At 39.3% G+C, this 278897-nt stretch overlaps 11 protein-coding genes and 1 long non-coding RNA gene across 18 annotated transcripts; 9 read left to right on the top strand and 3 right to left on the bottom strand.

Moving 5' to 3' along the window:
* Positions 1-21053: 21053 nt before the first annotated feature.
* LOC125738325 (transmembrane protein 26-like) lies at positions 21054-25818 on the bottom strand. Its single transcript, XM_049007181.1, has 6 exons — positions 25442-25818; positions 25093-25189; positions 24645-24716; positions 23077-23285; positions 22463-22542; positions 21054-22064 (listed from the first exon to the last, which is right to left on the bottom strand). Exons 1-6 carry the CDS (start codon positions 25630-25632, stop codon positions 21820-21822), a joined length of 894 nt encoding a protein of 297 aa, XP_048863138.1. The 5' UTR covers positions 25633-25818; the 3' UTR covers positions 21054-21819.
* Positions 25819-52555: 26737 nt separating this feature from the next.
* LOC125739013 (ankyrin-3-like) lies at positions 52556-130087 on the top strand. Of its 2 annotated transcripts, XM_049008618.1 has the most exons (46): positions 52556-52972; positions 78046-78147; positions 78369-78467; positions 79476-79574; positions 80672-80770; positions 81419-81604; positions 83475-83498; positions 84984-85082; positions 86178-86276; positions 87110-87208; positions 87942-88139; positions 88523-88621; positions 88859-88957; positions 89377-89475; positions 90941-91138; positions 92886-92984; positions 94099-94197; positions 95747-95944; positions 96544-96642; positions 97414-97512; positions 97603-97701; positions 98021-98116; positions 98354-98426; positions 98593-98652; positions 101718-101841; positions 103964-104051; positions 105511-105561; positions 105827-105933; positions 106708-106932; positions 107480-107634; positions 107722-107933; positions 108080-108284; positions 109213-109309; positions 109629-109857; positions 110151-110276; positions 110662-110784; positions 111181-111207; positions 113287-113368; positions 114215-120112; positions 122073-122147; positions 122513-122644; positions 123029-123172; positions 125434-125940; positions 126022-126112; positions 126219-126363; positions 127096-130087. In XM_049008618.1, the coding sequence occupies exons 1-46, from the start codon at positions 52856-52858 to the stop codon at positions 127159-127161; spliced, it is 11547 nt and encodes a 3848-aa protein (XP_048864575.1). In that variant the 5' UTR covers positions 52556-52855; the 3' UTR covers positions 127162-130087. The 2 variants fall into 2 exon arrangements, with proteins under 2 accessions (XP_048864575.1, XP_048864576.1); XM_049008619.1 differs by lacking the exons at positions 83475-83498; positions 98593-98652 and having other exon boundaries at positions 114215-121396.
* A 591-nt stretch (positions 130088-130678) lies between these two features.
* On the top strand, positions 130679-139988 carry LOC125739276 (monocarboxylate transporter 9-like). 6 transcript variants are annotated; one of them, XM_049009181.1, is made up of 7 exons: positions 132381-132818; positions 132991-133070; positions 135356-135590; positions 136718-136861; positions 137432-137527; positions 137613-138476; positions 138674-139988. In XM_049009181.1, the coding sequence occupies exons 3-7, from the start codon at positions 135386-135388 to the stop codon at positions 138856-138858; spliced, it is 1494 nt and encodes a 497-aa protein (XP_048865138.1). In that variant the 5' UTR covers positions 132381-132818; positions 132991-133070; positions 135356-135385; the 3' UTR covers positions 138859-139988. The 6 variants fall into 6 exon arrangements, with proteins under 6 accessions (XP_048865140.1, XP_048865142.1, XP_048865138.1 ...); XM_049009183.1 differs by lacking the exons at positions 132381-132818; positions 132991-133070 and adding an exon at positions 130679-130736; XM_049009185.1 differs by lacking the exon at positions 138674-139988 and having other exon boundaries at positions 131942-132818; positions 132991-135590; positions 137613-138226; positions 138333-138469.
* A 3133-nt stretch (positions 139989-143121) lies between these two features.
* On the top strand, positions 143122-168150 carry LOC125739463 (protocadherin-15-like). The gene is made up of 21 exons (XM_049009606.1): positions 143122-143360; positions 145808-145932; positions 150057-150122; positions 152390-152550; positions 153891-154046; positions 155066-155185; positions 155354-155464; positions 157313-157483; positions 158487-158595; positions 158857-158969; positions 159302-159508; positions 159989-160123; positions 161417-161566; positions 162048-162241; positions 162650-162782; positions 163208-163287; positions 164176-164269; positions 165117-165245; positions 166499-166804; positions 167072-167296; positions 168025-168150. Exons 2-21 carry the CDS (start codon positions 145836-145838, stop codon positions 168148-168150), a joined length of 2883 nt encoding a protein of 960 aa, XP_048865563.1. The 5' UTR covers positions 143122-143360; positions 145808-145835.
* A 2985-nt stretch (positions 168151-171135) lies between these two features.
* Positions 171136-173996, top strand: LOC125738617 (protocadherin-15-like). The gene is made up of 3 exons (XM_049007773.1): positions 171136-171828; positions 172181-172357; positions 173774-173996. The coding sequence occupies exons 1-3, from the start codon at positions 171764-171766 to the stop codon at positions 173994-173996; spliced, it is 465 nt and encodes a 154-aa protein (XP_048863730.1). The 5' UTR covers positions 171136-171763.
* Positions 173997-177392: 3396 nt separating this feature from the next.
* Positions 177393-180129, top strand: LOC125739464 (cilia- and flagella-associated protein 251-like). The gene is made up of 3 exons (XM_049009607.1): positions 177393-177501; positions 178129-178255; positions 178369-180129. The coding sequence occupies exons 1-3, from the start codon at positions 177416-177418 to the stop codon at positions 180040-180042; spliced, it is 1887 nt and encodes a 628-aa protein (XP_048865564.1). The 5' UTR covers positions 177393-177415; the 3' UTR covers positions 180043-180129.
* Positions 180130-186128: 5999 nt separating this feature from the next.
* LOC125738165 (phosphatidylinositol 3,4,5-trisphosphate 3-phosphatase and dual-specificity protein phosphatase PTEN-like) lies at positions 186129-211823 on the top strand. Its single transcript, XM_049006845.1, has 9 exons — positions 186129-186893; positions 197207-197291; positions 202672-202716; positions 202937-202980; positions 203071-203309; positions 203635-203776; positions 206498-206664; positions 206953-207174; positions 208390-211823. Exons 1-9 carry the CDS (start codon positions 186815-186817, stop codon positions 208573-208575), a joined length of 1209 nt encoding a protein of 402 aa, XP_048862802.1. The 5' UTR covers positions 186129-186814; the 3' UTR covers positions 208576-211823.
* LOC125738166 (uncharacterized) lies at positions 190007-194620 on the top strand. The gene is made up of 2 exons (XR_007396748.1): positions 190007-192523; positions 194209-194620. It is a non-coding gene; the product is annotated as an uncharacterized LOC125738166 (long non-coding RNA).
* A 3634-nt stretch (positions 211824-215457) lies between the features above and the next one.
* eif3s10 (eukaryotic translation initiation factor 3, subunit 10 (theta)) lies at positions 215458-232257 on the bottom strand. Its single transcript, XM_049006844.1, has 21 exons — positions 232072-232257; positions 230301-230491; positions 229557-229693; positions 225094-225257; positions 224762-224961; positions 224289-224669; positions 223753-223857; positions 222767-222865; positions 222478-222594; positions 221038-221223; positions 220514-220861; positions 220297-220401; positions 220050-220163; positions 219851-219973; positions 219117-219270; positions 218286-218467; positions 217802-217893; positions 217314-217687; positions 216743-216881; positions 216072-216253; positions 215458-215957 (listed from the first exon to the last, which is right to left on the bottom strand). The coding sequence occupies exons 1-21, from the start codon at positions 232118-232120 to the stop codon at positions 215764-215766; spliced, it is 3636 nt and encodes a 1211-aa protein (XP_048862801.1). The 5' UTR covers positions 232121-232257; the 3' UTR covers positions 215458-215763.
* Positions 232258-233768: 1511 nt separating this feature from the next.
* On the top strand, positions 233769-242447 carry prdx3 (peroxiredoxin 3). The gene is made up of 7 exons (XM_049007156.1): positions 233769-233859; positions 235111-235225; positions 237758-237899; positions 238261-238396; positions 238680-238783; positions 241600-241765; positions 241975-242447. The coding sequence occupies exons 1-7, from the start codon at positions 233833-233835 to the stop codon at positions 242023-242025; spliced, it is 741 nt and encodes a 246-aa protein (XP_048863113.1). The 5' UTR covers positions 233769-233832; the 3' UTR covers positions 242026-242447.
* A 2357-nt stretch (positions 242448-244804) lies between these two features.
* Positions 244805-270739, bottom strand: tm9sf3 (transmembrane 9 superfamily member 3). Its single transcript, XM_049007155.1, has 15 exons — positions 270501-270739; positions 268484-268679; positions 260297-260419; positions 259897-260057; positions 255024-255101; positions 254368-254499; positions 253258-253424; positions 251220-251314; positions 249090-249220; positions 248503-248642; positions 248309-248377; positions 248033-248179; positions 247633-247716; positions 247377-247453; positions 244805-246783 (listed from the first exon to the last, which is right to left on the bottom strand). The coding sequence occupies exons 1-15, from the start codon at positions 270591-270593 to the stop codon at positions 246716-246718; spliced, it is 1761 nt and encodes a 586-aa protein (XP_048863112.1). The 5' UTR covers positions 270594-270739; the 3' UTR covers positions 244805-246715.
* Positions 270740-271917: 1178 nt separating this feature from the next.
* tysnd1 (trypsin like peroxisomal matrix peptidase 1) lies at positions 271918-276812 on the top strand. The gene is made up of 4 exons (XM_049009244.1): positions 271918-272063; positions 274194-274324; positions 274681-274866; positions 275834-276812. The coding sequence occupies exons 1-4, from the start codon at positions 271927-271929 to the stop codon at positions 276049-276051; spliced, it is 672 nt and encodes a 223-aa protein (XP_048865201.1). The 5' UTR covers positions 271918-271926; the 3' UTR covers positions 276052-276812.
* The last annotated feature ends 2085 nt before the right edge of the window (positions 276813-278897 follow it).

Below are 278897 nucleotides of genomic sequence, written 5' to 3' on the forward strand. Positions count from 1 at the left end.
GCCTCCATGGTGTCCCCAGAGCTCAATCCCTGCTCACCAGCGCTTCTGACCTTGAAGGCGACTTCCCCAACATTGCAGCCAGGAATCCTGGTTCAGCCCCACTCACCACCATACACCTCATAGGATCCGGCTCTATTTCTTGGTCCCTAACCAACGCCCACTTCACTTCCCGGGGTCACCCAGACGCCCTGTTCATTATCCCTAGATGCCCCATTTGTGCCTGTCCCACTAGCACCTGCTTCATCGGTTCCTGCTGGTCCATCAGTGCCTATGGTCGTGCTGGTATCTGCTTCATCTCCGGTCGGTGCCCTGGTGTCTGTCCTGTCCCACGTAGGTCACTGCCTGCCGATCCCTGGGCCTCCTCTAGCCTGAAGAGGAGAGACTCAAGTGAGACCCAGCCAGGGGGTCTTCAGTGGAACCCTCTTAGCCCAGTTCAGAGCCCCGTTTCAGGGACCCTCTTTACCACTCGTAGTATGTGCCATCTCAAGTCCCAGAACAGTTAGGTAGGTAAACAGGCCCAGGAAAGGAGCAGGCAGGGTCTCTGTCCAGGAGAGGATGACGAGGACACACTGTCCAGGCTAACCACATAGATCCTGACCCACCCGGCACTGTCCACGCGGACCTGATGGAGAAAACCCACTGCACTCTCTAACCCCAGAGTGGCCCTGCCTACCCTGGTCTGCCTCGTCCCCTTTTGGTGTTCTCTGGGCACTTGTCTTGCGGTATTGTCCATCTGGTGTTTTGTCCTGCCCTGTTCCACACTCTCCCATTGCAGTGCATGTATAGCCTGTTGTGTTCTCCGCATGTCCTTAGTCCTACCCAGGCTCATTGTGTCCGTACTGTGTTGTGCCTTGTTCTGCTGTGCCATCCAGTCCAGTGCCCCTGTTGTTCCTTACCCTGTTTGGTCCCTGCAGGCCAAGGCCGGGTTACAGATTTAAAAGCTATCACACATTCTTACAAACATATTTAAGTTACTCTCAAAACGCGGGAAGGAAAAGGGAAATGAGGGTTACGAAAATAATGCTATTCCCTATGGGGATCCTGGCTGATTGTTATCAAGTCAGCTGTTAGCATTTTCCTTTCTATAAACTGGGCATTGTGTAGCAAGCAAGTCATGCAAACATTAATCTGAACTCAAAATTCAATTGTATCAAATGTTTGCAATTAATATTTTTGCCCCATAACTGATAGAATTGAACATTATGTAAAAGCCCACACATGTACAAAATGTACAAAAATAGCCATCTGCCCAGAGTCATTGCCTTGTATGAAGGCCTATGGCAGCAATTATGGCTGTGAGTCTTTGTATGTGCATGAACTTTGCATTTTTATTAGCTTTTGTTTTTTATTTTCTATGACTTCCTACAGAACTATGTGAAGAATGCCAAGACTACAAAATCCTCTTTTACTGTCTCCGTGTCAGTCACATGGTTTTTAGCACATTATCATCATCACTTATTTGTTCCACAGAGGCCCCAGTGTTTGCATTTGGAAAATGTTTCATACTTTCATTGCTCTAAGATCTGCAGTGTAGCGTCAGCATTATAACAGGCCAATTGGTCTCCTCTTTAACAAATGCTCATCTCAGCTTCATAGTTGGAGTTTTTTTTCTATAGCAAAGAACACATTGGACTGGAAATACAGAAGTAATCGTTATTATATATCAATAATCTTTAAAAAAAAACTGCTTAAATATGCAAAGCAAATTCTTTATTTTTCTGCATAGTTGTGGCGAAAAGTTTTGAGAATGACACAGATATTGGTTTAGACAAAGTTTGTTGTTTCAGTGACTGTTTGTGAGATGTTTCTATTGTCATGACCTCCTTGTCCAATCCTCCCGTGTGCCACGCCCCTCATCAACCTCGTGTGAAATCCCGATGTCATCAGCTGTTTCTTGTTATTTCCAGTCTTGTCTTTCAGTCCGCGTTTTCCCAGCCATGTCATTAAAGTTTGTACCGTGTTGTTCCTCATTTAGCCTTCTGCAAATAAATCCCTTGTTTTGGATCCCTGTTTCCCCACTTCTTGCTCGTCCGACCGGTCATTACATCTATGGTATACTGAAGTAAAATTACACGCATTTCAAAAGTGGCAAAGACTTTTACTGACATTTCCATTAAGTTTATGCAAAGAGTCAATATTTGCAGTGTTGGCCCTTCTTTTTCAAGACTTCTGCAATTGGCCCTGTCTGCTGTCAATCAACCTCTGGGGCATCCTGACTGATGGCAGCACATTCTTGCATAATCAATGCTTGGAGTTTGTCAGAATTTGTGGGTTTTTGTTTGTCCACTCGCCTCTTGAGGACAAATTCTCAACTGGATTAAGGTCTGGGGAGTTTCCTGGCCATGCACCCAAAATGTCGATGTTTGTTCCCCAAACGAAACACTTTTGCCTTATGGCACGGTGCTCCATCACGCTGGAAAAAACATTGTTCATCACTAAACTGTTCTTGGATGGTTGTAAGAAGTTGCTCTCTGAGGATGTTTTGGTACCGTTCTTTATTGATGGCTGTGTTTTTAGACAAAATTGTGAGGGAGCCCACTCCCTTGGCTGAGAAGCAACCCCACACATGAATGGTGATCTCAGGATACTTTACTGTTGGCATGACACAGGACTGATGGTAGCGCTCACTTTTTCTTCTGCTGACAATTTTTTTTTCCCAGATTCCCTGAACAATCGGATAGGGGATTCATCAGAGAAAATTACTTTGCTCAAGTCCTCAGCAGTCCAATCCCTGTACCTTTTGCAGAATATCAGTTTTTCTCTGAGAGAAGTGGTTTCTTTTTTGCCCTTCATGACACCAGGCCATCCTCCAAAAGCCTTTGCCTCTCTGTGCATGCAGATGCCCTCACACCTGCCTGCTGCCATTCCTGAGCGAGCTCTGCACTGGTGGTGCCCCCAATCCTGCAGTAACGCTGAATGCACAGAGACGAGGCAGACCCCGAAATGCAGGAGACTGATCTATTTATTTTAAAGCCGGGTGCACCAAAAGTCCAAGGGATAAGGCAAGCAGATAGTCGGGGGGAAAGCTGGTGGTCGAAATGCGGGTGAGTCAGTCCTACGAAGATAGACGAGACATGGAGACGACGGGCCAGGAAGCAGGACGGAGGCAGATTAGGACGACAGGGCAGGGAAGGCAGGCAGGAACGGGAAGGCAGGCAGGCAGGCAGGCAGAGTCGACCGGGGAAGCAGGACAGGCACAACGGCAGGACACGGAGAGGCAGGCAGGGCAGGAGGGCAAGACACAAGACAGAGAAATGCTTAACAAGTGTCATCAGGAATGGCAACAATACTTCGCAACTTTGGGAGCTTGTTGTGAGGATAAGTAGCCTGATCTGATTGGGATACTCGACCGCTCCTGTGCTGCCCCGCCCCTAGGGGCGTGAAACCTTGATCCAATAAATGGTTGATTTAGGTGCAATCTTACTAGCAGCAATATCCTTGACCGTGAAGCCCTTTCTGTGCAAAGCAATGATGACTGCACATGTTTCCTTGCAGGTAACCATGGTTAACAGAGGAAGAACAATGAACCCTCCTTTTAAAGCATCCAGTCTGCTATTCTAATTCAATCAGCATGACAGAGTGATCTCCAGCCTTTATTTCTGAACATTCAAGCTTGATTTGATTATATATTTATATCCGACAATTTAGAAAACTTCGATCACTTTTCGAACAGTTTTGCTTTTTATATCTGTTGAATTACTAATACTGTCAAATAATAGACACAAGCATTGTAGCTTTAAGTTAATGAAAATAAAATGACCTAAAGAGAAAGCTAGTTTTTCTGGCTTTGTCCAGAGGGAAGAAGAGTGTTCAGTGGTGACAGGAGTCCCTGTCAATCAGGGGTTTCTGCAGCTAAAGACAGAGAACAACCCAGAAACAGAGAGAACACACAACAACCCAAGTAATGCACAAATCAAACTGAGGGTACGGAGCCCCGATCCTGATATGACAATAAAAATTATATATATAATGGGAACAAATTAATAAAACGTGACCATGATGCATATCAGATTTATGTCATAGGTGGGGTGTCATGTGAGGATCATCAGCAAGCCAAACTAATAAAAAAATATGCAAAATCATCCAAACAAAAGACTCTTACATGAGCTCATGACTAAGATTAAGATCAACTTAATTGAGCCCAGGGGTAAATTCTGGCACATGCGGCAGTAGGAAGATAGTGCCCAACAGGCAAGGTGCAAAGGCGGTACACATAGTGCAATCAAAGTAAACGTAGCGCAAAGACATTTAAAAAAATGCATCATAAATAAATGAAATATTCCCAAAAACAGGATGTGATGCTAAACATATATTTAAGGGTAAGAATAATGATTATGAGTAATGTCATGATTGGACATGGTCAATGACAATTCTGCTTGTTCTCCTTGCACCACAAGACAGTTCTTGACTTATCTCCATTGCCGATGTATCCTACAACAGAGGAGTCATGAGACAACTGCTATGGATGGCATGAGCTGGTGTGGCAGTGGATGTCCGACATGTAGGGGACAAACGAGAAGGGGGACAGGATGGTTCCCTGAGGTGCCCCGGTGTTGCTCACCATCAACTCCGACACAAAGTCCTGGAGCTTCACAAACTGCCATCTACACTTAAGTAGACTAAGGCTTCATCTGGAAGGGAGGCCTACACAAGACTGAACAGCAAGTGCCAATGGCTGGCTGTTTGTACAGCAACAGGAACACATTATATGCTGCCAGTTTTTCGCATTGCACCATAATGCATACACAGACAAAACAATGTTTATAGCCTATTAAAGTGAATAATATGTTTCTTGTTTAAGAAACATAGAATGGTAATCATTCAAAACTGTTTTAAATAGCCTTGTACCAGGCAAAATTATGCTTTTGTATACCAATCACTCTTTATCTTACAACCTCTTATCCCAGTCAGGGTCACAGAGGAATCCACTATCTATTTGTATACGATAAATGTTACATCCCCTTGAATAGCTTTGTGGGGTGGCTGCATTGCTACGTTGTCTTTGTTTCGCTGTCCATTTTTTTTGTTCTCCCTCTCTTCTCTCTGTGCTTTTTCCCCATTTGATTGATCTATGCTCCTGTCCATCAACTGGCTCATCCAATCAACACCCTTTACATAACGTATAAAGGTCTTTGTCACCCATCGTTGAAAACTGGATAGTGATTTTGTAAAACTTTTCCTGGTCTGTGGTTTAGTTTATATTTGTTACTTGTTTCTATTCTTTTGTCAATTCTTTAAGAGCAGGACTGGGACTAGCCTGTGCACTCCATCCCCAGGAGGGTATTTTGCTACAAACACTAACAAAGAGGCAGATGCCACCCTCTGTATGCATTTTGGTTAGTTAGAATAGGAAGCATTATTTTGGTTTGTTAAAACATTAAAGTTAATCTTCAATTTGTAGTTAGTTCTAGTTTGGATGTATTTATTTCATTTCTTTGGATCACCTGTGGTCCCTACCTGTGTCTGAGATGTACTCCACCTCTGTTCCCCTGTGCAGGAGTGTCTAGAGTGTACCAAGGCCAAGGATCATAGCCCATATGTCCTACATGCCCACCCCGCATATTCTGTCCTATCTTAGAATCCCTTTTCCTTTGTGACCACATTGAGAAAAGAAAGGCAGTCATGTAGTCCCTAAATATTCAACGTTAGTACAGGATGTTTGTTCCTGGTCCCTCGTTAATGGTTTTGCTCTTGTTTTCCAGGTCCTGTGCTCCTGGTCTCGTCCTGTCCGCTGCTCCCCTTGGGGGACGCCCAGAGTGTGTGTCTTTCGGGGTGGGTTCTGATATGACCTACGCGTCCAGTCCTCGTGTGTGCCTCGCCCAGCTCGTCCGATCCTCGTGTGCTTCCCCGACTGTGCCCAGCTCTTTCCTGTTCATTTTGCCTTGTCTTGTGTATATCGGTCTGCGTCTGAGTCAGTTCCCCAGAACGGTCATTAACCTTTGTGCTTTGTTGTTCCGTGCCTCCCCCGTGTCCTTAATAAACCACCGTATAAGGACTTTGACCTGTCAGCCTTGTCATTGCTCGCTGCCTGCCCGACGGACAGCGAGACTATAACAAGTTTCAGTCTAATATTTCGTGTGATGCTTCCTCTGAAGCTCCATGAATTTGCAGGAATGCTGCCAGTCCTGTCATCAACACTGACATCTCCACTTCCACTTCTGCCCCTAAACTCGGTGTATTGCATGTGACCTGAGGTCTGCAGCCAGTCTCTGACTCTAACATCAGGATTCTGACGTTTTTCTCAGAATTCTGACTTTTTTTTTCAGAGTTCTGACTGTGGACTTAAACTAAGAAAAAAGAACACTATGAATTTAAAAAATATCTGAAGATGCATCGCTCACATCTTGCTGATGCTTCATCATGTTAAGTTAGCTAATTAAACTACTCCACTGCGCTAATGTTAGCTAACAAAAAAAATTCTATCAAGGTTCGCTACAGTAGTTGACTTATAAAGCAGGAGCGGAAATTGTTATGCTTATCTAAGATAAGATTAGTAAAAAGCCAGCTGGCTACAGCAGCTGTCTCTTAGCATGTAATTGTGGCACGAACATTTCTGTCAACATTTTGGTTTGCTCCATTTTAAACTTAACTGACCGATATGAGAAAATGGCTGGTTTTTCCCATTTCATCATTTCAAGTTTTACCTCTCATGTCCTAATAAGTATTTGAAAAAAACTGGAGAGATCAGGGAACTTAGTCGGGGGTTAGCATGCTTGGCTGTATGTGCATTTGGGGAGAATCATAATAAGTCAGATGAACAGTTGCTCTGTGGAGGTAAGGAGTATGGTGGCAGGAGGGGCCAGTGGATTGCCAAGGACTGGATTCCAGTACCTAAACGTCAAAAGTATGTGATAGTGATGTTAAACCATGCCATGGGCCCAGCATTTAAGGGAGAATGTAACCTACAGCCAGCAGGACAAGTTCGAAGCTATAGAAAAAAATCAACCCACTAGGCACCTCTGTTTCAATGTTCCTTGGATATGTACTAGACACAGGTGTCACAATGCACTATTCCCAGTATCTGTCCTCTTCATCGTCATTCGACTGGTGCAGTGTTGCCCTTGTCAATTATCCACTGGACCAGCAGGGTGGGCGGTAACAAAAATAGTTTTCTCTAATCTTTATAAATGGAACAGTATGCAAACATACACGTATCAGCCATAATATTAAAACTACCTGCCCAATATTATGTTGGTCCTCTTCGCGCCAACAAAACAGCTCTTAGCTGTCAAGGCATGGTCTCCACAAGACCTCTGAAGGTGTCCTGTGGTATCTGGCACCAAGACATTAGCAGCAGATCCTTTAAGTCCTGTAAGTTGTAAGATGGGGCCTCTATGGATTGGACTTGTTTGTCTCTTATATCTCACAGATACTTCAATGGATTGAGATCTGGGGAATTTGGAGACCACGTCAACACCTTGAACTCTTTTTCATGTCCCTCAAACCATTCCTGAACAGTTTTTGTAGTGTGGCAGGACACATGGTCCTGCTGAAAGAGGCCACTGCCATCAGGGAGAACCGTTGCCATGGGGGGGGGTGTACTTGGTCTGCAGCGATGATTGGGTAGGTGGTATGTGCCAAAGTAACATTCACATGAATGCCAGGAGCCAAAGTTTTCCAGCAGAACATTTCCTAGGGCTTCACACTGCCTCTGTTAGCTTGGCTTCTTCTCATAGCACATCCTGGTACCATCTCTTCCCCAGGTAAACCATGCACATGCACCAAGCTGTCCACACGATATAAAATAAATCATGACTCTTCAGACCAGGCCACCTTCTTCCATTGCTCTATGGTGCAGTTCTGATGCTCCTGTGTTAATTGTTGGCACTTTTGGTGGTGGATGGGGGTCAGTATAGGTACTCTGACTGGTCTGCAGCTATGCAGTCCTATACGCAGCAAGCTGCAATGCACTGAGTGTTTTGATACCTTTCTATCATAGGCAGCATTTACATTTTCAGGAATTTGCACAATAGCTCTCCTGTGGGATCAGATCAGATGGACTAGCCTTTGTTCCCCATGTGCATCAATGAGCCTTGGACGTCCATGTCCCAATTGCCAGGGTAAATTGCGCATGCTATGTTTACTAAGGGATAAAACCATAAGCTATGGCACATACCATAGAATATACAATAATGTGCTGCATACTGTAACGTGTTGGTCAAGGACGCACTATATATATATATGACGGTGGTCCCATAAGATTATACTGTAATGGAGCTGAAAAATACATAGAGAGGTCGTGGTCGTCAAAACATCATAGTGCAACATATTATCCCCTGGAGGTTGGGCTCCCCCTTTGACTCTGGTTCCTCCCAAGGTTTCTTCCTTCTAGGGAGTTTCTTCTTGCCACTGTCACCTCTGGCTTGCTCACTGGGGGCTTTATGCAGGGATAATATTAAAGCACTATAAGACAATGTAATGTTGTGGTAATATGCTATATTTTTCAGTATATTCCATCCATCCATCCATCCATTCATCCATCCATTCATCCATCCATCCATCCATTTTCCAAACCGCTTATCATACTGGGCCAGCCCATCACAGGGCACAGTCACATGCCATTCACTCACACATGCACTCCTACGAGCATTTTAGCAAGTCCGATCAGCCTCAGCAAGTTTTTGGACTGTGGGGGGAAACCGGAGTACCCGGAGAAAACCCCACGACGACATGGGGAGAACATGCAAACTCCACACACACGTGACCCAGGCGGAAACTTGAACCCGGGTCCCAGAGGTGTGAGGCAACAGTGCTAACCACTGCACCACCATGCCTCCCCCTCAGTGTACTCTCTACTTATAAAAAAGTGTCCTGTAGACTGGGTGTGTAGTAGGCTGAACCATCTAGGTTGGTGTAAGTACATTCTACTTTACATTCTATGATTCTATGATGGAATTACCTATCGACACACTCCTCAGAATGCATCCCCGTCGTTAAGCGACATATGACCTCAGGAATAAGGGTTAATGGGGATGTTACTGCACACCATTCCGTTTAGACTTACATCCAGAAAGGTAAAGTTTAAATAATAACAACAATAAGCTGTCTATTATCATTCATCCATTCATTATTCCAACCACTTACCCATTGCAAGTTCTTGGAGGATTGTAATATTGTATGACGTAATTGCTTTCGTTTAGCTATGGTGTAAAGTTCAGTTTGAAAGGCAGATGGCGACATTGAGTAAAATGTTAAAGTGGAATACATAAAAATGGATTTAGGCAATAAAGTTATTAGAATTCAAATTAATTAGAAAGAAAATGTTGAGACGGCTCTGACAGGAGTTGCCAGGAAGCTGAAATGGCCCAGACAAAAATTAAGTGACAGTCAGCAAAGCATTACTGAACTGATAATTACCGTGAATTTTTAATTTATTCATCAATTATTTCTGTACATTAAATCTTGATATATATTTACGATAGATGTTAATTAAAAAAGGGTGGCACATTGGCCCAGAGGGTGTTTCCTCACGCCTCTAAATCCCTGGTTTAGAACTCTGTCCGTGTCCCCTGAAGGTGCGGCGTTTACGCGTTCTCCTCTCCAACAGTCCAAAGCCGTAGAGTTAGGAAAACCGGTGCCAGTAAATTGTCCATAATGTATGTGTGAGAGACAAGAGATTGATTGACATCCTGTCTGGGGCATTTTCCTACTTGTACTCTGTGCTGTGGGGGAGAAATTTGAGGTTCCCTGTAACCCAGTAATGATAAAAGAATAGAAGATTTATATTACCCAAACAGATATACTAATACACTGAAGGTACATATAAACATGTCCGATGGGGAGGTTTTTTTTTTTTCCTTTTTGTTTGAATGTATGAATTACAGGAACGCTGTGATTTGTTAGAATACCGGGAACCTTTTCAAAACTGGGTGTGTGTGTCGTATATGGAATCTTGGAAGCCATCAGCCAATCATTTTTGAGGCCAGCTGTCTGTGGTCCTTGCAGCTGAGTCCTATATAGTGAGAAGTCATGTCCGGGGAGGGGGGGGGGGGGGGGGGGTGCGAGAATGAAATGATGGAGTGTAAGTGGGCAAATGCCGCAAATAACTTTGAGGACACATTGAAATGGGTGAACAGCAGGAGTACGAGCATTTTACAACATGCGAAATAAGGCAGTCTTATTAACCCACAGAGGTTTTTATGTACTGTAAAAATGTACACTGTAAATAACAATTAGGGTCTGTATTAAGTGTATATATTGTATATTAGTATTTTATACAATGTACAGTAATTGATACTGTGTTTAATGGGAATGATGATTATAACACTCTCACTGGTTTATAATCAGCCTTTATGTTGATAGCTAATTCTGTGGTGAAACTGTGAAAATGGATTTCAAAAGATAATTTGATTTTTGTGAGTGTGTGGTATGTGGGTGTGTCTGCATGCATGTTCAGCAAACAAACAAACAAATAAATATATAGGTAGATAAGCTGGTATTAGTATTATTCAGCAGCACACCCCCTTTTCCTGGCTCATTTCTTTGTATAAGGCCAGCTGCATGCATTAGTATTCCTGGGTAGTCCTGGTTGCCATGGAGAAATACCATTTTGCTTGGTTACCATGGGGATTTTCTGATATAATGCACCTCAAGGAATCAAGCTAGAATTTTCTCCTGCTTAATATTGCTCGTGGCTTATGATGTCAGCTAGTCAGGATGCCTCTTTGGGAATACTTGAAAAATATAATGGAAAAAAGGCATTCAGAAAACACCATTCTTGGTTATTAAAAACAGTATATATATCCATTAACTAATACATTTATTATTTTAATCTGTTAATTTGTATACTTTCTGAGTAAGCATATGCCCAGGTCTGCTGCTACCTCCTCTTGGTATCCAATTTTATCTGCTGACACAGTAAATAAATATGTTCTCTATATCTTTCATTGAACATTACACAGCTATTTACTACTATCTTAATACCGTTGCTAATCACAATTCACAAAGCTGGGTATGGCTTTACATGTATTATTTTTCCTTTTGGTGCGTTGTGTTAGTATTTGCATGTCCTGCTTATATTTCATTTATGAATAATTAAACACATAAATCATCATTTAAAAATACTTCAAAAGGCAGCACTGTGCCACACACAGCAGCATCTCCTGTCATGCCGGTGTCCTCTTGGTTTCATTAGATATTCCAGTTTTCTCTCGCAATCTGAAGGCGTGCAGTTATGCAGATTTGCGTCTATAAATTTCCTGTAATACCTGAATGTGCCCTGCGATGGTCCTGGCACATGATCCAGGATGCACCCATGCCTTATGTGCTGCGCTGACTAGGATAGGCTCCAGGTCTCCTTGTGAGAAGATTGAACAAAAATATGAAGTCAGCAAAAGACACTAAAACAAATTATATTAGAGCAATGGCTACCTTACCCCTTGAAAGAAAAGCAAGAATGAATGAAATTTAAGTGTTTTATAAATCAGAAAAAAAACAAAATCCTATAACTTGGAGGTAAATATATAGAGGATTTATTATAATCAGTGCTTAACTGACTTGGGTTGAATTTCACATTTGCTCACAACCTAGATATGATCCTGCAGTCTCATCTATGCTCAAATGAAGGTGTTAATTAGGAAGTTGATGGCATGCTTTGTTCAGCTTAGAAACATAGATAGCTTAGGAAGTTATTTTGACATATGGGACACAGAGTCAGGTTTAGAAATGGTTTCAAAATCTTGCTACTCAGCTATAAGGCACTGCATGGGCAAGTATCACCATATTTAACTAAACCGTTGAATATTTATAACCCTAACTACACTGTTTATTAATCTCAGACCTTGATGTAATACCTAAAATTTAAAAAAAAACAACTGTAGGTGATAAAGCCTTCTGCAATGGTTCCCTCACATTGTGAAATATCTTGCCAACAGACTGGTTGACTGGTTTCAGTTTTCAAATCAGTGTACAAGAAATAATGCATCGAGGCTGCTGTGCATGTAGTATACTGTGTTGATGCTATTTTGATAGCTCCATTGTCATTACAGTACCATCCCATTATAACGGACTTCAAGGGACCTGGCAAAACAGTCCGTTATATCCAGAGTTGCTGTATGCCCAGAACACAACTGCGGGACACCATTTACTCATGCCACACCCCAGCAGACACACTTGTGGTATAGATGAGCGTTTCTCAAACTAATTTGTCCTTGGGAGCAGTCATGTCAGGCTTTGGGGCTACAGGGCCCTGCATAAACAACCCCCCCCCCCCAGTGCATCCGCATAGATAGATAGATAGATAGATAGATAGATAGATAGATAGATAGATAGATAGATAGATAGATAGATAGATAGATAGATAGATAGATAGATAGATAGATAGATAGATAGATAGATAGATAGATAGATAGATAGATAGATAGATAGATAGATAGATAGATAGTATTATTATAATACCTGACTTGATCTGACTGAATCTGGTGCAGAAGCGAGGCTTCGCGGACCAGAAGGAACCCTCTCACAGACCGGCAGGAACCCTCTCACGGACCGGAAGGAACCCTCTCACGGACCGGCAGGAACCCTCTCACAGACCAACACCAGTCCGCAGCCCATAGTTTGAGAACGCTGGTATAGATTATATTGTGCATGTAGTAATCCAACTTTACCTGACTGTTGGAAGTATATATGGCCTATACTGTAAGTGGTTATATATGTTCGGTACAGTAGTAACCTTGACCTCATTGCTTGCTGCATACCTCCAGCATGCCTGGTGATGGGCAGTCACACAAACCATGGGCTTCGCCGCCATTACATTTGAGGTGGATGCTTTATCCTCATAATTATTCGTTTGGACCCCCCCCCCCCCCACATTTAATATTAAAAATTAGTTTTATGCCAGTGTGTGTCCCCCACATTCAAAATTTTTCTGACGCCCCTGACACCAATCAGTGTTGCCTGCTGTTATGCCATGCCTATTTATAGAGCGTGACTATTAATAATCCTGACTGCATATCTGCACTGGATATCACCAGAACGCCACGCGCCTTGTAGGCGGAGCCTGCATGTCCGTTTTAGCCGAACAAAACTACAGCTAAAAGCGGCCCTGAGGACCAAATTGTTCCTCCGTTATAAGCAAAATTCTATTATATTTTTCTGCATGTTCGGAAAGGCGCACAGCCAGGACCAGCGGACCTCGTCCGTTATGGACGATATTCCATTATAAGTGAGTTCACTATAACGAGATTATACTGTATATTAATATACTAGGACTTACTCTGCTCACACAAATATGTTCTGAGGGCAGAACGAAAAATGGTTGATTTAGAGAGACAACCAATCAGATTGTAGAGGAGGTGGGTCCAAGCAACTTGAGGAGGTGGGATATAGATTGACAGAAGATATTAGACTGGTTGGTCCCACCTCCTCTAGTTGCTTGAACGCATCTCCTCTTCAATTTGATTCTCTCTGAACACATCATTTTTCATTCTACCCTCAGAACATTTTTGTGTAAGTAGAACTCCCTGCTGATGTTTGCACATATATTAGAATTGTATGGCTACCATTTCATGAAGATATGGGAATTCCCACTGCGGATTCCCCAGAGGCTTTTCTTCCCTTTCCATAGCAGCTTAACGGATTTTTATTTCTCTCCTTATATGAAAAACACTCACCCAAGGCACATTTTGGGTATATCTCCATACATGTCAGTAAGTGTAAAGCTAACATTGTTAAATTAAGGGAGCATTTTTGGATCATCTATGGGGTCATTCATAAGTCAGCAGTTTCCTTGATAGCTCTTTCACACTTCCTAAGCACAGGACTAAAACCTGTCAACTTTGCAGATTGACACCTTTCATCCATATCAGGTACTCAGTTCTCCTCAATTGATCCATTAACAGTTATTTTCTTCAGCTAATCATACCACCTTCGAATTGTCCTCTTCTTGCTTTTAAAATATAACTTTTTGTATTTGTTTCACTTCAAACATGTACAGTACCATACTTCTAAATTTGCAGTGTATTTAAAAAAAGTTTCTGTACAGAACAAGCTGAGTGATCACTGAGAACTGACATTCTGCCAAATGTTCACTTAAACAAATAAAGATTATGTCCACTGCATAGTAATTTAAATGGACAGAAATTAATATGCTTTTAAGGTGTCTTCTCTTCTGGAAGCTGCCACCTAACAATCTGAAGATTGCTAGTATGAATCAAGTTAGCAAAATTGGCATCAAGTATCTAGTATATTCAATAGCACAGTGATGCAGCTGCACTAAATTTTTTTACTGAAGTCTGTAACTGTCTGTCACACCAGCAGCAGCAAGCAATCAGGGACACGCCCCCTTTGCTACTTAAACCTCGCACAGCAATCACTCTGTGCGAGGTATTGTTTGAGATGAAATCTCCGAGCAACTTATTCCTGTGTCTTCGTTCTAGCTCCGACTGACCCTGCTCCCTCTTCCTGCACCTCCTGAACATTCCTGCTCCCGTCTATTCCAGCCCTGATCTTCCCTCGTATCTGCTCCCAGTGTGTCCTGTCTGTGTCATCAGACGGACCTCCCAGCTCCTCGACTACCTGCACCTGGCTGGACTACGACTTCGGTTTCCCCCTCTGGCTTTGGACACTTGGATCGGATGGATTTTGGCTTTGACCCTGCTCGTTATTTGGACTCTGCCTTGGCTATCCCCAATAAAGGCCTTCTGGACCTTTCCCACGTGTTCTGTTATTACAGAATACCCTGCTGACACAATGGACATGCAGGAGCAGATGCGTCAGATGCAGGAGCAGGTTCAGACTATGACAGAACTAGTCAGTCAGCTTCTTCAGGCACGAGCTTCTCCCATTCCCCTTCCAAGCTCACCTCCCCGGTCGCCTGTTCCCGTAGCTGCTCCTCGCCGCTATAATGGTGATCCCGACTCCTGCCAAGCCTTTTTGATGCAGTGTGAATTATACATCACCCACCACCCGGATCAGTTCCTGTCGGATGAAGATTGCGTGCATTTTATGGTATCCCTCCTAGGAGGGCGAGCCTTGAAATGGGCCACGGCTCTATGGGCAGAGCAGAGTCCCCTCCTGCAATCTTACCGTGCTTTCCAGGAGGCATTTCGTGAGGTCTTTGATCACCCAGCGGTTGGACAAAACCTTGGCGATCGACTTCTCAACCTGCACCAAGGAAATCGATCAGCCTCAGACTTCTCCCTAGAATTCCGCACTATAGCCACCGGATTGAGTTGGCCTACCGATTGCCTCCAAACCATTTACTGTCGCGCCCTCCAACCAGAGCTGCGGGCTGAGCTGGCATGCCGAGGAGCCACACGGTCCTTTGACGAGTACGTGAAGCTTTCCATCATCCTAGACAATATGATCCAGGAACAACGCCGATTGTCTCAACCTTCTGTCAAAATTCCGCCACCCGCCACACCCGGAGGATCCAGAGTCGATGATGGTAGGGCGAACACCCCTATCGGTGGAGGAACATGAACGAGTTTATTGCAGGGAGGCGGGACATATTCTCCGAAACTGCCCCATCAGATCACCGCGACGCAGTTTAGAAGTCACTAAGGTAAGAACCCTTCCCTTACCCTCCATGACCCAGATGACTGTCCCAGGGGAACTTATTTGGGGGAACTGCAGGGTTCAAAGTTGCACCTTGGTGGATTCAGGAGCTGCTGGAAATTTCATTGATAGAGAATTCGCCCGCATAAACCATCTCTTGATAGAATCCCTTCCACAACCCTTATGTGTGCGAGGCATAGATGGTAACCCCCTGAGGTCCGGTCGAGTAACACAAGTCTGGTTACGTTAAAAGTCAGGCTGTGTCATCGCGAAACCGTTAGACAATTTCCGAGTGGTCCGATCATTTTAGGGTTCCCCTGGTTAAGGGAATATGATCCGAGGATAGGGTAGAAAACCGGAGAAATCCTAGCGTGGTCCCCGAACTGTTTCAATTCCCGCCTGTCTTTCCCGTGTCGAGTGTCCTCCTCAGAAAGCCCACTTCCGGAAGACCTCACAGTGATCCCTGAGGAATATCACCGCTTTCAAAAGGTATTCAGTGAAGCGGAAGCTCATGGCCTCCCAACACAGTGACCATCTGACTGCGCTATCGAGCTCCTGGACGGAACCACTCTACCCCGAAGCTAGCTCTACGTCCCAATCAGAAGAGGAGATAATGCGGACCTACATCTCCGAGGCACTGGAACAAGGTATTATTCGCCCCTCCACCTCTCCCGTGGCAGCAGGAATTGTCTTCATGGAAAAGGAGGTTGGAGGTCTTCGCTTGTATATTGACTACCACGCTCTCAATGCAATTCCACTACTACAGCTTTGCCCGAGGACACTGTTTCAGATCGAAGACACCCGTTCACCTCCCAAGTGTTCCGGGCTCTGTGTATCAAAATGAACATTAGGGTAAATCTCATAATGGCTTCTCACCCCCAGGCGAATGGACAGGCAGAGACACTGAACCAGGAAGCCGGCAAGGTTTTACGAAGCCTCTGCTCCACGCAACCCCAGGACTGGTCTTGATACCTGCCATGGGTGGAGTACACCCGGAATTCTCTGGCAAACCCCACCATGGGTTTAACTCCATTTCAGTGCATACTGGGTCTCCAACCTCCTCTTTTCCCTTGGTACCCCTCCCCTACTGAGGTCCCCGCTGTAGAACAGTGGTATCGACGATGTCAACGGGTATGGAGTATAACGCATCTACAGCTGTCTGAAGGGGCAATACAGATGAAGGCACAGGCACACAGATGGTGGCACCCTGCACTGGTGCTTAATCCTGGGGACCGGGTATGGCTGTCAACGCAGAATCTCCGGCTGCCCCGAGGTCGTAAGCTTGGCCCGAAGTACATCGGTCCATTTAAAGTGACTGCCCAACTCGGTCCTGTATCTTACCGCCTACTTCTCCCCAGGCTGTACTGTGTTCCTCTGGTCTTCCATGTCTCTCCACTCAAGCCCGACTCCCGTCACCGGAGAGGGGGTTTACAGTATTTCGTGGATTGGGAGGGGTATGGTCCTGAAGAGCGACGTTGGGATCCTGCCTCTGACATTCTGGATCCCTCGCTGATTGTGCAGTTTCCTATGAAGCTCGCCTCCCGGCCGGGACCCTAGTCCTGTAGCAGACCTCAACGTGATATTCACGCTGGCAGCTGCGAGCAATCAGACACGCCCCCTTCGATACTTAAACCTCGCACGGCGATCGCTTCATGCGTCGTATTGTTTGTGATGCAATTTCCGAGCGACTTATTCCTGTGTCTTCGTTCTAGCTCCGATCTGCCCGACTGCCCCTGCTCCCTCTTCCTGCGCCTCCTGAACCTTCCCGCACCCGTCCATCCCAGCCCTGATCTTTCCTTGTGTCTGCTCCCCATGTGTCCTGTTTGCGTCATCGGACAGACCTCCTGGCTCCTCAACTACCTCCTGTACACCCGACTTGACTACGACTTCAGTTTCCCCCTCTGGCTTTGGATACTTGGATCGGACAGATTTTGGCTTTGACCCTGCTCGTTATTTGGACTATTGGCTATCCCCAATAAAGGCCTTCTGGACCTTTCCTGAGTTTTTTGTTATTACACTTTGCTGCGCAATGAATGATAACTCAATATCATTTCCTGGTCTCTGATTTCTTGTTCTTAAACCCTTGCTTTGTCTTGTGTCCTGTCATCCACTTAAATATAAAACCCCCTTTAACTGTCCGCTCCAGTTTTTCCACATCTGGTTTTCTTTACAGCTGGGTACAGCCTTTCACACTCTCTGTGAATGTTAGCTGCACTCTAGAACCAAGCCTTGGTGACCATTTATAATTAGTTATTTCTATTATTTTTACCCTTTTAATTTACAGGGGGTCCTCGGGTTACGACACAGTTCCATTCCTATGACAGTGATTCATCTTCAGCTTAGAAAAGGAAAATTTTAGAGGTGGAATCGCCACCATCCAAAAGACATCTAACTAACAGCAGGCCAGAAATCAAAGGCATCTCACTGATGAAAACGTTGAAAAGAGGCTGACATAAACTGAACAAATCACAAGAAAGTCGATGATTAGTTATCAGTGGATCACTGGTGCAAAAATAACCATTGTGAGAACGTATGGAGCACCTCACTGGCTGATGTTACTCTTGCTAACCAGGACTCTTTAGTCCTTTGGTTTCAACAATAACAACTAGTGACACACATTCATTATCCATCTCCACTGTAGTGGTAGGGCATTTTCTGGGCTATAGAAATATTCCTATCAGAGTAGTTTATGGCTCTGTGATATAGGGGTACAGAGACCTGTGATGAGAAGGAGTTCAAATCCTGTGGTTGCTCGATTGATATCAGTGTTTAGCCCTTGACCAAGACCCTTAACTCCCATTGCTCCTTGAACACTTTCTGACCCTTCTCTCAGATCCTCTCATGGAAGAAAGCAGGTGATGTAAATGTATTTTCATCCATTTTTCCACCTACCTCACATATCTTCATGTGGTTTGTGTTGTTACGTAATTCTTGACTGTCTATAAGCACATTAGCGAATTTAGGTCCTCTCTCACACTCAACACTCCTTGGCATCCAGTTTTATTCTCTTGCAAAATTTAGTTCATACACCCTATCTGGTTCCAGTTACCTCTCTTTGTAGTGTTAGTCGTGCTGTGTCTTTGTTACATTTGCATTTTAAATGTAGGGAGCACAGAGTCAGGTTTAGAACTAATTTCAAAATCTTGCTACTCAGCTATAAGGCACTGCATGGGCAAGTATCACCATATTTAAGAAAATAATGTTGAATATTTATAAGCCCGGGTACACTGTTCATTAATCTCAGGTACTTGCAATACCAAAAGTAAAAATAAAACTACTGATGGTGGTAGAGCCTGCTGCTATAGGACCCTCACATTGTGGAATATCTTGCCAGCAGTTGTATAGGAGGCCCCCTTAGTCTCAATCTTCAATGCTGCTCTTTATTTTGCACTTTGTCTTGATACTGTTTTAATAGCTCCATTGTCATTATATTAATGTTCTGGTACTTCCCTCCCCTCTGCTGCACTTTCTCCCAGGCGTCCTCTCACACTCAGCACTCCCTTCTTTTCACTGGAAAAAATGTATTACATACACTCAGACTGTGAGTTTCAGTTCCCTTTCTATGTAGTGTAAGTCATGCCTTGTCTTTGTCTTGTTTGCCTTTGTGTTAATACCCCCCCCCCCCCCCACACACACACACGCACACACACACACACAAACATACACTTCATTCCAGGTCTGACTATCGAAAATGCCAATTCATCAAAACAATGTAATGGGCTGAGTTGCTGTTTTAACACGGCATAAAACACTGCTATTCAGAAACCACTGAAACGGTGCATTAGTGACTCATTGGAGACCAGGAAAGCGAAACCAATGTCTGAGCTTTTGGATTCCAGCAGCAGTGGTTGGGTTCTGTACCTCTCAGATATCCTTACATTTAGAATGTAAATCAATGATCAAGCACAACAGAAATGAGAAATGGCCCATCGTAATGTGTAAGCAGGTACACTGACTGTTTTTTATGGTGGACTGTTCGATGCCTCACAATCTGTGTTTAGTTTAATTGTTTTTGCCTTGCCAATAAATTTGGCTTCTTGCCAGTAGTTTCATTCCTGTAACTCCTAATTAAGTGCTATGCAGTTGTGCTAGGGCTGCTTCTCTGTGTCATAGTGGAACTAAAGCTCTGGAAACCCAAACCAAGAGTCCATCTTGACAGCTGATTTCAGTAGTAAAAAGGTTTAAGATCATCAGACTGCATAGTGTTGGGCCAACTTTGTAATGCATGCTGACAAAATTCATATGACTGTGTCTGTACTAGTTACTGTCCAGTAATTACTGGTGAAGCATTTAGGAAGTTAACACCATTACCTCCAGAGGCCTGGGCATTGCCATTGGGCTTAATGAGAATGGTATACGACTGAGAGCGTTTGCATTGAGAATGTCAATGCCAAAGACTTGAAAGTAAGCTGACAAAATCACTGCCCATCAGTCGATTCTATTAGAGGAAGTTGGTGGAATAGCCTTGAATTCACGCAAGAAACCCGACTTAATTGTGCAAAATTCACATGCCTCCTGTGTATTCATTTCCTCAATTTTGTAGATCATCTGTGCAGCTGCCAGATGTGCTCTGATGAAGGAGGCAAAATGGCTGAAGCTGTGAGAGAAGGGGAAGAGGCCAGTCACTGCTGCTCAGTATCCTAGCGGATTGGATACAATGTGAAAGTAGACGACCAGCCTAACTTAGCCAGAGTGAAAGTAAACATAAGTAATGCATTTATATTTATGACATTGATTCAATTCCTAGGGGCGGCATGGTGGTGCAGTGGTTAGCACTGTTGCCTTACACCTCTGGGACCCGGGTTCGAGTCTCCGCCTGGGTCACATGTGTGTGGAGTTTGCATGTTCTCCCCATGTCGTTGTGGGGTTTCCTCCGGGTACTCCGGTTTCCCCCCACAGTCCAAAAACCTGCTGAGGCTAATTGGAGTTGCTAAATTGCTAAATTGTATGTGTGAGTGAATGGTGTGTGAGTGCGCCCTGCGATGGGCTGGCCCCCCATCCTGGGTTGTTCCCTGCCTCATGCCCATTGCTTCCAGGATAGGCTCCGGACCCCCCGCGACCCAATAGGATAAGCAGTTTGGGAAATGGATGGATGGATTCAATTCCTATGTATATCTACAGTAGGTCATCATCATGTGACCTTATAATGAAACTAGAGTGTCATACTGTTAGCAGACAGTTGCAGTGTACTTTTGACCTTTATTAATTGCAGTGACAGCAATCCTTGATTTAAGATTTATGTCACATGCACAAACATACAGTATAGGTGTGTTTTTTCCCATGGTGCGTCACTTATGTTAAAAAAGTAAACATCAAATAAGAAAAGATGTCAAACCAAAGATGACACAACTAGGTCCAGATAGGTCCGTCCTACCTGCTCCAACCAAACTGATACTAAGACATTTGGCCTGTTCCATTGCTTTCAGTAAATACAAGTCAAATCTTTTTCTTGTTCTCAAATCTTGTCATGTATGTAATAAACATTCATTAACCTAATAAATATACTTAATTATGATTATTCTTTCTTAAAGTAGATACTACAGTATTGCATGAAACAGTTTACTTTTGGGATTGTTTATTAATTGCAGTGTTTGCAGCAATCATTGAAGTTTTATTTGTCACATATACAAACACTATAAATTTGTGTAGCGAAATGTTTTTTCCACCTATTCCCAGGATTAAAATGAATAATTCTTATAATATATTATATAATGTGCACGGTCTTTTGAAATTGCTCGAGAAGTTTGTTTATTAGCTACATTACTGTTTATACTTTTGGCAAATAACTGAAATGAATACAGAAATTCAGTACCTCATTATTTAAATTTCAATTCAACAATGATTATAGTATGCATACTATACAGTAGTATGTAGAAACAATATTCCATTTAAATACACTGTTTGTTTCATACATTGTCATTTTAGAAAAAAGAAAGACATGCACATATTTATCTCGACAATGATTTTGACAGAAGAATTTGTAAAAAATCATTTATAAAAAATAAATTACATAAATTCAATCAAAACATACTTCAAAAAAACGAATTTTTTTTCTTTACTTTTTTTATTTATCAATATTACATTCCATCCTTCTGTCCTTATTCTATCATCTTCTCATGCATGTTAAGGTCAGGTGAAGCATAGTACCTATCCCTGGAAGTATCTGATAAATATGCAAATGCATATGTTCCAAAAAGTTCAAGTTGATAACATTTGCAGCATATTAATGTATAATATGTTGCTCAATATGTAATGTATTAAGACCTCAAATACAATATCATTACACCATCCTTTCTACACAGGGTCTTTTTCTGAGATTTCTACCTATTCTGACATAATAACGTATAAGCGGTAAAAACTGAGGATAATAACAAGGAAGTTTTTAACAGTAAAGAACACCAACTTTTTGTGGAACACTCTGTATTTGATCATGAGCAGCAGTCTAACGACAAGGAAGGGACCATCGTGGGCTAACAGACTTTCAGTTATACCCCAGATGTCACTGAAGTGTCTTCTAAGGCGGGACGTGCTTCTACCTTCAGTAGCGTCTGCTGAACGGGGGTTCACCACTACACATAGACATTACAAAGCATGCACACACACACAGACAAACATAAATACACACAATGAATACTTTCAGTGAAAGCGGAGCCTATTGTTTTTTAACAACACTGCCTTAACAAATAGGAAATTAGGTTGCTTGTTCTGTTCTGCAAATTTAACATATACATATATTATATTGAAGAAAAATGTGTAGGGTATTTGTATCTGTGGATTCTAATGATTTCTGATATACTTTATTAGAGAAGGCATTGAGTTTTGGGGGCAATATTATCCCATTAGAATTGTATAAAGTTTTATAATTAAATATTCCTCATTCAAAGAATCTGAAGTCATATCTGTGTTTTAAATATTAAGATACATTAAGATACATTTAAAAGAAAATTTCCATATGCTTGAGACTTACCTGTCACATGGAAAGGAAATTGTAACATACTCCAAGTCCACACACCAAGTATTACGCATACAAACTCAGGCCTACTTTCCCTGTCAAAAACAAATTTAAGAGAATGCTGATTGGGCAGAGGCAAGGTTGCTGTAGAAAACTATATGAGTTACTTCATTATTTCAAGCACAATAGAGTTAATTCTTTTTAGGCAATTCCTATTTCCTAAGAATTTTTAAATATGTAGCAGTAAACTTGGGTTACCATATAATAAAGGGTACTTATGCAATAGGGGCTGACATAGCGTACAAATTTGTCCATTTCGTAATTTATACAAGCATATCCATCTCCTTATTAAGTATACTGAGATCCCTACTAAGAGATGCAAGAGGTCCCTTCATGGGAAACTGCAACTTCTCTGTCATAAATATAGTAATAAAAAGCAAATTAGTAACATTGTTTTAATACTCATATTAGTCTTATGGAGAATCACTTAAAAAGCTTAGTAAGAGTAATGAGAGCATGTGAATAACAGGCTGGTCATCATACTTTGATTTAGGAGGTTCTTTTATATCTTTTATAAACTTGCAAATAACATTGTTTTGAGATTGACGGTTACTTAGGATGTCACTCACTTCACATCTGACAGTGTCTCACTTGTAAACTCCAGTATATCAGCAGCTATACCAACGAAAATGAGCAGGAGCTGAGAGAGCCCGTCTCGGGTGATGCTGCCTCCTTTAGGCAGCAGCCACTTCCCCACAATCAGGAGGATGAGCAGGATTTGGTGAAGCGCGAGAATCCAGTCATCGACACACACGTCAGACAGAAGAGCGCCCAGCTCCTTCAACCAGCGTGGGAAAGACAACAAAGGTTTCAATATTAACTGATCTTCTCGGCTTAATGTTCATCTAAATATACCTACGTTGAATTCTTAGTGAATCAAAATAAACTGATAATTACTGTAGCAATTAATGTAGTAGCGCACAGTATTTCCCAAACTTCCTCTCTATTCTATTTTTATATTTCCATTTTTGTTACTGGGTTTCACATGAATATTGAAGCAAATTGGTTTCGATCTTGGTCTAGCTGTCATCTACATAAACGCTTCCTCTTACCAGAACCGTTGAGTGGCATCATATGCACTGTTTGTATTGTATGCATCGTGTCCAGTCTCTTCAGCCTGTTTCGGCTTATTAACCATGACTCTGGTCTGCCTTATTATTTTAGGATTTCCTGGATTTGACTCTTTCTTCACTGCGTTTATGGATTACAAACTGCGTTTCGGTTTTCTGATTAAGTGCCTGTTGACTTTAATGTCTTTATAATTCAGTTCAGTGAAGTATCTGTGTATGTCCTGCAGTAGGCTGGCATCCTATCCACTACAGTATGTATGCTAGCCATGTGACCTAGGATACCTGGGGGAGATTTCAGGCACCTGCAACCCTGACCAAGATAAGCAGTTGGAAGATGGATGGATGGATAACAACTTACAAATAAAGCAAAACTGGACACCAAATACAACTTCTCTTTATATATGTCATGCTGCTAAAATGAAGGCTAGCCCCACTGCTTAGCACCAACATTTTACATAATACAGTACACATAACCAATTACTGTTTGTTAGGCCTATTTTTTGTGAACATACTTTGTGTTAGAGCTGAACAATACTGAAAGTTCTTCATCTTGCGATATTTCAAGTTATTTTGATTATTTAGCAGTAGAAAATTAATTGTATAGTATACATTAATAACGCACATCGTGGAAACTGCAAACATCCACCAAATACTGCCGCTTCCAGTTTGTGGAGTTTGGCAATGGGTCCTCCAGTTTCCTTCCACTGTCTAAAAACATGCAACTTAAGTAACCTGGAATGCCTAATTTTTGCATATGTGCGGCTGAATGTACACCAGGGGTGGCCAATGTTATCCGCAAAGGGCCGGTGTGTGTGCAGGTTTTTGGGATAACCTGTAGCTAGGTCAGCTATTCAAAACCCAGGTGTGAGGACTCTTCAGCCAAGCAGTCCTCTAATTAGTAATCTAATTAATGAGTTTCAGCGAGAACAAGCAGACACAACGGCCCTTTCTGGATCAGATTTCCCACCCCTGCTCTACACCAGTTACAATGCTTATATTATACATCCATCCATTTTCTGAAACCGCTTGTCTTATACAAGGTTGTGGGGGGGGGGGGGATTTCTTACCTTGATTATCTCCTTCTTTCTGGTTGTATTTAAAATGCTCCTTACATTTTCCCTTAAATTCAGGCTGTTACACTAGAAGAATTAAAACAGAAAAAAACGTTAGCTTGTGGTCTAATATAATCACTTACAGAAAATTTAAACGGATAACTGAAAGATACTTAAATTAACAAAACAATAAAATTTATTTTGATTTGTTGCCTATGTACAAAAAAACAAAACAAAAACGTACCGCTTCCCTGTGCATGATAATACGGAGGAGGATTAGGGCCACCATGAAAATATTATTTGAATTCTGAGTTTTTTCCTCAGAATTCTGACTTTAATCTCAGAATTCTTTTTTTTTCTAAAGTCAGGGGGGGAAAAAGTCAGAATTCTGAGATTAAAGTCAGAATTCAAATAATATTTTCATGGTGGCCCTAATTAATTTTATTTTATGAGAAACACCAACCTGTGGATCATTTAATTTATTTTCTTGATGGTACAGTTCCAAAATCCATATGGAGGGTATGATGCTGATGAGGAACAGCAAGATGGCTGGCGAGAACCTATTTTAAATATACAATTTAAAATGTACGGAAGTCGGACTACAGTTTAGTATAACATGTGCAATTACTTAATTACTCGTGAAACTATAATTAATCTCACAACTATAAATAAAATTGCTGTTTAAAGCAATTTTCCCCTAAAATCTTACTAAAAACGAAGCAATCAGTTGTCAGCGATGATTTGGAAAAACAATGACTAAGAAGAAATTAAAATGACGAGAAGTTAAACCTCAGGCTATAATCTCTACTCACCACTTGTAGTCTTCGCCTTTTCGTATTTTTAAGGTTAAGAACATTTCGAAAATGAGAGGCAGGAAAAGAAGAGTCAGTAACCAATAACGAGGATCTTTTTTAACCGATGTAACTCCAAATACCCCCAAAAATGCTACAATGATGAACAAACATCGGGCAATAATCGCGCATATAAACTTTCTTAAAGCCATTGTCCGTCCCTTAAACTATGAAACTTTTTCGTGAAGGGAGCCAGCACTGTTATCTCTGTTAAACTACAACTCCGGATGCAGAGGAACTCAGTGTAACAGGGTTGCCACCCTGCTACTTTCGAAATGTTTTTCCCCTGCCGCCTGCTTGCGGCGTGGCCGCTTCCTTCGGCAGTTTGTCCCGCCGGCTGCTTCTCTTTCGGCACCTGACCCCAGCCATCGCTGTTCGGCTTCCTACGCTGCAGCACGAGCGGTGGATCAAGCGATGCGACACGCGCTTAAAATGATGCTGCACGAGCGTCGGAAGATAACGCGCTTAGGAAAATGTGATTTATAGTCATAGGAATTAAGTGTAAATACAATTAAGTTCTTACTTTCGCATAATCCATAAATAAGTCATACCTTCTGAAAGGCAAGGTCCCAGGCTATTTACAGGTTAAATTTAGTCAACTTCTACTATTTTTAGGTAAATGCACGTTGAATGCCATGGCTACATGCGCATTTGGTTATTTGTACTAAGTTTGAGAGAACATATTTAAAAATTTTCCCATAATGCATAAACAAGTCTTACACATTCCGACAGGGATGCTCAATTTACCGGAATCTCTCGGCTTCTAGACTCTATTTGAGATATGTACTGTATATAGATATTGATTATATAACATTGAGTCACTGTTAATGTTTGGGTGTTTCATTGATTAATGATTAACACATTGATGCATTGTCATTGAATCACTGCAAATACATGGTTAACATGATTAGTATGATTAACATGATTACTTATACATTTGCACTGCCGCGTAACATACTACATTATATATTGTCTACTGCAACTACAGTATCTTATAAAGCTATAACTCGTTGTGCACCAGTTGGGGCAGCTTCGAATCTCTTCCTGCAGGTGGTTTCTCCCCTCTTTTGTTCTGTTGTCTGCCTCTCCCAAGGTCCGAGCTTTCTTCAGGGTCTGTGGAACTAACCGCAGGCAGCTATCGTGAAGCGAGGTCACACAGTATTCTAAACAATCTCTTCTCGTCTAAGGCCTAAGACATAACAGACCCAATATGCCTCCCTCCCGAGCCTACCAATGTCCAGTTTAACTTCCACGTCACTCACATGTATGAGGAAAAATGCCTCAAAAAATCTTATGGTTACTTGCCTGGAAAATGGTGACAGATGCCTCAACGAGTGCTGGTACATGAACTTCATCTTCTATGAGGCCGCTAAGATGATCAGGCACTATGGGGAAGTTCTTAGAAGAAACTTGCCAAAATTAATGCATGAATATAAGTTTGATTTTACTTGACAAGCTGACCAGATTTTGTCTGGATGTAGTCTGGTACCTTTCCTTTTAGAAGGTAGAAAACATTTTATGAGTTATGGTTAAGATTCTGTGAAATGGCCTGTCAAACTTGACTCATAACAAAAAAATAACTTGGATTTCAAAGTGAATTTTCTTGAAAATGGTATAGTGAAAGTTGACCAAAATATTTCTGGAAATAGCCTTAGACCTTGCATTTCAGAAGGTATTTTCAGAAGGCTCCTTTATGCGTGGGAAAGTACGAATTTCATTGTATTTAAGTACGTGTGACTAAAATTACCATTTTCAGATGCGAGATCTGATACCGTAATGTTATGTCTATGCGTGCAGCACACATTTAAGAGCGGATAGCGTGACAATAGTGTTTATCAGTTATGGGTCGCCGCTCGAGCGTCTCTTTGCTGTCGTATAAATAACATTTAGAAGCATTTGGAAGTGAAGACTGGCAGCTGCTGTTTTTCTTCTGCACACTTCTACCTCCGTGTTTCATGCTCTTTTTCTTATTTTTTTTTTTGGTTTAGTTTCGTTATTGTATAATAATGCTGCCATTTCTTATCGTGCCGCTTTTACCGGGACCCGGATATGCCACACTGTGTATTTGAACCTGATTTATGTGTTTAACTTATGTGTCGCGATTAGTTAAGCCTTAGTGGCTATAGCCCTGTTTATCTTCACTGTTAGCTGGTCTGTGACTTCGGGTAAATAGCTTTTTGGTGCGCGTGTGTGTGCGGGAGATCCAGGTATACATTACATTGTGCACAATGTGATATGAACATGATGTTATTTTGACATTATGGGGACCAAAAAGGGGAAATTCGATTTTATAAAAGTCTGTGACTGCAATCAAAAAACTTAAAATGCCGTCAGACTTGCATTTTATTTGGTTAAGGCTTTTCACTTCCATTGTTTTCCATCAGCTGATCTTGCTGTTTACCGTTATCGGGCTAGCCTACCCTATATATGCACATATAGCCTACCCCTCTCTGATGAACTCCAGTCGAAATCAGTTTCATAAGAAAATGCTTATGAAACTATTAGCTAAACCTGCTGGAGCTTCTTTATTGTGCTTCTCTGCTGCATTTTGCTGACACTTGTCAGTTCCGCACCTGCTGATGCACTCTCCTTATCTCCTCCTCGTTCTGTAGTGAACCATTTGGAGGTTCACACACAAGGGAGTGCTCTGCCCGCTGCCTGCCTGCCTGCCTGCCTGCCTGCATCTGTTCACCATCTGCCTCACCTGCACACTTGCCCTACTGCCTTTCTGTCTGCCCCATGATATACCTATCTGGCCGTGCTCTCCCACCATCTGCCTGAATTTCTCATGGCCTAAATTATTTAATGTTGTCATGCAGATCAAAGGAGGCTAGGTTTCCCCCTTCAGTCTGTCATTCCGCTGTCCTCGTAAGCTTACTCATTGGGACACTCTGTGAAATGCTCAGTGACAGTAATCCTTGTTAAAAGTGCGATAGAAGTAAAAATGAATTCAACTAAATTCCAGAGGTTATCTGAACATCACTGCCGATCATCTGCAAGGTAGTGATGTATGGTTTCACGATTAGATTTTTTTCAGCAAATGAATGCCCATAAGGGGGCGGCATGCTGGTGCAGTGGTTAGCACTGTTGCCTCACACCTCTGGGACCCGGGTTCGAGTCTCCGCCTGGGTCACATGTGTGTGGAGTTTGCATGTTCTCCCCATGTTGTCGTGGGGTTTCCTCCAGGTACTCTGGTTTCCCCCCACAGTCCAAAAACATGCTGAGGCTAATTGGAGCTACAAAGTTGCCCGTAGGTGTGCATGTGTGAGTGAATGGTGTGTGAGTGTGCCCTGCGATGGGCTGGCCCCCCGTCCTGGGTTGTTCCCTGCCTCGTGCCCATTGCCTCCGGGATAGGCTCTGGACCCCCCGCGACCCAGTAGGATAAGCGGTTTGGAAAATGGATGGATGGATGGATGGATGAATGCCCATAAATTAATAGTGAATTAAGCTTCATGCCGTGGCCTGTGCAGTCAACACCCTATATAACAAAGTATCTGTTGGATGGAACAGAGAAAATTATCCAGAGTAGAGATATTTAACCAATCAACGCAGCAGACCTGGGGAAAAGCTTTGAGACTGTACCAACTTTTCTTTGCAAAAGTTTAAGCTAATAATGCTGTTGTAAAAAGTTAAACACAGAAATATGCATGATGTGTGTAACAGACTGCATTTATATACATTTTATGGAATGTATTACTTGAAAATTGAAGTCTTTTTCATTTGTACAACAGATATATTTCATACATAACACACTGCAAGCATGGCTGCTGGTGATGTTGTACATGCCGTTTTGATCTGCTGTGCATTTCCATCAACATGTCTATGCATGTTCTGATAACTCATGTGCTCTGCCTTCCTTTCCATATGTCTGGATGGTGCTTGGGGTGGGCACCATCTGAGCTGGAGTGCTGGTTCAGTCCCAAAGGAGGATGACATCATGGATTCGACTTACATATTTGAAATCGTGCATGTCACCTTCAATCTTCCACCCTATACAAGCCAACATGGAGAACTGACTCAGTGATGAATTTTGGCTTTGACCCTTTCTTTTTCAATAATGTTAGCAGGTCTGGGGGAGCGGGGGTGGGGGGCGGCCAGGCATAGCTAGATAATAATGTTTTTATTCCTGGTATTTATGAAAATGTCTTTAAAAAATGTATATTCTAACTTATAGATGTACCAATCTAGTGGTAGTTATATTGAACAGAAAAATGTATATTGTATGAAAAATGTATCATGAAATATTGAATATGAAATATTATCAAGTATGACATAATATAAATAATTAAATGCAGAAATACATGAATATGTGAATACAGCGATGGAGAGACCATCCATACTCCATACATACAGACTCAGGGGCAGTAATGTATCCCACAGCCCAGAAGGTGTGAGGGCACCCTGTCACCCTGCATAAATATTCTTCATTTGTGAACTTGGATTAAAACACGATCCCCTTAGACCAAGCCAGACTTCATATATATTTTTCTCTTCCTGAATTCTGGCACAAATCCAAGTTGTGAATCATTTGCTGTTCTTTACAATATTTTGTCCCTATTAAATGCAGAATGTTCTAGATGTTGTTGAATAACGGAAGAAACATGGTCTGCTTTGATAGTGCTCCCTTGTCCACTAGAGGGCTGTATGGTGAGCAAGTTCATTGAAATTATTGATTTGTGAGAGGGTGTTCCCTTTCAACCGCTATTATCTATCACGATTAATGCAGTTTTATATTTTGCTATGTGGAATGCCATCTGTTATGTTTTAGTTTCAGGTTGGCTTTGTTGTGGACATGCCACAGTTTCTATGGTTTTCTCCCATCTGAGTTTAAATAAAAATCAAAAACCAGTTTTAAATGTAAATACTTAAACTATAACTAAGAATTAAGTGACTTTAATAGTATATCCATTCTAATAGTATATTTGATCATGCAAATGCTATCACGATATTTGTAAAGCAAAAATAAAATATTTTAAGCCTGTATTAAACGACATACTTTACTATGCCAGTAACATTCAGTGTTGTCATCAATAGGGACATAATTGTTCTTCAATGGACCAGTTTTAGTGGTAATTCTTCAAAAAATAATCAATGGTTTAATTTCACCCCGGATTCATTATTAACCTTAAATGGTTTTGTTTATTTTAAACATTTAACTTGAGCATCAATTAAATCAATTAGATTAGTTTAAAATGATTGTCTTGCCATGTAAATGGTCCTCTGCTTGTCTGTCTCTCTCACCATCTTGTCTCTGCAGTACAGGCACTAGAAATGGTGCCGTTGCCTGGCAATGGCTGCTGTGTGCTGGCAGCGATGCTGCCATTGTTTTTCCTCGGTGTGAAATCATGTGCCGCTGAAATGCTTCAGAGAATAACAGTCTGTGCGTGAGAGGAGGAAAAAACACTGCAAAAAAGCAGGAGGTACTGCAGCCTTAGCTTCCCTCGGCCGTGCCATCAGTCAACAGTCTCTACTCATGAAATAATGTTTCTTTTTTTTTTTTACAATTACAAGATGAGGGCTCAGGATCTGAAAGACAAGGATTCCTTTTCTGCAAGGGCTTGGTGCATCATATAAATTTCTGTTTTACTTGCATTTTGCTTATTTACTTGCTTTTAAAGCAGTAGCTGTTAATTCCAGTATCTCTCTCTTTCTCTCTCTTTCTCTCTCTCTTTCTCTCTCTCTCTCTCTCTTTCTCTCTCTCACACACACACCCTCTCTCTCACTCTGCCTCTCCCTCTCTGTGACTAAAGAAGCGAGTCTCCCCTTTAGCATCAGCAAAACTGTGAGAATCCCCAGAGAACCAGAGGTAGTGCCCGACGCCCGACTCCTGCTGTGCATTGCAGGACCTCCAGGAATATACATTTCTTTGATTCCACTTTTGTTTTCCCTCCTGTTCCCCACCCTTGTTTGTGTGTTTGGGAGCCCAAGTCACAGAGATCTATTCAAGTGACGCTGAGTGATAGAGAGCATCAGCCTCCCAGGCATTCTCTCTGGATACTGTCTTCATGGACTTTCTTTCCTCATCCTAACCTAATGCAAGAATCTTAATGCTGGAAAAAAGAGTAAAAGCGAGTTGCTCCCATAATGAGTGAGGATGCCAAGGATAAAAGCGCCGGCAAGCCGGCTCATCGCAAGAAGAAAGGAAAAAAGGTAAGAAGATCAGCCCAAGTCCTGGCTTTTGGGAATTGGTTGCTATGGTAGGATAAAGAAATGCTTCTGACGAATGCAGAAATTATTTGTTGCTTTATTCATTTGTGTATCACTTTTTCACCAAAAACAGCACGTTGTTCTTTGTTCTGTAGGTTCCAGCCTGATGGGTGTGTTTTCTCCACACATTTGATTTTCTCCAGCTGAAATAGGCATATAGATTGAACCCCTCCTCAGTTTTCCTGTTAGATGGTGCTCAATGCCTGTGTCCCTCATATTTGGACATATTTGACCCATGTCAACGTTGAAGTAGGTTTATAGTGGTTGTACAGAGTGCTAGATGGACATTGAACTAATTCTGTGATTTTTGAGTATGTGTTTTGTGTGTCTGACCGACTGAATTGGCAATGGTGAGAGACAGCATAAGACAGATTTGGAGCTGCACTTGAAGCATTTGAGGTAGAGCTGTGTGACTCTGGGACCATTTATTACACCTACTTAGATTTTGATGATGAGGATGTCTCAGTGGGAGGCTCTTTATACTGTATATGGCACAAACTCATAGCTTGCTGGTTGCTGCTATTCAGCCTTGGTGTTATTGGTGCATCCTGACAGGCCACTCGGGTTGGAGGCCAGTAAGCATTGTTTTGTTCAGCATCAGTAATAACACAGTGTTCATCCACCCGGAGATAGCAAAGGAGAGTGTTGACGATATCAGATTAAATGTGGTCAGTGAGGGAGAGGATGGATTACGTTACTCCAACCTGTTGCTAATTATGTTCATCCTTGATGCCATGAAATACATGGGGAGGTCTGTCTGTGTGTAGCAAATGACATCCATCCATCCATTTCCCATATCAATGCTTAATGGAGGACTGCATTTCACTGCATTTGTTAGCTGTTGACTTGTATTGTAATAAAAATGGTCATAATATTGAAAGAATATGCCAACTTTTAAATCAATATTTCAATATGCTGGTAGATTCTTCTGTATGATCACGATGCAATCTATGGAGAGTTTTTTTTTCCCAGTTCAGTACTGTTATCTACATTTTTGGTGAAACTCAGCTCAATAAATTTAGTGGGTGGAGGAGAACTATGTAGCAAAAATGGTTCAGTATATCAGGTGAAGGGAAATCATTAGATTATACCCCATTAATATCATTCGGTATTAGAAGCATCAAGTAGTTATATATATATATATATATATATATATATATATATATATATATATATATATATATATAAAATGATAGTTTGTGCAATATTCAGGTTGCTTTTTGGTTGAATATTTATTTAAATGCTGTATATCTTACTAGGCAGGCTGGAACAGTCACTCACTGCAGGGCACTGTGGGCCCACACGTCTAGGACTGGGTGTTTGAATCCTCCTCCTGCTCTATTGCCTGTGGTTTTTGCACATTTTTCCCACATTGCACAGGTATCCTCTGGGGAATCCGGTTTTCTTCCATAGTGCAAAAAAAACATGTAGTTAGGTGAAATAGCCTATCTGAATTTCCCAAAAGTGTGTGTGTGTGTGTGTGTGTGTGCTTGTGCAAGAGAATGAAAGTGTGAGCCCTGCATTGCACTAGAATCCCAGGTGTTCCCCTGCCTTGGGCACCCTGCTGTCTGCTAGAGGCTCCAGGCACCTCAACAATCATGCTTAGTATGGGTTTTGATGGATGGATGGATGGATGGATGGGTGGGTAGATAGATAGATAGATAGATAGATAGATAGATAGATAGATAGATAGATAGATAGATAGATAGATAGATAGATACTGTTAAGTTGCTGCATAAAGAATATTGGTGTCAGTAGTTTTGAGTACGCGATTATCTCATTTGGAGGGCATTGATCAACAGACTGTACAACACAGAGCATAGCAAATTATGTGCATATAAATGCCACCCCTCAATAAAATTTACATTACACCCATGTGCATGCACTTGCGATATAAAACATATAAATGTTTATGCATTCATTTACAAGACTTTTTAATATAGATTGACTTTTAAGTGCACATCCATACATACCTATATACATACACACGTGCACACACAAATACATATTATTTACTAGAGTAAAATAATTTGTATTATTCTGTCAGTTTTATGTTATGTAGAAAATTGTGGAAAGTTCACCACTGACAGTCACCATCTAGCCTCTCATTGCTTTGTAGAAGGGACAGCCACAGGCATTGTTTACCTGAAAAAATCATTCTGGAGCTGTTAGGCTTGTCCTTTAAGCCTTCTCCCTCTACACCACTCAAGATTGCACCAGGCAACAGCACAGAAGCATTTTTGGAGATCAGGTTCAGTGGATTCTGCCAGTAAATAGTCACTCATCGACTGGGCTCTGTAGCTGCTGGCATCCCAGCCGCTCCTGCTGAGGAGAGTGAATTTAGAGCCGAAGAGCCTATCAGCCCTTCACTCGGCCCGAGTCAATGGAAGAAATCATATGTTGTAATTGCTGCAGTGCCACCAGCTCTGATCCCTGACTGCAGTGGTCACGTTAGGGGAAAACCATTTGGCTGTCTGCCCTAATATCCCTATAGCTACAACTGTTAATGGTTTGATGTACTGGACATTTCGGTCATCAGTAGCGTAGAAATTGTTAGGAATGTCAGTCAGTTAATGCTATAGTGATTCCAAAAGCACCATTGTGTCCTTTTATAGAGAATTACTGGAAAGAATTACAATGTATCCCACCCAACTATTTTCACATAATGCATGGGAACCTAACTTCATGTCATGTTGACTAAGCACTACCCTAACTGGACGCAACACCTCCGTGAAATATTACAATTACAAATATTTCTAAAGCCCTCTTCCATTTTTGTTCCCCTGCTGGAATCCCAAAGGAGGCTCTGACAGACTAAAGCACAACACTTCTGTTATGTAACCTAAGAGAGCTTCATGTTGCCAACTGGGAAGGAACAAAAACGTGGACTGACTGGCATAGATCAGGGAGGACCAGTATGAGAAACACTGCCACCGACATAATTTGATTTAATCCTGGTGTTAACTCTAAAATTTGTTTAGCTGTGTAAATTGGGCATTATTATCTTTGAATATGGAAACATGATAAGGGAACTATGTTTACAGCATAGTGTATCCATGGCCCTGTGAAATTGCTTCAGATTTCTTGACCGTTAAACATACTCGCAGAGCAATCATTGGACCTGACTCCCTCAAGATAGCTGCCCATGTCATCCATCTTTCCATCTTCAAACCATTTATCTTGGTCACGGCCTGGAGCCTATCCCAGGCAGTATAGAGCGCAAGGCTCTGGAATTTCCTGGACAGAATAACAATTCATTGCAGGACGCATGCATAAACACATTCATACACTGTGGGCAGTTTAGAGACACCATTTCACCTAATTGTATGTCTTAGAACTGTGGGAGTAAATACACAAACTTCCAACAAACAAAGCAGAGGGAAGAATTCAACCTCTAGCTCTGGAAGTGTAAGACAACAGCACTACACACTGAGCGACCATGTCCTTTGCTCATAACTCATAACTGTGTGTTTAATAGTGAGCTGAAGGCATAATTTGACTGAAAACAACATTGTGGTGTCATTGACTCTTTAAATTCCAGAGGTAGAAAGTTCAGGTTTAGGAAATACAAATCCAGTCCAAGATTTTGTTTCATCTAACCAGTTGAGCATAAAGAATCATGTTCACAGAGTACTCAGCTGGTTGGTTGAAATGAAATCTTGGTGTGTATCTGTATTTTCTGAACCCGAACTTCTGCCAAATTCAGCTGAATCATTTCTGTGGTCATTTCTGACACTGTACATTTATGGTGTAAAGCAACTTTCCTGTTAAGCGTTCATCTATCACTTTCAGTGAGCTTTGATTTTAGACCGTTGCTCCTCTTTCCCAGTGTAATCCGTCTGAGTTTGGAGTATATTGTAGTTGTAGTGACTGTGCAACCATGACACATTGTGACCAATGCCCCGGCAATTTGATCCCTGAGTTTTTCGCTTCTTAGAATCTGTTAGTTGCCTTGTACTGCTCTGAAACTTAAGAATACGAAATGCTAATCGTCAGACCGTGTTTATAGCTGACACGTGCTGCTAATTGGCATTCAACCTAACATGACTCACCTTTTGTAGCTGAATTTGTAATTATAATTTAGTCATTTCAAAGTTACTGTCCTTTCTCATGTTCTGCCTTTGTTATTTTGTTCACCTTCATGTAAACCTGCAACCCTGAAGAAACCTTGAGTATTTTATGCCGTTGCGATTCAAATATCTCAGAGTTATTGTGCTACGTTTCTACTATAAATATGGCATTGCATCCTCCTTTGCCCCCAGAATCACCTCAAATCATCAGGTTCAAGAACACAAAAAGAGTTAAAAAGGGATGTTGGACCAAGCTAATTCTACTGCTACGGACAGTTTTGTTGAAATGGATACTAGTACAGCTCTACTTCACACAACTCATTCCATGTCTTCACCCCTATGATCATTTGGATTGAGATCTCATTACTGGACAAGTCAATATATACAATGTGAATTTATTGTCATGTTTGTGGGTGGTCTTAGCCTCAGGCTCAATGGATTATTCTACTGAAAAAATCCATTTGCAGATCAATGCACTGCTACAACCCACCTGATTGGCAATAATGTTCAGATTTCCAGTAAAGTCCAGTGTGTCCAGTGGAAACACACCCCGCATGATCATGCCGCTACTTTCAGCCTGCAAGGGACCAGGATTCATCATTCAAGACAATGAAGTTGGAGGTATTTGCTCAGAATACACATGGCGCACTGTTCAATATTTGATACGTGATTATCTGCATATGGAGTGCAGATTGCAGTCATTTTTCAGGTCTTTGTACAGATGTTTCCCTATACTTTTGTTTCTCAACTCAGTCCTCGGGGGCCCCAGATAGTCCACAGCTTGGCTGCCCCCTGGGAGCTGAGAGGGAGCAAAACCGTGGATCGTCTGGAGTCCCTGTGGACCAGTTTGAGGAGCACCACCCTGTATTTTCCATGCACTATAATTATTTATACAGTTAAAACGAAATCCCTCTGAAAATCCCAATATGCAGTGTCACGGAAGAGGCCAGATTGTACAATATCTATCCCTATATTCCCAGATTATTTTGACTGTGCTGCTGGTTACAGACCAACGTCGATGTTATTAATGTCACGGGTACGTGACAACACTGACACCACATTAAAAAGCCAGCGAAACACTTGGTTCCAACTTCCCTTGGAAGACACAGACATCCCATGATCTTACAGGAAGCCTGATATCATCCACCACTGACTCACACCTTAACACTGACACAGTCTTGCCGACATTTACCTCGGAGCATAAGCATAAATTACACGCTACTTTTGGCACCAGCAAGATTGCGACAATTTGTAACCAGCCCACACTCCGTTTTTTATCATTTTATGGCTTGTTTTCTTTATTTGAACTTTATTTGAGCAGCTACGATGATATATGATGACAAACACTGCTATACCACCTACTGTACAATACATTGCTAACATCCTTCTAAGGACCGAGTTCCTAATTCAAATCTTTGTTAAAACCAGATACCAGCTCCAGGTCTGAGCACAGAAGGTGGATGGTAATACAAAGTAAAAAAAAAACACTGGTGAGAATGCAGCAGCATTTATTATACCCTGCACTGCCATCTATTTTAGTGGCAAATGTACAGTCGCTGGATAAGGTGAAAAATGAACTGGACTACTAGAGTAATTCTCAGCAAGAGATGAGGGATTATCGTGCTTTGGCCTATGCCGAAACTTTGCTGAACCTAAAAATTGATTAACAGCCCATTGCGTATGGACACTAAGAACCTTGCTGAGTCTTTTTCAGCAAATATCGAGTACCTCATGATTTATTGCTGGCCTTTCTACCTACCAAAGGAATTCTCGCCTTCACTTACTGCTTTGACTAAGGAATTGGGGATTTAATTGCACTATTTGCACATTGCCGATAAGACGCATTTAATTAACTTTTGAATAAAAAAGGAATGCGCAACCGATGTTGCGTTTAGATGTTTATAGCTGTGCATACGTCTTATTTACAAGAATCATGCTAAAACCTATGGTTCATTAATTAACACACACTCCAGATTTTGGAGGAAGTTCTGCTCCCTTTTCTCTCCTTTTTAATATTTTAAGTAGTGATCCAATGAAAAATGCAACGAAGAGAATCAAAATGGATGTTGGGCCCAATACAATGTGTGCATTTCTCAAAGAGACTAATCATCTTATAGCCACTGTGTCATATTTGTCCATGTATCAGAAGAATTTTAATTTGCATATTTCATGCGCAATCTCATCTGCTGCGAACAAACAAAAGAAAGAATTTCAGCGTACCTTAAGGAATCGTGTGCGCACGCTAGGAAGTACTGCGTTAATCAAAAGAACAGGTTTAATGCTGTGTTGGAGGAGTCATTTTCTTTTTTACAGCTATTCATTTTTAAATGAACAAGATGTTACAGCCATCAGAGTAACCATCTGGGGAAATGAGTCATTATACCTCTTTAAAATTAATAGATAATCATGCAGACAGAATTTCACATTGGTTTTCACAACGAACATAAAAATATGCACTACACCAGAAATGCCAGTCTACAGTAATCCATGCATTAGCAGAAGAAGATGCAACACCAAAGCTTTATCACTGCAAGAGAGATGGAACCGAGTGCAACCACAGTGCAATGTCTTCAAAAAGTCTTATCAACCTACTTTTAATCATTGAGGTCAATAGATCTTACATATGAATTTCCATGCCTTGTGTGGAACAGGTGAGTTCAACACAGTGAATTCATAGGTAGGATGTAACTTGGAACTGCATGGATTGATTTAAAAGTTTGGCTGTATACATATATAATTTCTAAAAGTTATTTATATTCAAATACCATAAACAGACATATATGCGTTGTGAATATTTATGCATGTGACTGTAGATAAGTGAATGACATGGATGTACCCTACTTGGCACTATACTTCCCAGGACAGGCTGTGGATATTAGGTGACCCCAATTTGGTAATCAGTTACTGGCTTTTCCTTGCAATTCTATTTGACTGCTTCTGTAATATAGTATCCCTCCCAGTTCAGTAAAAGATTGATATCGATATAATCGAAGTATTGAGGCAGTGTGTGGCTCTATGCCTGAAATTAGAAGGTAGAAGTGGTGCGGCTGTTGGGTCATTAAACAAGGCCTCTAACCCCAGTCACTTCAGGGACTATCTGACCTGCTCTCTGATCCTCACTTTTGAGTACATTGCTATGGACAAAAAGTGTCTACTTAATTCAGGTAATGCTAATGCGTGTGTCAGAACAATGATGGAACAATAAAGCTTTTTTGGAGAATGATATCTGCCACACTCTGCTGACTATGAAATTCAGTAAATCCTTCGTCTCTAAAATAGTCTGTAGAAGCTTTGGTATTACTGCCTAGTATGTACTGGAACATTCTATTCCTTTGACCATTTATTGTAAATATTGTAATTCTATGGGTACAAAGGTATAAATTAAACAGAGATTTAGTGTTATTTTTCTTTTAGTTGGTCTTCCTGTCTTTGGTGTTCTGTTTGCTTGTAGGGCAGGAAAAATTACCGAAGAAAACCGAAAACAATTATTATTCTGGCCTGGCGTGAGGTACTGTGAACATTGCTTTTTCTGTTAATGAGTTCTTCCGCTGCCATACTCCCTGTCGGCTACCAGGACTTACTCATGGAGTGCTTGTAAACACAGACGAGCTGTGCAGGGCTAGACCCAGGTGCAGAGTAAGCCGTGGAAGAAGGAGCCAAGAGCAGACATGCAGAAGGGGCTAAACTAGGAGGAGATTCAAATGCTGGAAGTGTGAGAGGGGTGATACTACCCACCAAGCCAACGTGCCACCCCCTAATTTGTTAATACTCTGTTTAAAATATATGTTTTTTGCTGGTTTAGTTACTTCATTAGTAATATACTTTCATTAAAAAATATGAATAACCAAACACAAGGTTATTGCACACAGCATTTACAAAAGCCTTCCACTGTTCTTAGTTTTATTTTTCCATATACATATGTTGAATAACATTTTATACTTTACACTTTTGCCTGAAAATGAAGAATTTTTGCATACAAATAGAGACAGGAGATAACATTTATTTCAAAAGGTGACCTTTTTCAAAAAGTTTGAAAGCAATCTGAAGGTCGTGCTGTTGAGCAGTCATTGAATATTAGTGTAATAAGCTTCATTTTGTAAGAACCTTTCATATGATAAATGAACGCATGATATATGAAGTACCTTTACTTACACTGTCAGCTTGGTAATGGGATAGCACACACAAACACTATCCTACCAGGGGAATTGATAAGTTGTTACTGAACCAGAAAATGCAGAGAACCCCATTACCACATTGCTGAATATGTTTATAATAGACTGGGTGAGCATGAAGGTTAGTAAAGTAAACATTTTCGAAGGTAAATGCAAAGGTAAACACTTTTATTGTGATTTTTGCACCTATGCTGTAAAGCTAGGCTGTAGTCTGAGAAGCTCAGGAAGTGTGAATACTTTGCAATGCATAGATGCCCATCAACATAAGCTAGCTGATATGGGAAATACTTACAACACATTTAAGCAGTGATGGAGATTTCAGGTCCAGAAAGTACAAATCCAGACTAAGGTTTTGTTTCAACCAACCAGTTGAGAACTCTTTATACTCTTTCTGTGACTCTTTATACTCAACTGCTTGGTTGTAGTTGTACTTTCTGGGCCTGAAATCTCCAGCTCTGCATTTGAGAGTTCACACACCATTTCACAATACCACATACCAAACCAGATATACATAGCAGTATGTCGTCTACTAAGAGAGACTCAGTTTTACATTTATGGAATGTTTTAATTTATAAAATGTACTCCAAATGCCCGGAGCTGTATTTCACATACCTGTCCTTTGGTCTGTGTCACCTATGGAGGATGAACTGACAATATATATTTTAAATAGCATATTGCTGCTACTTGGCTAGCAGCATCTAAATTCACAAATCAAAAGAAATGTACTTTAAAAAGATATACAGCGGTTCTATTATGTATAATTGCAATAGCACCGTTTTCCCCATTTGAGGAATGGCAGAAATTTGTGTGTCACTGGGAACGTTGAGATGACAGGATCTAATCATATAAGAGGGATTGATGCGAGTGAAGTGTACCCGTCACGTCTAAAACGGAGGATCAGGCTGTACAGAGTGTGTAATGCTCTATTTTCTGCTCTCGTGTTAGTTGCCTAGGAGATCCATGGCTGAATCCCCACAGAGGCTGGAACTGACCTTACAGAGGCAGGCAAAGCGAATGCACTGACATCCGCGTGATGTTTCCGGGTTTATTGCATTCCTTGGTTCCGTATTATTGCATGTTGATTTTGTATTTCTGTAAACTCCCCTTTCCATGAAACTGTTTCCTCACCCTTAAATGAAAGCCAGAATGAAAGCCAGATTGGATTTAAATATATTATGAACATCAAAGTATGTTTATAGTTGGAAGGTGCCTATTTTTATATACAGTAATGCATCGTTTCTAACAGGGATACTTTCTTAGAAATGTAGCGATTTTGTCCTTGTGCTACCATCATACAGTATACTTACAGAAATGTAGATAGTATAGCCCACAAATGCGTGAGTATTGTCTTACGACGGCTATGACATGGCTAGGCTTTTTCATCTCCATTACAATATAATCTTATAAGACCACCGTCGTATATGCAGTCCGTCATTGACCAAGACGTTGTTATGCAAGCTTGACTGTCGTGTATAGATCCATATAGTTACCTGCATCCTCGGTTCATGCCATGTATCAAAGAATTCTATGGAGGACCAGTTCACTGGTGGGTGACAAAACGATGATTAACTGACCTTTATCTGGAAGACCCATACCGCCTTTACGGTTCAGGGTGAGGGAAAGTCCAAATGACCTTGACTGTCCTTTTTCGTGATTGAAACCCTAGTCACCGAACCTGAGTAAACCTTAGCTGGATCCTGGGAGGTTTGTCTGTGAGTCCTGCCTGTTGGATGGATGGAGTTCAGTACTTTGCAGTGCTGTCAGTGACTCCTAGGGTGGATAGAAGTAGTCCTTGCCTAAATACTCCACTACCTCATTCATGTGAGACATAGGGTAGCTACGCCATCCCAAGAAGATACTTAAGTATTTCAAACTCCTAGGTCCCCAAACCATGGGATGGGTGTGAACCACCTAACAGCAATGAAGTAGCCCTCCACAGCCCTGGAAAACCTGCTTGGGAGGCAGCCAGGTAGTCTCTGCTCACCCCTTGACCTCTAGTGTGTTACTGTGATCTTTCCCTTCATTGTTGAAGTGGACAGGACCCCGCCCATGTCACCTCCAGAAGGAGTTTCACCCACTTGCGCCAGGACCACCTGCTGCCATGGAGTGGTGGGTGTTCACTGTAGGTGACAGCAATGCTTTGGGCATTGATCCCTGTTGCAGAATTTCTGGGATGCATGACTGGAGGTCTTAATGTCGGTCCAGTCCCACACCAGTTGTAAGGGTATTAGTAGTTTGGGAACAATCTTGACCATAGCAGGTTATTTCCTTCCTAGATCCACAATGCACACAATGCATCTCCATATACACAGATGAGGGACAGAGAGCATGTTGTAGGAACCCCGCAGAAGGCAGGAGGACCAGGTTAGTGATACTGATTCCGGAATCCAGCATAGCCAACAGCAAATGACCTTGGATACACACCATGCAGGAAACTGGGTGAATAGATTTGTGATGGTAGATGCTACAGTATGCTAGCCAGTTTTCCATATACATTCAAGACAATGGACATGGGCTTATCCCAAAGGAGAAAGGTTGTTCCAGGACCTTCAAAGCTCCTCCCCAAGGGACTCAGCTGGGCTGCAGCCTCAGGTGCAGAGTCTTCTGGGAAGAGTGACAGCCAGTTTGTCAATTCCATTATCTTTTAAGAGCTTGAGGGCAGTGATGGCTCAAGCACTCGTATTGGCCACCTTCATGGATATTGTTAGACCTGCTGCCACTTGTGTTGTGTGGCACTGAACGGGGGTGGGTTGTATGAGCTGGCAGATTTAGGTGTGGCCGCCAGCTCTTCAGCTACTGGCTGGGGAGTGGTAGATAGCCTGTTCATCCATCATTAGTTATGGAGCCAGGAAGTGAGCCCCATCCTGCAGTCTGCCCAATCACGGTGAGGCATGCCTCAGCGTCATCCTGCAGTCTGCCCAATCACGGTGAGGCATGCCACAGCGTCATCCTGCAGTCTGCCCAATCACGGTGAGGCATGCCACAGCGTCATCCTGCAGTCTGCCCAATCACGGTGAGGCATGCCTCAGCGTCATCCTGCAGTCTGCCCAATCACGGTGTGGCGTGCCTCAGCGTCATCCGCAGCCGTCGACTCAATCAGCAAAAAAATCAGTCGCATGGCAAGATACCTGATTTCTTCATTTTCCATAGTAGTTGTATGTTGAAGATGCAGAGAAATTGTATCAAGACGGATCTCCTAGTCCTTCTAACACCTGTAGAAACTTCTACAGGATGCCCACACTCCAGGCATCCCTCCAGTCCCACATGCCGGTGTCAGTGTCATCTCCTATCAGCATTCTCCACCAGTGTAGTGGGAGAGGAGACAGGGGAAACAAGAATTACAGAATAAAGGGAAATATACACAGGTTGTGGCAACAAAGGGGCTGTGGTTGTCCATTCGGGGGAAAACACCTCTTCTCCCAAACAGGCGGGCATTGTTAGTGCAGGACAGATGGGTTGGTCCAGAAGCGGCAGTCCCCTCAGGGAAGCCATCTTTCAAGCTGTCTAATTTGGAGGGCAGAGAGAGCACAAGCAACAGGCTTAACCTTCTTCTTGACCTTCTTCCGAGCACAGGCTTTAAGCTGGACTGAGGAAGGCAGTCCCACCCCTCTGGTGGAGACAATTAGCAGCTGCCAGCCACATTTAGCAGCCCTCAGAGCCAGCTGTGAGGAAATCATGCTCACCTTCTGACCGCATGGTGCTGTTGCTGTTGTGTGGTGTATTCCCAAAGCTCTATTTTGTCACAATGGCTAGAAATACCACAGTAAGCACAAAATCTGTAAAGGAACCAGAAGACCTGTCAGATGAAAATAAATAAATAGTGATAGAATGGCATACAGGGAAAAAAAGAGGCAAAATTAAAGTCTGTGAAAATTGGTGGAATTAATATCCTCCTTGGTTATAAATTCTACTTAGATAAAAACATCCTTGGTTACTAGTCGGGGATTCTGATTATAGAGAAACAAAAATAAAGCACTTGCTATCTCAAGAAATTACTATAGTAGTCTATAGATCAAAATGCTGTTCTTCCTGATATTGCTAAGAGAAATGACCAATTGCTGTTGATTTATATCCCTTTTTTAATAAGCAACAACATAAGACATCACAAATTCATTAACGTTTGAAAGCAGAGGCAGCTTATGGTCCTAACTTGGGAGGAGGAAAGCTCATAATTATCTTTTGTTAGAAAAATATATAACTGACACAAAAAATGGGAATAGCAGAAACCTGCATAGGTTAATTATATCATGGGTAGCACATACATGGAATTAGTGGGAACTTTCACGTTTAACACTCTGCAGATATCAGTTCCTAAATGGTATTGTTGCTCATTGTCTTCACTGTTACCTCACACATTCACAGCACATTTTATGTAGATTTCACATATTCCCTTTGGGTTGTGCATTTTTCCTGGTATCCTTCTGTAAATATGGTTGAAGTATAACATGCGTGTATTTGTTGTGGAGGGAGTGTGATCAGGGGAGTAGGGTTGGATTAGCATTGGTAGGGAGCAAATCAGCCCCCGAACTCCCCGCCCCACCTAAACACACGGTGCTCCCACGATATTGGTATAGGGACAATGTCCCTATCATCCATACTCAAATTTGTACCTTTGCCTTTGAGGCACTTATAGTCCATCCAGGTTGATCCCCTGCCTGGTGCTCTCTGCTTCCTGGGGTAACCTTCAGGCTCCTCACCACCCAAGACAGATGGAATCTAACTTCTGGCGAATTTCTTTTAATCTAGGCCTGATTGGTCAGTGGGCAGCCCTACAGTCTCAGTCATGCTATCAGGGTCCAACTCCACCACCAGCTTTGCATGTGCTGAGCTTTAATATCTTCTCTGTGTCTGCACTGGCTCCGCCCAGGTACTCAGTTATCCTCCAATCAAAAAACCGTTAGGATAATCATCATCCTTAAATTGGCCTTAGTACGTGAGAGGAGAAATGCTTATAAATTTTACATTGTAGATACAATTCAGGGTGATAGTCTAGATTCTCTTCTTTCTTCTTAGAGTCTGCCTCTAGTTAGTCACACTCTATGTATAATAGCACAGATTATTGAAGTTGTTCATCCATGTGACCCTTACAGGCAACAGCCCATCACGATATGTGACCATCCCCAGTAGCCTCACCTGTCTCTGCTATAGACTAATTCCTCATCAAGCAGACACCCCTACCTACTTATTCCACCAAACCATGTAGCAGCTACTGTATGGAGTCACTGGCATAAATCTGCAATAATGTGTTGGAATTAGAAATCAGACCATTTCTGTGTATTGTACGATGTCATCTGAAAAACCGGCTGCCACAAACACCATACAAGAATTGTTATTACAAGAAAAGCAAATATACATTTGAAAAATCTATGGAATGCTTATTACACCAACCAATATGAACATCCCATCCAGGGTATACCTCAGCCTTCTGCACCATGTTTCCTGGGATAAAAAGTTGTAAGATGGATGGATGATTGACAACACAGGGATATAAAGAACATAAAATAGTTATTTTGAAGAAATTAGGCATTTAATGTATGAAAATTATGCTTCATTTGAAGATACATCAGTGACAACTGCCTGCATGCAAATACTCACATTTTATCTGGACATGAGCCCAAATACAAATACAAGTCCTAAGATCCATAAAAAAGTTTGTACATATACGTTGGTGTTACGTGGGTCGCGCAATTATATCATGTAATACTTTATTTTTTCATGTACGTATTACATAAGGTGACTAGTTTTTAGCACCACAGTGCCCTCTAGTGGTAGTATGTGATGTCACGCATTTGGGTTCTGAGAGTCCATACATTTGTAAATGTGATCATTTTCCTCTTCTTCTTCCGGTTTGCATATTTGTGTTTTTGACCATTTTTTTTCTGTGGAAATACATAATTTTCTACTGAACACCTCAATCACACAAAACAGTGCATCACACATTTTATTTTTTCGCTGTTTTCACATTATCGCCTCAGGATTACAGTTGCTTTTTGCCAAAAAATTCACAAATTGAAAGGTTTTTTTTTTTTGTTTAGTTTTTACTTTCTTACTAAGCTGTGTTAATTGCGGTTATGCTTTCAGAGGGATGGCTGTGGATGCTTCGATATCGTGAACAACACATATTGCTGATGTTTTCCCATCTAGGTCACTTACTGATTCTGCCAGTTAATGGCAAAACTAGTGCCACAATCCATTCTGGAGCTCATTCTGGACCAATAAAAACTGCCACCTTCTGTTTCTATTTTTGAGAAATATTTTCTCATAATGACCTACTTAGGCATACCACAGGTTGAATGTAATCTCACCATCTCTCTGGAAAAGAAAAAGTTTGTCCCTCTTGCATGATGAATTGTGGTTCTTACCAGAAGTCAAGGTGATCCAATAACAACATAGCTTTTAATACACCCATAAATGTTGTATTTATAATGATACAACAAGTTATGCATTAGATTCAGTTGAGATACTCGTCTTTTAAAAAAATTTTGGTACAGTATGTAGAATCGGAATTTCATTTTCTGAAATATATTTTTTTAACATAGTGCAAATGATTCTTTCCCTCAGTCGTCCCCTACAAAATAAAAAAAATAATATTTGAGGGAATTTGTGCTTGTAGCAGGGGTACATTAACCAAAATGTCAACATAAAATTAGCCTATGACAGCATAATTTTGAAGTAGAAAAGCATATCGATTAGGGATTCAAATCCTCTGTGTGTATTCAAGATTCAAGATGTTCAAGATTCCTCCAGATAGTCTAATGTCTTGCTACAGTCCTAAGTCATGCAATTTGGCTAATTGCCCTCTCTAAATTGTATGTAGCGTGCGTGACTGTACAGGGGTGCCCTGTGATGGATTGGTGTCCCGTCCAGAGTGTACTTCTGCCTTGTGTGCCTTCTGCCCATGACCCAATCAAAGATAAGTAGTACAAACCCTGTTTCCAAACATGTTGGGAGGCTGTGTAAAATGTAAATGAAAATAGAATGGTTTACAAATCATATAAAGTCATATTTAATTGAAAATAGAATAAAGACAGCATATCAAATGCTGAAACTGAAAATCTTACTTTGGCTGTTCAAGTTTGGGGTGTCCTTTGTTGTATTTTTCATTTCATGATGTGCTGAATGTTTTCAACGGGTGACAGGTCTGGACTGCAGGCAGGCAAGTTTAGAACCTGGACTCTTCTACTACGGAGATATGCTGATGTAATATGCACAGAATGCAGTTTGGCGTTGTCTTGCTGAAATATACAAGGCCTTCTCTGAAAATGACATTGTCTGGATGGCAGCATATGTTGCTCCGAAACCTGTATTAATCATTCAGCAAATGGTGCCTTCCCATTTGTGCAAGCTACCCAAGCCATGGGCACCAATACACCGCCATACCATTATGGATGCCCATAACTCTCCGTTGATAACACCCTGGATGGTACCTCTCATCTTTAGCCCGGAGGACACAACATATATTATTTCTATTTAGAAATTCTGATTTGTCAGACCACAGGACAGTTTTCCATTTTGTCTCAGTCCATCTTAAATGAGCTTAGTCCAGAGGAGTTTCTAGCTATTGAAAAGATCAGGGATTAACTCAAGTTTACCTGTGGCTTAATGCTTTTCTGTGTCCACAGACAGTGGGATTCGGAAGTGTCCCTCAGCCCATGCAGTGATTTCCAGTAAAGAAACGTGTCTGTTTTTAATGCAGTTCCAGATCATGAAGATCATGGCTAACCTATATTGTTTTCTGGCCTTGTCCCTTGTGTACAGAGGTTCCTCTGGATTATTTGGATCTTTTAATGATATTATGTACCGTAGATGATGATATCCCCAAATTCTTTGCCATTTTACATCCAGGAACATTATTCTTAAACTGTTGCACTGTTTGCCCGTACAGCCTTTCACAGAGTGGTGAACTTCTCCCCATCTTCACTGCACAGAGACTCTGTCTCTCTGGGAGACTCTTTTTATACCCAGTCATCTTACTGGCCATTTTTCCAATTAACCTAATTGGTTGTGAAATATTCTACCAGGTGTTTTGTTTTAGCATTACACAGCTTTTCCAGTCTTTTGTTGCCACTGTCCAAACCTTTTGGCATTAAATTCAAATTAAGTATATATTTGACATAGTAAAAATTTCTCGGTTTCAACATTTGATATGGCGTCTTTGTTTTATTTTCAGTTAAATGTGGGTTTGTATGATTTGCTGATCATTCTGTTTTTTTTTGCATTTTTTGGAAATGGGGTTGTAGTTAGATTTATGCATGTATTTATGCCTGTCTGTATATTTAATAGAATATATTATATATATTGATTATCCTACAGAGCCAAGACCAAAAACAAAAACTGAGTAGAAGTGATGCTGCTGTGTTGTTCAACATTTATTTTACATCCACTGCAATTCCATTCACTTTATTTAGCAAAACATTAGCTTTGGTATTTGAGAATTGTGAACTAATTAGGCCATTTTGCAGTTTACCTGTGTATCTGTGTCTTGATTTTGATTATATAAAATATTAGTTTTTATTTCACAGCCCTGTGTGGAGGAGCTGGTGTGGTGGCACGGTGAATAGCCTTATTAGCTCACACCTCTGGGACCTGGGTTCAAGTCTCCACCGTAGTGCTATGGGTGTGGGGTTTGCCTCTTCTCCCTACAGTATGTTACTGTATGCTGTTCTCTGGTTTCCCATCACATTCCACAAACACGATGCGGTTGATTGAAGCTATGGAATTGCTTTTAGGTGTGAATGATGTGGGATTGAGCTCTGCAGTGGGTTAGTATTCCATCCTGGGTTGTTCCCTGCCTGCACCCAAAGTCTCTGGACCCCTGTGACCATGAATAGAAAACTAGGTACAAAAAAATAGATAGATGGAACATATGTATACAATGGCAGTACTTTTATAAATAAATCCAAACCACCAATGGTAAAAAATAAACACTATGTTATATAGTAAATACTACTGATTTTGGTTGGGATTTTCCCTCACACTTATTACCAACAAAATCTTCTTCTAACGAAAATGTATGCTTTAGCTAGACAGAAGCCGCAGAGAATGTATGGTGCCACTGTATACTGAACCAGTCTCAACAGTACTGTCAATGTCCCTCTTTCCTTCTGAAGTCATTTGGTTAAGTGGCAATGGGCTGCAATATACACAGGGGGGCTTTATACTGTAGCCCCCATCTGCATAAATATGTTTTATCAGCTAATTTTGGAAAGTAACATTATCACTGGCAATACTCACTGTTTTACTTCATCGCGACAAAATTCAACTGTGGAACCTTGGCTGTGCCATTAAGATTGTTTATCAAGCCTAGCAGTTCTTTGAATGTCACTGGCAGCATTTAAAGAGCAATGACAGCTAAATGCAACTGGATAGCGCATAAGAAATGTGAATATCCCGAACACACAATATTTCAAACAGTTACTTTGTATAACTACATTTTCGTGCATGAGCCAAAACTGGTTAATTTCAACGTGTACTGCAGTGTAATCAAACGTATAATGTTGACTATATTCTTCAACTTAGGAGCTTACTACAGTATGGTTACTTTTTCAATGTCATGATTTTAATGACTGAATTAAAAAGTCTATATATTTAAAGTCATTTGTTATTGTCCATAGTTCATTGTGTGTCTATTGTCTGTCATCTATTGTGTTAAATGTTACAACTGTTATCTGTGGGCACTGTTCCTCTATGCCTTTTACTGTAAATTGCCCCTTGGGGACAAATAAAGTTTTTTTGAATTTGAATTTGAATGAATTGCTAAACATCCATTGTTCATCTAGATCATAGTTAAAGTGAATATTTAAACATGACTTTAAGATCTTTATGTTTGACGGTCATTAGCCTTCCATAATGCCTTTTTCCCTGTATAGAAATGACCTTAGCTGTGCACATTGAGCTATTTCAGTTCCCCAGATATATAGAAAAGATAAAAGACAATCTGAAGGTCAGTCAGCCTGGGGCACTAAAGCTTCATATGCTCTTATATCCTGTATATTTTTGTTCATTCTAATATTAAATATATTGTATTTTATAGAGCAAATATATGTAACAAATATTTCTATTAAAAGTTTACATCAGTATGTTAAGATAATTATAGCAATAAAAATGAAATATACATTTTCAGAGCTTTGTTATAAGGGTGTTCCAAACGCACTTGCAGAAAGCCACCAAAGCTCTTCATGAACCTCCACATGATGAATACAAACTCAATAGATCCCATCGGCAGAGCACCGCCAGCACTGGGGGCACTGGAGCCACCTGGGCTAGTTCATCAAAAAATGTTGTCCGACATGCAATTTTCTTTACTATCTAGGAGACTAGTGTTTCATTTTTATTCTGCATTACTCCCTGCAGGTGTATGTGCAAGCATAATATCTTCAATTGTCCAACTTGGCAAGACAACATTGATTTTACATTTATCATTTACATTTACTGAGTTGGTAGACTTCAAAACTTCAATTACTGAAACTGGTCGTGTTATATTATGGAACGAAGTATCAGTGTTAATTGTATGCTTTTAGTTACATATGAGGGGGCAGCATGGTGGTGCAGTGGTTAGCACTGTTGCCTCACACCTCTGGGACCCGGGTTTGAGTCTCCGCCTGGGTTACATGTGTGTGGAGTTTGCATGTTCTCTCCATGTCGTCGTGGGGTTTCCTCCGGGTACGCCGGTTTCCCCCCACAGTCCAAAAACATGCTGAGGCTAACTGGAGTTACTAAATTGCCCAAAGGAGTGCATGTGTGCATGAATGGTATGTGAGTGTGCCCTGTGATGGGCTGGCCCCCCATCCTGGGTTGTTCCCTGCCTCGTGCCCATTGCTTCCGCGATAGGCTCCAGACCCCCTGCGACCCAGTAGGATAAGCAGTTTGGAAAAAGGATGGATGGATAGTTACATATGCTCTGACCACTATTGCTTAATACTAACAAGACAGAGCACAGCTAAATTGATACAAGCTAATCAGCGTAGTGTTAGTTAAACAATATTGGCGGAGTTCCATGTATGTTTAGGGGGTTTAGTCTTGATCTAGTTCCTACCAAACTTGCAGCTGACACACTTTCATAGATTACCAGAGGTTCCACTTCCATGAGCAATATTGTTGCATATTTATCAAATCTGATTAATAACATAACAAGCAAAGCAATTAACAGAAAAACATTAACAGAAAAAACTAAGTTTACCAAGTACAGTGATTGTAAAAATAGCTAATAGGAGTTATGAGTACAAAGTCAGGTGCCCATAGAATAAAGAGAATTAGTATCATTATTTGTGTATGTAAAATGTCAAGCTAGCTAATAAATAGAACTCAACTCAACTCTCTCTGTTCTGCCTTAATAATAAGAATATGCAAAGGCACCACATTACAAATTTCAGGTGTGTTGTGGAGATTTCAGCTATTACTTTGGAATGCATTAATAGATGTGTCCCATAGAACCTCAAAAATACTGGAAACGCGAGCATTAAGAATACTCTATTGTCAGTGGAATACTCCCTCTAAGTTTTAGCTGCAAGAGGTCTCTTAAAAGTCCATTGTAATTTCAATTTTTAAGTTAGTTTTCAGTTTTTCGTCATGCAATAGTGAACTATTTTTACACAATAATTTCATTTTCCAAGGAATATACTTAGTGGGATGCCAAATATTTTCTTTACTGTGCATTTATTAAACTGAAAACCTGATTTTGATTTAAAGGCATATTTTTGGCATTGCGCTATCTGTGCATCAGCGTTCATGCAAAAGCCATCTGGCGTTGGCACCTTTGTGTGTTCCTTGAAACACCCCCTAAATGTCATTGGCCCTTGCCTAGCAACACCATTTAAATCTACTTAAATATGATATGAGCAAATCATGATTGTTGGTCCTGGCTCCACCCTTGACATTGACTGCTATTGCAGTGTAAAAAAAGATGCTTTATTTATTTGTGTGCTTGTGTATGTGTGTGTGTGTGTGTGTGTGTGTGTGTGTGTGTGTGTGTGTGTGTGTGTGTGAAATCATCTGAGGCCACAAAAATAAACTAAACTGAAGTTTGCCGAATTATTCAGAAGAAAATTGGCCACTCTAGCACCTATGAACACTGAAATATAACAAAACCAAAAACCTATCAAAAACAAATCAATTTCCTGATGCAAAAACATTTGAAAAGGTTTATTGTTTCACATCCTGCTATAATACATTAAAAAAGGGAATCTTTTGAAAGAAAAAAAATTGCCTCATTGGCATTTTAATTTAATAGTAGGCCATAATAAATTAAAATCTCTGTAGTCTCTGGCTTGACCACATGTGTCGGATTAGCAATTTGAGCATAGTATGAGTGAATGAGGTAACTGTTTCTAAAATTGGTTCCTTTTATTGGTTTATCGGCGTAGTTTGTCGAGCTGCACCATTTTTGTAGGTTTTACAGAGGTGCATTAATATGTTTTTTCCCTCAATTTTTTAAATAACTAGAACAGAGGAAAATGTCCTGTTTATATTACTCAAAAATCAATCAATTTCTGTCAGACACATCCCCATCCAGTGTGCACTAATCCGTGTAGCATCATTATCAAACGACCCCCTCCCCCCCGTTTGTTCCCTGACATGGGTACGTCCAGCTCGTGGTAAAGCACCCAGCCACGATACTGCCTTTCTGCTCTGGCTGCCTTTTGCGTTTACAGTCACGTTGCATCGTAAGGATTGGTTCAGGTTCAGGGTGGAGCAATGGAGCAATAGGAAGAAATCCAGCAATAATCTAACGTGGTCTCCCTACAAACTGATGGCGCCCATATTGGTGATGCTACCCCACAGCATCTTCTTCCTGGCTAGTGTGCATTGGGTGACACAGAACGCGCAAGATTTTCTCCTTGCTCCCACCTTAACCTTTGGAGGGATCCTTTCCTTTTTCACACCGTGTTAGTCACTTACCTTCACAAGGATTTTGCTAGCATTTCATAATGGCTCATGCAGCTTCCCAGCTAAAGAAGAATAGGGATATAGATATCAATGCAGCTGAGGATGAAAAGGAGAAGAAGAGGAAAAGCAGGAAACAATCGCGGGATCAAAAGAAAAAGGTATACAGGTTCTTCTTTTTTTCCCCCCCACGCTGACACCTGCATGCACGCACTGTGGGTCTTTCAAAGGACACACTATCAAAGCCGTTAAACTCCTCTCACATCCATTAGCAATTGTCGTTGTTTCATACTAACTTTTCACCAATTCCATGTGTAATACAGGAATTACCTGCTTAACCGAGAGCAACGTGAGCTCCAGAAATGGTGCATCAGCACAGCTAGGCTTTACTGTTCACATCAACGATTATTCCATGCTGTTATTTGTATTTAAAGCATGTGCTTCACAAACAAAGCATTTGCCAGGGACACTGATTTTATTGTGCAATAATGCGTGTGCGTTCGGAAAGCAATGTATATGCAATATGCATGCTGTACCGATTAAGACGCTAGTACCTATATAGCGCTTTTCTTTTGTATATGGAAATAAATCTTTGAATTATTACTTTATATATCTGAAGACCAATGTCAAATATATTTTGTCTTCAATATAAGATAGTGGTTTATCTTTAGTAATACACAAGGTTAAGACTCTGCCTGTGTCCTTGCTTTGACCACAGAACATAGGCAGTACCTTGTTGATTTAGATCTGATTATTTTGCAGAAATACCCAACTCACTGACATTCAGAATAAGATACAGACCTAGTATTTTATTGTGTAAGTGATTGTCTTCCATTATTAATTTTAATCTTTGTGATGGCTGTTCTTTTATGAGAAATTATGTTAAATACATTCATAGTTCACATGTTAGGTGTCGTGCATTTAATTAGATTTGAAAATGTGCGGTTGACAGGGATGTCTTTGCCCTGCGCTCATGCTAAGTTAGTGTCCAGATTTGCCCAGTAACCTGAGTGCTTCTGAATGATGAATTGAACGTTACTTTCTCTAAAAAAACAGAAAGCAAAGGTCACCGTTACTGGTTACCATTGTACCTGATGAGTTTGGCTGTTCCTGCTTTTTTCCCCCATTTTACTCTTGTAGTTCTCATTTGCAAACCTGAATTATATCATATTAGGTATCCGAAGCCAAATTGTATCTGGAGTCACTCCACCTCAGTAGCGAAGGGTTTGGAATGTCATTTGACAGCTGTGACGGAATGTGTCTTGGCACACACTCAATAATGAGCAGTAAACACTGTAGCCCAAAGGCAGCAAAAATAGGAGGAGAGCAAAATCTGATTTCTGTTTACTGATCTGGAATGATTTCTAACAGGAATAAACAAATACTCTCTTAGACTTTTTAAATAACTATTATGGAACCCCAATTTTGTATAGCAATGTAAAAATGACATGAATGTACCATTTATGCATATCTTTTGGTAGATTTATTCTTCCACTGGAATGAACTGGTTCCCATTAAGTGTTCTCATACCTTGCCTCGTACCCTATGCTTCTTGGGATTGGCTCCAGGATCATGGCACATGGCTACGGATCGATGTACCGCTTCCAAGAAAAAACACAATTAGACTGACAGCACTTTGATAGATGAAGAATCTCTGAGTGTTTATATATACACACACACTGATTTAGCCGAGTGAAATCGGAGTGGCTGCAGAGCCATGAGATGTCATGTGTTGGGTGACATTAGTTCAGCTTCCTTTCAAATTAGTACAAAAATACAAGTTGGAATAGCGGCTCTGCAGGCAACATTCTCCCAGCCTCGCACGCCTGAAATATATACAGTACAGCACTGCATAGATTTGTGTATTCTCCCTAAGTTTGGTAACTTAATAATACAGACGCTCCTCTACTTACGAATGAGATGTTCCGAACGGCCGTTCGTAACTTGAAATGTTCGTAAGTCGTTATTCAACATCATTTGAACGTTATACGCAAGTACTAAGAACTAGGATGCTGGGAGTACGCACGCTACGCTGCTAGGAGGAGTTGGTGCACAGAAAAAAATTTTGATGTTGGGGACAGGAAACGGGAGCCCAATGAACACAATTTGGACTTATAGTCCTATTCGTTTGTATGTCTGAAAGTTTGTAAGTTGGAAGTTCGTAAATAGAGGAGCGTCTGTATTTAGACTTTCTTCTTGTAGTCCACAGAGGAACTTTATTCCATGAGGGCCCTGCATAAGGTTGTAGTACAGGTTACAGTAACCATAAATGGTTAATTATTGAAAATGGATGGAAAAATATGTATGTATTTAATTTCTCCATTGTGTTTTAATTCACTTGAAGTGTTTCTTTGAAAACACGGCTCTTTGCTCTATGAACTCGTATTCTCACTACAGCATTATAACATATAACAGTCAGTGATATAGGTCAGACTGAAAGAAGATCATTTTGACCATAAGCGAGAGTGCATTGATCAAACGTTTGACTCCACATCTAATGAAGATTGCTGGCATATACAAGTTCTAATTTGTGTGTATTTCTTGCTGTTACTCTGCATTCTGCAGGCACTGTGTATTCTGGATGATGAATAGAGATAGTGTGCTGAATTATTACTCTTTTAAGTCTTATAATTGCACCGTAACAAAGTTAACTATGCTGTTTGCAGTAATTATTGGATCGTGCAGTGTATGCTGGAATGCAGTGGCCTCTGTTCACTCTGTTTTTCTTAGTTGTAACATTTTGCTTGACATTCTTCCAATATGGCAACTTTACCCCAAATTGCATTGGGAGGTTCGTACCTGCGTCCCTCAGATTTCTAGCCTGAGGTGCTAGAAATTTGTAGAATAATTAGAGTATAGAGGGGAGAGAAGGTATATTTGCATACTTTATTATTCATATGAGTGTGTTACCTGGTTATATTGATTAATCTGTTGTTTAAGGACTGTGTACAAGCATGTTAAGCAGTGCCAAGCACGCAGTAGGGTATGCCACATTCCTTAGAGGTCATCTGGCAGTGCAGGGCTTCATAGCCATTGTTTTTTCATGGTATACGGAGGTACAGTATGATGGCTAGTTTCCCTGGAACTTTGCAGCTGTTTGGAGAAATCAGAAATCCAGCTGTTCCTTCCGAGACTGCATGCATTATTGCGTGATTGCATAATTATTATTAGTGCTCAGAAGAGCGCATTGTGCAGAAATGCCTTCTGTGTTCCTTGTCTTCTCTCAGCTTTGTCTTCGTGGACGAAATCCTGATTTTACTCTTTCCTATGATCGCTAACTGTCTAGGTTTACATGCAGTGCATTTTGAATCAAATCCGATACCCATGAATAGCATTTCCCATTTTAATTTATTCAGGCTCTCTCACTGTGTGTCTTTCACTGTGTTTATTATATATAATGTAATGTTGATTAAAACTGAAGTATAGATCTATAAGCAAATAGTTTCCTGTTTTATTAAGTGGTGGAATATTAGAACAATGTGGTCCTCTTCCCCAGCAATATGAGAACTTAATGATATTCAACATGAACATAACAAGGGAACACATTTTGAGGTATCAGATTATTACCTCATGCTTTATTTGTAAAGCACGTATGTCATATATATATGCAAAGTAATATATTCTTATTTACTGTATAAATGCACATAAAACTTCAGACCTAGACATTCACAGCACCAGCATCTTTATAATAATCAAATTTACAAAAAAATAATGAATGTTTCCCTTAATCCAGAGGCCATTCATGTTTAATGACTGTTTATATGCTGCTAAATCACAGCAAACCTGGATTCTGTCCTAGAAAACAGAAAGGCATAAAGCAGGCACCCACTCGCTCCACATTTTAAAATAAATGTGTTTCACTTAAAGAGAACTAATGTTAAAGTCATCCCTTCTTTCATAAAGATATGTCCTTGTTTTATAACAATTAATTTAAGCTTAGGAAAATGACTGAATGGCAGTTTATTACATGAGAAATGAAATGTGCAAACGTTAAGTATACACAGTAATGAACATAAATACTCAACACTACGTAACATAATGCATAAAAAGGCATCAGAGTCAAACAACCAAGAAATGGTGAAACTTTAACATCAGCCAGTAAACTCATGTAACAATGTCCTTAAAGTTCATGTCTGAAATACTGACACTTATGCTTTAGGAGTAGAGGTGCCCTCAAAGCGGGATGCTCGCCTGCCTTCTCTCCACAAACCTGAACAGAGCACATGGTTCTGGATCTAGTCCTCGCCACTAAGATGGCTGGAGACACAGTGTGAAACATCAGTTGATTCTTGCCTGTTTACTGGGGGCGATGGACCCGATGCTTTCAGGATTGGAGGCGGTGCTGGGGGACGATAAGGCAGGGTTCCTGACAAAGCTGTGATAGCACCTGTAAATCTGCCCCCGGGGCTATTTCTGACCCCAGGCTGCAGTGCTGCACAGAAGTTTATAGGCGGCCAATTCCGAAGACCTCTATGCACTTTCAGTGCAACTTACTTCTAAATCATTCTTTAGATCTGCAGTCTCATTCATCAGCCCATTTTTATCCATCCTCTTAAATGGGCTCTTCCATCTTGGTGCCAAATTCACCTGTTAAGCAGGATCATCAAGAAGAACCAGACCTCTCACCTTATGAAACCCATACACTTTCTTGTCTTCATACCACTTCTGGTATGAAACATCTTCCAAAGACTCTCTTAGTTTTCTTTAGTTTTATGGTAGTCACATTGAATGACATACTTGTAGCGTACTGTAGCGTAGTGTTGGGTTGCTTCATAAAGTATAAAGGAGGTATGGTTATTAGCATATGCTATTATGGTACCTGGGATGGCAGGGGTCTTAAATGGACTGGAATTCATCAGAATGTTCACAGACATGCACAATGACGTGCACAGGGGCTGAACACTGTGGTAGTATGCATACTGGAGTTGCATACTGGAGTTGCATACTGGCTCAACCAATAGCAGGTACGTTCCAGCCTCTACCAATACTGATTGATATATATTTGGCTAGCTGGTCATTCCGCATTTTAGACTCTCAACCATCGCATCCAACTGAAAAGGGTAGCGAGAGGTTAATATCAAACAGATTGTATAGCCGTTTTATGGGATCTGACATGGACTGTCCACCCTGGTCGCCGCGAATAGCTTATGCAATGCCGCGTTGTCAGATACAGTCCTCGAAGATGTATTGAGCTACAAAGGTAGCATGCTGATATTTAAAAGGAAACAATTTGACATAACAAGTGACATATTGTATTACAGCTAGCATATATCAATTTCTCTGTGATAAAATAGGCAACTCTGTTATGTCTCTGCTGCAATCATCTGAAATGAGGGGCTCCATTCTTGTGAAACAGGTGAGTTCAGACTGACAAAATACAAATTCTGTGCAACATTTGTAGATGTCTCATAATATGTAAGGCCCGAAAGATTTTCTAACATCCGTTTGTTGTGTGTTCAGAACCAAGATGACCACTGAACGTGTTCCCTTACAGATATATAAAGGCCTTTGTCATGAGTGCTGCAGGAAATGGAACCTGGCATGTAGTTTTTTCCTGTTTGATGGACGGCACATATTTGCAAAGAATGCCATTGCGTGAATTTAAGTGCGGGAATTCATGCTAGAGTGTGCTCAAATTGACTGAGGCCTACTTAAACTGACCGATAGGTGGTCTCTTCTCGCCACTTTCAGTCCACAATGAGATTGTCTTGATATATAAATTGCTATAATGTATGACAACAGCAAGAATATCTGTAGAATCTGTAGATGACTTAGGAGCTGGGGCTGGGGCTGTTAGTAAGTGTCGGAACCAGGCAACGTACTGGTGCCTCTGGTCCACACAATAGTCAATCATTTGATGTGAGAGAGCATGTGACTACATGTTAAAGGTCAAAGTGTCCTGACTTGCAGACTGCAGAACCTCCTACCAGATGCCAGAGCAGCAAATAGTTTGTTAGAGGCCTGCGTTGGGTCCTTGGTGATGCCAGTAGCCCTCTGGATACAGTGGTCATTGTAAGTGTCCAGCAGAGAAGGTAGAGTGGTCTTGGAAATCTCTGCTTTTGTATTAATGACTCATTGGAGGGACTGTCGGTTTGAGCCACTGCAGGAACCAAACCAGGCCGTGTTACAGTTTATAAGGACACACTCACTGTGGTCCTGAATTTGCACAAGAACACAGCCAATGGCATTTTGGAGTATAACAGGAAGTCCTGTGTACTACTGTAGGATTGTTGTCAACATTCTTTGTATTGAAATTATATGGCCAAGGAAAGCCACATAACTGCATGCCAGGTACCACTTTCCTAGGCCTGAGCTCCAAGTCAGTGGCCTTGAAGCAAGTACACACCTCCTCTGCAGGTGTTCTGGAAATGTTCAGTTGAAGGTCTGGGATGGAGCATCTGGTTCCAGAATGCTCAAATTGAGGTGACACTCCAAAAGTCACCCATGGACCAAACTCTTGCCAGTTTGCTCATCTGGTACCCGGCTGGGATGCAACAAACTTATGACTGCACTGCACAGTGTCTGAACAGTACTTGCACACTCATGCTGTCTGGTGTGGCAGGAAGTGCTTGGGCTGTGATATCTGTAGGGGTCATGCCTGCTGAGTGATCATCTATCCTCTTGCCTGCACCGTAATGTGAAAGCAGTAGATGGCTAGTGCTGTCCTCTATCCTATGCAGAAAAACTACCATGTGCAAGCTGACCTTGCTGTGGGGAAACCCTGTACCGCTGTGGCATAGAATCATAAACATACCTCTCTAGTGATGTAGGTGGAGTGGTGTCCTTCTCGTTCTGTCTCAGCTCTGAACCTCGCAAAAACAGACGCCTGTGAGTCTGGCCATCGTAAATCTGTGCTTCCATTTCAATGCTCCGACCTCTAGCCGAAGCAGTTTCACACCTCTTCTGCGGTCCACAGTGGGACACATTGTGGAGTGCAGAGAAGGGTCACAGTCAATCGAAAGAGATGTAGAGGACACTAAGGCAGAAACTGACTGTCTATTTGACTCGTATGATCAGTTACTTTGCACTGTTGATGTTCTAGCCTGAGAGGGTGTTCTAATTCTCAGTGCTCACATTTGCATACGATGTCCACGGCTTCGTACAAGGAGTTTGCTCCAGGTTCATATCTTTTGGCCTGCAGCACTAGATCAAGGGCGACTGTAAAGCATCTGAAATGTTCTTTGTATACAGCAGGTTGGTTGTATTTAGGTAATGACACAAGCAGCAGGCGAAAAAATTTCAGCTGTATGCAACTTTTTTCACAAGGTTCTTTAGAAAGATGGTGTCTGGCATTAAGAAATGTGTGAAAGTGGAGCAACATCTCCCATAGACTTCATTTATTTTCTTTAGTCACAAGGTAGTCACATCGAATGACAGGAGGTGAGGAGAGAATCACCGCTGAGATGTGGGTAGAATGGTAGTGATGTCACATTGCTGCATATCTGTGACTTGCCATCTGTACAATAACATGGCACTATGCAAACTCTTTTTTTGAATTTTTATAATGAAGTATTTCCCAACCTAGTCTTCAAGGACATCCAGACAGTCCTCATTTTTGCTCCCTCCCATCTCCCAGCCAATCAAAAACACCAAATACCAGGAACAAGTGTGTTGGGAGCTGGGAGAGAACAAATATTTGGACTGTTGGGGGTGGTACCATTAGACTGGGTTGGAAAATACTGCAATGTATTAATAACAGAACCGTCAGCGCTCACAATGCTCCCTCTCATCATCCAAATCAGGTAGCGTGGTTTGCGTGAATACCTGAGGTCAACGTTGTTGTTGTTGTTGTTATGAACCATTGTATTTAACTCAAATTTTTAATAATAATAGTTAATTCTAACTGCCTGAGATCAGGTGTGGTTTGTCACAGACCAGGTAGGATAGAAAACCTGCTGGATATCGGCACTTGAGGATTATGGTTGCCTACCCCTGTAGTCCGTTCATAAGTACGAGTTGTCCATAAGTCGGACCCTCTTAACCCAGAGACCAAATAAATCTTTATGGGACCTGAGCAGCATGTGTGTCTTTATTAAAATCTTTACAGAATGTTTAGCAAAACCCTCCTCTCACCTCCAACATGGGAAAACCACAGACCGCAAACATTGCTCACTACCTGGCTGACTAGCTAGCCCACTGACTACAGTAGCTAGCCCACTGACTAGCTGCTGCTAATCTAGAGTAATGTAAAAAAAAAAAAAAAAGTCAACTTGGTGTCCCATGATATGCTGTAATGCTTAGGCATCAATGTCAGAACACAAAACCTCACTTCACATACTTGTATTCATGTCAATTTTAAGTCAAATGAACTTTGCAAAATGAAAATGTAGAATAATAAACAGCTTCCCCAGCCGCACGCCGTACTGCATGCTGGCTCCCAGTCTCCGGGAATGTCACTGCACAATCAGCAGGGGCTCTGCTGCCGCAGCTAGGACTGCCCTGGACTGGGAGGAAAATTCAGCTCTCCTCTTGCAGATATCACCTTCTATTCATATTCATCAATGAGACACTTTTATCCAAAACCTGGAGAAATTGTGGTGAAGGGCCTCGATAAAGGGCCCGAGAATAAGATCACTCTGCCCATCGTGGGCCTTGAACCAACGACTTTCCAATTATGACCACATGCTACCCAGTTTAGTCATGGTTGGGCTTCCTTTTCAGTTCCCCTTTTGGAGGCTCCGCTTGGCTATTTAAAGACATGGTCTTTATTGTAATGCCTGCGGTCTGTTATTATGCTTGATTTCCCTAAATCCTCTCTGCGGGGACCTGTGTCCGTTTCCCAGCAATAAAGGCAAATGTTAATCTTTTAATCAGACTGCATGACTGCTCATACTCATCATTTCACATGCACACGGCTCTACAACAGTCATAAAAAAAATGTCTAATTATAACATTGAAATGCATTATTTGCATCATTATGGCCTGAGAGACAAATGGTATAATATAGGTTCAGTGGAATGAAATGCTGTTGTAGCAGCATTCTCTGCCATATATAACGCAGAGCGCAGGACCATGTTTGACTGACTGTGATACTGCACCACATAAAAGAAATGGGGCATTATTACATAGGTATAGTTGCGCATGTGAATGAAGACGAGGTACAAAGACAGTAAGGGAATGAGAACCTTTCATTCTCTGATACAAAGATGGAATCGTTATTGAAGGGATATGCTTTAGCCTTCCATTGTGCTAGATGATTTTTTCCCATAGCTGCCACACTGACCCAGTTACAGTGCAGTGACAGGAAGGATATAATCATGCATTATTATCTTTTCCATAAAGATGTTGAGCTGTTTAAGGAAGCAGCTAGACCAGTGCAGTGGGATTATTCCTAGCAGGCAAATCTCATCTGCTAATTCAGAAGCCTGACAGAAAACATTACTTGAGAATTGGAATGATTCTTTTAAGATGTAACACGCTTTAAGATGTTTACTTAAACTGAAACAGTGGCTCTAGTAGTGACTACCCTATTCTCCCTGACAACCTACTAGAGGATAAATTCACATCATCAGCATATTGCCATGACAGACCGTCTTGTCTGCTTATTTTCAGACTGGAAAAAAAACAGCAGTCTTGTTCAATTAGCATTCTGCAGCTTGAGTAGTGCTAGCAATCTTTGAGTGTTTCGTAATTTATAGGTTTGGCCATGTAGTATTATTGATCAGGTTATTATTATTATTTTGTTATATCATGCTGTGTAATATAATGGTGTCTACCAGCAGTACAGTGTATTAGGACAGTAGACTTGATGCTTATTTGCTTGTCAAACTGAAACTGATAGAGGATAGTTTTAAAGCACACGTAGTCCAACAATTATGTGGCAATATCTCAAGTAAGCCAAGTGTCATCGGCTTCTCATAATTTTTCCTCCCTCAGTGTGGGTGCTAGAGAAGGGTTTTGGGAAAATTCAAATCTATGCAATAGATCCCAACTCCACATATCCAACTTACGGACAATTCATACTTACGGATAGACTGCAATAAATAGTATATCGAAAAATTTGCGTTAAATAACATATTTTGTGACGCTCATGAAAACATTGCTTGGCTTCAGCAATTCGTCCGCTCGTGGTACAGCACAGTGCTGTATGTAGTTGCTGTTTTATCACTTTTATTATAATTATTATAATGGCCCATGTTTTTATTTTTACGACTTATCTAAAAATTCGTCTTAAAAAAAGATTTGAAAACCTGGGGACTTCCTGTATTGTGCACCTGATTAGAAGTACATTAACTCAAAATTGAAAACGGTTGAAAGTAATTCCTCAGGTACTGTACACAGGAATAGTCCGTTGTCAGTCATTAACAGCAGACTAAGTCCTTGCAGTTTTGCTGAAAACTGCAGAGAGGTGAGTCAGCCCAATCCACAAACCCGCTCTCAAAGTCATCGATCCCCTGCATATCATCCATCATAGTGAAGCGTTTCCTCTCCATTCACTGGATTCCATGCTGTGTTATATTACCTCAGTCGGATGGTTTTGTTCACGAAATGTAAGGTTTCTAAGTTCTAGCTTCCATTGAGTCAATATTACTGTGGTTGAGGTTTTCACATGGTGAAAACAATTCATTCGCTTTCTTTCAAATTTTGCTATACAATTTCATTTTTAGTGGGCTAGTTTGCGCTACAAACATCACTGATCAAAACGATTTGGGGTTTAGTATTAAATTTGTCTACCAGCAACTATTTGAAGCCAGGCTATAATAATTAATGAGTCAGCATCAAAACTGAAGATATGAGAACTGCAATTTTTATTACTGTCAACGGGGCTGGTTGGGAATCACTGCTATAGGTGATATAGGCAGCCGCCTAGGGCGTCGGGTTCCGAGGGGGGGCGTCGACTTGCCAGCCAGGTTCATTCTGCCTCAGATGAGGGGCACCAGCAGTCATGCTCGCCTAGGCTGCCACATCAGGCTGGACCGGTACTGACTCTAAATACTTTATTGAGAAGATTAGTAGGAGACCTGGACATCATATAGTATCCATTAAAAGGTCAAAACCCTATTTTGGGAAATACAGGGTCAGAGGCTGGCAAGGGTCTTTTATTTAGGTATAATTTATGTATGTGAAATTAGCATGGCTAATTGTTAAAATAATAATAAGGGTGTACTTGGGATTACTACATTCAAAATGTAAAATGTCCGTCATTCTAACTGAACTTCTCATCTTGCATTCCCAGTCGTTCCTTCTCTTCTATCTTGTTTACATTTGCCATTAGTGATAGTAGGCAATTAATTTACGCTACTGAACAGTATTCAGGCAGGTTTCCCTACAATATCTGGAAGAGCTTGGTTTACTCCACTAATCGGTAGGTAGAGAAAGCCTATCAGAGTCCAAGCCGACCTTGCTGCTCTGCCACCACCCCATTCCCGCTTCTATTCCCGGTTTATGATCCCCTAATAGATGAATACACAGCCTCATATATAGAGAGAGCTGTGATCCATTAAGTGGAATCCAAGCCAGAAGTGTATAAAAGGCACACAGTGTACGAACAGGGGCTCCAAACCGCAAGCTTAAACACAAGCCTCTTCCTGGCCTAATAGTCACTGCTTGCAAACACGAAGTATCAGGTTGTACTGAGGAAGCATTTTTCCGAATTGTCATAATTCTTGTAACCTAATGATTTCCCTGCTGCCAGTTATCATTTTGCCAAATATGGGTCTGACGGCTTCATAGAAATCTTTGTGATTCCCCCCCCCCCCTTTTCAAGATATCTCTCTGCTTTGGTTAGTACTGATGAATGAAGCTGACTTTTTTTAAAAGCATTTTCAATTTATTTATTTTTATTTAATCGTTAATATATTGTACATGAAGTAAACTACTGTATCAATAAAATTAACTGTGAATTGCGTATTTGCAATTAAAACTGAATTTCTGTTATGGGATTGCAAAATATTTCAGATTGGGTAATATCAGTATGAAAATATAATAAAATTCTACACAATCAGTTAAAATAATGATAAACATGGATGGCAGAATTAACCAATCAAATTATTTTATTTAATAGTAAAAATGGAGAGACTGGCTAGTGTGCATGCATCGTTATGAGTACCCCTCTCAGTGATGGTCAGAAGCGATTCATACCCTGCCTAGACGAGCTAGGCGAGGACAGACGGCAGCCGTGATCTGTGCCAGAACATCTGGAGTCCGTCTCTAAACACCTGGACGCCTTGTAAACGTAACACACACAGGCACGTAGCCTCTGTGCTACGAGGTATTTTGAAGCATACGCAAGCCGTACTTCGTCTGTGATGGAATGACACTTATATTAATCAAAATTATACAATTTATCCATAGTCTTCTAACCACTTATCTGGTATAGGGCTGGGGGAGGGGAATTGAAGTTTATCTAAGCGGCACAAGGTAGGGGTACAACCCGTACAGGATCCCAGTCCATAGCAGGGCAAGCACACGCATATGCTCTATTGGCAAAATAGAGATAGCATTTCACCTAAACCGCAAGTCTTTGGATAGCATAAGGAAATCAAAGTGCCCGATGGAAACCCAATGCCAAACACGGAAAGCAAGGGCAGGATTAAAAGCTCCAACAATGCATTATAGACTAAGGGTATTCCACTGATTCAGGATATGTGCATTTTCTGCATTCAGTTTTCTTTGATATGAGCATGTGTCAGGAAGACGCAGGCACAGGAGTCGGGTGAACATAGGGGTTTATTCAGAATGGACACACTCAGGGGCACGGAACGACGCCAATGACCGGACTGAGGAAACATACACTGACACACACTTAAATACACCACACTAGTTAAACACAACCAGAAACAGCAGATAACATGAGGATGGTGGCACACAAGAGGATCGAACGATAAGGGCATGACAACATGATACAACTGATCCCACATGCCCAAAGGTTAGTAAGACTTGCTGTATGGCTTTTCTCTTTTATAATGTTTAGGGTGTTTGGCAGAGATTATTAATCACATCTAGGACAATGCCAGTGCACTGGATGTTGTGTAACCAGATTATTTCTAAACTTCGCATTGTGATTATATGACATGCACTGGAGTCTACTCGGTGAATGAGCTTGGTTTTCTGCCCCATTACATTTGACATTGTATCTCCCTAACCTTTGACACATTGCAGTATTAGTAAGGAGATAACCTTCACGGTATTGGTTTCTGTGTGATGTGAGTGCATGTGTCATAGATGCTGTTACTGCATCATCATCACTATCATCATGATTATTGTGGGGGTGGGAGGGGGGGGCTGTGTGTGACTGAGCTGGTGTGGAATCTGTGCCGGTGATCAGATGGTCACCAGTTCATGGCCGGACTTTGGTGGAATTGTGACATCTCCACTGGACCGTTGAGCAAGGCCCTTAAACCTCCATCCCTACTAAAAAATGCTCCAGGGTGCTAGAAAAATGGCCTGTTCCTGCAGTTGGACCCTAAACATGGTTCTCAACCTTGTGTGTATGCCTTAAAAGCAGAGCATGAGGGGACATGTGGAAACACAAACTCTCCAATGTACTTTTTGCAAGCTGCAAGCAAAGGATCCTTTCGTCATGCACATCCCTCAAAAACTGACAAGTCTGGCTGCCATATTGTGGAAGAATCCATTCTGTTCTAGGTCTTTGGCCGTAGTCATTAATGGGACTAGAAAATGGGAGCAAGCTTCTGATTTTATCCAGGTGTGGTTTCTGTTGCAAAAGGGGGGGGAGCTGGGGTGGCCATGTGGAACAAGGCCCTGTCAGCTAAAATACCACAGCCACAAACGGCTCTCACCAGGCCAGATTTGCAGTACTTGCATTGATTCAGCATGCTGGCTTATAGAAGACCAACTGCCAACACAGGCATGTACGTCCATGACACCATAAAATGATAGTATATAGAATATATTTTAATGCAATTAATTTAAAAACTTCAGTCCAGAGCTCTAGTGTTTCAGTGAAATGCCTTAAGTGGCAAGAGCTGGAGTCCAAAAGAGTAATACTGTATTATCTCTGAGACGTAAAAGGGGCTTAAATCCATGGCTGCAATGCTAATTTGTAACTGCAAGTGGCGTTGCATTATATTCAATACAATCAGGGTCATCTTTTCTCAAGGCTCCAGGTGTTCTGCTCCTTACACCTGGCTATGCATCTTTGCACGTTAGCCTTGAATATAAGAGGTTTCTGAATGCCGGCTCTGCCATAAATTTCAGCTTTGCGAAGCTCACAGTGTACACAGACGTGCTGATTCAGTTCTGCGGTAAGTTCTGAAGCCACTTTTCAAATGTTGCTCTGTCCCTGTCGAAGAGTTAAGACTTGGCCTCTCTGGAACATTGCTAGTTACCCACGTTGCTTTGAAACCTCACATATTAAAGTACTGATTGTCAGATCTCAGGATCTGACACATAGTGCTGCGTGGCGACTGGTATAAAATGAGTCACCTTGATAACTACATTCACTTGCATTACGGCAAAGTCGGTCTTCTAGTGGTGTTTTGGTTATTCTGCCCGTGTCCTGTAACTTAAATTGTATGAGTTTCAAAAACTGATAACATGCTCAAGAGTCAGGTTTTGCGTTTTACATGTTTTTTTTCTTTATCATGCATTTTTGTTCTATGTTTGAAACTTAACTGTTGGTTTTAAAGGTGATGTTGCACAATTAAATTCCATTATTATTTTCCCCCCCTCATTCATCTTGGAGTTAATTGGCAATATATTCGCATCTTTTCAGGGACTTACTCACAATCACCTGGCACTTATCAATATAGCCATTCTAACTTTCTCTGTTTCTTTAGCTACTAGGGCACATGCAGCTTGTATTCCAAGTAAGCTTCCAAACAAACAGCATGCTTTGCTACATATAATTATGAATACAAAAGAGGTAACTGGCATCCTGTCTGGGGTGTATTCCATCCCAGAATAGTTTCTAGGCCCCCAATGACACTGATAAGGATAAACAGTTGGATGAATGGATGAAACAGAGGTAGTATTTCATGTGTTCCTGCCAGACCTGATGTAAAATGGCCGTACAGTTTTTCAGATGAACTACTTGTCTTGTTGGAATCCTTTTATGGTTTGAATGCTGCACAAACTGAAAATGCTAATTAAGACTGCAGAACCATACAGTTGTCACCGAGAATTCAGTTGAGGCTGGTGTACGGTATGTTATTTATTTATAATACTAATCTCAGTTTGATGGAATGTTACTTAAAATTTATGCAGTACACATGCACTCAACCTGTAAGGAGTCAGCAGTCTGCTCAGCAAAGACGACTCGCACGCTAACTCCTGCCTCAGCATCTTTCATAGTATGTACTCTGCAAATAGTACGGAAACAGCAAAAACACAACATTGGCAATGGGGTTGTTTTCCAAGAAGCTGTACTGTGCATTTCCCGGCGAGCGAGATAATTGAATCGGGCGCTACCAACTTAAGTGAGCCATCAGTAGCAAGTGACTATAAGACTGAGAGCAGAACGGATGTATAGGCAGGAATTGTTGATTGGATAATGCATATTGGAAGAATGGAACAGAGCTTTCATGAAAATGATACTGAGGCAGAAATTGCAAGTACTGATACGTGAAATGAACAGAAAGCATATAGCTTCCAATTGTCCCAATAAAACCATCAGATTTTAACCTGGATTATTATTATTATTATTATTATTATTATTATTATTGTTGCTATTATTATTATTGTTGTTGTCATTATTATTATCCAGCGGCCCATCTCCAATGAGATTATCGATTGCAGGACATGTTCCTATTTCAGAAATGCAACCAAAATGGAGGTCAGTCCATTGCAGAAGCTGAGTTTACGAATGTCAGCACACTGTCAATTTGCTGATGCAGTGAGACCATTTAGTATGTGGAATTATGAATGAAAACACTCAGAAAAGGCTCCTACTCATTTATCCATTTTCCTACACCCACTTGTCCTTGAGCCGATGTTGGAAAATACGAGGCAGAAAAGACTCCTAATTACTTTTAGATGCCAATTAAAGATTAAGACATAAATTGAAAAGGTGAACCGAAATACCTACGTATCTATGGAGACTTAAAAAGTTGAAATGGTTTTTAAAAATTAAAAGTCATAAAATGTCTGAAAATGTATTTTTTAGTATTAGAGATTAAATTGGATGATGCTGCCTATTGTCTGCATGAGTAATAATATCTGTATGGATATAATATAACTTACTGTAATCTGTATTGTGATACAGTGCTCAGCACTGTTGCCTCGCCCCTCTGGGACCCGGCTTCGAGCCCTCGCTCCGTGTGTGGAATTTGCTTGTTCTCCCTGTGTGATCATGGGGTTTCCCCTGGGTCCCTACAGCCCACAGTCTTCCCCAAACAGTCCAAAAACATGCAAAGGAGAATTAGTTGCCCATGGCCCGTGTATGAGTGTGTCCTGTGATAGGCTGATGCCCCATCCTAGGTTATTCCCTGCCTTGCACCTGTAGTTTCCAGAATATGCTCCAGACCCCCATAACCCTGCCTAGGGCAAGCAAGTATGGAAAATGGATGAACATATGATTTATCGTTTGCTGATTTGCATTCTTTTTTTTCCTTGTGTTTTGATATTTGCTCCAGCATGGCCCTCTAACTTTTGTTTTGCGTGCCAATAAATTGAGAAGATGCAGGATGAAAAGCAAGACTGCTTGGAGAAAGTGGTTTGAGTCCAAAGACAATGAAAAGGAATACAACGGGACTCTCTCTCTGGGATAAAATCTGAGAAACAGCGAGCGTTATAACGGTATGAGTGCAGTTCCAGTAGAACCCCATGATGGATTGTCAGCTGCTGCTAGTTTGTAGCTCATATTGGACCTCAGATTAGGCGTAATGATACTGCGGCAGTCGTAACAGCTGTTCGGTTGAGTTTAGCATTCACTAGTTTTTCATTAACAGCAGCTCAGGGGCTAAGGTACTGCTTGCACTATGTATTCTCAGCACTATAATAATGGTATTATATAATGGAAATACCATATCGTAAAAAATGGCTCACGTAATTGGAAATGGCAACCGATCTTTTCTGTTTAATTGTATTTTGGTGTTGATTCTTTTGTCTTTATTGTTTTTTTTTTCAGTCAAAGTCAAACCCCCCCCCAGCTGAAAAAATGGGGATATTTTGAGTCCTGCTCAAAATCCAATCCCAGATTTAAAATGCTTTTGATTTACATGCTACAGTACATGCGGTATAACAAACAAGCATTGGATTATGTTGCTTTATTGCTTTTTTCTGCAATTTCTTTCAAATTCTGGATGTTGTAAAATTGACTACCTGCTACATGGTTCTCTAGGCCAGTGTGGGTGGAATTTACCAGAATGACGACTCTGGGATGAGCTGTGAATTCCCCACAATTCTGACAATTCCTTTCTAATTGGTTTTCTGGTAAAATTTGGCTTCCCCAATTTTCTATGAATTTTTAAAGTTGCGGTTCTGTGCAAGAGTGGGGCCTGCGCTTCCTTGATGTTGGTGTGACCTTGCAGGACTGCCGCACAGGACCAAATATCCTGCCTGATATGCTCTCTTACACACGTAGAAACACCCTCAAGCAGTGATAACGTTTTTGCATTGTTGGTGTCTTAAAAGGGATTTAAAAAGCATTGAATTTGCCTTTTTAAATCGTGCCGCAGACATTACAGAAAGTAGGACAAAATGGACTGTAACTGCTGTGTTAGAAGCTCCCGCACAACAGCCTAATATAGATTTAAAGGTGAAACTTGTTGGAAATGCTATAAAGTAGGACACATCCAGAAAGCTTGCCAGTCGGACAAGAACAGAAGGGCAAGTAAAGACAAAGATAAAAGGACAAAATAAAATATAAAGAAAATGTTAATGTCCTTACTGTGATGATGATAAGACAGGTGTTGGTAATCTGACAATTTACAGTTTATTAGCAAAAGATAATAATGAACAAGCGCCGTGTCTTACTCTAGTGTGAATGGTGAGACGGTCAGGATGGAACTAGGTTTAAGTTCTCCGCTGTTCTCCGCTAGGTTTAAGATTTCCCACTGTGTGTGTGAGCAGCATTTTAAGGCCGTGAAGTTTAACTCGGCAGATGCGGACTCACACTGGAAAGAGGATGGAATACGAGTTATAACAGTTAGCAAAATTCCGTGTTCCTTAATGCTGTCAAATCAACAGGATCGGCATCATGGGAATGTGATTGACAAAAGTAAATACACCTGACCTGGAGATCCATCTACAATGAATGTGCCCTTTGTGCCACTGAGGTGTCCACAGAGATGACTGCAAATAGTTCTGGATAATGTGACTAGTGTCTATAAAGTGGGAACTCAAGCATATCAAAGGATGATTCTAAGTGAAAATGCAACCGCAAAATTCCACAAGATTCCCACAGATCCCTGTGAACTGGAAAATATGAAGTATTTCAAAAAGCGCACTGGAGTCCATGGGCAACACCAATTGGGCCTGTGAATAAGAAGAGTGATATCGCTTGGAGATTGCTTCAAAGTTACCAGTAATAACTGAGGCTGAATTTAAAACAATCCTCATTATCGAAAATTAACTGCATTCTGTCAAATCTTGCTGGGGGGCAGCATTTCGCCATGACTGACTTTGCAGATGCATATCTTCAAAAGAAGATGGAAAAAGATTTCAGAGTTTTTTTTTATATATCTTGTGTTTGGCATGGCCTCTACACTAGTGCTTTGGCAAAGAGTCATGGATCGAGTGCTACTAGTATTACTGCTGATTGATTAGTGTTTGTTTTTTAAGCTCACTTCAGTTTTGCAAAAGATTCTTGGCTTTCAGTTTCATTCTTTTTTGCATGAGTACAATAGCACTATAACGACAGTTTAATATCTTTTTTAATGTTTTGAACTGTTGATCTTTAAAATGTTATCTAACTTTTTTACTGTTGTCACTGCACATTCTGACAAACCATAGTAAATAATTAGCTATTACTTATATTTGTAGATATGTATGTTAGTACGTATAATTTTGTCTGTAAAACATTTAGCTAACAACTCTGTATTTAAACATTTTAACTTAAACGTGTATTCTGGGCACCTGTCATGGCGCTTGGGTGCTGTGCAGCGTTCAAACATTTTAAAGTTGTAATAAAGCACTTTAAATTCAAATGTTTAAATTTGAAGGAAGAAAAAGTGTAGCAGGATGAATTCAAACACTAACTCACATGTTCTGACCTTCTGTAACAAGTGTCAGACCACGGCCAAACGCTGTTTAGCAGAACGAACTGAAACACGCATGACCTTCTGCGTTTTAAAAGAAGAAAACCCTTAAACTCTTTATATTTAACCAAGTTTTATATTTAACATTAAAAGTATTTCATTGTCTCATATACTTTTTTGATCACTTTAGAATTTAGTTCATGGCTAACTATTAATATCGAAATCACTCCCAGTTTCAACAGACATGACATACTCTTAACTGTTAGAAGTGAAAAATATGTGTTACGGTTGAATACTTATAGGCTACCTCTTATACAAGTAGCATCTGGTATTTCGTGTTTCATTAGCGTGTGAGTTTGTGTTATGTTACTTTATGTTCCATGACTTTGTTATGTGTGTCCAGGGGAATTAATGCCCACTTGCCTTCGCTTCTTGCTTTCTTACAGCCACTGAGTTAAGTATTTTAACTGGCACTTGAATCCGAAAGAGTTCAGCCTAATTACAGACCATAAGCCTCTCGTCTCAATCTTTAATTCACAGCTGTAACACATATTCAGGGGTGGGCACTGTTCCCAAGAGGACGCAGGTATAAAATAGAAGACAAAAGGCACATGATCAGTCTGTCACTGAAGGGTTGCCCCACTTCCGGGAACGTCACAAAAAAGACCACTTCTTTTGATGAGATCTCTCTTATGCTAGTTAAGAGTTTCTTTGTTACAGTTGAGATGCCGCATTGTATCAGCAACTCTGAGGTTTGGACTGAACTGTGTGTATCCCAATTGGGCTTGTTCTTTTGGCATTGAGATTATTTAACTCTCAACAGTGGTTGCATTGTTGGGTAATTCCATTCAAGCTGAGAAATAAAGTATTGGGTGAGTAATTGTCAAAATGAAGACATTAAGCAGAGGTTTTGTACAGTTGTTTTAACATAGGTGGAAATTTCAGGTCCAGAAAGTAAAAAATCCCGACCAAGATTTTGTTTTAGTCAACCAGTTGAGTATAAAGAGTCAGTCACAGGGTACTGAAATAGCTGGTTCAAACAAAATCTTGGTCTGGATTTTTGCTTTCCGGACCTGAAAGTACCACCTCCAGTTGATTAGCGTAGACCTGTAAATAGAACATCTCGCAATGTTTTGTACTGGATGTCAGTGCGTGTTCAAAAGATGCCGGAAAGATGCCCAGCCTTAAATAGAGTATGCAGGAAAAGCAGATATGACAGATTAATCTTGGTGATAGAATACCAATCTAAACAAAGGTGAACCAATGGAGAGATGTACATAAAAACTGGACCCCTCTCGTACCCATCTCAGGTCTCTGTTGGCATTAACTGGGCATAACGTATTGATCCGTTAAGGGTATTGCAGGTTGATATAGTTGGGGGTCAGCCAGATGTGCTGATAGCACAATCTGCTGTTCCAGAGTTTACCTCAGAGGAGTTGAAACACCTGCCTGAAACCCACGTACCACTTCCTGCCTCACTTCCGAAACAGACCTGGTGAAAGGCATCACCTCCTAGAGAAAGGAGGCCTCTGGACCTATTCATCTTTGGGGAATGAAATTAAAACAAAGTGACCTAGTGGCCAATAAACAGAAAAAGGTTGCATGTAATTGTATGTAGTTAGTACAGTATGATGTAGTTAAAGTGCATAAAAAATTAAAGGGTATTGTTTGAGCTGAATTTTGGATTTTGCAGTATGGTGTATTTTATTTCTTTTATTGTATAAATTTGTTTTCCAGACCTTTGTACAGTTACATCACATGCACTCAACCTGTAACGAGTCAGCAGTTTATTCAGTATAGAAGAGTTACATGCTTACTCCTGCCTCAGCATCTTTCATTATATGTATTCTGCAAATAACAGAGAAGCAGCAGTAACATAACGATTGGATTTGTCACGTAATGAATGGCCTTTACACACAGTATACAGTCAACCCTCTATACCCACGGGGGATTGCTTCCTGGATCCCCCGCAGATACCAAGTCCTTTAAATATAATGGCATAGTATTAGCATGCAACCTCCGCACATCCTCCTATATACCTTAAATCATCTCTGCATGACTGATAATACCCAATACAATGTAAAAGCTACATAAGCATTTACATTGTATTTATACATTCGTATATGGTTTGTTTAGGGAACAATGACAAGAACATTCAACTTACTCATTGTTTTCATTTAATGACCTGAAGAAAAATACATAGAATGAAACACTGAATATTTAAAATACAAATACAAGTTTGTGGATTTATTTATTTATTTATTTATTTATTTTAACGTTCTGCGGCTGGTTGATTTTGTTAATGCAGAACCTGAGGATATTGAGGGCCGACTGTATAGCTTTTGGTTCTAGATTCTTATTTTACATATTTTTACATTAGTTTTCTAAAACATTATCTGTCACTCTCTCCAAAATAAACACCAGCACTGAAAGTGACAGAGAAATGTAAAATAAATCTGATTTCTCTCTTGGGTTACTGTAGCACAAGCAGAAATGCTCAGATATCGCTCAACTTCACATGTCAGCCTTGCAGCCAGCATCCAGTTCTGGTGATTGATTTTGGATTACTGCAGCTATCTGTGCCGCCAGTGCAATGCAAAGAAGCAATTATCAGGCTAACAATAATTCATGCATAGGCAACACTACAGAAAGCAAGGTATTTACAAAGCATCCTTCACTGGCAGAAGTATAGGCAGTGCAGCCACACTGTGGGCCCCTGAAGTGGAGGGCCCCTAAAGTGGAGGGCCCCTAAAGCGGAGGGTCCCACAGAGGGTCAGTGGCCCTTTTCTAGGGATGATACAGAGGCTATTGATCCGTTAGTTTAAATTACTGTAACACATTACATTGTGTTATGAACCACCGGAAACCAATATATATGCTCTTTATCTGGTTGGCAAATCTGTCTTGCTCCGATTGTCCAGTTTTCGATTTTTCTTTTTTCATGACAAGGCTGTAATAGTTCATATTGTGTACCTTAAATATATGGATATTTCACAAAGATACATGGTACATCTGTAACATTTAACCATTGAGAGTCAGACACTTTGTGTACATGAATGGACATGTGTACAGAAATTAGGTGGGGGGGTTAAAAAAGGCTTGTCTGTTTGATTCTTTGTTTGTTTATTTGTTGAGTGTACATTGTGCAGGAAGATTCATTCTAAGCTCAATTAAGCAAGACAGAAGTGCCATGAACAGTAGGCAGGTGGTTAGATACTTATATTAATGTGATATAAACTGGAACTTTGATAGGCATAGATTGCAAACATAGAACCAAGAAACAAACTAATTAATGGAAATGCTGTAACAGGTAATCGCTGCAGGCAACTCAGGAAGTAAGTGAGTCAGCAGAGGTACTTTATAACTTCCGTTAGCCCAAATCTTTGCCTTTCACTGTCACAGTGGAAGCAAATCAACTATGATTCGTTTCATTCTGCACTCTGGAAAAATGCCAATGCAAGAGAGGAGGATTCTTATGGTTCCAATTAGTGCAAATTAGAGAAGCAAATAAAATGCATTTTGACTGACTACAATAAAATATGAGGAAGCATCCCACCGTTCTCATACTCAGATGCCACAGGTGGAACCTTTATTACTAGTTTTGCAGGTTATTGTAATGGCAGTCATTGACAATGACGACATGGGGAGAACATGAAAACTCTGCATGCATGTGACCCAGGCGGAGACTCGAACCCGGGTCCCAGAGGTGTGAGGCAACAGTGCTAACCACTGCACCACCACGTCTGGGCCTTCTTTCAGCACCTCATTAATACACCTAAATGTTTGCCTTCCGGTAATAAGCTGCAAGTCAGACTCTGTCTTTACATCATTTCCAGAATCTGTGAATTTGTGTCTGACGCTATATATTTACACAGTGTTCCAGTTTGAGTATTCGCATATAAATTTAAATAAATGCAACTGTATTAAAAGAAAATCTTTTTTTTTTCATTTCAGTAGAACTTGTACATTTTACTGGCTTATTTGTTTATTTAAGCATGTTTATTACACAGAATCTGCTGTTGAAGATTTTTGGATGTTTACCTGATGTTTGAAATTGGAAAATTTTGATTGGATAAAAAAAACGCCAAACAGGAAGTGCAAGTTTTTGTTAGTGGGTACGATTTTGAAAACCCATGTCGAGGCTGAATAAATGGTTTAAGTATTAGGGCTCTATTAAAGACGCAGCTAAAATCCAGCTATTCTGTTAGCGTCTCACAGGGTAGCTGATGGAGGGGAAAGACTATAATCACTGTAACTTGGTTCCTTTCCTTTTAAAACATTGACAACCAGTTTACAGGTTTTAAATATTGTTACTGACACTTTGTTTTATTTTGTTGAAGAATAATGTCTTTGTTTTTGTCTTAATTTGAGACTACGAAGTTCAAAGTTCTTTACTTGTCACATGCAATCATATTCATATGATGTACAATAAAATACTTATTCTGGCAGAATCCCCAACTGTGCTGTATCGATAAGGAATATGTTATGTTGTCATGCAATGACATATGCAAGAGTGGAATAAAATATATCCATCCATCCATCCATCCATCCATCCATCCATCCATCCATCCATCCATTTTCCAAACTGCTTATCCTACTGGGTCACGGGGGGTCCGGAGCCTATCCCAGAAGCAATGGGCACGAGGCAGGGAACAACCCAGGATGGGGGGCCAGCCCATCGCAGGGCACACTCACACATGCACACCTACGGGCGATTTAGCAACTCCAATTAGCCTCAGCATGACCCAGGCGGAGACTCGAACCCGGATCCCAGAGGTGTGAGGCAACAGTGCTAACCACTGCACCACCATGCCGCCCCCTAATGATATATATATTAAATATAAAATATAACACACACAATAACACAACACTGGGTCATTAGTGCAGATGTGCAAGGCAGCGTGCAAAAATGTATGTGAAGTGAAAAGAGGGGGGAGACACACAGGGGGAGAGGCAGAGTGTAAATGCGTGCAGCAGCAGATTGTCCGTCATGTGCTGTTGTTGAGAAGCCCGGGCTGCGGAGGCATCTCCCTGATCTCAGCAGTCTGAACGGTTTATGTGTGGGGTGGGTGGAGTCACTGGTGATCCTGAGGGCTCGGGTTCTGCAGCCGGAACGGTTTATGTGTGGGGTGGGTGGAGTCACTGGTGATCCTGAGGGCTCGGGTTCTGCAGCCTAAACGGTTTATGTGTGGGGTGGGTGGAGTCACTGGTGGTCCTGAGGGCTCGGGTTCTGCAGCCGGAACGGTTTATGTGTGGGATGGGTGGAGTCACTGGTGATCCTGAGGGCTCGGGTTCTGCAGCCTGAACGGTTTATGCGTGGGGTGGGTGGAGTCACTGGTGGTCCTGAGGGCTCGGGTTCTGCATCTTCCTGCAGTGCTGGTAGAACGTCCCCGATTCATTCAGCGAACGTGCCACCTGTTGCGGGGCCTTTTGTTCCGATATGATGCATAATCTGTACCAAGCTGTCATACTTCCCATCAGGATGCTCTGTATAACTCTAGAGCAGAAACCTTTTAAAATTAAGGGTGAGACCTTGAACCTGCTGAGTCACCTCAGGGGGTAAAGGTGCTGTCTGGCTCTGCCAGTGTGTGTGAGAATTCCAGGTGAGTGTCACTGCAAAATTCTCAGTGGAGTTGGTGTCATGTCACCTCTGTTTGCGATAACGAAAATGTCTACACTGAATAGTTATTGTTGTATATTTGTAAACAGGGAAGGAAACCATATATTGCATTTTGCTTGGATCACACTGTTTTAATAGAAGTGCTCATGATATCTTACATATGACTTTAAAATTAAACATTTAGCCCAATCCATAGAAAATACCATAAAAATCTTGGGCCGCCCAGCAGATTTGTTGTGGTACCTGCACTGCTCCCTCCATTGCCTGATTATTTTGGAAGCTACTTCATGCAGCTTTAGGTGAATCCATGACTAACAAAAATGTCCAATATTGTATTTAACCCCAAATAGCCCAGTTGCTGTAAATGTTAATGATGGAGTGCTTGTTCTGGTTTAGTCACAGGTGTTTTCATGCATTTCTGTTTCGTAGTAAGAAGTGGTAGTAAGTGTGAAATGCTGTTACACCCATCATGGTCCTGCAAGCCTGACTTAGGCAACTTCTCTCTCTTCTTCAGTCTGATAGCAATGCCAGTTATCTGAGAGCTGCCCGGGCAGGGAACTTGGAAAAGGCTCTTGACTACCTGAAGACAGGAGTAGACATCAACATCTGCAACCAAGTAAGAGCATCTCAATGTTTGTACACTAAATTGTTTGTTGATTCGATCATTGAAATAGCGACATATTAACTTATCGAAATGATTTATTCAGATTTATCATTTTTGTATGCGTGATTTTTTTTCTTACGCCATCCAGAAGTACCTAATGGCTAAGGCATTGTCTTGTAAAAAAAAATATGGAAATATGTGGATATTTTCATAAGTGTCCTCCTGTGTTTCAGAATGGGTTGAATGCGCTTCACCTGGCTTCCAAAGAGGGCCATGTGGAGATTGTTGCAGAGCTCCTGAAGCTTGGGGCCGATGTGGATGCAGCAACAAAGGTTAGTCTGTCATGTCACTCTGCTCTCACTGATCAGGATCTCTACAGCTGAATGCCTAGGACCTTGCCGAATGTAATGACATCGGCCAGTGCAGAACTGTAGCAGGCTTGTTTTGCACTGCGCCTGCTTTAGGAGAATCCCAAAAGTATTTGTACACCTTGGGGAAGATATTTAATTCCATAAACATTTAAGTGCAAATACATCCATGTAGAAGTATCTCATACAGATTACTGCATGAGGATAGAGGTCACACACAGAACAGCCATTTCAGAAACACCAGTTTACCTAGATGCTTCTTAGTAGACTGCAGGAGGAATGCAGCACAGGGAGAATATGTCATTTCTACCCAGAGCATACGTGGCATTTACATGCTAAACCTTGGAGGTTTGAAGCAGGAGAGACACCTCACATGCCTCCAAGAGATTCAGTTGATGTTGTCCAAAATACAATATTATACAGCTCACAACTTGCCTGTTTGCTACACTGAGAGGAAATGAATGAATAATAGATGTGAATGATTCTTTTCCATGCATGAGTTAGTATTCCTTTTTTTAGAAAAGGAATGGCAATTAGGAAAGCTTGTTTGCGCATATACATAGAGATATCCTTGCAAAAATCCATTTACATTGATTACAATAAATAGGACGATTAGCAGATCATGTTCTCATAAACTAGGGAGGGAATGTGAGTGTAGTTGTTAAAAAAATGGAATTGAATTTAAATATGTTTTGTACTCTTGGACTAAGTGTCTGTAAACCTCCCATTTCCCCACAACAGTTTGATAATGCATGTGCAGAGTGTCCATGACAAAATTTGCAAATGCATATAGAACTATTTCAGTTATTGTATATACAATACAAATGAAAATGTATGGTACATGGGTGAGAAATGTTCTGCTGGTGCATGATTTTTTTTTCCCCTGAAATTGGGGGTGTTTGAATTGCAAATCCCCACATTGTTTGCAGCATGCATGGAATAAAACGTACTTTCACATTTCCCCAAATGCAGAAAGGAAACACCGCTCTACATATAGCCTCCCTTGCAGGCCAAACCGAAGTGGTCAAAGAACTGGTGAAGAGTGGAACAAATGTCAATGCTCAGTCTCAGGTAAGTGACATGCAGGTTTTCGGTTTCACAACAAATGTTAGCATTTAAAAACCTGCTTCAGAAGCTTCGGAATATTATGCAGTAATAAACTGCACAATTCTATGATAAGTTTATGATATGAGTTTATTCTGTAAAATTCTATTGTAGGAGGTCTGTGGGTATGTACACGTGGCTTAAGTCTATATGGTTTTCTATATTGTCACTAACGATACTCATGTAAACCATTTGTAATAGACTAATGTAAATATCGATAGATTAATCTGTGGAAAAATTGTCATTAGTGCAGCCCTAGATGACAGAATTCTCTGTATTATCACCAACTTATTTGCCGCACACTGTTAGCTGATAAACTGTAGCCAAACAGAACTCAATTCTGGTAAAATTAATCTCTTTTTGTTTTATAGATAAATATTTCATATCGCAATGTCATATCCTGCGGCCGTATTTGATAAGATTTTAGATGAAAATGTGGGAATGGCGTGCTTATTGGCCCGCTTACCTAAAGGTTATTCTGAGGTTCTGAGGCAGCCTGGACAAAAAGGGGGGACAGTTATACATCATCATCAGCTTTTGTGCGGTAAAGAATGGAGGCTCAACCATTATCGCCCATCAGTGCCAGGCAGTCCACATGTAGGGCACCATTTTCAGAGCGAAACCACCGGTGCCATAATACCTGAAAATAATCATATAAAACAAAGACATTGTTCTCTATCTAAAAAAATTAAAAGATGAAATCACAAGACTGTGATAGTATGACTAGGCCACTCCTTTGTAGTACATTACAGTGCTACTTCCCTAATAGATTGAAGATGGAACTGCCCTCGCCTCTTACCCTGTCTTTATGTCATACATCTGTATGGTACATTTATTCAGTAACTAACTGGACCCTCATTCTCAGAAATAGGTTTCATTTCATACATGGTGTCATTTCACATATCCAAACATTTTCTGATAGAAAAAAGCCACTGCTTGTCATATTCATTTCTTAGTATTATGGCTATTAATTCAATGCTCCAGTACAATGAATATTAAAAGCCGCCTCTTGTTTCTGAGATGAATGGCATCATTTTTCCACTGTTGGCTGTTACCTGATACAGAACGGTTTCACGCCGCTGTACATGGCAGCTCAGGAGAATCACCTGGAGGTGGTGCAGTTCCTGCTGGAGAACGGCTCCAGTCAAAGCATCGCCACCGAGGTGAGCTGACGCTACCTACTAGCTTTATTTCTGTAAAACATTATGTCCAACTTCACTTGATTTATGTTTGCTTATCATTTCTAACACATTAAACTCAAGTTCTAAAATGAAAGCAATTTCAAATTGAAAATTTATCCAGGAAGGGTCGTTGGGCATGCAAGTTTTTGTTGCAACTCCCTCATTACGTCACTAATTAGAGGACTAATTGGCTGAACAGTTCTTACACCTGGGTTTGAACAGCTGACCTAAAGGTTACCCTAAAAACCTGCGTATACACTGGCCCTTTGTGTATAAGATTGCCTACCTCTTGTATAGACAGATAAAAAACATTCCACATTCTAGAAACATGACTAATTTTCCCTGTACCATCTAAATCTAAATGTAAAATCTTGAGTTCAATATGAGCGTTGACAATGCAGCCCTTCATATGTAATGAATATAACATCTATATGTGAAAGGCTACAGGACTTTAACGTTCAGAATTGAGAGAGTAGCAGGCTTTAATAAACAAGGTGCTGCCCTCAACAGCATCTCTCTGATGGGAGAGTGGGACACATAGTGGTAGTTACTGTTTTTCAGGAAAAATGGGAAGAGGTGTTCGAAACTCTCATAACCGTGTCTGCTGCCCCCCTCCCCCTTCCCCCCCAGGACGGTTTCACCCCCTTAGCGGTGGCTTTGCAGCAGGGCCACGATCAGGTGGTGTCCCTGTTGCTGGAGAACGACACCAAGGGCAAAGTGCGTCTACCCGCCCTTCACATCGCGGCCCGCAAGGACGACACCAAGGCAGCTGCTCTGCTCCTGCAGAACGACCACAATGCTGATGTGGAGTCCAAGGTGAGGGTCATCCTGGATCAGCTGGCAGCCCTAACATTGCTCTTTTCTCCCTGTGCTGGGCACAGATATACACTAAATACAGCTTTCAAGATGTTGTGATTTCCGATTGGGGAAAAATTGGCTGACACTGCTTTTCAACTGCATGTCTCTTGGACAAATAAATGTATGGAATGTGTATAAAGTTTTAGGCAATTATTTCATTGTAGTAGGTGAGCTGCTGCCTACTGAGATTTACGAAGAAGAGATGCCATATATGCAGAGCTGTCGCGATAACTCTCCCTCAAATAGTCGGCAATATGCTGGAAGGAAGATGGCACATACAGTAGAGGATGAGAATCCAAATGAAGAGCAAAAGCACAATCTGTGTGGGAGCACTTGACATTAACAGTGAATGAAAATGCAGTCGCCTGTCAGTACTGCAAAGAACTTCAATATCAGCACAATAGAGGTAAAGTTAGTTTGATAATAATAATAATTGATACTTCGTTGACCCCAATGGGGAATTTCTCTTTACACCTCTCCCAACTGGCTCTTTGTAGGTGAGAGAAAATTGGCTACAAAGGGCAGCCACCTGTTATAGCACCCAGGAAGCTGGGGGTTATGGGCCTTGGTCAAGGACCTGCAGACGTGGAAAGGCTAGGCTCAAAGCAGCAACCTTCTGATCACAGCCATAGAGGCTTTAGCCCACCGAGCCACACACTATCCCTTTACATTATAGTGTCTGTTCCGATTTAGGGACCGTCACAAAACGACCTCAAGCAACATGCCGTGTATTATGTGAGGAATATTAATCACTCTGTATGAGTGAATGATTATGATTGTCTCAGAGAGCGCATTCAGAGCAGTGGCAGTAAACTTTTTTTTTTTCTTTTAAAACGTACACTAGATAATGTTAAAAAGGAACCATCGTTAAAATTGCAAAGCTTACTAAGTTTGGTTTCCTACGACGTAAAAGTGTCGTAGCGCAACTTAGTCTGCTGCATTCAAAGCACCAGTATCGCGATCCTTGCGATGTGTGATCACATAAAATGGCAGTGCGATATTAACACCGCACATTGTGCAAGCTTGTCAGGGTGGTGCAGCGACGTAGTGGGTAGTGCTGCCAGTATACAGCACCGTTTGCGCCGTCAAAAACATGCAACTTTAAAGTGAATCTGAGTGCCTAAATTCCCCGTATGTGTCACTGAGTGTAACACAATTACAGTGCATATCATATTATATCATTAATCACAAAATCATCAGATTAATCAGTAGATTACTTGATTACTGATATAATCAGTAGTGACAGCCCTACATATATCCTGGGGTTTTAATCTGCACTGGGAGAAGCCAGCTATATAAGTTTAATTCTACTACAAAAATCAAAATGCTTTATTGTTAAGGTAAAATATTGTCCCTCCAGGTGTTGCCGATTTAACGACCTGTTCCATTTTTCCCGAGGCAAAACGGCGCCCTGAATTTTTGCAGGGTCCCAGGCTATATAACCTTTGCATAGCCTTTGCATTCATTTGCTCCTGCTGTTCAAAGTACTGTTGCTGATCTTAAAGGTATATTTCAGGTCAGTTTAGGACACACTAGTTGCTAATTGCTGTATTAAATAACTGGATCTGTGTTGTTTTGATGGACAGTAATAAATCTAAACTATGAAAATTGTTTTGTGTTTCTAATAACAGTCTTCACGTTGTTTGAGTTTACTGTTTTCTTCAAAGACGAGGAGTGTGTGTACTCTTGGCCTATATGTAATTGGTGCCTGATTCATTACTCTCCTGCTCTCTGGTCACGGTGTGGCTTGGTGCTCCCATTGTGACGTTGTGTACACTAACAGCCCGCTCTCTCTTCTCTCTGCTGGTGACTATGTCTCCACTCCTAGATGATGGTGAATAGAACAACTGAGGTATCCACGTGCAAACTCTATACACTGCACACCCCTCATCCTATAGTCGCTGCATCGTCTTTGTTCCCTTGCGCATCACTGTTCCTTCCTACCTTACCATGTTTGGGAAACCCATGCTTCTGACTAAAGCAGCATGTTGTTGGAATACTGGTAATGATGGAATGATTTCTGCAGCTGGTGACTGGATGTCGGTTGAAAAAAAGAAAACAAAAACAGTGTCTAGTCTAATGGAGTTTAAAGCGATTAATGAGATGTAGTTGAGGGACCTGAGAAACCAATTTTTCATAGTGGTTATGAATGAAATGGTCCAGCTGCAGAGAGCCAGTATGATAGATGCTAGTTTGCATCTAGACAACTAGGCCTGAGTTCCTTTGCATGACACTTACACTTTCAGGTGTCTACGGGATGATAAAGTTGTCCAGAGGATAGCACTGTCCGCTGTCTGCCAGGATTTACGCTATTCCCTTCTCCTGTTCCATGGTTCATTCGGGCAGTTCAGAACTTTCATTTTTTCATAGTGCTTGTATACTGGAAACTGGGTCAAACAGCACTGCATGATATCATGGAAACCCACGGAATTTTTTTTCGATGCCCCTTTAGAATTATATTGTATGAATGGAAAACATGGTCTATTACAGTAAACAACCCAATAATGTCACAATGGTTTGCAAAACTAGCACAGTATCATGTAGCATCGGAAAAACTGATTATGCATTTGCTGCATGTAAAGACGATGAACATAATATTCGTTTTGTTATTTTTTTCTCAGCGTATGTTGATTTTTATTATTTTTTTACTTACTCAAAATGTGTTTTTGTAGCTAATGGTTTGAAACAATCTTAAGTACACGCAAGGCTGGAGGTGAAAGGGTACATTCAGATTATTTGTTAGTTCTCTGAATAATTTATGTCTGGGGTTACAGTGAGACGGTCCTACTTGCTGCTTTTGTTCAGTCATGTGTTTGATCAGAACAAATTAATCACTGCACCAGTGCACAAATAACATACCTTAGCATATAGGATATCTCTTTCAGTTACTGTAACATTAAAAAGAATATTATTCAACTCTTTCTTTCACAGCTTCATTAACATATTCCCTTGTATTGTAAAAAAAATAACCAGTTCCTAAACAATCCTGCCTAACAGAACTGAAAATGTATATAATGCAGATTGTGTTTCTGGGGATTGTAGTCATGCATCTTTAGCAGATGGTTCCCTATTTTCTGCAAAGTGACTGGATTCTGTTATGCAGTCGTAATGTTGTTTTTTAATCTTCGGAAATTCTCCTCGCTAAAATCCTGTCTCCGTGTAGATTCTTATCCACACTGGGGTGAAAAATAGGTTCGAAGTCAATGTTGATTTGCACTGCAGAGCCTCCCTAATGAGGTCTGGAAATTTAAAGAGGACTTAGCAAGTCTCTTCACTAGTGTTTTGACTCAGCACGTGCAGTAATGCCGACTGGCCGTTTGCTGTCTGTCCTCTTCAGAGTGGCTTCACCCCTCTCCACATCGCGGCGCATTACGGCAACATCAACGTGGCCACGCTGCTGTTGAATCGCGGGGCAGCGGTGGACTTCACAGCGAGGGTAACACCTGTTCCTATGCGTGGATGTCACACAAAATACCCACTTCAGCACCTCATCTTGCATGTTTCGTCAAAAAAAAAAAAAAATGCATTATTTTAACTTGCATCGGCTACAAGATGACTTTGAGTATTTCTCCGAAAAGACTACCATTGTTAGCTGTTGATAGCTACCAAAGCTGCAGAGGAACTTCAGGAAAGTCTGCTGGTCGTTCCGACTTTCAGGACCCTGGGCTCAAAATTTCTTCTCACGGTTATGCACTTGGCCTTTGTCGAGCATCTCTCCGATTCATAAATTATTAGTAATAGACTAATTTGGTCTGTGAACTAAATTGTGATTCTTCTTTTCGCTAACACGACTCTTAATACTTTCCTTCTGAGCGAAGCGATAAGAAACCATAACCCTAGTAACCCAAGCAGAGAAGCACAGTCATTGCACTGTAAAAGAAATATGATTTTTATTCAAATAAGCATCATTAAATGCTTGAAATGGTACAACTGCAATTCTAATAGATACCCTGCTGATCTTCAAATTAAAATTTATGTAAATCAATAGACCTACTATTACTGTTTTCCACTATACTATGATTAATGGTTGGAAAATGGATGGTTGAGCTATTAGTATTATTACATTTGCATGAAAGATAATCTGCATATGTCAGAATACTTATAAGTTTTATCTAGATTTATGTGTGAATAAATAAAAACAAATTTGGGACAGGAAAAATGTAACTGACATAATTGAATTAAACTAAGATCACCATACAAATTGCTTGCTTAAAATTGTTTTGAAAATAAATATTCGGCTGCCTGACAGCATTCTTTTTACAACAGAATAAATGAAAATTGAACATTCAAAGTAGACGTCGCACTTAAAAAAATGCAATGTTTTTTTTTTTCCTTCAATCAAAACGTTTTGTCATGGACAGAGTTGTCCGTGTAAGGGCAGGTTGACAATTTCTGATACTTGCCATTAGTAATACATTCATTTTTAGGATAGGACCAAGCAAAGTTGGACTATGTTAAACGCTAAAGGCATGCTGTATAAAAAATGCAACAAACAATTTTCTGTTGTGTTTCCTGTTCCTGCATTCCACAGAATGACATCACTCCTTTGCATGTGGCGGCTAAGAGAGGGAATGGAAACATGGTCAGATTACTGTTGGACCGAGGAGCTAAAATAGACGCCAAAACCAAGGTGAGATTCCTTCCAAATTCAGGAATCGACTGGAAATTATTTTTGCATTATAATGTAGTTTTTTTGGTGTTTTTCAATGCAACTTTGTTGTAATTTTCATAAAAGATACCATCTTTCAGACAGTGCATATTGAAAATCCCTACTCTAACATGAGACTGAGGTTGACGATTGCGGTTGAGCAGTTGTAGGGTGCAGTGTTTCTCCTTTTCATCCCTTTATATTGTCCATCCATCCATCCATTTTCCAAACCGCTTATCCTATTGGGTCGCGGGGGGTCCAGAGCCTATCCCGGAATCAATGGGCACTAGGCAGGGAACAACCCAGGATGGGGGGCCAGCCCAACGCAGGGCACACTCACACACCATTCACTCACACATGCACACCTACGGGCAATTCAGCAACTCCAATTAGCCTCAGCATGTTTTTGGACTGTGGGGGGAAACCGGAGTACCCGGAGGAAACCCCACGACGACACGGGGAGAACATGCAAACTCCGCACACATGTGACCCAGGCGGAGACTCGAACCCGGGTCCCAGAGGTGTGAGGCGACAGCGCTAACCACCGCACCACCATGCCGCCCCCTTTATATTGTTTACTTGTTAATTTATATTAACTAAACTAATTTATATTACTGCGATGGGCTGGCCCCCCATCCTGGGTTGTTCCCATTGCTTCCGGGATAGGCTCCGGACCCCCCGCGACCCAGTAGGATTAGCGGTTTGGAAAAAGGATGGATGGAATTTATATTAGTTTACATGTTAAATGTTGGGTGCAGGTTTTTTTCCTGTTATGAAGGATGTGGCACTGTGGCTGACATTAGTTTGCCATACAGGATGGACTGACACCTTTACATTGTGGAGCACGAAGTGGCCACGAGCAGGTGGTGGAGATGCTCCTGGACCGCGGAGCCCCAATTTTGTCGAAAACAAAGGTAACGCTGGTACTTAAATACAGGCAATTTTGACTCTGAGATAAAGACAGTAACTAAATATTTGCACATTAGACCTGTTATTTACGTAATTGTCTTCTGTGCCATTTCATTTTTATAGCTATATGATTATGTCCAGTTTATTTATCTCAGCAGCTCAAATGAATATTGAGGGATTTTATTAATTATTGGGCACACATTTTATTTAATAATGTGCAGCTTACATGAAGTGCCCACCCACTCACTGTAGCCACTACTGTATGTCTAACATTAAAAAAGACATTTTCATAATTTTTCCGACCTTTTATTTTGAACACGTGAAGAGTGAATTTTGTCGTACTTGATTGCAGCTGTGCAATGGCAATAGAACATTCTATTCTGTATATTGTTGAAACTAACCCTGAACAATAGTGAATTCAGTTGTCTTTTAAGGTGAATAAAATCGGGGATATGAAGGACATTATTCAATGAGGATTGAATTTGTCAATCACACCCAAGAAATCAGGCAGAAAAATACAACACTAAATCTTTTTACAGAAATAGGGAATCTGTTTTCACATATGTACACTAATACATCAGATTTTTAAAATAAATTTAATTGACTGTCATGTGATTAAGTACCGTAACCCAGATGCTTATGAGATACTGATCCATCGCGCAGAACTAGGTTCTTGAATTACTTTCGCACTGATGAGAAAATACCAGGGCAGATGTGAGCTGTGTTTGTGATCAACAGAACGGGCTGTCACCCCTCCACATGGCAACGCAAGGGGACCACCTGAACTGTGTTCAGCTCCTGCTTCATCACAACGTGCCTGTGGACGATGTCACCAATGATTACCTGACAGCGCTGCATGTTGCAGCTCACTGCGGACACTACAAGGTGGCCAAGGTTATCGTAGACAAGAAAGCCAATCCTAATGCTAAGGCTCTGGTGAGGAAATATTTACTCTATAGTTATGTAGTTCTGAAAAATTAATTTTGTGCAATTCTTGACTTGTCTTATATGAATCTGTTTTTAGTAGTCTTGAAATCTACTTATATTTCTACAGGAATAACTGTGAAAATGAAAATATAAGCAGGGACTTCATTATAATTCTACCATTCTAAATGGTTAACAAGTAATTAAATTAATACATATTTCAGCGTTTGATTAATTCTAGATTTTAGAAGATAAATTAGTAGCTTAAGATGCAAAAAAGTCCCTACAACTTAATAAAATAAAGACTTATTCTCTGCACAAGTTGATCATTTTAAAGACCAATAACACATGAACTGAGAATTATTTCTAAATAGTTTCTTTCATTATATTTTTAGAATGGTTTTACACCCTTGCATATTGCTTGCAAGAAGAATCGTGTTAAAGTAATGGAACTTCTGCTGAAACATGGAGCTTCTATCCAAGCTGTGACGGAGGTAGGAGAGATTAACTGAACGTTTGGTTTCAATAACAACCACCAATATGGCACAATCAACTTAAATTAAAATGTATGTTCTGTATAATTAATGTAAGATATTAGTGTTGTTTTTTATTAAACAATACAATGAAGTCTTTCAGTGTACAACTGGGGGCAATGAAGTCAACTAGTGGTTGGTACCGAGGGCCGGGGGTCTAAAACTTCATTTTCTTCTTCTGTACTTCTGTTTCTACAGTCGGGACTTACACCAATTCATGTGGCTGCATTTATGGGACATGAAAATATTGTGACTCAACTAATGCATTATGGTGCTTCACTGAACACAAGCAATGTGGTGAGTTTCGAACTGTGAATTTTTTCTGTTGTGGACTTATCCACATAAGTCTAAGTACATGTCGATAATTGGGATGTTACCTGTATCTCAGAAAAACAGAGATTTTTAAACACGTAACATCACAGATTTAGTTTTAGATCACCATGGCTTTTTACAGCACGTATCTTCATCACAAGTGTTTACAGCGAATGGCAGAAATAAGGGTTCAAGTTTTGGTGAAACAGCTTATCAGTATGGACAATATAAAGCAGAATCTGACTACAATCATCATTTTAAGTTTAAATGATATCGTCGAATTCCAAGCTCCTTCTTTGCGGGATGTACTGCAGTATTGGCCAACAGTATAGATATATAAGGCCAGTACCCAGTATTGCTCTGTGCCACAGTATAGCTCCTGTGCATGTGTCTCTTTATACCAGAGGGGGGAGACTGCACTCCACATGGCTGCAAGGGCTGGCCAGTCAGACGTGGTCAGGCTCCTGCTGCAGAATGGGGCCAAGGTGGACACCAAAGCCAAGGTAAGGCTTAAGCTAAGAGTGGAGAAGATCCATTTAAGCATGGTGAATAGCATGGAACATTTTGGCCTTATGGGAACTATAGATGAAATAACTAAACCATGACATTAGACTGTGTATGTTCACCTTTTCATATACAGCAAAAAATGTAGTCATTTATTATACGTTTATGTGAGAAGTAGGATGTAAATACCCATTACATTGAAAATGAAAAAGACAACTTAATTTATCACTGTAATTTGGGTCTTTCTCACAAACCCATTATGTACCATGTCAGTTTTCTGAAATTTTTTTAAATAGTTTGAAGACAAGCTGAAATTACACAACATCCTTGTCTAACCTGTCAATTCATCCTCAGGAGTACTTGATAAACTAAAGTATTTAATCAAATTCAGGGTAAGAATTACAGCAAAACTACGAAGAAATTGAGCAATAGGCATATATCTTATCATGCAAATTATTTATTGTAGGATATATGCAATAAAGTAGAAAGTTTTGTGTTACTTGGTCTCAAAACTGTTACGGTAATGGGATTTTTAGCTGTTTATTTGGGGAAAAATGCTTTAAAAAAATAATTTAATCAGAGCAACAGATGGTATCATTTTAATGTAGAAGCAGTCCCTGGGATAAGAACAGCCGACCTACAGAAAACTCATGCTTGTGAGTGGACTGCCATAAAGCCTATTATGTTGAAGATTTGAATTAAATATGATGGTTCATAATAAAGAATGCAAACACTACTTTGTGACTAAGTGATGTCACTTTGTGGTGTTCTGTTTTACAGAAATGTTTTATGTGATAGGCTTTATGGCAGTCCATTTATAACTACCGTAAGGCGGATGTTCTTATACTGGGTACTGTTTGTGGTGTTTCTTCTTGTTGTGGGTCTTGTCCGTGGTGCAGTGGTTAGCACTGTTGCCTCACACCTCTGGGACCCAGGTTCGAGCCACCGCCTGGGTTACATGTGTGGAGTTTGCATGTTCTCCCCATGTTGTCATGGGGTTTCCTCCACGTACTCTGGTTTCCGCCCACAGTCCAAAAACATGCTGAAGATAATTGGAGTTACTAAATTGTGAATGGTGTATGCGTGTGAGTGTGCCCTGCGATGGGCTGGCCCCCCATCCTGGGTTGTTCCCTCCCTCGTGCCCATTGCTTCCGGGATAGGCTTCGGACCCCCTGTGACCCAGTAGGATAAGCGGTTTGGAAAATGGATGGTTTATTATTATGATTATTATTATTATTATGTACTGCATTACTATAATTCCAACTTTATATTAATAAATAAATAAATTTGAAGACAGATTTAGGGGACAGATGTTATGGACCGCCTGTACCTAAACCTTTAAGGTGATATCAATTGCTTTGCACAAAAAAAATAAACACCGTACCTCGTTGTAACATTTTGTGTCGCAAATATTCCCAGGCGTGTGAGATTGGCTCAGTTATGCTTCTCTGCATGCATGTGCAGGATGACCAGATGCCGCTGCACATCTGCAGCCGCACAGGCAAGGCTGACATAGTCCAGCAGCTGCTGAAGCACGGGGCCTCGGCAAACGCCTGCACCACATCGGGATACACGCCGCTGCACCTGGCGGTCCGCGAAGGCCACGAGGACGTGGCAGGCGTGCTGCTGGCGCACGAGGCCTCGCTCTCAGCCACCACAAAGGTCAGAGAAGCTCTGCTTTCCGTCAGTATGCTCACTCGGGTGATTCTCTCTCAGGGAAACATTTGCACGACTTCCAGGCTCTCAACCTGGCAACGTTTCTCAAAATATATATCAGGGGTGGCCAATCTTATCCGCAAAGGGCCGGCGTGTATGCTGGTTTTCACTGCAACTCCCTAATTAGGTCACTAATTAGAGGACTGATTGGCTGAAGAGTCCTCACACCTGGGTTTGACCAGCTGACCTAAAGGTTACCCCAAAAACCTGCACACACACCGGCCCTTTGCGGATAAGATCGGCCACCCCTGATATATATAGTACCAGTCAAAAGTCTAGACACACCTGCTTTTAATGCGTTTGTCTTTATGATTCAGCTTCTAGTAAAAAGTCCTTGAGGCAATGATGTCATACATACCAAATATTGCAACGACCCAGAGAACATCTCAAAATACTCTTCAAAAAAATCCCCATTTACTTCAATGACAACATTACAGACTCCTGTCGTTCTTTCAACCAGCTTTCTTATGTAGCCATCTGGAATGCTTCTCCACCAGTCATGGAGGAGTTCCCACCAATTCTGGGCACAAGGCGGTTGTCTTGCACATACCTTTTGATCCAGCTCATCCCAATCCAGTTCTGTATGGTTTAGGGCAAGGGATTGCGAGGGGCAGATCATCTGTTGCTGTACATCCATCCATCCATTTTCTGAAACCCGCTTATCCTGTTCAAGGTAACAGGGGGCCCGGAGCCTAACTGGGAGGCTACAGGCGCAAGAACAACCCAGGATGGGGCGCCAGCCCATCGCAGGGCACACTCACACACCATTCACTCACACATGCACACCCTATAAGCAATTTGGCAACTCCAATTAGCCTCAGCATGTTATTGGAGTGTGAGGGGAAATAAGAGTACCTGGAGGAAACCCCACAATGACATGGGGAGAACATGCCAACTCCACACACGGAACCCTGGCGGAGGCTCAAACCCGGGTCCCAGAGGTGTGAGGTGGCAGTGTTAACCACTGCACCACTGTGCCACCCCCTCACTGTACTGCATTATTTTTCAATCTGTACTCCAAATGTATACTTCATCATTTAGATGTATTACTAGCTGCCTTATAACATATTAAATGGGTTTTTGTTTTTATGTAGCTGACTGCAGTGCAGTGTCACTTACCATTATTTACTTTGTTTTATGGCCATCCATGCTGTGGTGCCTGTTTCATCTGCAACAAAGTAATACAACAACTAAAAAGAAAGCATTTTTCCATTGTTAATCAAAAGTTAATTGCATACTGTACTGTTACATGCATGCAGAAAGAGTGTGTGGACATTCCTAAGGGATTTCGAAGTTTAAAAGTAAAAACAAGGCACAAAGAATGAAACATCTTTCGAAAGACAGAGCTGAATTGTGCTGGAACGGATTAAAGACATTGTATCAAAAAATGTCAGGCAATATAGTATATTGGCAAAATAGCACATAGTATTATTTTAACATTCTATTGTATTTCATTGCCCCGCGCCCCAGTACGAAAAGCGGCTTGGAAAATGGATGGATGGATGTATTTCATTGTAAATAAGAACTTACTGGGCATAACATGATATAGCCTAAAAAACGACATTTGTATGTGTTCAAACCGCTTTGAATGTTCATTTTTGCTTTTGTCTTAACCTGGTGCAAAATGCCAAGTGTTTAAATGTTTATGGAAACCGTTCACTTCTCTTGAAAGCGTTTAATTTTCCTTTCACAGAAAGGATTTAGTCCTTTACACGTGGCAGCGAAGTATGGAAAGATTGAAGTGGCTAATCTGCTTCTTCAGAAGAGAGCATCACCAGATGCAGCAGGAAAGGTGCGATGTTGGTAGAATGAAAGTCCATGTCATTCTATGTCAAAGTTATGTGTGGGGTTGGGGGCAAAAAAGCTGTCGTATTATACTGGGCATTAAATGTTTCACTGCTAGCTTAGGAAAGTATTTCCATTTTTCAAAGGTTTTTTTCATATTAAACAATCAACTGGATCGATTGCCGGGCGTATTCTGCACAGGGAACTCGTCTACTGACAGTCACGGACAAAATTAAGAGACCACTCTATATTTTTAAACAAATCTGCATTTTTAAATCTTGGTTTAATCGTGGTTCAGCTGGCAGAAGGCTGCGCTGAGCAGCAGGTAGCTTCCAGGTTCAAAATTTCTGAGACAACAGGACAGAAGAACAAGGTGAAGCAGGACGACCAGAAACCAGCCATGTAAAGGGGGGAGCGACTTTCTCATGCCAGAGATGAACGTTAACTTATCCGACAGTTTCTCATGAATCATAGGATGACATCAAGTGACCTTCAATAGGAGTGAGAAACATTAAGTGCAGGTGTGAAGTGCACTGCTAGGACAGTTCGTATCAGGCTCCTAGAAGCATCACCGCAAATCTGTTCTAACGCGATTGTTGTATTAGTACCCAAGTCCAGTACAATGAGGAATCACATTTGTATTTGTGTGATTTTTAGTCAGAGAGAAGTATGCAAACTACAACGTCATACGATCTTAGCAAGAACCACTTGCATGCAAAAACAGCTATCAAAGTGAATGATAATGATATCTGAATCCTGAATTAATCAATCTTTTGAACTGGTTCTTTTCAGTGAATCAGTTGAACCGGTTTTCATATGTAAAAGAATCAAACTTTTTGTCCAGCCACGCATCGTACAGGTCAAAGTCTTAATCTAAAGATCTTAAAACAAAATGACAAATTACATAAAAACCCAGACTTCTTAAATATCACGTACACTTGCTTTTTGTAGACTATCTGTAGCCTTGTTGGCTTTATTGACCCTCCGCGTACTGTACTGTACTGCAGGCTGTGACTCACTATCCCCGACTCGACAAGTGAATCTGGTTGAGTGGATATTAGGCAATTCTCACGAGACTCATAACAACAACCAACTAATGAGGAACTTTGCATTTATTGTAGAGTGGTCTAACTCCACTGCATGTAGCGGCACATTATGATAACCAGAAAGTTGCCCTCCTTCTGCTGGACCAAGGAGCTTCACCCCATGCAACTGCCAAGGTACGTCAGTCACTCGTTCTGCCGTTCTGGTAATCCTGTTTCTAGAGTGTTCCAGAAGTTTGCAGCCTGTAGAATCATTTTCAATCTCTTACGATTCTCCTAGGATGTGAGCATGAAAGAGAAATTTGCCACAAATCTCACTGACAGTTGGCGATTATTGAAAAAAACACTGCACACAATTTATGATGAACTGATGGTGTACAAGGAGGGAGCTCAAACACTGGCTGCAGCCAGCAGGACACTAAAAAAAACGGTGTGATGTAATGTAAGGCTGAACATTGGAGGGCACTTTCTGTATGTTGTGTCAGTGCATGGATCTAGAAGAGATATGTTTGTCTGCCATGTGTACAAGTGTGAGTGCAAGAGCGCAGGAGGCCTTTGACTTTCACATATCCCTCTTTGATCTCCGTGAGACACACGTATCCTGGTGAGAGCAAAGGTTGGGATCAGAGCGCAGGGTTGCTGTTTATCCAGTACACCAGAGTTTTTGAGTTTGAGACCCTTGCTCAAGAGCACAGCATTATATAACTACACTGCCAGCCCTGGGATTGGAACTACGAACCTTCTGGACATTGACGTAGAATTTCAAAAGACAGAGCTGCACCTCATCCACCCTCACACACTGCTTAACACAAAAAGGGGTATTAAAAAATGTGACAGGTCACCATTGGACCTCAGGAATATACTGGCCTTTCATCATGGTCAGAAGGCTAGATCAAAGTCAAATAAAATTTTATCATCAACTCGGCCATGTATGGTACACAGTGAAACAAAATAAAGGTTTTTCTAACATACATGACAATGTTCTAGGTAGACATTCCAGTGCTAAAGAAGGACTTTTGGATTAACTTGCATAGTGCAAATAAATTCCTGTACAATTATCAATAATAGGGGAGGGGAGATGGAAGGAAGATCACTACCAATATTTTCTATATATATTTTCTACCCAGTCCTAAGTAAAAGGTGTTGGATATTTGGGGTTTCTATAATATAATGAGTCAAAATTAAACTCCATGACTGAAGAGTATTGATCATCACCTGGCTACACCAGTAAAGCATAGAGTGGGGATGCAGACTGGGATATTGATCAAGATGGGAAAAGATGAACAAAGGTAAACACAAAGAGATCCTTGATGAAATCCTGCTCTAGGGCACGTGCGACCTTGGGTGAAGGTTCACCTTTCAGCATGACATCGATCCAAAGCACACAGCTAACACAGTCCTGGAGTGACTTTGTATCCACTGTCCTTGAGTGTCCTTGCTGAAGCATAGTCCCCATTCAATTGATCGTAGTTCACTGATGCATCCCATCAAATCCATTTGCAAAAAAGTTCTACAATCATGTTTTCACTTCAATACATTTCGAAATTGCAAAATTTGTGAAGGTCTGAAACCGTCAGAACAGTCAGACTTTTCCTTGATTATGTTTAACAAACAACGTAAGTATACCCAGGTCAAAGTCTAGCTACTGTATGGTGTTTTTGAAATGCTGTGAAATTCACATGCATGGAGGAGGCTGCTGAACGGATTCCCGTTTGCGTGTCCGCAGAATGGCTATACCCCTCTGCATATCGCTGCCAAGAAGAATCAAATGGACATTGGCACCACGCTGCTGGAGTATGGAGCAGATACCAGTGTAGTGACACGGCAGGGCATTAGCCCTGTGCACCTAGCTGCACAGGAGGGCAATGCAGACATGGTGTCCCTGCTGCTGACCAGGAATGCCAACGTCAACCTGGGCAACAAGGTGATCCCCACCCACCTGCCTTTGAGAGTAGCCACAGAGTAACTTTGTCAGGGGTGTTTGTAGATCTCACTTGGTAATGTGCAAGGCAGCGGATCCACAGTGTATGTTAAATTTGAAATATCATTTCTGTGCTCTGCCTATTTGCAGTGCTGGGCATTTCAGGCCCAGAAGCTACAAATCCAGACCAAGATTTTGTTTCTACCAACCAGTTGAGCATAAAGAGTCACAGAGTAACTCAGCTGGGTGGTAGCAACAAAATCTTGGTCTGGATTTGTAAATTCTGAACCTGAAATGTCCAACACTGCCATTAGTATAATGTGCATAAATACTGATCTTGTGTATGCATAATTAAAGTTCATATTTCTCCATAATATTAAATAATTATCCTTGTCCTTTACAGTATATGTTCATGGACATATTAACGTCAACATAACTGCCAGGGTAGCTCATTATCTGCTGCCTCCCACTCGGTTGTGGGTTACTTGGTCCTGCGTCGTGCCTTTGAGTGACGTTTGCTTGTTCTCTCTACATTGTATGGATTTCCTCTGAGAAACATGCAGTTAGCTGACTATTGTGTCTCGATATCTTTTCTGTTTTAGAGCGGTCTGACACCTCTCCACCTAGCAGCTCAAGAGGAAAAACTTAATGTTGCTGAGGTTCTGATCAAACACGGAGCAAATGTTGACCCTCAGACAAAGGTGAACATCAGTCGGACCCAAATGGAAGCATCCAGTTTCTACTGATAAAAATAGAGGAGTGTTAATTTATAGTTAGTTAATAAATGTAACTTAAGGAGTTATGTTAAATCAATGTGGAGCCCAAATGTAAAGAGATTATGTGGTGTGTGTGTGTGAGTGTGTGTGTGCGTGCGTGTGTGTGTGTGTGTGTGTGTGTGCGTGCGTGCGTGTGTGTGTGTGTGTGTGTGTGCGTGCGTGCGTGCGTGCGTGCGTGCGTGTGTGTGTGTGTGTGCGTGCGTGCGTGCGTGCGTGTGTGTGTGTGCATGCGTGTGTGTGTGTGTGTGTGTGTGCATGTGTGTGTGTGTGTGTGTACCAAAGAAATGTCCCAAAGATCATCTGCCAAGGACAGGTGTTCCAAATTACTTGATGTGTTGATTGTACCACCGACATAATCAACTACTATTCGCTTAACCTAGATCATGAACCTAATTTTTATTTAAAAAAAAAAAATGTGCAGATGTTCCAAGCAATCTGCCAAATGAAATCTGCCAAAGTCAATCTACAGGGCAAAATTCTGTCAGAGATCTCATGTGGTATATTTAGAGTAGCTAACGTTGATATCTATGTCCAGTATTAATTTAAAAAAAAGTTTTTCACATTCAGCAAAAAGGTGAACTATAAACAAAATGGATTACTGGATATATTTATGTTTTCATATGGTCAACCTAAAATATAGATGTTATGCAGGAGAACAAGGACTTCTCTCACGCAGTGTCATTTCTTTACTAACAGATGGGTTACACTCCATTACACGTGGCCTGTCACTATGGAAATGTTAGGATGGTAAACTTCCTTTTACAGCATCAGGCTAACATCAATATGAAAACAAAGGTACTGACTTTTATCTGAGCAAAAATTCAACAATTTGCAAGGGTTATATGTATACGATGTTAAGACCCATGTGATCTGTGCCATTTGCAGACTGGTTATACGCCCCTTCATCAGGCAGCTCAACAAGGCCACACCCACATAATCAACGTCCTGCTTCAGTACGACGCCTCACCCAATGACCTTACAATGGTGCGTGTAAACTGAAGTAATGAATGGGCCAGAGGTAGTGGGACACTATGCATGCCACATTACAAAGCTACATCAAACAGACAAGCTTAGCATTTTCACTGAAACACATTTCTACATCCATTCTCCCATGCATACCTGTGTTCGCACATTTAAACCAATTCTATGAGTGGCTCAAGTAATTATTTAAAGAATTTTATAAACACTTAACCACGTAAAACACATAACCATTATTCTCAGCTGAACAGATTAATTGTGTTTATAAATATGTTTTGCTGCTCAAATACTACCAAGATTTAACTTTGTTTGTGTTTCCGCTTAGAATGGAAACACTGCATTGTCCATAGCCAGGAGACTGGGCTACATTTCCGTCGTGGATACTCTAAAGGTAGTGACTGAGGAGACGATGACCACCATGGTAAGATGTGCTCTTATTTTCACCAGAGTAGTACTGAATGATTTCAGCCTCATTTCATCTTATTTGACTATTATCATAGCTAATAATGAACACAGTGTGGACTCGCAGTCCTCTTCGTCCATATCTCTGAAAGTTCGTAAGTTGAAAGTTCGTAAGTTGAAAGTTCGTAAGTTGAAAGTTCATAAGTAGAGGAGCGTCTGTACACTGTTATTTGACTTTTTTTCTTCCTTTTAATAGATAGTAAATGAAAAACATAAAATGAATGTACCAGAAACCATGAATGAGTTCCTGGACATGTCAGATGATGAGGGTAAGTGTGAGTCAACATTTGTCTTGTTGAGGCCGAAAAATAATGTATATGTTGTCTGTAAGAGTTCAGTAATTTGATTTCCCTTGGTTGGTTTTTATCATGAAATCATGGAATCATGAGTGTTGTAAATGCATTTCATAACATTTTATTTATCCAAATTACACAGTTTGTAAAGCCAATGTACCCGAAATTCTCAATGAAGACTATATTTCAGATGTCGGAAAAGGTATTTGTCATTTATTACTCCAAAGTCATTTGCAGGCATATTAAGTTGCTTTTATAATTAATTGAAAACCTACTCTCTGTTGCATCATCTGCTTTGCTTTAAAGTATAAAGTTTAAAGCTTTATCATGCTTTAATTTCTATGAAAGAAAACCTTTCTTGTTTACAGTCTCCCAAATACCGTGTTGGCCTGAATACAAGATGATTTTTTAAATAAAAATAAGTCTGAAAAAGTGGTATCATCTTATATTCAGAGTCTAGGCAAAAAAGGGAAAAGTTGGCGCCAAATATGATATTTTGTAAAGTGTTTTGACTTGTTTGACTTTGACTTGACTGTAATATAGATTTACCGTAAGATTTCTTAAGTGAGCGCGAGAGTCTGAAAGTGTAAGTGTCACGCCAGATGCGTGAGAGTTGCCGCCCCTGTCAATGCGCGGCTTTAGCGTGTGTCCCCGAGTGTCATCTTAATTGCTGGCTTGCCTGGCTGTGCCACTGCTAGTATTGAACTGATAGTGGCTGTTAATAAAGACGATAACATTTATTTTAAAAGAGCTGTCATATCATTTATTAATACGGCTCTTTTTCCACTATAGGGCTGCCGCATCGAAAACTTATATGTTCTCGTCAAATTCAGTTATTTTTCTTTATAAGGGGAAGATTTGGTTTTCCAATTTTTTTTTCTAAAAATAGTTACCAAAAAGTGGGGGGTCGAGTTATAATCTGGGTCATTTTATATTCAGCCCAATACGGTATTTAAGTTTGCTAAATCTTCCATGTGCCTTTTTATGTTGTTTTTAATCGCGACATGTTTACAATTTGTGAAAACATGATGGAGTAACTGCATTTCAATAAAATGTTCTGGTTTTCCTTTAGTCTTTAATTTGGTCACATCGATTTCTGTGACTTCTAAAAATAAATTATCTATGAAAACATTCTGTTCATACTAAAAGAGGGGAGTATGAATATGTGCATTTATAAACTGTCATTTTCCAGTGCATAATAATTAATTCTGTGTTACATATCACAGCAGCAAAGTCACATGCACAAAACTGAAGGAAACTGTGGACTGTAATCTTATGTATGCTTACAAAGCACTCTCTAGTTTCATTGTATTTCAATGTACACAAGTGCCAAACATACACTCTGCAATGGTGAATTGGTTTAATTGGGATCAGTTATATAGTAGTGTGAACCATAGTCTATGTGGGGGGGTCATTACCTCCCCAAGAACTGAATTTGGCTTCAGCTTTATGTGTTTTGCTGCTGTTTTTTTTTTTTTTTTTGAGTAAAGTTCGTTTGCACTGGAAAACTATACATGTTTAATTGCTGTGTTTTACGGGAGGGCTATAAAAACGCAGCACGAATTCTCAACAAGTCATTATGTTATGTTCTGTCACTGGTTATACGAAGACTTTTATTTCTTATTACATTTTGTTTTGAACTACGTCTACTAAAAATACCACTGAATACGAAACGAGCGTGACAAGCACTGAAGTTTAGTAACTTACTGTATTTGAGATATAAAGATGAAGATGAGTTAAATGTAACAGGCTTCAAGAGATGTTTTGCTAATAAAACTAAATACTAAGCAGAAGATACAGTTGGTACCCTCTGAAGGCAAGAGCACATCCTGTCATACTGAACAAAAACCATAATAATAGCAATAATAATAAAACATCCGTAGCTGAACCTAGGAAAAAAGTCTCTAACCCAGAAAAAATGGGGAGATTTCGATTATATTTAAAAATCTTGTTTGTCAGCATAATTTAAGATTTTAGGTAGAACAATTAACATAAATATTTCCCCTGAGCTTTTGTGCTTTGTCATTCGGATGCGCCATCGGGTAGGGGGGGTAGGGGTTTAAAGAGATTTAACTAAATTAACGCGATTAACGCACACTGTCCTGTCCTGTCGTGGAAAGGAGGCTCGGTCATTTGCCGTTTTCAGCAATGTGTTTGCTGGAGTCCCGCAGAGTTTCAGCGCTACCGGCCGCGGATCACGCAGCAGCAGCGCAGTTGCCAGCAACAGCAGTAAAAGCAGACCGTCATCTGAAGTCTGCAGGGCAGTCTTTCGATTTTACGTTTGGGGGACAAATACAAACCTCATCCCTAGTGGATATGCCATGTTTTTTTTTCTTCCGCGGATCCATGGATTTAAAAACTGATCTTCAACTGAGTTAAGGACAAAAAAAAGCATCGAAATGAGGCTCGCTGCAATAATGGCTACCAAACTATGTAAGAACCCGTGTTGTTTTTTTATGCACTGTTATCTCGGTGCGGTAAAGTTGACTTTAAGCTCACCTTCTGTGCGGTAACGGAATCGCCCAGAATAATTCACCTACATCGCCAGCAGCAAAGGGAAGACGGATTTGTTTCGAGTGGGACGCGGAAAGAGAACCGGTAGCTGCGAGAGCCACTGCAGTGGGGATGGAAGAAAGGAATAATTATACAGGCACTAATGGCCGGAGAGCGGGGGTTTTTTATAGACATACAGCGCTAAATTTAGTATACCGGGACCATTGTAATTTTCACTAAATTAGAAGAGACGCTCCATTAGAGATGGATGTTTAGTTTAGTTTAGTTTAGTGGTGGTGGGGGGCGGGGGGCGGGGGGGGGGGGGTTGCAGTGTAGAGGAACATCGGGAGACCGGCAGTCCGATACCGGCTTCGCGCTGCAGGGGGGTTGATGCCGCATGTCCTACCTCCCCCAGCATCACCCCCCTCAGTTGTGAGGACCATTAACCATTTCTCTTTTTAATGATACTTTAAAACGTACATTTCCTTCTGAAGACAGTGACAAAAATACTTTCTGGACTTCGAATTCCTAGTTGTATTTGCTTGTTACGAGATATATTTATTTGTCATTGTTTTTTTTAATGTATTATTTTTATTATTTTAGCACGTTATCGGCGCTGGATATTGGTGTAACACCGGTGTTTGGAACTTCGCCATTGGTAGTGTTGCAATGAATTATCACATGGTGGCAGTAACTAGACCGACGCGTGTTGAGAAGTGCTTAGAAGGCACGACCCCCCCTTTCTGCCCTGCTAACACTGCGGCTCTCTCTCAGGTGAGGATGCGATGACCGGCGATACTGATAAATACTTGCGGCCCCAAGATCTGAAAGAATTAGGGGACGATTCGCTTCCTCAAGAGGGTTACATGGGGTTCAGTATAGGAGCTCGATCTGCAAGGTAACGTAATTAAATCTAGTTTGATTCGTCATATTTGTGGCATGTTGTGATTGGTAATGAATTTATGAACATTGTTTTCAAATAAAAATGTGGTCAAGAAAGCAGATGTGGATAAAAAATATATATATTTTAATATACCAACATACATATGATGGATGCATCGGAGTTGATAAAGAACAGTCGAATGCGGCAAGTCTTAGTATTTGTGGGGATCACTGTAATTGCACTTCTGATTTCATAAAAAACTGAAATATGATTAAGCATTGACAAAAACGATAGCATTCTAAGGTAATTTCAAAACAAACAAAAAAAAAATATTATCTGGGGTGGCGGGTAGCTTTGTAGGTTTAGGACTATGTGTCCGGAAGGTCGTCGGTTTGAATCCCACAGCAGGCAAAGTACTCCTATTACTGTTGGGCCCTTTGAGTGAGGCCTGTAACCCAGTAAACTGCTCCAGGGGTGCGAGAAGATGACTGATCTTGCACTCTGATTCTGAGCTTCACTCAGCTCTGTGTGTAACTCATAGGACAGCTAGAAAAGTCTGTATTCTTCTTCAATGGCAAAGTAAAATTATTTGTTTAAATTATTTTGCTGTAACGATCCAGCAATATTGGAGGTTGTGAAAACCCCTTAAACCTGGTTTGCTGTGTGTAGCTGAACCATTTTTTAAATTTGAATAAATAATTCCTTTCCAATCCGGGACATACTTGGCAGGATTGTTTAGTCATTGACTTGTATTTTCATGAATGATGGCCTTTGTGTTTTTCTTTTCTTTTTGTTACTGTCACCAGCCAAAGTAATGCTTGCATTGTAAGCTCTTGGACAGATCTATGCTCAGTACCGAGTTGACATAAAATGCAGAATTCTGCAGTAGGGGCATAGACCTATCACAGAGTGGGACACATGCAAAAGCAGAACACACAGTTTCATAAAATCACAGCATTTCTGCTTTGTTGCTTTCGGGTACTTTGCTATCAATATATTCTGTTTTCTTTCCCCTCTACCTAATTTCTTGTTGTAGCCCTAGAGTCAGGTAAGAGGGTAAAACATCGTTGTGGGACTGAGTCTTTTTTTCTACCAGCCTGGCTGCTTCACTGCACATTAAAACTCCACTAACATCGTTCTGTGATGTGCATTTCAATGTTATTTTTATCATTTATAGTATTAACCAAGTATTCACCTTTTTTCTTTAATCAAGCAAAAATATTTAGTGAGCGGTGATCATTTAACAAAGGTAGTCCATGGAAAAATAACAGCTTAAACCGCCTTCATCATCTACCGAAAAGGTGAAATGCTTTCTGCTTCATTAGATTTTTACGTTGCGTAATTAGCAGGAGCATTTAATATGATTGTTGTGCATCATGTAGCTTCCAGGGACGAGCTGGCTAGTGAGTTAATTTACCGGTTACTCATCCATTCGATTCGTTAGCTATCTATGAGCACTCATACTTAGACAAGTAGCCTTTGTCAGTACCAGCATAAAGTTAAATGTGTGTACCTTTCCATTGTATTGGCTTGGCATCAACAAAACCTGGCTTTTGTAGCTACTGAAAAATTAGGTTTATCAAGCATTACTGTTTTAAATCTTCCGGTTTTTTTTCCACATCAGCTCAGTTATATGAGTTTAGGCCAGGACAGATACAGTTTGTCTTTTCAGCAGTTATTTCTGAGAATCGGTCAGTGAACACACTTTCACTGACTGAGTTTCACTGACTGAGTACACACTTTGTTTCACGTCAACATTTGAAATGTCACATTCCCTAAAAAAAAAAAAAAAAAAAAAACAATTTTGTGTGATTCTGTACTCAGGCTTTTAAAGTTGTTTAAAAGCCTAGATTGAAATATTTATTGTGAAGTTGCAAAATGTCCAGTCCAAAGAAAGACACACACATGCTTTTGTTTGTATGTACTTTGTGTAATGCACCTTCATAAATCTAATTTAGATTTAATCCACTTTTCCACATTGCACATTCCTCTTCACCTTTTTTATTAACATCCTAGAACAATTTCTACTATATCATGTGGGTTTTTAAGTGATGCACCAGTCCCTGGAAGTTACAAGGTGTAGCTGTTGCCAAATGTATGTGGTACCTTATACATACAACAGAATCCGCTCCTTCAGTTCAGATAGGTCCAACACCCTGAACAGGAGCTCTTTTGCTCGGGACAGCATGATGATTGAGGAGCTTCTGGTGCCCACTAAGGATCAGGTATGCTCAGTTTGTTTCTTAGTTGCACTCCTTCCTATTGGCCGTTAGAAAGTCCAGTGTAACGAAATTTGCGAATCACCTTTATTTATGAATTGGTGACATCCAAGTGGCTGTTAATTCTTGGAAACGGGTTGCCATCCCTCTAACTACATCGGTACTATTATGATTTTCAAACGCGATCTGTACCAGTCCATTCAAGGTTTTTTTTTTTCCTGATTTTTTTATTTTTTTAAATTTTTTTGTAAATTTACATTTGCAGCTGAAATTTCGTGTGCCACTGTACACACCTAAACATAGGGACTGCTTTTAAAATGGCATGAAAAAAAATTTGGCAGTCCAGTGACTTAATGGTTTGCACTGTAAGGCTTGTATGTGTTGATTTGCGTGTTCTTACCCTGTTCCATGGTCGTTGCCACCATTAAATCTGAGGGGGACGTGTTCCCCCCCCCCCTCCCCCATTTAACATAAAATATTAGCTTTATGCCAGTGTGTCCTCCCCCACATTCAAAATGCTTCTGATGCCCTTGCCCTGTTCCCACTGGTTTCCTCTGGGTGCTTCACTTTCCTTCTGCAGTACAAAACTGCATTTTTTTTGCGTTGGTGGCTCTAATTTGCCCTTAGTGTGTATGTATGTCATATAATTGACTGCATCCCATTCAGGGTGTTCCATGTGCTGCTGTTCTATCTAGAATGGGCCCCGGGGTCATAAATGACCCCGTACTGGATAAGCAGCTGTGGAAGATTGATGATACAAATTTGGGTGCAACAGCTTGAAGCTTTTTTAGTCGTTGATTTATGACCTAAACAAGTGCTTTCAAAACATTGAAAACAATTTCTGTTTTTTTTTAGAACTCGGAGAGATTATGGAATTGTTATTTTGAATGGTCATTAATTGCAGGAAGACTTTTTTTTTTTCCTTAATTAAAGATATTGTACACCTTAGAATGGCAGTCAGTCACATATATCCAATTGTGGGTGGTTTGTGGATTAGCAGATTACTGCTATGATTAGATGGTCTGTGTTGGGCCCTTTTGGGAGGCACTTCAACAGTTTACTCCAGAGTCGCAGGATGCTTGCTGATCCTACCGGACGACCCCCAAACTGTATTTGTGTCTATCTGTCCCATGGGGCTCAAGTTGGGATAGACAAAAAGACAATTCCCCCATAGTAAAGAATAAAGTATTTCCTTTCTATTCTGTATGTTGCTCCGGAGCCTTGTAACAAGTACAGTATATTAAGGTCTATTTTTTGAAGATTTCTATTAATTTTTTTAGTCTGTTAAGATTTTATATCCTTGTCGAATAAGTATTTAATGAAACATTAATTGTATGAAATTGGAAATATGAAAGTGAATTGGTGTACTGCACTGATGCAAACTTGAGGTCCTGCTTGTGACTGCCTTTACGCCTATTGCCTGAAATTTGAGGAACTTTTGCTTAATGTCTTTTTTCTCCAAAAGCTCCTGGGTGCCAGTAAGGACCTTTCCTTCATTGTCGATCCTCAAAATAAGGTATAGGATGCACTGCTGAATGACAACTGCATGGTTGACTGCAAGACCTATTCAATTTATTATTTAGTCGTCGGTGAAGGTTTCTGTAACGAGGTGATAGGTTTTTAAAGGTAAAGGTTGCTTTATGTAAATCAAAGACCGTAGTTTAGTTTTCTGATTGACTTGAAAAGGTATGTTTCTGAGAGGTTAGATAGTATTGACCATGGGGCTGACCTTTCAGCCTGTTTTCTGTAGAATCTTGACTTAGCAAGAGTCTGATTCACAGCATCTGACGGTGACCAGGGAGTATGATGCCGACTCGCTCAGACGCTACAGCTGGGCTGCGGAAACCCTCGAAAACGTCAATCTCGTCTCCAGTCCCGTCCACTCAGGGTAAGTAGCTGCTTGTTGCTTTATAAGAAACCAAGTCACCCAGTGGTCAGATATACATGGAACTGTGGCAATATGAGTATAATTAATATTATAATTAGAATTTACTATAATTATCTCCTTCAGTTAAGTGCAAAAGTAGATGACACTCTTCTCATATATTTGCACAGTATGACCTGATATTTAGGATTTACATTTTAGCTGTTACAAGGTCTTGAGAAACTAAAAATCTTTCATATTGATAATTTGTTGGTCATGTCATATATGTTAATCTCAAACTAACTATCATATAAACTTTGGTTTCATTTTTCCACAGTGTCCTTTGGTATTTTTAAATAATGATCTATTTATCTGCTTATTAAACATTGGGTCTCAGTAAGTCTGTCTCTTGTATCTCAGTTGCTGATATTTATCAGTCACTGCATAAATACATCCAGGCATCTATAAGCCTATGTTATGTTAGTTGTCATAGCAGCAAGTTTTTGATCATTTGACGATGTACCTCTGTAAAATGTATATTCACAGTTTCAGTCTGATTAGGACCAAAGTTAGATTTGTATTGTACTTGCATGTACAGTAACATATTTTTTCCACCAAAATTTCTCCAAGTTCAGATATGAGCGACATTTCAGAATGAAATGTAGGGAAACACTACTTCATGAGAGTATATGTTCTTTAGATTGTATTATGAAATTTAATAGACATGGACATGAAATGTGTTTATATTGTACTTTAGCGTAAGTTGTATAGAATCGGCGGTCATGTGGTGCCCTGCAGGTTCCTGGTGAGCTTTATGGTTGATGCCCGGGGGGGCTCCATGCGAGGCAGCCGCCACAATGGCCTGCGCATCGTCATCCCTCCCCGTAAGTGCACAGCCCCCACGCGCATCACGTGTCGCCTGGCGAAGAAGCATAAGCTAGCCTGCCTGCCCCCCATGGTGGAAGGAGAGGGGCTGGCAAGCCGTCTGGTGGAAGTGGGCCCAGCGGGAGCACACTTTCTCGGGTGAGTTTCACTCACACTCTGTATTTTGGGTATCATTTCATTGAAGACAGATGCCTCTCATTCAGCAGTGGGAAAATGCAATAAGGTTTGCTACGGTATTAAGATGATCTGTGTTCAGTTCTGACCCACACTTCTTATAGGCATAAAAATGACTTTAGGATTTTATTTTATAGATCTCTATTACCCTGATATCTAATTGTCAGATAAACAGGAAAAGACAATAGTAATAATTATTGTGCTCTTTGCAGAAGGAGTGCAGGCATATTGTTCAGGAAACTACCGTATATGAATATTAATCCTTTTTTCCCCGTGTAATGTCAAAAGTAAATGCTTTCAGCGTTAATTAAAATATCACTAAAGTTGTAAATGTGCAGAGCAATCATGTCGCTACCTCTGTAAAGGAAATTTCAGCTGAAAGTATTCAGATCTGAGCTGCGGTCATTGCAAATTCCCCCTGCGATTATTATGAAGGAAATAAGTTAGATATTATGAGGCACAGTGAGCATAAAAATATCACCAGTATATTAAGGATCATGTGGTTCACCAGACCTGTTATTGTGGAGATTCCCCACTTCGGCTCGTTGAGAGGGAAGGAGAGAGAGCTGATTATTCTCCGAAGCGAGAATGGTGACACGTGGAAAGAGCACCATTACGACTGCAGAGCAGAGGAACTCCGCAAGCTTCTCAACGGGATGGATGAAGGTGCGATTATAGCCAAGTAGGCATGATCATCACGTGTTCTGACTGGAGAGGATGCTCCTTAATTACATGGTGTCTTTTCTTTTTAAGAATTGGACAGCAGAGATGAGCTGGACAAGAAGCGCATCTGCCGGATTGTTACCAGGGATTTCCCCCAGTACTTTGCGGTGGTGTCCCGGATCAAGCAAGAAAGCAATCACATAGGTCCAGAGGGTGGAGTGCTGTCCAGTGTAACTGTTCCAAAGGTCCAGGCATCTTTCCCACCAGGGGCTCTGACCAAAAGGATTCGAGTTGGCCTACAGGTTTGAATCTTTTCCAAGATTAATATGTTAAAAAAATTTTAACTACTTACTTTTTCATTTAGCTTTTTGACACTACAGTGTAAATTATTGCTTTTGTATATAAATCTGACATTGTGAGTTGGACATAATGCGTTTTCTGGATGCAGGCCCAACCCGTCCCAGAAGACCTGGTAAAGAATGTTATGGGGAGCAGGGCTGTCTTCAGTCCTATTGTAACTGTGGAGCCGAGGAGAAGGAAATTCCACAAGCCGATCACAATGACCATCCCTGTCCCACGTTCCTCATGGCTGAGGAGTCATGGCGACAAAGCGGGACCCACCCCCTGCCTGCGGCTTTTGTGCAGCATAACAGGCATGTGACCCCGTAGACGTGATCGTAGACTGACAGGGTGTGGACCACTGATCATATCATGTTTATAGATATTGCAGTGATTTGCCCTTGTCTTCTGCAAAACTGGAACGTAATACCTTTTAGGGTTAATGGGGATACCTGAACACAGTTATGCGAAATTTGCCGTGTAGTTTTCATGTACGTTATATTGTAAAATATTACCGTTTTAACATTTGCCTTTCAGTCATAATGGCAGCTTGTTAGGTAATAAGTAAGCAAACATGACTTACTTTACATATACAGTGATCCCCCTCTATATCGCGGTTCAGCTATCGCGCCCTCTCTATATCGCGGTTCAGCTATCGCGCCCCCGCTATATCGCGGTTCAGCTATCGCGCCCCCGCTATATCGCGGTTCAGCTATCGCGCCCCCTCTATATCGCGGTTCAGTTATAGCGCCCCCGCTATATCGCGGATTTTTCCCAGACGCATCACAGTTGTCTGTGATGTGTGTGTGTGTGTGTGTGTGTGTATATATATATATATATATATATATATATATATATATATATATATATATATATATATATATATATATATATGCATACATTACATATTATTATTATTATTATTATTATTATTATTATTATTATGTTACTCATATCCTTAGCCCGACATCCACATATCATATGTGTTAAAGTGTGTCTTAATAAGTTTACATGTGTTTAAAGCATGTGGGAGGGGTTATAAAACTAGTTATAGAACTAAATAACTAAGTATTAAGTTTACTATAACCATGTGCTTGATAAGCTGTATGCATTGTGGGTAAACGGCATACATCCATCAGATAATTCTGTCATATACTGAATGTTTAAGCAAATCCACACCTGAGGAGCTTTTTCTGTTGAATAAGTCTGTTTTATATATATACCTGTATATATACCTTTCAGGAGGGACTTCCCCGGCTCAGTGGGAAGATATTACAGGCACCACTCCTCTCTCTATTGTAACAGACTCTGTCTCTTTTACCACAAATGTATCTGCAAGGTAAGACATTGAACCAGAAGAACTGAGTATAGAATCAAGAATGTGCAAAAATGTTTAACAGGCACAATTTAAGTTGTATAAGAACCAACTTGAAATCACGTACTGAGGTAGAAGTCGGCTGTTACCACAATTCTGATGTTTTTCTGAGATCCCAGACTTATGTCTAATATATACTGCAAAGCATTAAGAAACAACAAACAAACAAAGTTATAGCCAGGCTTGACAGTAGCACTTTAGGTGATAGTAGAAGTTTCATTCTTGGCACTTATGCAGCATAATTTATTGTGTGTCACACAACCCTTTTCCAATTCATTAATAGGTTCTGGCTTGCCGACTGCCTTCATATTGCGGAAACTGTAAGTCTAGCATCTCAGCTCTACAGGGAATTGATCTGTGTGCCGTACTTGGCAAAGTTTGTGGTATTTGCCAAAATGAATGACCCCATGGAATCCTACCTGCGGTGCTTTTGTATGACTGATGACAAAGTAGACAAGACTCTGGAACAACAGGAGAATTTCGAGGAGGTGGCTAGGAGTAAAGACATTGAGGTTTGTGTAGTTTGTTGCTGACCTGACACACATTGTTCATTGTTGTTTATCGTGATACACATGACCTCTTTACAAAGCAGTGAACTATCAGACAGCAATAAGATTTAAAATCCCATCTTACATTATTTAATATTTGCGTGACATACTGAATTATATACATGTCACACGTCTTTGCATTTATATACACGTAGCATTCTTCTACACATTTTATTCATAGCATTCTGTTTGGAGATTGTGTATAAAAAACACGTTTTTGTTTTTTTTAGTTTTATAGATGATTCTTTTATTTACAGGTTTTGGAAGGCAACCCCATTTTTGCTGACTGCTACGGCAATTTGTCTCCCCTGGCAAAAACTGGACAGCAGCTTGTTTTCAGTTTTTATGCTTTCAGAGAGAACAGACTTCCATTCTGCGTGAAGGTAATAAAACAGGTTGCTATTTTGTATTAGATATGGGTACTTTGAATAGACTATTATTATGGAGATGCCCAGAATCGGCTTTGTATGCCTTAGTAACAGAAATCTACTTTCTTGCGGGGTAAATTATTATTATTTGCACATTTGCTGATTATTATTCTTTGTTTGCATTGAAGAAAAACGTAAACAACCTGGTTGATTATACAGACAATTTAAGAAAATCATGTTCAATGTGTCAAAGCTTTTCTATGTAACTTTAGCACAGCAAACATTATTTCTGACTTCCCTGCACGTGGCAGCCTGATCTTTGCCTTATAGTTTTACGTACCATTGAATCTGTTTGAAGTAGCTAATTATAAAGATTTCAAGTCAACTTTAACTCCCCCAGGTCAGAGACAATAGCCAAGAACCTTGCGGTCGACTTTCATTTTTAAGAGAGCCAAAAACTAGCAAAGGTCTTCCACATACTGCTATCTGCAATTTAAACATCACATTGCCGACACATAAAAAGGTAAGTGAATATATGAAATTACAGTCAGGTATCATATCACTATCATGTATAAAAAGTATGGCAAAAAATGCCAGTTTAGAAGATTTATTTAATCTTACACTGTCTGAATGTGTCTTTTATCTGTTTGAGCCTCTTATGGATGTTTTTGGCATTTCCCTCCAAATCAGGATTTTGATTTTATTCCTGCGCTTGGTTCTGTGCACATAAGCCATGTGCACTACGAAGGCAGTGTTGTCCTTTTCATTTGTTCTGTGGCGGCGAATGTTAGACCTTTTGTTTCCTTGGTTCTGTGGTGGCATTTTAAAAAGCTCATGTTCTGCCCTTTCATACCTTGATGATTCTTTCCCCTTGCTGTCCGTTATATTACTCTCTCCTATGCATCTTGGAAACCAAAAGGAAATGGAGTCAGAACAAGATGATGAGGTAATATCATTACTTCATGACATTCGGTGTGCTGGTTTCCTTTTTACTGGTGAGCTTATTGTGCTGTAAGGCTGTCCATTGTGTTCTCTGTTACGAAGATGGATATTTGTGCATTTGGTAATACATGTAGACTACTAGATCCAAAACTTAAAGTATGAGTATTTTCCCATATTTTCTCCCAATCTATAGTGTTGTCAGTCTCTGGTACCGTAGATTTTGTCCTCAACATCCATGCAGTCTTGGTTAAGGTATAGACTGGCAAACACTTTCAGACTACGTGCTGTCAGCCATCATTAGCCTGTGGAAATGCTTGTGCAGGACACTAATCTTTCAGCTACCCTATTGGTCATTAAATATCTGAAAATTTTGAGATGTTGCCAAAAGACTGATTGAGTAATCATACCATTAACTCAAATTGCAGTTCCAGTCCTACTTGAAATATCATGCCAAAGGCACACTGAATTTAAATGTTTTGATGAATCACAGGGATAGAGGCACATAGGCAGTTTCACAGAGTCTCAGACCAGAAAAGCAGTATTAATTAGTAAACATGAGTGCAAGGATGGATGAGCAGGGGGAATGGGTGAAAGGTTGCATCGCCTAGTAGATTTTGGCCTGTATTCATCTCCAGTCAGGGCGTGTTGTGGTATGATTTGCACCAGTGCAGGTATTCCAGTGCCAAGTTGGAGGCAGTAGATATCCACTTGCCCAGCTGCCACTCAGGGAGGCTTCCTTTTGGCTGCTGACGTAGCCTTACCAAACATGAGCCGGCAGGAGCTTTTTTGGGAGCTCTTGATAACTGGCCCAAAGCAGAGGTTCTGAAATTTAGCCATGTGGTTGCTGTCCATGGTGCTAATCGGGGTCTTTTGGCCAGAAAGGTATAGTTTCTGAGTCCCAGAGGCAGTTATGTATAAATATATTTTCAAAAGTGTAGAAACAGGTACGCTTCACTTCGATGTTCCTGGAAAGAGCTAATAATTACTCACAACTATCCCATTGGTTTTGTTCCTTGTTAAAATGATACTTCACTGATTTTCTGTGGATTTTTGAAAGTGCCAGTTGTGTACAAAACAAAGCTTCCCAATTTGCACTTTAAAACACTGTCATACTAGCCACTTATTGGTGTGACATTTGCTCCCTGATCTATTTATTTATTTTTCTTTGTTAAAGTGTCATAAATAGCACTCAAAAGCGCTGAAATTTATTTTTCAAAAATTGTCCATCTACATTCTGTTTTAGTCAATCTTCTCATTTTGTAAATTTAGTTCCTCAGAAAAAATTGCACATAGATATAAACCGCTGTGGGATGCAGGATGGTGATACTGATGCTTAAGGCCCCTGATTTGTATGTCATCTTTCACATAGATCCGTAATACTTTGTTGTTTGATTTTTGCATATATGTGAAACATCACCTTGTTATTTAAGGAGGAGGCATAATTTATTATCAGTGTAACTCAGCTTTGTTTTATTTTGTTTCTTTGCTCCTCTCTTCAGTTATTGGAATTTTTCATACCATCCTCTAGAGCGAAAGGTTGTTTCCCACCTCTCTGGTCAGCTTTGTTCCCTCTAGGATCATTCTGATCTCCCCCATTATTTGTAGATGAATTTCAAGTTACACACATTTCTGCTAAAACGAAATAGATGCGCTCCCTCGTCGTATGCTAAATCATGCAATGAAAATAACAGGCCTTGTATGTTTGGGGTACGCTACTCAAAACTTCACTAAATGCCTAACCGAAGCATTCCGAAATGTAATGGTTTCAAAGCATTTTATAAGATCAGGTTTTCTTCAAGTGCTAAAGTAGTGAAACATCCCCCAAGTTGCATCACCTAGAGACTGCCAATAGCCCTAATGCAGCTACCAGTAGCTACCATCATTTAAGACATTTTAATATAACTTACTGTCACTGTAGGAAATTGGTGTAGTTCAAACACTGATTCTTGGCTGAGAATCTAAGTTGAATCAGTTCAGACAAAAGGCCGGAAAAAACCCCCCTTCTATCATTAAATGAATTTATGCTACGAAAATGCATTCTCCATTTTCCAATTGATCTACAGTTTTCTTGTTGTTGTTGCAGACTGAAAAACCAGAGCGACGCCACACTTTCGCATCACTAGCCTTACGTAAGCGCTACAGCTATCTGGCCGAGCCAGCAATGAGTGAGTGGGACTTCTTGACTTTATGAAATCCATACAGATATCATGCCTGGAAATACTTCATACATCATATATTACCTACAAATGATACTCTGGATAATGTCAATCTAGACTCCTGTTTCTATCATTTGCATGATTTATTGTGAAATTATAAGTTGCCGTTATTCTTTATTTCAACATTCCCTGATGGGTGGGTGGGTGGGAGGCTGGGTGGGTGTATGAATGGATGAATGCCATTGTTATATGAACTAAAAATTACTCATTGGAAGTGTATAATGATGTACTATGTCCTTATCTTTAAAAATCTATTTTTATTGGCTTTGTGACTGTGCAGCATTTTGTTACATTTTCAATGAAAATGTATTGGAAATGGTTCTTGGGCTTTTTAGCGCTTCTTGGAGTTTGGAAGTGAAATGCTGAAAAATGACAAAATTTGTATTACATTGCATTGGTATTATGTATCTAGTATTTTATTTTAAAACAGGCAGAATAAGCAGACAAACTTTCAAAGAAAAAAAGATCAAACAGATAAAAGGCAAGGGACTGAGTCAATAAAGCAAAATTTCTAAACGTATTTTCTGCATGTTCATGCTCCATGTTGATCGTTGCCTTGTTTTGATTGATGTCTGCACTTTTTATTGTGAGTTTTACATTGAACCATGGATCAAAAATGATCATTCTTATTCTATCCTTATTGCAGTTTCTTATTGCTTCAATTCTAAGAGATGTTATTCTGTCCTGAGTTTTGGATGATGCAATAATCGCTGATTAATTTCTTTTCTCTGGTCTGTGTTTTTCCAAACTTTTTTTCGTTGATTTTCTGTCTGTGTTTTGATTCACTCAATGAAGAAACAGTTGACCGAAGTGCAGCAAGAACAGTGCCTGCTGGTTGCTCTTACAAACCAATCTTTTCACCAAGATCTTACCAGGCGTGGTCGACGGCTCCTGTTACCACCACTGGGCAAGCCAAATATGGATTTGGTTCCCTCTCCAGCTCGTCGTCCAACACACCATCTGCCTCACCATTAAAGTCAGTGTGGTCAATTACCTCTGCATCTCCAATCAAGTCCACCCTAGGAGCTTCAACTGCCTCTTCCATCAAGTCAGTTAACGATATAGCATCACCTATCAGGTCGTATAGGACTACTTCATCACCGATAAAGGCTGTAGTTCAGCAAGCTCAATACCCTGTGCCAGTCTCCACTGTTCTGATGTCCTCTCCAGTTAAATCTTTGTCTGATTCTGTGTATGTTAAAGGACTCACATCATCATTGTCTTCGAGGACTTCATCTATTACAACAGCAGGGTCTCTGCTGGAGAGGTCTTCAATTACTATGACACCACCTGCTTCTCCAAAATCTGCACTAAACATGTACAGTTCAAGTATGCCGTTTAAGTCTACCTTGTCCCCTACGGGACTCATGACGTCTTCCTCTGCAAAGTCCCTATCTTGCCTGTCCTCCGGTAAATCTACGGCAGATTCTGCTGGAGCATCCAGCAGACGGCTGGCTCCATCTCTCTCTCTATCCGTCAAATCCTCAGTTCCTCCCTCAGCAGCTGCTCTGATTAATGGATCAGTTTCACCTGTTAAATACCGTAACCCGTCAACAAACTTTCTGCACTTAGGGAATTCGAACAGTTTACAAGAAAGGATACAAGCAACTAATAATGCTGTAACAACAAGTGTCAGTGCAGCCATCGAGGAAGCAGAAAAAACCTTTAATTCATGCTCTGCATCAGGCTATGGCACATTGAAATCCACGTCTTCTTCAGCATCTTCATACCAGTCAGTTCGATCTCCTGCTTCGAATTCCATTTATGCCTCTTTGAGGTCTCCAGCTTCTTCCACCACATCTGTCACATCAAGTACAATAACTGTGCCAGTGTATTCTGTTACAAATGTTTTGCCAGAACCAAAATTCCCTGACGTGTCCAAAGCCACAAATTCACTTTTGTCCCCTATAAAAAATATGTCAGCACAAGTACATACCCAAGACACGTCATCATTTTCAAGAACTTTGTCACCAGTCAAGTCTTCTGTGTTAAACTCTGCCATTCCTCTAAAATCTTCGGGTTCTGCTTCATTGACAACTAGCCAAGAAATACTAAAGGATGTTGCAGAAATGAAGGAAGACTTAATAAGGATGTCTGCTATTTTACAGACCGAGTCCAGTTCAGCAGCTAAAGACTATATCTCAGACAATCAAAAACAGCTGCCAGTTGAAGATGATGAACCATACAGACTGGTGGAGAAGGTTAAAGAAGATCTAGTTAAAGTCAGTGAAATCTTAACAAAAGATACACGGACTGAAAACAGAGCTATTAAAACTAAAACAATGGAAGATGGCTGGGTGGAGTTTACAAAGGATGAAATAGAGGAAGCCCAACAAAATGGCTGGAGATTTCCTCAAAGTTACAACACAGATTCCTATCAAATAAGAGAGAAATCCATATCTGATAGAGATTTTAATTTAGCCAAAGTGGTCGACTACTTGACAAACGACATTGGCGGAAGTTCTTTTTCGAAGATCTCAGATATAAAGCATAGGTATGATGAACTGAAAAAAGACGGGGAGGAAAAAGCAAAGCGAATTCTTAAACCTGCAATAGCATTACAGGAACACAAGCTTAAAATGCCACCCTCAAATATGCGGTCTGTGGCTTCCGAGAAAGAGTTCTGTAAACTTACGGATGTTTTATTTGGTACTGAAGTCATAGAATGTCCTGATGACATATCTCATGACCATGATAAGAGCCCCCTTTCAGATAGTGGTTTTGAGACGAGAAGTGAAAAGACCCCATCAGCTCCTCAAAGTGCAGAAGGAAATGGACCCAAGCCTCTCTTTCATGATGTTCCCATTCCGCCTGTTATCACAGAGACACGAACCGAGGTTGTTCATGTCATAAGAAGCTATGAGCCCCCCGAAGAAGAGCAGGATCCCTTTAAGGAGAAAGTAAATGTACTGACTGTACCTTCTTGTGTAGAGAAAGAGACGAAAGTTAATGGATTTGTTAAAGACAAAGTGAAGTCATCTCAACTTAAAGTCACTGCTGACGAAGACCTTGTTGTGAGCAAAGGTATGTGCGTTAAAGAAGAAACTCATATCACAACTACAACCCGAATGGTTTATCACAAGCCCCCCAGCAATGATTCTGAGAGGACTGATGAAACAAAGTCAGTTCGAGACATAGTGAAAGCATTCCAATCTGGTTGGGATTCTTCTAGAGAGCTAACTGGCTTATTTGAGAATAAGGCTGCAAGTTATTGTCAAATAGGAAGTGAAACATCTCCACTTCTTCATGAGAGAGACAATTTAAAACCCAAAGTTGAAAGAATCATCGAGGTTCACATTGAAAAGGGAAATAAGGCAGAACCAACGGAGGTTATCATTCGTGAAACACGTCAACCTCCAGAGGAGAAATACATTTACAAGGCAAATAATAGAATAAAAGAACTATCAGACAAAATGGACAATGACTTTGAAGCACAACAGGAAGAGAATGAATTTACTGCTGAAGAATGTATTCCGATGTGCGTAGAGTCATCCAGAGTTAATACCCATGTGTCTCAGGAAGAAGACAGTCGTCCAGATTCTGCACATCTTGTCATTGATGACTCATATAAATCCTTCAAGTTACTAAGTCATGATGATAAGTCATCAGAACTGAGGAGAGAGTCCTATAGAATTGCTGAGAAGGTACTTTCTGAGAAATTAGGCATATCTCATTCTGACGACAAGGTTTCAGTGGCTGATTCCCGCAACATCCAGAGTGCAGGTATGCTGGACTCAAGTCGTTGTTATACCGAGAGAATGTCTGCCATTCCCAGTAAAGAAGTTATCATGAATCTGTCAACAAAAGTGGCTGATAAGTCGGGTAAACCTGTCAATACAAATGATCACTTTGACAAACTGACAGTGTTGCATTACAATGCTGAGCCTGGTACTTCAAAGCGCACTTTCTGTATGCAGTTCAATGAAAACAATTATAACAAAAGAGAAGAAAAACGCGTTTTTGAAGACAGAGTAGATCAGACTGTAAAGGAAGCTGAAGAGAAACTGAATGAGGTTTCACAGTTTTTTCGTGACAAAACAGAAAAGCTGAATGGTGAGCTGCAGTCCCCGGAGAAGAAGGCTCTCAAGAGAGTTCCGAGGGAAACTCAATCTGGACCTAGTTCTGCTTGCACCAGTCCAGAGAAAACACAGCTTAAGACTGCCATGAGTAATAAAGAATGGAATAATGAAAGAAAGTGTGCCAGCTTGCCAAGCAGCCCAGAAAGACACATTTATGGTAGAAAAACTAAGGAAGGAAATGACCTTCAGGACAACCAGAAAGGTGAGGACATCAAGTCTTTCCAGTTGCAAATGTCCAAAGTGAGCTGTGCGAAGCTGAAGTTTGAATCTGATGCTCAAAAGCAAGAAACAACTTTTCAAACGGCAAAAACAAAACCTCCAGTAAAAAAAGCGAGAGAAAGTAAACTTCCTGTGTATCAACTTTTTGGTGGAACAAAGGCTACCAAATTAGCAGAAAGGCAGACCTCAGAGGAAGACAGTGAATACCAGACGATGGTTGAAAAAGATTCCGATATAATTAGACTACTGGTCTCTCCCAAACAATTAGGTGAAAAATTAAAAAACATAACAGATGACCATTCTTCCCAAAACTTGCAGGAAGCAAATAACAAGGAAATGGGTGAAAAAGGGAACAAAATGACACTGGATAGTCAACAATATAGTTTTAAATCTGAAAATGATACCTCACTTCATGATGCTTTCAAAGCTTACAAAAAAGAAGCATGCCAAGATTCAAAATATCGAAGAGCATCTGAAGAAATTTTAATTGGTTCCTCAACAGAAGCAGTTAGTTTCCCTGAAGCTGTGAACACTGATAATGCTTCAAAAAATACCTTTAAAAAAAAGATGGAATCTCAGATTCCTGTCAAGATGACAGCTAATGCCAGAAATACTTCTCAGTCTGGAAAGTCAAACACTATATCCTCTGAGATATCTGGAAACAGACACAAAGGGAATTTTACATCCCGGGGTGAGTCTATCAGTTCTCCAGATTCTCCAGATTCTCTAGAACACTGCTTAGCAAAAAACACACATTCAGATCATACCAATCGTAGCAGTACACATACTGGCAAAACAACACCCATAGTAACATCAGAAATCAAAACGTTACCAGTCTATGTCACTATTCAAGTGGACAAGCAGTATGAGAAAGAAACAGCAATTGGGCAGCAGGCAACTTACAAGAAAATAGTCAGTCAGGAAAGCCACACACTCCATGAGACACTGGGAACAATTTATACTGTAAAACAAAAGCAAACATCTTCTCCCCAAGGCAGCCCTGAAGATGACACACTAGAGCAAGTTTCTTTTATGGATAGTTCCGGCAGAAGTCCTCAGACTCCAGAAACGCCTAGTTCTGAAGAAGTGAGCTATGACCTCACTTCTAGAATACCAGAGGCAACCATTGGTTTCATAACAGGAAAAACCAGTCCAATTCCAGAAGTTTCTGAGGAATCAGAAGGAGAGGAGCATGGCAAATTATCGCCAGAGAAGACAAAACAGTCAGAGTCAACAACCCGAAAGTATGAGATTGGAAGGAAAACAAATGAGAAAAGAGTTGCATATATTGAGTTTCCTCCGCCACCACCTCTGGACCAAGAATCACACCAATGTAATTACATCTCATCATCTAAGGCTGACACTGAATTGATGGAAGTCAACCTCCAAGAGGAGCATGACAAGCACCTTCTCGAGGAACCTATTATTAGAGTCCTACCTCCAACTCCCTTGCCCACAGGAGCAGATGACAGCAACTCAAGTGATGACGAATCAGTCTTTCAGCCCATCTCTTTTAAGAAGTACACCTTTAAAATTCCTGAGGAGGAAGGGGAAAAGCATTCCAAACAGAAGAAGCCTGAAAAGAATGGACACGCAAAAGTAACAGACGCCAATGGTGATACAAAAGGAGATGATTTTGAATTGGAGCAGAATGGGAATGATCCATCCATTACAGACTGTTCAATTGCCACAACTGCAGAGTTTTCTCATGATACAGATGCCACAGAAATAGATTCCCTTGATGGATATGAACTGCCAGATGAGGATGATGGATTAAGTGAACAAGGCTCAAAATCTGCAAGTTTTCCCAAGGACAGTAGAAAAAGTAGATGGTCAGCAGAGAGTTCCATAAAGTCATGCGATCGGTCCTTTAGCCAGACAAAGCTTGAGGTTATTGAGGAAGAGGAGAAGGTAGTAAATGACGGAGGGGAGGAAACAAAAGAAAACGGTGATTCTGCAGAAATTAAATCAGAAGTTAGCAAAGATGAGGAAACACTATACTCTTTGGAGGGTAGACACCCTGACAGACCAGGATTTTCAAATAGCTACTTTAGCTACAATCTAGAGGAGGAGTTTAATACTCCCTTCAAAACTGTTGCCTCAGAAGGTTTGGACTTCGATCCCTGGTCCACCAAAGGTGAAGATGATGGAAACTTTGATAGTAAAACAAAAGATGAAGAGCCTAAGCCTTTTGGATTAGCTGTGGAGGACAGATCCCAAGCAACTACACCAGATACAACCCCTGCTAGAACTCCAACCGATGAAAGTACTCCAACTAGCGAGCCAAACCCTTTCCCCTTCCACGAAGGGAAGATGTTTGAGATGACTCGCAGTGGTGCAATTGACATGAGCAAGCGGGATTTTGTTGAAGAAAGACTTCAGTTTTTTCAGATTGGTGAGCATTCCTCTGAAGGGAAGTCAGGGGACAGAGGGAAAGGGGTAAAAAGTCCAGGGGTAGTTAACGCACAGTCACTTATAGGGGAGAAAGTTGCAAGTATAAAGGTAGATGCCCTCACTGACACTAAAACAGACAAGTGCGGGCTAACTGAGATCGGCACTGATTGTCTTGACATATCATGTGGTGATAACATAGCAGAGACATCCTCATGTATGGTAATGGCTTCTAAACTTGATTCTAAATCACATACTCCCATTAGAATGGGAATAGCAGCGTCCATTGCTGTGAAAAAAGAGGCTAGTTCTGGGGATGTAACAAATAATAAATTTCCAGGGGACATAGAAATAGATGCAGAGAGTCAGCTTTACAAACACAGAAGTGCAGAATCTCCTGTTAGAAAAGATTTCCCTGCAGAGAACTCCAACAACAACAATAACTTCGAGTCTTCAAATATTCAAGCTAATTATATTCAATGTGGCAGCATAGTATTCAGTTTACAGTCATCCTCAAAGCCATCGCTACAACAAGCTAGTAGGATAGAGGCATTTTTTGGTCCTGAAACAGAGCAGGTTAAGGGAAACGTTATGAATTGTGAGCAAGAAAAGAATAACGAGACCAAGCAAAAAGAGGTGAAGCAGCTAAAATCAAGACTGCCAATTAAAGCATCTGGCTTTTCCTCCCAAATGCAGAGTACACCGGCTGGAAACTCAAAACATATAGTCAAACCTGAAGAAAAAAATAGATACATGCGGAAAAGAGTAGACCCTTTTGCAGCCGTTGAACCCAAATCTAGAATTCCAGTAAAGGAGTTTAAAAGGAGTAATGCAAGCAATCCAGTACAGGGTGTGTCCAGGTCCTTAAAACCTGAAATAGAAAGACCAAGGCAGTTGCCTACCAAGATGCCAGTTAAGAGATCTACATTAAGCAGCAGTTCAGTTTCTAACCCAGACAATAATCACTTAAATGAGGTCTGTAAATGCTCCATCGAGTACTTTAAGGGCATTAGTGGACAGACATTAAAAATTGTGGACCGCCTTTCTGATGAAGAGAAAAAGATGCAGTCAGAAATATCCGATGAAGACAGCACATCAAGAAGCACCTCATTGTCAGAAGCCTCTCAACCATCTTTCACACCGAGGTCTGCTAGAGACCTGAAAACTGAGCCTATAGGAGCGAAAGCTGGAAAGGTCTGCAGTGAGAGAAGGAGAAGTAGGCGGACTGGGAATGAAGGCAGTCAGGTTGCTGGGCCCTTTGGGAGCCCCGCCGTGGAGATCGAGCCTAGTTTGTAAAATTTTCCACTTGTTGATCTTAGTGCATGAGTCGTTGTGATTGCCTGTGGCGTGACAGTTGTAGTTGTCATTCTGTCATTGTCATCTGTGTGCTGTCTTGAAGAGTCTTCCCGAGTAGTCAGTTACTACAGCATGCCAAAATTATGGTGCTCGGGATTGCCATCCCTGTGAGTAACTAGCCAATTTAATATAGAATCGTAGCCACAGAGCTATAGCAGAATATACAGTCTGTCCGCATGTGTAGTTTCATTTTATACTGTGAAATCACCTTCTGTAGTTCTATGGAATGGGACATATGTTTAGTTTTTCATGAGATATATTGCCTGCATAGTTCCATGGAATACATAAATATCAGTATATTTTGAGCACCTGTTAGCCATATATAATAGTCTCCATTACAGTGATTGCTACCCTTTCTTGCCATTTTAAAAAGCACATAACATTTTGGAATCTTTGTCTTCTATCCTAGTAGTTTGATATAACACAAATAGTACTTAAATAAAAGTCAAGTTTTCTCTTGACATAAACTTCATTTCAAAGAGCTCAAGTTCAATATTTTGTATTTTTTTTTTAAATGGCTAGAAAATAAGCAGTCTGTTTTTCAAATCTATTTTGCCAGTATAAACCAAATCAAAAAGATTTTAACACATTCCTCTTCCACATGCCAGGACCTCAGAGCCCCTGCGAGAGGACTGACCTTAGGATGGCTATTGTAGCTGATCAGTTGGGCCTGAGCTGGACAGGTAGGAAATATAGACTCGTAAAGCAGATGCGAAAGCTGAACCCTCTTATAAAGGGAAAAAAGTTTTAAATATACTGATAATAAATAGATGAGCAATTAATAAAAAAAATGATATTTTTAGAATTGTGCAACCCTATACAAGATGTGTTATGGAAGATGCAGTGGTTGGATGTTTATTATTGATTAATTATTGTGAATGCATATAAAATTTTTGCGGTCTTTCTTTTATGGTCTTTAATTGGTCTGATGCATGATTAGTCTATCCTCTAGCATTTGTGGTTACACTGGCAAAAGACTCAAATTCGATTCAACTGCATTGAGAAGTTACACAGCACATCTATAAAATAATACACATTTGTCTTGCAGAGCTGGCCAGGGAAATGAATTTTTCTGTTGATGAAATAAATAACATTAGAGTGGAGAACCCTAATTCATTGGCAGCTCAGAGTTTCATGCTGTTAAAGAAATGGGTTGGCAGAGATGGTAAAAGTGCTACAAGTAAGTGCATTTTTCTCTTCTTGTGTGTATGAGCAAAGATAGACTCGTCATTTTTCCTTTCCTACCTCAACACAATAGAAGGTCAGTTGGTTCAAACTGAAGGTAAACATCACTGCATAAGTGACGTCAAGTTATTTTACAACTTAATATTTTTAAACTTCTTGTTACAGTAAATGTATATTTTAATTGTGAAGTAGTGCTGCAAACTGGGAAAAACTTGTAAGTAAAATAACAGTATTCTGAAGTATTTTAGCAGTGAATGACCCGGTTAATGAAAATGTTTGTAGTTGTTTAAGAATGTATTGTACACTTGATATGTATACATGAGACAATTATTTCTGAGCTGAAATAATTACATTATTAATGCACATTTATCTGTTTCAGCGGACGCCTTAACAGCAGTGCTGACCAAAGTCAATCGAATGGATATTGTAACTCTACTAGAAGGCCCAATATTTGACTATGGAAACATTTCAGGCACCCGAAGTTTTGCAGAAGACAATGCTGTTTTCCTGGACCAGGCTAATGGTAAAAGTTAGCCTCATTTAAGTCAACTCTAAATCTGTTGTTACTTAAAATTTGAAATTGGTAGAAATAATCCTCGGTCTGTAGCTTTCAAGTTCTTCTGGTTTGTATTTTTCTCAGAAATTGGATGCCTGTGTGAGTGCACTGTGGTGAACTGACATCCCATTCATGATGAAATTGAATCAGTTATTATTGAAAATGGGCAGATTAAGACATTCCCTAGTGGTGGCTTTGTAGAGGAATTTGAACTGTTATTAGGTGTTCTGATTTATTATTAGACCATAACATTCATTTCCAGAATGCTTATGCTCAAATCTTTTACAACCCTGACCAGGGTAAATGGCTAGAATATTAATGGATATGTTGAAAGATATATATATAGTATTTAACAGCAACAGTAAAGAGAGATGGGTAAGAGAATGAGAGTAAAGAGAGACTGCAAGGAACAGTAAACAAACAGTAATTATACTTTTACAAATTGCAAATAAGCAAATACTTTTAACCATCCATCCATCCATTATCGTAACCGCTTAATCCCCACTGGGGTTGGTGGGGGGGCTCGGAGCCTATCCCGGGAACAGCGGGCGCAGGCGGGACCCAACCCTGGGCAGGCGCCAACACACCGCAGTACTTTTTATCAGTAAATCAATAAAGCCAGAAAAAATCGGAACAAAATAATTTTACTATTTAGGTTTCTGGATTTTTCCACTCAAAAAGAACCACAATGTTGTATTATTAACTGGCATATCATTTGCACCAGAAATTGCAGGATTTAGCCATTAAGTAATAGATTGAAAATGCTTTGATGTATTGTGGCAAGCGAGGAGGCACTGGAGACGATGGTGGAAGCAAATACCTTTTAAGGATTGAGATTTAGGGAAAAAAGAGGGAAATAGTGGCAAAGAAGGGGCTGGAGTCACTCGTTCAAGGGGAAGCATCTCTTCCCCCAAACAGGCACAGGTTCTTCAGCACGGCAGTCTTTCTCCATGCTGTCTATTCACAGGGACAGAGAAGCCATGCATAGCTTTCATGGCCTTTCTTTTCCAACCTTTGGCTTTAAGTTCTGCCTCCTGTTTGGGGCAGTTATCAACTGCCAGCGAAGCCCCGTTGGCAGGCCTTGTGGTTGGCTTTGAGGAAACCACGTGGTGTTCGCCCCCTGCTGCTACATGACGAATTCTCGGTGGACCGTCATGTCACAGTACATTTAAGATTAATCTTCGTATATAACACTGTATGTGACTTTAGCGCAATTTAGAATAAACCACCTGATGTTATCACGTTTTCTCACAGCGCTTTTCAGTAGGGACTTATCGGATTCAGTTCGGTTGTTTCTGACTTGGTACAGTCACCAAGAGTGAATTTTTGTTTATTGATTTATTTATGTAGTTTATATTTGTAATTTGTATTATTTATATAATAGCCCCCTTGTGCTAAACAGCATCCTTCCCTGCCCCAAAACCAGGCTCCTTGGCCTCCTCTTTTCAGTAATCCCACTGCTTCTGTTCATCATTCCATTGTCGTAATCCATGCCTATCTTGTCATGTTAATCAGTTTATACTTTGCTTTTGCCTCTATTTTTTTTGTCATTGTTTGCAAGCACCTAATGTTTGAATTCTCCCTCTTCCACCTCGACTCCAAGCCTATGGCTAAGTGTCAGGAGTGGGGACATATCCTGTTTACACTTCTCCAGCATTACGCAGTAGCACATCCCAGTGCCAGTGTGAAGATCCCAGTGCTACCAAATCCATGCACTTTTCATAAGAGGTCCTAGTAACACAGCAGCCAACACATCCATGCATGCTGGACCTCTGTGCAGCTTTACTTCACTAGTCCTTTAAAATATCCGATTACATTTTCAGAGCCTCATTCAAATGAAAAGTTTGTGATTCCCCTTTTACTATAATTTATAGCTGAACTAACCTTGTTCTGTTTAACTTTATTCTGCTAAAGCCAAGAACCTTCTGTCATGTTTTTCTATTGACATTTCAACATGCTTATAGTTATTGTCGTATTTTGTGTACACTGGCATAATACTGACTGTCTATAAACTTGCAACGATGATGAGAAAATACAGATGAATAGAAATGAACGTATATTGCCAGATATGACTGTAGAAGGTTTTACATTTTCACTTTATTTTTTATTTACTGTTGTGTGTATGTTATCAATCAGTGTTACATTGTCAGCTTTTATTTAAACCATGCACATAGTGTGTTATTCATCCAGTGTGCTGATCGTCAGTCCAATTGTGTTATGTTACTTAGGTTACCCCAGCAATGAAATGGAACTGCAGCCTTCCATACAGCTGAGTCATGAGCACATCCCTCTCTGGAATGATGATGTCATTAGTGAAGACCTTAGCATAGACCCTTCTAGTACAAAAACGTGTAGACGCAAAGAAACCTGCAGCACAGCTACAGATGAAAAGCCCCCTGATACCATCACCAAGGACATTTGTCCTGATGGTCCAGAAGTTGAAGGTGAAGATAAGAACTCCAGAGAAGAAGACCTTGACCTTAGTTGCAAATCTTGTAGCCCCTCGGGCTTTCGTGATTTTGCAACTGTGATAAAAGAGCAAGGTCTGTTATTTGATCGAGGGCAGAATGAAGACATATTAGGAGGACAATCCTTGGAGGGTGATGTGGATGTTGCCCTTCACGCCTGGGCCTTTGCAGAGGGAGAGGGATGTGACTATGGTTCTGACAAGGAAGACGACGAAATAACAGAGAAATTTAAATCTTGTTTAGAAGATGCAGAGGAAAGCTCAAATGGTGAGGGAATAACAGTGGAGAAAGCTCAGGCAAATATCTCAGTAAAACAAGCCGCAGAAAAAGACATGTCTTCAATTCCAGGTTGGAACGGTGGGAGTACAAATTCAAATATGGAGCCGTCCACCTCAAAGTGTTCGTTGAGCTCTGAAACGACAAATCAACATGATAACAGGTATGACCTTAGTATTTAATACCGGTTATGGCTTCATTATTTTTGGCGTAATGCTGTTCTTTAGCAAGGAGAATTCCAGTAAGTCCATGACTTCATCATCCCACAGACATACTGGGAGTCACAAGCAAAATGGAAAGCATACGGAAAATTCACCTGTGATGCAGGAATCAACTAACGAGGTTACAAGACATGATGAAAGAGTGGGATCAGGCTGTGAGAAGGCGACCGCTGAGTCAAAGGTCAGAGTTCAGGTAATGTTCTAGGTGGCTGATATTGTGGGAAAATGTCGATTTTTACTGATTTAGGTTTTCACAAGTGTCATATACGTACAAGTATTATGAAATGCGCATATTTATTCTAAAGTAGTACTATGAAATGAAATCAGTATATAGATACACAGCGAGTGATTGTTGGACTTGTCAGAGGTCTCTGCTGACTCTAACTCAAACTCATATCAGGATGTAGAATAAATGAAACATGTTGGAACAGTGCTGGAGACAATTTAACTATTACTGTTAATTAAGATGTATAAGTTGCACCAGAACGTGTCATTCACAACCTATTTGCGTCTTTCAAGTTATCCCTCTCCAAGGGTTAAGTTAAGGTTTAACCATGAAAAAAGGTTGATGAGCTGATTGGCAAGCTAAAGTTTCCAAAAGGTATATTGATTGAGAGTTAAAGTTAGTCGATGTTAAGAAATATGGATGAGTCCAATAACATCTTATCCTGTGGAGAGGCGGACAAGTGGGACTTCAGTGTCTGCATGTCGGAGATGCTCCTACAGATTCAGTGCTTTTAAAAGTTACTCTATTGTAAAGTAAGGTCATTGTCAGATACCCACAAAGTATTTGCAGTTTAATGTCCCAGGAATGGGAAAGTGATGCAAATTTTCCTCTCTTCTCATCAAGGGCATTAACTCATTTAACAGTGGAACCTCTTATCGTCACTCCAGTGCAACATGTGTCTCTCTGTATCTCTTATAGCAGGAAGAAGAATCTGTGTTGAACAAGAGGGAAGGGAGGCCTGGAGATAAAAAGATTTACTCATAATAGTCACTCTCTCTTTGGTATGTGCATTCTTACTTTACTGTAGGGTTAGGGGAGCTCAAGTAAAGACAGACTGTGGGAACTGTGGAATCTGGAATTATCCAAAAACCCATCAAGAAATTCATTATCAGGGACATGGGTGGGTTCGCTGGGTAGCACTGTGACCTCAAACCTCGAGGGTTCGAAGTTTGAATCCTGCTCTTGCTTTGTATGTGTGCATGTGGGTTTCCCTTTGGGTACTCCGGTTCCTCCCACAGTCCAAAGACATGCCTTTAGGTGAATTGGTACCTCCAAATTGCCCTTTGTGTGTGACCATCCTCTCCTGCCCCCCTACTTTTGTACCCTATAATTTCTGGGATGGATGGATCACAGAAATGTTCAAGTATTTTAACTTGCAAAGCAACGGTGAAAGACTTTAGGCTTAGAAATTCGTGGCAAGTGGGATTTTTATGAACTGTCCACTTTCTGGGATAACTGAACGGGGTATATGTCAGACGTCAGTGACTGACGGCACATGCTGATCTCTCCCACTGTGTTTTTCTCTGTCAAAAATGCTGTGCTCTATATCTTAGACAATGATTTTAGTCAGGACTGTTTTAATACAATTAACACTGGGAGATGGCAGCATTTTGAATGAATAACAGTGGCCAATTATATCTTGAAGCAAGATACGGTGCAGGAAGATTTGAGGATGCTTGAATGAGTATGGGGCTGCATGTTGGCTCAGTGGGTATCACTTTTGCCAGACACCTCCAAGGTTGGGGGGGGTTAATCGTTTCTCTGCTGTGCATCAGTGGTGTTTGCATGTTCTCTCTTTGATGCATGAATTTCCTGCGGGTGCTCTGATTTCCTTCCACAGTTCAAAGAGATGCAGTTAGTGTCAATTGGTGTCTCTAAATTGACCGTAGGACATGATTGTATTTGTGCATGTATGTGCCCTGCGCTGGACTGGCATCCTGTCCAGGGTGTAACTCAGCCTTGTGCCATGTGCTGCCTCGCTTCCTATTGAGGACCTGGACCATGGTGTGGATACCTGGAAAACACCAGTAGAGACATGGAAAGGACCATGACTGCAACAGATAAGACATTTCCTGTTACCAAGATGGAAGAAACACTCGGAAACTGAATTACTCCTTAATCACTCTCTACACTCGCCTTATGTTTCTTCTTGAAACCACAATGTCAGGGTGTAAATGTTCTTTCTTTTAAAAAGGTTATTAGGGATTTTACTGTATGTAAATGTTCTTGTAAAATAGTCTAAAATAGTTTACAGCACTGAATCTTATGCTCTGGACATAATTTAGTTCCACTTATAAAAAAAAAAAATCACAATAAATTCACATTCTTGTATAAATATAATAGCAAGTATACTGTTTATAAATGGGGGAAGAAAGCTAGGTTCATTTTGACAAAAAAATCCTTCAAATGTACTCTAACATTTTTGAGATTATGGAAATGGGAATATTTATTATTCAGAATGTTCATTTATTCAGACTATTTTGGTGCATGCAACTTATTTTAAAAACATTTTTTTCTAAGTTATGTTTTAGGTTACTGCTATCACCATACTAAGGATTTAAAAAGTAGAAAACCTCATATTCCATTCGTAACATGTCAGCTCCAACAATTTCAAACTGTTCTTAAAATTCCCACTGTGGAAAAAAAAAATATATATATATATACATACATACATCATTTCATTTTCTCTTGAAACAGTCTACTGGAGGAGTTCCATTTTCAATATATAGCCAACTGACAGATTGTACTGATGAAGGTGTAATTACTGTAAGAGGTGAATTATATGTATAGACTCGCATACTACATCATGTATGTAAATGTGTTATGTATTGACTAAGCTGTAGAAGTTTCTGTCAATCATTCATAGTCATCCTAGCATTGTGTTACTTTTTCACGCTGATGTTTTACAAAAAGGATTTATTTGAATCTGTTCATATTAGAAGATCCCAGAGAATTTTGTTGCTTGTAGTGCTAATGTGTACGGCACAACTACAATCGTTCATGTAACTAATTTTAGCGTAAATCATTTTTAAACTTAAAACATCGCGTGTTCTTCCAGAAATGAGAATATGTATATGCCGCACCTTACACTCTTGACTTGTTGCAAGTCACATTATAAAACTAGTCCATATTGTACATTTTCCTCCCAGATTCTTTTTTAACTGAATACCTCTTTAAATATTTGTTTTTAAGATGTGAAGATTTGCCAAGCTTTTGCTGCTGTAATTGTGATAATGTATGAAAAACATTACTTCAACTTTTCGAGTGCGTGAGGTAATTGTAGACCATCACTGTCATTCTTTAGAACTGTAAAGTATGGGATGAAGGAATTTTTAATATGATAAATGGTTTGCTTATTTTGTGTTATTCAAGAAAAATATACAATGTATCATTCTTACATGAAAAAGCTGTTTGATATAGCTCTTGAGATACCTAAGGCAACTGCTTATGTTGTACTTTTGCGTTATTCCATTTCAGTGACATGACTGCATTACACATAGCCTTGTAAATATACAGAATTGGACAGGGTTGCCTTTGCAAACCATTTATCTCGTTTCCTTTCTTGTCCTTTTTTATTCTTGCTTTCTTACAATCAGACACAAACCATGAATTATAACTATAAGTCATTATTATAATAAATGTACTTAGTTCCAAGAGTATGAAGCTTATTTTGGTGTTATTGTTAAGCTATTGAAGCCCCAAAATAGCTCGTCTAAGAACTATTTTCAAATAGCACAGTGACGCTGTTATTTTAAGTAGCACATTGTGCGGTCAAACTTCAGCCAGTGTTCATTGTTATTACTGTTAATTTTATATATGACATGTCACGGAGTTTATGTAAATTATTCATCAAATGTATTGTAAAGCACTGTTTTTGAATAAAATACCCAAATAAAGTGAAATAAAAACCCCTTTTTCTGTTCTTGTTGTTGTTTTTTTCTTTGTTTTGAGACGAATAAAATGTTCATTTACAGTTTTCATTCATTCCAATGACTTTTTCTGATTGTATGAGATGAATGTGTTCGGTTGACACTTTTTTGCCTGGTATAACCATTTGCAGTTTCCATATCTTGTTATGAGAAGCAGATGCAGGCATCACGGCGGTGACAAACTTAACGAGGCAGGTGTATTTGAACGGCAGGGGATTTTTATTATCAGCTTTTAAAAACACCGAACACAAATACCAACCATCCCCAATGCCCAGTGTTACCAAATCCAGCAAAAAACTGACCCAACGGAAGCTGAAACTGAAGCCCAATATCTGAAATCCCAGTATACTGTGTCTTAAAGAAATAAACCAGTATTATGCTGATCCCTATGAATTGCCCAGTTTCTATTTTTTTTTGTTTTCCAAGAAAATATTGTATTATTAAAAATGCCTAATGTATTATTTTTTATATATATTTTGTAAATTTATATTGCCTTAGGTTTCACTTTGTTTTGAGGGACTTTTACTTTGAAATTACGTGCCTAGCTTTAATAAGTTATTACGGCAAGATAAAAAAGGGAACTGAAAGAAGCTGAAACAGAATGATTCGCACCCTCCGAAGCAGCACAAGGTTAGTGTTCATAAAAAGGCACGGTTAGTGGTATGTTAATGTTTTGTTTGAGGTATATTTTTGGAACTTTTACTCTTTCGCTAAATTATTACTCTATACGCTAAGTTACATGGCGCTGTATAAAGTTCTTGCATTTTTTCTTGTGCTCTGCGAAGCTCTTGGTTGATTGGATTATTGATTGATTAACGCAGTGGTTTCAATAAACAAAACCATCAGTCAAGCCTTGATCACCTTTCGGGGGAGATGCTTCAATCCCATTCAAATGTTCAATATTTTTAAACCACAGTTAAGCACAATGACGTCACATCGACGCACTCGCTCCTCTTTCCCGGGATTGCCGGTGTTGTGCCCTAAACTGCCCCCCTGCCACGGATTGTCTCCCCTGATGTCATCGCTCCATTTAAAAGCAAAGTCGCTTCTCCAGCGCAGCAGAAGCGAACGCTCCTTAAATTCATTTTCTTGCCCTAAACCGACTGAAAAAACTCAACGAAGTTGCTTAATATGCCTTTTTACATTCGAACCTTAAGTTATCATTCACAACCTCCTGTAATTCGTCACAAATGTGACGGTAGCTTTTTCATTAAAACGCTGCAGTAATGCTTTTCTTCTCCACAATGCTCGTCTGTGCAAATACAGTTGCTTTCAGTCACAAGAAGGGACTGATTTAGTTGAAAGATATTTTTGCTACTTTGTTGAATCCATCCTGCTGAAATTGTTCTTCTGTTCTGTCGTCGTATAACATAATATGACGTTTAACTTCATACTCAGCACCGATACGCTTGGAAATGATCTGACATCGACCCACAGACAAAACAAAATTTCACCACTCACTCTAAACCCCGTTTGTGCAATATAGCTAACAAGTCGTCCAGCCATGAGAAAAAGATTCTACCAGGGTGTGGGGGGAATATGGAAAAGATTCCAGCTGGGGGGACGTTTTTTAATAGGCCAGCATGCCACAGAATGCCCCCCTCTGGTTTAACTGTGGCTGCGAAAATGCTACATGCACCAAACTTACACCAGTTACTCATATTTACCCCTTATTTATGTTGTATAAATTACTTTGGGCTTGGCCATAAGGATAATATTCTAGCTGGGGGGGGGGGGGGGGGGGCATTTATTCTTTATAAAGGATATAGCAAGATAATTCAGCGGAAATACCAGCACACTTTGGCAAACTATAGCTGCAATAATGCACTATAATGTAATCTGTTTTAAATAACATCCGGAACACCGATTAACAATGATAATTCTTGTAATTACAGTGAACCCGGTGTATTTTGGTAAGTATAATGTGACACGCATTTCTGTTCAGTGCTTCATGACAGTTTTTATGTCAAATACTGAAGGTATATCTACGGTTCAAGCTTAATAAATAATTATTACAAGCCCCATTTTCGACCTTCCCAGACGTGCAATACATTCTACTACTGTTATTTGTGCTTAAATGCGTATCTTTTTTAAAATTTTGTAATTGAAGTATATTGACAATTTAATTTCGGAATTTGATTTCAAATTATAAACATTTATATAGATGCAATCTGTGCTTGATGTGTAAAAGTTACTATCAGGCCCGTGGCCAGGAATAAATTACATGGGGAGAGGAGGAGTCCCGTCAGGCCGCATCTGACCTTGACTGCCTGCCTAGCTGTTATATAAAATCGGGCTATATAAAAGACTGAGATAACGCAGACGTACTGAAGGCCCGTTGGTTGCATAGCAGCTACCGCCCCCCAGTGGCAACACACGCGAAATGCATATATTATTACAAGTATTGCCGTCATGTGACCGGTTTCAACTGGAGTAGCCGAAATGTCAACAATGAAAGTGCCGCAGCGTAGATCTAAAAGGCATCTGAAAGGATAAATCACAGGTTTTACTCAGTGTTAAGCGTGTCGTGTAAATTTCCTCATCATGATTTACGTATACGTTGCTCCAGCTTATTTCATGACTACTAAAACGTGAGTGCTGAATTTAAATCGTTGATATTTGGACTATGATATTTAGAGAGAAAAAGGCTTGTCGAAGATATATTTGACTTGCATCTTTCTGAAAACCGAAGAAGGTTTCTGCTCTTAACAGGTAGGCTTATTTATAAATCACTAGCTGTTAATGCAAAATAAATTCATGAAATCACAGTGATTACAATTAATAATAAAGCATGCTTGCCACATGCTAGGATGAAACTGAAATGTTTGTCATAATTGTACTTGTTTAACGTTGCTGTTGTAATGTCCTATCTATTTATGTATAGTACCACAGTGCATTGAGGAGCTACTCTTGCTTCCCGGCCGGCATGAACAGCTTCAAACCGGTTTCCACCAAACCAAAAAAGTAATGCTTAGCAATTATTCCACTGATTACCAAACAGGCACATGATTAAAATGTATTATTTACGTTCATTACGGTTTACTATTGCTAAGGATGGTCATAGGAACAAGAGCACTATCATTATTATTATTATAATTATTATTTCATTATTTTATTTATTTATTTAGATTATTATTATTATACAGTCATGTGAAAAAATAAAAAAAAATCACAGAGTCCTTAGCAGGTCTTAAAATCAGGTAAATACAACCTAAGATGAACAACAACACATGAAAAATTACACCGTGTCATTATTTATTCAACATAAACTAAGCCAAAATACAGACCCAGTGTGTGAGAAATTAAGTACACCCACTACTTCTTCCATGGGAATGGAGAGGGTAAGTGGCAGTCATGTGCTGCTAATCAAATTAATGAAATCACTCGATTAATTGTTCCTCAGCAAGCGTGACCGCCTCTATAAAAGCAGAAGTTTGCTGGTCTAGAGCATTCGGGTGTGTGTTAAGTGAACGTTTGTCATTGTTGACACACCACAGTGCACAACAACAGCAACAACGTGTGTCCTTTGCGTCTAACCTATTTGTGACATAGCAGGGGGCAGCTAATTCAGCGCCCAGGGAGCAGTGTTTTGCTCAGGGTACCTCGCTGAGCCGGGACTTGAACCAGCAATCTTTCAATTATTTAGAATGTAATGATTAATTGTCACTGTTGACACACCACAGCATACAACAACAAAACGTGTCCTCTGCATTTAACCCATATGTGACAGTGTGACATGGGGGCAGTTAATTCAGCGCCCAGGGAACAATGCTTGGGGCGGAACCTTGCCCAGGGTTCCTCAGTGGTGCCTTGCTGGTCAGGGATTCAAACCTGCAATCCTTCAATTACGAGTGTGCTTCCCTAATCATTAGGACACCACTGCCCACAATGTCAAGGAGGAAAGACATCAGCAAAGATCTTAGAAAAGTACAGTAATTGTTGCTACTCAATCTGGGAAGGGTTAGATTTAAATAATTTTAAAACCAGGTAAAGACCAGATGATTTTTTTCATGCCCTGATACATAAAACCATAGAACTGAAAAGGGGTTTGCTTTCTTCTTCACATGACTGTACTTTCTGCCATGGGAGACTATGCGAGCCTATAGAACTGATTGGAAGATTTTTATAAAATTTGGCACATTGATGGATGACGTATATTACGTATTCATTCCCCAATACGTATTCATTCCCCAAATTTGGGGTCAAACCATTGATTCCTGTAGCACCAGCATCAGGCCAAATTTCAAGGTACATTTTGGCTTATAACTATTGAATCATTTGTCTTAGGTTAATGGTCTTTATTTTCCCTGAATCTTTCCAAATTGGAATGCACTCATTGTTAATGTCCACCATATTTTCCGCCATTTTGAATTTTTCAGAAAACCTACTTTAGCCTGCTCATCCTAGGGTGTTGATCCTCTCGCCACCAATTTTGGACACATCATCTGTAGAGTTTTGGAACCAAAAGTGTTGCAAACCATTATGCTAAGTCAAACGATATGGCTACAGTCGTCCAATGAATTTAATGGCAAAGCCATCAAACAGGATGTGAGGTCACGTCTCAGCAATATTTTGACGTCAAAACCAACCTTGGTAGCTGTACTTGAGACCCCACAACAAAAATGGTCATTTGACCAATAGGGGGGTGGTGCAATAAGCCAAAAATTCATTTTGGCTTGTAGTTGTTGATGGTTTTGCCATAGTAAAATAATTTGTGCGTATCCTAACTTGGTGGGAGGTTCCAAGGCTGAATCTTGTCAAAGTTTCAAGACTACCTAATATTACTGACGGCCATATTGGATTTTATTAAAAGGTGTAAAAATTTTCACAAGCCACAAATTTTGTCCAATCTTCACCAAATTTAGCACAGATAATCTTCGGACCAAGGCTCACTGTAGTTTTTAGAGGGATGAAGCCGCCAATCTGGACGGGTGACCATGTCTCTGCATTGCTTTAATGTTTGAGTTTGCCCTTGGGAATCAGAGTCAGAGTCTGGGCATGTGCACCAAATTTGGACCTTTCAGGCCGTACATGGTCTTGCTCCCCTCTGTATTATACAGCTCCTCCTCTCTTGTACACCTGCCCATGCTCTCAGGTCTGCAGGTACTAGTGTCCTAGTGGTGCCTTGTCTTCTATGGGTGGCAAGGTAGTGTGCTTGGCCACATTATTGCTGTTTACAGCTATATTTTTATCGTTATTATTATCTCAAGAGGTTAACTGTTCCTAGTATTTTGTCTTTTCTTTTGCAGGACGTCCTGTTGAGACAGCCAAGCTTAAACATGAGCTCAGATATCTCAAAGAAAACTCTGGATGGTGGTTGGGGATGGGTCATTGTTATGGCGTCCTTTATGGGCCAGCTCTTGGCATATGGGTCTCCCCTATCTGTTGGCGTACTGTACCCAGAATGGCTTAGAGCTTTCAAAGAAGGAAAAGGCCTGACTGCCTGGGTTGGGTCTCTTGTGTCTGGTGTTGGACTGATTGCAAGTAAGTCTGTTTCACAAAGGCCACTTCACATTGTAACACCTCAATAAGTATAAAAGTTTACATTTGTATGAATTTTGCTCACTTCATGATGTACGGATGTCCAATGCAAATATTCGCTGCCGAACAACTGCCAAATGTATTGTGTGAATTCCGCTTGTCAAATGCAAAGAAACAAAGTAAACTAAATTAAATACATGCTAGACTATAGTGTAGCATTGTGGCTGACTGGGTACCACCACATTTGAGGATAAATCTTGCCTCTAGCTATCTGTGCATGGAGCTTGCATGTTGTTTTTGGGTTTGTTGTGGTTGAATTGTGACTGGTTTGCTTTGGATGTAGTGATAGCAACCAATCTATTATTATTGTTACATTCAATCTTAGCATTACTCAAATTTAGTTAATTAGACAATCTACCATGTGTAAAAGTAGTCAGGTGTATGAGAAACATTTAAAAGAAATATTCTAGCAAACACATGTAATCGGTTTTTAATGCTGTTTTTAAAAACTACTATCAAAAAACGGCTGCAGAAGCAGGATATAAAGAGTGTAGATTTAAATGTCAAGATGATTTCATACTTTTTATCTACTGACCACTAGCAGAAAAGGTGCATCAGAAAAGTAGGAAATGAGTAGAAAATTTCACGAATTCATTGTCTGGAGAAGAAATAAGCTAGAGCATATGTATCCATCTTTCATTAGTGCAGTAGGTCTGGAAGCTTTCCCAGGAATCGCAGGGCATAGGATGGTCCGGACTTCACAGCACACCACAACATAACATATTTTTGGCTATTTTTGACGTGTGTCTGCACAGCAGGAGGAAACCCACACAAAACCTGGAAGAACATGCAAGCGCCACACATATAAAGCCGGGTGCAAGGAATCAAACCCATATCCCCAGAGATATGATGCCACAGTGCTCCGTGACAGTCCACTGTGCTTCCCCACTGGAGCATATGAAATGGGGGGAAAAAAGCATTATTGGCGATGTGCATCAGTGACACTGATGTCCTCAGTGAATCCCAGTATTTATGATCTTTGGTCATAAAACCATAACTGTGTTTTTTAATCACTGAAAGTTCCTGTTACATATTGCAATGCAATGCTGCTTTTCTCGATGTTTTTCTAGGTCCCATCTGCAGTGCCTGTGTGATGAACTTCGGTGCTAGACCTGTCACAATCTTCAGTGGCGTTATGGTTGCTGGGGGCTTCATGCTCAGTGCTTTTGCACCCAATGTGCAATTCCTTATCTTTTCGTATGGAATTGTTGTCGGTAAGGTTATGCTATAACTGACGAAGGCGTAAGCATTCGAAAAACAGCATGTAGTTTTAAAGAAGACGGGTATATTGTTTATTTTAATGTTTCAGGTATGTCACTCATACGCATGACTGATCCCTTTTTATTTTTATAAAAAGTAACTGAAATACATTCAAAATTGCCTTTATGTACAATACGGGAAAAAAAAACAAAATGTATTTTACTTCTGCTGTTCCTCCCAGTGCTTGTCAAGGCCCCCCACCCACCTGATCCCAACACCTGGCAAGCTTCACCACCAAATTTCACATGGCACTCTGCATACACTGGTGGTGATTCTTGCTGGGGAGATGGGCACCAGGCGGTGAGGTGGTGGCCAGAGGTTGCTAAGTCAGCGCCCCATGAGAAGATAGCACCCTATGTTACCTGTGGGGTTGATCCATACTGGTTCCACCTTTGACAGATTACTCTTCATATAGAAATTGCTGTTTATGAAGATTTAACCATTAATACATTTTAACAGTACCTTATTTTGTAAATTGTTGTTCTGAAACGTATTTGTTTACTAAATGTTCCTGTTTCTTCTAGGGCTAGGCTGTGGACTAGTTTATGCTGCTACAGTGACTATTACTTGTCAGTATTTTGACAAGAGACGTGGCCTTGCACTGGGAATCGTAACGACAGGTATGACTCACCTTACAAATGCAGATGTTTTTATACGATACAAAATAGTGTCCTGTTGCGAGCTTTTCTTTATATCTCTTCTTAGGTACGAGTGTGGGAGGCTTTTTGTATGCCACTGCTCAGAATGAACTCATTGAAATGTATGGACTTGATGGGTGTTTACTGATCATTGGAGCACTGTCCTTGAACCTCATAGCCTGCGCTGGACCAATGAGGCCCTTGCATTTGCCAGGCTTCTACCTCAAGCAGAAGGCAGCATTAGAGCAGACTGACGAGCAGCCATTCTCACAGTCTGAGAAGCCACTGGTCACTGAAAACCCAGTTAAGACTACGATAGCCACTGAAAAGGGCTCGATTGTCAAGGACCTACTGATCACTGTTGACACCAAAGACTCATTGACTTACAACCGCAGCTTCTTTGGTAGAGCTGCACTGGTACAGAGTATTAAGAACAAACAACAAGCCTACACCACGTACATGTGCACCACCAGCCAGTTCCTGAAAGATCGAATCTTCTTGTCACTCTGCATCACCCTCTTTCTCTACAGCCTGGGGGCCTTCCCTCCTGTGCTCTTCATGGAGGATTTGGCACAAAGCGAGGGCTTCATAGTTGACATCAGAATCATACCCCTGGTTTCCATTGTAGCTATTACTACTGGTATGGGCAAGCTAGTGCTGGGAATGATGGCCGATCTCAAGGTGATCAACAGCCTGTATCTCTATGCCTTTACAGTTGCTGCCACAGGAGTTGCTCTACTCATCATTCCAATATCTAATAGCTATATTGGTCTTCAAATCCTCTCAGGGGTAGTAGGGTTCTTCTCCGGGAACTGGTCTATAACACCCTATATCACCACCAAGATTGTTGGAATTGAAAAACTGACCCAAGCCTATGGAATTCTAATGTTTTTTGGAGGATTTGGTATTATGCTTGGACCTCCGCTTGTAGGTAAGATCTTTCTTTATGTCAAAGCAACGTAAAGAGCAGAGAACTGATTTATTGTATTTTAATATGCTGCTTAAATAATAAATAAATGAATAATATGAAAGTAGTTGGATGGCTTTGATATGTATATATAATGTGATATGTTCTTTAAAATGTATGGTAATTGTTCTTTATCAATTATCTCTTGTTTCATCTGTTAGGCTGGTTCTATGACTGGACACAGTCCTATGACCTTGCTTTCTACTTTAGCGGAGGCTGTGTATTGGTGGGAGGCTGCAGTTTCTTCATTTCTTCTATGCCTTGTTGGAACAAGGACAAGCAAGAAAACTCAATACCTGTGATTCAGGGAAGCAGCGACTGCAAGAAAGTTGCCTCTGTAGCATAAGTGATGGTGCAGCCTGATTTTTTTAAGCAAACCACCATAGCCTGTTGAAGCTGATGGGCATATTTCCAGTGCTGGACTTCAGCAGTTTGTTTTTTAAACAGTCATATTTATACAACCATTTTCAGTCTCAGATTTATTTCTTATAAGACAGAACAGTATATGTATTATTGCTTCATTTTAAGAGGCTCATAGGTAATTTAACCGTTTGGAGTACCCAGTCCTTGTGCCCTTCACTCGCTAGGGTAGGATTTTTTAAAATATTTGCGTTACTTGACAAAATTTAAGGGAATGTACAGTATTTAATGTGCAGTATTTTAGCATTTTTAATGGCAAACAGTTGATGTTTAAATGTCATATAATGTATATGTAAATTCCAGTTGAATTGACTTCTATAAATTTGGTTAGGAATAATTTTGAAATAAATAAGGGAATGCACATTAGTTTGAAAGTTCAGCTGCACAAAATTATTTTAGTTAAGTATTGTTTTGACGCCGTTTTGAATAGCCTTTGTAATTTTCCAAAGCTCTGGACTGGGTGAATTTTAATTATTAACTCAAAACCTTTTATATACATATTGCTTTACTTTGGTGTTTACACAAGTGTAACTGTAACTATATTTGTGGTAATTATACAATGAGTATAAAGTTTAAAAAATTGTACTGTTATGTGTCAATGGGCTGGCAACCCTGTCACACTGACATCAAGCAGAACATTCATTCTGTCGCACCCAGCTGGTTCCCACTCCCCATCTTCTGAACTTGACTCACCCGTAATTCATCAACCATTCATCAACCTACTTAACTTGCATGGATTACGATGATCTTTTTGTGAAGTATTGAGTGTCACACCATACCGAGGGGTTGTTTTATGACCTGATTTCCATCTATGACTTGAGTTCCACCTCCTGCTTGTGTTCCTGTTTTTTTTTCCTACCCCTCTGTGATTTGAATTTGATTCTTGGCTGAATACTGCATGTATCGGCTTGGTAGCTTTCGGCCTGTGTTAGGGCTATGGATTCGGATTGTGATTTAAGTTTTTTTTTCTTTGCCTTTATTTAGCTCTACCTGGTTTTTGACTCTGCCTATTTGTGGATTATGGTTTTGGAATTAAACTTGAGGCTCCCTCACTTGGATCCTCTCCTTGTCCAGTTATTGGCAGCATGCATACCTTGGAGCTAGAGGTGAGGCTGACTTGGCAGTAGGAGAAACTGACCGTGTTGATCTTGTTATTCCATGCTAGTATGCAAACCTCAGTCATTCCTTTAGGGATGACCTCTCCTGTAAGTTTGACCTGATTCATTTTGAGTACATGCCATTCAAAGGATCTACAGCAGGACCAAACATGGATTCTCTTGAGCCGTGGGATAGTCCCATTGTCCCTTTTCTTGGGACCTGCCCTGATCTATATGCTTAGATCAACTCCAACACTGGAATCAGAGGCCAAAGACCTGTAAATCAAGGTGGATTTCACCTTGGGGATTATTTGGCCATGAATATCCTCTGCCACTCTAAGTTTCTTCTTTGTAGAAAAGCATGGTGAGGTTTAACCTTGCATCAATTATTGGGCTTCTCAGTAAGATCAATTCAGTTGCCTTAGCTTAATTCTTGGATTCTTGCAGCCTTGGAATGCGCCTGGACTGCTGCCCTCTGGATGTCTGAATGTGGTGGATGTGAGTGTAACAATTCCATGAGAAACTTCTCCAAATAAGGCCAATGTTCCAACCAGCATTTAACCACAAGCTTCCCACTGGTGTACACATCCATGACAGCCATTCACTCAGGTATAAGTTGTACCTCGCAGAAAAGTTCTGGTGTTCATCATGGATTATAGATGACATTCAAATCTGTCGTTTGTGAACATAAAACTTGCAATCAGTTTTTAGCACTTTTTAAAATCTCTAAAGGTAAATTTAAGTGGCCATTCTGGTCTTTTAAATTGGTGGAGGTTTGTGCTACGAACTGCTTTTTTTTAGTACCAAGCAATCGCCACATTTTGTGGTAAAAATAAAATCAGTTAAATATGTGTTAGTAATATGCTATTGATTTACTTGACAGTGAAAATATCAGCTGTAATGGACACTGAAATCTTAAGAACACATTTTTATAAGCTGTTTAGATCATTGAATAAAGCAGAGAATTTTTCCAGGTCATTGAGACTGATTCAGATCACTGTCGTACATTTTTTAGAAAACTATATGAATACCACTCCTATAGAAAGACTCTGACGTCAGAGTGTACCAAGTCTGCTTCAAATTGTGCTCATTAAACTTGAGTCAATGGCAAGAGAACCTGACAGTTATCAATTATTTGGATGATTCTGAGGAAACAAAGATAAGTATTGGCTTAGAAGGTTGGGCAATTTCTAGAAAACGTCCAACAAGGCTGCATAAGCCTGCCATGAGAAAATAAGCTATGCATTGATGAGCAGATTGCAGACAAAGCGGCTGCATAACAAATGGAGAACAAAGAGGATTTATTAGCAGGCAGTGCAGACAGACATGGAATCGGCAAGCAGGTTATCGTGGTCAGCATCACCGAGCAGGAGAAGCCATTAATTGGGGGAATCGGTCCTACAAAGACACAAGGAATAAAAGTTAAGTACACCAGGGGTGTATGAAGGTAACGGGGACTTGACAGGACAGGATTGGAGAAGGACAAGCAGTACAGAGTAACATCAGAGACCAGAGAAACGCTCAGTACATCATATGAGTCAACAATACCTCACATTGAGTGTGAAGGCAGATGAGTTTAAGTAAGGAGCTGGGCTAGTGAGAAAGATGATTGCTGATCCTATGTTTGTACGTGGGGCATGAGAAGTTGGAATGCAGACAGGCTGCTAAATTAATATTTACATGTACAAGTATCAGTAAAAAAAACTATCATCTTTAAAATAGTTGAACTTCTTGCTTATGTTGTCCACATCATGCATATTACATAATCTGCAAATTGGAATTTTTCTGCTAAATTGGTTTTAACAAGGTGGGTGCTCTTTCAACAAAGGCAAAAGTAAAGATAAATCACATACCATCTACAACATATTTTGGTAACACTTTACTTGACGGGGCACAAATACTTAGCGATAATGCGATTACTATTGAAGTTGATCATGAACAAATTATAACCAAATATAGTTGCTAACTGAGACAAAAGATGTGTCACAATTCATTAACGATCAACAAAGGAGATCAGTATTTTGCTTGTATTATTCATAACATGTCCCTTCAGTAGTTCCTTATAAGTTCTTTCAGTAGTTCATTCAGTAATTCACAAAGATTTACGTAATTGACAGATATAGTAACATATATATTGACTGCTTGGGATGAAAGATGCACCGTGATTCATTAATGATGAACAAATATGAAATCAGTATTTAACTTTTGTTATTCATGACTTGTTCCTTCATTAGTTCCTTCAGTAGTATATACAGGGGTAACAAGAGCTCCCTCTCAAGTGACAGGAGGAGCCGCTCGATCATGAGCACTGGCGAAGCTGAGGAGGCCGGTAGGCCGGTGGACGCTGGGCTTCTGGGAGGCCCTGGCATTGCAGGTCCCTTAAGTGCCGGCCCTTCGTCTTACGCGTCTTGGTTGGTGGGAATTTGCTGCCCCTCCTGCTTCCTGGATCGAGTGGCCTTACGCAACTGCTTTAAGTCTCACTGGTACTCCCCACACTGCACATCTAGTTCATGGCACTCCCTAGCCAACTGGGCCTCCAGAGCAACACATGCTCCCTTGTGGTCGAGCAGCGTGGCCTCCTTGGCCTCACCCTCCTGCTCCTGGCGGCCATGCTCACGTTCACAGCAGGTCTGCTCCTCATGCATCCTCTCAAGGCTGTGTTACCCCTGCTCCATGGCAACCCACAGCCACTCCTCATCCTCATGCAGCTCGGGGGGCTTTTGGGCCAGCTATGCTATCAATATACACACTACGGCGTTACAGACAAATGTAATGTGATTACGGTAATGTGTTACTTTGTAATGTGTTACACCCAACACTGCCCCTGAAAATCTTCTTCTTCTTTAAATAAATTCCTTTTGTTTCTTATGTTTGTGTCGTTTGTCTTTGTCTGACAGTTGGGAAGAGAGAAGATGCGGGAAGATGTGGTACAATTTGTTTATTACGTATGCTTCCATTAGTCGGTTATAACACCTGGGTTTATGTTTGTTTTAAAGCATTAGAAAGGTGTCGTAAAAGAAAGCATTATCAAATTGATTAAAGCTTGCCTATAGTTGAACTGAATTGTCCTGTAGATTGATTACATCTAACAAGAGGTTAACATAGCTCTAGTTACCAAGGAGTATCGGGTCTCAGCAACAGCAGTCCAACAGAGGAGCTGGAAACATGTTAAAGAAGTATATATTGTACCGTAAAGGAACATTTTGGAAGTCGTGTGTCTGCTTGGGATTTGTCATGTATTTAGTTCATAGGAAGTTAAAATTGTACAGTATTTTTTCACTTTTCATTTGCTGAATGTGACACCGGTGGTTTAAAGATTTTACAGAGAGAGGTGAGTTTGTTTTTTATTTACATACTGAAATATTTCTCAGATCCATATTAAAATGATTTTTTGTTTATTTAACCATGTGTGTTTAAGATAAGTAGTGTTTCTATTCAGGAATAATTATTAGCTACTTTTAATGACAATGACACTTCAGTTACGCAGCACAAAATGATTATGAGAAGCTTTTTTGTCATTACAGTTTCATATTTAGTTTCTGAGATTTTATGTGTTATATATCAAATGTATAAGTATGCTTAAGTTTTATTGGTTATTCAAAATTTCTGAAATTTGAATAAAATTAAGGAACACTAAGTATATGTCAGCATTGTTAAGACAAAATATATATATACTTATAAGTTAGTCCTTTTGAAAATCATTTCATCATGTTATTAATCATATATATATAGCAAACAAATGGAATATTTTACTATGTGTGTGACAGGGACAAAGAAAACTGCATATCTGTCACCAGAGATGAGGGTTTTGTTTGTATAGAAGCACTGAAAGCTAAACCCAAATAATACTTGTACATTTTTATATGATCTGGCTGTTGGGAGATTTAGATTTAGCACTGTTGAAACGATATACTTGACAATGGTCCTAAATAAATAAAAAATGTATAACATGGTGGACTGAACAATTTGATAATGGGTAAATTTTTATAGCAATTTTAATTATGTAATTAGATATCCTAGTCTTCAATGGCATCAGAATTATTGTGTTAACAAAATCATTCTTTGAACTTATCATTTTCGAATGTAGGATCATTCCAGTAAAGAAAAGATCCCATGATGTGCAAAACAGAAAATCTTGCATAAGGGTACTGGAGGGTCTGGTTATTAATTACATTAATTAATGTAAGCTACTGTCAAAAATCTATTTACTAACAGTGATGAGTAAAGAAATGTGAAAAATCTGTATTGCATAATACATAACACATTTGTGCATCTTGTGATAGAAAATTCATGATTATGCAAATGTTATATATATATATATATACATATCTAATTAGTAATTAATAATAAAACTTATAATGGTGCTGTTGATTTACCAATAATGATTGAAACAATATAACCTCACTCGAGTCAGTCAAACGTATCAAGCACAATGTACTAATGCAAGTTTGCTTAAGTAAGGGATTTCTATGTTCTTTTAAGGAACTAACATGTTTGCCATGATGAAGCTTGTTCAGCAAGGGGCCCGGGTCAAGGCAAAGGCATGACCTGAGAAGTAAGCTGTTGCAGAACATATTATAAATGCATGTATGTTATTGGATAAAGGATAATATAGAAAAGAGAAGAAGGGGCACATGAGGGAAGTAAGATGAAGTAAATGGATAAAAACTTGACTCAGTATGAAATTGCAAAAGAAATTTCACAAATAGGTTGTCCTGTTCTGAGCTGATAAGCGAACCTCAGTAAGCAGAAGTAACCGGTATCTACAGATATCCAACCTTTCCTTGAACTGTTTGATGACTGGTGCATTTTTGGCTATGAAAGATGTTGTTGTTCGGGGAGCAGAGCACGAGACGCATGATTGCTGAGTGTCTGTTCCCTTTGAGGTCATTGACATAATAAAGATTGTCAAACATCTGACTTTAAGAAAATTCTTTCACAATCTCAGCCTCTTTCTTCCTGCCTGCGTTCATCTACTGCGATTGCAGAATCAGCTTTGAAATCAGCTGGTGTTTTGTTAATGTGTGTCTCTTATGAAGCGTTAGCTAGTACATCTTCTGATTTCTTTGTATTTCCTTATGAACAGTTACAACAAAACCAATGTGAAATTCAAAATATATAGGACATGGTGACACTGCTCACGAAAAAGTGGTGGGAAGATGAATGGATAGATAGATGTATTATTGGATGGCTGCATGGACTCCCATCTGTCCGTCCATCCATCCATCCATCCATCTTCCAAACATGTTCCTCAGCAGGGTTGTCTGGGGGCCTAGAGCGAGGTAGCGTCAGATAGGGATGCACACTAGATGGGATGCAAGTCCATCATAGATCTAAAGGAGACATACATTTAAAAAGTTCATATTGTGTAAATATTCCTTTTTATTACATCACTATTTGGCTAAAACGTGATTATATGTTCATGCCTAATTGGATTGATGCCAAAATTTTTACTTCAATACTGATACCAGTTTGGGTAAGTCGATTTCAATAGCAAATCAATACTGTAAAACTTTCCAATTTAAATATTATATTGCTTGAAAAATGAATGAATGAAATCAACAGGCCTGTTTATGAAACTAACAGTCACTGGGTGGACAACAGCAATTTCCTCATTTCATCTATGTACAGTAACTAGTCCCCACAAGAGACATGAAAAAAGTACGTATTTGGCTCTTTCAATGCTCAAAATTTACTAAATGATTAATCGTAGAGCTGCTCCAAATTGCAATTCAGTGTAAATAAGTCACGATTTATCCTTTATCTCCTTTTTTTCAGGAAGGCCCATTATATCGTTTGATATAAAATGCAACAGAGGTTGGGGCTCTTCAGCTGTCTGAGGACTGGATTTACATTCTTTTGTTTGTTTACCTTCAGTTGGTCTCAGCAACATAATAGTGAAGGTAAGTTTTTAACTTGTAATGGGAACTTTTGAGATATTTTAATAACAGTAATTGCAATGTGAAGGGAAATGTGAATACTTTTGTTACTATTGCTGCCATAAGGGCAAGTAGTCAGAGTATATGTGGTAAAGAAGCCTTTTGTGGGAGGCTCAAGTGTGAGGCTAATACTATACATTATAGAAACTGAATGTTATATCAAACCGCATCTTCCTGCTTGCAAGAGCTATATAACAGAAAACTGGTTATATTGTTTTTAATTATATTATATGGTGTAGTGGCTAGCACTGTTGCCTCACACCTCTGGGACCCAGGTTCGAGTCTCCGCCTGGGTCATGTGTGCGGAGTTTGCATGTTCTCCCCATGTCGTCGTGTGGTTTCCTCCGAGTACTCCGGTTTCCCCCCACAGTCCAAAAACATGCTGAGGCTAATTGGAGTTGCTAAATTGCCCATAGGAGTGCATGTAAGAGTGAATGGTGTGTGAGTGTGCCCTGCGATGGGCTGGCCCCCCATCCTGGGTTGTTCCGTTCCTCATGCCCATTGCTTCTGGGATAGGCTCCGGACCCCCCACGACCCAGTAGGATAAGCGGTTTGGAAAAGATTGTGATCGACCTATTGGGCACCCTTGCTCTAGACTGATAGAAAACTCTCACGACCCTGCGAGAACATGCAAACTACATTTCTGAGAAAGCACAACAGAGTATGTTTCATCTTCCAACCAGAAAAATGTTACCAGTTAGGAAGAGTCAGCTTACACTCTGATCCTGATCAAGGATTATCTGAATACCACAGATCACCCAATCTATACTGTCAGCCCTGAATATATATCTAGATTTCATTAGTGGGCATCCAAACAGCACGTTTTCAAAGTTTTCTGTCTATGCATGCAGAACTTCCAAGGTGCTTTAGCATACCATCCTGTTATGTAGCTGTTGAGTTGTTGTTAATGATATATGTATGTCTGTAGGTGGAGATGTGTTCAGGTTCATATGGCAGGAACTGGGGAGGATAGGACAGGGATTTTCTGAGAACTCTGGCAGGTCAAACTGGTGGGACAGTGCATCAGCTTTGACATTCTTTGACCCTGGAAGATAGGGCACATTAAAAGTGAAATGAGTAAAGAATAGGGTCTAATGGGCTTGTTGGGCATTCAACCTTTTGGTGGTCTGGAGGTACTCTAGATTGTGATGGTCTGTTAACACCAGGAACAGATGTTCAGCCTCCTCTAACTAGTGGTACCACTCATCCATGGCAAGTTTTATGGCCAATAGGTCCTGGTTTCCCACATCATAGTTGCGCTCGACTGGGGTTCTTGAGAAGAAGCTTCTTGGAGAAGAAGATCTACGAGTATGTCAGACCTGAGTCTCCCAGTTTTTGACAGAAGACAGCACCAACTCCAACTTCAGACACATTGAATTCCACCAAGAAAGGGAGTACTGGATTGGGCTGTTGAAGAAGAGGAGCTTCACAAAATTAAGTCTTGAGTTGGCGGAACTACACCACTGGTTCCAGGGTCAACTTGAGCATGGCTCGTTTTGCCTGAAGGAGCAAAGTGATTGGGGCAGCTACTGAGCTGAAGCCTCGGATGAAGCAACGTCTTCAAAAGTCCACACCTCACCACAGCATGTAATCTCTGCCAGCAGTGCCGGGTCAAGGATGCGATGGTACGACATTTGCAAAGAGGAGGATGGCTACCGTGAACCTCTAAACTAGCAGCCAGGGTCTGGAAATCAAGCAAGAAGTCAATCATGCTATTGTTTCCCTGCTTGAGGTAGCAGAGTCAATCCCCACAGCTCCGACCTACTGCAGGGCGATCAAAGACCTCTCCAAAAGCATGTTGAAAGGTGATGGAGGAATCCAGCACCGGACTCTTCTCCATCGACAAGACGGTTGCCCACTTCCAGGCTCAACTTGTTAGCGGGGAAATAAGGAAGTATACCCAAGCAGACTCTCCCAAAAAAATTGCAGAATGCAAATCGATATATCCTATGGATCTTACAAGTCTCACGACAATTACCTTGTAACTGCCTCAACCAAAATGTACCAAACTCACTAAAATGCCGAGTGTCGGGAGTAGGGAGCCACAGGTGTGCATACTGCACAAATACAATGGATTATGGTATGCAGAGGGGCACTGAAAGCATCATTGCTACAGACAGCCTATGAAAAGCAAATATAAGTGAATCAAAAAGGTTGCTGTGTGTTTTATACGAATATATGTCAAATATTTCTAGATTTTTAGAATCTAAGACTTTTTTACCTGTGCAATGCATGGATGTACAAAAAGTTTGATTCTTTTAGATTTGAAAACCAGTTTGACCAATTCACTGAAAAGAACCAGTCCAAAAGAAAGATTCGTTCACAAATCAGACAACGCTGCTGCTCACTTGGATAGCTGTTTTTGTGTGCAAGTAATATTTCGTGGTAAGATCATATCGCATTGTAGTTCCCATAGTGCTTTTCTGTCTGACTGAAAATCGCATAAATATAGATGCAATTCCACATTATGCTGGACTTGGGTACTAATAAATCAGTCGTGTTAGAATAGACTGTAGGTATGATGTCACACGTTGTAGCAGGACTGACTGAATTATGCACATTATATTGACCTTTCCTGATGTTCCTTCAATGCTGAAGTGCCACGCTAAATAATGGGAATTTTCATGGTGATGCCTTAGATATTCTTAGGTCATCCCGGTAAATGACGCACATATACACTACAGGCAACTTAGAGAATTAGTCTGTGTAATATGTGAGACATGCAAATTTAGAACCATTGCAGAGTTAAGATTAAAACTCCTAACTCTGGAGATGTGAATGGGATTAACCACTGAGACATGATGGTAATGTGATATGAGCCATTAGGACAGCCAGCCCTCGAGCCACCTGGCATCCTCCAGAAAAGCCAAGTTGTAAATTATTTAGTCGCCTTGTGACTAAGGCACATTTCTAATGATTCCAACTATTTTGAGATTAAACCTATGGCTTTCAGGCATATAAGAATATTTTGTCATATTTAATTTATTCTTATATACTCAGTGAGGTTTATTTACATATGTCAAGTGGTAAGTTGATGTTATATCTGGAGGGCATGCTGGTTCAGCTGGTAGCATTGCTATCCATCAGGGTCTGAAACCCAACCTCTGCATTGCATATGTGGAGAGTGCAAGTTCTCCTGGTGTTGCATGGGTTTTTACATGCAAGTAGGTGACTCTTTGAGTGTGTGGATGCGCTCTGTAATGGGCTGCCATCCTGTCCAGGGTGGACCCCAGCTTTATGCTCTTTGCAGCTTGGGAAGATATTCAGGCCTCCTGACCAGCAGAGCAGTTGAAATACAGATGAACGGCCTAATACCATTATTCTGAGATCAGTTTTTATTTGAGATAGCACTATTATTCAAATACTGCATATTATATATGTTTTTTACATGAAATACATTTGAAAATGGATAATTAAAACAATATAACTGTCTTTCACCTCATAACATCCTAAAACATTTTTGGAAAGTGTGAAGAATGTATAATGGCATTCAATTGACATTGTTCCTGAATTGGTTGTTAATCTGATACAGAGAACCTACTTATGTATATTTGATAGAGTATCTGTTGTTAAATAGCTATTACTAGAACAGGAATCTTTAATAGGAAATTCTACCTGTGGGCAATGTCAGTGTTGTATTTATGACATGTAAGCTGATCCCTTTTCATATGGGTCCTTTTCAGCAAAAATGCAGACAGTCAATACAATAGTCAACTTATAGTGAAGCACATCTTTTAGTGAGGCCTTCTGCTGTGCTATAAATTAAAATATATTGCTGAATGGTACCATAAATATATTTTAGATGTACACTGACAATATTAAATACTGGGTGCAATTAAGTTTGTGATCATGCTAATAATGTGGAATGACAACAAAATAAAGCAAATATGAAGGCATTGTATACTCATACAGCCATGTTATTATGCATTATGAATGGTCTATGAAGCTCTTATCTATAATGCACAGTAAATACCTGCATTAGATATCTTTTCCATTACTTTTGCTTATAAATCTGCATTTGAACTTTTTTTTTTTTTGAAGTTTTGTAAAATGTATTTAAAATGGATTTCTTTCTTCTTGATACGCAGAATGTAAATTATCAAGGACAGGCCCCCCTGCCACAATAGTTACAATTGATGAGGAAAGTCGAAATGGTACGTATTTTATTTTTAAAATGACTTGTTCTGTTAATTAAATTGCTACTGACAGAAAGGTAAACTGGTAAAATTGGTTCAGTACTCCAATATATCTAAAACTTTATATAATGCATGCTTGCGTTTTCTGTTACTTAAGAAATTTTAGACTGACAAGAGAAAAAGGAATCTGACTGTCAGTTTTCATTTTATTCGTATTTTGCATAAGCATAAATAGCTTTAAACATTTTTGCACAATATTATAAATCAAATGCATATTGTTAGAATATAGGCTAAAACAGACATTTTCTACCTTACAATCATTCAAATATAATGTACACTTTACTCACTACTAAATATATATATAAGGTTAATATATACATCTACCATCTAGAATGTAAGTCTATAATATAAATATTTAATTTGGCAAAAGTATTGTGTGATTGCATTGAATTTCTTTGAATTGAAATAAAATTCTTCTTCCTGTCATTCCAATTCAAATTCCAATTCAAAATCTTACAGGATGTGGCCATTTCATTTCAAATTCCGTTTCATGAATAGAACACAGCACAACTGATAAATTCTGTCCGGTACATAATGAACTAAACTATTAAATTTGTGTTCAGTCACATTGATGTAACTGGGAAGGTGAATCACCCTCACGACCAGCAATGGTAACCAACGACTACGTTTCAGACATCGCTGTCAAAGTGTCGCATTAGAATGCAGGGAAGGAGTGACGAACCTTAGAGCAACTTTCGGACATCAAGGGAAATTAATTTGAAACTGAACCAAAAATACACTAGAAACAAAGCAAGACTATGAAGGGTCAAAACTAAGGAAAATAGGACATGAAGAATAAACAGGGGCTAGAATTGAGGCAATACCAGGGAGACAGTAAGAAAGAACACTATTAGAGGTTCATAACGCAGGAAATAAAAACGCAAACTACAAACCAGAACAAATGGACAGCAATTACAAAGACAAAGGAACAGGGTAAGGAACAGACAAAGGAACAGTAGGCACATATAGGCACAGAACACAAGGGACAGGTTAGGATCATTATCAATTTTGCAAACACTAGGGCTAGGGGGAAAAAAGTAGTAGAGTAATTTAACTCTAGGAGATAGTAAGAAGGTAAAGGTAAATTAAGACATAACTGAACCTGGTACGAATGGAGATAACCAATAGTAAAACACAAACAATACAGAAAACACAAAAGCACTCAGAACACAAAAATGCAAGCAGATAAGAACTTATAACTACAGTACCTAATGTAACTGACATTGGCCTCTGGCCAGCTTCAACTCCACAATGATAGGGATGCACAAATCACAGCAAGATGCTCAGACCATTCAGCCATGCAGCAGCCCAGAGAGCAGAAGGAACATCCTAGGGCCAAAAGAAGGCACTAGATTTACAAAACACTGTAAAGAAGATGGGATGGCCAGTAACACCTGCTGGCCAAACGGGGAGAAACAGACGAGGCAGGGACAGATCCTGATATCAAGAAGGCAAATTGCTGGTCTAAATGTTGTTTAGCAGGTGGATATGAATCCCTTTATCTGTGTCTCAAACAATTCGTAGAGTAATACATGCTGGCCTGGGGTGACATAATGACTCGCCGTAATGAGTCTGCTGCAGGATACATTGAAAAGTGGAACAGATTGAAATTTTGCCCTCAGTTCCATTGTGCAGCTTCTGACAGCTCTCTGTTTCTACGCCATGGGTGGAGTTCTGCAGATCATCAGTGATGCACATAGCCTCAGCAAGGCTGCTGTGTCCAAACCCGTGCATGCCTTGATCACATTTTCCATTACAACTACATACTTTTTCCAGCAGAGGGAGATGCCTTGCATGACGATAAGGTTGCTTTTCACGCAAATGCAGACATACCTGGCATTTTAGGTGCAGTGGATGGAACACTCAACTCTGTTCATAATTGCAACCTCTTGAATCCCACCTTCACCTGTTGAAAAGGGTTCTTGGCAGCAGTAAATGTCCAGGTGATATGGAACCTTCAGTGACTTTTTACAGACATTGTGATTACGTGGTCTGGGAATACATATGATGCTTATATCTGGTCCAGCTTTGGAGTGTGTAGGATAGCAAAGGATGGTGCGTTTGCTGGTGGCTGGTTATTTGAGAGACATCAGATATTCTCTTAGCTAATAGCTACTCACTCCAGTCCTTGGGAGCTCAAACCGCAGATCAGTACTTACTTCAGCCATTCCTTGTACTATTATATAATTGTCATTATTTTGATTCTAATGCATTTTCTTTTTCAGGGACTGTGCTGGTTGAAAATATGCAAATAAATGGGAGAACTAAAGACCCTGGCAGAACAATTTCATTATCTTTACTTAACAACTATGACTACTGGGTTATTTTGGATCCATCAATACAAAGATTACATTTAAACAGTACAGGGCGAGTTCTTGACAGAGATGTAAGCATAAAACCCTACTCCAGTTACATACAGTGCTTGAAGTGGGCCAGTACTGACCAGGGGCGTCGTTAGGTCTGATCACTTGGGGCTATAACCCCAAATATTTTAGGTCAGGTGCCAATCTTCCTTCAAAAAACGAATAAAGAGAAACCCCAGGTAAACTTGACTTAGCCCCTAATCTTTTCAATAGCTAGTAACAGTCCTGGTACTCACTGATACGCAGTACCAGCACGTCTTTGTTTGAATAAAAAGGGGAGTACCAGCACCTGGTACTGAATAACAAGGGGAGTACCAGCACCTGGTACTGAATAACAAGGGGAGTACCAGCACTTGCTACTGAATAACAAGGGGAGTACCAGTACCTGGTACTGAATAACAAGGGGAGTACCAGCACTTGGTACTGAATAACAAGGGGAGTACCAGCACCTGGTACTGAATAACAAGGGGAGTACCAGTACCTGGTACTGAATAACAAGGGGAGTACCAGTACCTGGTACTGAATAACAAGGGGAGTACCAGCACTTGCTACTGAATAACAAGGGGAGTACCAGTACCTGGTACTGAATAACAAGGGGAGTACCAGCACTTGGTACTGAATAACAAGGGAGAACAGGCACCTGGTACTGAATACCAAGGGGAGTATCGCCACCTGGTACTGAATACCAAGGGAGAACAAGCACCTGGTACTGAATAATATGTAGAGTACCAGCACCTGGTACTGAATACCAAGGGGAGTATCGGCACCTGGTCCTGAATGACAAGGGGAGTACTGGCACCTGGTACTGAATAATATGGAGAGTACCAGCACCTGGTACTGAATACCAAGGGGAGTACTGGCACCTGGTACTGAATAATATGGAGAGTACCAGCACCTGGTACTGAATACCAAGGGGAGTACTGGCACCTGGTACTGAATACCAAGGGGAGTACTGGCACCTGGTACTGAATACCAAGGGGAGTATCGGCACCTGGTACTGATTGTAATGATAGGGTATCATCACAGGTCTATCTGGGTTGTCTTAACAGAATGCAGCGCATACAGTATTTATACACAATATCAATTGTATCTTGCTTCCAACCATCAGACCCAATTATTTCAAATTTTATAGAAAAAGCATGTATTAAAAGCATTGATAATTGTGTTTTCAACAGACATACTTATGTATTAAGCTTTCATACAATGACAATGCAAATAGCGAACAGTCCCTAGTAATTTATAAAGATCTAAGCTTATATAGATTTCCAGTTGAGGCTGTGTATACACACACACATATGTATATATAGTTCACAAGTATATAACCAGTTTATTTAGATACTGCTTGTGTACTTTTTCTTTTCAGCCACCCTTCAACATCCACTCTATAGTGGTCCAGATTCAATGTATCAACGAAATAGTTGGCACTGTAATTCTACATGAAGTGCGGATTGTTGTGAGGGATCGCAATGACAATGCCCCTCGCTTCCAGCGGCTCCGCTATTCTATAGCAATAAATGAGGTGAGTGACTTGAACTAAAGTGTGTTTTTACTGCTGCTCCATCACATTCAATTACAGTTTCAGGTGTTTACGTTGAACAAAGAATGTAATAATAATAGTAAATATCTAGTTTGAACTACCTTTGCAAAATTATAGTTATATACAGCTGAAATTTGTGAAAAGGTTTAAGTTTTGTCTTGACAAGCCATTTAAAAAAGATGTTTTATTCTAAGAAGCGTATCTCAACGTAATAAGAGTGAGAATCATAATTAGTAATTGACCACATGTGCTTTGTTCCAGTGGAATTTGTGTGAATCTTTTGGATATTTTATTGCTGAATCATGATACTCATATTTTCAGCCTTCTATCTCCAGCAGTCAATCAGTGTGGCCAATAGTAACACAGAGCAAATTCACGTGCAAAAAATATGAAATGATTAGGGCTGTCAAATTTAAAGCGTTAACAAGTGCACTTAATTAGAAAAGAATAAAGCATCGTTGCTGTTTTAAATCACGTACATCCTACCGTCATGCGCGAGAACATTCGTTTGACTCCATTAATTTACACCACTTGATTGTCAGATAACAATAAACGGCAATCTTTTAATGACAAGATTAAGTCCTTTGCTTTTTATCGCTCAGTACAAGACTTTACAAATGTATGTTTAAATGGCAAATTTGACTCCACCTTTGGCTGATTGCCGAACCAAAGATGTGCGGCGTCTGCATATTAAACCTGCATATTAATGATATAATACGCACTTAGTGTAACGAATGTAATGTATCAGTAATAGTTATATATTAAATGATATTATGTGATCTGAATCATTTTCGAAAAACGAACGTGAAGGGGTTACCGTATAATGCTGCCTGACTACATTTCAAAATTATAATTATTCTTCAACTTCTTGTTGTATAAGTGGCGAAAGCATAGAGAAGCGACTTTCTGCCATTATCATTGTAATATAACCTTTTTGTATTATAATTATAGCTATATTATTTTAGTTTAATTTTATTTTTAATTATTATGTATGTTTTCAGCTTACTCCAGTTGGAACAACCATTTTTACTGGCTTATCTGGAAACGGTGGAGCCATTGATATTGATGATGGACCAAATGGACAAGTGGAATATCAAATTAGATATAATCCGAATGATCCAGTATGTGTATATTAATATAAACGATATATTTACAATGTCGCATGTTATTTTTAGTACTATTTCTAAGGTGCATTGCAGGTAATTCACAACTGAGACAGAGAAATGTTTTGACTTTAAATTACAATATTAATTATATTCACTGTGTAATATGTAGTGTCTCATTGGCAGGAGTCACACAGAATGTTCAGCATTCCACTTGCTGTCTCTGGGTCTGTCATCTTGAGGGGAAGACTCAACTATGAAGAAAAAACTCGCTACTTGGTTCTTATTGAGGCTAATGTGAGTTTAAAAAGTTTTTTTTATTATAACTATATTAATAATATTATAGGCTTAAAAAAAGTTATCAAACACTTTGACTAATATTTTAAGAAACTTCTAAAAGAACCCTAATATAATGAAGATCATTCAATTCTTATTAAGCAGATTACTTATTAAAGATTTTTAAGCAGCACTTACTTCTGATTTTTCAATAAATATACAGTTAAATTGCATAGTAAATATACCTAATATTGTGCAGTATATCTTGATCGTGATTAATAAGTTTATAGATAGTATACTTTTGCTGTTGCCAGGCCTCCCTTCAAATCTGAGGATAGCGCTGAACCAGCTCTGCTGGGAATAACAAGCCTACATTGAAATCTTGCTTGTGAGAGAGAGGAGGTTGAAAGCCAAAACGGCACATTATACATGTTGGTGTTAACCAGATGAGAGACTAACTGATGTTAATTCAGTCTAAAAAAGCATGTTTCAGTATAAACAAAAACATGACAGGCTTTGTAGAACCAGTCCATCACAGCCAGACTCGCAGTGTTCTGTTGGGCTGATGAAATTGTGTTTATAGGACCAGGGTTGACAAGGAATGCAGCAAGCTTTACAGGTGGGACCAAGAAACTGTGTTCTGAGAATAGGTGGAAAAGGCCAATGCGCATGTTTGATCAACTCTATGCACAGACATGAGAATTACCTTCTGTGTCACTTCTGGTAGCTTCCCACTGCAACATTCTTGCAAAGAACTGAAAATCAATCAAAGGTCAAAATCCATCATCCTACTTGCTAAAGAAAATACCCACATCAAAGGAATGATGAAAAACGGAACACCCCAGATGAACTCTGCCCTGCTCAAAGGCCCAAAATAGCTAGACCTGCACTCACCGATAAAACTGAAGAAATTTGCAGGTTAATGTGCAGAGGCAAGAACTTTGTCAGAATCAAAGGAAATGCAATGGGTCATGTTGTCTGCAGCTCAAAAACCAGTGAGCATACTGCCATAGAACCCTGGAAATGGGAAACGTAGTTCCCCATTACGACACATTAAATCCATTGGATTATTAGTGCAGGGACGGTTTTTTCAGTGTTTTGAGCAATTCGATAAGGAAATGCTGGACTCTAGAGTATCTGCTCATGCTTGTAAAGCTTCAATATATAAGACAGGCAATAAAATAAAACCAACAAAGCAAATGGCACACTCTAGTGGTCATTTAAGGAAGCAAAGAATATGGGGTAAAGGAAGTCAGAAGAAAGTATGCTGGTGTAACTGACTGAAAGATCTGATTCTTGTAAACAAGGCATAGTTATGCGCGTTAAATTCTGATAATGCACTCAGGAAGCATAAAATTTTAGACATGATGCATTCAGAGCGCAAGGGCAAATCTAACAAAGATTGTAGTCACGTATCAGATAAAATAATTTTATCATATCATCAGTTATTTTTTTAGTTAGGTGATGTTTAGTTATGAAACTGTACCCTTAACAATGTTAGTATCATTTTAAATGAGCAGTATGAGCTGACAGCAGCAATAAGAGACAGCTAAGAGAGGCTCAGACCAACCTTACGAAAGAATATCATATGGAAGATGTACTTAACTAAGAACAGTTGGAGCATTAAGAGACAACTTAAGGTAGAACTTACTAATGACTTAGTGTTAAGAAGGTTTCGGGAAACCCACCAAAAGAAATAAATTTCCTTATGCCAAATGTGTAGGCTGTGCATGTCCCATTTAAAAAAAATGACTTCAGTCATCATTCTTAACAGTTTGTGCAAGGTAGTGTATACGTTTGTTTATTTGTGAAATTTTATGTTTATAGAATTGATGACGAAATGGAAACTCTACGCAATTGCTTTTACAGGATCGTGCACCTTATCCAGGTGACAAGCAGACTGCCACAACTACTTTGACGGTAGATGTGCTGGATGGGGATGATCTAGGCCCAATGTTTCTTCCCTGTACTCCAGTAAACAGCACCGATGATTGTAGACCCTTGATGTACAAAGCAGCTGTTTCAGAGCTCACTGACCCAGTAAGTTCTGTTACCGCCACCATTGTGGAACTGATAAAATGGTTCTATCGAAACACTTAACAATTTCTAATGTGAATTTTGAGCTTAGTCCCGCAACTCTAGCCAGGATAAGTACAGTAGTAAGAAGATGGATTGCTGGATGTTAAATTCCTACTGTCATGATATTCTTGTGGGAAAATGCAAGTCACTATTCACGTAAGAACCAGAAACACAATCCGGTCATAACTGCTTAAACAGAAGTGGTGCTTATGACTTCATCATGAACAGTGGAATAGGAAATTCGGAACGATTTTTAGATTTCCTCATTTAGCTTATCAGCCAAACAACTAGTGAGTCTGGCACTGGGAAGATAGATTACAAGATTACATCATACTCCATGGTTACTGGGCAGATAAACAGCCAGGGGGATTTGTTGCTGTAGTAATTTACTAGTAATTAGATGAATTACTAATTAACAGATTAGTAGTACAATCATTATAGAGATAAGTGAATGAAATAATGCAGACCATCCATCCACTCTTTGTCCAAACCACTTATCTTTCTGGGTCAAGGGGGGTCTGGAGCCTATCCCAGAAGCAATGGGCATGAGGCAGAGAACAACCCAGGATGGGAGGCCAGCCCATCGCAGGGCACACTCACACACCATTCACTCACACGGGCAATTTAATAACTCAAATTAGCCTCAGCATGTCTTTGGACTATGGGGGGAAACCGGAGTACCCGGAGGAAACCCCACGACGACATGGGGAGAACATGCAAACTCCACACACATGTAACCCAGGCAGAGACTCGAACCCGGGTCCCAGAGGCGTGAAGCAACAGTGCTAACCACTGCACCACCATGCCACCCCAATAATACAGGCTGCATATATATTTCTTTTTAATTGGAATGAAAATGTAATTATGTAAATGTAAATGTAAGTAGCAACATTGCCAGGTGGTCATCTTTCCTGATCTGTCAGAATTTTGTTTATCACATTTGAAACCAATGCATTAATTTCAGGGACGAATTAACCCAATTCAAGTCACTCCCACCATCAAAGCTGTTGATCAAGATCAAAACATTCAGCCTCCATCTGATCGACCTGGAATTATTTACTCGATCCTCGTTGGTAGGTACCTGCAATGTGTAATATCTACTCATCACCATGAGTAAGTGAGTAATGTTGCTCTTATGGTTGGTGTTGGTGTAGCGCTTCTACCTATGGACCTTAGCTAGAAAATTGGGTCCCTCCCATTCTTTCTCAGCTGTGTATGATCAACTGTTATTAGTAATATTAGTTCATTCTCAAAATGATTTAAATTATCATCAATATCATTTGCATTTTTCTACTCAGTTTCCCTTCGTTTACTAATTAGCTTGAAAATTTCAGGTAAACCAGCAACATTTGCAGAGTACTTCACATTAAACAGAACAACAGCCGAACTCCGACTTCTGAAACCGATCAACAGAGATCTGTATCAAGCGTTTGACTTGATAATTAAGGTAATTGTTCCATGCCCAGTTTACTTTTAGTCATAGCTCTTAAAAGTTATGAATAAATAATTATTATAAATGCATTGTTTTATCATTTTAATCCCTGGAAGTATGTTGATATATTTTGCAAGGATATGAATTTGTCACATTGTACTTAATCTAAAAAGTTCTTTATAATGAAAGATGGTGTTATAGTATTTATGCTGTTACTTTTACTTAACTGTACACTTATATCACAGCTTGATTAAACTGATTTGCTTGCTTCACATTGAAATTCAACATCTTTATATACACTCACTTGGTAACATCATAATTGACAAATTTCTGAATTTTATTCCTAGGCAGAACAAGACAATCGACACCCCCTACCTGCTTTTGCTAATTTGTATATTGAGGTCCTAGAGGAAAACAATCAGGCCCCATACTTTCAAATATCCACTTATCAAGGATTCGTCATTGAGTCGGCACCGGTTGGCACCACAATATCCAGCAATGCTAATTTTACTGCTCCCCTCAGCATTATTGCCCTCGATAAGGACGTTGAGGAAGTATGTTTGCCAGTATTTTCCAGAAAAATACTGGAGTGATTTAGAATTTAGTTAGAATTCGATATATGTAATATTGCTTATAAATGTATACTTTTAAAATAATAGTCAAACCTCCAGTGAATAATTTATATTGGTTTATTCTTTACATTTTAAAGGTTCCATAGTCTACAGGGTTATTTTTTATTGAAAATTCACTTTTGTCCCTCAATGTCTTCAGCTTGTACCTAACTTTATAAGGGACTTTATTAAATCATATTTGTAATCTTAGTGTACGTACAGTTTGATTTGTTTTACGGGATTTATTTTTTAAATTCTTTTACACTTTGCTGACAGTGAGTGCTGAATTATGACAGCTGATTTTTTTTAAATTCTGCTTATAATACTCAGGGTATTTCAAACTGAATGTACACTTTAAAATTTATGACATAAGTAGTAAGTAAATCTACATTAATCCATTTTCCCTCATTTTCTATATTTAAGACAAAAGATCCCATGTTGAAAATATCCTTGAGCAAGTATAACAATGTATTCAGAATCACACCATCAGGAATCACTCGCTACTTGACACTGTTGATTCCAGTAGACCGAGAAGAACAAATGACTTACTCTTTTATGGTAAGTACTTCCAGAATTTTCATGTGCTGTTGCCCAGTCTCCAACTTATTCTTATCTCATTCTTATCAAAAATAATAAGAATAAGAATGAACAAAAATAAGTATACTGATACTGAAACATAGCAACCTAAGTACGTCGTAAATGTATTATTTTTAAATTTTGAACCATGTACTGTATATGAGAACTGTATATATGTTTTATGTACTATAGTGGACAAGGAGACATGGGAGACAAGAATGCAGGAAATTAATCCCTTGAGAGGCAAGGTTTTATTTCAGGAATGATAGGGTTGAAAATACCACACCCAGGTGCTTGATGCAGCTGGGGGGGGGGGGGTGTATGGGGTAGCTGTCAAATGGGGCAACCTCATTCAGCTGGAGGAAGTCCTTGTAAAATGACCTTTCAATCTTTTTCGGATCTGGTGAAGCCTCTGGCAGATGAGGAACAGCAAGGTTTGTCGCTCCCAGATTCCTTTGCCACCTTAAGTAGGTCTGGGGTAGTTCTTCAAAGGGAGGCTTTGGTAATCTTGCCAACTATGAAGAGGACATAATCATATCGCACTTTTGACTATGCTCGTTTGTGACACATTGAAGCTACTGTTGACGTTCTTGTTGAATTGTCCCATGAGGCCATCTATCTGGAGGTGGTAGAATGAGGTGCAAAACTGGTGCCCCTTGTAGAGCGTGCAGCTGTCCAGCCAGAAGACAAACACTTTGATGATTTTTTCTAGTTAATGTTTGTTGGGGTTATGGCCAGGGTCTAGGAATTAGTTTTCCTTTTGTTGTTCTGCCAAGCTACCCTTTTCTTCTGCCGCACGCTATTCGGAAAGAACAGCCGCCTGGAGTAATTAGTGTTCTGCAGGAGTGTGGCATTACGGGCATGGTTGGGTCAGGAATACTGAATGAAATTTTATGAAAAATTACTGTGAGATATCATGTGAGAGGCTGCCATAATCACAACTGGCATCCTCCAAACCAGCACCGTACATATATTTTAAGAATTTCTGAGTTACTAAACTTTTCCTCCGTCATCTGGTAGTCTTCGCTGGTCATCTGTGGCTTTCAAAAAATTACACGAAAAACATCATTTAATTTCTTCTGCCAACCCTGCGATATATATATCGAAGCCGCGATGGGGAAAGTCGTGATGCAAAGGGGTTGACTGTATTGGTGAACTGAATAAAAATGAACATGAGATAGAAGGAAGGCAAAAAAATTTTGCCAAGTAAAAAGCCATGAATGGTGAATTTAAAACCATCAAATGCCTCTTGTGATGTGAATTTCTCCTAAAAAGATGGTGGCCTCTGATGGAGTTATGGAAAGTCCAGAAGTCACAGTTAACATCATAGTGATTGACGCTAATGATAATACTCCAGCTTTTACAAGCATCTCCTACAGTGCAAATGTTTATACTAACATGCAGCCTGGAGATCCAGTATTGCAGGTAATAATTGTAAAATTTTCTTGTACCATATTTTCTTGTCTTCAATAATGCTTATATTACCTTATTGGATTTTATTTAAAATTTGGATTTAAATTATTTACTTTTCCCCCTTCAATTAAAATGTGGATGAATAATTTCATGATAAGTATAAAGATAAGAGGATTTTTCACTGATGCCTTTTTATATTGATATTCATTGCCCCAGTTAAATATTTGTATAAATTACACTCCTTAAATCTACTACACAATATCTCAAGTCTTACAGTACATTTCAGTTGCGGTGTATATCATGATGCTAGAAAAATCTGCTAACTATTATTTGATATAGAGAATAATAATTTAAGCGGTAGGTTTACATTATAAAATCCTGAGATTTTTCATTTGATATCAACATAGATGATTAATAGATAAACAGGTAATATTACAGTGTCAATAAGGATACATTTTTTAGATTTGTTTTCCCAATTTTATTTTACTGTTAGGTAACAGCTCGTGATATAGATGACGGTCTTAATGGACTGATAACTTACGAGATCATAGCTGGCAGTCAGGGACACTTCACCATCAATAACTATTCAGGATTGATCCATGTGGCACGAGAAGCCAGACTTACTGTGGGCCAGTCCTATGCCCTGACTGTGAAAGCATCAGACAATGCACCTGAGCTGCAAAAAAGGTAATTCCAGTGTCAAACAGATGTTTTGATATACTAGATACTGTTCACTTTCAGACACCTTCGAACTTAGATGAATTATATTAGGGAACAAAATAATATAATTTTGATAAATAAACTAGCAATAACAATAATGTCTATTAAAAAACTGCCACAACTTTTGTGTTATGCTGAGCCTCTGAAGGGACCTGTAGAAAAAAATTAAATGCTCTTACTTTCCCGTGTGCATGCGGAAGTATCTTGGGCACACAAGTAAGTCGTGTGCATGAGAAAATTTTGCTTAAAGCAATTGATTTTGCGTAAGAGCATTTTATTTGCGTAAGAGTGTTTTATTTTTTTGTATAGGTCTCGTCAGGGGCTCCGTACAGGGGCTCCGTACTACTATGTATTAAAATTCTTCTGTAATTGCAGGAGCTCTATCACCACAGTGTACCTTGAAGTTCTTCCACCCAACAATCAGAGTTCACCAGTTTTTATGCTCTCTGTATATAGCCTTGAGGTCAGTGAAGCTATGAGGATTGGAGCTGTTCTGCTTAATCTGCAGGTAAACAAGGATTATTAGATTATCTATATTATTAAATTAATGAAACCTGAAATATTTAAATTCATGCTTGAAGGGAGGTAAAAAAATAATTATGCATTTTCATTTGATGTAAATTTATTGAGTGATATATATATATATATATGCATTTTTAATGTTTATTTTAATTTATTTTTACTAATAATGTTGATTGATTGATTGATTGATTGATCGATCGATCGATTGATTGAACGAACTGCTGGAGAGGTTCCAGCTCCAACAACGTATCAGGAACTTTTTGGAGAAAATAAATTCTTATTTTTATTGTGTTACTACTCAAATAAACAGCCTGTAACATTTTCTTTGACTGCCTAAGATTTTTTCATAGTACCCTAAAAAAATTATAGAAACAATTAGAATTCTGAACAAAGTCTGCTTTGTTGTTTTAGGCAACAGATCGTGAAAAGGACCCAATTACTTACCGTCTTATGAGTGGAGATCCCCAGAATGTATTTAACCTTTCAAGAAAGTAAGTTTATTCGTTTTATATACATTTATAGTTCCCTTTGATCCTGCTAAGAATACCATTTTTGTATTGGAAAAGTATCTAATATATACCTATTTTGTAAAACATGGTGAGCCTCTTTGGTCAGCCTGTCCTCAGCTAAAATGATAAAAATCAGAGATCCTAATGCAGGCCACAAATTTCTGGGCCCCCAACCAAAGGTGTAAAGGAGTGGCAACTATTCTAGCCAGTGTCAATACTGTATATGAATATGAAATGTGTGTGTGTGTGTGTGTGTGTGTGTGGTGGGGGGGGGGCAGTTTGCAGCTGCCACTCTTCTGAGAAGGTTTTCCACAAGATGTTGGAGACATTTTTTTGCCCATTCATCCAGAAGAGCATTTGTGACGTTCCAAGTTCTTCTACACCAAACTGTTCCCACAAAGTTGGAAGCATAGAATTGTTCAAAATGTCTTGGTATGCATTTCAAGACACTTTGAACAATTCTATGCTTCCAACTTTGTGGGAACCGTTTGGGGAAGGTCCTTTGCTGTTCCAGCATGACTGTGCCCCAGTGCACAAAGCAAGGTCCATAAAGACATGGTTGGGTGGGTTTGGTGTGGAAGAACTTGACTGGCCCACACAGAGCCCTGACCTCAAGCCCAACAAACACCCTTGGGATGAACTAGAATGGACATTGTGAGCCAAGCCTTCACATCCAACATCAGTTCCCATGTTGGGATAACAATATTATGTTAATATTACACAAAACATAGATTAAGAATAATCAAAGTGCAAATGATATTTTGTAATTGTATTTATACAGTAGATTCTACCTAGAGATTTTACATTTATTAGTAATGGGAATAATTGGTGTTAATTGTTTCAATTGTATTTTTTGTATTCTCATTACAGTTTAGGTTTGCTATTCTTGGAAAAACCTCTTGACAGGGAAACCACAGATCAGTACATCCTGACGGTTACTGCTTCCGATGGGCATCCAAATGGAGTAAGGCTGCACGTCCCTCTTTTTCTATCATTCAGTGATTGTGTTTTCCTTATGGGCTCCTTTGCTTCCTATGGTATCTGTAATCCAAGTCAATCAAGTTCAATTCAAAACTTTGGTTTCATCATTACTGAACTGAAATTGACTATACTGAAGGATAAAAAAATCAAAAATTATGCATACAGTACATATGTATTCATATGGATAAAGTAGAGTTAAGGTTTTTGTCTATTTTTCTACCGCAAGGAACTCTGGTACGACTGGCGACTTAAAAAAATATGCCAAATCTGACCATCAGATTGATATTTCGTTTTCCACATGTAATGTCATTCCGTTAATCAGTGCTGACAAGTTTTATGACTAGCTAGATGGACGAGAGGACAGTAGCCGACTTTGGGACACTCGTATCCACGATGACACAAGGAAAATCTACCGTTCTATCCTCCGGCATGATAGACCTTATACTTATTGCTCACTGTTGACTCCGGATCTAGACAAGAACTCTATCGGCACTCAGCTGCTCATCCTGCTAGTCCCTGATGTAGAAGGTTGAATTTCGGATCGTATTTTAAACCACTGAAATTTTGGCAGCGTATTTGTAAAGCGAAAATAAAAGGACTGAATATTGCATCTTGAATTATGAAGATGTCATTTAAAACAAATTGAATGTTTCCAACTGAAACTGAAGTCTTGAAAGTTGTTTTGGGGCAAAAGTACATGAACTGAATTCAGGTGATTGAATTATAAAAATGAACATTATAAACATCGGGAGGTGCTATCTGACATGGAAGCATCAGATAGCCTCATGGGACAATTCAACAAAAGAGTGTTTTTTGATGTTTTATCTTAGATCTCAACAGCAACTGTGACCATAATGGTTACTGATGTGAATGATAACGACCCTGTTTTTGATCCACTTCTGCCAAAAAACTTTACTGTCCAAGAGGAAGATGGAAATGCCTTTGTGGGTCAGGTAAAGGTACGGTCATAGACTGGCTCAGTGCCTGCACCTTCCAGGAATGAATGTCTGAACCTGCCCTACTCTGTGTGTATTTCCCGGCTCTTTGATGTTTCACACATTTCCCATGGCAGTCCAAAGGCATACATTTAGGCAAATAAACGTATCAAAATTGCTCTTTTGAGCCCATCCAGGGTAAAGGCTTGGAAACAGATGAATGGAATGTGATCGCAGTTGCTCGATTTGTATTTTTTGAAGAATGACTACCGATACATGCAGTTTCACAATTATGGATGTAACAATTTTGCATATACTTCACAAAGAAATTGCATTTCATTCATGAATGATCTATGCCACTTAACATTATTTATTGTACTTCATACTTGGGTTATAATTTTTGCCTGACTCGTTTGTCAAGCTACCAAGTGTTTGTAATCTAAAGATGTCATATGGGCAGACATACCTAAATCACCATGGCAAGTTAAATATGGTTTGAGTGTTTTTAATTTCAGAATTGAAATGTCTATGTGTATATACACCATATGGGGAAAAAGTATTGGGACACATCTCTTAATCATTGAATTTGGGTGATTCATTCAGACGCATTGCCGCAGGTGTATAAAATCAAGCGCATAGCCATGCAGGTCAGGTTTACGAACATTTTAAATGAATGGGTCGCTCTGAAGAGCTCGGTGAATCATAGGATGTCACCTTTTGCGATAAGTGAATTTGTGAAATGTCTTACCTGCGAAAGTGAAAGCGTTTGGGAACAACAGACACTCAGCCATGAAGTGGCAGACGACGTAAAGTAACAGAGCGGGGTCGCCGGTGCTGAGGTGCGTGCAGTAGTGAGTAAAATTCGCTAACAGTCTCTTAATTCAATAACTGAGTTCCAAACTTCCCTTGGCATTAACTCCAGCACAAAGACTGTGCACACGGAGCTTCAAGCAATGAGCTTTCATGTCTGAGCAGCTGCATGCAAGCCTTACATGACCTAGTGCAATGCCAAGCGTTGGATGATTTGGTACAAAACACGCCACCTCTGAACTCTGGAGCAGTAGAAACGTGTTCTGTAGAGCGACAAACTCCATATTGATGCCTAAAGATTTAGAATGGGATGTCATAAAAGTTCCTGTGGGTGAGATGGCCAGGTGTCCTAATACTTTTGTCTATATAGTGTATTTAGATCTCTTCATAGATTATGTTCATAGCAATTATGTTGACTTAATTTCTTCTTTTTCTTGACCGAATGGCTAATGAATATGTTGTTACAGGCCACCGATAAAGATTTAGGGGTCAATGGACGGGTCAACTACAGAGTAATGCACCCTGCTGGCTTCTTCAGAATCAATAGCAATGGTAGTATCTTCACCTCAATTCCCTTGGACCGTGAGATCAGGAGTCAATACGACCTGATTGTGGAAGCCTTTGACGGTGCATCAGATCCTCGCCGGACAACCACCACACTATCTGTTGAAATCCTGGACGTAGATGATAACAGCCCTGTGTTCTCGCAAACATCTTACATTGTAAATCTTCCCGAGAACAGTCTCGTGGGGACAGTCTTCCTGCAGCTCAGCGTACGCTTTTCAACTGTTCTTATATCCCAGTATATTTCACCTTAATTTGAGAAAAACGTTAAATCAGATTTAAAGACTTCATTATATGTCGCATGGAAATTGCATCTAAAAAGCAAAATAATTAAGAAATTCCTTTAACAATTGTTACATTTCAATGTAAAATTACAGTTTTAACAATCCACCTGTAGATGGATCAGAGTTTATTTATTCATCTGTTCAGTTCTTATAAATGCATAGCTGTATCTTGGTGCCGTTTTATATATCCAGGCTGAAGATGCTGACCTTGACTCCAACATCACATACTACATTCAAACAGATGAGGCTAGACAGCTCTTTGATATTCATCCAGTGACAGGCCACCTGTCAGTTCGGCAAGTACTGGATTTTGAGAACCTTTCTGTATCTGGAACTACGTACACTTTTGTAGTGGAGGCTTTGAACCACAAAGGGAAGATGCCTCCTGGGCTATGTACTGTCACGGTCAAAATAACAGTAAGAACACCTTCTATCCTTATTTATTTACTTTACTGATAGCAATTAAATATTTTATTCAAAATGCAAAAATGTCTGCAGATCACATGATAGTCATGGGTTTGAAAATTCTAGGGTAAAGCTGCTTTTCAAGGTGGTGTTGCAGTGATGCTGTTCTAGCTTACATTGATGGCTTCTTTCACAAAAAGACCACTTACTGTCGTAAAAAACGAATTGGGTGAGAATTTGGCTTTTGGTGATAGGCCTATGCTTTTCCTAGATACAAAGGTAGATTCTTTGCTAAGAGATTCAGTCGATCCTTCCCTTCCACATTGCAGGTGTTAGGGTTATAATAGATACCTGGTAAAACTGCCAGACTGAAGATCCACATATTCTGCATAATCTGCAACATTGATATTTGAGATCAGTCAAATTAAAGTCTGCCGATTGAGTAATTAAGACTGAAAATTGACCAATTTAAATCAGCTGTCAATCGATTGGACCATCTCATCCTCCCCAATGCGCTTTGGTACATTGGACAGAATATGCTATGTTGCTGTATTCACTATCATGTGATCAAATGAGCTATATCCGGCCTTAACTGTTAAAATGTAACTCTTTCTCAATGGCATCAGTAGCACTTTTTCAGACAGTTATAAATAAGTTTTGAAAAGCATATACAAAAGCAAAAAATAATCCAGTTTACCTCAACAGTATATCTTACCATACTTGCGAATTGTGCATTTTAGGATTTGAATGATTACGCGCCGGTGTTCAGCCAGGCTTTGTACCGTGTGATGGTGTCCCCAACAGCAGAGAAGGGAACGTATGTCACCACAGTCTTTGCCGAAGATGAAGACCCTCCTGTGAGTTGAAATAAGAGCTTTTATTTTATACCAAAATGATTAATAAAATAATTATCAGTTAGGCTCTATAAATTAATATTAGGTTAATTACTATGGCTAAATATATATTTCCATTCACATTTAAGTATGTTAATTATTATATTCAGGGCTGGATTCAGGTATTGGCAAGCTGCTTGTATCTGTTCAAACTTGATGGATTAACTTCCCTTAACAGGGCACTGCGGCCAGCAGGGTCCGGTACAGAGTAGACCTGGAGCGTTCTGGTTACAGTGGCAGCCTTTTTGCGGTGGAGGAAGAGTCTGGAAGGGTAATCACAAAAGTCAACCTCAATGAGCGACCTAACGCCATCTTTCAGGTAAATCTGACTACTGTATTAAGAAATTCTATTTTATGTTTTTTGAGGTCTACAAATATGTATTTTTGTTTTAACAGATATTTGTCATTGCCTATGATGATGGGGACCCAATGAAGCAGAACACTTCCATTGTTGAAATAACCGTTCTTCAGCCTTCAATAATCCCAGTTTTCACCCAAGAGGAATATGAGTAAGAATGTAAACTTAATTGTTTTCTTAATCAATAGATGTTCAGTGTGATTAAATATGCAACACACTTTGCTGTTTGCTAATGCATTTCAGTAGGAATTAATACAATTGGTCATATTTATTCTAATAATAAGACAAGGTTTAGGAAGAAAACGGCACAAAAACATTACTGTTATGTGTTTACAAAAGATACATGTAAAAATCTGCCTTATTTGTTGTTATTTTTATTCTGACCAGTCACATGATTCAAGGAGCAAAATGTCACGTCTAGGCTTTATAAAGCAAGGAAAAATCGAGCACACTCAATAAATGCATAAAACCTGCAAAAGCAATTGGGAGTCGTTAAGAGTTCTGGGTTTGATTCCCACCCCTGACTGTGTGTTTCTCTGGTGTTTGCATTCTCTCCTGTTGTTATGAATTTTATTCATATTTACTGATACGGTAATCTGAAATTAATTCAAATGCCATTTATTTTATTATTGTCGTTTCAAGATTTCCCCCTATGAGTGAGAATTCACCTATAGGAAAAGTGGTTGGGGTCATTTTGGCTGCTGCCATTAACCAGACAATAATCTACTCTATTATAGGGGGGAATGAAGCAGGTAAGTTCCATTAGCCTGTTAGTTGTGTAGTTCAACAACTCTGGGATTACGGAGCACCTGTAAACTAATGCTTCATTTCATTTTGAGGTTTATAGATCACAAAAATAAGCATTTGGTGCATATTATGTATTAGAACAATAGTTATCTGTAATGCAAATGAAACATGATAGTATTTCATGACAGTTTACTGCTACAACCTACAAAGACAGACAATCAACACACATACATACACAGAATTGTGCTGAAGATGTAAAAGTTATTTGAATAAGCCACGATAGTTAGCATGTCTGCTCTGCTGGGCAGCCAAGAGTTAAATAACTTGAATCCAGTCATTACAGATTCCGGAATTTGGATTGGAATTAATTTGTTAATTATTTAAATATTTTCATAGAAACAAAAAAGCAGAAATCAAATCATGAATTTCCATAGCTCCTTCACCAATATTTTGCAAGTATTTAATAAAACATGTAACAAAATATCAAGAATTAGAGAAAGGCTGGGTGCTTTGATGATTAGTATCACATGGCGAGGGCAATTCCAGGAAGTTATACATTTCTATTAATATCATGACCAAATAAAAAACTAGGCTACTTTTCTCTGTTTGTCAGCGTAACATCAGTTTTTGTTTTTTTTTTAGGTATATTTAAGTTAAATAACAAAACAGGTGTCATCTTCACAGCCAAATTATTAGATTATGAGACCATCGACAATTATGTCCTTCATGTGCAGGCAGACTCCTTGGCTATGATGATGTCAAATCTCCATGCTCCTTCTAAAAGTAAGCTGTTACGACATCGTTGCATATCACGAAAACTTTGAATTGCCGGAAATTTATACTGGCAGCATAAAAAAATAACACAAACTAAGATTAAAATTTATTAGCACATTCTTAACCATAACTTGTATGTGTTTTATGTAGGTTCATGCGAAAAACATTTAAACATTTCTATATTTTCAACAGGTAATAAAGCAAAGGTGTTTATATATATCCTGGATGAAAATGATCACCCCCCTGTTTTTACAAAGGAGCTCTACATTGGTGGAGTAACTGAAGACACAAAGACATTTACAACTGTACTACTAGTCAAAGTAAGATTAAATAATCATCTTATCATCTTTGTATTATACTTATAGTAAAACTATTAATGATCTTGGGTACACCTTGGATTAGATTCCACACACACACACACACACACACACACAAAGCAGCATTAGCATTCAATTTCTCATGAGATCTGTACAACCTTCTGTCAAACCAATATATAAATATTACCTTAGTTTCTGCCATTTCTAAGATATTTCTGCTTGTTATGGTGTCTTAAATCATATCATTCTAAATCAGAGACAAATAAATCATTCCGTATCTGTGATATAGAAGTAGTGCAGTTTTTTTTTAATTTATAGCTAGTCTTTCTGCTACTTGTGTCAGCTGATTACGGCACTAAAATGTATGCAGTAATCTGATAAAGGCTGTAATTGTGTCATTTAAAGATATTTTTGCTTCATTTGTTTTTCTTGCAGGCCACAGACAAGGACAGTGGGAATTACAGCACAAATGAATACAGATTAATTATGCCACCGCCTACAGATGGTCAAGATGCCTTTGTGATTGAGCAATACACAGGCATCATTAAAACGGCGATAACGTATAAAAACATGCGCGGCTCTTACTATAGATTTAAAGTCATTGCAACAGACGACTATGGGAAAGGTTTGAGTGCGAGCTCACAAATTTTGGTGTGTACAGCTGATATAATTGATCTCATAGAATTCATTATAATGAGTATTAACCAGGCTGTACAACTAGTGGAGATATAAGGCAGTGTGTGCATAGATAGCAGTTGTATTTGAACCATTTGCATATCGGTAGCTTGTTAGAATTACGTCCTGTTACTGAATTTGCCACAATGTGTCAGGCAAATTCTACCCAGAGGAAGATATCAGGTGAAGGTCATTAGGTGCCAGAAATAAAGAGCTGCAAGGACTCCTGGTTTGACCATTTTGTCTGCTCATTTATTTGTGGATGGGAATTAAACAAAACGATCGGATTGGACTGTAATCACCTTTGGAATGAAATGGGCAGTTGAGCTGAGCAATATACACAACAACTGTTTTACTGTTGAATTTGAAAAATCATAGCATCACAAGAGCAACGTTCCTGGTCTCCTTCCATATAACATAGGCATGATTTATGCTCTATTTACACCTCAGTGACACAGTTACACATAAACGTGGGGCTCGTCACTCTAACTCAGACCACCAATTGTTTCACAAAGCAATGGTATAGTATTCTGTACAACTAAAACAATGTAAAAACTTCATAAATAGAAGCTGTCCGTTAATTTTTTTTCATACCTCCACACTATTGTATAGCTTTTCAGGATTTGTTCCTGCATTATGCTAACTACATGTAACTTTAAATACTTTCTGTAACATTGTTTCTTTTCTCTAGGTATCAGTAGTCAATCAACTGGATATGCAAGTTGTAGTATCCAATGTGCCACCAACTATAGTGGAAGAGAATATAGAGCAACTCACTGGGTAAGAATATAGATATTAATATGGAAGCCCATGATATTAAGTCATGATTATGAGAAACTTTCTCCTTATTATGGCTTTATATCTCATAATAACAACCATAACTCTGGGACAAGATTAGCTACCAAAGCTAGTTGGATCAGCAGAATGGTTCATGCAGATATTAATTTAGTTTCTAAACAATATTTGTTATGGCTATCTGTTTAAAAAATAATACTCTTTGTTGAAATGGAATCATTGAAAACTGAAGATCCCACTAGAAGAATAGGTTTTATTTCATTAGTTTCACTATACAATATTATAAATAATACAACAGCATCTTAAAGCAATTCTGTGCTGTGTTTCTGCAATGCAGGATCTTAGAGAGCTACATTCAAGACCAGTATCCAGGGGCAAAACTAATTGTGGAATCCATTGGACCGCGACGATTTGGAGATGGATTTGACCAAGAAGAATACACAAAGTCTGACCTGATGGTGTATGCCATCGATCCTCTAACAAACAGGGCTATTCCCCGGCAGGCTCTTTTTAAGTGAGCCCTCAGATTTTCTTGCTTGTCTTGCTCTACTTGGATTTGCCCAGAATAGCAAGAAATTTGTTACGTTTCATCAGCTGTGGAAAGATTCATCCATCTTTTCGCTGGTTATCCAGGAGAGCGTCGCAGTATTCACACAATCATTGATTGCTAAAATGACTGGATTGATATATGACATGAAGAATTAGCTATTCAACTTTGCCATAGCTGTGTGTCAGAATATCATTTTGTTGTTCTAAAATATTTCTGCTAAAAAGTGATGAATGAGCTGTAATCCATGTTTTTGCAGTCAAAACACGAAGTGAACCATTTTACGTCTTATGTAGTACTGATACAATGCAACTCATTTGTCATTTGGGTGATACAGGGTAACACCAGTGAAGTTTTAGATTGAAAATGTCTAACTTAGTGAATAAAACACAGAGAAAAAGTTCCTTAAATGCCCAAAACTACATGTTTGCCAATAAGTTTCAAAATATATATATTTTTTTATTTCCATGGTTTACATTTGCTATTCAATGATCTCTCCCATTACAATTACAATAGATCTTGCATGTGCTACATTATATGTAAAAAGTATTGGGACACCTGACCATTACACCTATAGGAACTTCTAAATCCATAGGCATCAATATGGAGTTGGTCTCCCCTTTGCAGCTATAGCCTCTGAAAAACAACCCCATACCATTATCCCTCCTTCAGCAAACTATACACTTGGCACAATGCGGTCTGGCAGGTAAAGTTCTCCTGGCATTTGCCAAACCCAGACTCACCTATCAGACTGCTAGACGGAGAAGCATGAATCGTCACTCCATTCGTCACTCCTGCTTCAGAGGTGCTTTACAGCACTCCATCTGACGCTTGGCATTGCATTCGGTGATGTGAGACTTGCATTCTGCTGCTTGGCCATGGAAGCCCATTCCGCGAAGCTACCGGCACACAGTTTTTGTACTGGGGTTAATGCAAGAGGAAGCTTGGAACTCTACAGTTATTGAGTCAACAGAACGTTGGTGACTTTTACACTATGTACCCCCATCTTTCTGTGGTCTGCCACTTTGTGGTTGAGCTTCTGTTGTTCCTAAATGCTTCTACTTTACAATAATATCACTGTCAGTTGACCATGGAATGTCTAGCAGGGAAGAAATTTCACAAAATTACCCCTTATTCAGGTGTAGCATCCTATGACAGGACCACACTTGAATTCGCCAAACTCTTCAGAACAACCCATTCTTCCACAAATGTTTGTAAACCTGACTGCATGGCTAGATGCTTGATTTTATACACCTGTGGCAATAGGTCTGAATGAAGCACCTGAATTCAACGATTGAGAAGTGTGTCCCAATACTTTTGTCCATATAGTGTAAGTCAGTGTATCTAATGTGTGCAGTGGTCATGTGTGAACCTCTGTCACAGGCTTCTCGACGGAAAGCTTCCGGATATTAACAAGGAGTCTGAACCTTACTTGGGTGAAGATGGCCGCATAATTGAAATACGAAGTCCTGACATTCTGGCTAGTGTGAAAAAGGCAGCGCAGGCAGTCGGCTACACAGAGGGGGCATTGCTGGCTCTGGCGATCGTTATCTTCCTCTGCTGCATTCCTGCAATTCTCATAGTCACGGTCACTTATAATCAGTAAGTACTTCACAGTATCTTTGAACTGGCAGATGTGGGTGATGATGCCTATTTTTAATAGAGAGACCGGAGAGTGTGTTCCATTCAGAGTGGGATCACACAACTCATAGAGCTGAAACTCCTAATGGATCAACCTCGAATTCAAGAAGATTAACACAGATTCCAGCCTGGCTGTATTCTAAGACATCACTCAGTGCTCTTCAAAATATCTGCTCTGAATCTCTAAGACCAGTAGCTTTACAATAGGCAATGTAAGGGGGAGTAAATTAATAACCGAATAAGTTGAAAGGAAATGCATGGATAATGTTATTTTGCCAATACCAGAATGAACATAAAAGGACAGAGAAATGACATGAAATTTTAGTTTAGCAGCTCTCTGTTCACTGCAGCATTTTTTAAGAAAATACAAACTGAATCTTACATTTCAGTTTCAATTTTGCTAACTGTATTTTTTGTGCTTTTTTTGTACCCCAATCAGATTCAAAGAGTAAGTAAAATTTATTCCTTATTTATGATTTTCCTTTGAGAAACCTTTCTTTCCACCTTTCTGGTATTATATGACACTTGGACCGGAGATTAAAAGCAGTAGTTGCCTTCATAGACAGTAGCAGTGGATGACGGTAAATCATGTAAAATAGCAAAGGTGATTTCTCTAGGTTTTCACTTTTTGTATAGAAAAACACCAGACTATAGATATTTGTCTTTCATTCCTCAAAGGCGACAAGCAGAGTGTGCAAAAACAGCTCGGATACAGATGGCTCTGCCAGCAGGCAAGTCATCCAGTGGCCCTACCAGCAATCTTCATGAACAACCGGGAGGCCCTAAGTAAGTACCACTTTTACAATTTAGTCATTTTTCTGGCGGAGTACATCTATCACCAGTAGTCCATTCCAGAAAGGCCCTCAACCTGAACTGCTCCAGAAGCACTCGTATCTAATAAATAAATGTAAATGTAGTCTTCTGTAGATTCCAATCTTCAGGTCATGTGATTAATTAACATGGTACATTAAAATACATTTTGTGTTTAACACTAAATTAATATAAAGACGATCGACCAATGTGATAGTTTCCTCTCCGGCTCCGGAGCCTCCTTCAGGCAGCCTAGAGCAAAAGAAAGAGAACATTCTGCACTGGATACCAGTTCATCGCAGGGTACACGCCAACATGTTCAAGATACAGTAGATATGGTAGCTCACATTACTGTATTTCTTTGGACTGATGGAAACACGCAGTGTGCACTGAGGAACCCTGCTATATATGGGGAGAAAATGCAAACTTTGACATTCTCTTATGATATATAAATCGGTTTTAAAATTCCAACTTGCATCTGTGACATCTGAGCCCTGGGTTCACCAGCAGCGAAAATGACCAAGAATGACATGAAGAAGGGCCAGGCAAACTGAATTCAGGATGCTAAGCTAAACCAGAAAGTAATCAACAAGACGAAATCAATCCAAATCAACCCAGGAAACAGACCCCAGAAAACTAGCCCAAATGTCCAACATAGCGAGACTATGTTGGGGTCAAAAAAAAAGCAGCCATTGTGAACTGATTGATAGACTAACTGCAACATGGAAGATGAGGATTCATATTTCTTCTTCTTCTTTTGATGGTGATCATTAGGACTATAAAATTCTATGCTCGTTCAAAGTTCACCAACATTCAAATGTATAGGAGGCATGAGAATGTGACAGTAAAGTATCAAACTATCCAGTCAAGCAATTTTCCATGAATGAAATCATTTACCTCACATCATTGTTTGATACGGTAGATACAGATAAAAAGGTAAGCAGCTCTGCTGATATATTTTTCTTCTAGCAACCATTATATAAAATCAATTGTAACTCTGAGGTCTAGGGGGACCTTCAGATGGAGCATGTAAGGGCTGGGACCAGTTGTGGAATAGCCAGATGAAATAGTGCAGGGATGAAGACAAAGAAAGGATTGGGATCGAGAAGCAAGGGATCAGGAACCAGGAAACACCAAAAGGATTAAAGTGTGAAAAACCAAAGCAGTAGATGGCAAATACCAGAAAAAAAATAACTAGGAAAGCTATGAAACAAGCAACAAGACAAGGCTCTGAAACCAAAGCATTTATCTCATACTTCGTGAACCAATCAGGCATATTACATTTTCTTTTTCATAGCATTTTGGTTTGATGGTAAATATATATATATTAGTTACATTCTCAGTGCGGAAGGTACAGAGCTGCATCATTTATTCTACATTCTAACCTTTGCTAGGTTTTCTGCATATATGACCACCCAGAAGAAGGAGAGGAGGTGTGCAGACATATGGCCAAGAATCCATATACCGTAAAGACAACCAAAATTTGGCTATAATAATAATAATATAATTATAATAATAACTGGACAATACGACCAATCCGATGGGACCTGGAAACGGGAGAATGTCAAAGAATAAAAAGAACATAAAACAACTTTAAAAAAAAACCCAAGCGAACTAACTACAAGGGAACCACAATCAAAAATAACTGTCCTACCAACCATTAATCAAACATACAGTTTATCAGGTGGCAGTTGCTCCTGATCAAGTGTTTATAACATTCAGTTTCTATGTGAAACAAGCATCTGTAGGACCCACTACCTGTTACAGTTACCAGACCCAATTGTTAACTGAAAACGTATACAGTAAAAGACAAAGGAAGGTATTCCGGAAAACACTGGCACTCTGCATAACCCAGCAAATCATTCTTTTGTAGAATGTTATATAAGGAGGTGAATGCGTGACAGTTATGTTTTAGAATATTAAAGCATCTGTCTTACACCTGTAGCCATTAAATTTTACAGCCTATCGTCAATTGTTGTAATTATAAAACCGTAACATACTTTTGGCGTGCCATAGTGAGGCACTGTTACCTCCAAGATTAATGGTTCTAATCCGCTTCTTCACTCCGTGTGTGTGTTTGCATGTTCTCCCCATTTATTTCATGGGTACTCCGTTTACCACTCAGAGTCTACAAACATGCGGTTAAGTTAATTGCTCTATGCTGCCTGGGAGAGATTCCAGCCCTTTAAAATCCCAAACCTTTAGAGTAATTGAACGATAGTTTTATTTCAGATAAAATTATTACAGTGTTATAAAATGCTTCATATTAGTTGACCGTGTTGTAGCTATGCATTACTCATGATATTTCATATTAATTTACAGGCAACATCCAGGGGTAAGTTTTATTGTATAATAATACATATAAAACATTTGTATCTGATTTATTTCCTAAGAATGTGTTCAGTTTATTTATATCATCATACATACCAAAGAAAAAAAAATATTTGTAAGTTCAATTTCTTGAAAGAAAATATTGATTAAAATTACTGAAACTGTCAGTTTTGTATTTTTAATTTTCTATTTTTGAGACTTTTTTTTTTTGGAAATCCAAAATGATCACACATGTAATTGAGTATGTTTATAATGTTTTACCTGTTATTACAGATGATACAAAAAGGGGTGCCCAGGGGCCCACAGGATTACTACGCCTATGATCAGGGGTAAGTTCCCTACACCTTGGTATTGTGCATCATCTCCTCATCCATCCATCCATCCATTTTCCAAACCGTTTATCCTACTGGGTTGTGGGGGGTCCGGAGCCTATCCCGGAAGCAATGGGCACGAGGCAGGGAACAACCCAGGATGGGGGGCCAGCCCATCGCAGGGCACACACACACCATTCACTCTCACACGCACACCTACGGGCAATTTAGCAACTCCAATTAGCCTCAGCATGTTTTTTGGACTGTGGGGGGAAACCGGAGTACCCAGAGGAAACCCCACGACTACATGGGGAGAACATGCAAACTACACACATGTGAACCCGGGTCCCAGAGGTGTGAGGCAACAGTGCTAACCACTGCACCACCATGCCGCCCCCTAATTGAATGTTTTATATATTATATTCAGGAATGCATACATTAAAAGGCAGGAAACAAATGAAAACACATTTCTCATGTAATCACATTTGATCAATAGAAAATCATATGTGCTGTGTATTAATCAATAGTTGTCATTGTATAACCCCCTCTGTGTAGCCAAAATATTTTTCAATTTTTCCAATTCAAATACAAGTGCTTGTTTTACATGCCATGTATGTATTTCTGCTCATTATGTCTTTTTTTCAGGTACCATCTTCCCCAGTATGGTAGCCGGAGAAGATTGATGCCACCATCTGAAATGTATGATGGATATGGAGAAGAGATCTTCGATGACAGTGGTTACTATCTCAGCCCACATGGGCATGAACAAGGGGTAAGTTTCTCCTGAAATACTATATAAAACAAATTATAAATTAATTAGTAATTTATGATGATTACACTGTTTAATGAAAACAATAATAATCTGGGATGATGTAACTGTTACAGATCCAAGGCAGGGGACGAGGCAGGAGGAAAATTGAAAGTCTGCCTAGAATAGCTGGATTTAGTGACCAGCCCCCAGATGAAGTGATTGAAGAGACAATGCCATCAGATTCAGTTGCAACACCTGGCAGCTTCAAAGGGGCCAAAACCTTAAAGTCAGTGGCCAAACTGAGTAAACTGTTAACAGCGAGAAAAATCACTGAGCAAAAAGGTGATGCACCTGTCACAGGTTACTCCGCGTGGAAAAAAGCCAAAATGTTCCCATGGATCTTCTCCAAGAGTAAGAAAGATAGTCGCTATTCCAAGCTAACATCTGCTAGCCGTGGTGAAAGCCAAGAAAGTATGGAATATTTGCAAAAACTGGATGGCAAGTCATCGGCACATAAAAAACTAAACAAAGTCCTCAAACGCATCAACATTGCAAAGAAGCTTCGAGAGCGAAAGCAGTCGCAAAGCACTGTGAGAAGCTCTGCTGAAAGTGAAAGGGAGGCGTCGGTATCTCAAGCCGCCACGGATTCTGAAACAGAAGACAAAAAGACAAAGGTCTCAATCAGTGTTACTGATGAAAGTGAACAGGAAGCCAGCACCTCAGAAAGAGAGATCAGGGGGCGGAGAAAAAAGGCTCCTGAAGTTGAACATTCTGAAACAAGTAGTACTGCACCAACTTCAGAAGACAAAGATTACCTTAAAGTTGACCTAGACAGAGATGATGACAATGAAAGTACTGTAGATTCAGAAGAGGAACAGGAAGAACAACCTGAAGATTCTGATGAAGAAAGCAAGGACAAATCCGAAAGAACTGACTCTCATTCTGAAGAAGAATCTGAATCTGAAAAAGAGTCAGGAACAGGAAAAGACTCTGAAAAAGAGTCTGAATCAGAGAAAGAAGAGTCTGAGTCACAGAAAGGATCAAGTTCAGAGAAAGAAGAGTCTGAGTCGGAGAAAGGATCAAGTTCAGAGAAAGAAGAGTCTGAGTCGGAGAAAGGATCAAGTTCAGAGAAAGAAGAGTCAGAGAAAGGATCAAGTTCAGAGAAAGAAGAATCTGAGTCAGAGAAAGGATCCACAGAAGCTGACATGGAAGAAAGAAGCGGGACATCAGAAGTATCCAGAGAAATATCATCACTGTCACAGAAGGGTTCAGTATGCTCTTCAGGGAGCACTTCAGAGACATCCGTGGGGAGCAGTAATGCCAGTACTTCAAAGTCAAGTTCTCAGAGATCTTCTGCTCAGTCTTCAAGTTCTTCCCTCAAGCAGACCAGAAAATCTTCAGAAAGATCTAGTGAAGGAAGCAGTGGAAGTGTGTCTGAAAGCGCAATGACAATATCATCAACAGGAAGAAGTGGGAGCTACAGATCCATGAAATCAACAGCTGAATCAAAGGGTACAAGTGAAGAAGGTGAGGTGGAGGCAAGTGAAGAAGGTGAACCATCTAGCGAAGAAGAAGATGATGCTGACAGAGAGAGAAAAGAATCTGACGGGGAGCTGAGTGATTTGACATTGTCCAGGAGATCTAGTATGTCAGCTGAGCAAAGTGGAGACACTCGTAGCATGTACAGTGGACAGTACAGTACAGAGCCAAGTATGGTGGGGACTTTAACTGAAAGCCATGGTTTGTCTACCATCAGTGAATTGGATGAGAATGAATTGTCAGGGGAGGGAGATTCTACTTCCTTCTAATCTGAAACAGAAGTCATGAAATTTTCTTAGTAGTTTTTTTTTTTATATAATTCAAGATTTTTTTTGTGGCTGAACTAATCCTTTGTAGATGTATTATGATTATTTTCCTCATATTATTGTGATATTGTATTTTGAGCTGATATGTAGAAATGGAAAACAGTGCATGCCGATATATAAAAAATTGACTACTGCCCCGTATGACTTTTTTTCATTTTCTAAAAATGAGTACAAAGCATTTGTGTGTCCAGTAATGTTTATTAAGTTTATTAAGTATAGGGCTGTGGAGTAAAGTATTACAATAAATAGAATTATACATGATATTCACTGCCATTCCAAATTATTCATATTTTAGCAATTCGGTGATGGCCACACAGGTAAAAATAGATTTTTTTTTCTAATATTGTAGTTTCTTAACTATATTTAATACAACTGAAAAATATATTAACTTTTGAACCATATATTTCACACCAAACATTTTTTTGAAGACAAGAACTGTGCCGGACGAATATCTCAGCAGACTCTGGACATGCCAGAAGTCAACCAAATTGAAATTGTTCTGCATACATTTACTGTAGCTATTAAACAACAATATGAATATGCAAAACTTGTAGTTCTTTGGGTCAACTTAAGATATGTTAAAACACAAACTGTGCCCGCTAAAAAAATAATGTTACACAAAAACAAAAGTTTAAGGAGTTGAAGTGCAGACAAAAAGAAAATAAAGAAATGAAGCGATGACCAATCATTACTGTTTGACCAGTATTAATTTTTTCAAGATATGGTCAGTAACAGTCGGCTTCTTATTAGTGTAAGAATCCATCACAAACGGCAAACAATATATGATATGAACTAACACACTATATCACTCATATAATGTAACGAAATATTGGAAGGCGTACATAAATGTATGGGTAGAGAGCATAGGAGTGGAGGGAGAAGATGAAGGTCAAGACATACCCTCATGCCCGGCTAGATTCTTCACACTTTCACCAATATATCATTTTCAGACTGAAGAACTTGGGCTATTTTAAAGTCAGCCAAATCCATAATGACCTTTGAGGTGAAAGCATAGCAAATACATCAATCTCAACATTATCAGTAAAGCATCCTGCAACCAAGGGCCACCTAGGTGGATATTAAGGCCCATCCATTCAGTGTTAAAATGATTGTGCCTGCCTGACAGGTACATGTGTGTGTGGTTAGATCAATCAGAGGAAATGTGCTATTAAACGGCAAGCAGATTTTTCTTTCTCTTTGTTCATTTCGTCTTTGTAATGAAACAGGTTATTTAAAAAATGACAAATATATATATATGTAGCTGAGTTTGTAGTATAATTTTGTCGGCAATTGTTTTGAGACTGGCCCGCCTGATTTTCTGTCAGCCCACCCATGCTATGATTTCTGGCTCCACTATTGCTAAAACTGCAGTCCAGATAGGGTTCTCCTGAACAAGGGACCCTACATTTTCATTCTCCTCACTGAGATGACTTACTGCTGAGCCTAAGATTTCTGGTTCCTCCTGTTCTTCCTGAAATACATACAACACTTCAGTACACTTGTTTCTGGACTGCAGGTGGAGTGCTGACGTTTCAGGGACTCTCCCTGCCTGCGTTCCCACCTGCCTCTCCTTTCTGTTTATACTGCCATAGCCGTATCTGCCAGAGCTTACATACTGCACTCAGCTAACTGTTCGCACTGCCTCTAGTCTCTCCTAATTTGGCTAACTGTACATTTTATTTCCCCTACCCCTCCTGGGGTGTGCTGCCTGGAGACCCCAAATTATCAAGATATTCTGCCTACCTCGCTGCCTGCGACACCTCCACTTCCTGTGGTGTCCTTCCGGCCTGCTCGCCCTTTAGCCTGTGACGTCTTCCCTATATGCCCTGCTGCCAGACCACTGTTTGTCCTGCCATTTGAAGCAGCACCAGCAACTGCCTGCTATCACCTGCCTGCCCCCTGCTTTGAGACTCAAATATTAAAATTGGGAAAGTGTGAATTGGGACTTCGCCATCTTCCTCATTTGTCTTCCTCTGCCGGCCCCTGGAGGATGGGATGGATGGATGGATGAATGGATGAATTTTATTTCATAATTCTGTGTTTCAAGGTCTTTTCCCAGTGATTGAGAATTGTGGAAATGTGGTTTGAGTTATTTTGGCTGCTGCCATTAAGCAGACGATAGTATATTCAATAATACAGTTAATGAAGAGGGTATATTCTGTCAGTCTGTTAGATGAATATGTTATGGGGGAGTTGCTGTAACATTACTGAAAAATAAATAGTTAAGGGCCTTGTTCAAGGACCCACAAATGTGCTGAGGAGGGGTTTGAACCAGCAACCTTCTGACTACAGACACACAGGCTTAGCCCACTAGGCTACACACTGTCCCATTAGAGGCTTCCTTTTCACATTCTCAGGTGCAAATACAGTTAGTCTGGCTCACAATCGGGAGTTAATTAAAAATATTAGCCACGTAACAAAGTGTTGATGGTGAAACAGATCTATTTCCTAGTGAACTAGTGAAAATAATACCAGTATAGACTTCTTTACCACAATCTTTTTTTTTTATCAAGACAGACAACAATAATGAAAAATAAAGTTGTGAGCTGAGACTGCCATGTAAAAAATCAATATAAATTACCAAATAGCCCTTAAGTGGTCAATAAATTTAATATATAGCCCTAAATGTCCCTGAACGTGGACAAAACAAAGGAGGTGGTTGTCGACTTCAGGAGGGCACAGAGAGATCATTCCCCGCTGAGCATCGGCAGCTCCTCGGTGGAGATCGTCCAGAGCACCAAGTTCCTTGGTGTCCACATCACGGAGAACCTCACGTGGACCCTCAACACCAGCTCCATTGCCAAGAAGGCCCAGCAGCGTTTCTACTTCCTGCGGAGACTGAGAACAGCGCACCTTCCACCCCCAATCCTCACCATGTTTTACAGAGGGACCATAGAGAGCATTCTCTGTGGCTGCATCACAGCCTGGTACGGGAATTGCAGCGTCTCGGACCACAAGACCCTACAGAGGATTGTGAGGATGGCCGAGAAGATCATTGGGGTCTCTCTCCCCTTTATTATGGACATCTACACCACACGCAGCATCCGCAAAGCCACCAGCATTGTGGATGACCCCTCACACCCCTCACACACACTCTTCTCCCTCCTCCCGTCTGGCAAAAGGTTCCGTAGCATACGGGCCTCCACTGCCAGAATGGGGAACAGCTTCTTCCCTCAGGCCATCAGACTCCTCAACCGGAACTGAACACAATCCCCCCCCCCCCCCCCCACACATACACATCTGTACATCTGTATATAATATTTATTGTTATTTATTATACCACAGCATTTTTGTACAGCATTTTTGCACAAACAACCTTCGCTGCTACCATACAGTAACAAATACTGTATCCAGAATGTTACCACTGTTAATTGGCACTGTATGTTGTCTTGTCTGTCTTGTCAATCTGTACTGTTATTCTGTCCTGTCTGCACTTATGATGTTGCTCTGTCTTTGTCCTGCTCTGTGTTGCACCATGGTCCTGGAGGAACGTTATCTCATTTCTCTATATACTGTGTGTATGGTTGAAATGACAACAAAACCTACTTGACTTGACTTGACTTGACTAAATATGAGTTGACCCAGCAATATATTGGACATCAAAACCGTATAAATTCCATAGTCCTTCTATTACTGCTACTGTCAGCGAGATTTAAATGTCCAGTTACAAGTATATTCCCATCGTTAGCGATGCCAATAAAAAGAAGTTCTGGCAAGAAGAAAGGGTTTGTAATTTGAGGTCAATGTTATTAGCAATAACATCCGCTGTTGCAAATATGCAACGGTAGTTGCCAAAGAAATATCTTTGCGGATTAATTTGATCAAAATCTTTTTTGCATCACACACTGTATGGAGGAAACTGTAGGTCCGTGAATCAGTAACTATGAAGGATGTTGCACCATCTAGTAAAGCGAAGCTTAGCTTTTACCCACAAGCGAGATGACTCATCATAATTGCCTTATTAAAGATCTAATGTTTATTGTTTTATTCTTTCACCACACTGAACTTATTGACAGTGATATTACTCAAATATGATAGTTTCCTCCCTGTGATGTTTTTCTATAAATACAGCGAGTATACAGTATTGGTTGTCTCACAATAGATAATTACCATTGAAACACAAATACAGGTTGTAATATTTTCCCCTAACACAAAGAGAGCTCTGACAGTGTGCACACTATCAATTTAAAGAAACACAGAACTTAGCCAGAATGTGTTGACATTGTCAATAAAAGGAATACTGCCTGCAGCAGTTCTTCATCAATGCAGTCAATGCAAAAAGGCAACTAAAAATCATCACCGGTATGCTGAGACATGGCACCCAAAACATTCTACTACTTTGCTGTGCTCATTCACAGCAATGTTTGCTTTCAGCAATTCCCTCCAGTATGGTGAAGTACACCTAGATGTCATTCTCAGCAGTCTGGAATTGGTGGGCTACGTGCTGGAATTCCTGACCTCTCTGCAGTGCCAATGCAGTGATGGACAGGAGATGTTGGGAGATCATGACCTGACCAGCCATGATTTCTTAGTTCCACCTAGGGATATTTATATGGCCTGCTGCAGAACATCGACCATGCATTCCCATTCTGGCACCGGTTCACATGTGAGGTCCCACATGTGCAGTAGCAGGATCACCTCCTACCTGGATCCTGCACCAGTCAGGGGGGAATGAAGGCAAGTGAGATGTGGATGCGCAGGAAGCCCCAGTGAGGACAATTTTGATTTTCAATGTTTAAAAATAAAAACATCATGAAAAACTTCATTTCTATCATGCCTTCTCAGACCACCCAGATCCTCCAGTATGGAACTGTTAACATCTCTTGTCTGAGTACTAATGGACATTATGGTCTTTTAATACATGCATCTGATCCACATTACTTGTGACTACCTTTTGAGTTATAATTAAATATTAATTTTGATTTATGGCTTCTCTTCTTCTATATATCTTGCTTAGATTTTCATTTTGTGACTGTGGATTGTTCCCTACACTGCCCAATATCCCTATATAATTCCCAATTCCCTATATCCCTGTTTGCATCTGATCTGACACTTGGATGTTGACCCATAACTTAGATGACAATTCCTTTTTTTGCAATTAAACCCTGCGTCTGGATCCTATCCTACAAGTTTTTCAACACTATAACAAGACAATATAATGACAAATGATTATTTAAAAAGATTCTACTTCACGCACAATTTAAAGCCCTCAATCGACCAAAACTACGTTTTGGACGAAGGTGAATACGTGGGAAAACGGGGAGATCACGGGAACTCCGGATACACCGAGCGGAAATCGAATCCACAGATCCGCCCTCCCTACATGCCACATTCTACACTTTTGTTGCATATTAGCCCAGTTTGATAGCCAGGGTAAATATCAGTCGTTTTTCTCCAGGCAGATCAGACAGGGGGCATCCCTCAACCAAGTTTAAACAGTGTGTTTAAAGCTTCGTTTGTCAAGTGATTATAATGCTAAATATGTCGACATTCGCTCCATTCATGACGGAAATTACAAGGATACTCGTATTGCCAACGATAACTTTTTTTGTTTGTGTAAGCTCTTATGACACTAGCATATGGCAGGCAATGTATTACAGAAACCATTCTACAAATTCTAAATAATTCTGCCACTTAAAACATAACGCGTAAGCTTTACACGTGTTCTCGTTTTATTGGCCATTTGTTTATAATTGCCTAATATCCAAATTAATAATAAAACACACAGATTACGTAGGGATTTAAACAGCATTGATACTTCCCCGAGTACTGGAACATTGTGCTTCCTTTAACACAAAAATGAGTTCCCTGTGTTATGTCAGTGTTCTTCCGCATTCAATAAATTAATATGCAGAACATGAATTAAGGCAAATAAAATGCAAACTTGTATTCACACGCTTTATTCAATATTTCTTTTCTATTCAAATGACAAAAACACTTCTGATTTTCTATTTAAAATAGAATCTGGAAAGGGACTAAGTTGGCGGCAGGATATACTGGTTGATGTACGTGTACCTTGTCTCATCGCCCTCTGTTGGAAGCCATGATGGAAGTTTGAGAGTTGGATAAAAAGGCAGCATAATACATGCAAAAAGATTTGTCAAAAAATATTTATATAATTTCATAATGCTTTCGTATATTTTAAAACGGTAAATATGTGGGCTGTCAAAATTGTATGTTTTTGTTGACATTCCGAAGACAAGGATTGCTCGATTTGTATTTCAATTGCTCTACTTAGCTAGCTAGCTAGCTAGCTATCTAGCTATAGAATGTCAGGGTTGCTAGTTAGCTAGCTAGCCTTTGCATATCTGTCTAGAAATACGTGTGTATAAACGCGTATGATTAAAAGAGTGGAATTACCAAGATTATAAACGGCGTAAAACTTCTGATTTTTTTTTTTTGACCAAATAAATTGAGGTAATAGTGCTACAGATTGGAGCCGGTTTGAAAACCTTAAGGGTCGGAAGGTGAATGACTGTGTGCTGTTTTCATTTGTGGGATTGCAAGACAAATTCCAGGACCGGGCAATACGGGCCTGTGGACGAACGGTACGAGGCCCTCTTTTATCCAGCCGAAGCCATTCTAATCCATCCTGCAACGTCAACTGTTTACACAGAGAAACTGGGAGAAAAGCGACCGAAGATAGTGGCATTTAAAAAAAAAAAGCAACGCTACCTTGTTTTAGGTTTAGAAATTTTGTACTCCTGTGAAGGAAATGGCCGCAATAATTAAGGAATTTGTCAGCCGAAACAAAAGGAGATACCAGGAAGATGGATTCGACTTGGACTTGACCTGTATCCTCTTCTCATAATTTATATATAAGTTCAAACAGAGTTGAATTGGACGTTGTTGTAAGGGGGGTTGGTTCCCATTATGTTATGGATACAAATATAAAGATCGGTGAGTATTTTTTCTCTTTGCCAACTATCGATAATCCACTGTGCACACTATTTAGGTAATATAGTTCATATACCAGAAACTTAGCAAGTATGCATCTAACCATCTTGCAGCTGCTCAGATGCATGCTAGAGTATTAAGTATTTACTGTATTGTCTATGTAATATTATTGATTATTACATTTAATTTTGGTGGCAATATAGGTACCCCGCAAATCAGGTCCTAGGTAACCAGTGTAATAGTCTTGGCCTACTTAGAAAAAACCAATGGTTTCGATAAACAAAATCAGTGCCGTTCTACACAAAGAGCCATTGCATCAGCAGCTTGTACTGACCCGCTTATCAGAATCTTAGAATTTATTTTATTGCTGCGTTTAATTATACAAATGCCACTGCCTCAGATTTCCTATTGATTAAAACAACTTGTATTGAAATATTCAGGTAGATCTCTAGATAGAGCAAAGGTTTTGAATTCCTCTTTCAATGAATGTTCAGAGTGTAAGAAAGTGTTTATCAGTAGTACTACAGAATATACAGATTGCTTATTTTTAATCAATATCAGATTTTCCATCCATCCAGCGTCCACCTATTTATTCATTAGAGGGTCGCAGTAAGATGTTAGGTCTTGTAAGACATAAGGCAAGGGTGCGAGTATGAAGTTGGGATACATGGTTGAAAAATGGATGGATCTTAAGCTCCTCCAGTAACTGAAGACACTATATCTAGCAGCAGTAACATGTACATGGAATATTGGTATGTAGTTTTGCTAAAAAAGATGCATTTTATTTGGTTTTATGACACTGTACATTTACAATAATGATTTTGAATATCCAGGTCTAATATTTATCCATGTGAAACCAATTTATTTGAAGTACAAATTAAGGTACTTTAAGCCTACATGCATTATTCAGAGCACTTAAATATTTTAGAAACAAATATTTAATGGTATCTTAATTTAAGGGAGACATAGGACACAGGAATTTTAAAATTACTTATAACCAAGAAGATTTTCACATGGGTTTTATCTTTCAACCATTCCAACAGTAATATTTGCCCAGTTTTCAACAAAACATGCGAGCCTTTGATATACATCATTAAATAAATTTGCCAAAGTGGTAAACGATTTAAGGGACGGCCAAAGTAATGTTATTAAATATACAATGGTTTTAAACTGAGGAAATAGTAAAATTAGACTTTTTTTCATTTATCTTACTGGATATCAAGCACTATGGTAAATAAGCTGTCAATCCTTCAGGCAAAATCATTCAGGTTAGCCTGTATGTATATGTGTGTTATAGTAGTGACTTAATGTTTTGATCATGGAAATATGATCACCTGGAGTGATGTAGATGTTCAGGAAGTCCTGAGGTGATTCAAGAAAATTGAGTGAGTAACCAAGGGAGTCATTGACATTTGTTTGGGCAGCATTGTGCTGGCCAGGTAGGTTTTCTGTAGAGGATGTGCAATGCAGGGCTGAACAGAACTGGTAATTGTTTTATAAAAGTGCTGAGTGCATTAAAGGTGATGGCTATATAAAGTAACCTCACAGAAGTTGTAAGCAAGAGTTACTCTTTTTAAGATCAGTTGAACACCTCTCCAGTACTTGATTATTTTGAAGCGAGAGGGTCATTTTTCCCCCCCATTTGTGCTGTTGAGAATGATTGGTCAGTTCTTGCAGTGCCAGTTCCCAGCACTCCTGATTGCTCAGTTTTTGGTGAAGGTGGGCAGAAAGTGAACCTTGGCTTTTAACTTCTCTTTGTAGTTCTGAATTGTCAATAGGGTGCATTAAATCCTTGGGCTAGGGCTATTGCTATTGATTATATATTAATTTAAGCAACCTTCCGATTAATTTGGCAGTTTCTCAAGTAATTATTTATAGGTAATATGTACATATACAAAATATTTCTATATATATTGAAATTGGCACCCATCACATTGTGTACACTCGCTCACACATTCAGCTTAGGCATTCCAGTTCACTGAAGTTGCATTTTTTTTTGGAATGTGGGAAACCAGTGGATCCAGTGTAAGCCTATGCACGCACAGGGACAAAAAACTTCACACACAAAGTGCCGATTAACCACTGTGCCACTCTAAATACTGGACCTCAATTATGTATGTTAAAGGGGCTTTATTATGCTCATTTCCATTGCTCATAATTTTATTTTTGGGGTCCACTGGAGTAGATTTACATTCCTTCAGTGTTTGAAAACATTTTTTTCTTCATACTGTACATCTCTTCACTTTAACTATAACTCTGAAACTCTTAGAGCTTTAAGCCTCACCACGAATGAGTCCAGTGTGCTTTGATTGGTTAGCTTTGCCCTACATGTTCCACCCCTGTCTTGAAGATTGCCGCTTGCAGGTAGCTGTCCAATAAGGCTAGTGTTACGGGGTGACCTCACTATGTTGGGGAAGTAAGGGCTGGAATTCCAAAATGGCATTTCAGGCAGATTAGAGAACAGTGGTTTCTGGAGTGAGAGTTACTCCTTTTGGCCTGTAGTTTGGGCCTTAAGACCTTGCAGACCATTTTGTGCGCAAAGCTAAATAATACACGAAAGGGAAAAACCGGAAAAGCATATTGACATTGCATTTTATGCACGTATAGTTACCCCATTGCAAGGACTGCAATAGTCAGCTGGAGTAAGACGATAAGTTGTGCATAAACATTTTTACTCTGTCATAGGAAACAATTCTAATTTTCAAGATTACCTAAAATCAGTCTAAATTTTACTGCGGCTGCTTTTGAATGATCTCTCAGAGACATTCATAATCAGGCTTGGTGATATTTTTATTTCTAAACATTGAAAATCAAATCAAATATTTATTAATATTATGTATTTTTTGTGTTGGGGATCAGCCGGTCCACATTTTTTCAGTTCTCATCTGATTCCAATACACATCTGCCAATACTGATACAGAGTCCGATTCGAGACTTCTTTTTACCTTAATATTTCCATATATTAAATGTGTATATATAATATAAAGTATAAATATTTATATATTAATATTTTTTAAATTAGTAAATACAATTGTATGCCAAAAAAGCTTTAAGCTACTAGAAACATGCATAACGTATTGTTCCACCTCGTTTGTACATCTTGTTTTAACCATTTTTGAGGCATTCGAAGTACAGTTTGAATATCTTCCTAGAGACAATGCGCAGGTGGTAAATGCTTAAAATGCCCCACAATTTTTCTTCTGTTGGCAACAACATCACTTGCGCTTAGTTGCGATAGCAGCCCCTCATGTATCACAAGCTGTAGCGAATATGCAAAACAGCCCAAGCTAGTGACTCCCAAATCAGCCATTGCTATTTTCATATTACTTGCGTTTTCGTTTTACAAATTGCCAAAAACTAAATGTTTCCTATGTGGATTAATCACGACTGATACCTGAATATCGAATCAGTGCATCTCTATTTTGTATTATTGTACAGACTCTTCTCAAACTACGGCCAGTTGCACATGCAACCAAAATTATAGTGAATGTATATAATAATAAATTTTAGTTGGCCTATACCAGTCAGCACTACCCTATCTGGTGCACACTGCATGCTGTACATTAGTTGCAGTTGGAAAGTACAATATATTGTATAATGGATAAATGGTAACGAATGATGAAAATTTTGAGTCATGTACAAAAAATGTCTAATGTATGAGTGTCTTCTGCCTGTGGTATGCAGAGTACTTTGGAGGGAAAAAAATATGAGGAGGGGGATTTGATTTTAAGGCAATAGGTTCACACACCACTCCCTCCCCAGAATACCAAGACCAGCCAACCCAACAAGAAGAAAACTAAAAGTATCTTAGCCATATGAAAGAAACAGGGCAGCTTGGATTGCTAATGTAAGGGAGACTATGACACTATAACTTTTATATATTACATATAAATATCAAGAACTTTCCCTGTGTTACAATTCCTGATATGGTATGCATGCTAGTAAATGTATGATGTGCTTTGATTTAAAATGTTTGTCCTTTTATCTATACAAATTTCTTTACATAGCATCATTTAAATGGAGAGGAGGTGTAGGGGTACAAAGGGTTTGATGTCTTAGGTGGGAGATGGAAAGGTTTGATATGAAGGCCAATTTTGTGGATCAAGGTTTCCTAAATTCGGGTTGCCAGATGATTCTCTGCCACCAGTAGGGTTCCAGGTACAAAGGGCACAAGAGCCAATTAGAGACTGCCATTAGGAAACTAAAGAGTTCCCATACCACCTGATCCACAGTGTACTCAGAAGAGTCCGTCTCTGTAGCCATTGCCTACAGCCAGTCGATGTCCATTTCCTATCTAAATGTGTTTGCGCAAAGACTAGCTCTTATAGCTATTTCTGGAATCTTTCTGCTGCCCACTCTTTGATAGTTCTCCAGAGGATGTGAACTGCTTGCATCTAGGGTGTTAAAGATTTTTGCTTTTTCTGGCCAAAAGACCAGTTTGACAGATGCCTCAATGATCTATTTTTGGGGCCTTGAATTTACGTTGGTGGCAGTGGAAAATGAAAGAATATGTTTAACAGAATGGCCAAGTGTCTTATGTAGAGAACTATATTGGTAACCCTGAATCTGCTGGACTGTGTGTTTCGTGGAATTTCTTCTACTGGATTCATCATAACTGCTTAAATTTGTATGCTATTATCACTGAATTAATGTCATGTTTTGTTTGTAGGATAGTGCTAGTAGTCGTAAGTCCTTGTTTGGATTCTATTGTAAAGAAATCAGCTCTTTCAAAAGGAAAATTTGATCATGGAGGTTTTTGGTTTTTTAAACAGTTCAATTTAATTTGTAAATGTACATTTATTACTCTTAAAAAGGATAATAAATCCTTTCCCAAATTCCAATCAATAACGGATTTATGTTTGACCATGAATTTTAAACCTACAGTCTATAGAGGTTTTGCTAGGTGGTGTGTTAATCTACCTACTGTGTGCAGAAGTAATGCATCTAGCATATTAAGATATTCAGAAAGTTGCAGAGCCAAGACAACCTTGTATTAATTATTCTGTTTTTTCAGCCAGCTGTACAAAGATTGTCAATAAGTTTATACATTCATAGAGAAAATACACTTAACTCCAAGTCATGTATGATTTAACAAGACTTTTTTTCTCCATAATTTTTTTATTTTTTAATTTCGCGTACACGCCCCCCTCAATTTATTTATTTATTTTATTAAAAATAACATGCAGATAGTGAAAATGAGAGAAATGTTGCAATCCTGTATCAGACAAGCATATTTTGTGATATGGATCCGTATTCCTTTTGGTTAAGTATGGCTGTGAAACTGCCTTAAACAGTGTTACTCATTTTACAAATCTTTATTCAAAAAATTATCCTTTCACAATATGACTATTACACATGTGTCAAACACCTTCCAATGCCACTGGTGTATTTTAACACTTTTGAAAGCTACTACCTGTTTGAAATTACTTGAGTTAGGTGGTGTGTGGTCCAAACAGTGGGGGCCACTAGCGGTGTGAGCTGACAACCTTGATAAGGTTAGTCTGAACCATCACTTATTTTACAGTAGGTATACTTGGCTAAGGACATTCTGGGGAACACCTTGAAACATTAAGGTACAACTTATGAATGACATGGTATTGAAGGTTTCCATATCCATCCCAGTATCTTTTGAATGGATTTTTAAATCTTTGGATAACCTTGTACACCAAAATGTTTTTTTACCCATCCATCCATCTATTTACCAAACCGCTTATCCTAATGGGTCGCGGGGGGTCCGGAGCCTATCCCGGAAGCAATGGGCATGAGGCAGGGAACAACCCAGGATGGGGGGCCAGCCCATCGCAGGGCACACTCACACACCATTCACGCACACATGCACACCTACGGGCAATTTAGCAACTCCAATTAGCCTCAGCATGGTTTTGGACTGTGGGGGGAAACCTGTATGCTGCATTCCTACCTAGCTTATATGGAATTAATTTTGCAGTGAAAAAGAGCTAGAGGTGAGAATGTGAACCAAGGTGAAGTTCTTCTGCCCGCTGACAGATTGTGTTATGTTTAGTGTTTGCATCCACAAAAGGAGATATGTCTAAGTTCCAAAAAGGAAGAAAGCTTATGTAAGTGTTGTGCACAGCCTGCTTTTTGTATGAAAATGTCATTGTGGTGAAATAGGAATGAATTACTTAATGGAATAAAAGGGCATTTAAGGACATTCAGTTAAAATTGAAAGACGTTTTATCAAATCAAATTCTGCAGCCTTGCCAAATGGATGTAAGTGGAAAACAATTATAGAGTCATACAAAACATTTGTACCATGTCATTATTCTTCAAGGAATTATGTGGCTAAGAATAAATTTTACATTTTTAAATTATATAACGTTATGCAACAATTATGATTGTATTCAGGTGTTTGTAGGCATCACAATATGTTTTGTTGCCTGCATCAATAGATTGTTCTTGACACGGTTAAGCTTTGGAATAATTTTCATGATGCTGTAACCACTCTTTCCTGTGTACACAGAGCAGTTTTTCTTTTCCCCACATTTGTATAGGAAATGTGAACAAATCATTTAGATATTTAAAAATGGCCATTTTGAATTGTGTATATATGTACTCTCATGAAATTTTTAGTTATTTTTGAAATGGTGTATCAGCTGCTGTTAAGAATTGGAGAAATAGGATGAGAGACATGTTGTGCTGGGTATTCTGCCATATATTCTCCATATTTTAAGACATGGTTTGGTTTTTAATATAGTTGTGTCTCGCTTAATGACAACATATGGTTCCAACCAGGGCTTTGTTAGTGAATTTCATCGTTAGGCAAGTTGATGTATACATCTGACCTGACGTAACCTACCTTAAGCTGACTTACCCTCTCTTATGCTAATGTAACCTCAAGTAACCTGAAATGACATTAGCATACATATATCATGTAAAATTAATAATAATTGAAATACAGTAGGGGGCGGCATGGTGGTGCAGTGGTTAGCACTGTTGCCTCACACCTCTGGGACCCGGGTTCGAGTCTCCGCCTGGGTCACATGTGTGCGGAGTTTGCATGTTCTCCCCATGTTGTCGTGAGGTTTCCTCCAGGTACTCCGGTTTCCCCCCACAGTCCAAAAACATGCTGAGGCTAATTGGACTTGCTAAATTGCCCATAGGTGTGCATGCGTGAGTGAATGGTGTGTGAGTGTGCCCTGCCTCGTGCCCATTGATTCCAGGATAGGCTCCGGACCCCCCGCGACCCAGTAGGATAAGCGGTTTGGAAAATGGATGGATGGATGAAAAGCAGTAATACTGATGAATTAATAGCAGTAATACTGCAATAATTCTGCAATGTGCTGTACTTGCCTACTTCATTATGGAGCTGAAGTTTTCTATCTTGTGGAGGGTGGCACAGAGGTTGAGACAACTGGCATGACATAGATCATTTGCGATCCTGAATTCATCCTTATAGGGCCCACACACCAAGCAAAGCTGCACTTTAGTTGTGTTTATGAAGTCTGGTATGGATATTGTAAGAATAAATATGAATTTTACTAAAACTAACCATGCATCATGTACTTGCAGCTCTCAAGGCAGGATTATAATTGCAATTGAAAACATTTCCATGAACTGAAATAAAATGTGAAAATAAATTACAACTAAACAACAGCTATAATTAAGTACCGTGTAGCTAAAGTAATGATCTTGGGCTTCTTGTGCTATAAATTTGAACCATAGCAATAGCTAATGGCATCTGAGCACGACATTTTGTAGTAGGCAGTGAAGTCCTGCAACTGTAACACTGACACAAAAAATACATGTGTTTAAAATATTTTATTTTAGTTTGTAGCCTTCTGGAAATCTTTATCGTCCTTTTAGCAAGGAATCGTATAAACGCTGGTATTTCTGGACTTTCTCAGTCAACCATTCTTAACCCATTATCCATTTTTGTTAATGTTCTGATAATAGAGGGTAAAAAAAGTATATACACTTTTTGGGTCAAATTTTAACTGACCTTGTTACTTTTCCTCTGAACAATGAATGGTGGAGGTTCATTAGCAGCCTTTGCAAATAGGTTTGCCTTCCTCATATGCAAATACACAACTATTCAGTTTAGACATTTTCGATATTGCAAACCAGAATCTAAAACCTGGCAAATGGCTCAAAAAAACAAGCCTGAGAACCACAAAGTTTTAGGATTTTAGGGTACTACTTTTCAACAAAATAAATATTGCAAAATGCAGTATTTTTAACCTGTGAGCTGTTTCTCAACGTTTTAAAATAAAATGATCCAAGAAGCAATAATTCTACACTTTCCACTCCATCAGCTTCCCCATGAGAAGCTAACTGAATTGGTTTGATTTTAGTTGTGGATCCTGGGAGTCTATTCAGTGTCACAACCATCTCTTGGATCATTTACTTGAGTAGAACCTTAATTTTAATGCACAATAAAGGCATTGTCATCCTATTTCTCTTTTTGAAAATATATTGATATACTGCAAAAATGCATTATTCCGTGCAGTCATAGTGACTGCTGTGCTCAAGTCTAGGTCTGTATCTTGCACGGATACAACGAAGTATATTGCCCAACACACTCAATCTCCAGTTTGGAGATCTTTCTTGTTGGACAATTATCTTTGATCCTGTTTGTAGGTTGTTTGGCTTATTCATTCTTAAATCTCAGTTTTGTGAATGACACAAATTGATTTTTACACAAATTATGGTCAGCTTGTTTGTCTCTATGGATACATCTCATCCTATGTGTTAAGTGGCAATGTTGCATATCCCTCGCACTTTTAATTTTTTTTCGGGGCGGGGCATAATCGGTTATTAGAGTAGTAAAGTTCCTGTATCTTACTTCACTAAAGATGAGTGGAACCATCCAATATGCTGATTTTAGTAACACAATTTCTGGAAACGTGCGGAAAAATGCTTGAGAGTTTCCCACCCTATGTTGAGTGCTTTGACCTTTTCTTGAGCCTGCTATATGTGCTGTGTTTACTTTGTTTGTCTTTGAGTTGCTAGGCGATGGAATATCATTTTATTTTCTATGTGGCTCTGTTGGATGCAAAACAAGGCTCTGAGCTTAAAAAGGCAGGCACGTAAAAGGTACATTGTGCTGTTTATTTTCCTGCCATTTATTTTACAGATATTCATACACGTTGTTGTTTTATAAGGTGACAATGTTGGAGCCTTGTTTTAGGCTCATTGATCAATTTTATTGTGGTACGATCATAAATTCCGAGCTAGAATTTGTTTTTATAGTGTAACACAGCCTTACCAAAACCTGTTTGGCCTATTTGTACTCCTTCATGGTAAACGCAATGCCCATCACAATTTCTTAATTTCTTCGCCAGTTGTACGAGTATGAAAGATACTTAAAAGTCCTTTTACTAGTGTTAAAAAATAATTTGATGGATGCTTCTGTTACCAAAATTCCAGAACCGGCAACCGCTGCAGAGTGCTTAGCCTAATTTGTGCTGTGTACATTTTAATAAAGATGAGTGAAGACGAACAAGAACTGATCACCAGAAAACATTCGTCTTTCACTGTATGGAAATATTTTGCATTCCATATAGACAATATTGGGGAAAAAGCAAATTGTCAGCACTGCTTGTGGCAAATGCTGCTGCTCTTTTTATATATACATTTAGGTTTTCATGCCCGTCAATAAAATGACCTAAAAAGACCTGATTTCCTAATGCCTTAAACATTTAAAAAATTCGAATGAGCCTGTAGATAGTTTTACACTGTAATTTCCACTTTCTCGTTTCATAAAAAATGACCTAATCGTAATGCGTAAATAACATTGAAAACTACATTTCCCAGCAGAATCATTACAATCCTATGCAAAGATCTCAAATAGAACTGAAAAAATATGAGCTGAAAGGGTATGATTAAATTAAGTATGTTTTTTTGGTGTGCACCCACCAGCTTTGTGCTTGGTGTATAGTACATTCGTATCTCCTTTATGAAATTTGAGAATTGGATTCTAAAGAGAGCAGTGTTCTTCCGTGCTACAGAGTAGTTGGGGTTCAGTTTACTGTGCATATTTAAAATGTTTCATGTTGTAATTTTATATATATATATATTCACACTAATGAACAAGCATTTTACTGGAATTCTATTCTTTGGTCTGAATCATATAATAATTCTTGAAAGATGGTTGTTTAAAGAATGAATGTGTGTGTTTTTTTTATCCTTTTTATTTTAATGTTTCAGGCACAAAACATCCATGACATTTTACCTTGACTCCTGGTCTCAGATATTTATCCTAACATTATTGCCATGGGTTTTCCTGCTGAAAGACTTGAGGGTGTCTACAGAAACAACATAGATGATGTGGTACGGTAAGTACTTAAAAAAAAAAAAAAAAAAAGAAATCCACTTTTTTTTTCAAGGAAAAAATATAGCACTGTCCTTTTGTACTCATTTTAGCCACATTTTCTTGCATTTGCACCTTGGGTAGTTATTCAAAAAATTTTGAAATTAAGGGATATCTCCCGAAACACAATCTATAACAATAAACAATAAAAGGTAAGGTTTATTTTGCATTGATCTGTTTCACTTATCGCTTATCAAAGTGATATGTTTAGTGCATATCTGCTTGCGACATCTTACCCATCCATACATCCATTTTCTGTAACTGCTTATCCTGTTCAAGGTTATGCGGGGTCCGGAGCCTGTGGGCACAAGGCATGGAATAACTCGGGAAACGCCCAGGGCGCACTCGCACGCCATTCACTCGCCTCGCACGCCATTCACTCGCCTCGCACGCCATTCACTCGCCTCGCACGCCATTCACTCACACGTGCACACCTATGGGCAATTTGGTAACTCCAGTTATCCTCAGCATGTTTTTGGACTGTGGGGGGGGGGGGGGGGGGAACCCGGACTACCCGTAGGAAACTTCATGACAACACGGGGAAAACGTGCAAACTTCACATACATGGCGCCATGGTGGAGACTCGAACCCGGGTCCCAGAGGTGTGACGCAACAGTGCTAACCACTGCACAACCGTGCCATACCTTGTTGCATCTTAGTTGATTAATATTCATGTTTTGTTTATTAATATCTCCTTTTTATTATCAACTGGCTGTCCCTGCTGGAAACATTAAGAATTGCTTCTTCTTTTTTTTTAAACATTTTGCATCTGCTAATAATTTTATTTAAAACTGAACATAAAAGAAAAATAAGATGAAACCATACAGTATTTATCTAGGGGCAAAAGTTGTACAAAATAGTCCTTGGTTTTGTTAGTGTTTATTTGATTAACTAATAAAACAAGTTGAATTTCATATTGCAGTTTTTTTTCTCCCTCGTAATTATTACTGAAATTATTTAAATTAGTGTATTTAAAGAATCAGTCATCCAAATTCAGACACCTATCAGTGACAAGTCATTTATTAATCGTCTTTCCTGTACATTCTGTTCTGCACATATTGGCAAGAAAGATTTTTTTGCCATAAATTTAACCAGGGGGTGTCAAATTGACTGACTTAGGACATTTATATTTTCCTCTGTTTTTAATAATTTTTCTCATAGTGTACATTCCTCACTTGGTTTTGGTGTTGAGTTTTCACCAGATGAGATTTTTTTCATTTTTATTTTGTGGATCTGTTTTGTGTCACGTGCAGTACCCGTCACAATTTGGGTATATTTGCTGTAAGCTAGATTTTTGAATGATGTTTTACGTTATGAAAATATGATCTTTGTCTATGTACTTGACAAGAAAAACAAATTATAAAATACAGCACATAAAGAGCAACAATGTTTTCATCTGTTCAAGAAAATTGGTAGGTGTTACTAAATCTTGAATTCCCCAAACAGCCACCGTTTGGCTTGATAACAGCTTCACATATTTGAAGGCACTTTAAGCTTCAGCAAGAAATCACCCAGCCTCCCTGCTGCAAATCCCAGATATGCTTGTATGTTATGTTGCTTGCTTTTATTTTTCTCTCTGGTTTGTCCCATCGTTCAGGACGATTGGGGAGGGCAGGTAGTTCTTGCACAGTTATCATGGATTGGCATGCCTTTTGAAAAATGTTGTTTATATGCTAGTTGAGATTTTCAAGAAGTTGGTGATCTTCACTAACTCTGTCACCAGCAAAACCGCCCCGGACCATGACACTGCCTCTTTCATGCTTTACAGTGGAAACCACACAAGCAGAACTCATGCACTCACCCTCTCTGTAGTGCCATCTGGACCCAAAATATTTTACATTTTGACTTGGACTGTAAGAGGGGTAACCCAAGACACAGTGAGAACATGCAAAGTCCACACACAGAGTGGAAGCAGATTTTGATCCCCCTGCCCTGGAGGTGCTAGCCCCCGCACAGTATACTCATTTGCTTGAATTTGTCTGTGTATGTGTTGCTTTACTCAGTAACCCCCCCCCCCCCCCATTTATCCAAAATGACACTTTTTTAAACCACAGGTAATTGTTTTTAGTTCAAAATTTGAAATATTGAAATTCGGATTGAAGGCCAGATTTGAAGAGCCCTGTTCTAAGCTGTTTCTTACCATTTAAAAAACTCATCTTTTATATAATCTTATACAGGGGTTGGATACACACAAGCACTGAGAATTAAATTGCAAGTACAAATACATCTCCAGGGTTTAATCATTATATTGATATGCGATATATACTGCATTATCAAGGAGTAGTAACAAATTAAAGCTAACTGACAGGGTTAGCCAGACATTCAGTAGCTGCTACTCACCACAAAAATAGTCTCAGAAGTACCAGGGAAATGAGTCGGCGCCTCTGTTACCTGGTCTTAACAAAAGTTGTGTTATAATTTATAGTAAGACTGCGAATCTGCTTGTATCAATGTCCTGTGCACAAACATGCATAATGTCACAGAAGGATCACAAACTGTGAACTCCTGAGTAATGAGTCATCTTTCACCCCTTTCCCTACAAGTTGATGGGATTTCATTTAGAGAAAGCCTTCAATCTGCCGTGTCTGTTTCCAGCTGTTAAGCATATTGGGGTAGTGGTATGGGCAGTCAGTTTGGTATGGTGGTTGCTCTGTAGGGCCATTGTTACAGAAGCAGGTGATCCCATGTTGCAAACATTGTTCCCTCATGATATGCTGATATTCTGAGATGATAATGCCACACATTCTACTGAACAATTCCCAGAATGGTACAATACCCCACCAGGAATTGTGCAACAGCATTCCAAGGAAAAAGGCTATTCTGAAGGCTATGGGTGGCCCTTCTCCCTATTCATGTAATGTTAGTATTTTGTTAGGTGTGTGACTTGTATCTATCTCTCCCCCCCAAAGTACTTTTACAAAAACAAAGTTTAGATGATTAAAAACAGTGCCGGGCTTATACTGATCATTAATTAATAGTTAATTTCTTACTAACAATAATAACTTGGCGGGGGGGGGATTTCACATCTGACTTATTTCTTTGTACGGCTATAAAAAATTAGAGCTAGCTAGACGGGAAATATTTAAAATTAAAACATCATTCTCTCTGTGTAAATACAAACCAGTTAGGCAGAAACAAATTAATTATTAACATCTGGAAATGGAAAGTTGAAAGGTATATCTTTAAAGAGAAGACGCGCTTTAAAGATCTGGTACTCAGTTAAGACATCCAAGAAAAGTAGTGATTTTTGAATTTTTTTCTATTTGATAAAATAACTTCAAGATATACGATTTCTTAGTTATCACAGACTGATAGTACAATATCATTTACATTTGAAAAATACAATGATTTTTGAATGGCATATCAAATGGGATTAATACTCAAGCACATACATTAATTGTACAGAAAGCACACCAGAAAATCTTAACGCTGTCTGGTTATGTCAGCCCTCTCAGTCTCTAGATAGTAGTTACTGACTGCTTATTATTATACTTAAACTGCAACATCGCACTCTGCATATTTGGTGACCTTACAGCTATTAATCTTCCTTTTCCTAAATGCTTGAACTACATTAGTTGTGTTAACTGTTGCTAAGAAAACAACTGGAAATCACATAATACAGTAAACATTACAAAAATTTGTAGTATACGGTATCAGTAGAAATATTAACTGGCTTAATCAGAAACCATTCTGCACCCTTCGAAGGAACCATTTATCAAAAGTTTTAGATTGTATTGCTCTTTTACTTCTTCATTCAGCCCGGCCTGTACATATATGTGCACATCAACACAACAGTTTTATATAATACATCTTACATACACACACCTGTGTGAGAAGATATCAACCCACATGCACAGCCAGTGTGTGCAAAGCCTCTATCTTTAATTGTAATAAATCCATTCTTCTAATCACTTATGCTGCTCAGGGTCACAGGGGTGTATTATGCCAGTACTAATACTGATAAAAATAGTTTCAGCTGTTACGTTCAACTCTTGTGCTGATCTGTTATGTTGCGCAGAGGTGGAAAGCTCATGCCCACAATGTGCAAAGCCAAACTAAGATTTTGTTTCAAGCAACAGTTGAGTACTCGGTAAACGTGACTTTATATTCAACCGCCTGGTTGAAACAAAACCTTGGTCTGGATTGGTATTCTCTGGACCAGAACTTTCCATCTCTAATATTGGACATTATGTTTTATTGTTAAAGAACATCCTGCAGAGTAGGCAGGCTCAAGGGAGGGGCCCTTCCTCCTCTCACCAATAATGAGCAGTATAGAAATTATCCTGTATTTTAACCATTATTTGCTAATTTGTACTTCATTTGCAGTATAGAGGTTAAAAATGCACGATAATTTCTTGTCATATCAGCGCAGATACACATAAAAATACGTACACATTCACGCTGTTACAACAATCAATAGCCGCACGTACCACTTTTAAAGGTGAACGCGTACTTGCGTGCCAGTTATGTCAATCCCTGTTTATATAATTTAGTGCAAGTAAATTCACAGGCGGGTAAGATGGCATAAGGCAGCGATGGCACAGGCAAGTAGGCTGGGTAAGTGGGTAGTATGGGAGGTACATGGGAAGTGTGGATGAGACAGTCAAGGGTTAATGCAGCAAAGAAGCGGCAGCAAATCTAGCTATGGCAGTGTAACCGAAAGGCGGAGGCTGGTGGGAAGACAGACATGAGGAACCCAGGAACATCAGGACTCCCAACAACGCATGACAGCATGCCATACTAGACATTATGATATTGGGTCAGTGATGCTTCAGATTAATCAGAGGTGTAATTCCGGTCCATAAAAAATGTCTGTCTTAGTTCCCTTTTTTGTAATAATGTGTGTGCTGCATACAGAAATTGTAAGCAATGCAATATCCATTCATTCATAATTTGACAGAGGGAAAAATGTGTGGCATTAACTTTAACCAGGTAGCGAACTTGGTTTAAATGACATATTTAAATGGTTTTATGAGTAGCCCTGGAATGTTATACCAACAACTGTGATTTTTGTTGTTAATAATGGGATTTTAATCTTATGACGACAAATTACTGTAAATGAATTTTGAACCATGGTTTTAAATGCATATTTTATGTTGTAGACCAGTCTGTTAGTTTCTGGATTTTGAGTTAGACAGATATTTTCCACAGTTTGTCTGTTTGCCCATTTTCTAACTGCTTATTCGGCACATGATTTGTACTGTCTAGATAATAAATTTTGAATAACCTAAAAATGAAGTTCATGCGTGTTTATAATTTTATTCATGCCCTGTTTGTGTTTTTCAATAGCAGAGTCGAAAGATTCAAAAAAGTGTCATAACAGTGATCATTTTTCATTTGCATAGGTTCCTGGATTCAAAACATAAAAATCATTATAAGATCTATAACCTGTAAGTATTTTACTTTAATATTTTGTTATTGTTCTTGTTGTTCTTATTACTACTGTTTTATACAAAGTAACACAACGTCAGTTTTGTATAGTTTTTTTTTTACCTCGTTTTCTCAGGATATGCACTTGGAACTTTTTGATCCACTTTACTTCCTGTCCTTTGCCAAATTTCACTCTATCTACTCATTTTTGATAAGCTTGTCTTCTGCGTTCTCTTGCAGATGTGCAGAAAGGCACTACGATACTGCCAAATTTAACTGCAGAGGTAACTTAAAGGGATCTATTTAACAATTTGGCATTTACCATTTTTGTATTTTTTTATAAACCAATAATTTGATGGAATTATGTTTTACAGTTGCACAGTATCCCTTTGAAGACCACAATCCTCCACAGCTAGAGCTTATTAAACCTTTCTGTGAAGATCTTGACCAGTGGCTTAGTGAAGATGACAATCATGTTGCAGCAATTCACTGCAAAGCTGGAAAAGGACGCACTGGTGTAATGATATGTGCTTACTTACTACACAGAGGTAAATTTTTAAAAGCACAAGAAGCACTAGACTTCTACGGTGAAGTAAGAACCAGAGACAAGAAGGTTAGTAGCAATTTTAAGTCCATGTTTTTAGATCATAATATCTTATGTAATACACATTTATACCAAATTAATTGAATAGTACAGTATATCATTTCACTTTATCCCTGAGAAATGGCTATACTTTGCTCGAGTATTAAATAATGGGAAAGATTGATAGACAAAATGCATCCCCACAGTGAATGCATGAAACTGACATTCTATGTAATGGATGGTCACGTTTTATACTTCAAAATTAAATTTTACTTAATAGTTAATTTTTCGAGTTATGTTCATCTTGCTAAGACAAACGGTCAATAAGCTACTAAAATCACTGGTTCTTTTACAGGGAGTAACAATTCCCAGTCAGCGGCGCTATGTCTTCTACTACAGCTACTTGTTGAAAAAACATTTGGAGTACAAGCCTGTAGCACTGCTGTTTCACAAGATGGTTTTTGAAACTGTCCCTATGTTCAGTGGAGGAACATGTAGTAAGTAGCATCATATTTCTAGTAAAAACAAAGACTGAAATGCATGGGAGTATAAAATCTTTCATGTTACATTTGGTGTGTGATTCATCTATTCCTGTACCCATTGTGTTGGTGACTTAATTGGGGTTCTCAATCTGTCGGCAGAAAAATACCTGCTAGCGATTTTTTTTAGTACAATTTTGATATAATGCTCAGTTTACTGTGACATTCATCTGGAGTTTACATTGCCTCAATTAGGTTTATTTTACATTAAAAAAATTAAGTGGTAAATGTTTCTGCATTTGTTTATGAAAATGTGGTATAAATGGGAATATTCTTATGGATAATAAGCAGCGGTAGGAAGAGGTATTCAGTTTTCATGCTTAAGTAAAATATAAGTATCATGCTGAAATGTTACGGCGCTTTTCTACTGCACCAGGTGTCATGCTTCTCACTTCAAAAAAGTACCAAAAGTACAGTTATTCACTGGTGTAAAAACTGGAACTGAGGCGGGATTTTGTTCTGAATTAGAAAATGCGTATAGTAGGCCTATATTATAGGGCTGGACAATGTGTGATATTAATACCAATATCACATGTTATGCACAAGCAGTTCTTGCACTGCAAAGACTGTACAAACATTATAGCGGGGGGGGAGTTGTTAAGTTTCCCTGAAACAGTTTTACTCTGTCATAGGAAAAAAAATACTTGGCAAGCTTTGCAATTTTAACGATTATTCCTTTTCAAGATTATCTAGTATATGTTTAAAGAGTCTCTTTGATGTTTACCTCTGCTGCTTTTATTTTAAACTCCATCTTGGCGTTATAAATATCCCAATATTTATTACAACAAAAATCTCATTATGATACATAAAATCTTCCAATATCATGCAGCCCTAGTATCTTCCATCCATCCATCCATTTTCCAAACCGCTTATCCTACTGGGTCGCGGGGGGTCCGGAGCCTATCCCGGAAGCAATGGGCAGGAGGCAGGGAACAACCCAGGATGGGGGGCCAGCCCATCGCAGGGCACACTCACATACCATTCACTCACACATGCACACCTACGGGCAATTTAGAAACTCCAATTAGCCTCAGTATGTTTTTGGACTGTGGGGGGAAACTGGAGTACCCACACACGTGTAACCCAGGCGGAGACTCGAACCTGGGTCCCAGAGGTGTGAAGCAACAGTGCTAACCACTGCACCACCATGCCACCTGCCCTAGTATCTTATGCAAGTAAATTATTTCATGCCATCCTGATCTTGTTCCATCTTGTTCTATCTGTTCTTGCAATTAAAGCTTAGGTCTCTTCATTTGCCCACGCAGTTGTGATTTGCCTTTTTTTTTTTTTTTACCTGGTAGGGCAAGCTTACCAATCGGAGCACGCTGAGCTCTGGGGGTGTGGCTGACAGCTCTAACAGAGCGTTTCATGCGGTTATAGACAGAGTGAAGAGTTGTACAGTATGAGGAAAATACTGTGTGTTTGGAGCACTGAAGCATGTAAATCTATTCTAGCAGACCCCAAAAATAAAATTAAGAACAGTGAAAATAAGTGCAATAGGGTCCCTTTAAGTAAGTCATGCACTAAAATACTACTTAGGTGAAAGTAAAAAAAAAATCATCTGAAAAGTACAAAAATTTCAAAAGTAAAAAGTACTACACATTCAAATCCGTTGACCTTACAAAAAGCACCCTGTCCTTTTCGGTTCACTCAAGTCAGGTACGAATACAGCATTGTAAGTTACTGTTCATATGGGATATTTTCTTTTTATTCGCAAAATAAGCTGTTTGTAAGTAACTTGGTCACTGCTCTAGGCCAATCGACGGTAGCAAACAGGTAACCTTATGTTGACAGTGTCTGAAAGTGACTGATTGGTAATTAGCACGTACATGCAATTATGTTTATTCCTCATATGGTATGTGCCGGGGTATGGTGTAAGCGGGTTATGTAACTGTTGGTCACAGTGGTGGTACACAGCTTACCGTCGCCATCCCCCTAGATTTAGGATACATGTGACTAGTCATGTCTCATTAGAACCTAATAACCCAGGAGCACAGTCCAGATTTCAAAGCTGTCCGATAAACATTAACTCTGCCTTTGCTGCCGCACACAGGTGTTCTGCATGCTTTTTGCAAACTGTAATGATGGTCGTCTGCAGTATGTATTGGTGTAAAAAGCCATTATATTACTCAGAAATGTAGTAAAAGTCGAAATACTCAAGTACAAATCTGGAAGTATTTGTGCTTCGTTACTTACACCTCTGAGAATAATTTCTGTTATCTCACTTACTTTAGTGCTTTGTCAAAGCTTACTCTGTAAAACTACCACCTCCAGCTCTCCTAAGACCAGGTGGCCCTATTCTGAACAAGGGAGAGTTTATGTGCAAATGTGAAATAATTTAAGTATTAAAGGTCATGAAATGCAACGAAAGTACTTTTCCGAAATCATGTTTGTAAGCTATATTTCTGAAGATTATTTTTTTCTTTTGGAATTACAATGTTATGGTTAACATTTAGTATTTTTGCTTGAAAACATATTATTTACATAATTCACTGCCAAATAGTTTTAGACAAGTTTTAGGCTGTATGCACTCCACAAAATGTAAGTGACTTCGATACTAACACACAAATGCATTGTTCGAAACAGGGCCATTGACTTAGACTTTGTCAACACCACAAAAAGCAGTGAGAGTTAACGGAGAAAGCAGATTGAGAAAAATAATCTGAAATATCTTTGCAGATCCACAGTTTGTCGTCTACCAGCTGAAAGTGAAGATCCACACGTCTAACCCAGCGCACACACGACGCGAGGAGAAGTACATGTTTTTTGAATTCCCACAGCCTCTTCCAGTCTGTGGTGACATCAAAGTGGAGTTTTTCCACAAACAAAACAAAATGATGAAAAAGGTACTTGTAACTATTTGCAAAATCGCAGTACTCTAGTAACTCTTTCCATGTGTTTGCTTAACTTTTGTTGTACACTAAAGTGTTGTCTAGTGTACATATATTAGTTCTCAGTGTTGTATTATTATTGGTAATGATGATAATCATCATACCACCACTGGGATGGATGAATGTTTACACTTGCTTACCAAGAACTTTTGATATAGTACATATTTTAAATTGGTATAATGAGTGTTTCTTCAGCAGTTTTCTAGCTGTGAATTGTAAATGCAAAATATAATTGTCTTGTAGGACAAGATGTTTCACTTCTGGGTCAACACCTTTTTCATACCTGGACCAGAAGAAAATGTAGACAAGTTTGAAAATGGAAGTTTATTGAAGGAACTGGATGGAATTCAAGCCACAGAGTGTGGTGATGGTGACAAGGAGAACCTCATTCTGGTATTGACAAAGAATGATCTGGACAAAGCGAATAAAGATAAAGCCAACAGACTGTTCTCACCAAACTTCAGGGTGAGTCTGCTATTGCCATTTCCTTTTTTCTTTCTTGTTCCTTCTTCGGTCAGGACCCTTCCCCTAGACAGGAGTACACATTGACTGCCATCTTAAATTGCTTTTCTTAGATGTCTGTAATGCCATGAAATTAACAGTGCAAGCTGTGTATTTTCACAAAATTGACAAGATGACTACTCTATAAAATCACAATTTTGATTCTTTTGCATGCAGTGATATCAGTTTCATTAGAACAGTTTTAATCTTGCCTTGCAAGTGAAATCCACATACGTTCATTGTCAAGATGCATTTCCATCTGTAACAAGTACAGCTGTAATCCCCTTATTTGAATGTTGTTGCTAGACATCCTAAATATATTTTGCACTGCAGTAAATGACGGTACATAAATAGTGACTCTTCAACTGCCCGTTTAAGATGGGCACAACTTAACGGGATGTAGAGCAGACACCGGAGGGAGGGAAATGCTTTATTGCAAAGGTGGCCAATCTTATCCGCAAAAGGCCAGTGTGTGTGCAGGTTTTTGGGATAACCTGTAGCTAGGTCAGCTATTCAAACCCAGGTGTGAGGACTCTTCAGCCAATCAGTCCTCTAATTAGTAATCTAGGGAGTTGCAGCGAAAACCCACATACACACCAGCCCTTTGCGGATAAGATTGGCCACCTCTGCTTTATTACAACTGTTAACTAATCAATGAAGCAGACTTCTCAAGTTCACTTGAATCAACCTGGGACATAAGAGTACTGGGCATTTTAAAAAATTCCTTATAAATGTCTAACGTTTTATTTGAATAGCAAGAAATAGTTATATTTTACTGTCTAGGGAATGAAGTTGAAATGCATGCAACCAATTAATGCCATAAAAATCATTTTAAAATCTTTAATTTACTGATTGAAGCACTGCTTCTTACAACTGCCAGTTCTAAGTATTCAAAAGTAAAATAGATCGGGGGGCCTATTAATTTTTTCAGTGCAATACAAAAGGTACAGACATCAGTTTCTGTATTGTACTGCACAATAATAAAAATTACAGGCCCCCAGCATCTGTGACCAGGGTAGCCGGTTAGAACATGGATGGTGCTAGCAATGTTATCAGGAAGGGTGCAGTATATAGCAGTGGACTCTAGAATAAGTGGGGTGACGTTTCTCCGGTTTTTATTGCATGTGAAGCACGCAATTAAATAAATTCACATGTATTGAGATGTGCGTTCTCTTCCAGGTGAAGTTGTACTTTACGAAAACAGTGGAGGAGCCATCAAATTCCGAGGCCAGCACTTCAACGTCTGTCACGCCGGACGTTAGTGACAATGAACCTGATCACTATAGATATTCGGACACCACTGACTCAGACCCAGAAAATGAACCCTTTGATGAAGAGCACCATACACAGATAACAAAAGTCTGAAATATTTCAGAAAGAGAAATAAACCAGAAGAAAAAAGGAGAAAACTTGAATAAAAGAAGTACCTGTTCCCCCACATGGCAATAGAACTTTCGTTCATTGTTGTCATGCTACCTGTTGCAGAAAAACTATCATGACCAATTTCTGTTCCCCCGAATATCCACAAGGTATTCAGTGGCAAATGGTTTGGTAGCTGTTGTGTATCTATTTGTGTCATAAGGACAATGGGGAAAAAATGCAATTAGGAGATGGAAGATTAGGTGTGAGAGACAGAAACATACAAATGTGCTGCTCCATCTCCTGTGGAACCAAGGCCAGTGCTTTGCCGTCTGACTCTACAGCTACCCTTCCATCCTACCTACTGTGAATGCTTCTTGTGCTGTTTGCAGGCTGTCTCACATGAGTTGACATGCATGCAGTGAAAACTGCATGTTAGGATTCTGCAGTCTTGTTAACATTTTGAATAGGCTATATGACATCAAATATTTGCCATTCCTTCTACCACTGTGTATTCTGTTAAATATTCAGAAAATAGAATCCCACGTAATTGTCATTTTTAATAATATACAACTCAGCAGGGAAACAGTGTTGCAATAATGTTAACACTATTCATGAGCAAATGAGTGTGCATGTCTTTGAAGTTGGTGTCCATCTTTAATAAATGGTATATGTTTTTCTAAAACAAAAAGTTTCAAAGTCTTTTAAAATTGTATTTGCCCGAATCTTTCTCAAACAGTATTTAACTTGTCCGTTATACAGTGGGATCCCATTATGGGTCACGGAATCCCTTTGACTGAACCATTTTTATCTTTTGTAGTGCTAGCAGAACAAAAAATATCTTAATGGTATGTTGGTGACAATTCCACAGTGAAATATAAGCTTGTGGAGAATTTACCTGTTGTACGAAACCTTCTTTTAGTTCTTCAAAAGATGATTGTAATTTGTGTGAGTTCTGGTTAAATCATTTACATATCAAATAATGGTGCTTAACTTTCAGATAATATATGTTAAATATAAAATGCATAATGGTAATTAGAACTGTGTTCATTCACTGCAGAATTTAAGTAGTCTTACTCTTGCTTCAGATCTTTTGTATCAGTTCCTTCTGCAACTCCAGTGACTACTTCAGTTCATTCCTCAAGCAACCAAAGTATCTTTAGAAATGAACGTCACCCGATTGAGTGTCGAACAATACAAGAGTTCAATTCACATAGCAAAAAACATGGCCTAGAGCAGATTGTGGAACAGATCATGAGTTACACGCTCAAAATGAAGATCAGGAAAAAGACCATCAAGAAATACCTATAGAATCCATGTTACCATCAAAGAAAACATCCAATACTGATTGAAGATGCTGGGCCCTTCAGGGTGACAAACTAGACGTACTTGATGGAATTCAAAGGAATAATCGAGGAGGAATCTGAAAAGGATTGAATAAATGAAAATGCCAAAGAAAAATGATGAATGACAGAAGAAAAGTTAAAATTACAAGGAAGAGAAGCCAAAACCAGTGAATTCTAGAAAAATCATCATTGCAAAATGTTCTAGCAAGCAGTTTCATTGAAGAATGAGATGAACATGAAAAAACAAGGGCTGTTTCGAAGAACTGTGAAACTGAAGTTCCGACCTCAAGTCCTGATCGACCTCGATAAGCAAATAACTGATCGAAGAGAGTCAAAGATGGAAAAAATACTAAGAGCCTCTTTAGCAAAGACCTCAACAAACTAGTCTATACTTAGAGGTTAGATGTTTGGAAGAAACTTTATTAAAGTGAACGTGAGATTAGCCCTGAGATCAAAGCTGAAAAGGAAGGCAAGATGGCATCTCTGTGGAAATACTGTAAACAACTGAAGCAGAATTAATGTGTTGACCAAATTATGCCAATTTGGAGACCTCATTGGAAGAGATCTGTTTATGTTCGTATACCAAAGAAAAGTAATGTGACGAAATGTGAAATATTCTCCCTCATCCTGCGTGGCAATAAGATTACACTTCAGATCACTCAGCACAGATTAGTACCCTACATAAAAAAGAAATTACCTGATGTACTGCAAGCTGGATTCAGGAAGGACAGAGGCACAAAAGACTAATGAGAATCACAAAACCATTAAAGACCTAAAGGCAGTCAATGTGTGGTTTACTAATTTCAACAAAACATTTAATTGTGTTGACCATACCACACCATGGAATTTTCTCTGGAAAATGGGTGTGCCGGAGTCTCCATGAAAAATTTAGACTATACAAACCACAATATTAAATATGGAGAAACCGGTTATAGATAGCTAAATAAAACAATAGAATAGAATGCCTTTATTATCATTATAACAATGATGGAGTACTACCACCATTCGACTTGTACAAGGAGAGCAGTTGGACTGGAAGAAGGCAGTGGTGGAGAATTGCTGTTAATATCGCAATAACGCCACACACAGCAGAAAATGAAGAATATCTGAAGACATGAGGAGGGTTAAACAACGGGGAAAAAATGGGACTGTAAATCCACTGGATCCACAACTAAATTATATTGCTGATGATGCAGAGTTTAAAGACAACTTTTGCCTCCTTGGAAGCAACATCAACAACAAATGTCCTAGAAGTCTAGAATTGCATTGGGGAGTGGCTTCTGCAATGAAAGACCTAGAAAAAATTGTTGAAGAATGAAAATCAGAATATGATATTTTCTGTGGCACTTTATCAATTTGAAACCTGGACAGTAAAGAAGCAGGGATATCAATGACTTAAGAATATGGACTACAATATCTGTTGTTGAATTAATACACAAATGTAAAAAAGATACTGTACTGAATCCATGAAGAAGAAGAAAGTAGTGGGTTTTTCCATCACATCAAACCAGAACTTTCACTTTGGACCCGTTATTGCCATTGTGAAAAGGTTAAACTAATCTACTTCAGCTGACCCTGCTTTAAATATCGGAGCAATTTACATCCTGTTGTTAGGAGAAAGTAATTTACTTTTCTGATTATCTTCCCTCTCAGAAAAACAAATTACCACTTAGATGCTTTAGGGGAAAATGGTTATCACTAAATATTACAGTACTCTGTTTAATCCTTTGTCTGGTTTGTATGTTTTTGTATTTTTTAAACTGTGATTACATGAGTAGAGGTATGTAACAACGCATTTACTAATAATGCCACATTATGTAATAACTTGACCAAATGTAACAAATTTTGATCACAATGTGATATTACATAATGTGTTGTCACATACCATGTAACAATGCAATATGTAATATAATAATTACAAAATGTTGCAAATCTATGTACTATATTTAAATTTTACATTGCAACATTACCCTGTTATTATTATCATAATCATTATCATTGTTATTATGATCATCATTCAGTTTGTTACATTCTATCGATTTATTACATAATGTGATGTTCTTGCATAATGCATTGTAAGAAGTTCACTATCCTTTATCCCCATACCATTGTTTGATATGGTGTTCCACATTTTTGAAGGACTTGCTTCAGGAGTTTAAACGTTAAAGTGGAACTCCTTGAGAATTTGAGGTCTATGGCATGACAGCATTGAAAATTTAGTTGCAAATTCTATGCGTTTCACATGAAGTGCCTTTGGTTAAATACTTGGACACTATCTCATTTAAAAAATTATTTGTTTTCAGTTTAAAGGTAGTTTATGCAATTTAAATCAGATACACTTTTTGTCAAATTCAGGAAATTTCTCCTCACAAACCGCTAGCTGTCCGTTAGAAAATTCCCCTGAAAATTAGTTGGCAAAACTAGAGGCTTCGGCGGGATGCCTGAAGTAAAGAGGTGGGATTGTGTTGTTTGGTTTGATCCAAGCCACTTTGTCGGGGCTGCTTAGAAACACTGGGTTTTATTTCAGCACACACACAGAACACTAGCAGACTGTTTGGAGAAATTTGCTGAATTTGACAAAAAGTGTATCGGATTAAAACTGCATACCCTAACTTTCACAGATGTAGACATTAAGTAAAAATATGAAATGGACAATACAGGTTACCTCAAGAAATAAACTGAAACACCTGTTCCTCACTAACACCAGGGTTTCATTTAACAGCTGTAAGCATATGCAAACATTCTGTTTCTGTGTGTAAATTAGCCTTATTCCTTATTAGCCTATTTACATACTATAGTGCTGTGCTACAGATGCTTTTATTATATCTCATTATAATATTAATTATAATGTGTATGACCAAATATTATAAATGTTATGTTAATAAATATCAGCTTTCCATGTGTCTAACATATTCTGTGTAAGAAATATCAGTGGCTATGTTTGAGATTATATTTAATTTTTTAAATTGTGTTGTGTTAATGGAATTAGTCTGTGAAGAGTATAGCCAGTTACACTTTTATACATTTGATTATTTTGAATTGTATTGAAATTGAAAGCCAAAAGAAAGGCTTAATTAGCAGTGATATGACCAACCTGATTTGTTAAATTGAAAGTTTCCAAATGTTTGTAGGAAACTTTAACGTTGGAGAGGTGCGCAGAACACAAACCTAACATTGTCTAGAAGTGCTACCATCAGGTATTTCCATTTCTTGTTAGGCAGATGTTCCTCAAACATCTCCTAACATAAAAGGAAAAATGAAATTATTAGAGCATTAATATGAATTGACTACATAACCATAATCACTGCCTGGAAATGTTTCTCTAAGTGGCAAAATTTTAAAGTGCTACATGAGCATTAGCATTGTGCCTTGTCCCCCTTAAACTGACAAAATTTAAAAGATTCTAATTAAATCGTTTGTGATTAATTTGAGCCACATGCAGGTGCAATTCTCCCTTACAACAAAACAATGGACATCATTATGATGGTGGCACAGTAGCACTGCATATTTCATGACTTTAATTGTACGTTCTGATTTAAAGTCAAATAAAACATGTGCAAAACCTCCCAGCCTCAATCTGAAACTTATACTTCAGAATTTGTTACTCAGATCACGAGGCGCATATCAAGGAAAATATGGGTCAAAATAGATTCGTCTGATCGAAAAAATATGTAGTGGAAAAAGCTACAGGTTAAGATAATGTATATTCAATCCAAGCACAAAAAAGGAAGGCATTGACTCAGGAGGCGTGGGAGGGATTGTGTCGCAACTTGAGAAATCCAAGGTATTATTTATTGTCAGGTTTATATAAGCACAATACTTATTTGTGGCTTTTCTGCAGACCAAGTGGACAGATATTTTAATTATGAATATAAAACATACTGCAGTAAACAATAACACGGGTAAATCCATGTAGAATATATATATTTTTTTAAAAAGATGACCAGGGTATTTGTTCAAAATTGGGAACGGGTTAAATAATGTGACATTGTCCATCGTAAAAGCATTTATTCAGGGGTCTGTTACTCTGCATGTGTTTGTGATACAGAGTGCTTAATGTACAAAGAGAAAAGTAGCTGTGAATGGAGAGTGGAGCCCATTATAATGTGGTTAGGCATTTTAAGGCAGTGTGCATATATATATATATATGGACTGCTGTGAAATATATGCCTGTAATGCAGTAAATGCTCTGCCCCACTCTCTGCAGTGCTTTGTGGTGCTGCTAAACCTGATGTAACATGTTACACAATGAGCAAGACATTTTCTGTACTACTGGTGGTATTCAGACCTCCTTCAGACATCTGGGGAAGTAAAGGCACTGGAAAGCTTTCCTAATGACTGAGGTATTACTCTATCCAAAAAGGAGGCTTCTGGGGGTGTATTTCACAACTTTAGCTGACTTTTGCTTCTAAATGTCTTCTAAATCTTTGGCATTACCCTTCAAGTATTAGTTTATATGCACATAAAACATACTCTAGAATTAAGGATTAAATTAAAATCAGGGAATAGTTGGTCCACTAACTTTGGCCAGGCTAGAACCTATATTATACTATATTATCCTTCCTGAACCCTACGTTCAACCAATGGCTGGAATCTGGCATAAACTTTCCCTGGAGTGTCGAGACGTGTGGACACACCCTCTAGTCCCCCTTTCTAAACATAAGGTCCATCTCCCTTGATTTACAGAATGATACTAAATGTATACTAACCCTGTACCATCTTCCTCTCCATAAGACAGAGACAAATATTAGAACAAGATCAAGCTTGAAGGCACAGTGCAAGGTCAGCCAGGATGTCAGCATGAAGTACTATCAGAACCCCTAAATAAAAAACTAGTCTCCATCAGGGGCCCAACAGCGGCATCTGTTTGCCGGCCCCAGGAACCAGTAAGTTTCTGAATAGAGTCCAAACCTGCTGCGCTACAGACCACTTCTGACAATTCTTCCTCTCCAGGTACTTTACTCCATACGACATTAACCACAACACACCTTCGTTATTCTGTTTTCAGCATCCCTGGAGAGTTCCTACAGCCCTGCAGTCATTCCAATGCAAGTGTCTCTGGCTTCCATAATAGCTCGATTTACAACATACCATACTACATAGCCTCTTGAGTGGGCATTAACATTCAGTAATTTGCGAGAACCACAGGGAGATCCTTCAGAACATGCATCACCCTGGTAACGGAGGACACTAGGCTTGTGAGAATTCAGGTGGATGTGGGGATTCTGACTATGCTCTTCAAGTTCTACACATTTCAGAAGTACTTAGTGCAGGCATCCCACACATTTCAAAAGCACAACATTCCTATGTAACTTTTCATAAACCAAAATGGCATAAAGCAAACAAGCGCTGAGCGTTCCAAGACCCCCCAAAAAAAATATTCATCAAATCATACCAAATAACACAAAAAACGTAAAGTAACACTAACATGCAGGAATGATATAAATATGCAGCCTATATCGTGCATCACTTAAGCCATACTTGAATTGTGCTTAGTCACAACACTCACTACATGCAGAAAACCAAGAAATAAACAAAAATGTTGAGTAAATTACTTTATTTAATGTCAGATTAAGGGAAGCAACACAGTTAGCACACCTGTAAGCAGCAATGCATAGGCAGTCGATACATTTTAAAACTACTGAATACAAAGGATTATTAACCCTCTCACAAGGATAACCCACAAACTAGATAGGGAGATTAATGCAGTATCCTACCAAAGCAGAAGAATCTTGAATGAAATGGCTGTTTTAGCAATACATCATTTTTTTTATAAATTTCATAACTGATGAGGGGGAAAAAAAATAGGGCTGTGAACCACTTTGACAAGAGACAACTGTCAGACATCTCAGCGGCGGACAGTGGTCCATCCCTCGTCGTCGGTCTCATTCTTGGTCCGGCGGGGGTTATCTTTATCTTTGTCTGAACGCCAAGAACTCCTTTCTCCATCACGGTCTCTTTCCCTGGGTGGAGCCTTCGCAGGGGTTTCCCGATCTTCTCTGCGATCATCCCTCTTCTCTTCATTACGTCGCCAAGAAACACCTATATGCACAAAGAGCATTAGATACCTTAATGACCAGACAAATGCAGGGGAAGTAGTATTCCAACTTGCACAACAGGTCTAACAAATGTTGCTGTAACAGACAGCTATCCAACCTTCTTCATTTTCTCTTGTTGGGGCTCTGAGTTCCCGATCTTCCTTCCGCTCTCTTACGTCCCGGCGATCACGGTCTCCACGACGATCATCACGGTCAAATTCTTCACGTTCACGCCGACTCTCTCGCCAACTGGAAGCATCTTCAGTACCACCACGCCTCCAGCCTCCACCACTTTCCTCACTGGAACACAATCCAAGACAATAAGTGTCATGCCAATAGTCCTTGATAAATCCTTTTTTTTTTTTTTATCTTTATCAACCAGTTGTATTTCTGAAGTTTGGGTAGACTTCGATAAAAGGTAACTTGTGAAAATACCCATTTAATTTCCAAAAGAAAAAAAAATTAGCATCTTACTGCAGAAACCAATGGTTAAAAAAAAAGAGGAAAATTACAGGTGAATACACTTCTAACAGACAACTGAACAGTATCCAAGTATTTTACTAAAATCATCGATGTCCAATAACTACTTATCCACTTATATTAGCATATGCTTGAGACTATCCTAGGGATAGATGGGGCTGGTTATAGATTTAATTTAAGAAAAAGGAACACTCAACAGGGAATCTGCATTTCCAAATCAAATCAAGGCTACAAAGACTCAACGTAAATGAAACATATGGTGGCACAATGATTTTGCTATATTGCATAAATCTGCAATTATATTCTCACCGTTGAGGCCTGCGCTCCCTGAAACGATCCACGTCTTCTCGTTCATCTCGCTCTCGTTCACCTCCTTCATCATTGTTCCCGTCATCACGAGGAGGTCCCCAACTCTCTTCACGGGCCTTCTCCCTCTCCCTCCAGCCACCTTTGAATTAGCATGAAACGCAAGTCTCAATTTCAGCAAAGCCACAAAGCATTTTCTGTACAGTGAACACCTCGTACTGCCTGCTTCCAGCACGTGTGTTTACTTCCCAGTATATGACCTTCATGTTATGTAGGTTCCTTGGTCGTAATATAAAGGAAACCAAATGCTATCAAGCACCATTTTTCAGCCACACATAGAGCTAAAACTTCCATAAAAACCAAAAATGTACTAAAATTTTAACTTGCTTAAAACTTGCTTGACTTGCTTAGAGCAAAACTTGCTTATGCTTTGCTCTAAGTGATCAAATTTAAATAATTACTTTCCACTGAACTTTCTATTCATAAAATGTACCAATTATGATTTGTTCCTTATGTGCCCAACTGAATGTTTCGGTCCTGCTGGACTTCATCCAAATGCCAGCAGGAAGCTTACCTGGCCTGCTAAGGGGTTTCCAAGGTCTGGCATCATCCCCATGGCAGGATCCTTCATCATCAGCCCCTCGTCTTGGACCCCTCATTTCGTCCATCCCTCTTCGTGGGCCACGGTCATCATCAAAGCCTCTCCTGGGTCCACGATCTTCATCCAGCCCTCTCCTGTGACCTCTGTCGTCATCCAGAGCTCTTCTAGGACCCCGGTCCTCATCCAGACCACGACGCGACCCGCGATCCTCATCGAAACCTCTCCTCAGCACTCGGTCGTCGCCCCCCCCCCTGCGAGGACCATCTCCCCGTCTGAAGGGTGGTTCTTTTTCTTCATCTCTTTGTAAGTTGGCTTTATCTTCCTCTCGATTTTCTTGGCGCCAATCTCTATTGGAGAATCAACCCGTAAATGCGTTCAATAATGCGATTCTGAATAAGCATGGAATACATTCAGGACATTCATCTCATTTGTGCAACGAGATTACATGAATTCAAATTCACCGTTCAGGCACAGGGCGACGCCAATCAGATTCTCCCTCCACTGTCCTCTTCCGCCAACCTCCCTCTTCTTTTTCTGGCCAGTGCGGAGTATCCTATAAAGAAATTCCTTTTTAGCTGGGCGCTCTCCAAAACAAATGTCTGTCAGCCATGTACCCCCAACCATCCAAATCCACTGTGCATTTCCTAAATCTGTATTAATCCCCACTCAGCAGCACGTACCAACATAACCTGAAATACAGCTGAATTGTGACTTGTTGCTTCGCAGTTAGCCAGTCAGAAATCCACGCAGATACACTACATTAAACACGTTTTCCGAAATTACATTTTAACAAGCGTATATATAAAGAAAAGGCATCCGTGTTGTCAACAGCCTTTACAGACGTCCATTTCTAACATTCATCACATACGTGTTTCTAGAGATCCGTTTTTACATTTAAACTTTAAAATGCTCCCTCGGGTTCAGCCTGAGATTTTGTTTAGCTACCTTGCTGTGCTTTTCCTCGGGGACTCTCCTCTCTTCCTCGCGGCGACGCTCCCGCTCCTCGATTTCCTGCTGTCGGGCGCGCTGCTTCCTTTCTTGCTCCTCTAGCTTACGCAGGCGCTCCTGGTACTCCCTTTCTTCCTCTTCACGTTGCTCTTGCTCTATTCGCTCCCGCTCCTCTCGTTCTGCCAGCACAAATCAACGTATCGTCGATGTATTAGTAACAAACCACAACAGCCTAGGAAAACCCTGCAGGTAAGACGCCCAATAATAAAAGTAAAGAAAAGCGAGTGTGTAAGTCAAGTCACTCAATACACCCGAGGACATCAACCACAAGAATTTCAGTCAGGATTCCATTTGGGATACTTCAGTAAACGAGTCAGTAAGCTGTCAGCGTCACAATGGACAACAATACAATACAGTAGAAGCAAATGTTTTTAAAGCACATTCATCAATTTATATAATAGCTAAAAAGTTACTCGCTGCACTGTGCTTTATAAAGTACCCATGCATAGTTTAAAGCAGGAGGAAAACAATTCAAGCTACATCTTTATTTAATGCAGGATATCCCAATTATTTCCAGACACACCCCAGGAAGAAATTCTAGATACATTCTAGTAAGAAAGGGCCACAAGCAAATGATTAAGAAAACGTTGAAATGTAAAGTGTTAAAACACAGAAAATGGAATGGCCACTTGTCTGATTTATAGCCTGCTCGTCTGCTCAGTTTGTCAACACTCCACATTACGGTGCAGTCATAACAGACTCAAACGGCAACCTTCACTTCAACAAAAGGAGATGAGCAACGCAGACCAATTGTAGAATGCACCTGACCTTTTTTCAGCTTTTCTTCATGAATTCTTTGTGCTTCTTCCTCTTTCTGCCTATGGTATGCATTGCGCCGGTCCTCTTTACGCTGCTTTTTCCTGTCTTCTAACCGCCTTTTCCTCTCTTCCACCAGCCGTTCTTGAAACTGTTTAAGCTTTTCCTACAACACAAATTTTAAGCATACAAATAAGACAGGATAAAAACTCTGAAGATTCAGTGTTTTCCCACTTTAAGCAGAAAGGACTGAAAACATGCAATACTGACCAATACTAAACTGGCATGAATCGCAAGTCAGGTTAGAACTGTAATGCATTTCAACGAGATAAAGTAGATATCAGCACAGAGAATGAGAAAAGTGAAAAACAAGCATTATAGTAGATCTGTCCCTTAAAAGTGCAGTGACGCCAATTAGTAGGGGCACAAATTTATATTGCGAATTAAAAATAAAATTAACCCTTTATTTTAAAAACACACGGGATAATAAAAGTCTAGCAGCACACCATTTTAATTTGTATGTACAAGAATGGAATTTAGAGAAAGGTTTTCAGGATTTGTAATTTGAGGTATTACTCATAGCTCCCATGGCCATATAAAATACTGTAGGAAAAGTAGCAAAATTTGAGTGGCAAGACTCCTATTTAGCTTGGTGACTTCAATCCAAAGATATTCATATGCAAACTTTGGAAACGTATACAAAACAGTCCAGAACAATGACTCAAAAACAAAGAGGATGAAACTACCTCATAAATAAAGCTTCGAGCAGCAGTAATCTTGGATACAAAGTTCTCCTTGTCCTCCATCATCCGGGACATTCTCTGTTTGTGTTCCAGTGCCTTCTCACGTTCAACTTTCATGTTGAGGATCTAACATAAACAACCAGTAATTAATTACTGAATGTTTCATATTCATTGACATTGTTCCCAGTGGAGGAATTCTTACCCTTTCTTCTTCTTGTAATTCCCATAACTCCATGTCCTTTATACGTTGTTCCTCATATGCTTTTTTAATTAAGGGGATTTCTTCAAGGCGCTTGGCTCTCTCAAAATAGTCAATCTAGGAAATGACAATTTAACAAACTTTTTAAAATAAGGCCAAATAAAAGGCTTCCAATACATCAGACAGACCGAACTTATCCGGCTGCTTTTCACAAGTGCAGTCATTTCACATTAAGCTGACTTATCCTCACCTTCTTCTCCTGGTTTTTCAAACGTTCTTGCAGCTCTTTTTTCTCCTTCTCCAGCTGTTCCACCTGCTTGGCCATTATGAAGTCTGGATCGAGCTCCTCCAGGTCCTACACATAGATGGACAAAACACAGGGTTATTTCGGCTGCTCTTACCACTCAAGTGGCGGTGGGTTGCAGTGGAGGGACGACTGTCCAACAAACACGACAGCACTGATGTACCTCAATGTCTATGTCCTTGAAGGCTTTGGCACCCAGTTCCGTTTTCTTGATCTGCTCCAGCCGTTCCCGCACAGTCTTCTTCTTGATCTGTTCATGCTCCTGCATGATGCGTTCCTTCTCTCGTTCTTTGGCCTCCTGACGCAACCTCTCCTCCTCAGCCTTGCGAACCTTTTGCATCTCGGCTTCACGCTGCTCCAGTTCTTCTTTTTCTCTTTGAATGTTCAGACTCTCAAGTCGCTCTTTACGCTCCTCTATGGTTTGCCGGCGAGCAAGGATACGCTGGTGCTCCTTGCGGGCATTTTTCAAATAAGCAGCTATGGCCTGCTGGCTTTGTTCTTCATGCTCTTGCTGTTTCAATACAAAAAGTGCATCAGACAACCTCTGAATTCAAATAAGTTTTTACAGAGCTTGGAACCTTATAAAGTGCTGTACATTAACTCAGAGTCACTGCTTATAATATGCAGTGTTAATTTAGACTTTAAAAAAAAGTAGCCAAGGATGGCCATGGATGTTTTTGCACATACCAGAATGGAGGCAGGCTTAATGATCTGAATAGCTTTGGCCAGGGAGGATGACATTGCGGTAAGCTGATTTCTGATCTGCTCTGAAGGCATGTTTTGCAAGAAAGGACCCACTGGAGAATCCTCTTTGGTAGAATAGTTCAAGTCTGAACCAAAACTAAGGGTGGAAGATGTGTGGTCAATCCGTACCTGGTACAAATAGCAGAAAAACAAAAAAAAGTTGATTTTATGCAATCAGTAAGAATCTTGTACTGAATATTTGTAAGATATTATTATTTATATATATATATATATATATATATATATATATATATATATATATATAAAATTTTTTATATTATATTAAATTATATATATATATATATATATATATATATATATATATATATATATATATATATATTTTTTTTTTTTTTTTTTTTTTTTAAGTCTACAATGTTTGAAAAAGCTTATTGCAAACCCGATACTAATGGAAGAGTTATTTTGTCTTACTATACAGTTGGCAAGTTGGAAATATGCTACCTAAGCATGCTAAATTATGGTGTCCTATCCTATAGGAAAGCAGACCCGTCAAAAAAACACATGTTGATGCCTCAAAATGCCACTTTTTCTAACCCTAACCCTAGCCCTAGCCTCAGTTTGCTAACCATAACCCTAATCTGGGGCCTTAGGGCAATACTACCTACAGTTGGCAAGTTGGAAATCTGCTACAAAAACATGCTAAATTGTTGCTTCCTATCCTACGGGGGAGCAGACCAGTCATTAAAACACATGTTGATGCCTGAAAATGCCATACTTTTTCTAACCCTAGCCTCAGTTTGCCAACCCTAATTTGGGGGCTTAGGGCAATACTACGGGCTGTTGAGAAGTAGTATATATACTACAAAAGCATGCTAAATTATGGTGTCCTATCCTATAGGGAAGCAGACCTGTCATAAAAACATATGATGATGCCTCAAAATGCCACACTTTTTCTAACCGTAACCCTAGCCTCAGTGTGCCAACCCTAACCCTAATTTGGGTCCGTAGAGTAATACTACCTACAGTCGGCAAGTGGGAAAAATGCTACAAAAGCATGCTAAAATTGTGGTTTCCTGTCCTACGGGGGAGTAGCCAAGTCATAAAAACACATGATGTTGCCTCAAAATGCCATACTTTTTCTAACCATAACCATTGTCTCAGTTTGCTAACGCTAATCTGGGATCTAAGGCAAATACTACAGGCTGTTGGAAAATAGCAAATATGATGCTGGAGGATGCCAAGCTGTGGTTTCCTATCGTACTGGGGCGGAGACCTGTCATAAAAACACGATACTGCCTGCAAATGCCATACTTTTTCTACTTCCAAAAGCGACACTTATTCCTGACATCACTTCAGGAAAAGAATTAATTACTTGAAAAGAATGTACAGACAATGAGATGGAGAACTATATCGGTACTTTACCTGCAAGTCACAGTGTCGTGCAGCATCAACAATGGAACGTTCCAACTGAAAAGCATCCACAAAAGGAACCAAGGAAGCCAAGCGACTAAACTCAATGCTCTGATAAATCTGAGCAACCTGTAAAAAAAAAAAAAAAACACAAACAAAATATTTCCAATTAGAGAATGGACAATTAATGTAATATTCAAAAGGTTCTTTTAATTAACAATATCTTGCACCATTTCTTGCGCAGTGCCCTAGAATTATACCAGCTATAGTATAAGCAGGTTTCTGGACACCAATATCTCACCTGCTGCAAAAGGCGAAGGATGGTGTTGTTTTGTAGATGAGGAACATACTGTTGAAGGTCCAACTCCTTTTCAGCTTGGTCTTTAATCCAGTTCAGAACCTATCCACAAAAAAAAAAGTTGCAATGGTTAAAGATCAACGCATACTGAACCAACTGAGAGTCATCATTAACAATAAGGCAGTAGTGGCATATACTGAAAGACAAAGCAATTAGTTACAGGACAAAGCCTATTTCTGACCAATAAACACACAATTTTACAAACTTAATGGTAGGCACCAAAACAACCCCACTGTGCAGAGACACAAATGCTCAGACTAGATTGGCTGCTCCAGAACACTAAAATATCAAGTTGTCCTGAGCTGCTTGCTATAATTGGTGTGGACTCAGCAGTCATTTTTTCCTGCAGTTTAGACTACTTATTAATTTAAGTCTACGAAAAAAAAGGGGATTCACATTAAAAGGACAAATCTTTCTGGAAGCAAAGAATTTCAATAAAACCATTGGAACAGCAATCATGACCCAAGTAACCTTTCTGTCATTTATTTATTCCTACATTCTTAAAAATAACGGCACTTATTCTGGGAAAGAACTTGTCAGGCATGCAAACATTTAAACTTTATATAATCAACCTCCCCAGCTCAGATGTAGTGCAATCAGATGAAATGGCAATTAGTATATTAATGTGATCAGCTTTAGAGCACAATAGTCAGAAGATTAAAATATGGAAGCTTCAATTTATAAAGTAATATGGACGACTTTTCTCTAAATAAACTAGCAGCTCAAAAATGTAAGCAGAGATCCACAAAACCAACTTCACGGTATTTCATACATTTATAAACATACTTTACGCACGTACATACAGATCACCACTGTTTCACACCTTGCATTATATAACACCGAATAGGGGGAAACCCAGTCTGATAAACTGAATTCATGGCAGAATATCACTTGGATATCTGGTCTTTTCAGAAAAATGCGTCACTCACCTTTATTACCCTTCCACATAACTTGAGGGGGTGAAAATCCACTTCCAGCCAATTGTAGAGCTCTTTCACCTCCGGAACAACATACTGTAGCAGATTAAATCTCACCTAAAGAAAAAGTAGAAGACAATATTAACTGCTTGCAACAGCTTTGCAGCAAATCCCTCCGCTTTCCTATGCAGAAGACACACTGCTCTACGCCTGGCCAGGCAGAACTGTGCCCATTCCAGGTTGAAAATCAAGGCATCACATTGAATGAAAGGGCAATGAGTAACAAAACCACCAGAAATTCAACAGCGTTTGTACACACTTCTTCAATATTTAGTATAAGGAATACTATATACCACAGCCAGCATTTTGGTTCTTTAAAAATTTGCGACTGTATCAATACCGAAGGATTCATTGTCTATTATGCCCTAGTTGAGGAGACTGGATAATAAGGGCATTCAGGATGAATTTCACAAAAATTATACTTATTCAATTCAATGGTAATACATGCGCACAAACATACAGCTATAATATTCAGCTGATCTGCTAACCATGTCATTGATCAGGCTGAGACGGGTGGGAGGAGACTGGAGGCCGAGGAGTGTAGCCAAGCGTCTGTGTTTCTCCACAATTATTCCATCCATGTCCAAGAGACGGGCGATGTCTGTGCGCTCGGGGGTGATGGGAATAGACAAGGTGGCAAGAAGCACCCTTGTAGACATCCTCTGCATTTCATCCTGAGTAAGATTCTTTCTCATCTCTCTGGAGAGGTGGTAGAGTCGGTGAAGGGTACAGGCATGGAAGAGTGCATTCCCCGATTTCCAGAAAACAGTTGAAACCTTATTGTAATAGTTTGCCATCAGCTGAGGTTTGGGGGGCTTCTTAGACAAGGCAAAAAGACCATGGATGTCTTCCACCGCTTTGAAAGCTTCCTAAGAAAGAAAAGAAAAAAAAAAAAAGCTTAATATTAGAGGAGCTAATTGTGGATGATAAGTCCCAAAGGTGGAATGTCCGAGTTACACACCTGCCAGAGCTCCATGCTTATGGCACTATCCAGCTGGACCAGACGCGTTTCCAAGTGCATGGACTGACTTTCTGGGTTGTTTAGGTTAATCGCTGTGCTCTGGTTGTGATGCCTCTGTATCTGGCCTAGATGCATGCGCAAATTATCGCACAACTTGCGAAACTCAGCCTTGCGTGTATACTGAAGGCAGAATTTAAATGCTGTTAAAACAAGAAAAAAAAAATCAAAAATTCAATACAAGCCAAGGCTGCGATTTCTATCACACCTCTAATCTATTCAATTTGTGACAGGCACATACTGTACACTAACAAGCGAACAGGACAAATGTTCACCTTGCTGGGCAATATCATGGTACAGGCGCTCAACCTTGGAGTTATTGCGAAGTAAATCCAGACACTGGCGATAGGATTCCCAGAGAAATTTTACCCAGGGAGTGAGCAGCAGCCTGTCTGTACGGTCCTGAGTGTCCTCCCCACTAACTGCACTCAGCAACACGCTGCAAAAATCAAAACACCACAACCTATAAAACCAAGAAGCTGGAAAGTTTCATCCTCATGCAACACTTATGTAAGATAAAATGACTGCAAACATACTACAAAGTTTGTCATGGGTGTTCATGTGACACACCCGGCTTTCACTTTGAGTACAGAAAGAGGGCAGATAAGAGAGAAAACATGGGAGGAGTCAAAAAGACCTTAATCATGCAAAAAAAAAAGTGGCATTGTATCTCCTTGGTACAAGCTTTCAGAGCCATAAATGGGAGAGCATCCAGCATGACCTACACCCCATCCCACTTAGTCGGCAAGCCAAAGCCGCCTCCATTGCAGAAGTCTGAGCTTAATTAACCTAACAATCTGACATGTAGCTAATGGAGACAAGTGCACTTAACACTAGAACTGCCAAATCTACGCAAATTTGCGTAAATTCCCTGGGCCTAACACCTACTAGCATCCCTGCTGAGAGTTTCTTGGGCCATTGTCCTCCTGCTTTTGTTGTGCAAACACACCCATTACCTGTGAGGCCTGGCACATTTGCATTTTTTTACTCAGAGCAGCTAAAATCCAAGGCAGGCTAAACCTCTGTGTGTGACATGGAAACCTTCACAAAAGTCTGCCATATCTATACCAAATATCCCACATGCTGACTGACCTGCAAATATGAAAGACACACATTCACAAAATATATGGAAGCACAAGTCTGTTTTATTTATAAAAAAAATTGAGTGTTTCAAACTTTGCAGTGTTTGCAGACCCAGTGACCATCATCCCTGCATTTGGCGCAAGTGAATTTGTAACACTTTGCACTGGTAAACCTGCTGCGGTTTCTGTTGCAGTTCTCCTGTACCTGACACTGAGTTGTCCATACAAGTCCTGGCACAGCAGCAGCCTTCCTCTGTCCCCATAGCCTTTTGTGGCATAAATTGGCAATGGAGTTCCTTGGCTAGATGACTCAAAAATAATCTTCTTTTGCCTTCCCACCCTGTACATGCCTTGTACAGAACGTAGGAATTTGCCACCACCAGGTCCAGCATGTTGTAAAATACAGCTACTGGCCACCTGCATGTTGCTGCTCTTACGGAATACATGCGCGCCATTTGGTCCAACACATTTACACCACACTATAACAGCAGAGAGAGAGAGAGTCATGAGTGTATTTGCTTTTTTCTACCTTCTTTCTATATAGGCCTGTATAGTACATATCAGAAAACATTGTAGCACTGATGTAAAATTATACACACATTCACATACCTTCATGTGGTTATAGTCTGTTATCGTGTTGGGTTTCCTCTTTCTGCCTTCACAGATCGCCACATCTTGGTCCAAGGAACTCAGAACACACACAATCTTGTTTTTTTAGGTGCATAAATTGTCAAGGAGACACTGCCACTTCTAAGCACTGACGCGGAGAATTCCTCTTGCTGTGCAGTGTCCTTTGAAATTGGAGGAAGTTCATACCAAACTTTATTCCCTGTGCTCAGTAGTGTTGTTTTGCGCTGAAGCAGTCTGTGTGACAGTGCCAGTGAGGTGAAGAAATTGTCCGTTGTGACATTTCTCCCGTCATCCAGAAATGGCTCCATCAGACTCATGACCATGTTCTCTGCCAGCCTCTCCCTTTTCTGGTGACTGGGGTCCTTTCCCAAGTTAGGGGACACGTTGCAGACGTATTTGGTCTCCAAATCCGTGGCCATCCAGAACTTGATCCCAAATTTGTCCGGCTTGGATGCGATATACCAAGTGACATGGAATGGATCCACATCTACTCCACGTTGTCTTTCCACCGGTGTCCCTCAGGGCTCGGTTCTTGGCCCTCTCCTATTCTCCCTCTACACTAAATCTCTTGGCGAAGTTATATCCTCACATGGCTTCTCCTACCACTGCTATGCCGATGACACTCAACTCATCCTCTCCTTCCCTCCCTCAGACACTCATGTCTCCACTAAGATCTCTACATGCTTGGCAGACATCTCATCTTGGATGACCACTCACCAGCTAAAACTCAAAACTAGTAAAACTGAGTTGCTTTACATCCCGGCTGACTCATCCCCCCTCCAGGACCTTGCGATCTCCTTTGACAACTCCCTGATCCGTCCTTCGGTTTCTGCTAGAAACCTTGGAGTTACCATAGATGATCGGTTGTCATTTTCCTCACATATCACCAGTCTTTCTCGCTCTTGTCGGTTTCTCCTCTTTAACATCAGGAGGATACGTCCATTTCTTTCCACCCAGGCTACCCAGATACTCGTCCAGTCCCTCGTCATCTCACGCCTTGACTACTGCAACTCGCTTCTAGCGGGTTTACCACTGAGCGCCATCCGTCCCCTCCAACTGATTCAGAATGCAGCTGCTCGTCTTGTTTTCATCCTTCCCAAGTTCTCCCACACCACTCCTTTGCTGCGCTCCCTCCACTGGCTTCCTGTAGCTGCACGCATCAGATTCAAAACACTGATGCTCGCATACAAAGCCAAAAATTCTCTGGCACCATCCTACCTAAAGGACCTCATCACACCCCGCTCTGCACCACGATCTCTCCGATCCTCCAGCACTGCTCGACTGGTCCCACCTCCCCTCAAGGCACAAGGAAGACACGCATCTCGGCTCTTCTCTGTCCTGGCACCTAATTGATGGAATGAACTCCCCCTAGATGTCCGAACAGCTGAATCCTTGAATGTCTTCAAGCGACGACTCAAAACTTTTCTTTTTCAGAAATACCTGACGTAGAACTTCTATATTCTTACTCGACTCTTTTTCTGGTGTGTGTTTTAAAAAAATAAAATAAAATAAAAATTCTGCACTACTCAATGGCGTTCTCAGAGATAGTATTCGTAGCTGGGGTCCTTATTGAGCTAGCATCGGAAATTCATTGCAGAGTCTCAAAGCACTTATGTAAGTCGCTCTGGCTAAGGGCGTCTGCCAAATCCTGTAAATGTAAATGTAAATGTAAATATACTGCATGGACAATGAACCTTGGTCGAGAACAGCTGTACATCTATGTTCATGTGTTCTCCTGGAGTGAAACTTTCAGCACAGTTCTTGGTGAAGGCTGGCAGAGAACGTGGTCATGAGTCTGATGGAGTCATTTCTGGATGACGGGAGAAATGTCACAATGGACAATTTCTTCACCTCACTGTCACTGTCACACAGACTGCTTCACTTTACTGGGCATGGTGAATAACGTTTGCCGTGAACTTCCTCCATTGGCAAAGGACACTGCACAGGGAGAGGAATTCTCCACGTCAGTGTTTAGAATGGCGCGCATGTATTCAGTACGAGCAGCAACAAGCAAGTGGCCAGTAGCTGTGTTTTACAACATGCTGGACTTGGTGGCCGTGAATGCCTACGTTCTGTACAAAGCATCTACAGGGTGGAAAGGAAAAAGAAGATTGTTTCCGATTCTTCTAGCCAAGGAACTCCATTGCCAAATACAGGGATGATGGTCACTGGGTTTTCAAACGCTGCAAACACAGACTTTGAAAGATAGACAGACTGTGTGGGACAGTAACCACTGAGACAAAAGGCAGAAAGATGACGAAGAGATGAACCTGGAACTGAGGCACGGATACATCAATTTTAACGTGAACAGCCAAACATGCAAAGCTGGAGAGATCACACAAAAACAAAATTCACTTTTGGCGTTATAATTCAGTGATGGCCAATGAAAATGAAATGACATTTTATTCTGTATGTGTATGAGCATGCCAAAAACCATGGACCATGACTTCACTCAGCTTATGACATTTATATACAAACATGCATTGGAGACTGAAGTGTTAGCATGTTTTCATTTTATTCATTTCATTCTATTAGCAACTTTTCATTCTATTTTCACTCAATTTGTTTTATAAATAACACAGACTTGTGTTTCCATATATTTTGTGAATGTGTGTCTTTCATATTTGCAGGTCAGTCAGCGTGTGGGATATTTGGTATAGATATGGCAGACTTTTGTGAAGGTTTCCATGTCACACACAGAGGTTTAGCCTGCCTTGGATTTGAGCTACTCTGAGTAAAAAATGCAAATGCGCCAGGCCTCACAGGTAATGGGTGTGTTTGCACAACAAAAGCAGGAGGAGGATGGGGCTGAAGACCTGCGAAAATCACAGCAGGGGTGACAAACACCTTGGGACTCTCAGCAGAGAATAAAAACTCGGTAAATCTAGTGTTAAACAGCACTGACAAGCAAACAAAAAAAGCAGTACAATTGTCTTACATGATGAGACACATGGGTAGCTCTTCATTCACACTTGCAATACGGGAAGGCCTTACCCACCGAAGAAATGCAAGCATATAGTATGTACCTCTCAGGAGTCTGGATGTTATCTAGATCTTCAATATCTAGCACCATCTGCTGAGACTCTTCTTTAGCAGTTTCAGTCTTCTCCTCAGCCAGCTTAAGGTAGGCTCGGACAACATCCTCCAAAGATTTTATGTTGACCTTTTGAAAGAGAACGATGGGAATTGTTTTCCTTTTCGAATTAGAACAACTACCTATAGATGGTACAATGTTCCAGTAGAATTCACTTCAACATCAACACCATTTATATAAGCAGTTCTAGAATGACAGCGCTTGCATCCACAGAACCACAATCTACTATACAATAAAACTACAAACTTGAAAAATGTAAAGTTTTTTTTTTTTTTTTAAATACAATCAGCCAAAAGTTTGACTTTTGTCAATATTAGAGTAAATTTACTGGACGTCCCCAATACTAGACAATGGCAAAATTTGCACCATTTATAACCTTCTATTCTGGAACGATGTACATCGTAATTCATGGCTTTATAACTTCTATTTTATCTTATTAATAAAACAATGTGTCACGTTTCAACCATTGTAGAAGATACTGGATTCAAGATCATGCGAATTAAACTGAAAAAATGTCAGCATGATGCTTCCTCCCAAGCAAACCAAATTCTGAGTAATATATTGATCAGTAAACCCACCTGACACTTTTCTCAAGTACTTGTAACAAGTTAATTAAGTCATGAATTTTGAGTTTCAAACAGGATACAGGACAGCGTGGAATTGGATACACACCCACCTGCTGACAGATGTTTTTGTACTGGTACAAACCCTCTTTTGCAAGGTGGCTCTTGCGCAGATCGACACAGAGCTCCAGGTACTTGAGCATGATGGGCTCGTGAATCTTCTGCCATGTTCGATGTTTTTTACTCTTGATAACATCATACAAAACATCCAAAGCTGGCTGCTTCTTGCCAACTTCAAGAAATTCTGGAGAGAATACATGAGATTATACATAGGTTTTTTTTAAACCTCATAATAAATAATAATAATAATAATTAAAAAATCTGAGGATGTCAAGTGATGCAAGAGGTGAAAAGGAAATCTTGCACCTTTACAATTGCCTTACTTACAACTTACAAAGGTACAACTTTAAAGAGGAACTGGTTAATTATAATCAGAAGTGACAAAGGCATACATTGGGGCTAGCATTTACCATTAATGATTTTAAATGCAATTCAAGTACGAATGTTGGGTAGTTCCATTACATTAATGTAAATCATGGGCAAAAGGTTTCAGGATGCTTTGCAGCATTTCCCCATTTTTAGCTCTTTGATAACTAAAACAGCTAATGCATCACTACAAAATTCATCAGTTAAAGTGCATATTACTCCATAAACATTTCTTAAAGCAATATCTGCTGGCAAATTCTGCTGGTGGCTTCATGCACAAGTGGAACATTTCTTCACTACCGTTAGAGGGCAACGCACAGAAAGCGGTATGCTTCTCGAACACGGGCATGCGCGCGCCGAAATACTGACATTACCCACATCACTCTGCGCCAAATTTTAGAAGACTTCACAATTTACGATTATTGTGCATATGAAACAGCCAAATAGTAGAATATGTATTTTTTGTATTCTTATTTAAAAGCGAAATGATGAATACAGCCAGCTGTTTGTGCAAGACATTTAGAAAGAAATTGCATTTTCATATCGTCGATTATGCGGTTATTCTATAATTATGAAAGGTCTACAAGCAACCACAAATGTGTTTCAGCATCAGAATGCACCAACCGATTTGTTAAAGTATAAAAACTGTGCCAGGCAGAAAAAAAGATTTTTGGAAAAAAGAACATTAAATGTATGGCATAGGTCAAATTAGAAGCAAAATATCATTTGCTGACGTGCTTTGGAAATGAATAAATATCTTAAATGAATTTAGATCAAACGCAATTACAGGATATTTCAGGGAATGCTCTTATGCTCATTTAAAACATCGACCAAATGGGAGAGGATTGCCCAATAATCAGAAAATTTCAATAGTTAGCTTTAATTGCTCAAGTAAAATATCCAATCGTGTACATATATGTGCTAAAAACCATACATTATCTTAGCAGAAGCACCATACATCACTATCGCCTTGAGTAAAGGCGTCGGCTAAATGCGTTCTCTTGCTCGACATAATCAATCCACGTGTCATATTTAATAACGTGTCCAAATCCCAGTGAAGTAACTACATTCACTGATACTCAGTTTTCTCACTAAGTACTGAAATGCTTAACTGAATAGCCGAAGAAATGGGAGAAAAGGAGGTCAATTGACATTTAATGAGGCAACACGATAACGGAAATCAAGAAGTACTCAGCAAAATACGAGAACGCGTTAACTGCAGCATAAATTTGACCAAGTAACTGACAAAGAAAAATTGTCACAAATTTATAAGTTAAATAGGTTGAAAGTCAAGCAAGGCCCGACTAGGCTTCTTCCTAACAACATGGCTTCCCCGCCATGCTGTCGAGAAGAGAATGGTGGGAAGTAGAAAATGAGAAATGGAGCCAGCATGCTCACCGTTAGCTCTCTTCAAAGCGTTCTCTGGACGCTGAAAATACGCCGGCATTGTTGCAACTTGCTCCTGTAGCTATAGTTGAGTTTAGAATACGTTCATATATTAAATCAACTACCCATCCACACCAATGCGACTTGCACGCTGCATGAAAGTCTTCAGAAAGGGAATGACGCAGGAAAATCGTACCCGGATGTAAGAAATTACCCATCTACCCCGGCGCCGCTAGAGCGCGGTTTGCGGACGAATGGTATTTCAGATTGAATTCACAGTCAGTAATAATAATAATAATAATAATAATAATAATAATAATAATAATAATACACAACTCTCACTGTAAGTATACTAAACTCAGCACAACGTGAGCAAGTATGGTGTAGGCTACTAATCAAAGAATAGTATAAGTGTGTGATCTGAGATTTTAGATATTAGAATAATGCGCACTTGCCTAATTTTGCATTAAAATCACATTAAATAAATGGATAATAGCGAACCTGGAGATAATTTCCATGTCCTTTATCCAGCGATGCATATTACACAAATGTATGGTGACATCTTGAGGTTTTGAATAAAATTACAGCCTATATACATTTACAAAGCATGCTTGTAAATTTCATTGAAGGGTAATTGCATCTTACTAACCTGGAAAAGAAACTTGTTATTGATCCTTGTCTTTTTCGTGATGCAGTATTTTAATACTGTATATGACACAGGATATGCTATGATGGCTGACATCAGGGTTGGGCGCTGAATTGCTGCCTCCACAATACATTCGTGGAGTTCACATGTTTTAATTCACCAACTATCGGTGCCATTTAAAATTAATAGTGTAGCATAATATTGTCAATGGGTTCTATTAAAGAAGATGATGCCATTGTCAGGACTACTGCTAGGGAAATAATCAGAACATTGTTTTAAAATTTGTACTTTTATTAATACTTAAAAAAATACATTCGTCCTTCCTTCCTCCATATCCAATATGAAGGTGACAGAGAGAATATACCCCAGGAATCCCAGGGTACAGAACACCAATCCATTGCAGGGTACACACTGATATACCATGGGCAATTTAGTGACCTCAGTCCAGCTAGTCACGTATTTCTAGGGAGGAGTACCTAGGGAAAAATAAATGTATTCACACGGTCTGTAGTTATTCAATATGCTCAGAATCACAATATATGTTTTTCTTCACATTGCATGCTTTTAGACTAGATATGCCAATGCCACCATTCTTAATAAAGACCACTTACATGAATTATTTTTTTAAACTCATGGAGAATTCAAAGTTGGGTATTACCCACGTGTTCTCCCAGAAAATTTTTAATGAAAAAGCAAGCCTGATGAGCTGTAATTTGTGATATGGCTTTCATGTTAGGATATTTAGTCTCAGAATTGGCAGTAATGTGTTATCGTTTATGGAAGTGCCATTCGAATAACTGTATGAGGGGGGGTTTCTAGCTATTGAAAAAAAAATCAGGGACAAAGCCAAGTTTACCCGGTTTTTTTTTTCTTAAAGGAAGGCTTCGGCGGTAAAATATTCGGAGCTATAACTCATGACTGGCATTTAATCCAAGATGTAACCCAGCCATATGCGATCAGGCTGGGAAAGATTCCCTGCCCGGCATAAAGCGGTTGGATGACGACTGGAACGTGGTGATGAATTTATCAGATGACTGCACTCCGAGACGGTAGGTGGCAGTATACTTCGTTATCATTGCTTTAAAGCCGCCATTAAATCCACATTAAATCACCTTTGATTCACCAAAATGGCGACTCTATTAAGAAGACTTTCTGTAAGTTTATTAGAATGTCCCAAACGCAGGTGATGTTAAAATAGGAGAGTTTGTCAATAATAGTTTTAGTTTAGAGACGTTTAAGCTGATGCAAAAGCGGGGTGGACGTTAACTTGGTGTTAAAATAATACTGTGTACAACTAATGGCAGCAGTAATGATAATAGGATTTAATAAAATGTATGTATTCTTTGATAGACGTCGATAGTAATATCAAAATTGTTGTATATATTGCTATATATAGCACTGTACTGCAGTAGGCAAGGGTAGCGTAAACCTTGCATTTGTACAGTACAGCTTAAAGCTTTGGTGTATACCATGCTGTATAAATAGCGATGAATACAAATTCATAATTTGAAATGCAGTGACGTTAAATTTAGATGTAGGCTATATGTTGACAAATTGCTGACGTTGACAGTAGTATTAGTAACTATGCATAGATAATTATACATAACATAAATTCAGGTTTTTAATATTGGGTTTTTTTTAGCAAGTGAATCCAGAAAATCAATAACTTTAACATAGTTTGTTGATGGTTGCCCAGAATATAGAATTAAATTTAATATCCGTAGTTTGCTGTCTCTTCATTAATGCAGAGTCTGCACTTCAGAAAAACTGTACATGACCCATACATGAAGTTTAATATTAGATATATTATTCTATATTCGACTTTTCTTACTTCTACATATTTACTCTTAAGTTAATGCTTAACAATTATCTCAGATGTTAGAAATGGAAATTGCTTTGAGATGGAACAGACACTCAACTCCTCTCATTTAAAACATTAGTGTTGTTGGATTTCTGGCTGTTCTTACGTGTCCAAGTTTAGCCAGTTATGCTTGTTTCTAAGAGTCTTAATTGGCACAAGTAAAACAAGACTACAAGAGTAATACCCCAGACCAGAATCCAGCCCATTGCAGCACACACACACACACACACACACACACACACTGTGTGCAATTTATGGAGTCTGTGGACTGTGGGAGGATTCCTATGCACAAACGGGAAAATGTACAAACTCCACACACAGATTCAGGCTGGTATTCTAACCCATCTATGAATGTTTAGGGCAGCATTGCTACCCTCTAATTATTTTGTTTATACTTATTACTTATTATACATAATACTCATTTTAATAAGTATTGCATAAGTATTACATAATAACTACTAAATATACAATGATTTATTTGAACTTACAACCGTCATGATTTGTTCCATTCCCCCCCCCCCCCCCCCCCCCCCCCCCGCCCCAGGCTTCCAGGGTTATTTCAGCATCTGTTAAAGCTGCTGTTTTAGGTGCTGGATCCGTGCACAAGTGCTCCAGGATTTTCGCCAGTGATGCCGTCCACAAAGCTTGCTTCTCAAATGGTATGCTGCTAAGCTTAAACTTAGGAGGAAGGGAGACTTCTGTGTGATAACGATGCTTTAGAGTGTGCTTAAAAATTTTCATGATTCCTTTCCTGATATTGCATGGTACAGGACAGCCTCAATTAATAGGGACATAGACCTCAGATGATGTCAGAAACATTCCTGAGTTTTTGCTGGGCAGGCGCCTGCGTTAAGCTAAATTTATTGGCAAATTTAGGGAACTATTGCTAGACTTTCTTAGCCTTGTGGCACAGGGCATCATCCTGCTGAAAACTCCATTTGCAGATGGATATGCTCATGTACTGCAGTCGGCCTAAAGACTCCATAGTACATCTGTAAAAAATGCTTTGTACTTCTGCTGGCATTTGAACAATCCTTTCTTTCTATATTGTTGTATACTACTGAATTAACTTCACTTTACTTGGTAGGAAGGGGAGGCTTTGAAGAAATTCTGTGGACAGTGTAGCCTTTGGTTGAATGCTGACTGTGTCTGTTCCCCTGGGATGATGAACTGTGTATAGATGTTAGCAGTTTGTCCAGTTGTGAATGATGGATTCATAAGATTTCAAATAGAAAATTAAAAAGAGAAAGAGGGCTTGGGGGTTTTGTAGACTCCAACATTGTCACAAATTGTATGTGCACTCTTTGTTATTTGTTCTTTAACATTTTAAATGAGAATACTAATACAAAGCATTGCACTGAACTCCAAGAAGTCACTGTTAGAAAAAGAAAGATTAGTGATGTGTGCTATTCTATCGGTGCTGCAGGCTCTCATTCGGTAAATGTGATGCATATATTGCAGCATATTTTATGCAGCCATAAATAAGTGTGAAACATTTTATCAGTAGGTCTTTTTTCATAATTAGGTACCATATCTGAGTGTGTTGCATCTATGAAATGCAGAGGAACTTTGGAAGACACTGTGTTCAGTCTGTACAAACCAACACAGCATGTAAAATATGGGACAAATTTGGGCTGCGAGGCGCAGATCACCTTGTGTGTGGGAGCAGATGTGACGGCAGAGTATGGCGTCAACCATTGGGTATCTGGTGATTTTCAGCACACGATTAACGTGTCTGCATGCAATTGTATGTCACAGCAGAAATTAAAACATGTTAATTCCCATGTTTGTGAAAATACCATATACCTGGTAGTGCCACTACCTAGCGAATGTTGCATGCCGTATGAAAGTCGTCATGAGTAAGTTTTACCAAGTAAAAAAAACTTTACCAAGTTTGTATGGCATTAATAACCAACCCAGATTCACATGCATCCCCAAGTTTATTTCACCCTACTAAGTCCTATTCTATTAATATCCTATTCTAACATATGTCAAGTTTAGCACGGGGCCAGTCATAAGGCTCTTCCAGAGTTTCGACAGGCTGTTCAACTGTTCAAGATCTGAAACATTTTCCCCCGAAATGTGATATGCAAGATATGTATCTTATGTACCTAGTACTAGAAATACATCTTCGGAATTCCAGCACATGGAATTTCAGGTATAAAATGCAGTGAGAGCCAAAATTAAAAATATGATGTTTGAGTAAATAAAAAAGAAAAACTGACTCAAGGCCAAATGTTTAGGATGATGATGTAATCTTGTTTTTTTCACTTGCAGTTACTTGCAATTCAAACAGTTGCTTTTGTTGACAAGACCACAACCCCAGGAGTGGTCTGTAGTAAACCCCATCAGATATAACAATGAGAAAGATTTATGCAGCTAAATGACAGTTGAGGTATATGACATTTAACTGACACTTTACTTGCAGAACTATTTGAGGTTCCACTTTATGCTGTTTTCCTCTGATATTTCATCTGCCTCTTCCCTGACTCTGTTACTACCTGCTTCCTGTTATTTTACAGTGTATAAACAGAGTTGCTGAACACAAAGATGGATTCTGCTAGCATTTTAAATGTTTCACCCAGTTTAGCGTAAAGTGCATGACATACTGTAGGTGCTTGGCAGTATAGTACAGTGTGGCTGATGCATGCAGGTGAGGGTATAAAAGAATATGGCAGGGCTCCAGTTTGAGGGCCAGCTTTTATGGTAACATGCAGAATGTCTTCTTTCTTGTGGTTACTTTTCGGTAGTTCGGGCAGAGTTCTTTTTCAGGGTGGAAGTACTTGTATCGATGCCTTTATTGGCTTCTTCACACACTGGCATAATGGTAGAGTTTGGGTTTACAGAAATCGTTGCATTTTGCTTGATGACAAAATCAGGCTTCAAGTGAAATTTGTGCCCTGAAAAACCGTATTCTCTAAGTTGTCGAGGATGAGCACCAAATCTGACTGACCAATCAGGAACTTCAAACTAAGCTTTACTTGTGTTTACCTTGTCTTCATTAACTGTGGAAGGCAGATGAGTATACGTAAAATGTCATTTTCTGTAGTATAGGCTAGCCTTTCCTGTCATGTATTGTCTGGGGGTCCCTGAGGATTGGGTTGGGGGGGGGTTACACTATAGGTTAATTCTTTTTTGTCTTTATTAAGATATTAAGTAAACTGAGAATGATCAGTGTTTATTTTTTTTAGGTACTGCGCGGTGGGCTCCTGCAGTAACTCAGCATGCACCTCACTTCAAAGGCACAGCTGTTCACAATGGAGAGTTTAAAGAGATCAGTTTGGATGACTACAAGGGCAAATATCTCGTCCTTTTCTTCTATCCCTTAGATTTGTGAGTATTAAGTTTTCGGAGGTTCAGGTCTTCGCATGTATATCAGAAAATACCTGCACAGTAAACAGGAGTGAAATGCATCCTGTCTGGGCCTTTAAATGGATTTGGGCTCCTTGTTTCATTCCTCTAATCTCTCCGACTTGTATTTTTTTTTTGTCCGTATTCATCTTAATGTCTTTTTGTTTTTATTTTGTTTTTTTCTTCAAGGTAAAGCAGTAGAAAAAATAGAAAAGTCGTAATGTTTCTACCCTTTTATTCCTAAATATAAAGCAACTTTAAATTCTAGCAGTTTAATCCTTGTAGTATATTTATAAGACTTTCATTTTACAGATTTTTTTTTCTTTCTCTCCCCTGTTTCCAGCACCTTTGTCTGCCCAACAGAAATAATTTCATTCAGTGACAAGGCCAGCGAGTTCCACAGCATTAATTGTGAAGTTCTTGGTGTGTCTGTAGACTCGCAATTTACCCACTTGGCTTGGGTAAACACTCCGAGAAAGGTGGGTGTAACTATCGTCATGTGAATGTCCTGTTTTATTTTGAATTCAGCAAAAGAAGACTCAAGGCCATTCAACTCATTTTACTTGCTAAGACATGAAGCGGCGGCAGAATTTTATACAGTTTTATATAAGTTTAACATTTTAACTATGAAGTTTATTCCTAGCCTCCACTATCCTGGGGAAAATAATTCGAATTACTTCGAGCTTGAAGAATTTATGGAAACACCATTTTTCATTCATTTGTCAGAATTACATTAGCTAAGCAATCTGCTTTTTTCCCTAGACTGGAGGACTAGGTCATATCCACATTCCCCTGCTGGCAGATCTCAATAAACAAGTGTCCCGGGACTATGGAGTACTTCTGGAAGGCCCGGGTATTGCACTGCGGTATGTTGTATGTTTTTTTTTTTTTTTGTTTTATTAATGAGTGGCCCCTGAAACCAATTAACATTTATAACAGCAAATCATAAAATGCGCGCATGTTTAACTTAGAGCTGTAACAGTGAGTTGATTGAACTCTATGCGACAATTCGAAACGATGCTTTTTAATTTTCTCGATTACTCTGCGATATGGCGGATGGTAGACCGCACATGCAGGATGAGGGTCAAAATAAAGAGCGAAAGCATCACTTGTGTGGAAGCACTTAATATTAAAAGGGAGTGGGAATGCAGTTCTCTGTCAGTATTTCAAAGCAGAACTTAAATACACCTTAAAAGAAGACATTCAGGTTTGACGGACTCGCCCAGTAATGCGAGGTTAGCCATAGATATGTCCCATTCAGCCTCTCAAAGCAGCCTAGCCTGTCTTTGTCATCACTCTGACTTTATTTATTTTGCTTATTGTGATAGCGATTATTTTGTTAATAAAATGCGGGATACCTCATTGCTTAGTCACATCATTTTATATAATACGGTACATAATATCCATTATTTTTTGTTGACATATTGCACATTTTGAATAGGGATGAACGAGACTAGAAAGGTCAAATTATGATATTTAGGAGTTGAAAATTAACTATAGAACCAAATGTAGAACTATTCCACCTTTAACTTATCTACCAACAGAATCTGTCAAATAATTCTGTGCTATTAGATACAGCAGTGCCGACAAATTGCTCGCTTTTGCTCATTGTCACTATAAAACACATGATGTTTCCATACAGCGGGATTCAAATGGCTTTTTATGACCAGTTTTTCTTCTTTTTTGCTTATTTTTTCATAAACGCGCCACACAGCCTATGAATCAGTGCAACAGAAAGGATAAAAATGATGTGGTTCTGTCCGAGATCGCATGCAGTGCTCATGCAAAAGCGGTAAACTTTAGACTAATTTTTTAATACTTATGCTAGATAATGACGAAAAGGAACAATAAAATTGCAAACCTTGCTAAGTTTGGTTCCTGTAACAAAGTAAAGTGTTTCAGCGGAATTAATTAAGGGTTTGAATCTTGCAGACTATCGCAGTCTATATGACGATTATATGCGCATGAAATGCCTTGTTGATATTAACACATGATCACACATCATGCCAGTCTAGTGGTACAGCGGCGTACTGGGTAGTTCCTCTTTGTGTGTGGGGTGCCTCTTCGGCGCATCCGCCGACTTCCTTATACTGTCAAAAACATTGAACTTGAAGTGAACTGGAGTGCCTAAATTGACCATATGACTGAGTGTGCACCCTGTAATGTGTGGTTGGTTCCTGCCTTGCGCCAATTGCAATGTATAGTATAATATAATAGATTTCTCAATTAATCGGTAGATTACTCGATTATTAATATAATCAATAGTGACAGCATTAGTTTATTTTTCAGCTAGTTTTACTTTGAATATGAATTCTTGAACTCTGTTTTTTCTTACTTGTGATTTAACTGCAGTACCCTCTAGACACTTGGATACCACTTGAAGGCAAAGCATTTGCGAGCAGTTTTCAAATATTTGGCTGTTGTTTGACTGTGGCGATTTCGATTACAGATTACGATCTTTAAGTCCAGGTCAAAAGCACACTTGTTGCTGTCAGCTGTACTGTCAGTGCTGTCACTAGCCCCACATACAGCTTCATGTGGTGTTGGAATGCTGGCATTCAGGGACTCCTCATGCCAGTGCCCCCACTTGCCTCCCCCTCTTGGCACACTGCCATTACTAGGCCTGCCACGGCTTATTTATTGCATGCACCCTGGTGTCTTCCAGTGTCGCATTTCTGTTCTGTCCTTAACGCACTTTTCCTTATCTGAGGTGGGGAAAAAAGTACTTCATACCGTTTCATCTTCTATTTACTATGTGTACAATTCACATTTGAGAAATAGAAACTATAAAAATATTTAAGTAGAATTATAACTATGTAACATTCTATGGATACTTATGAAACCATTTAAAGAACGTCATTTAAACGTCATTTAAGAAGTTTGCCTCCTGAATTAAGCCTGTTTTTTTTCACTCAACATTTCTTTATGATATATAGAAAGGTACAACATCATAATGTAATGTCTAGTGGGACTATAGTGTGCTGTCATATGTTGGGGTCCTGGTGTGCCTGGATTCCTCATGTCTTGTCTTCCCACCTTCCTCTCTCTCTGTTATGCTGCTAGAGCTTTTTTTGGTAGCAGAAAATGTTGGTGCGTGACACAAAGAAGTCCATTTCAGGACGTATTTCTTCAGGAATAAATATTCATCTTGCATTCACATGGCATGCCTAATGAATACTCTCTCTTTTACAACTTAAATTATTTACAACTTTGTAAACTGAGCCTTAAATGCATGAGGCCGAAGACCATTATAACAAACCAGTGGTTTCCTGTATGAATTTATGATTAATTCAACTCTCAAGTTCCATAAAATCCACTTGTTTTTGAGATTGGATATTAGAATCAGAAGACCAAGCAGAAGGCACAGAAAATGCCAAGTGTCTAAATGTGGTCCACTAGCTAAGCAGAGATGGTTAAACAGTTTCTCTGCATATCCTGAAACCAGTAGGACCATCTTAAGAGCATCTGCTGATGGAGAACCTTGAATGCTATGTAATTCAGGTTTTGTTGCAGGCTGTTGATTAAAGGATCAAACTGACAGACTGGTTCAAGTAACTTTCGATATGTTTGATTTATCGCTTGATTACCTGTCATACATTTCCCCATTCAATTAAAATGCACTTCTGCTTATGTGACCGCAACTATATTTATGGTTAACTGGTCTCTACTACTTCTTCCTCAGGGGACTGTTTATCATTGACCCTAATGGAGTGGTGAAGCACATGAGCATAAATGACCTGCCAGTTGGCCGCAATGTTGAGGAAATATTTCGTCTGGTCAAGGCGTTCCAGTTTGTCGAGTCTCATGGGGAGGTGTGTCCTGCTAGTTGGACCCCAGACTCCCCAACAGTAAGTATTCTCAAACAATTCCAACTAGGTTTTGTTTCCTAAGTACTGTGCTGATCTGAGAAATCACTCAATGTTCGAGGAGATGATATATGGATGCATGTCACTGTAGTTGCAGAATGTCGAGCTTCACGGTGTAGTAACTTAATTTTATTATGACGTATATCCTTATATTATAGGGTTGGGTACATTCATTTTGTTTTCTTTTTCAGATTAAGCCAACTCCTGAAGGGTCAAAAGAATACTTTGAAAAGGTCAACTAGAATTATTAATTTGTGTGACCCATGACCATTAAAAGCTGCACTGATAATTTAGAAATTTACATTCTGTTGTGTTGAATGTGTTTAAGGAATGTTGAAAGTGTAAGGCCAAGCCAGATGTTAGCATAATTGGATTCATATATGTAGCGATTTCAAACCATCAGCTGTGATCTGATTGAAATTTTGAATGGATATTAGGAATGATAGAATTGAATTTGGCATTTATCTATGCAGGTATACCTGTCTTTCTAGAAATAATGAGTATGCCCACCATTTATTTGTAGTTTTTCACCCAGACATATAAAGTCTAAAAAATGTAAAGTGTAAAGATAAAAACCAAAAAAATATCTATAAAATGTTTCTCCTGCATTTGTGTGAGCTGCTTCTACCATGTGAGAATTTTCATTAAACACAACAACCAATAATTCAGGTGCAGTTTTATTTCTGTAGTTTCTGCTGTGAAAATAGCTAAATGGATTTGGGCACGCCCATAAATATTAGTTGTGCCTTGCACTTTACTCTTTGCATTAGACCATGACGGCAAAGAATGTCATTGTGTACATATCGTGACAATATTACAGGCGCTTCACGAATCTGGCTGCTGTGGGTGGGTTGCAAGGAAAAGCCACTGCTCAAATACTCACATTGAGTATTTTAAAGTTCAAATGAGACATGATGTAGATGCTGAGGCCAAGTGGGGAAAAAGGAGCTATGGTCAGTTGAGATCAAAGCTGAATTCTGTCCTCAATGCCAAACAATACATCTGGCAGAAAGCCAACGCAGCTTGTTATCCAAAGAACACCCTAAGTACAGTCAGGTAGTGGTAGGATCTTGTGGGGGTGTTTCTCTGCAGCAGGGATTGGTGCACTCGTCAGCATATAAGGAAAAAGCAATGCCACAAAGTGTCTTCAGATTCTTGAAGAAAACCCACTGTCCTCTGCCAGGAGGTTGGGAAGTAAGGTGGGAAGACATTTCATCGTTCAACATGACAATGACCCAAAGCAAATTGACCATACAGAGGCTGAAGGAGAAGGTGAATGTCCTTGGATGACCTAGTCAAAGCCCAGTCTTAAACCCCACTGAAAATCTGTGGAATGACTTGAAGGTTGCAGTTCACCTGTGGGCAGGCTACTGAGAGTATTTTCTCTGTATTTGCCTTATTAGTAATTATTCAAAGCCATATCTAAAATAATTGGATCTTGGATCCAAAACAATGTTGGACAAACACATTTTACACCTCTCGTCTACATTTATGCCTGATATCAAGCTCAAGTAAGTCAGTGTTATTTTTTTTGCCACCTAAATACTAACCCAGAGCTACATAAATATCCCATGTCTCATTTCTGCAATCCAGAATAAAAAGAGATGAGTTCATTTATATTCTTTCTTCGAGTTGTCTGGCCTGGATGCCTCATTACTCATGTCCAGATGAAATTCTTCAAACGAATTGCGATGGGGTCTTCATCTGAACTTCCAGGAAATTATTCAATTTCCTTCCATACCATCTGATTCAGACTTTTTTTTTTTAACAAGTGTTGATTCTTGTATCATGTAGTAGTAGCAGCAGCATATTACTTGGATGGTAGCTTACACATTATTTGACAATTTAATCAAACAGGTAGCCTACTATATTTCCAGCAGACCACACAAACACTATGAAAAACACAATTATTTGAATACATTTTTAGATGATGTGCAGCCAGTTGACTCTGCACTCAGGATTTTTGTTAAAGAGTAGAATGTCTTACCAGCATTCTCCTTTCCTGGGTGCTGTTTGGGGGAACAGCCTGAGCTACTCTGTATAATTCTTCCATTTCTTGATGGCAAAAAGACTGAACTGTTCAAGGTGATGTTCAGGGACAGTGACTGTTTGCTTCTCCTAATGTGTAGGTGGTCATAACGCTCTCTGACTTGCTTTGAAAGTACCTTGTTCTTTGCTTCAGATTCCATTGCCCGAGGGACCTTGCAGATATAGGTGGTTTTTAACTTAAAATTTGTCATTTATAACTACTGCTGCACTGACATAAACCATTCAACTAACTGAAGGCTACATTAAAGTACTCTGCCTAACTTACTTAAGGTTTGTCCCAATGAACTGGTCCAAATACTTCACAAGCCTCATATTTCACTTTATTTTGAGCTTACATTTGATGTTAAACTCAGTGAATTGATTTTGTTTATTTTGAATCCATAGCCCCTAGTACCCCCCTCAACCCTGTACAGGATAACCAGTTAACCAGAAAATGGATGGATGGATATTATTCTGAATTTCACATATACATTTAAAAAAAATAGAAGAAATATTGCAAGTTAATTTGCTGTTGAAGAACTATTTCAAAAAGTAGACTATAGAGCATAGCTAGAATTGTTTACTACTTAAAACACGTTCTTAAAAACAGTAAGAGACCACAATGAAATTTTATGGCAGATGACACAAGGAACATCATGTATACTTTAGGAAACTATAGAAAATGGATTAATTAAAACCAGTGATCATTCTCCTATTAACCTCATTCAACCAACTGTACCCAGCAATTCTGAGATTTCTGCTACTTTTCTAGGCACTGTGGAAAAACCCAGGTTGGAACACAAAACCTCCATAAAGGCACATGCACAGGCCTGCAAAAATCCATCAATGCTTTCAAACAAATAGCACCATAGGCAGTCTATACGAAAATTAGTTCATTTAATACTAAGTTTGTATTTGGACCAATCCGAGACAGCACCTCGATATACTTCGAAAACATTTCATCCTAGACAATTTAAGTCAAAGCAGACAAAATTAATACATTCTAGTTTTATTCATCAAATGGAATAAAGTTAAACTTATCCAAGCTGGAAAATGTATAAAACAATGGAATTCAGATTAATTACTGATCTTAATATCCATATGATGGGAAAAAGTTACCCAGAAAGAAAGAGTTTCTTACCTTCATAGAAAAAGATGGATTTATGGAGAAATACACCTCAAAACACTGTACAAAAATATAAACAGTGGAAGAACTCCCATGACACCATAATTTTATTCCACAAATTGGAAAATATGATTTAAACAGGATTTCCCCAAAAGCACGTGCACACATTTCCCCCCCCCCCCCCCAGACATAAGCAAGAGTCAATCTTGTACAATAAAAAAACAAACAATCATTGTACAGCTAAAGAACTTCGGAGCATGAGAACTTTAATCAATTCTCCTTTCTTAAAATACAAACCATGTCCAATTATGTTCTGTCTCAACAGCAACTGTGATCATTTTTAAAACGTTTTAGACAGTTTTTTTATGAAGAATCAAATTGTGGGTGGAAAGATAAAAGTAAATTGATTCATATCTTCAGAATGTTTGAAGTACATATGGTATTTACACAATTACACATGGAAATATTTTAAACATTTAACACTACAATGGAAACACCCAGATAAGTGTGCAGTAACGTTTTGTACAGTATATCCGCAGCAACTCAGTTTTACAAATTTTAAAATAAGGAAATAAAAATATAATCATGGTCATGACCGATCAGAGTTGGAGGACTCTATTAAAGCTTTAAATTATAATTAAAAATAATGAAGTCACGTTTTATTTGTAATGTGTGTTTTCTGTGAGCATCACCATCTCAGATAATCATATTTTTTACTTAAATTTTCCTTTACACAGTGCATATTACCAAGATATGACAGGCATTATGGGAAAAAAAAAAACAATTGATACATACAGTTCAATGAAAACTTCATGCAAGATTTAAGAATGAACTTGTGATGAGGACACCAACTTTTTTTTTTTGTTTTTTGCACGCAGTGTTCATTAAAAAATAACCCTAACAGAACAAACATAGTAAATCTGTACAACCAAATACATTTCCATTCTACAACTAATGTTACATTATTTTAAGGTTATATACATGTTATATCACCTATGATATTATTTTCATGAATATACTTAATTCAAACCCAAGCATTAAAATGGTATGGGGAGGAAAAGGGATAAGACACCTCAAAAATAGTTTAACAGTTCTGCATACTATCTCAAGCATTTGCCCACATGTACAGTTAATTGTGGCAGAACTAAAACTTAGCATTATTTCTTTGGATGGGTAGACTTTACAATTTAGACTATAAAGAAAATAATGTATACCCAATATGGTGATGACTTTGACCAAACTTAGAATACATGTAGCCTTCAAGATGTATACAGTGTAACTGAGCAGGTACATCACATTTTGCAAAATCAGAAACAAAACGTAGAACCTGACATAGAATAATGGCATTCTCAACAGCTAATAAATACAAAATAAAAGTCGGACTTCAGTGAACGGTTAAGCAAACTCCCTTTTTCTTATGCAACATAATTTTCAAATATACCTTTTCCTCTTCACTGAAGAGAGCCTCAAAAATGAGCTGTGTTCTTTTTTGGGAGGCGAAAGGGTTGCAGGAAAAGGGAGTAATTCCGCATGTAGTATTACCCCATATACTCTAAGCAATTTGCCCCAAGGAAAAAGAAAACATTAGAAAACATTAAAAAAAAAAAAAAAAAAAAACTAATGAACATGTGACTTCTTTATTTCTGTGGCTTGATTCAAGAAATGAAAAACAAAATTTGTATAAAGTAAAATACCACAATCTCGCAAAACGACTTGTGCCTGTTTGTGTTAGAAAAGTTGAAGCGGATCCACATTTCCCAGTGTTAATCATGTATTCTCTAATCAATTTTCACATTTGTGTAGATTTTCCTTACAAAGGCACTTGTTCCCATGTAACCAACAGCCCCTAAAAGGGAAAGAGGGGATGACAGAAATTTACTTTTAGATTCACCACTAACACTAAAACACACCCCTAACCTATTAACATATTTAACTTGTCAAGTATAAATGTTCTCCAATAACTAGAACAGCAGGTCATTTAAGAGGAAAACTAGGCCTTCGGATGCAAAATGAATATTAGTGAAGTTATGATGCCATCGCTGATTTGCATTGCAATTCAACACAAAGAAATAAAGCAGTATTTCCAAAAGACAACATTTCTCAGGGACAATGGGAAGGCTGTCCGGTTTGGGGTTAGTTTTATATATTGTACATTTATAAATGTAAGTGCTGCACCTTTTAATGGCTAATAGCGCAAGTTCAGCAATATATTAGTTATATTCCATGGATTACGATTCTATCGCAGTTTTTTTTTTAAACTTTTTTTTGCCTAAATTAGCATTACAGGATTGGAACTTGGGTTAATTTACTACTATATATATATCCTATATGTTACTTAGGTTATTTCAGTGCTCCGTCTACCCTAATGTTTTTTTTTGTCTGACAGCAGACTAAAGAATTAAAAATAAATAAATAAATAAATAAATAAAAAAAACTTACCACACATTATTCCCAAAGCTGTACTGAAAACAGCCATATATCCAAAGTAAAAGGATGTCTGAAATAAGCCATACATCCTAAGAAACAGGGATCACAATTAAATTAGCGTTACGTTGCATTAAATCGGGAACAGTTAACGTAAAACACAAGCACATTACGACTTCTGAACTTGGGTACTGAATTTCATATACACAGGTAAAGGTCACTTTACAGTTATTAAAATACTCGATAAGGATGAAAAAAAGGCAGAACTTACTTAGTCTTAAAGAAATAGTAGTAGAAAGAATACATGTAAACATATACAGCAGTGGATGCTGCCGACAGGAAGCTTGTCCATTGCCTGGTGAGGAGGGTTAAGTAAAGTTTAAGTATGCGATGAACTTACAGCTTAAATCTCATATAGCTTAAGCTTTAAACCAAACTTATTCCATTAAAAGCAATTAGAAAAATGACAATACATATGAAATTAGCCATCAAAACCAATTTTGGTAAAGATATGCATAAACCAAAAATTTGGGTATATTCCGATTGCCATGCTGAATATCAAAAATTTGGTTTATAATTTTTACTTTCTTGTACAAACTCCTTATTAGATCATTAAAAATTATATAAAAGAGGTCTCAATTAGAAATCCGCTGTTCACATGCATTACTCACCATCTATAGTCTTCTGCATTGAGAAGGAAGTAGGTGCAGACGATAGTTACGCAAACAGTGACGATACACAAGATGACCAGAACAAGCATCATAAATCCATATACGTAGTAAATCTTGTAAGCCCAGAATGAGGTGAAGATAAAATACCTGCAAATATAGGCAAAATACAAATTTCCAACCAAATTAGCATTTAAAAAAAAGACAAAAATACATATATATACACACATATATATATATATACACAATGGTGCAGTGAGAGAAAAATGAAAATCATACATTTCGATGAAAATTGAGCCAAAGGGCAGGATTCCACCAAGGCAGACTATAACAGCTGGCTCCATGAACCTAGGAGATCCAACAGAATAAGGTCATTCAACATACCAAAGTAAAACTTTTGTGGACTAAACATGTTAAATTTAAACTGATTCACTACAAAAAACAAAATCTACAGACAAAAAAATAATAATTACCATTTCTTTTCCGGGATAGGTCTTGGAACAGCATTGACACGGCAAGGGAAGTTGGGCTGGCCTGACAGATTTCTACCCAAAATGGTTCCCACTAAGTTCAGAGGTAGTATCACAAAGAAACAGATGCAGCACACAGCAACCTAATAAAGGACAGAAAAGATCTGTTGAATCTGATCAAAATTACAAGCAAAGTGTAGGTTTGATTTAGGAATTCTCACATCACGCCAAGGTTTTACAGGTTTCTCAATAATCACTAAGCAGAGAATGCTATTCTGGACATCTGAATTAGCAGATTTTCTATTGTAAACTATTAATTCACTTTTAGAGGATTAAGACAATTCCTGTGACACTGTAGTTGACAAACATAAAAATTGAGTAATTTGATTATATATATATTTAAAAAAAGTCTCACGGTCTTGGTTTATGCATAAACAAAGGGCAGGTAAATTGCTAGTTGTTGGAAAGTGACCATGTCAAAGTAACAGAACAGCAAGCGAGTATACTTATCACTGAAACAGAAAACATTAAATGACTTGAAATTCTTAAACGTTTTCCAGGTAAAAAGAAAAAAATTCACCAGCACTGACCATTGTGCCAAAAGGAATGGCTCTCGAAGCATGGTAATAGATGGCAATGAAGTTGATGAAGAAGGCAGTGCCACACACCATCGCAGGAATAAGGAAGGCGCCAATGAACATTTGCTTAATCCACCTCCTGCCTGTTGGATTAAAAGATAAACACATAATCATTGTATTCACTGAATGTTACTAAATGCATCAAGTCGTCATGTATTTCCATAAAGCATATGCATGTTTTCGGACTGCAGATGGAAACTGAGTGTACCCAAGGGAAACCCACGCAACAGGGAAAGACAGGCAACCAATAACCTTGGAGATGTGAGGCAACAGTGCTACCCACCGTACCAGCCAGCACAATGTGTGCTGTATCTAAAAAATAAACAGAACATCTTTGTGGGAAATTTTTGGAGGGACTTTACAAAGAAAGGCTATTTTTCCAATGCCAATTCAACGCTTAGCCTACACTAAAAGCAGACTGGAATTCAAGTTATTTATTTTTTTATTATACGGTACTGTGCAAAGGTCTTAGGCAGTCCAAAAGAAATGTTTAAAGCTGTTTATCTGGGTAGCAAGTGTACTTTGGCTTAGAACAAAAAACATCTAATTTAACATTAGAACATGTGCAAATTAAGAGTAACACAATAAAAACCAGAAATAATTTCTTCTGTTTTCTAAAAAGTTACTGATATCTAGTTGGATGGCTAGAAGAACACCGCTTCAGTTCCCAAACTTCTCCTCAGGGGCACCTCAGCCATTCCATGATTTTGTTAAATTTTACCAACAGCTCAATTAAATAATTAAATATATTGGTTTAAAAAGTCAGTGAGAGATTGTATGAGGTGTATGAGGTGTGTTAGTGGCCAAGTCAAAAAAGACAAGGCTGCACTGGACAGTGGCTGCAAATACTCGGATGATTTTAGCCGTTTCAGAACCTCTGCTAAGTTGACACACATTGACAGGTATAATATCATAGATTTGCTCCAACGCGAGGACAATCTAAACATCATTTTCTTTGCCTGCCTAAGACTTTTGCACAGTACTGTATATATTTTAGATATTCTAACAATGCCCAAGAAAGTTCTCGCTACTTTTTATCTGAAGAATAGTGCCAAATTGAGGTAAATTTCTCCATAAGAAATTATGTAAATGGAATGAATCTGTTTTAAACCCCTAAAATTTACCCAATATGAAACATAAGTGCCTGCTTCACAAGAACTTATTGATAATAAAACAAGCTTATTTAAATTTTGAATGTTTTTATTTATAATAGTACATATAGAAAAAATATTAAGAGGTTTTCTTGGGTCTCTCTCAGGCTCTCATATTCATATATTAATATGTAGCTGTCAGCTGCCAACTTAGGTGACCATGTCAGTTTCTGTTACTGATAAGGGTCAAAAACAATACATTAATGTACAACACTGTTATTCTGGGCACTTTAGTGAACTTTTCAGTAGAAATACATTCCCTAAGGTAGCATACGGAGTGGGATCAATACCATTTTGGAGCATGAAAACAAATCCAGTCAGAAAGTGTTTAATCATCTTGAACTCTGCTGCCTCTCCCCCCCCTCCATCTTAATATTTATTGTACAAATGTAAAATACGCTAATGTGTAAAAATGTGTGTTGCAAAGTGATAAATTCAGATGACTCAAATTGCAGAATTTCACTTTACTGCTTGCAGAATCCATGAACCATGAACTCTGTACAGTGTATAAGGTTATGTGGACACAAAAGATTTTAATTTTGGGGTGGGGCGACAATTACACATCAGTTTTGCAAAAAAAAATTACATATCAGTACTAAAAGTCGTCTTCTCAAAGGGTATATTCTGATTGAAACACTGAATATCAAAAATGATATAAACTGCCTTTTACATTTCATTTAAGGCCAAAACCTAAAAAAAATAAAAAATAATAATTTTGTCCAAGATACTAAAATTTTGAATACTATAGATGTGCTACTTTCCATTACATTGAAAATCTTCTTGATTTTCCTAAGAATGATAAAAAAACAATTGTGCATCAATCTCTTGCTTCTAGTTTAGATGTGAAACTACTGAACTTCGGAATTAGTGTTAAAACCAATTAAAATTAAAACATTTTGAAAATACCACTGAAGTGAACGTTTCTACTTACCCCCTTGCTTTGCATACAAGCTCCCCCCAAAATAACCATTCACTGGTGAAGTTGCTGCATAGACAAAGATGGCAGTGCTCAGCATGGACCCCCTCCTACAAGTAAACAAATCCACATGTATTAGAGGTCTTATTATTTCTGATAGTTACATTTACGCCAACAACACTTTGGCACAATTGTTTGGGTCTTATTTAAAGACCATCTTCTTCGGCATATGAAATACGGCGCTTCACCATCCTACAACGCTACAACATGCAGAAATACACCAACAGCATCTCTTCCAAATATGAATTGAAACCAAGCAATTCCCACCGTAAGCTCCCCAAATGCTATAAGGAGTAACTTATGCTTCAGCATTTACAGGTTAGTCAAGTATATGGTAAGCCTTGATGTATAGTCTACAGTGAAAGCTAGAGATGCACCGTTCCGATATTCGGTTCGGAATCATCACTAATTTAGATCTATTTGACACATCGGGTATCGGCCAACGTGACCAGTCTTTGGCAATCTCTATTTGTACAATCACACAACCCGTCTGTCCCATTTTATGGTACTTTTTCACTGCACCAAATACTTTTCCATTGACTTCCAGTGGAGTATCAGTACCAAAAGTGCCAAACCAGCGAGGGAACTCCTTTGGTACTTTGGGATGGAACTTAAAATGCTTTATCAACTGCTTATGCAAACAGGCTGCTGCAGAAACACAATACAAATGCTGCCGTGAAAACAGTTGAGAGTGTAGGATGTATTTAATATATTAGGATACTAGCGATGTGTAATAAATATTGGGGTATTTATATAAAACAAACATGTCAACAAGTGATTTAAACAGTAAGGATGAAATTATGACTGCCTCAAAGAAAGCATGCAGCACTCATGCAAAAGCAGTGGAGGTAAACAAACAAAGTTGATTTTTAAACAAATATAAAAGGAATTGCAAGGCTTGCCAAGTTTTTTCCTTATGACAGATTAAAAATATTTTAGCACAACCCCCTGTGCTATAATGCACGTACATAATTGAAAAGTAAGAAAAGGCCTGATCTTAATATAGCAATTCTTACGTCGCTAGTCAGCATGTGCACAACATGTGACGTTCGTATTAATAATCGCACATTGTCCAGCACTATAACTTAGTACAGCCAGTTTTCAAATTCAGTACAATACCCCGCAACATGATGTGATGCCATGTAGTGCCAGCACTAGTTTTACGCAAGTGGGAAAACCACACCTTGAAGTACCATACTTTTGGTACTTTCATGAAGTGGCAGAAACATTGGGGGCATTTTAAGCATTTGTCACCTGTGTATCGTCGCTTGGAAGATATTCAAACTGAATTGCAAATGCCTCAAAAATGCTTAAATAAGATGTACAAACGAGATGGAACAGTACATTATGCATGCTACTAGAAACCTAATAAATATTTTGGGCACATTTGTGTATTTAATAATTTTTAAATATTAACATAAAGTATATTACATATTTATTATATTAAAAGTAAAAAGAGCTCTTGTATCGGAATTCAAATCGAATCAGTCCATCTCTAGTGAAAGTAATGGGAAAAAAAAATAATTCTGTAAAAATCTGCTTAGAAATGGGCAATGTTTAAAAAGAAAATTTTACAACCTTAAACCGTGTACCCTAACACTGAATAATATTGCTTCAAGTATCTAAAATGAATACGAAAGACAGTAACCAGATAGCTTCCAAAATTAATCCAGAAAAAAAAAATATTTAAAAAAATCGAATTTCCAATTTGTGTTCAATTAAAAAACATTTCAGTAGTATAAATTGACATGGTCACAAACATGCCTGTGTTATAACCTAATTTATTAGGCTAGATACACACTGTAGATCGCTTGAATATTTATTAGTGTAAGATGCAGAAAAAGGTTTAACTCGATGACAGCATCATCATTATACATGCTTATACCAGTGAAGTATCAGTTTACTATCAGGAAGTAATGGAGCCAAACTCAGGTATTTGGGTTTCAGCTCAGAACGACAGAAGGATCAAAAAGACTCCAGAATCAAAACTTACTCTGTGTAAAGATCTTCAATCATTGCAACAATAATAACAATAAGTGAAACAGAAAATATCTGGCAGCCCGATCCAATAAATGATGAGAATATCATGGGGTGGCTTGAAGGCCTAAAAACATCTCCATGGACCTGTTTCCAGCCATATTCATCACCAAGATCCCTGTCCTGTGGAAGGAAGAAAACACGAAAACCCAAGTAAAAATACGGTGGAAGGAATCATGCTTCGTACGATAGAACTAAACTAAGAATTCGAAACAAAATGACAAAAAAATAATGCAAAGAATTTGATTTACTATAGAGGAATAGAGAACAATGAGATTCCGATGCAGATGAAAGCCATTGTAAAATTTACATTGCACTTACAGTAACTTAAATCCTTAATTTCAATAGCACCCTTCCATGAATTCTGTAGGCACTTGATCTACTGGATTTTCAGGGATCTTAAATGTTTAACATACCACATACCTTTGCCACTCCCCTTAGAACAGCACCATCTATGTTTATGAAAGCTAACTTTTAAAAAATTTTAAGCACGGGAAACAAAACGCTGTTCTATTGTTTAACAATATGTTTGATCGTGACGATTTAAGGTGGCAAAATGGCATTTAACCATAGGTAACTACTGCAATGCCCATTAAACAATTTTTGCTAATTTCAGTTACTTTTCTTCTTGTTTGGCTTTTGCCCCCCCCGACGTTTATTATATTTTAAAAGTGAAGAAAAATTGTATCATTCTCAAAGACAAAGGAGTAAACACAATACATTTGATTCCACTGAATCGATTTTATTGGCGTATTCCATGGAGACAACCAAAAATAGTCTTTTTATATGCATTGTCATTAAAGGTATTATTTTTCATGCAATTTTAATAGATCATTGAGGTCAGTTTAAATTCAAGCGGTGAAATGTTATGAAGTGAATGAATAGAGTTTGAATTGTTTGATTTTAATAACAGCAATCTTAGTCACTTTTTAATACTTGATACAGTGTAGCATTTATGATTTTGCCTTGGACTGTTGTAGGGGTCATACACTGTTGATATGAAGTTTTGTTTGCATTTCTGAACTCACCAAATAGCTGTGTTTCAAGACCAAGCAACAATACTCACCATGTCATCCATTTCCTCCTCCTTACTGTATCTTGCATAGTCTTTCCTTAATGTTCTCATCAGTATCATAGAGACAAGTCCCACAAGGAAAATTACCATCATGAAAGAATTAAAAATGGAAAACCAATGAATCTGTTAAGGGGAAGAAAGCATTTAACTCAGACGGCTCTGCCTTGGGTGAAATATCAGCAACATGCAAACAACCATTTTCATAGCTGAAATCAAATTCAGTAATTATACTGCATTAAATTATGTGCTAATTGGATTAGTGGCTTAGGAAACTGAAAATACAAGATGGCCGCCAGGCAACCATGTCAGGATTATTATGAAGCTTTAACAAGAAAATTTAGAGTAAGCAGTGAGCGCTTTGATACAATACTGATAAGGATCAGTGTGACTATGTATCCAAATAAAACTTAAATGTTCAGTTTCAATGATCATGTGGGACAGGTTAAAACAAAGGATAATCAAAACAATTATTGCTAAAATAGAAATCCAATACTTGCACACTGACTGCTGTATGGGTAATTATTATATTGACTACTAACATTTAACACTACTAGGTTCAACAAAATCAATCTGCAAGGTACGAATATGACCATCCATCCAAAAACACACAAGACAACAGCTGTTTGACTTATTGAGTGTAAACTTACTCTGTGTTGAAAAAAGGATGGATCAAGATATTTGTCAAATCGGTCTTCAAACTTGACATCAGACTTTTTCCATTTAACCTATAAAAAGGTGGGAAAACATTAACTATAAACAAAAAGCTAAAATCATAAAGTAAAAATACTTAATCATATAAAGCAAGTAATCAAATGGATGCCTCACACAAATGCAGGGATATTCAGGAGCATTTAACAATGCTACACTGAACACACAACCAAAGAAAAAGCAATGCAATAGATTTATTCATTTCATCAGTGGAAGATTGTTTGCAGTAGAGGCTGAATCTTAAATTAGCAAGAATAAGCACATTTATTCTAGTCCCTGGCTTTGGACTATAATATCCATCTTCCAACCAGTCATGCTGAACAATATAAAATAACCAATGTAACAAACACCTTACTAAAGTGGTCATCACCGACAGATTTCCATTGAGACACATTTAAACAGAAACTCCATAAAAAAATTCATTCTCCAACACCCTAAGATTTCTATGTGGGTGCATAATTTCCAGCATGATATATGCATCCATCTTCTAACCACTCACCTTGGTCAGAGCTGCCAATTAACCAAACTGCATGTCTTTGGTTTGAGAGGAGAAAACCCAAGAGATACATGGGGACAATATGCAAAAGCTACACACAAAGCACATGTGGGATTCAAACCAGGGGAGGTCTGAGGATATAATGCTAGGCACCCAGCATGGTATTTATATAAACATCTGACAGTTGTCAAGTGCAGTTTGCTACCATTTATGATCATTTTATTCCCACCACACCATTAAACAGTGCCAGGATAAATTGAGGTGGTCCATTTCGGATTGATAATCCAACCATCACATAACTGCTTCTGCAGCACACTGTACTGTCAGAGCCCAAGACCACCTACAAATTCATCCACTGAAAGGAGATGAAAAAAACAGAAGATAACCAGCAAATTGTTTCATAAACTTACAGTCCACCACATACGGGATAATGAACTGAAAGTACCACAAAAATAGAGAAAACTGTCTGCCTGCTTTGGGAAAACATCAGCATCAAAATTCAGTGGTTTCAAGAAACTGCTAAATCGTTTACTATTATAGAGCACATGAATGCAAAAATTATCCCTTTTTACATTCCATTGTTTAAAATAAGTTGCTGTTTTAAGAATACTTTAAAATGAAGCTAGTGCTCTCCACAATAAGATCATTCCCAATCATACTAAAGTACATACTTGGTTAATGATTTTCCTCCTTATTTTAGTACAAAAAAGGCTCTTTGTAGAAGCACTTAGCCTAAAGAACTTCCATAGTAGCCAATCAAATTAAATTATTAAAGTACTAAGGAAGACAAAATTCCACAGACACTTCTGGCATTTTACTAGGGCTAAAAACACACACAAAAAAAAAAAAAAAAAAAAAACTTGCTTTCTAATTTTGCAAACAGCATGAACCAAAGACATTCAACAGATAACGTCACCTAAAACAAGGAATATTCAATACTTCTGTATGTTCAGAGTAGCTTAAAATTTATATAACAGTGGTAAGGACCAGATTTTTATATATAAAAATTTCCTTTAGAAAATACCTTTCAAAAGAACCTTTGAGCCCTTTATTAGTCACACAGAATTCATGCAAATGTATACCTGCTTAGGTCAATACAAAAAAAATGTCAGCATAACTAAGACACTACCTTTTTTTTTTTTTTTTTTAATTCTGTGTTTGCCAAAAAATTAATTGCAACACTTAGGCCCTTTACACTTTGAACAAACTTCACAAAAATAGAAAATACATCCATCTCATAACTGCATATCCTGGTAAAGGGCAGGGGCATACCCACATACACACGCACAATTTAGGGATGCAAATTAATAACTGTAAATGCACTGGGAGCAAAAACTGAAGTACTGTGAGAGGAAACCCATAACAAAAAATAACCCCACACACACAGGGGTTGATCAATGGAACTGAAACACCGGCCAATATGGTGCTTGAGTTTTCACATCCATATTTGCAAGGTCTGGTGGCCAATCTTCACTGATTGCACGTTCCATCGGTAAGAGCAGAGTGTGAAGGTTGAATTAGCAGGGCAATAGCACAGCTGTACATAAAACATTACACTACCCACAACATAATGTGAGACATTGTTCAAAAGAGGACAAATTCTTGGCGTGCGTCTCGCTGGCGCACCTATGACCAGGACAGGAAGTCAATCCAAGGTAATGTCAGCATAACATCATGGAGGATGGACCACATCTAACAGCTGTGGGTGCAAGAGGAAGCTGTCTGAAAGGAATATCTGGGTACTACCCCAACCTGTATCCAAAAAACGTAAAACCACAGCTGCCCAAATCAGTGCAGAATTACATGTGCACTTCAACTCTGCTGTTTCCACTAAAACTGTTTGGTCGGAAGCTCCACAGTGTCAATATTCATGGTCTGGCTGCTATAGCCAAACCTTTGGTCACTCATGCAAATGCCAAATGTCAGTTCCAATTGTGGCAGTAGTACAAATCTTGGGCTGTGCACAATGTGAAACATGTATCGTTCTCCGATGAGTCCACCATCATAGTCTTCAGTGGAGAAGTCCCAAAAAGGCTTATCATCAGGACTGTTATGGTTCCGGTTGCAATATCATGGCATCTCCTAGGCCCACTACTTGTTCTAGATGGGCACATCACTGCCAAGGACTATCAAACATTCTGGAGGACCATGTTCACTCAGTGGTTCAAACATTGTACCCTGAAGGTGGTGCCATGTATCAGGATAATGCACCAACAGACACAGCAAGACTGGTGACACAACGGTTGGATGAAAATGAAAGTGAAGTTGAACATCTCCCATGGCCTACACAGTCACCAGATCTGAATATTATTTGGAGGAGCGAGTCAGGAAACTTACCTCTACTAGCATCATAGTGAGTTGACCACTAATCTGCAAGATAAATGGCTAGAAATCCCTCTGGGCACTGTGCAGGACTCATATTAGTCATTCCCAAGATGAACTGGTTCTGCATGGGCCACAAAAGGAGGCCCAACACCATACTAATAAATTAACTAAAAACAGGTGTTTCAGTTTCATTGTCCAACCCCTGCATATATCCAATGGGATTACTACATTTATAGGATTTGGCAGAGCCATTACTAAACACCGTTTCTTACTTGAATAGTACTCTGTGTTGGTCATTGTATATTCTGGGTTATTAATCTGTCAAGAGTAACATATTGTTACTCTTCATGGGCAGCATGCAACCGAGTGGATCATGGGTCCGTGCCTGTGTCTGGAAGGTTGCAGGACCAAATCCTATGGCTGATACAGTAATCATTACTGTTGGTCCCTAGATCCCTAAGGGCAAGGCCCAGTTACTCCAGGGGTGCTGCACGCTGAATAACCCTGTCCACTGACCCCAAAAATTCTCTTAAAAGAGAATAAGATGGGAAATGCAAAAACCGAAACAATTCTGGTGTGCCTTGTATAAAAGGCAAATCAAGTACATCTTATAAATGATGGTTCTTGCCATCTGACAGGTTTCCCCATCAAGATTTGCCTGTTTTTGGTTCTGTCCATGTAGCCCTTAATAACAAGCTTCTCAAGATCTCCTTCTGAAAGACAATCTTACAGCATAATGCAGCTACTACCATACTTGACAGCAGGAATCGTGTTACCTTGGCGATCTAACATGTTTGATTTGGGCCAAATATAGTTCTTCACTTTCAGGCAAACCTCCAACTGTAGTTTCAGCATATAATAAAATATTTTTCCAGGTCTGAGCCTGCCATATAGTTTCTGAAAAATCAGACTCAATGCTGGCACCCCCCCAGACGGTCAAAATTGGTATTAACTAGGGGTGCAATGGACCACAAAACTCAGTTCGGATCGTGTCTGTTTTGAGTCACAGATCGGGGGGGTGGGGGACAAACAGATAAGTAGTAATTAATGGAAAGTAAAATAATAATTAAAAAAAAAAACAAAGCAAAGAACTTAACATTGACCTATTCACGAGAAAACACAAATACTTTGTCTTTCACTGCAAATCTGCATCATAGACGTCCAAAGGACATCCATCCTTATCTTTTAATCAGTATGTCAGGATTACGACTTATTTTTCTCATAAATCTCAACATAAAGTTGTTTTCTCAAGATCATGAGTTTTCTTTGAGATCACAGAATAACAAAAGGATGTAATTAGACATGCAAACAGCATTTATCAAGAGAAAGGGGGAGATAGTTTTTATTGCATCCCCATCTAAAATCTATAATTCCCCCCATGTGTTACACAACGGGGGAAAGTCTGTCCCATTGTGAGAAATGAATTTTAAGTCCTTAATGCACATCCCCTATGGACTTCTGTAGCATTGAGATTTAGGGAATTACTTTTAAAAAGTCATAGCAGCAGTAGAAGTGCATTTCACACCATTACGGATAAACTTTGCAATTAATCTGCAATTCATATGCGTTTTGGACCGTTGGGGGGGGGGGAATCTGTATGGATTACGGATCAACTGTGATCCATTATACCATTAGTATTAATGGATCTTTAGACGGATCCTGATTTCAGCTAATGAGTGAGTATTCCAGCTGGTCACCAACAATGATCTCTGGGAATTTCATTTTGGCAAGACTGCCAGATCATAGTGACGTCCGAGTTCTGATTAACTCGTGCTGAACTGTGTACCTGTGAAGTTTTAAATCCTCCAAATTCCTTCTAAAAGTCTATTTTCAAAGCTCCACAAGCACCGTCACTGTAAATCATCTGATACGACAGATTTATTTTCCACAGAAAATATAGGAAGATTTTTAGTAGTTCAATAAAAATGCCTGGTCTAATTTAGGTGCCACGAAAGATATTAATAGGCGAGTCAATTTAACAGTTTGCTTACTGAGTAGGACATGGCAATTCTTGTGTTTGGTACAAGCTTGACTTTCCCTTCACTTGTAAGATTTACATCCACTATTCTGTTGCCATTGTAACCAATCTCCAATTTTTTGTATGTCCAGAGGAAATAGTCTTCTCCATTTTCATCTGCTTCCCCAACAATTCCTGAAATACAAAAACATTGCCTAAGATGTTTGTAAAAATGCCTCAATACTTCCAAAACAACAAAAGTTCAATAAGCAATGACAGGTCACACAACATTCAACACACATGCATACATCGTACAGTTCCTATTTTACCCAATAAACAATAGGCTGAAATTTTGAAGTATACATTACGAAAGCTGAAGGACGTAGACCTATTAGTAAGTCAGGCTTAAATGCAAATACCCAATATCTACTCACCCCAAATAGGTAGGTCATCAATATACATTTGGTACCAGTAGTGGTTTTTTATGGCATAAACAAAGGCGTCCCGCCTGGCTTTATCAAGCTCAATCTCACAGTAGGTTGTCTGCATCACTTCATCTGTAGGAATTCAAAACAAGGTTATCATATTACATCTTAAATCATTAGGGTGTTCAAATTTTGCATTCGATACATTGTTCGAATTCCGAAAAGTAAAATTCCAAAATTCTATATTAAATTGAAAACGGCTGAACAGAACTGAAGACTGATAAGGATTTAGCTGCCTGATTACAATCCTGATTTAATACAAATTAAAAGGGTACAAGTAGTGATCACGGTTTCTTTTTCTGACACCATCAGGAAACAGATTTTCTACCAGCCTTCAGTAAATGAAAAAATCTGCTTCGTTTTGACTTCGTATTTAACTTCAAGTCAATGATCAAGAAATTCCCTAGCAAAAGCCCAGATCTAGACAATCATTTTTGAAATGCCACAAGTCAATTCAAAATCAGAATGATCAAATCAATTACACCCTGGACAAAGACTATTGTCATGTCTAACATCTGCCTGGAGATCAAATCCCACCCCGACCCCAAGATTTGTGCATGGAGTTCTCCCTGTGTTGCACTGCTTTCATGTACAACATAACCAGAATTTACATGATTTTATGTCTGTAAATTGCCCGTCATGTATGACTGTGTGTATTTGCTTGTGTGCGCTACAAAGAAATCACACCTTATCCAAGGTGGTGTTCTCCCTTTTGCCCAGTGCTGCCTGGAATAGACTCGATGCTACACCACCAGTATGTGGAAGATGGATTGATATTAAGTGGGCTAAAGAGCGGATTGTCTTTCCGCTCATGCTTCATTTGACACTACTGCAGGCTAGGAGTGTAAAGATGCATCGATGCAAAGTGAATTGATTAAGGTGGTGGTTCTACGGCATTGATCTGTAACTTCAGAGTTGATCATGAGTGATTTTTGGGAGCAAATCCTCCATGGAGATACTAATTCCGAATTGCACACCATCATGTTCACATGCTAGAAGTACATGCTTAAAATAGTACAGGGATGTGAATTTTCAGAAAATCTGATGGCAGGAGAATGTTTATGAATATAAATAGCCAAAGCACAATCTGATGATCTCTTAGCTACAATGCTTTTGGAAAACACAATATACGTATATTACTTTACTACATTTTTTAAAGATAAAATAACTAAGATTAGACAGATCCGTCTTTGGCTACGTACAGCTACCAGACTTCTGTTATTCCTAATAGTACAGACACCTTTGAATTTCTTTCAAGTAAAACAATCAGATCTTTTGAACTTGATTTGTTGGAGGAAATGATCTACTAGCCTTGTACACCCAATTCCTATGGTATTCCTGAAGATTGCACCACTGATGAGCATGACCCAGGTAAACTTGTTAAACTTGTCTCTTAGGCTTGGATATGTCACAAAACTTTTTAAAATGGGAATTAGATCCATTCTAAAGAAACAAAATACCTGAAAGTATAGATTTAGGAAATTAGACCCATCTCAAATATTCCTTTCAGTTCAAAGATCCTAGAAGTTGTTGCTGTTCAGCCATCTTCCTTCCTACAGAAAAATAATGCTAATACATTATATCGGTCTGCCATAGCGCCGAAACAGCCCTAGAAAAAGTAATGAACGATTTGCTTATGGCTTCTGATCGTGGATGTACACTGAACAAAAATATAAATGCAACACTTTTGTTTTTGCTCCCATTTTTCATGAGATGGACTTAAAGATCTACAATTCATTCCAGATACACAATATTACCATTTCTCTCAAACATTTCTCACAAATCAGTCTAAATGTGTGATAGTGAGCACTTCTGCTTTGCTGAGATAATCCATCCCACCTCACAGGTGTGCCACATCAAGATGCTGATCTGACATCATGGGTAGTGCACAGGTGTCTTATACTGCCCACAATAAAAGGCCACCCTGGAATGTGCAGTTTTGTCTCACAGCAAAATGCCACAGATGCCACAAGCATTGAGGGAGCGTGCAATTGGCATGCGGACAGCAGGAATGTCAACCAGATCTGTTGCTCGTGCATTGAATGTTCATTTCTCAACCATAAGCCGTCTCCAAAGGCGTTTCAGAGAATATGGCAGTACATCCAACCGGCCTCACAACCGCAGACCACGTGTAACCACACCAGCCCAGGACCTCCACATCCAGCAGGTTCACCTCCAAGATCGTCTGAGACCAGCCACTCAGACAGATAATGCACGGCCCCATGTTGCAAGGATCTGTACACAGTTCTTGGAAGCTGAAAATGTCCCAGTTCTTGCATGGCCAGCATACTCACCGGACATGTCACCCGTTGAGCATGTTTGGGATGTGCTTGACCGGCGTATACGACAGCGTGTACCAGTTCCCACTAATATCCAACAACTTCGCACAGCCATTGAAGAGGAGTGGACCAACATTCCACAGGCCACAATTGACAATCTGATAAACTCTATGCGAAGAAGATGTGTTGCATTGCATGAGGCAAATGGTGGTCACACCAGATACTGACCGGTTCTGAGTCCCCAGACCCCCAATAAAGCAAAAAACTGCACATTCCAGGGTGGCCTTTTATTGTGGGCAGTATAAGGTACACCTGTGCACTACCCATGATGTCAGATCAGCATCTTGATGTGGCACACCTGTGAGGTGGGATGGATTATCTCAGCAAAGCAGAAGTGCTCACTATCACACATTTAGACTGATTTGTGAGAAATGTTTGAGAGAAATGGTAATATTGTGTATCTGGAATGAATTGTAGATCTTTAAGTCCATCTCATGAAAAATGGGAGCAGAAACAAGAGTGTTGCGTTTATATTTTTGTTCAGTATATATCTTTGTTGGCGTTACCAGATCCAACTACAGCATTCAGTATTGTGGATCATAATATTATCTTGGACTAGCTAGAAATCGGTAGTTGGCATTAAGAGGACAGCTCTCTCTTGGTTTGGCTCCTATTTAACAGATTGTTCACAAGAAAAAAAACTGATAACAAATCTTCCAAAGCCATTAAAGTCAAATATGGTGTCCCCCAGGGATCAGTGCTAGGCCTACTACTGTTCACACACACACACACACACACACACACACACACACACACACACACACACACACACACACTACCACTTGGTAACATTTTTAGAAATCATGGTGTTGGTTACCATTGATATGCTGATGACACACAGTTACATTCATCTGTTAAACCAAATCTTCTGGATTAGAAGTCTGATGCTGGGTGGCAAAACATTTATTTGTGTTAAACAGAAAAAAATGGAAATAAGTTTGACAACCTCAACCACTGAGGTATTCCTAATCAGCTTAGTGGTCAGAGATCTTGTCCTGGTTGATTCAGATCAGTTTCGATGCCCACATAAGAAATACTAGTTTTCCCAGTTGCGCTCTATCATCTATGGAACAGCCAAGCTTCTGAGGATGCTCACCTTCCTTGAAGAAGAAAAAGTAATGCATGCCTTTATAACTTCCAGACTGTACTACTGTCATGCACTCCTTTCTGGTTGACCATCTGGATCCTTAAATTAAAAACTTCAGCTGGTACAAAATGCAGTAGCTAGAGTTCTTACAAAAAAAAATTGATCAAATTAGCCCTGTTCTATGCTCCCTTCACTGGCTAAGTCTCGGATTGATTACAAAATACAGATGCTTCATAGGTAACGATGGTTGTGTTATGATACTTTGACTTTACAATGGGTACGATTACTGAATTACATGAGATATTCAACACTATATTATAAAATAGGTTGTGTTAATGATTTTGTTGTCTTACAAAGCTCTGCAGCTGTGAAACAGTCCTCCAATGTGCGAGATTCAGATTCACTCTCAATATTCGAGTCTAGACTAAAACACACTGTTTAATCTAGCTCATAGGGGCTACAGTTCTAGCAAGTTGCTCACTCCCAGTTAGACCTATAGTGTGAGGTGTAGATCTGAGTGCGGATCGGAGCCATTGTCTTTGGTTGAACTGAACCGTCAGTGCTGTCACTCTAGCTCAGGGGTGACCAATCTTATCCGCAAAGGGCCGGTGTGATTACTAATAAGATTACCAATTAGAGGACTGATTGGATGAAGAGTCCTCACACCTGGGTTTGACCAGCTGACCTAAAGATTATCCCCAAAAACCTGCACACACACACATGACCCTTTGTGGATAAGATTGTCCACTCCTGTTCTAGCTTCACACTCCCTTTGTGGAATTGGAGTGCTGACGTTTCAGAGACTCTCCCTGCCTGCATTTCCACTTGCCTCTCCTTTCTGTTTATACTGCCATAGCCATATTTGCCAGAGCTTACATACTGCACTAACCTAACCATTTGCACTTCCTCTAGTCTCCCGTACTTTGAGTAATGCACTTATTTCCCCCACCCCACCTGCGCTGTCAGATCCAAAAAAAAAAGAAAATGTAAAAATGGCTTCTGTGCTGCCTTTGACACCTATACTACCTGTCCTTCCAGGCCACCTGCCATCGTCCCTTTAACGTCTCTCCTTGTTTCCCTGCTGCCGTACCACTGTTCATCCAGCCATCAGAAGCAGTGCCAGGCACATGCCATCGCCTGCCTGCCCCCACAATGACACTCAAATCTCAAAATTTGGACAGTGTACATTTGGTTTTTGCCATCTTGACTTCCTCTGCCAGCCCCTAGAGGCTGGGTTCCCTCTTTGAATCGGGTTCATCTTAAGGTTTCTTCCTTCGAGGGAGTATTTCCTTGTCATTCTCTCCTCTGGCTTGCTCACTGGGGGCTTTGGGCAGGAATGATGTGATGCACTTTTAGAAAATAATATTGTGAAAATACTCTATAATATAATAATAAAACTGAACTGCAATGCAAGGATACACAAATGTTTTTTTAGAATTGATCGATTCACTGAAAAACACTGGTTGAAAAGACCAGGCATTACTATATACACTCATTGTTCACTTGGATAGTTTTTGTGTGCTACAAATACTTCTGAAGACCATATCTCATTGTAGGTCACATAGTGCTTTTCTCTCTGACTGAAAAAAAAAAAATCACACAAATACAAATGGGCTTCTGCATTGTATTGGACTTCGGTACTAATACATCGATCTTGTTGGAACAGATTTGCGGTGTGATATTACATATTGTAGCAGGACTAACAGTCTAAGAATATTATATAATATAAAAGTTAGAAGCACTAGAGTTACTACTAGAACTATAACTACTAAAATAATGGACATGATTAAACTGGCTGATGAGCCATTTTCCATAGTGGGGGACAAGGGATTTCGTTGGCTCATTCGCCACTTAAGAGGTCCCAAAATACTAGCATGTGACATTTATAATTCAATATTAAATCTGGCCTGCTTATCGATCTCTCGTTTTCTACAGAATAATAAAAAAAAACCGATGTGATGCCATTCCGCTAATCTGAGCTGGCAAGCTCGGCAAGTTTCACAGCTGGCGAATTAGGGCACTGCTATTTTGCCTAGGTGAAAGCAGCCAATCAGGTAACACTTTTTTCTGTACAATACAGTAGCTGGCCTTTTTGACAATTTACACTGGCTTGTTCCCCCCATTTAGTAATAATAAAAATTATTCTATTCTACATTCTTTGGATTCCATTCCTGGTAATATTTGTGATTTTTTTGGTTAAGTAAAAAGAAAGGTTTGAGTTTCGGTTATCAAAATAATCAAATCATGGTAGAAATTAAAGAATTATGATGCGTCAAACTGTTCCCTAAATAATAGCAATCGAAAAATTTTCACCCCAACTTTAGCCTTTTCTGGAGCAACACCTGCACAAGAAGCAACTATTTACAACTGTTTAAAAGCAAGTGTTTAAAATGAGTTTTTACTGGTAAACTGCATGCAAACAAACAGGTGCACTGCTTTGAAAAGCATGATCAGTGATTTGCACATTTACATATATTTTGCAGATATTTTTGTCTAGAGTGATATACAAATGACAAAAGCTTGGAGTCAAAAATGAACATCAGACAATGCCTTTGGAGACAGGAAAGGCCACACCCAACACTAATATGATGAATAAGATGAAAATCTTGCTAGATACAGGCATCTAAATGCAGTTGCATGTAGAATAAATTCAGATTTTTATATACTGAAAGTTCTCATCAATCCTCCCATCAGACGATGCAAACATGCTACCAGCAAGACATTTCATAGTGTCATTGAAATTCTAAATGAAAAATACTCTTGCCTGGAAAATTTTGGAGAAAACCAATGATTTTACAGACTGCATCCTATAAAATTCCATAATCATTAAATACAAGTGATTACTAGAGACCTAAGTACAACTTCACTTGTAATACAATTTACATGTTCCACAAGGGGGGCTTTGTAATGATAATCTCAGTTCTATTCCATTATTAAAAGTCTAACCACCACAAAAGCCCAAACCTCCAGGCATGGCTGGAGAAAAACTTTTAAAACATTAAACACAGAGAAAACTAAACCCTTTATTTTTATATTTAAAATTTGAGAAACCTAATTTCATACTTCTAGAAGAAGTTTGGAGGCAAAGTGAATTGTAAAGGAAAGATTTTATTCCAAAAAATGAAAAATAAAAATCACTGCCTGGATAAATGTATATAACCACTTACATGACATTCTGCCTTCTAGATAATATATCAGTTAGGTAATGTTCAGTTATAATGATTAATTATGGTCTTTATAATGGGATGAGAGAGAGACCAAACTAAAGTGCAGCTGGAGGTTTTCAAAATAAAAGCAGCAGGAAGGCACAGACCAGGAGACAGATATTATTAAATAAGGAAACCTGTTCAAGATTACCAAGATCATCAAGTAGTAGATGCCATATGGTACCACCAAAATATTGCAGCAATGATAACAGCACCAAAAAGAATCCAATGACTACTACGGACCTGCATCCCAGTCATTGTATGACATGTCTAGATAGAAAGGTAGCTCGGTGGTCCAATAAAGTAATGCAATTTTAAAAGACCCGGAAGTCTTTAGTCCTACAGTCAGAAAAGCTACTTAAGTACAACCCCACATATTTAGACTATTTTTTACTTTCAGATATATTGTACTGTGGTGCCAATGGTCCACCATTGCATCTCGCAGGAATTCGTGTTGGGACCAATATCTTTCTCCCACCATATGACTACCCAGTACAAAAGATTTCCCATATCACCCTCTTATGCTCAGTATTAATACTAACCCACTTTGTTTCCCTCCTTTCCTTTGTTTGCAAGTTCTATGCAGAAGAAACATGCAACCTCAACTCAGAACATTGATGCAATAAGAATGACAATAACTGGTTGCCCTAACTAATTGGCCAGAGGGGAAAAAACATAGCATTGTATGCTCAACTCTAACACATAGTTATTTCAGAACTGTACAAGGTCAGCCAGTATAGCACAAGAGCAACTCACAGCATGTCCCTGTAAACAAGTCAGACCAGTAATTTTGCCACGTGACAGCTCTTAATTTCTATTAAGTACACTTAGGAGGCCAAACACCACTTATCATATATAAATATATATTATATAAAAATAAACAAACAGCTAAACTGAGACCAATGATGAGAAACCAGTAAAGGTGGATGCTGGCCTACACATCTTAAAGGTCATAACTCAGAAATTTGGGAAAGGTTTTACAGTCAGTACGTTTATATGCACAGCCAAGTTGACCTACGGTTATAGCTTGACTATGCCATTACAATCGGACTGCTGTCCTTGTCCCAGTATACATGCAGTTAAAACGATGTAGTTAAAACAAAACGAGTGGGATTACTACATGCTTTGTTCAAGACACGAGAAGTATCTTTTGAGTTCAAATTTTCAGGTAAATGGCAAAAAATACATTTCAGACATTTTAAAATTCAATAAAAATTTGGGATTTTTCCCTGCCATCCGAACTTGAACTAGAGTTGTAGAGTTTTTTCCAGAAAAGAAACTGGACAAAAAGAACACAAAAGTAAAACCAAAGTTTGGCTTTCTACTGTAGCCATTATTGCAAATCTGACTATTCTAGAAACAAAGCACCTAGTTCTTGCCAAAATCACATCAGCCTGATACTTTCTGAAGTTTAATGCTTTAAGAACCAATAAGCAAAATATTAGCATTATAATCAACATACAGAATTCAGAAGACAACCACGAGGTTTCATGCGGTGTCTTACCTTTAAATTTGATGTCCAATCCACTGAATTCAAGTTCCACTCCTTGAAGAGCTTCTCCCAAGGTTTCATGATAATGACTGATTGTCTTTTTGGTTCCCACACAAAAGGGTAGAGAAAAGTACTTGTAGGTTTCTTGTCTATTGTGATATGGGCCCACTGTATTCATCCACAAAACGACCTCCTCCTTATCTGTGTACTGCAAGGGAGCAACAGAAAAGAAAATTCTGAAAAAGTTGCAGTGAAATAAGAAACTCTTCCTACAATTAAAACATACAAAATGGGTTAATTTCCTAAACACTGAATTAAAGAGATCGTATAATACAGGGGAGAGCAGGCACGAAATATTTCCACTGAGATGAAATGGTTTAAGTGTAATGCATCTGTACAGTTTCCCGCATTATTCTCAAGCGGAAGAGAAAAAAAGTTTGAAATTCTGAGCTCCGAACTGAAAAAGAATAAATGTGTTAATATATACATAAAAAAAACTTGAAAGTTCTTATGCAGAAAAAAAACACTACTTAGACAGTTAGGCTGGCACAGAATATTGACTGAAATGTGCATTGGGACTTATCAGAGTAAACAATTTGGGAGATGTACAGGATGTTTGTAAGTGTGAGGGTAGAGAATGTTGCTGTATGGTTTCAAAATGGATTCCTATTACAGTTATCATCTGAGCAGTTTTCTCCAGATACTTTAGAGCTTTGTATCAAGTTTAGAAAATAAAAAACCCGGAAATCAGATTTCACAGATTTATTGGAAAGACGTAATATTTAAAAACTCATTGATGGCATGGGAAAAAAAAGTGTTCTTCTGGAAATCAAGTAATTTTTTACAGCAACAAGTACTACAGAAGGTACACACTGAAGTTTATACATGGAAACGTCTTTTACACGTAACTGTTGTACAAGGCCCATTGTAAAACCGCAAATGTGAAACCTCTAGGCTTCTACAAGGAAATGCAGTCCATTGGCGTGTCACATTTCCATGCACTCATTTTCAAAAGCCTTGCAAGAAACGTCTTCACCAAACTGCTCCCTACAAAATTAAACCAAGCGCCTTCAAATACGACAGCATGACCGGCTTACTTTTTAAACCTTTCAAAAAGGGTTAGTTCTATAAATATAAGCTCACAAAATGACGGGATATCTGTCATGATATTTACCCCTTGAATGGAGAAGTTCTTGTTCTAACTACAGTAATAATCACGTTATTATTGCAACTCTCGTTTGATTAATTGGCGATCAGTGACGACATGACGTGGAATAGTGCGACATTTGAATTCTTCCTGAGGAAGACGATTCTCCATCTTACTCCGAACTGGGTTCCACTTGTCGGATTTTTCACGACAGCGATGTGGGACGGTTACATGTAGCCTGGCCTGACTATACATTCAATACGCTTTACGTTCATTATCCTTTAACATCCCCAAGGAATGAATTAAAGCTCCAGTCAACGACACGTTCAGTACATGATGTATCGACACATAGGCCAAAACCCGGATATAGTTACTTGGATTCAACTTCACAATGGGACAAGGTTTTGCACAAGTATCGTGCTATCTGTGTGCGTTTGAAATAGCTGACATCTTTAAACTAGTGATTACTGAATATTGCTGGAAACTAAATAGCTGCGGAATTTTACATCGATGGGCACTTTTACGTTGGACTTAGCAGCAGCTAACTATCACAAAAATTAAACGGCTCTGACTTACACTGCATACTATTTAAATGCAATATATCAAGCTCCTGATAATTATATTAGATCCCAGGAAAATATGCATATGATGACGGGGAACCTCGGAAATCATCCTAAAGTTATATTACAAGTCAGCTAATTAACATCACAGTTTGTCCTAGTGACAACCTTTTGTTAACGCAACGAAATGGTACTTCTCGGTTTTATATTATTCTTTCTTGCTAACTTAGTTCAGACCACCAGGTGTATCAGACATAATTATGCGGAGATTTCTACCAACGGCTCAATCAAGGCTTTATTTCTGGGCCTCATATTATCTTACCGTGTGTTCGTGTTCGTCGGCTTGAACTGGGAATGATATTTCCACAGCGAACAGTAATATCATTACGAATAGTTTACATTTTGGTAACCCCATTATTCCTAAACCTTTTTTCTGATCAACGATGAGGTGTTAGCTTTGCTGGAGCTGTGACACCTTCCTTCTTCCTGGTCGTATTTCAGTGGCGGATTTGGGATTCTCGCACACACATTACGGCCTATTTTTCCGAATACTGCACGCACTCGCGTTTGATTGTCTGGGACGAGTCACGTGTGCAGTTGAGTCCAATCAGCGTAGACTCTGTTGAGCTTGCGTTGAATAAAAAAAAATCCATTCAACTACCGGTGATAGAAAGTAGCCACGTCATCCGGTCGTGAAGTGAAGGACCGGAAATCCTGTAGAGTTTCTGTCATTTCTCAGTTAAATTCAGTAGTGTATTGATAAAGCGGTATAAAGTAGTACGGAAGATGTAGTTTACATAATTATGGTTAGTGTCTGATTATGTGAGTAGATTGAGTTGAGTTTGACCGGCCTTTCATATCAGTTTAGTTCACACATTAAGAGTAATATAAGAATTACCGTAAGTAAAATGCTGAAATGTAATTCTTCGATTATAATTTTCAGATTATCTAAAACGGTTTTATAGTCTGAGTGAGGTGTAAGACCAGGAAGAAAATTGCTTAATCCTAAAAATTCTGAAGCAACCAATATTTTCATGCGTTGTTACTTTTATATTCTGATTTAGTTTGGATTAAAAATGAATATATCAGTTATTGTGGAAGGTTGTGGAAGCCCTGGTGGTGTGAGGTGGAAGTATTTAAGCCACAGTGGCAAGTAGCTCTAGGAACAGAGACATACGTGTTGCCTTTTCCAGAATAGCAGGATCTGGATAGGGATGAGAGTAATTACATAAAAAAAACTTGATCTGAAATATGAAATGAATTATTTGAGGAAGCTCCAAACCGAGGCATGTTCCTTATGAACAAAAAACAAAGCTATATGAAAAGATAAACTTTATTGATTCCAAGGGGAAATTCTTTCATCCATCCATCCATTTTCCAAACCGCTTATATCCCTAATTATGAAAACGAATTAGTATATGCCTCACTTATTCACAATTTTCCGTTGCCAAGCAATGACGGAACATGGTCTAATGCATTTATAATTTTTAATGTACTCAAAATGTCTAAATAAATAATTGATTAAATAAATAAAACAGTAGTCTGAATTTTGCGAACACGACTATAGTCAATATCTAAGTGGAACCTTTGGAAAACGATCCGCTGGGGGGGGGGGAATGTATGCAACTATTTAATGACGCCGATTTAACGTTTACACTGTATCTTGCAAAGGGAATTCACTTTCTAATAAACATAATAAAATGTATCTAATAAATATAATAAAATAAATTTGCTCAGTATTTGTTTTGATGTTAATGCCCCCAACAAAAATATCTTCTGACGCTTTGCCGGCTAGTGACCCTGACTGCTCACGTGACAGCGTCGTTATTTCCGCGTCCCAAGTCCGAAGGCGGCTATGGCTGGTTCAGGTGCCACGGTGGATAAGGTTCAACGCTTAAATTGATTATTGTATAGCTAACATTAACAGAAAAGTATGCAGTATACAGTGTAGGCGAAACGTAAGGATTAGCGAACGAGTACCAGTAGATCGGTTAATGGGATACATAACTAGCAACATTACAAATAAGAGTATTAATCGCACAATTTGCAGTGTTAGCGAATTTTACATCTGTGGATGGATTTAGTTGCATAACTAGGTTCCATTGTAGAATCGGGAAGTTATGTTAGGCATAGCAGAAAAGTGTTGCGTTGTGACGGCTTTTGAATCGTCTAAGATACAATCTGTAGACAAACAGTTCAGCTGCAGCGGGGTCATCTTGAATGATCATCATGGGCTTGTGCTTTGCAGTGGTCACTTGTTTTCTCGCTTTCTTATTAGGAAAGACGTGTTGTCCACTGACTTCCAGTTTTTCTTACGAGAGAGTTTTAGCAATACTCTTACGATCTACATACAACAACAAAATAACACGACTCATCCATCAAACGTAATAACGTGTCGGGGTCAGACGACAAATTCTGAACAAAACAGGCTTAAATTATCCCACCTTGAGGCTGAATTTATTATGTTGATTAACTGTCTTGAGTTTCAGACAGCGTTTTTGGAATTGTTTAAGGTTTCAGACAACTGGCGCTTTTCCTTGGGTGAGGAGCATGCTGATCTAAATAAGGATTCTGACTTTTTAAGTTACTTTGCTCTTCTTAGGGTGCCTGGTTTGGTAGAATCGACAGGTAAAGACACTGTCCATTGGGTTTCTAGTTGTGCTCTAGAAAAAGGATGTGAGGTTTTTGCCTGTGGTTCTCCATTTGGATCTGTCTGCCCTGACCTTTTTATGAGCACATTGAGCAAAGGTATTGTGAGTAATGTTGTAGGAAAGGATAATGCAGTTATCCTCACAGATGCACACTGCTTGCCAGGCATGGAAGGAGGAGGGCTGTTTGTTAAAGAAGGAGATGCTGCATTCCTTGTGGGTTTGATTGTGTCTCCATTTTGTTGGAAGTCAAAGGAATGGGTTGGCCTCACTTTAGTGTGTTCCTTTCATTTGATACTGCAAAACGTAGCACAATCAGTAAATCACAGACAATCACTAAACAAGTTGTCTATTGAAGTGCCTGTTGATGTAAATCAAGCCTTGCTGCATAAAGGGCTGTGTGCAAACATTCAAAATTTCCCAATGGTGTGTTTAGTTGATAGTAACCAATTCTGGGGTTCTGGAGTTCTCTTAAACTCCCAACTGGTGCTGACTTGTAGACATGTTCTGAATGGAAAGTCCAGGGTGGTTGTGAGGTACAAGACCTCCAAAAGGTATGTAAGTTGACACATGATATTTTTAAAAGAATAGAACTAACTGATTTCTAAAAATCTGTCGTGAAAGGATTGTAGAATGTCGCACTGGAAAAAATACAGCTCAAGAATGAATGCAATTGTGCGCAGTCTTTCTGGGATTGCTGCAGGCTCCGTGGGTTATTGTTTTATTCCAGTGTTGAGTTGATTGCTTAGACAGAAAATTGTATTCATAGGCTTCTGTAAAGTAGTAGCTGAATAGACAATAGGCCAATAATTAGGGGTCTAAGTATGTAGTTCTGGAACCTTGTTGTTTTTGGACTTCTTATTCTTTCCTAAAACGAAACGGCAGCAAAGATTATAAGTTCCAAACAAAGCGAAGCCCATATTGGAATTTGACAGACTCCTTTAATAGCCATTCCAGGCTATGTTGCATGAATTATTGGGGGAGGGGGTTGCTCTCACGTTCTTTGGATTAGGTCTCAAGGCTTGTGCCCAGAAGGTTGCTCGTCAAATTCCCTGTGGCCAGCTGAGTAAGAATACCACTTTTAAGCCCTTGAGCAAGGTCATTGCCTGTACAAACTGTTCTAGAGGTTCCAGATGAATGGTTGACCCTGTACAATGACCCCAAACTTTGCACTCACTCGTATGTGTGTGTCACATAGGAGAACAGGATGGGATATGTGAGAACTGAATTTTGTTGCACTTGCTGTTCTGCAAAATGCCAATAAAGACATTCTGTTCCATTATTATAATTATTTGTCTTTTATAAAAGGATGGAAACCGATAAGTCAATATCTATATTTTGAAGGCTGCTTTTGTTCATGCCCTCAGATTGCTGTCTGTGACGGGTGATGTGCTGTTTGCCACCGAAGTTACGGCACCATTTGACATTGCAATAGTGTGGCTGCAAAAACCTCTTCCTGATATTATTGTTCCAAATTTAGCCTCTTCTTTCAAGCCAGGTAAGTTGGGTCCAGGGGTGTCATGCTTTAGCCCCCCTAAAATGTTTTATAGACCCCCCCCCCAAATAAATTAGCATTCATTGGCTTATAGCTAATGAGCTTATTAGCTTTTTTTATATTGAATATGTTTGCCATCGTCCCCCATTAGTAAAGGCTCACACCCCCTATCTATTAATCTCAAACTATGCCCCTGGTTGGGTCACTCTTTGAACAGTATGCATATGGTTCCAGCTTCTGTTGCTGCCTAGAAATGGAAGGATGTATCCCGACACAACTTAATACTTCGTATTTTTATTACTGAGTCTTGTAGAAAGGTATACATTTTTCTTTTAATGTTTTTCTCCATGTATTTGCAGGTAAAAGTGTGTGCGTCATTGGCTATGGTGCGTTTGGCCATAGTTGTGGACATTCTGTTACATCGGGGATTCTGTCTAAAGTCGTCACCTGCCAATCGGAAGCAGTGATGCTGCAGACTACCTGTGCAGTGCAGGCAGGTGCCAGTGGAGGTGCTTTGGTGCAAGCAGATACAGGAGAACTTCTAGGTAACACTGCCGATGCTAACATTTATGTGCTGGTCTCTAAGGTTTTAGTTTCTGTTAGTGTGCCTGTTCTGATGTATTCTAATAACTGCTGCAGCTGCATTTCAGCTTTTGTATAATAGCTTACTAATGTTCTTTTATGCTTTTCCATTTTTTTTTTGTGAAGTTTTACTATCTAGTTTCTTAATTTTTCAGGCAGTGTTATAGCATGTTGGTCTATAACAAATCAAAAGGATCTCATAAGAGATCGAAATCGAGAAATGTGGTATTAACTGTTTGTCTTGAATAACTTAAGCAGAACTCCAGCAAGCCAAATCGCTCAGTTTTGTGAAAGGTCATATGCAATTAGCCTCAAATGAAAACTACATAATATAGAAAATGTATGATGGATGGTGGGTATACTCACTTTTGTTTCACTGAATGTCTACGTTAATCTGCAGTTTCAATATGGTCTGTTTTGTTTTTAATAATATGTGCCGCATATATCATGATGCTCAAATTAAAATGCATGTAGTTATTTTAATATAGGGTCATTCCCCGGCAACTTGTAATCAGTTGTCAGACATTTACAATTTCATTGATATCAGGTATGATCACTTATGTTGTGTATTATGTCTCTATAGATATAATGGATAATGTAGTGTTTTTTAATATAGACTTTACTGCCTGGTTAAGTTGACTGCCTGAGAACTCATTCCCTGCCTCATAGACTATTGAATGACATAAGACAGGGCATTGTTTCCGTGAGTCACTAATCTGGCAGCAAAACGCAGTGCTTTGCCCCATCCCTGCTGCCACACTTGCGCTTCTTTGTATTAGCAATGGTGAAGCACTTTAGGCTTACGACTGAAAGATTTTTACTAAAAAATGAACAATATATAAATCGTGTTCTACACATTTGGTATTTGTATTAATCTCACTCCATACAATTGTATGTCTGACTAAATTTTATACATACCCCTTTGTTCAGGTCTTGTATGCAGTAATACACGGGACTTTGCCGCTGATGTGACCTATCCACACCTCAACTTCAGCATCCCTATGAGTGTGTTGGCGCCTCTTCTGCAGGCGTTTTGTGTGACACATGATCCCAAAGTATTCCAGAAACTGGATGATGCAGGACCTGAAGTTGCTAGGGTGTGGCGACTGCAAATCAGGCCCCAACGGCACCAAAACAGCAAACTCTGACCGGCTCTCCAATCAAAGAATGAATGAATAAACGAACATTGGTCTGTATTGTTGGCCAGGTGATTTTAAACTTCAAGGAAAATGTAATTTATACTTCGATATCTAACAAAGCTAAATCAAGCCATAGTTTGTTATAGTGTTTTTGTATTTTAATGCTTCCATGGTATTTGCCCAGCTTGACTTGTAATTAAGTGGCAATGTACAGTATGTATGAAAATATGTATAAATTGTTAAACATTTTATACATAATTTATTGTCATCTGTTTGCTGTTTTTAGCTGCATACTTATGAATAATCTGGTACTGGCGTAGTACAGTAGAATCTTAATTGCATCAAAGAAATTTTCTAATTGAAAGTCTGGTGATTATCACCTTAAGTCAGTTTAATGCTCTATATTTTGCTAAATAACATTAAGTGTATAGGCTTAAATTAGATTTTACAGAGATACATCACACAATGCAACCATTTAACCAAAAGCTGGATAACTAATGTTCTTCTCGATTTGTTTTCCTTCTTGATTTGTAATTTACGTGGCCTCTGTGTGATGGTAACGTCACCGGTTTGAATCCTCAGCAGGGCAGAATAGTCACATTGCCAAGTGGCTCTTAAGCAAGGACCTTAACCCCCTGACAAATACCCCTGGAGTGCTGGGTAAACGGCTGACCCTCCACTTTCAATTGTGTATCCATCCATCCTCCAAACTGCTTATCCTTCTGGGTCATGGGAGGTCTGGAGCCCCTGTAGGAAACCCCACAACGAAATATATGGAAAAAAGCATATATTCCAGTGTTGTTTTTTTTTTTTTTTTGGGGGGGGGGTTATTTTTTCACACAGAATACAAGAATAAAACCATGTTCCAGTGTGCAGCCTTTTTTAAGAACACTGGTGTATTTTAATCATGCTGCAGTAACACGTAGGATTATTTTTAGTATTATTTATTGTTATTTTATCCAAACCAGTTACATAATCCTAACCTAACATGCAAAAATAAATTGTGAATTCTTATTCTCATTGAAACTGTCAGTCATGAAATTATGAATATAATTCATTAAAATAAATGTTCTCAGAGGCACTTTGAGCATAGCTGCTGGATTTCATGCAGCTCATACACTACAGTTATGGTAAACTCCATGGAATGATATTTCTTGGGGGCTTGTTGGTAGTAACAACTGACTTTATTTCCATAAGAAATTAGAAATTTTTCTGCCTTCAATTGTCTTCAGTATCTGAAAAGCATGCTCTATCGGGTTGAGATCAGGTGACTAACTTGGCCATTTAATATTATCCAGTTTGCCTTGAAAAACTTTTGGGTTGCTTTCACAGTATGTTTTGGGTCATTATCCATTTGCACTGTAAGGCACCTTTCTATCAATTCTGCAGCATTTGAAGGTGAATGTGAACAAAGGTTACACTTCAGAATTCATCCTGCTGTTTCTGTCAAAAGTCACATCATCAATAAACACTACTGAGCCAGTTCCACTGGTTGCAATTCATGCCCATGCGAAAACATTGCCTCCCACCATGTTTGACAGATGATGTGGTATGATTGTGGTATGCTTTGGACTATCAGCTGTCCCTTTGTCTCTACATACTGTTCCCATCATTCTGGCACAAGTTAATCTTGGTTTCATCTGTCCGAAGAATCCTATTCCAGAACTTGGCAGGCTTTTTATGTTTTCTGGCAAAGTCTCACTTGATCTTCCTGCTCTTGAGTGTTACCAGATGTTTCCATTTCTGTATATATATTCATGAACATGTTTCTTGATCGTAACCTTTGACAATGACACACCTACCACCTCAATAGTGCTCATGACTTGGCTAGATGTTAAGAAGGGGTTTTCTTCACCAAAAAAATTATTCTGCAATCATCCACTTTATATATATATGGTTAAATTAAATTTTGCAGAAATGGTTATGTAGTAAAATTAAAAGAGACCTGTACCACACAGCTGAGCTGTTTAACCAAAAGTTGGATAGCTCTTTGTTTTGTTGACTAGTCTGTAATAGACCATTTAGTATGGTAGATGTCATAATATTTTTCAACAGAACACTGCAAACATTGTGATTTCTGCTATGCTCTTTTACATTTCTGTGTCAGTTGCCCCCTTGTGTTGCTGAGATCACCAGTACATTCCTGCTTTTTAAGGAACTGTCGATGACAGGAGAAAAAACATTGTGTTGAATCACTGAAGACACCACACTTGGAAACAGTAGAAAATGAAGAAAATATGGAGAACAGAGTAAAAAGCTAAGGCTATGGATAAAGCAAACTGCTTTGGTGTTGATGGTGAAGACTATATTAGAATTTAGTTGCCATTGTTGACACACCACAGCACAATAATGAAGTGTGTCCTCTGCATTTAACCCATACGTGACACAGCTGGGAGCAGCTAATTCAGCACCCGGGGAACAGTGCTTGGGGGGCGGTACCTTGCTCAGGGTACCTCAGTGATGCCTTGCTGGTCAGGGATTTGAACCTGCAATCTTTCAGTTACAAGTGCAGTTCCCTAACCATTAAGTCACTACTGCACACATACTGCCACCTTGGAGCAATCATTGATAACAAGGGGTTAATCAGTCAAGAAGTGTTGTAACTGGCTGTGAATATTCATTGTGATTTAGTGATGTCATAATCAGAGGGGAAAGTTCACGTCCAGAAACTACAAGTCAAGACCAAGGTTTTGTTTGTCTGAATTTGTACTTACTGAATGAATGATATTAATTTATTTCCCTTCATTTTTTGTGCCATTTTTATAAATATCTCCATACATGCACCTTATTTTACATCTTCTCTTTTAAAATCAGTCAGTATTTTGTTTCTGTTAATATTTATGTTTTCCTAGATC

Source organism: Brienomyrus brachyistius, chromosome 3 (genome assembly GCF_023856365.1).
Source record: "Brienomyrus brachyistius isolate T26 chromosome 3, BBRACH_0.4, whole genome shotgun sequence".
Lineage (NCBI taxonomy): Eukaryota > Metazoa > Chordata > Actinopteri > Osteoglossiformes > Mormyridae > Brienomyrus > Brienomyrus brachyistius.

Excerpts from the sequence above, each read along its gene's own strand:
- LOC125738325 (XM_049007181.1), bottom strand. The coding sequence starts at position 25,632 with ATGGCTTTAAGAAAGTTTATATGCGCGATTATTGCCCGATGTTTGTTC. Across the intron at positions 24,717-25,092 it reads ATAAATTAAATGATCCACAG|TGTAACAGCCTGAATTTAAG; the intron begins GTTGGTGTTTCT and ends TAATTCTTCTAG. Across the intron at positions 22,543-23,076 it reads GAGACACTGTCAGATGTGAA|GGAAAGTAGGCCTGAGTTTG; the intron begins GTGAGTGACATC and ends TGTTTTTGACAG.
- LOC125739013 (XM_049008619.1), top strand. The coding sequence starts at position 52,856 with ATGGCTCATGCAGCTTCCCAGCTAAAGAAGAATAGGGATATAGATATC. Across the intron at positions 94,198-95,746 it reads CACCCCATGCAACTGCCAAG|AATGGCTATACCCCTCTGCA; the intron begins GTACGTCAGTCA and ends GCGTGTCCGCAG. Across the intron at positions 126,113-126,218 it reads ACAAATCAACATGATAACAG|ACATACTGGGAGTCACAAGC; the intron begins GTATGACCTTAG and ends ATCATCCCACAG.
- LOC125739276 (XM_049009183.1), top strand. The coding sequence starts at position 135,386 with ATGAGCTCAGATATCTCAAAGAAAACTCTGGATGGTGGTTGGGGATGG. Across the intron at positions 136,862-137,431 it reads TTCGTATGGAATTGTTGTCG|GGCTAGGCTGTGGACTAGTT; the intron begins GTAAGGTTATGC and ends TGTTTCTTCTAG. Across the intron at positions 137,528-137,612 it reads ACTGGGAATCGTAACGACAG|GTACGAGTGTGGGAGGCTTT; the intron begins GTATGACTCACC and ends ATCTCTTCTTAG.
- LOC125739463 (XM_049009606.1), top strand. The coding sequence starts at position 145,836 with ATGCAACAGAGGTTGGGGCTCTTCAGCTGTCTGAGGACTGGATTTACA. Across the intron at positions 157,484-158,486 it reads TTTCAGAGCTCACTGACCCA|GGACGAATTAACCCAATTCA; the intron begins GTAAGTTCTGTT and ends CATTAATTTCAG. Across the intron at positions 166,805-167,071 it reads CAGTCTTCCTGCAGCTCAGC|GCTGAAGATGCTGACCTTGA; the intron begins GTACGCTTTTCA and ends TTATATATCCAG.
- LOC125738617 (XM_049007773.1), top strand. The coding sequence starts at position 171,764 with ATGCAAGTTGTAGTATCCAATGTGCCACCAACTATAGTGGAAGAGAAT. Across the intron at positions 171,829-172,180 it reads AATATAGAGCAACTCACTGG|GATCTTAGAGAGCTACATTC; the intron begins GTAAGAATATAG and ends TCTGCAATGCAG. Across the intron at positions 172,358-173,773 it reads CCCCGGCAGGCTCTTTTTAA|GCTTCTCGACGGAAAGCTTC; the intron begins GTGAGCCCTCAG and ends CCTCTGTCACAG.
- LOC125739464 (XM_049009607.1), top strand. The coding sequence starts at position 177,416 with ATGTTTATAATGTTTTACCTGTTATTACAGATGATACAAAAAGGGGTG. Across the intron at positions 177,502-178,128 it reads TACTACGCCTATGATCAGGG|GTACCATCTTCCCCAGTATG; the intron begins GTAAGTTCCCTA and ends TCTTTTTTTCAG. Across the intron at positions 178,256-178,368 it reads CACATGGGCATGAACAAGGG|ATCCAAGGCAGGGGACGAGG; the intron begins GTAAGTTTCTCC and ends TAACTGTTACAG.
- LOC125738165 (XM_049006845.1), top strand. The coding sequence starts at position 186,815 with ATGGCCGCAATAATTAAGGAATTTGTCAGCCGAAACAAAAGGAGATAC. Across the intron at positions 186,894-197,206 it reads ATTCGACTTGGACTTGACCT|ATATTTATCCTAACATTATT; the intron begins GTATCCTCTTCT and ends TCCTGGTCTCAG. Across the intron at positions 207,175-208,389 it reads TGTTCTCACCAAACTTCAGG|GTGAAGTTGTACTTTACGAA; the intron begins GTGAGTCTGCTA and ends GTTCTCTTCCAG.
- eif3s10 (XM_049006844.1), bottom strand. The coding sequence starts at position 232,120 with ATGCCGGCGTATTTTCAGCGTCCAGAGAACGCTTTGAAGAGAGCTAAC. Across the intron at positions 218,468-219,116 it reads TGAAGAAAAGCTGAAAAAAG|AACGAGAGGAGCGGGAGCGA; the intron begins GTCAGGTGCATT and ends TTGTGCTGGCAG. Across the intron at positions 216,882-217,313 it reads GAAACCCCTTAGCAGGCCAG|GTGGCTGGAGGGAGAGGGAG; the intron begins GTAAGCTTCCTG and ends GCTAATTCAAAG.
- prdx3 (XM_049007156.1), top strand. The coding sequence starts at position 233,833 with ATGGCGACTCTATTAAGAAGACTTTCT. Across the intron at positions 238,784-241,599 it reads GGCCCGGGTATTGCACTGCG|GGGACTGTTTATCATTGACC; the intron begins GTATGTTGTATG and ends CTTCTTCCTCAG. Across the intron at positions 241,766-241,974 it reads GGACCCCAGACTCCCCAACA|ATTAAGCCAACTCCTGAAGG; the intron begins GTAAGTATTCTC and ends TTTCTTTTTCAG.
- tm9sf3 (XM_049007155.1), bottom strand. The coding sequence starts at position 270,593 with ATGGGGTTACCAAAATGTAAACTATTCGTAATGATATTACTGTTCGCT. Across the intron at positions 253,425-254,367 it reads AGGAGGAAATGGATGACATG|GACAGGGATCTTGGTGATGA; the intron begins GTGAGTATTGTT and ends TTCCTTCCACAG. Across the intron at positions 246,784-247,376 it reads AGCTTTGGGAATAATGTGTG|GGGCTGTTGGTTACATGGGA; the intron begins GTAAGTTTTTTT and ends TTTCCCTTTTAG.
- tysnd1 (XM_049009244.1), top strand. The coding sequence starts at position 271,927 with ATGTTAATGCCCCCAACAAAAATATCTTCTGACGCTTTGCCGGCTAGT. Across the intron at positions 272,064-274,193 it reads CAGGTGCCACGGTGGATAAG|ATTGCTGTCTGTGACGGGTG; the intron begins GTTCAACGCTTA and ends TCATGCCCTCAG. Across the intron at positions 274,325-274,680 it reads AGCCTCTTCTTTCAAGCCAG|GTAAAAGTGTGTGCGTCATT; the intron begins GTAAGTTGGGTC and ends ATGTATTTGCAG.